The 288,358-nt window shown below is 37.8% G+C and overlaps 3 protein-coding genes, 2 non-coding genes and 1 pseudogene across 6 annotated transcripts; 2 read left to right on the forward strand and 4 right to left on the reverse strand.

Moving 5' to 3' along the window:
* The first annotated feature begins 2,932 nt into the window (after positions 1–2,932).
* Positions 2,933–50,565, forward strand: Pip4p2 (phosphatidylinositol-4,5-bisphosphate 4-phosphatase 2). Of its 2 annotated transcripts, XM_048359071.1 has the most exons (7): positions 2,933–3,106; positions 25,991–26,139; positions 31,195–31,301; positions 32,518–32,641; positions 36,769–36,821; positions 47,877–47,967; positions 49,553–50,565. In XM_048359071.1, the coding sequence occupies exons 1-7, from the start codon at positions 3,001–3,003 to the stop codon at positions 49,694–49,696; spliced, it is 774 nt and encodes a 257-aa protein (XP_048215028.1). In that variant the 5' UTR covers positions 2,933–3,000; the 3' UTR covers positions 49,697–50,565. The 2 variants fall into 2 exon arrangements, with proteins under 2 accessions (XP_048215028.1, XP_048215027.1); XM_048359070.1 differs by lacking the exon at positions 49,553–50,565 and having other exon boundaries at positions 2,947–3,106; positions 47,877–48,165.
* An 8,091-nt stretch (positions 50,566–58,656) lies between these two features.
* Positions 58,657–74,868, forward strand: C12H8orf88 (chromosome 12 C8orf88 homolog). Its single transcript, XM_048359073.1, has 6 exons — positions 58,657–58,785; positions 65,539–65,637; positions 68,534–68,607; positions 71,231–71,306; positions 72,325–72,431; positions 74,453–74,868. Exons 2-6 carry the CDS (start codon positions 65,559–65,561, stop codon positions 74,474–74,476), a joined length of 360 nt encoding a protein of 119 aa, XP_048215030.1. The 5' UTR covers positions 58,657–58,785; positions 65,539–65,558; the 3' UTR covers positions 74,477–74,868.
* Positions 74,869–77,666: 2,798 nt separating this feature from the next.
* Positions 77,667–223,020, reverse strand: Necab1 (N-terminal EF-hand calcium binding protein 1). The gene is made up of 13 exons (XM_048358630.1): positions 222,922–223,020; positions 215,641–215,665; positions 195,659–195,767; positions 159,715–159,740; positions 148,808–148,905; positions 111,002–111,138; positions 105,103–105,224; positions 101,230–101,306; positions 96,293–96,346; positions 91,945–92,057; positions 84,062–84,139; positions 82,401–82,492; positions 77,667–77,772 (listed from the first exon to the last, which is right to left on the reverse strand). Exons 1-13 carry the CDS (start codon positions 223,018–223,020, stop codon positions 77,744–77,746), a joined length of 1,059 nt encoding a protein of 352 aa, XP_048214587.1. The 3' UTR covers positions 77,667–77,743.
* LOC125361093 lies at positions 127,884–128,044 on the reverse strand. The gene has a single exon (XR_007212884.1). It is a non-coding gene; the product is annotated as a U1 spliceosomal RNA (small nuclear RNA).
* Positions 130,317–130,478, reverse strand: LOC125361091. The gene has a single exon (XR_007212882.1). It is a non-coding gene; the product is annotated as a U1 spliceosomal RNA (small nuclear RNA).
* Positions 144,789–145,930, reverse strand: LOC125360570 (annotated as a pseudogene).
* Positions 223,021–288,358: the final 65,338 nt, after the last annotated feature.

Genomic DNA, 288,358 nt, shown 5'->3' on the forward strand with positions numbered 1-288,358 from the left:
TGGCCTTGCCTTTTTCCTGCAGATATCTTGAGGTAAGGTAGGGAATTGAGACCCTGTTTGGTTACCACAGGCTTTTTTTCATACCTGTACCTTAACAATTCTGGGTTATTTCCTGGGCTTCTCTGACACTGCACTGTGTAGTGGAGAGATTCTACCTCTATACCTACTGTCCTGAGCTTTCTGCAACTACAGTAAAGCCTACAAGCCTCCATATTGTTTCTGCAAAACGTCTTATTTCTTTTTCTTTTTTTCTTCTCTTGCCAATCCTGGGGCTTTGGATCAGGGCCTGAGCATGGTCCCTGGCTTCTTTTTGCTCAAGGCTAGCTACCCTACCTCTTGAGCCATGGCTCCACTTCGGGCTTCTTCCGTGTATGTGGTGCTGAGGAATCGAACCCAAGGCTTTGTGCATGCCAGGCATGCACTCTACCCGCTAAGCCACATTCCCAGACCTCTGCAAAACGTCCTACTCATTTTTATTCCTTTACTCTTTCTTATTCTCTTAAGAAATTTAACTTTATATGCTGGAGAAATAAATGAATTTCCTACAGCTGAAGGGCCACAAAATGTCATTCCAGAGAGAGAGACCTCTAGTATTGGGGTCATAAAGTCAAAAGCAGATTCACCACAAGTCTACAAAGTTTCTAAGGGAGTTGTAATAACTTGGTTAAGAAGAGACAGAGGTAGTACAAATGATAAGATATCTCTAGTCTCCTAACTTTCTCTGAGCAGGAAGCAGACTGGAAAAGCTACACAGCTTTTAACAACACCATTTCTTCTGAAAAAAAGAATGCACCCATGAGGCAAGGCCCATAGCCAAGGACATCAGCAGAAAATAAATAGAATAGCAGAAGCTAAAGAACGGAAGTGTACCCGAATACAGAAGATCTGGTGTTGCTGAGGCCAAAGGTACTGGTCACTTTTGCCTATTGGTTTGGTCCCTGAAGTGAGTCACAGAAGGCAATGAGAGGAGGGGCATATGTTGCAGCAAGTGGTCACAGCAAGACCCAAATGCAGAAATAAACAGAAATCAGGGCCCACAGTCCTTCTTGAGGGCATGTCTTCAATAATCTAATGACCTTCCACCAAGTCCCACAGCACTTCCCACAATGGGCACCTAGTTCATTTAACCTGTAGAGCTAGACTAATAAGATTTTTTGATTCTTATAATCCTTTAAAATTCAGTAGCCTCCTGTCGACAGCTCTAAAATTACTGCTATTCACCTTGTAAATCTGGACATTTCTGCAGAGAGTGCTACTTTGTGATGTTTCACTTTCCTAAGCTTATATATGACTTTGGGTTATCTCATATGAGGATACTTACATTTCATGTCATTCTTATGTTACTGACAACAAGAGATAACTGCATTAGAGAACCCACTATGCTTTGATATTTCCCAAAGGATTGCCAGCTGGTACCTAAATGGATTTTCTGGAAGAAAGCGCACATGTGCAGAGAACAAAATGAGGATCCTTTTTAATGTAACATGAGAAGTGATTTCAAATGTCTGACATTTGCTTCTCCCTTAGAACTGTCGACATCTATAGCTGAGATTACTAGGCTCATTTTTTGCTGAGCTTGGCTGTGCTACCTCTCTCAAGCTGAGGACAGAGACCAGGCTGTAGATATCTCTGTAGGACCACTAGGTGAGCAATAAATATTTCTAGGCAATGCCTATTTTCTTAATGCTCTCTTTCTCTCCCTGGATTTGAATTCAGTGTCAGTGTCTCACACTTCCTAGGCAAACACTAACACCTGAGCCATGTCTTCTGCCTCCTTTGGTCCTCCTTCCTTTTCAGATAGGGTTTCCTGCTTTTTATCTTGGCGGGTCTTGCCTGTGATCCTCCTACCTATACCTCCCAAGTAGCTGAGATTAGAAGAAATTTTGTTGCGATGAGGTCTCTCTATTTCTTGTTTTGTCCAGGCTGTCTTTAGGAATGTTTGCGTCTCTATTTCATTTTCATCTGGGCAAATTAAAAAACAAACTTTGATTTACTTTTGGACTTTAGGACAATGTGCCAAACCACCAAAAAAAAAGAAAGAAAGAAAGAAAGAAAGAAAGAAAGAAAAGGAAGAAGAAACCCTAAACAGTAACAAATTTAAGTTTAGTTTTTTCTGGTTTCCAACTTGTTTACAAGTAGATTATTTTAAAACATTATTTCCAGAATATTGTTTCTACTTGTCTTACTTTATATTTTAACCTCTTAAGTAGCAGAAACAAAAAGATCAGAAAGCGTATCTCAGAGAGCAACATATTTTGTACAGTGAAACTTGTGAAAGCCAGCATACATGCATAGGTTGTTAGAAATCCTAAAGCCTGATGTTGAAAAAAAAATCAGTAAGGGAAATAGGACTTGCTACTCTGCAAAAGCTACTTCCTCTTAGACAATACATGTGGAACAATTATTTCCTAACAAAGAACCCCTCAAGAAGGAATCGATAACCCTCTAGAAGCTTTCTTTGTAGAACTGCAACAAAGTTGGACAGCAAAGTCAGTCCCCCTTCCTCCCTAGAGGAGCTAAACTTAGTCTTGGTGTTTCCTGTAATCAAGATCGTCCTTCTCTCTGAGGCCGGTTCAAGGCTGCTCTTTTACAACCACCTTTGCCTTAGTGACAGGACTTGCCCCCACCCACTCCCAGAGACCCCGCCCCTCGGGGCTTGGCCCCTCCCCCTGCCAGATCTCCCCTCCAGTCCTAATCAGTTCTCCGGTTCTCAGGCTGGCTGGGCTGCACTTCTCCCCTACCTCCCCCTCTCCCCGACTCAGCTCTTTCTTTCTCTCTGCCCTCCCCTCCCCCAGCAATGCCTCCCTTCCCCCGCCCCTTGATCCCTCGCTCTCTCCTCCCTCCTCCTCCTCCTGCCTTGTGACACATCCCGGGTCCTCCTGGAGGCGGCAGCAGCAGCCGCGACCGCAGCAGAGCTGCCCCCACCCCCCCACCCCCACCCCCAGAAGCCGCAGCCTCCGGCCCAGCCTCCCTCCAGCCCCGGCGCTGCTGCAGGCAGCCATGGCTGCGGATGGGGTGGACGAACGCTCGCCTCTGCTGTCAGCATCCCATTCGGGAAATGTCACTCCCACCGCCCCGCCGTACTTGCAAGAAAGCAGCCCCCGAGGTAAGGCCAGCCTAGACCGTTCTACTTGGCAATGGAACAATCCTAGAGTGAGCTCTAGCGTAGAGGTGGAGGCGAGCTTCCCACTTGGGCTAGGCGAGAAGGATGCTGATGGTGCCTTCCCAGGCAGTGCCTGGCTGCCTGCTTTCCCGGTAGCTTCACTGCGGAGCTCCGCTGCTGCTGCTCCTCCTCGTGTGTGTGTGTGTGTGTGTGTGTGTGTGTGTGTGTGTGTGTGTGTGTGTGTGTCACTACTTCTTACCTAGGGGTACCAAATGTGACACGAATTTCTCAAGCCGCGCATTGCTGTGTTCAAAGCAGCTCCTATGAGTAGCTGGGAGGTGGTGCAGATCTTTCACAATCATTCACAAAACCTTCTAGGTTGCCCAGAAACCAAGAGAAGTGCTCACCTTGCATCTGTCCTTGACAAGACTTCAGCTTGAAAATATAGATAGCTCATACATGAACCACCAACACGATTTAACCAGGGAACTACTTTACCAAAAGGAATATAGTTAATGCTTCTAATATGTCTGAAATGCTTGTCCCTCAGTATTACTCCTACTTGTGAAGAGTGTGTGTTGGCTTTAGTTGCAAAAGAGGAGGAAGAGCCTTAGTTCTGACAGGGGAGAAGATGGTGTGTGTGTGTGTGATTGAAATTAACTGCTAAAAAGTAACCCAAATAAATACTGACTATATTTATTTTTCTTCACTGTATCGAATATTAAAAGATTTGATTGGATAGGGTCTGGAGAAAGAAATATGTCTTTGTTCTATGCCTTGGGGATGGTTACTGTAGCAGACATAGGTGGAGTCAGGAGTTTGAGAGAATGGAAGGCAAGGTTTGGAAAATCACTTTGCAAATGGTGCTTAAGTGCCTCTCTCTCCACTGAATGTGAATGAACTTAAAAGAGAACCAAACAACCCCAAAAGGCAAAAAAGCTAATGCTTTTGAAAACCAGTCATGTCTTGTAACACAACTTTTTATTCTAAGTTCTAGTCTGAAATTGGAGCCTCTAAAGAGCTGGTAGAACTTTTTAGTAGTTAAAATTTCCATTTAACACACTATAATTTAAAAGTCGATTGTTTAGATCTTAATCTGCCCCTAAGACAAAGGAAAGATGTTTAGTTCTGAATAATTCAGTGTGATCAATGGCTTGAGAGTTCTGGTGAAAAATGGAAGAGAAACACCCACAGAAAACTCACAAGTCATGTTTTGTTGGTCATTGTTCATTAAACTTGTAAAGGATACCAGGCAAGGGGATTTCTTTGATATTATTCTTAATTTTTAGTAAAAAAAAAAATTACTCATTAATTCCACACTGAATGTTTCAACTTTATTAATTCAATCTTTTAAGGCAAAGTATCTGACAATTTATTAAGAGGCTGAGTTTGGATTCAGGTAACTGATTTAGAATCTATTTTTATATCCTGGGAATGGATGTATTTAATTTTTAGAGTTTTTGATATTTAGTCAACTGGAGGCTAACTTATTGTCAAAAATGATAAACTCATACTTAGGTACTTATGTGTAGCCTTCTTTATTATTTTCCATAGATGTTTTTTGAACTGAGAAGATTCCTCAAACTACACAATAAATTTAGATTCCTGATCAGCCACTGAGAAAAATTAATTTTATTCTAGAAAACTTATTATCATTATCGTGTTACAATCCTAAAGTTTCAACTGAGAGCCCCCAGCCTTCTTTTTCAAAATTAATTTTTCAGTGGGTCTTGATTTTTGCCTGTGACAGCCTGGACAGAGAGCTAGAATGACAGGCACACATAACCTCACACAGCTTTTTATTGGTTGAGATGGAGTCTCACAAACTTTTTTGCCTTGGCTGTCCTTAAGCCACACAATCACCCAATCTCAGCCTCCTTAGTAGGGAGGATTGCCAGTGTTAGCCACTGTTCCTAGTTTTGAGAAAACATTTAGAAACAAAAAAAATAGAGTTAAATAAGCTATAAAAAGCCCATGGGGTGAATAAAAAAATAGTTGTTTTATTTTTAATTTTGATAGAATATATTCTCAATTAAAAACAAGCACATTCATAAATATTCTGAATAATAAGACTAGATAGGATTCTTAAAGTGTACCATACACACAATTGAGTATATACACACATTGAGATCACAATGTAGATCCCAATATATTACTGAATGAGTGAATGTGGAGACTGCTGTAGGGGAACAAGACTGTCCAAGCCGAAGCCCCTAGTAGAGGTTATGTTGTAGTGAGGAGAAGAGATAAGTAAACACATGAAGAAATTGGACCAGATTCCCAGAAAATTTCTGTCACTAGACTAGATGTAATTGGTGAAAACAATTAAGATTTATAGTTGAAATTCAAATGCCAAAATAGAATGCACTTTTGCATAATTAACCTTATGATACTATTTATAGTTTCTTAACAGAAATAGAGAAGAGCCATTTCCTAGTGAATGTATCTTCTCCAATACAATCTTTTTTTTCTCTTTTTTTTCATCCAGTCCTGGGGTTTGAATTCAGGGTCTGGGAATTGTCCCTGAGCCTCTTTGTGCTCAAGGCTAGTGCTCTATCACTTGAGCTATAGTGCTACTTCTGGCTTTTTCTGAGTAGTTTATTGGAGATTAGAGTCTCTTGGACTTTTTTGCCCAGGTTGGCTTCACACTACCATTCTCAGATCTCAGCCTCTTGAGTAGCTAGTATTACAGGCATGAGCCACTGGTGCTAGGCTCAATCCAATCCTTTGTTCTTTTTATTACCTTCTAGGAAACGTGAGTATTAGTTCCCACCTCTGAGAGGGTTTATTCCATTTGGGGCTGATAATTGTGATGTTTTGATTCCTAGACAAGGTATTTATAAGGTAGAGTGAGCATTTTGCATGGAGTTTTAGTCCAAGAAGAATCAGGTGTGGTCTGTGTAATAAAGAGTCACCTGGTCTCTAAGTGGATGCTTGTAGTAGTCTTCACTATTGATAATAGTTTAATATGTAGAGGAGGAAGTCGCTTCTTTCTTGACTCACTCTTCCATTTGGTTTACTTACCATCTTTTTCTTTTAGGCATAGAAATTAAAATAAAAGATAGTTTTAGGCTTATTTGCAAGGATGTTAAAATAGCTTAAAATTTCCATGATTTGTATATAGTATTTGCCTTCCTTAACTATCTACTAATGTTAAAGGCAAGATATGGCAAAGGAGTATGATCTTTATGCTTTTAAGATTTCCTGTATGAAAAATGCTTTATATATGGAGTTGTCTAAATGTCTATGAACAGTATTGACTAGAGGAATTTAACTATATCCTTCATTGTAATTCATAAAGGGAGAAGATAATTTGTTATGAAGAGATTTTTTTAAATTTCTTTCTTTCATCCAGCAAATATACATTGGCTTACCAGAAATAGACATGGTTCTCCTGTTAGCATGCTGCAGGATCTTAAGACACAAATTGCATAATCACCCAAAGATATGAAAAATGCAATGGGGATGAGGATCTTTTTGGAAACATGTCTAATCCTTGAAGATTATATATTACATGACTTAACCTGACAAAGGGAGACAGGGAAGGTTTTCATGAGGCTTGATGAGAGCTGAAAGTTGAACAGTAGCTAACTTGGCCAATAGGCTACTATGTGATATTGAAGGCAAAGAAAGTGTTGTGACTATGAGCAAACAAGAATAAAAATGGCAAGAGGGCTGGGATGTAGCTCAGTGGCAAAGCGCTCGCCTAGCAAGTGCAATGTCCTGGGTTCGATCCCCAGTACCAAGAAAGAAAACACACAAAAAAAATACAGTTAAAAAAAAAAACCCAACCCAAAATGGCAAGAATAAGGTTCTGAAGGAAATCTATTGTTCCTAAGGAGGAAGCAGCTGAAAAGGATGTGCTGCACAAGGAAAATTGGAGATGTAGATGTGGTTGTTACTCTCTGTAGACTCTTCTCCCAGATAACTTTTTTCAGACATTCAAGCTGTTTTGGAGTTTCTTCCTTTGAATCTGGATTGAACCTGTCACATGATTTTTCACATCTAGACTAAGTTAGATGATATACTGAATAACTTTTGAGGCAAAATCAGAAGTTTTATGGTTTTTGTTTCTTGTAAAGTTCACTCTGACAAAAGTAACTCATTAGGTAAGAAATGGAGTATCTTAAGCCTGCCATACTTGGCAGAACTGGACATTAGTCATGAGAAATAATTCATGAAGAGAAAGGTATATGACCCATCCTCACACATATGAATGAAGATGCTATCTTGGATACCCAGTTCACCAGAGCCTTCAAATAATTTCGGCTCTAGCCAAATTCTTACAGCAACTGTGTGAGGGACTGGGTGACAGCTCGTCAACCAAGGCTGAACAGCTCATGGAATCCTCAGCACTAATTACATTGTTTTAAAGCAATGTTTGCTGTAACAAATGACCCCCGAAAAATTGATCTTGGGTATGGTGGGTAATGTTAAGGAATTTTGCCTTAAACAGAGTGATCACTGGATTAAATCTTTATTTATAGATAAGTCTGTACAGTAGGGAATGAGTTAGAAGATAGGCTAGAGTCAAGGAGGATAGATGACTTCTTGGGTGTTGTAATGATTCTGACATATTTGTTGGAATATGATGGTAACATGGTCTCCAGTAGTAGTAGAGAAGGAGTACTGAGGGATGATATGGTATGGAGGAGACATGTTGAACAGGGTTTGTTGATGATGAATAGTATGTGGAAGTGAGGGAAGTAACAAGAATATCTTCCAGAATTTAATTCTATACAACTCTGATGTGATTACCTATAATAACACAGAATATCAGAAGGTGAGCACATTTTAGGGAATACAGATCATAAACTTAGTTTTAGATGTGAGACATTTCATATGTTTTCAAGTATCCAAAAAGAAAGGTGAAAATTTGAACTACAGTGTGAAACTAAGAAGCGAGGCCTGGTGCACTATTTGCATATTAGTAATCGCTGAATACTGGATGTTAAGGCCCTACCAGTGTGCTGCAGGATATGTGGTGATGGAACGTGTTTGTTAAGATAGTGATTTAAGCCTTCAGGCTGGTAGTTTCCAGCTCTCAGTGGCCAGTTGGATAGCTGTGTATCACAAATGGATAAAGTTTGGGATGTTCTATATACGAGATCATGTGGGGAAAATGGCAGAGTGATTAGTCTAGGTAAGGCTTTGAAAAACTCATGGATAGAGAAAATGAGTTCTGCTTGCCATCATGGTAGGATCATAATCAAGTAACAAGACTGCCATAGAATCAAGGGGAAGACAATAATTCAATAAAGAGTAACATGTAGCCAGGTGCCAGTGGCTCACACCTGTAATCCCAGCTACTCAGGAGGCTGAGATGTGAGGATCATGGTTAAAAGCCCTGAGCACAAAAAGGCTCAGGGATAGCACTCAAGCCCTGAGATCGAGCCCTAGGATGGGAAAGAAATAGTGTAACATGTCAAACATAACTAAGGCTACAAAGAACAAAAAAAATGATTAAAAAAGGCTTTGGAACATTAGTGTTTTTAGTACTAATTGTTTATGTTTGTGTATGTCCTTTTTAAGGAATTGAAGAATTACTCATTTTCATCTAAATATATCTGTATTTTAATCACAAAATTATTTTGAAGTATCTTAGCTTCAAAAATGACTATTTATTTTGAAATGTCTTATTATTTCTCTGAAGCATAAAAATGTTTTAGGAGCATTGCCATTATCTTTCACCTTTGATAGATGGCTAGATCCGAAATTATTTTAGGAATGGTTTTATGTGACTAAACAACAAAATTGACTCAATTTGAGACATAAATTAATTAATATATATATGCTTGTTCTTTCTTATAAATGCTACTTCACATAGAAGTATGTTTTTAATGATCTTATTTTTCTTTTTTCTTTTTTTTTTTTGTGGGTCCATACTTGAGCTTGACAGGGCCTTGCATTCTTGCTTGGCTTTTTCATGCAATGCTAACACTGGTACCACTTGAACCATGTCTGTAGTCCAATTTTTTACTGGCTAACTGTAGATAGAGTTTCTTAGATTTGTCCCCACGGCCTGGCTTAAAACTGGCTTAAAATCTCAGTAGCTAGGATTATAGGCAGGAGCCACTGGCACCCAGCTTCTAGTGACTCTTTTAATGTCCCCACACTTGACACTCTGCCTCAGTTTAAAGTGGAAGTGAGCTTTTAGTTCTCTTATAATGATATTCTTTTGTAATAGGTATTAAAATTACAATTCTTTTAAATATATTTGTACAGTCTTAAGAATCTCTTTGGCGGGGCTGGGGATATGGCCTAGTGGCAAGAGTGCCTGCCTCATATACACGAGGCCCTAGGTTCGATTCCCCAGCACCACATATACAGAAAACGGCCAGAAGCGGCGCTGTGGCTCAAGTGGCAGAGTGCTAGCCTTGAGTGGGAAGAAGCCAGGGACAGTGCTCAGGCCCTGAGTCCAAGGCCCAGGACTGGCCAAAAAAAAAAAAAAAAAAAAAAAAAAAGAATCTCTTTGGATTCTTGAAGAATTTAATATTGGCTCTGGATTAGTAAGAAGTGATGTAGACCTAGGGGACCATACCAACATACATGCAACCCATTGTGGGGATTTGGGATAGAAAATCTTTTATATGTTTATAAATATATATATGCGTATATATGCTATTCATAGGTCGTACAAAATTATCAACACAGGCAGATGGCCACTGGCCACCTAAGAGTAAAACATGTCTATTTCATCATGTACCGATGATTTTCCAGGCTTTTACTGCCTATGGCTGGACTTTCTCATCCCTAGAATTCTTACTTTATTTGCCAAAGTTTCAGAGACAAGTAGAAGCCAAGTTTCTTCACTGAGAAATAAATGAAGGAACATATTTAAGAGAAGTTTCCTAAGGCATACACCTGCTGTGATTCTGACCAAGCAGTCTTGCTGAATATTTAAAGCCTGGTTTTATGTTAAGCTAATCGCTATTGCTCTATTTAGGGGAACTTTTTCTTTCTTTTTTTTGGGGGGGGCAGTCCTGGGGCTTGGACTCAGGGCCTGAGCACTGTCCCTGGCTTCTTTTTGCTCAAGGCTAGCACTCTGCCACTTGAGCCACAGCGCCACTTCTGGCCATTTTCTGTATATGTGGTGCTGGGGAATCGAACCCAGGGCCTCATGTATATGAGGCAGGCACTCTCGCCACTAGGCCATATCCCCAGCCCCTAGGGGAACTTTTTCTTAAATTTTTTTTTTTGTCACTTCTGGGCCTTGAATTCAGGGCCTGAGCACTGTCCCTGGCTTCTTTTTGCTCAAGGCTAGCACTCTACCACTTGAGCCACAGCGCATGACTTCTGGCCGTTTTCTATAAATGTGCTGAGGAATCAAACCTAGGGCTTCATGTATACTAGGCAAGCACTCTTGCCACTAAGCCAAAATTTTTTTTTTTTGCCAGTCTTAGGACTTGGACTCAGGGCTTGAGCACTGTCCCTGGCTTCTTTTTGCTCAAGACAAGCACTCTACCACTTGAGCCACAGCGCCTACTTCTGGCTTTTTCTGTAAATGTGCTGAGGAATCAAACCCAGGGCTGCAGGCATGATAAGCTACCACTTTACCACTAAGCCACACTCCCAGAGCCTTAAATCAATATTTAAGAATCGATTCTCATGAAGAATAAAGGCCAACCATGGTGAAGTTTTCTACATGCAACTTTCCAGTATAATGATAAGGTCATTTCCAGTTAGAATTCTTTTCTGCTGTTCTGTGGTATTAGGTTCCAGGATTCCTTTATTCCATTTTATAGTGCTCACATTTCCTTCTGGCTCTATCGAGCATCTTTAAAACATTAATCAAGAAATTTTTCATTCATTCAGCCTTTCTTTCAACTACTTGAGTGCCTATTATACTAAGCCAGATGTTAGGGAGTTTAGAATCCAGTGAGACTTACATATGGTAAGCCTTGTGATTTCTGAGTGAGGAAAATATAGTGGGCTCTGAGGACAGACAGGAACTGTGCAGATAGGGAGTGTTTCAGACAGAGTATTCCAGAAAGACATTTCAGAGATAATAACTGACTTAGAAACCTAAAAAAATGAGTCAGAATCCACCTCTGAGAGATTGAGGGAAAGCAAGAATGTCCCAGAAAATGGGCACAGCAAGTCAAACACTTGCTGTTTTGAAAGCTGTGGGTCAGTAGGTTATGGCATGGGATTTGGAAGAAATGTGGTAGAAAAAAATGAGAAAATGAGAGACATAGACTTGGGAGCTTGTTAGGCCACTATCAGGAAATGGTATTCTGAAGATAATGAGGAGCATGGGGGAGACTCTGAGTAAAGGAATGATCTGAAGTGCTGTACTTGTAAGAACACGTTTGTGGCAAGGCATCGGTAGCTCATGCCTACAATCCTAGCTCCTCAGGAGATTGAGATCTGAGAATTGTGGTTCAAAGCTATCAGCAAAGTCTCTGAGGCTCTTATCTCCCGTTAACTATCAAAAGGCCAGAAGTTGATCCAGAAGTGGCTCAAGTGGTACAGTGATAGCCTTGTGCAAAAACGCTCAGGGACAGCACCCAGGCCCTGGGTTTAATCCCCAGGATATGTGTGTGTGTGTGTGTGTGTGTGTGTGTGTGTGTGTGTGTGTGCACGCACAGAATAAAAGCTCACCTTTGCTCTTAGTGTATGGAGAATGACAGTGGTGGGGAGGCAGGGGGATAAGAAAAGACTAGCAAGATATGATACTAATCAGAAAGCTATTAAAGATGGCATAGACTAGTAACACTGGTCTGAATAAAGGTAGAGATTTATTTTAAACATAGAGCATCAGGGCTTGTTGATGGCTTGAGTCAGTAGAAAGGAAGAAAGCATAACCAAAAATGAACTAAGAAACTAGGTCCATGGTTGTTCTTTTATATAAGATAGATGAAGAGGAAGAGTGTAAGAGGCATAGGGTAGTAGAAATCAGTACTCTGTTTTAGGCTTGTGGAGTTTGGGAAAACTTCAGTCATCATTCAAGTGGAGATGTCAGTAGGCAGGTGGGTATCCAGATCTGTAGCCTATAAAGAGCCACTGGAAACAGCGCAAATATCTAACAGTGGTCTATTAAATATTTCCCTTTGGTGCGAGATGTTCTCATTTAATTCCTAGGACAATGCAGACTCTTTTCAGGCATGTCAAACTTTTAGGATAGAACATTCTGTTAATTTTTTTGTAAGATTTACCCGAAGAGTACAGATGTTAGCCAGATGGGCACAGATGTTGGAGAGGAGAGTGAGCAGCATGAGCGTTTGTAACTATCTTTGAAGGGCAATTAGCAACTGTCCGGGAAGTAATCCAAGTGGGAACCCTAATCCTTCTATTTTTGGGAAAAGCAGACAATTCTGGATAGGCTTTCAGCTCAGCTGTTTTATATTTGATAATGATAAACAAAGAATGTCATCCCCTTAATAGCCTCTAAAAGAGGATACACTCTTCCTAGTCTTCTATTTCTTTGAGAGGGCTTCTGTGCTTTTTTGGTGGGAGAGGAGTGATAGAGTTTTATGTTGCTTTACTGCTTTCCTAGATTTTTTTCCTTCTGTTTAGTTGCTGTTGTAAAAGGAGATGTTTTGGTTTGCTTTTCTTATGTTTAATTTTTCTTGAGAAAAACAACATGAAAAAGAGGTGAAATGGATAGCTCCTCCTGGATTTCAGGCAAATTTTTAAGCATTGTTTAACCAAATTTTTTGTTTTGAGCAGTAGTATGGCATTCAAAATTTTGGCGTTCTTAAAATCATTAAGAAATTTTGAGCATACCTTTTTTAAAAATTACATGGAATGTTGAGAAGTGCATGTATTACTAATAAGAGTCAATATCTTAGGACAATATACTACATTTTGGCCACCTTATGTTATTGATCCTTATAAAGCTTATCTTTAGTGTCATGAATATGAATATGTCAAAAATGCTTTTTTATACCATTTTCTCACATTTTTTGTACAGGTCTTTGGGGTTGTTTGTAACTGTTTATTACATTTTGTTGTATTTGATTTGGTCTGTTACTCCAGTCTCCCAAAATCTAAGTAGATAGACTAAGACTTCCATTTAAGTCCAGAAATATTTTGCTAAGAACATACTTACTGCATGATCCTACTATCATTCACTGGCCATGTCTATTATTTCCAGACTGAGGTTAACTTTCTATTTCTTCAAGATTCTTCCTGAATTCTTAAATTATATGCTTCTTGTGCCATAATAGCAATTATTTTTCTACAGTATAAATGAACATTACTGAGGTGGTGCTGGTGGCTCACACCTGTAATCACAGCAACTTGGGAAGCTGAGAACTGAAGGACTCTGGTTCAAGGCCAACGTGGGGAGAAAAGTTCTTGTCGGCTCATAACAGGGTATACCTGTCATCTTAAAATACATTAGGGGTTGAGATTGGGAAAATAACAGTACCAGGTCAGCCTGGGTAGAAAAGTTTGCAAGACTCCATCTTTACAGAATGAAGCTAGATGTGATGGTACAAGCTAGTGATTCTAGAGACATCTAGAACTGAAAGTATAAGCAGATGGCAACTCAGGCATGCTTCCAGGTTGGACTAAGACCCTATCCTAAAATCCAAAACAGTAGTAGAGATGTGGCTCTACATTATAATTGTGAGAGATTCTGAGTTCAAACTTCAGTGCTGCCATAAAAGAAAAAAATGATCACCTCTGTATTTTCATGAAATGCATGCTTTGGGTTTTTTTTGTTTATTTATTCATTTATGTTCATTTTCATTCATTCATTCATTTAAAGCAAAGGTCTTACTGTGTAGCCTGGGCTTACTTTGAACTCACCCCTCAGTAGCTCAGGTTGACTTTAAATCCATGATTCTTTTATCTACTTCCCAAGTGCTGGCATTACAGTGTGTGCTACTATTTATACTTGAAACACCTTCATTCTTTGATAGTAATACTGTAAACTAAGAATAGATATTGTAAACTAAGAACACACAAACTAAAAATAGAGTTATGCAAATCACTGATGTGATTTCATGTGCAGTAGTTGGTAAACATATATATGAACCATAAGTACTTGGGCCTGGTACAAGTACAAGTGTGTGAAAAGCATCATTATTAGCATGAAATTTTAACTGTATTACAGAAATGGAAAACTTGAGGCAGATGCTGTTGTCATCCATGAAGTAGTCATTGAACAATTTATGTCACTGGCTCCAGATATGCAATAGATTTTACTTGACATAATCTAAATACTTGGGACCACAAAACTAGGAAAAGATAATTGATGAATAGTTCATAGTGGGATTTACTACCCATTTTTGGTCTATTATATGAAAATACCATGTTTGTTGATAGATTATGGTATACCTGGACCTTTCTCAACTCCTACAAGAAAGAATAGAGGTTCTAGGCTAGAGACTGTTATTGGTCCCAACCTGATAGATAGTACAGCTACAATTAAGACATGGCTGTTTTTCTATAGCTGCTGTCAAAAAAATGCTAAATTATGTCAGAATGACTCTATCACATTCCTTTCCACCTTTGTCCACTCCCTTAACCCTGGCATACAATCTGTTTGTTTCTTTGGGTTTTGTTTTTTTTTCATTATCTGTTCTATAAATTCTCCGAGTCACATCCTTATGAAGGCACTTACACCAAAAGATCATTGCAGTTTGACAGTCTTACTACATTTTTAGAATGGGAGCTCTTTGGTCCTGGATACTCATTCTACCCCAAGAGCATGCTTCATAGTACACAGTGTCTCTGTTGTGCATCTAGCTCCTGTCACAGAGTTGACGCTTTGGATACTTGTACCTACCATATATTAGCTAACTCCTATGCCACCTCTATAGCAAGCCTGGCTGGTGGCTGCTTATCCCCTGTCTACAGCTGAGGACCTCTTGTCTTTGTCTGGCATCAGTGCTCATAGGGGCTTAATTATAACTTCAGTTGAGAAACTAGGATTGTTCTCATACAGCATAGAATAATAAGTAGATTGAAGGAAAATATGATTCATATTGCTGCTCTTGAATCCTTCAAGTCTGCCTTCCTCCCTTCCTCCCTTTTCCCCTCTCTCTCTCTCTCTCTCTCTCTCTCTCTCTCTCTCTGTCTTTCTTTTTCTTCGGACTGAACTTAGAACCTTGCTCATGTTAAGCAAATACGGTACCACTAAGCTATATCCCCAGCCTCTTTCATTTTTTTCATGCTGGCACTAATGTTTTCATTTTACAAGGGATGTGGTGTAGTTTTTGGTATAAGTTCCAGTTGGCCTTTCCTTAACTTAGGCCAAAGAACAAAGTTTGTAATCTGACTGGTTACTAAGAATATCTGCACAAACTCTATTTTCTTTTTTTTTTTTGGCCAGTCCTGGGCCTTGGACTTAGGGCCTGAGCACTGTCCCTGGCTTCTTCCCGCTCAAGGCTAGCACTCTGCCACTTGAGCCACAGCGCCGCTTCTGGCCGTTTTCTGTATATGTGGTGCTGGGGAATCGAACCTAGGGCCTCGTGTATCCGAGGCAGGCACTCTTGCCACTAGGCTATATCCCCAGCCCCTGCACAAACTCTATTTTCAAGAACTGGGGAGGAAATACTCCAAGGTAGGTCCCTAGAGCTCTTGGAACAACAAGAACTGGATCCAATCTAAGAGTCTCATCAATCACTTGACAGCCACTTTGAATCCATTTGAAATTAGGACTATTCAACATCCGGGTATTTTCCCCAGTCTACTCCATGGTTTCATAACTTGCGAGGTTCTGAGTAAGACAGACATGGTAAGATAATATTGCTAGATTCTTCCTCAAGGGTTCAGGTCATCTGTTCAAAAACGAGGCTCTTGTTCTATGGACTTGCTTTCCTTAAGAACTTGACAAAAGGCTGATACTCTTGTGATTACACTCAGGTGAGGGTGTTGGTTATATTACCTAGTAGAGGTACCTGCCATCTACTACCAAATAACGTTTTTGCAGATTATTCATGTTTTTGAATCCTAGATTAATTTCAGTTAGCCTCTGACAAAGGCCTTCCCAGGTTAAAAAATACTTGAATTCAAGACTTTCCTAAATAATAAACACACTGGCTTTGTCTTTGATGCCTGAATGCTACTATGTAACTTGTTACTGCAGAATGTATAATTCCCCACTGAAACCAGGCAAAACATCTTACAGAGTGATCTTACTGGTAGTGCCTACTTTGCATTGGAGAGTAACCACAGCATCATGCTTATGTTCTTATAACTTAGGTGTTCATGCATGCTTCAGTGAAGGGAGGACACTTGGGATATAGTAGGGATATAGTGTGCAGGCTTTATTTGATAAATCTACTTCAACTCCTTATGTCTTAGATTGCTGCTTCAGAATCCTGTTAGGGACATTCTGTTATCATAACCTCATTAAATGTTAAGACCAAAGTTTATTGATTAAAAAGTCAACTTGTTAGAGCCCCTTCTAGCTTTCAAACAAGCAATGGATCCATACAACGATATTCTTTTCAGCACTCTCTTCTTTGGTTTATCATCCTTAGGACCTACTTACAAATATTTCTAGGTTTTGGGAGTCTGTATTATCAAAACCTTGCAATTCTCTTTACAAGTGAATGGAGTCTTTGTCAGGTAGACTTTTACTTATTATCCTGGAATATGTTGAAATTGGGTCAACAAAAAGATTTGGTGATGGATCTCAAAGAATATAGCCAATTCCTTGTAATATACCTGCCTCAGGTGGAAGCAGAATTTTCCAGCAAGAGAAGGCTAGCCTCTACATCTATAAAGGGAAAACTCATTTCTACCAGAAAAGGAGTTTCAGAGTGGCTCCAGGGTATAAGAATTTCACCTCTGTGAGAACAACTAGTTGGTTCCACTACAGGTTCCAGGTTCTATAGTGCTGCTTTTCTGAAATTAATGTGCTGATTTTCAGGGAGAGACTTAGTAAGGCTGTAGAGTTACCTGACATCATAATTTTACAATCAACACAAACTTTATCTTTGATTTCTAGTGATAAACCCCTTTATTTTTCTCTCAAGGCTAGCTCATGTTTAACCATCATCCCTTCGTTAATCACAAATGCATGATAGCATTACAGTTATGATAGTTCTCTGGCTCTGTATGACTTGAGCTGAGAAATACAAGACTTAAGTCTCATATTATCTTTAAAGGCCCAATGAATTTATAGGAATACATCATTTCATGGTCCATGTAGTGATTATCACTGTCATGATGACCATGATGACAGCTGGAAACATCAAACTTAAATACAAGGGATAACCTGATTCATCAGATGGCACCATATTCATTGATTCTAACCATTTTATTTTCCTTCAGTGAGGAACTCAATGTGTGGGTTCAGGCAACCTCTCCTCCATTCCATCCTTTTGTTTCCTTCGATCACTCTTAGGCATTTCTGTATCAGGCAGGACCTGGGCAGAATAATACACACACACACACACACACACACACACACACACAAATTTAATATAAAGATTTGTTAGATACGTTAGCATATATAGTTACCTGGGCAAGTGAAAGGTAAACATATGGCTCTAACATATCAAAAATGTAGCAGAAAGCAGCTACTACTGCTAGGCTGAAGAATAAAGGGAAAATATTGGAGTCATTAAAACTTAGTCATTTAGAGAAAAGGTCCTGAAGAGATGAAACACAACCTCTGAAAAGGCACTGGGAAATTAGGGCTAATGTCTCTGAACTATAGAGAGAGATCTTGTACACTTGAGGAAGGGGCACTAGGGAGCTGCCACTGGGCTCTTAGTGTGGCACACAGTGAAATTGGTTCTGGCAAATGAAAACTGTCGACTGGATCTAGTGTTGCTATGGAAAAGAAATGCCACTGCCAGCATGAAGTAGTAGTATTCCTGGAGTGATGTTCAGGAAATCAGCACGTATTTTGGAAGCTCATAAGAAGCAAACAGAAGAAGTAAGTCCTTTTTTTCTTCTCCATCCTTGTAGGCTTCCTCTGTCACCATTATCTTCATAGAGAGCTCATGGCCAGCTGGCAAGGCTAAAGCAAGGTTTGCAGGGTTCCAGCTCCAACATCACAATGTTGAATAGAGAAGGGGGGGGTTGGAAGTGTGGGTCAGCACTTGGATCACTAGCACATTTATATTCTAGTCTAACCTTTAGCCAGATCCTGCTGAGTGTTTTGGTTCATGGAGAACCCTAGTTGGAGTAGCATTTTTTTTCATTTTAGAGAAGGAAATAGAAAGTAGAAAACGGCCTTCCTGTTCTCTGCTTTGAGCTAGGCTAGGGAAGTTTGGCATTAGAAGCAACTCACCCATGGAAGCCAAGCTTGCTTTGTGCTTAGCCTACATTCTCTCCAAGACGGTAAAGCAAAGTGAATCCCTGCAGAAGAAATTGGAAGAGAAAGAAGGCAGGTTTCCCTCCTTCTATAATAGAATCCTAAAATATCTTTCAATTGAATCTGATACAAAGTTTTCAGTTTTGGTAAAGGCTTTTGGGGCTCTGTCAGGGCCTTTAGGATTGAATATAAAGAGTGTGTGAGTGAAGTAATTGAACTAAACTGCCAATTATTGCCATTGGAGAGACATACAAAGGAGTAACTGAGGTGATGATAAAGGCCAGAGCAACCAGGAAGATTAATTTCAATCTTTAAAATCTGAAGGAGATATCTGGGAAGATATGAAGTAAGTATTAGTTTACTAGGATGAGTTAGCAAGACATAGGAGCTGTCTAACAGACTGTTGAGGTTTTGTGATGGGAAAGTGCAAACTAATTTTGTAGGTTTTCAGAATAATAATGGCTTCTTCTGAGTGATGCAAAAACACCATTGTTTGCTTTTGATCCATTTGCTTTTATTCTGTCTTACGCATCTCAAGATTTTTGTGAAGTTTCTATTGCCATGAAATGATTTTTTGTACTCTGTTCAGTTCTTCATTTTCTTTGACTCTTCTGTGTCTTCTTAATTATCTTTAGTCCATATTTTATTTTTTAAACTTTATTTCTTTATTGTCAAAGTGGGTTAGTTTCATATGTAAGGCAGTGGGTACATTTCTTACCCAACTTGTTACCTCCTCCCTCATTTTTCTCCCACTTTCCCTCTTTATGCCCCTCCCCCCATGAGTTTTAGGTTGATTTACAGCATATAGTTTTGTAAGTATTGTTGTTGAATTGGTTCGTCTTTTATCCTTTGTTTCTCTATTTCAGATTTGATTTTGCAGAACTATTTTTGGAGCCTTGAACTCTTGGTTTTCTTGCTCAAGACTGGCTCTATATCACTTGAGCCACGCCTTCATCCAAAACTTCTCAGGGTCAAATTTGGCTGTTTCTACTGAATTACTTCATTTGCTTTTGGATCAAACCTATTGCCTTGCCTTATGCTTGCTAGGCAAGTGTTCTACCACTTAATCCACAGCCTCTTGTGTGGTTTTTGGGAGGAGGGTTTTTTGTTTTTGTTTTTTGTTTTTTGTTTTCATTTTGAGATAGGGTCTTAATGACTTTCCCAGACTGACCTCAAATTCATTTCATTTTGCCTCTGCCTCTGTAGTAGCTAGGATTGTAGGTGTGCATCACCATTCCTGAAAATTTATTAGTCTTTACATCTTTCCCCAGTACTAAGTAATTACTTGTTAAGTGAGATCTCTGTTACTTTGCCGAGATTTCTATAACCAGAGGCAGGGTTAGTTTGGCTCTGCTGAGTTTGGCTATACTGAGTTTCTATATAACCCTACAAAAGTTAGAATTTCTGGGTGTTAGCTTTCTTTTCTAAAACATGAAGAAATTAGACTATAAAATACCTACGATTGCTTCGATTTCTAATTTGCAGATTTGGAGATTCAGTGGGAGTTTTGTGGAATTAAATATTACTAGCCTAGCAAGTGCTATCCACATAGAGGAAAAAGATTTATTTGCTGAATTCCATAGAGAACATGGCTATTGTTTAAATAAGAAATATGACTCTTACAAAATTGATTTTTTTTGAGATTTTTGAAAATTGATGGTGCTATGTTTTAAGGACATGGCCTTGTGCTTGCTAGACAAGATCACTTACCACTAGAGTCACTCCCTTGGTCTTTCTGCCTGGGCCAGTCTCTGACCATGATCTTCCTACTTTTCCCTTCCAAGTACCTGAGATTATAGACCTGGCTGGTTTTTAAGATAGTGTCATAATAATTTTTTTTATTTTACCCAATTGGCTTCAAACCTGCAATCTCTGCCACTGTGTAGCTAGGATAATAGGTGTGGACTGCTAGCTTCCCTGCCTTTGATGAATGAAAAGGTACTGATTCCAAATTCTGAAATTGTAGTGAACTTTTCATCTAAGGAGAAAAAACTTAAAACAGGTACAATAAAAGTTATCTGTGGAATGTTGAAAGTGAAAGGGGACAAGATAGACAGCTTTCAATTTTTAGTTGTTGTTGGTTTACTGACTGGAACAAATCTCTGGAATGTTAAAGTCCCTTACATATAATCTGAGCTATGATAAAGGTTTGTTTGGGGTTAATTTGAAAGACAGGGAACAGAAGTATAATGAAATACATCTCAATTTGCTTAGGTTTAGATGAATATGAAATGAAGGGCCTAGAAGCATTGTTTAGTGGAGCAATTAGGCTAGTCATTCTATTGATCTCTAGGACTGATTCAAGCCTTGGATTAATTCCAGAGGTTACTGCCCTTGGACTACCTCATCTCTCTTGGTGCAGGATTTGGAGACAGTATTCTAATGGAGAAATCATTTTTCCAGTCTAGCTTCACCTTTCTATGAGGAACCCCATCTCTTCTATAAGGAGATTGGTAGTCATATGCTTACTGTTTTTGTTCTTTCAGGCATTGGTGTGTCTGATACATTTCAGTGATTCACTCATTCAGCTATTCAATAATTATTTAGTAAGCACTTGTCAGAGACAAGGTACAAGTAGCCATGAATGTTTTAAGACCAAGGCAGATATGCCATTGGTCTCACGGAGCTCAGTCTTTTCTGTTTTACTTCTAATCCCCACTAGTCTGTTCCCCTTCCACTCCAAAAGTCGAAGAGTAGATTTGAACACACTTGTACCATTGGAAGCTTTTCTTGTTCTAATGCTTTAAGACTGTGTAGTGCAACTCTTAGAGGAAAAATTTGCAGTTTGTAGGCATCTGAGGTACTTCAAATGACTTAAACTCACCTATTGATGGTTTTTAGGAGGTCTTTTAAAGAAAAGTTTTGCTCATTATTCAATGTTCTTAATATATTTGAATGGTGTAATCACTTCCTGTCACCCTTTGCATTTTTTGAATGAAATTTTCTTTAAGTTTCTATTTTTTTTTTTTGCTGTTGTTAGTTGGGAGGCTTGAACACTGGGTCTGGGCATGTCCCTGAGTTCTTTTTGCTCAAGGTTAACGCTCTACCACTTTGAGCCACAACTCCACTCCCAGTATTCTGTCAGTTAATTGGAGAACAGAGTCTCACAGACTTTCCTGCTCAAGCTGGCTTTGAACCGTGATCCTCAGATCTCAACCTCTTGAATAGCTAGGATTATAGGTGTGAGCAACCAGTGCCTGGCCTTTAAGTTTCTTTTCTATCATTCTCTTTAAATTAGAGAACTGGGATTAGGGGAGAGTTGTTTCATGTTACTCTGTAACTCAAGGGAAAGGCAAGAGAGAAAATAGACTTTTATTAATAATTCTTTGTTAGAAGTTATTTTACAAATGAGGCGAGTTTTCTTGAATTTCTAGTGAGCTATGTATTCTTTCCTCCAGAATACTCTTTATTGAGATCTAATAAGGCATTCTAAAGATTGTAAGGCCTCAACTATGTTCTTGATTCATTGTTCTTTAACCTGACTTTGTCCTCTTGATTAATACATTCCAGGTCACTATAGATGAACCTTACATTCTTTCCAAGAGTGAAAGGTATTTTTTTTTTATCATTTAAGACATATATTGCTTCTTTTCACATTGTGTTTGGCAGTGTTCTAGAATAAGTGTCCAAGAATTGTAAGCATATTGTCATTTCAAAGTGGCCACTTTCAGATTCCTGTCTGAAACAGAAATTTGGCTTATGAATCATTTGAGTGAGTAACACTTGTTAGTCCTTCTCAGTCTGAAAATCAACCCATGTGATAATTCCCAAGGATTCCACTTGCTAATTTGTGGATTTTAAATTTGCTGTGCTTTGACACTGTAAAACTATCACAGAATTAAGAATGGGACACAGTGGACAGAAAACTTATTTCCAAACTAGCTCTCTGCATGATTAGCTTTTGTAACTGTTTTGCAGTGCAACAGAAGCAGCCTCTTTAGGCACTTGCTCTCTTTACTTGTGCTTCAGTGCTGAGTAGGGTATGGGTCTTTTTTGTTTTTTTTCCAAATTTTTATTATCAAACTGATATACAGAGAGGTTACAGTTTCATACGTTAGGCATTGGATACATTACTTGTACTGTTTGTTACCTTGTCCCTCATACCCCCTCTCCCTCCTCCCCCATTCCCTTTCCCCCCATGCGGTGTTCGGTTCACTTACACCAAACAGTTTTGCAAGTATTGCTTTTGTACTTGTTTTTCTTTTTTTACACTGTGTCTCTCAATTTTGGTATTCCCTTTCAATCTCCTAGCTCTAATACCAGTATACATGGTTTCCAATATACTCAGATAAGATTACAGAGATAGTGTAGATACAACCACAGGAAGGTGATACAAGAACATCGTCAATAATAGAAGCTACAGATACACATGGGAAGTTGAAAGTAGTTACAACTATGATATAACAATCGTTTCCAAAACATGGAGTTCATTTCACTTAGCATCATCTTATGTGCTCATAAGGGTATAGCTATTGGGCTCTTGTGATCCTCTGCTGTGGCTTGCCTAAACCTGTACTAATTATTCCCAATAAGGGAGACCATAGAGTCCATGTTTCTTTGGGTCTGGCTTACTTCACTCAGTATAAGTTTTTCCAAGTCCTTCCATTTCCTTACAAATGGGGCAATGTCATTCTTTCTGATAGAGGCATAAAATTCCATTGTGTATATGTACCACATTTTCCTGATCCATTCGTCTACTGAGGGGCATCTGGGTTGGTTCCAGATTCTAGCTATGACAAATTGCGCTGCGATGAACATTGTTGTGCTGGTGGCTTTACTGTGATTTTGTTTGTGTTCTTTTGGATAGATACCCAAAAGTGGGGCTGCTGGGTCATAGGGGAGTTCTGTATTTAGCCTTCTGAGGAATCTCCATACTGCTTGCCAGAGTGGCTGAACCAGTTTACATTCCCACCAACAATGAAGTAGGGTTCCCTTTTGGCCACATCCCCTCCAACAATTGTTATTGTTAGTTTTCTTGATACATGACATTCTTACTGGGGTGAGATAGAATCTCAATGTTGTTCTGATTTGCATTTCTTTTATGGCCAGTGATGTAGAGCACTTTTTCATATGTCTCTTGGCCATTCTCATTTCCTCATCAGAGAAGTCTCTTTGTAAGTCTTTAGCCCACTTGATGAGGGGACTATTGGTTCTTTGCGGTTTTGTTTTGGAGGAAGGTAATGTTTTTAGTTCTGCATATATTTTAGATATGAGGCCTTTGTCCGTTGAATGGCCGGTAAAGATCTTCTCCCAGTCTGTGGGCTTTCTGTTTCTCTTGTGAGCTATGTCCTTTGCCGTGCAGAAGCTCTGCAGTTTGATGCAGTCCCATTTGTCCAACCTTTCTTTGATTTGTAGCCTTTCTGGGTCTTTGTTAAGGAAGTTCCGTCCTGCGCCAAGGAGCCCAAGTGTTTCTCCTACTCCTTCCTTTAGTGTTTTCAGGGTGTCTGTTTTGATTTCGAGGTCTTTAATCCATTTGGAATTGATATAAGGATCTAGTTTTAGTTTGTTGCATGTGTTGAACCAGCTTTGCCAGCGCCATTTGTTAAAGAGGCTATCTTTCTTCCAAACTATTGTTTTAGCTCCTTTATCAAAGATTAAGTAGGCATAGTTCTGTGGCTTCATTTCTGGGTCTTCAGTTCTGTTCCATTGGTCTTCAGGTCTGCTCCGGTGCCAATACCAAGCTGTTTTTATTACTATAGCTTTATAATACAGCTTGAAGTTGGGTATTGTAATTCCTCTAGCACTGTTTTTTCTGCTTAGTATTGTTTTTGCTATTCTGGGTCTTTTATTGTTCCATATGAATTTCTGGATTGCTTCCTCTATTTCATTAAAAAATGGTGTTGGGATATTAATGGGTATTGCATTGAATTTGTAGATAGCCTTTGGCAATATTGCCATTTTGATTATATTAATCCTTCCAATCCAGGAGCATGGGAGGTTTTTCCATTTCCTTAGTCCTGGCCTGAATCCCTGTACTGTTAGCATTTATTTGAGCTGTCTATCTAGCGGTAAAAGTTTCTCTGGGGTGGGAAAACTGCGCTGTTGGAGGGAGCTCAGCTACGGCTCTGTTGCTCCTCTGCCATCTTCTTCCTATCTCTGGGTATGGGTCTTTCTAAATGTCCAAGGATCTTACCTCTCATCAGAGGGCTTTCTGTGCCTGTCATTGAGGAAGCTGTGGGAAAGGAACAGAGAGGCCCTTTCAGAAGTCCCATTCTAGAGTAGTAGTAGAATAACAGGATTCTTGTTCTCTGATTTTTTAAAATAGACATATACTTCTCTAATAGATCAAATTTGATTCTGAAAGTAGGCCTCGACTTTTGCCCAGTCAAAATTAGACCTCTCAAAAAACAAAGCACAGGGGCTGGGGATATAGCCTAGTGGCAAGAGTGCCTGCCTCGGATACACGAGGCCCTAGGTTCGATTCCCCAGCACCACATATACAGAAAACGGCCAGAAGCGGTGCTGTGGCTCAAGTGGCAGAGTGCTAGCCTTGAGCGGGAAGAAGCCAGGGACAGTGCTCAGGCCCTGAGTCCAAGGCCCAGGACTGGCCAAAAAAAAAAAAAACCAAAAAAAAACAAACAAAACAAAGCACAGAATGTGTATACTTATGTCCTTGAAGTATGGAAAATTTCAAACATTCATGAGAGAAGGGTGAACAATATGCTGTCTTTGTCATTATATCCCTCAATTACCAGTATTTACCACTCTCCTTTATACTTTTTTGTTGTGGTGGTGGTGATGGTGATTCCTGGAGAATTTAAATCCAAACATCACATATTTTAGCCACAAATACTTAAGGAAGCTCACCAAGTAGATTTTTTAATAGCATAGAACATTTGAGAATAAAAATTGTTAATTTTTGGGCTGGGGATATAGCCTAGTGGCAAGAGTGCCTGCCTCGGATACACGAGGCCCTAGGTTCGATTCCCCAGCACCACATATACAGAAAATGGCCAGAAGTGGCGCTGTGGCTCAAGTGGCAGAGTGCTAGCCTTGAGCGGGAAGAAGCCAGGGACAGTGCTCAGGCCCTGAGTCCAAGGCCCAGGACTGGCCAAAAAAAAAAAAAAAAAAAAAAAAAATTGTTAATTTTTGTTTCATGTCTGTTATTAATATGGTTTCTGTCTTTGTACCTCTCTAATAGGCTAAGTTTTCCTGTATTCATTTCATCTTTCCTTGGCTATGTCCAAACCTTATTTTAGTCTTGCCATATAGAGTCAATTTGCTAGACCATTATAGAGAGAAAGCATGAAACTATTTATGCACGTATTTAAGTGATTTTAAAACTTCACTTTGTGGACCATTTCCATTTCTGATGAAAGATGGTCAAATTGCCAGTATGAGATTTTTAGTTTGTGCCTAAGCCACCACTCTCATTACAGGCTATATGGATTGACAAAGTGGGTGTTTTCACCCGAGATTAGTTAGCGAAAGGAAAATGTGTCATTGAAGAAGACCTAAACCAACATGATTTGGATTTCATCAAAGTTAAGAAGTATTCTGCTTAGCATTGTCCCGTGTGTGTATGTGCTCAGAAACTAACACTAGCTCTGAACACATAAATATGGAGGTTATTTTCCATAGTTTCTATTTTCTTCTAATACATTTAAGCTCAGACTTGCCATGGTAATTTTTCAGGGATTATGGTGGGTTGTGTCTTTCAGCGGAACTCCCACCTCCATATACAGCCATCGCCAGTCCAGATGCCAGTGGTATTCCAGTAATCAACTGCCGTGTGTGCCAATCACTAATCAATTTGGACGGCAAGCTTCACCAGCATGTGGTTAAGTGCACAGTTTGCAATGAAGCTACGGTAAGTGGAGATTTCCACTAATAAAATAAATTATCTGATCTTATTCCTAAAGAAACTTCTTCACTAATACTTAAGAGAAGATATGGGCTGTACACAACCATGATTTTTTTTGCTTCCGCTTTGTTTTCATTATACAAAGATGCCTCTATAACTTTAAATTAACCCCATTTATTATTTTCATAGTTTAAACATAATGCACATTAGCTCTTTTTAAATCAATTGTACAAAATAATAGGCTTTATTTATTTTCATACTTGCATAATGTACTTCTGTACATATTCACCCCTACATCTCTCCCCCTCTCTCTCCTCTTGTTCTTCTCTCCTGTATATGAGAAAACATTCAGTATTTGCCTTTCTAAGTCTGGCTTGTCTCACTTTAGGTAATAATCTGTAGTTCTATAAAATTTCCTGCAAGTAACATGATTTTGTTCTTAAGTTTGAAAGTACTCTACTGTGTGTATACTCAACATTTTTAACTTTTCACTCTAATATTATACAGGGAGAAATTTTGTTTCACATTTTCATGCATGTTTTACAAATATATTGCAGTCAATCTCACTCCCTTTTCTTTCTTCCCAACACAATTTCAACAAATTTCCTGGTTCTACTTTCATAGTTGTAGTCTCTCTTGACCATATTCATCCTTTTTTCTACATACCACATTTTCTTTATCCATTCATTTGTTTTGATGGGCACCAAGGCTGAATATATAACTTGACTATTGTAAATAGAAAACCAGTCAATATTGGTGTATAGGTATTACTTTACTTCAGGTATGTACCCAAGAGAGGTGTAGCTGGATCATATGGTAACACTACTTTTAGATTTTTTAGAAATTTCCATATTGAGTCCCATAATGGCTGCATTATTTTTCATTCCCATGAGCAGTGTAGAAGTCTTTTGTTCCCCATTCTCTGTAGTCTTTGCTGTTGTTTTCTTTGTGATTGCCATTCTGACTGGGGTGAAATGAATATCAACATCATTTTCATTTTCCTTTCCTTTATGGCTAAGGATATTGAACATTTTAATGTATTTATTTGGTACTTGTATTTCTATTGAGAAGTATCTTTTCAACTAATTTGCCAGTTTATGGGTTGGATTTTTAGGATATACATAATGTATTATGTATATATAATACAAATTATGTATATGTATATATATGACCTAAGGGTCTTCTAGTAAGTCATTAGGATTTTTAGACTGTAAAACCATTGTCTGCAAATAGGGTTTTTCTTCTTCAGCTCTTTATTTTCTAAAATGAGATTGGTAGTTGCAGTTATTTATTATTATTATTGTCAGTATCCATATCACAACTATATCCACTCTGATTTTTACTAAGATGAAAATATACTAGGCTTTAGTACAAATGTGGACTCTGTCCTCATGTAGAAAAATATTTCCATTAATTTTATGTCTGTGGGATGTCAGAACCATTTTCACACCATCTCAGATGTCCCTGGCCCAAATGGTTCTGACACTCTACAGTTATCACTATGTTGAAGTGAAAATTTAAAAATAGCTTGGCATTTTATTCCATTTAGTAGATATTAATTCAGTGAAATGTTAAAAGGAATGAAATTAGATAATAGACTTAAACTCAGGGAAAACAAACAATATTAAGCAAATTTTGTTTCAAATAATAAATATGTAAAGTCTTATTGGCTTAGGTGACATAGGTTCCTTTCACAGTAAAGAATTATTTTTATTATTTAAATCACAAAATCTTCAATTATATATTAATTTTGGGTGTTTGCAATTTTTCTTCTTTAAAATGTATAAAACATCTAGTAGTTGTGTACCTGAGAGCCACAAATTATGGGTAATGGGCTTCATAGGTTTTGTGGAACAGTAATAAAATAAAAACTTTAGCTATAAAACAATATATTTTATTGTAAATAAGCTTTTAGAGGTAGAACATTCCTTGGAGAAGAAATTTATTGTGTGAATCAATTTACTTACAAAACCAGTTGATTTTTAAAGTACATTTTTTTTTTTTTTTTTTTTTTTTTTGGCCAGTCCTGGGCCTTGGACTCAGGGCCTGAGCACTGTCCCTGGCTTCTTCCCGCTCAAGGCTAGCACTCTGCCACTTGAGCCACAGCGCCGCTTCTGGCCGTTTTCTGTATATGTGGTGCTGGGGAATCGAACCTAGGGCCTCGTGTATCCGAGGCAGGCACTCTTGCCACTAGGCTATCTCCCCAGCCCTTAAAGTACATTTTTGACTACTAGTGAATTTAGTGAATATTCACCTCTTTAGTAGTCTTGGCAGCATTTGTAAGCTCATCGTGTCCAGTCTTGAACAGCAATTAGAAAAACACAGGGCCTCACAGGTTTTCTTCAACTCAGCAATAATGTTAATATCATATACACTTTATTTACTTTTCTACTTTTTTTAAACACGTTTTTAACCAGCCTTTTGCTTCATTCCCAGGCTGGCCTCAAATTCATAATTGTAGTTTCAACTCAGTCCCTCTTGGGATTGACAGACACACACCACTAAGCCTGGGTCTTGTTTTTTAGTGGATAGGAGGAAAAATTACAAACTTTCACGTTGTAAGCAGAGAGAACTAGGATATTTTAGAGAACTTCAAAGGTCATATAGATTTAGGAGTCAATATTTCCACTTAGAAGTGATAAATTTCTACAGGAATAAGGGAGAAGTGAACAGTGAGTGAGAAGTGTCTTAACAAATGACTGGTAAATGTCTAGAACGTAACTTGATCTTCAGTTTGTAAGTGAGAAAACGTTAGGCACCTTAATGCTTCTTTGAAGGAAAAATCTAGGTTGACAATAGCAAATATACCAGACACCAGAGCACACAATCCTGTCCTTTGTATACTTTTACTGTCATTCATATTCATGAATACAACAATAACCTAAAACAAGCTGTCAGTGTTTCTGTCCTTCTGGGTCACTACTCTGATAAGAACCTGATACACCTTTGTAGATTAATACAAAAAAAAAAAAAAGCAACCAAGGTTAGTTTTTTAGTAGGTTGAATTGAGACACAAATGTATGTGAATGAGTGCGTGCGTGTGTGCGTACATGTGAGAGGAAAATTGTAAGAATTGGAAATAAAGTGATATTTAATTAACGATTAGAAAAGAAATAACTGACATAACTGTTTAGAAACCTGAGATTAGTGCAGGCTGCCAGATTCTAGTTCTACCTAGAGCTCCCCATTTACTAGCTACGTGTCTGTGGGGAGTTGGCTTTTTTAAGCTGTAATTTCCTCTAAAATACTAAAAGTGTCGTAATAGGAATTCTATAGGATTACTGTGGAGATACAGGAGTAAAATGCTCAACACAAATTCTGGTTTTTTTTTTTCTCAATATACATTTATAATATGAGGGCATTTCACTGTGATATTTCTATACATGTACATAGTATACTTTGGGGAAAAGTGCTCTTTTCTCAAATTCTATTTTTCTCGATACTTAACATAGGTATACCTTTTGGATGTTTATGAAATGTGGACATTCCGATTTAGTTATATAATTTAGCTATATATTTGAGTTATATATTTTGTGTACTATCATTTAATAAGTTATATATGGCTTGTTGATCATTTTTAGTTATTCCTCTCATTTACTTAGCATTTTTAAATCTTTAAGAGTAGTGAACATACAATAAGAGTTACAAAAATAAGGTTATGTATAGATGTCCCTCATGTTTCACTGGAGTTGTGTATCAGTAAGCACACCATAGACACTGCTGCAAGTTGCAAAGTACTTAATACATGTAAGCTACTATAGGTGAGCAACAAAGCACGTAAGTGTGCACCTGATAGGGGGGTACCCCCTTGTGATCATGTGTAGCATCCAGAGTTTTGAACTGTGTATTAGTAGTCTGAAAAAAAATCAGAGTTCAAAATTCTCAATATGATTGCTACAAAATGTACACCACTTTCTTCATACTTCCAAAAGCACCCAAAACAAACCCAAAAGATTGCAAGTTGAGCTAGTAACTTAAGGACTGTCTATGGGTAGTATGAAAAATGCATCTGTGCCCACCACTCTTCTCCCTCAAATGTTAGCATCTCAGTGTGTATCTTTCCTAATTCCATTAGTGCAAGCTTCCTGAAAAACAAGGGCATTCACTTACACATCACCGTGTAATTATCAGATGCAGGAAATAGGCATTACTACTATGTCACCATCTGATCTTTTGACCTAATTTCAGATTTCCCCAGTTGCTCAATGAGTGTGACCTTTATGACAAAAGAAATTCTGTACTGAGAGGGAGTCAAACCAGCCTCATGGACTGCTTTTGATTGTCTTTTTAATGTTCCTTTTGATGTGAAACTTGCTCTTCATTTGTAATTCTCTTATTTTGTGAAGAGAGCTAACAAGATATTGGCTGTTTTCCTCTTGTTTAGCTTCAGGTCATACATTTTTTTTCCCCTGGGAATCCCACAGATGTGAGGCTCTGTTCTTTTTAGTGTGATTAGTTTAATACATTTAAGCTGTGGCGTTACAAGGAGTGTTTTCTCTGACAATTATTCTCAGGTTTAAAGTATGCTATAAATTGTCTGGTAAAGAAATACTAGTGAAGTTACAAATTTGTAAGTTAAGGTATATCATACAATTAGTTATTGCTTGTATTATATTCAGTAAAGTTTACGAAAAGGTTAATTGCATCATGAACTCTTTTTTACTTCACTGTATTTATCAAGTATGACCTTCCTGGACAGATGTAAGAATTCTTTGTTTGCATCTGAATGAAGAATGTTTCCATCTGGCCAGAGAAAGAGAGAGTTGATCACCATGTCTTATGAACTTTAAAGAGACAAAAGAAAACCCATGTAGTGTGTGCACTAAATGTTCCACATATATTAAAAAGGCCAGTACAAACTGAATTTGAGAAATGCCCTTCTCTGTAGCCCCTCTCCCAATTACATAGTGCTTGTGAATGATTGTAGTACTTGGGACCACTTCCAGTGCACTTTTTCTCATACCATATATGGATAGCACAAAGAAGTCCTTTCCTTCTTAAACATAAACTGTGACAATCTAGCTTTAATTTGCACCGTTTGCATTTTCTTCCCTTATCTAGCCAATCAAAAACCCCCCAACAGGGAAGAAATATGTTAGATGCCCTTGTAATTGTCTCCTCATATGTAAGGACACATCTCGGCGAATAGGATGTCCACGACCTAACTGGTAAGAGATAAAACTTCATTCTTTCCTTCATTTTTCCATTCAACAAGTGTTGTTATGGGCCAGGTTTCGTTCTCTCAATCTTTGTTCTCAGAGTTGATTATAGCACCTAGATTGTGATTGTTATTAAAGAAATTACATACTTAGACATTTGTGGTCATAAATATTTGTAGGATATAATATTTTCAAATGAGCAATGGATGGTTTGTCTTATGAAAGTATTTAATGAAATGTGATAAATGTGATTCATTGAACCTTTTAAAATCACATTACTTTTCCTTTCAAATAGTTCATTTTAATCCAGATATGTTTTAGTTCTCATTATTTATCTCCTTGTATTCTACAGCAGTCTCTGTTGAGTGTAATGTATGTAATAAATTCTGGAATTGTTTGCCAATGCAAAATAACATAGATGTGCTTAGATACAAGTAAAAGCCCTTAACTGTGGTTCTTGTTACTATTTAATCTGGCCTTTGAGTACATGAACCATTCTAGCCTCATTGATGATAGACTGGAAAAAGGCAAAATAGCCCCCATTTTGGACATATTTTCATCTCTCTGATTAAATAAGCACCAAAGAGTTCTGGACTTTGCAGAGAAATTTATTTTGTTAATCATTTTGGTATCTTTGGGACACTTATTTTTATTAATGTAGAATTTTTTTGCTTAGTCTTTTTTTTTTTTTTGGCCCGTCCTGGGCCTTGGACTCAGGGCCTGAGCACTGTCCCTGGCTTCTTCCCGCTCAAGGCTAGCACTCTGCCACTTGAGCCACAGCGCCGCTTCTGGCCGTTTTCTGTATATGTGGTGCTGGGGAATCGAACCTAGGGCCTCGTGTATCCGAGGCAGGCACTCTTGCCACTAGGCTATATCCCCAGCCTTGCTTAGTCTTTTAAACTTGTCTTTTTCGAGAAAAAAATTGTTTGGTTTGAACTTATTAAAAAAACGTGGAAATGCAGGTGTTACCCAATGCTATTGATTAGGAGTCTTTTCATGTTATTATGTTTAACTCTATCCCAAGTAAATAAAGACTTTATTTTTTTGCTTTTGAGATTCAGACTATTGGTACTTTCTGTGATTTGGGATCCAAATCTTGATAGTTCATTTAAAAATCAAGCATTACATTTTCATAGACACACTCCATGTTTTTGGCTATGTGTTACAAGGTTCATCCTTAATCCATTTGTGGGATGATGAAATTGTTTCCTTTTTCTTTCCACAGTAGACGCATAATTAACCTTGGCCCAGTAATGCTTATTTCTGAAGAACAACCAGCTCAACCTGCATTGCCAATCCAACCAGAAGGTACAAGAGTTGTATGTGGCCACTGTGGAAACACATTCCTTGTAAGTAACTGGACATTTGTCATAGAACATCAACTTGTAAATATCAAATCTAATAGTTTTGATAGCTGCCAATAGTCTTAATATTTTGTCCAATGTGCACTGATTATAAGTTAAAATCGAATCTTACTTATATAGGAAGGCAACTAACCAAAGATACACTTAGGATCTACAGTTAGGACAAAAAGCCTCTGACTGGTCTAATTGTGAAAAGGAACCACCTAGGTAAGATAGAGGTTAGCCATGAGTATCTTGACTTGGTGACCAAATAAACCTATTCTCACTTTCTCACTAACAAAATATACATCCTAAGGCCTGTTTCATGGTTTTGATTCCAGAACAAAACAATTCTTTCATCAAAAACTTTCTGCTTTATATATACTTAAAGCAAAATAAATTGTTTCACATGATATATAAACCATCAAATAATGAGAAAGTCTAAGTGAGTTGGTATGAGTAAAAGCAATTTGTCATGAAGGATTGAATGAGCTTAAGTGTGAGGGATTTGCTTTTTTCCATCTTCTTTTTACTTTGATTAATTTATAAGCACAATCGTCAATGTCAAATAATACAGTATCCTCATCTACCTGACCCCTAGTACCATCCCCCAAATACTCTGAATTCTTCTAGATGCTCTGCTTACTTTACCTGTGTTCAAATTGTTTACTTACCTCATGACTTTTTGACCAAACAGTTTTGAACATTACTACTAAATTATAAGTTACAAGCTGAGGATTTAACATTCACACTAATATCTCATTTCTGTATGGCTTTGGACATTTTCTTAGATTTAAATATACAGGCCATTAGTTCTTCCCATACTCTTTTATAGAACTATCAAGTTCCCAACAACGTATTTGGGCACATAAAGCTTCGTACAACACAATGTCCATTCATTGGGAGTTCTGCCTTTATCCTGACAATTTCATTTTTGCATTTTCCTGACTTGGATCTTCTGTCATCTTCATTGTTCTTATTCTTTCACTTTTTGGAGCACAGCTTCTTTTTATTCTCTGAGAAAAAAGTATAATCTCAAATGCATTTATTGTTCCAATTGTTGGATTTGAGGTCTCCTGTTGTTTCCTTTAGAAAGATGCAGAATTTATTCCATTGTTGATGAGACTACTGCTGTTCTGACTTCCAATCATTGGCCTATTACATTTCTTCCTCTTTATTTTACTATTTTTCTTTCTCTCCTTGTTTGGTTTCTTCAGTGGTCTGAAACTCCTTGGGGCTTCCAGTGAGGAGCTTCTTTAACTCAGAATGTGGGTACTCATTGTGATCTTCATACTCGACCCCATTTTGTCTTCCCTTTCTGGAACTTTGTAGACCATTTGAAATCACAGTTGACTGTTAATATTTTCTTTTTCAATGCTGGATTTTTGCTTCACTTCCTGGGAAAGTTAATTAGCTATGTTTTCTAAAAAAAGTTAATATTCAAATTTCAGATGTTTTAACTTAATGTTTAATATATGGACCTAAGGGAAGTATATATTAAAGACTTTTTGAGCAAATTGTATTTTGAAAGTGATGCCACTGAAAAATCTTCAAAATAGGGTTTTTTTCTCCTTCCACAATGACTTGCATTCTGATTTGTTTAACAAGTCTTTACCATGGATTATCTTTGTAAGTGGGCTGATTTAATTTGTTCAACAGCACATATAGAGTTTGTACCAGGTGCTGGGTTAGGTGCCAAGGAATCTGTGGTGAACAAGAAGCAGAGTTTCTATTTTTGTGGAGATTTCTAATATAGCAGTAGGGAAAGACAAAATAAAAGTCATCTTCTATCTGTGTAACATAGACAGGAATAAGTAAATTCTATCGTGTGCATATACCACATTTTCTTGATGCATTCATCCATGAGGGGCATCCGGGCTGATTCCATACCTTTGCTATGGTGAAGAGTGCTGTAATAAACATAATTGTGTTTAATTTCTTAAGTTCGCTCTGTATTCTGGGTACTCATCCATTAGAAAGGGGAATATTTTACCATTTGTAATGAAATGGAAAAAAATAAGTAAATCAAGCCCATCGAGACAAAGGATCCATGTTTTTTCCCTTATACATGGAAGCTAGATTTAGGTTACAAACTCGTAAATAACTACATTGGGTGGTATGCAAGTGTATACAAATGAATTAGCTGAAATATGGTAGACTCAAGGGAGATCTCAAATAATGTAATTCCTTAGCCCAAATCAAAGTCCAGCAAAATAAAATACCATAAAATAATTGAAAGGAGTGGAATATAATGAAGAGAAGATGAGGGGGAAATTGCAGACAATAATCCAATGTATAGCCTACAAAATTAAAAGGAGAGGGAAAGGGTAGATAAGGGAGATGGGTAAGACTGTTGAAAGGGGTGATGATCAAGATATATTGTTGTATTAATTGCTATGACAAATGGTAACTCCTTTGTACAACTACTTCAATATAAAAAATAGAAAGAGAAAACAGAGGGATATGTGGTGTTCCTACAGTATAGAAGCACACACACACACCCCTATGAAGAGGAAGTGTTGTTCTCCTAGGAGTAAAAAAAGTTGTAAGAGAGCTTATTTGTTGTGAATACAAACTAAAATGATATGTATAGAATGGACTTCTTAGGGGCAAGACTCAAGAGGCACAAGCCCAGAAGTTTAGCATAAAGAACTTGAGAGAGAGAAAACTGACTATAGTGTGTATTCATAGGAGAGAAAGAAGGAAAGGAAAATCAAAGACAACTGTTAGAAAGGATGATATTGTACCATTTGTAATGAAATGGAAAAAAATATGTTAAGTAAATAAAGCCCATAGAGACAAAGGATCCAGGTTTTTTCCCTTATACTTGGAAGCATGTATAAGAGGTTTATACTTAATGCTTTGCATGATCTGGCAGTGAATTCAAGAGAATAATTCAGTTTAAATGCATATATATATATATATACATATATACACATATATGTATGGCATATATGTTTGTAATAAAAAATATCTAATTTATGTATTTAGAAAAACCCTCCTCCTGCCCACTGAAGGAAATGACAAATATAAGCACCAGAGACTAACTTCTGAAACTAGATCTTACTTAATATGGAGGGCAAAAACTGACTGATATTGCCATCTGTATATTCTATTGACACAGTAATTATGGTTCTTTAGCCAGAAAGGGTATTTTTCAAGGATAGTATTCAAAGGTGGTACCAAAGTTTCTGGAAAGCAGTTTTTGTTGATTCAGAGAACATAATAAATACCTGCTGGGAATTGCTGTTGAGAATTTCAGATTAATGAGACAAACTCAGTGGGATGTGAGCTCAGTAATGACTTTTTCTGTTAAGTTCCACTTCTGGGAGCTAAAGGCAACACTTGCCTTGTGTGCACAAAGTACAATGGGGATTGAACCTAGGGCCTGGAACATGCTAGTTAGGTGATTTATCCCCTGAGCCATACCTTAGCCTAGAAACTATTTTTTAAATATATTTTAAGGAGTGATCATTTAAATTTATAACTCATCCCCTTCCAAGAACTTTTCTACCTGTAAACAATGTCAAGTATTTTAATAACATTACTGTGAAGAAGGCAGAACATTGTATTGTCTATATTTACAGGGAAGAAACCTTTAAAGAGAACACTGTTCCTTAAGAGTCATCTGTTTTTGTGAGATTCTCCAAACAATGCTGGTACATGAAGTGGTTTCTTGATTTTAGTTCTGCCTCTATCTCATTGGTTTAGTTTATGTAGCCTTATGGTAGTAAATCTAAATGTTCAAGTATTCAAAAGACTGGTCCTTAAAGGAAAAAGAACTTTGAAGGGAAATGAAATGTCTTGTACGTGACCTAAACCATGCAGAAGAGATGAACGTAAATATTACGGCATTGGATTCCATTTTTGTGGTAAAGCAAACCTAGATAGCATCAGTGCCTTGGAAAAGTCATGGGAACTATTTCAGAGGGAAATCCCAAACTGTATTTTAAGGAAAGGAGAGAAAGATGGAGGGAAAAACTCCTGTGATCCTGAGAAAGCAATTGATTGTTTCTACTGGCAACTCCCATGGCATTTCAAGAAATGTTATCAGATTGCAGAGTTTTCAATTGTTTTGTTGTTGTTGTTATTGTTGTGTTAGTTTTTAATCCCTCTCTTCATTTATTTTTCAGTGGATGGAACTGAGGTTCAACACTCTGGCAAAATGCCCACACTGCAAAAAAATGTAAGTTGACAATATGTTTGAGAAGTTCTTCAGAATTCCTACGTTAGTAGATTTTCACTTTAAGACAAACTGAAATGAATGCATGATTAATATATTTATTTACGGCCAAAATATAACATCATTGAACTAATTAGTATATTTCATTTTGAAATGAACATATTTAGGCTGATTTTATTATTCTCAAAAGGAAAGCCAATTTTATTTTATTTGGTTTCGTGCCAGGATTGGAGCTTGAACTCAGAGCCTTGGCCTCTCAACTTTTTTCATTCATGGCTAGCACTCTACAACTTAAGCCACACCTTTAGTCCAAGTTTCTTTTTGATGGTTAATTGGAAATAGACACTTGTATACTTTTTGTGCCTACACTGGCTTTGAGTGCTATATTCACCTCTCATCTTCCCGAGTAGTCTTACAAGTGTGATCTACTAGCACCTAGTAGGAAAGTCAATTTCAAATTGATAAAATTGTTAGCTACCAATAGGTGCCTGTGTCTCACTAGCTACTAGCTACTCAGGAAGCTAGGATCTGAGAACTATATTTTGAAGCCATCCCAGGAAAACAAAGTTATGAGACTCTTATTTTCAATTTATCAGTGAGAAGTGAGAAACAGAGATATGGCTCAAGTGGTAGAGTGCCAAAAAGCTTAAGACCCAGAGTTCAAGCCCCAGCACTGGCACCAAAAAATAAATAATAATCATCAATTACCTGTTGAGGATTTTAAAATGTCTTTTTTTTTTTTTTTTGGCCAGTCCTGGGCCTTGAACTGAGGGCCTGAGCACTGTCCCTGGCTTCTTCCCGCTCAAGGCTAGCACTCTGCCACCTGAGCCACAGCGCCCCTTCTGGCCGTTTTCCATATATGTGGTGCTGGGGAATCGAACCGAGAGCTTCATGTGTAGGAGGCAAGCACTTTTGCCACTAGGCCATATTCCCAGCCCTTAAAAATGTTTTAATAACATCAAATGTCTTTAAAATGTCAAATAATCTAAACTTTGTATTGGTAAAATGGGTTGTAATCCAGGAGAAAACAAATTTTCCTAGCATTCACAGTTATTGTTAGTTTTTTCCATCTGCTTAATGTGATTATTACTGTGGGAAAGTTTGTATAATTGTCAACTTTAACTACTCAAGATGACTTGATAAGTCATCTTATCTCTATAAGTCTACTTATCTCTATTTCCCTACCTCTATTTCTACTTAGCTTTATTTATTATCTCTATTTTTCATCTAAGAAAAATAACTAATGGCAATATGAAAATGGGAAATAATAAGATTTTTAAAATTTATGTCTTTATTGTCAAAGTGATGTACAGAGGGGTCACAGTTTCATATGTAAGGCAGTGAGTACATTTCTTATCCAACTTGTTACCTCTTTCCTCACTTTCCCCCCATCTTCCCCCTCCCTATTTTCCTTCCCACCATGAGTTGTACGGTTTGTTTACAGCATATAGTTTTGTAAGTAATGCTGTTGCATTGGTTTGTCTTTTTTTTTTTTTTTGGCAGTCCTGGGGCTTGGGTTCAGGGCCTGAGCACTGTCCCTGGCTTCTTTTTGCTTAAGGCCAGCACTCTACCACTTGGAGCCACAGTGCCACTTCTGGCTTTTTCTATATATGTGGTGCTGAGGAACTGAACCCAGGGCTTCATGTATACGAGGCAAGCACTGTATCACTAGGCCATTTTCCCATCCCCACATTGGTTTGTCTTTCATCTTTTGTCTCTCCACTTTGATAATGATGTTGGCATTGGAGGTTCTCAAGATGATGCCAAGATTCCTTTTCTAGGACAATAGGAATCCCTATGTAGTAGTACACACAGACAGGATTTTTAAATTTTATTTTAAGCCAAAGAGTACAAAGCAAAACTCAGTAAAGAGAAAAAGCAAATGCAGCAAAAACTGGAGGGGACTAGATAGACATAAGCTTCTAAAGGTCCTTTACCAGTAGATTCCTTCAGCAATGAATTGTTACCATATAATGCAATACCTTGTCTACAAGGGAATATTTCATTAGGCATTTGATGCCTGAAGCTCCACTGGGGCTGTTTGTGCCTAGTGCAAACCAAATTTTGAATACTCAGAGGAAATTCAGGTGTTCAGCACAAGCCATTATCGTTTATTATGTGGAACACATTTAAAAATACAGTAGGTTTTGAAACCTCACTGTATGAGATTTTAAATCTTTTGAAATGAGTGTAAATATTCTAAGAAAAATGGTTATCTGGAGTCTTAAACAGAAATTAATTTTGATATAAATTCTTTGGATAATAAAACTACCAAACTACTTACAGAAAATTCCCAGAAATATACTCTCTGCCTTTTCTAGAAAGGTAAAAAGTAGTACCAGATTGAAGATTAGGTGGTCATTTTTTTTTGTGTGTGTGTGGTGGGGGAGTGCTGGGGTTGAATCCAGGGTCTTTGGGATGTTAAATTTACTTACACAGTAAGCCATGTTCTGTCCATTAGAGAATGGGTGTGGGAAGTCTCTTAAAAGCTAAGCTCCTTATATACGAGACAAAGGGCACAGAAATAAAAAACAGTGGAATTCTATGCCTCTATCAGAAAGAATGACACTGACCCATTTGTAGGGAAATGGAAGGACTTGGAAAAAATCATACTAAGTGAAATGATCCAGACCCAAAGAAACATGAACTTCATGGTTTCCCTCATAGGGAATAATTAGTACATGTCTAGGATAGTCATAGCAAAAGATCACAATAGCTCAATAGCTGTGCCCGTATGAACACATAAAATGCTAAACGAAATGAACTCCAAGTTATGGAAACAAGTGTAGTTATTTTCAACATGCCATATGAAATTGTACCCTTTTTTTTTTTCTCCCATATTCCCTTCCCTTGGTTTTACCCTTGCTATCGCTGTAACTGATCTTAGTACACTGGATACTGTATATACATGTATTGGAACTAGGGAAGGGAAAGGGAATACCAAAATCGAGAGACAAAGGATAAAAAAACAAACAGTTGCAACAGTGATACTTACAAACCATTTGGTGTAAACCAATTGTACAACTCATGGGGGCAGGGGGAGAAGGGGAGGCGGGGGGATGAGGGAGGAGATACCAACTTGGATAAGAAATGTACTCACCTTATATATGAAATTGTAACCCCTCTGTAATTCACTTAGACAATAAAGAAAAAAAATGGCATACCCAAGCCTGTCAAGATTGCTTCTCCACATAGCATCAATTTTCATAATGAATTTTAATTAAAAATGATTCTTCACCTACATGTATAAATTACTTCAACAAAGTCAATTCAAATGGAATATTCTTTTAGAATTGAAAATATAGGTTCATACTTTAAATTTGTGTAACCTTTACTGTGAATTCATTATTTTTATCTATTCTGAAAGAGGCCAAAGCAGAAATATCCTAAAAATGCAAAAATTATTTCTAGAAGAAATTAAAATATCTAAAAAGTGAGAATGTGTGTGTATACTTTTCTCTGCTAAACCAGAGTCTCACTAAATACAGCCGTTAGAGTAACTTTTTATAGAATATTTTAGCTTTAAAAAGTAGATATTTCTTCTTCAATTTGTGAAATTAATCTTCCAAGTTCTTTACTGAATCCAGTAGAAGTCTGTACATGAAGAAGCAAAGCTTATGGTTGCAAAGCAGTATATAGACAACATGGAGAGTGCATACGTGAATGGCACATATTTCTGTGTATTATTTTTAGAAAAGAGTATTTCACTAACGGCATTAATTTGGATAGATATAGCAAACAAAAAGGAGAGATTGTATGTGAGGCATAGTTCCTTTACACACAAATATACACTAGAGACAAACTTCTTGGGAATCCTGCAATGCAGGGAATATCATCTTCATTTTGCAGATGAGGAACTAACTGTTCAGGGTTAAGAATTTTGCTCAAGGAACTTTTAATGATTTTAGAACAATGGCAATATTTGCTAGAATAAAGAAGTATTGAATGTCTAGACACTCTGATCACAAGACAGTGTATTAATATAGAAGAGGATTTGAAGTGATAACTTAGAGGACTCACATAGAAATTCACATGGACTCGATCTTGTGACCACCATTCTGAGAGGAAGGTTTGTAGATTGGAATCACATGCTAATCATGGGAGGACTCAGAATCCCTAGTCTGAGGGCTCAAAATTCTTTTCATGTGAAATCTGTAGCAGATTATCCTGATTTCTTCCCTTTCTGAATGTTTTTCAGTAAGACACAAACTGATCTATTGGAGTCAGATTCCAAGACAGAGTTTCCTGTCTTCAAACATATGTATCCTAGAATTCCTTTTGTGTTATAGGTGTTACTAAGTCATTGTTAGGAAACTACTGCATTATATGTTGATCTCACAAAAGTGCCTGGAAAGATTCCCCAGACTGTCAGAGGCAAAGAATCATTTTCTCCCAATGCCATTTCTCTACTTACACAGTAGCTAGGGCTATTATGGCAGAAGTTGGTGGGGTTGTTTTGTTTTTGTTGTTGGTGGTGTTTTTTTTTTTTTTAAAACTGGGTAACTTGTGACCACTGTCCTATTAGAGATGTAGTTCTAGTCTTAAATATAGCTGAGATGTATTTCTATGTAAATGCTATAATGGGCTGACAAACAGATTTCATTCGTAGTAATTGTCCTCAGATACAACTTGTTCACCACTGATGTGTCCCTTTATGAACCATCTTCTACCATTTTAAACAATAGCAGGTTTCTTCTGTTAGACACTATCCTTTTATCTGGCTACTTGGTGCTGTAATTATTTATTAATTCAATAATCTTGTACTAGGTACTGGTATGTGACATAAAGGAAAAATCTTTTCACGGAGGAACTTAGGTCTTTACCTTTGTAAATGAAAGACAATAGACAATCACATTAAAGTTTTGAATGCTTTCAAGGAGATATATGTAGCATGTAGTATAAGAGAAGCAGCATAAGAAAAACTTTCAGGGGAGTGATACTGAACTAATTTATGAAAGATGAGGAATTAGGTTCACTGCAAAAGGAGCTGTTTGGGCTACAGATGTGTATATAGATGGTAAAATAAATTGGATTGAGCATGAAGGGAGAGGGTCAGTGATGGGTTGGTGGTCTCTGATTACCTTATTTCTAAGAATCTGTGGAGGCTTTTTACAAAAATAGAGAACTGGGGATCTAGAAGAAATGTATCTGGCTGGGCACCACCTGGATTACCACCTGTAATACTAGCTACTCAGTAGGCTGAGATCTGACAATCTTGTTTCAAAGCCAGCCTGGGCAGAAAAGTCCCCAGGAGACTTTTATCTCTAATAAAGTACTCAAAAAACCTGGAAGTCTCTCTGTGGCTCAAGTGTTAGAGCACTAGCCCTGAGCACAGAGAGGCTCAGGGGATAGTGCCCATACAGTGAGTTCAAGTCTCAGGACTGGCAAAAAAGAAAAGAAAAAAAAAGAAATATATCTGGTAGAGGATGATAAATTCATCTTGAATAGTTGAGATAAAGACAACTGTAAATTTTTTAGATTAACTGAGCCTTCATCTTGTTGATCTACCTTTCAAATCACTTATCTTGGATTAATGTAGGCATTTTCCTTTTCCTTTACCAGGATAATCAAAAGCTGGTGGCTGGGGATAAGGCCTAGTGGCAAGAGTACTTGCCTTATATACATGAGGCCCTGGGTTCAATTCCCCAGCACCACATATACAGAAAATGGCCAGAAGTGGCGCTGTGGCTCAAGTGGCAGAGTGCTAGCCTTGCATAAAAAAAAGAAGCCAGGGACAGTGCTCAGGCCCTGAGTCCAAGCCCCAGGACTGGACAAAAAAAAAGCTGGGAAAAAACTTAGTATTTTTTAGGTCTTTAAAAATGTACAACTTTACATTTTAGCTACAGCTTTGCTCTATATGCCCTATATGCTCTATATTTGCTCTATATTCTAAAAATACTCGCTTAACTCCTTTTACCACTCCCCCAAACAGCTATCTCTACAAACTTATTTCTTTTAAATATGCCCCTCCAAATCCTGAACCCTCCCAGGCTCTATGAGAGTTTATTTCGAATCATCTAAGGGTGACCAGGGCTGTCCTTGCATTCCCTTAAGTTCACACTTTTGGTCTCTGTGTTTACTTCATTTCTGCTTCTCAAAAGGAAGCAGATGTCTTCAAGATTTATACCTTCATTTGATCATGATTCTCTACTTGCTCTGGAGCAAAGACAATTAACCACTAGTCTTCACTAGACCACTGAACTTGCTCTGAAGAAGTTCACATTCCAATTGCAAATTTAAATACATCAGTTTTATCCTGCTTGTTTTCTCTAAGCAATTAGAGAATTATGTTGATCATCCTGTTTGTTTTTTCCTTAAAATTTGTTTTCCTTGGTTTACTGATTTCTTGTGAGTTTTCCCTACATCTCAGAACAATCTTGTGTGTTATTGACTTTGTTCCTCTACTGTCCATAGTTGAAATTTAACCACGTAATGTCTGAATTTCTCATATGCTTCTATCATTTATCTATCTCAACACCTCAGATCTCTCTTTGGAACTTAAAATGTAGACACAGTGTCTATTTGTTAACTCACACATCACCATTTTAACCTAGCATATCATTGGCATCTCAAATATACAATGAATAATTTCCAACCCGGTTCTGCAAACTAATTTTCCCATGTCTTGGTGAATGTACCAACCAAAGTTATCCATCTAGTCCGGTGATCACACCAGAAATAATTTTTCTTCCCCATAACTAGATGCTAATATCTTTTTTAAAAAATTTATTAAACAAATTTTTTTGACAAGGTGTTGTGCAAAAGGGGTACAGTTACATAGTAGGGCAGTATGTACATTTCTTGTGTTATCTTACACCGTGTTTTTCTTTCCCTTCCCTAGGTCAGGTAGACATACATACAATACACAATGTACCAAGGACATATACAGTAGCCACGTGGCCTACACCAAAGAAAATTCGCCTAGGTCTTTAAATGTAATGTCTACAATAGACAGTATGTTGACAATAGTCTTATGTGAACGTACATACATAGCTCTTGAGCTATTGTATTCCACTGAGAGGTCAATTTTTGACCTTTATATGTTGAGTAGTTGTTTGGTTTTAGTTATATAATGTAGGGTCGCTGACCCAAACCTGTGGGAAATACCATGTGACAAGAGGTTTTTGGTTTCACAGACCTGGTCTCTACTGTCTCCCCGTCACCCCATCTTAACAGTCATATATCAGGGAGATCATGCCCCTTTGTTTTCTGTGTTCTAGGCTTGTCTCGCTCAACATTATTTGTTCAAGTTCTGACCATTTCCCTGTAAATAACAATATTTCACCATTCCTAATCACTATGTAGTATTCCATTGTGTATAGGTACCATATTTTTTGGATCCATTCTAGATGCTAATATCTTATCAGCCAGACTTTTTGCTTATTTGGTGGCATATTGTTTGAGGAATTTTCTTTTACTTTTTGGGCAGAAAGTAGTATGTTCTATTATATACCCAATGCCTAAAATCTGGAGTTAAACTTCAGACTTCTTAGCAATGTAGATAAAAATTTCCAGGCTTAAGTCTTTGCCTAACTTTTCTAGAGTTGTCTTTCTTCCACATTTGTACAACATAACCTTCTATGTCCCAGACTCAACAAAGTCTACCTCCGGAGCATATTATATGGTGTTTTGCTTCTGTACCTGACTCCTTTTTCTTTTTTTAACCTTCAGAGATCTCTTTATTAGTAGAGGAGCAGCATAAGCCACTGTCCCTCAGTAAATCCTTAAAGGCCTGGGATTGCCTGACTAGTGTCGTCCTCATCCTGCCTATGTGTAAAACATTTGACTTCATCACTATTTACCTGAAGAAACCTTTTCTGACAGAAAGATTATTCTGCTGCTTGTTTCTTGAGTAAAATTCTTTTCACAATTGAACAATGCTACTATTGTCAGATACTGTTACGCCCTTCTCCTCCTCTGCATGTCTTACTCTTACCTTGCCCTAAAATCACAGTTTCATCCATTTGCTTTTACTGTAGTCAAATATTGGACTTCACACTTTATAAAGGAAAGAGGTTAGCTGAACATGGTGGTGTGTGCCTGTAATATTCAGTTGTAGGAGGTGGATTTCCTAGGGGTGTAGCTCAGGTGGTAGGGCACTTGCATATCAAACAAGCAGCCCTGGGTTCAATCTCCAGTGTTGGAGAGAGGAATGTAAGATCAGGAATCTAAGATCAAGACCATATCTAGTGATAGCTCAAGTGGTAGGGCCCTTGTATATCCAAAAAGGAGGTCTGTATTCCATTTTCCAGTACTGAAGAGGTAGATAGACGGGGACAAGGGATGGAAAGGGAAAGATCTAAGCTCAGGTGTCCAAGATCAAGCCAACATCTTGTGATGTTTAATTTTTAAATTGGGTCAAAGCTGATGCTCTACTACTTGAGCCAAGTCTCTTATCTGACATTTGGTTGGTTAACAGGATATAAGAGTCTTGAAGACTTTTTTGGTTTTAAACTGTAATCCTCTGATCTTACCCTCTGGAGTAGCTAGGAGTGCCAGATGTGAACTACCAGTGCTGGCTTTTGTGATGCTCTTCTTTGTTATAGTAATAGAACCTGCAGTTTAGAGCTACCCAGCTAGAGACCTTTCCTATAATTCCTTGCAGAAAGTGTGGCCACATGTTTAGGTTATAAACAATTGAATGTGAACAGAAGTATTAAGTATAACTTCCTGCCTGTCTCCTCTAATAGAGCATTATTTGTTGTGGTTTTCTCTTCTCTCATCTAACTGCCTGGAAAAGGCAAGTATGAAGAAACCTTGTTACCATGTTGACTCTGACAATATCAGTAAATCACAGAACTGAGATGTTTATCAACTCTGGGCTGCAAAATTTATGTTTGCATTTTATATGCTAGGGAAACAAATTATAGTCTGGATTTCTCTATGTAACCAGCACTCTGCCTTTGCCTCTGTATAAAAGGAATTATCACTTCAGCAGAAACATAAATTCTGTACTTTTGTGCAACAAATGTAACCTTAAAACATAAAATAAGAATTGATAGTTATAAGTTGATGTTCTTATGGATCAAGACATAAACACAAGACAAATTGTAATACTTTTTAAATAGAAAAAATATTTTTATAACAGAGATAGGAATAAATTTTCCTGATAAGGTAAAAATTGCAACTCCTAAGGGAAACAATAGGTAATTTTGTCTTTATTAGAATTTCCTTACTCTATAGTGATTTTGTTAATAAGAACTCTTCACCAAACTATGTTATTAAAATGATTTTTTAAAGCACAGAATATTGTCAGTTATGCAGAGTGCATAGCTGTGAGGAATAGTACCTAGACTATATAAATATCACTACTTGAGACTTGAGTACTTTATCACCTGAGCCATGTCCCCCAGCCCTGATAGTGCTGATTGTACTGGAGATGGACTTTACTGCCTGGGCTTGTCTTGAGCTATCATCTTCTGAATCTCAGCCATCTGAGTAGCTGGGATTACAGGAATGAGCCACCAGTACCCAGCCACATCGATTAAGTGTATCAGTAGATAAGAGCTAGCCTAAGACAAAGACACAATAGTTGTGAATACGCATTTGATAGAAAAAAATAGCTAGCTAGCATTTGAAAAGTTGTATATTCACCCTTGCTAGAAACCATGTCTACACGTATTAAAACTGTTGAGAAATACTATTCCTGTAAAATAGTTAAAATGAGAATAGGAAGTGTCAAAATTGAGAATGTATGTGTACATATGCATATATATGTGTTTGCATGTATGGTCTTAATGAAATTAAATATACATATGAATAAGATACAACCCAGCAATTCTGTTCCTAAATGTATGTTTGATAAATTCTTGCATATATCAGAGAGGAAACCAAAGAGTACTTAAAGTAACACTGTTATAACAAGAAACTATTAAGAAAATTTGAAAGTTTATTAACAGATAAGGAAACAATTATAGTGAAACATACTTATGAAAATGGATAACTAGATCTTCACATATCAGTATAGACATTTCATCTAGAGTACTGAGCAAATAAAAAAAGGACAAGCCATGGAAACATACAGTTCAAAATCCACACCTATTCTTCACTTTTTAATTTTCTTTTTTCTTATTGTACTGAGATTTAAACTCAGAGCTTCATACTTGCTCACTTTGCTTGCTTGGCTGGTACTCTATCACTTGAGCCACATCTCTAGCCCTGATATTGCTGATTATATTGGAGATGGACTTTTCTGGTTAGGCTTGCCTTGAACTGTCATCTTCTAGGTCTCAGTTTTCTGAATAGCTGAGATTCCAGGAATGAACCACCAATACCCAGCCACATTAAGTTAATACGCAAAATAATCCTGTATCTTGCTCATAGAACAGTATGTAAGTTAAATATATGAGGGATTATGGCATTTTTGTTGCTTTCTCCTTGTGTTGAGACGGCACTCGGGTCATGGAGTAGCAGTAGGTCCTTTTTTTTCTGTGGAAAGATTTCTCAGTAGTGACTGAGTGCAGAAAAGGATATGGGTTTGCTAAGCAAAATTCACATACTGAGATTGATGCACTCAAATTATTCTCCTGGCACTTAGAACCTTTGGCTTCTTCAATATGTAATTCTAAAAAGTTTACTTTCTTTAGGATATATTAGGCTTCCAGAAGCATATACTCAGGTTGTAATGAGGAACAACCAGCCATGTGTCAAGAATAAAACCAGTAAATAAATAAGAATTCAAACCAAAGGTAGTCTAAGGCTAAACATGCCATAATGGCAATTAGTTCTTCATGTCCTCTCCACATAGCAATCTCTTAAGATGGTGATTAATGGTGGCCTCGGGGTCATCCAGATGTTGATGTTTCTGTTCAAGTACAAAGGAAAGTTTATGGTGTATATTTGTGGTAGATTTAATAAAATTTGAGTCATTAAAGCTAGTGTTTATGTAAAATTAGAACTTCTTCAAAGAAGCACATTTAAAAATTTTTCCTAGTATGTGATCCATTTTTGTAATTTTTTTATTCAACAAACGTTCCTTGGGATATTATACCAAGTTAAGCATGATCTTGACATTGGCCACACATTCTTAGTGATGTCTTTTGCTGTCTTGATTTGTAGCTCTTCCGTGGGTAGTGCACTTCCTCGAAGACGCTGCTGTGCATATATTACTATCGGAATGATCTGTATTTTCATTGGCGTAGGACTAACTGTAAGTACTACTTTCCTCTTAAAATTCTTCTGTGTCTCAACATTACCAACTGTGGTCAGCCTAAGGCCTGAGACAACAGTCATTCCTGAGAAGGCTGCTTTTTTGGCATTGGGGATACCACCTTTAGAAAAAACTATTGCGTCAGAAACCTGATTATTTTCTTTAATGATTTAAAAATACCTTATTCGCCTTTATTTATTAGACAAAATAATGTCTTTTTATTGTGCACTGACCTGCTTTAAAATGTAATTCTCACTTCTAGATAAAAAAGTGCCTTGGACCCTTGTCAAGGTTATTAAATACTGGGGAATGTGCCATTCACTTAACAAAAGCTCATTTGTGGAGAGAACCAACAAAATGACAAAGTCTGAAAAATCATTTACTTTATCCACACCCCATATCAAACAGAATCATTACCGTACTAGGGTGAGTTATTTTTAGAGGTGACAGAAGCTAGCCACTTGGCATGGGGGTTATCCCGGACAAAAAAGGGACTGGCCTTTTTGCTGTTTTCCTTGCTGCCACTTTCCTTGCTGTGTTCCTCAGTTAGTATATTGGATTCCATATTATTAACAGTGTCTCACTAGGTTACATGATAATGAGTTACGTAAAGAAAATGTCACTCAAGGCTAACTTATTTTAGATTTTGTGTGTGTGTGTGTGTCTGTGTGTGTGTGCACGTGCGCACATGCACCTGGATGCCAGTCTTGGGATTTGAACTCCGAGCCTAGATACTGTCCCTGAGCCTTTTGCTCAAGGCTAGCACTCTACTACTTAAGCCACAGCTCCATTTCTGGTGTGTGTGTGTGTGTGTGTGTGTGTGTGTGTGTGTGTGTGTGTGTGTGTGTTTAATTGAAGAGTGTCATGGATTTTCCTGCATGGGCTGGCTTCAAACCTTGATCTTCTAATCTTAGCATTCTGGGTAGTTATGATTATAGACATGATCCATTGATGCCTGGCTTTAAAAAAATGAGTTTTTTGACCCTTGTGTAACCCACATTAGCCTATAACTCATGTTCCTTCTGCCTCAGATTCATAAGTTTGGTGGCTGCATGTGTATACTACCTGGTTGGCTGTACGTGTGTGTGTGTTTGTTTTATTTCATATAATTTATATTTAAGGCCAGGCAGGGTAGTGTATGCCTTCAATTCCTGCTAGTTGGGAGGAAGAAATAGGGAAGATGATGCATCATCTCAACAAAAAGTTGGGGGGAGGTGCTTGCATCTCAATTGCAAGGGAAGTTTAAGTAAGAGAGATACAATTTGGGCTAGCTCAGAGCAAAAGCATCATAACCTACATGGAAAATAACTAAAGCAAAATAAGCTGGAGACGTTACTAAAGTGGTAGGGCATCTGATCAGTAAACTTGAGATCCTGAGTTCAAACTCCAGTAGTACAAAAAGTAATAGTTAATATAAGTAGTGGTAATGTCTGCAGGCACAAAATCAGGTTATAGGGATGCTGAAAGTTAAGTTTGAGGTTATATTTCACACAAATCATACACACAAGCCAACACAATGTTGTCTAAGCAGATTTTTTTAAGGTTTCTAATCTTTTTTTTAAAATTTATTTTTTTGTTGTTTTAGGTTGGCACCCAAGACTTTGCAAGGCGATTTCATGCAACCTATGTTTCTTGGGCAATTGCATATCTCTTAGGTTTGATCTGCCTTATCCGAGCTTGTTACTGGGGAGCCATAAGAGTGAGTTATCCAGAACATAGTTTTGCATAGGTTGGCTTCTGATTCAGTGATGCAGGTGAGAATGACTCTCAGTCCTTGATAAGTGACTCTAGACATGTTTAAATTATTTATCTTAAGGGATTCCATCTTGGTTTATGTATACTAGTTTCAACACTTGGAGAGTCTTTTCTGGACAAATGCTCATTGCACTACATTATATGCAATTTGTTTTGCTGCTAGGTTTTCAAACTCAGAAAAATAAAGTTGTGTTTTTATGTTCTTTTAATCCATTAAAGATATTTTCAGATATGTCACTAAACACCCAGTATATTACCCCTTTGTTATGTGTCTCAATCATTATTCCATTACTTGCCAATATGTGACTATTCCCAAGATGTATTTGTAAATGTTTCTACAATAGTTTCACATTTATAATTATGTTTTAATTAAGCAGTATTAACATTGCTTGCTTTTAAAATAAAGCAATATGCATTTTTTGCCTGAACTGCTTATAGCAATTTTAACCTAAGATTATAATGACCTCATTCAGGAAAAAAAATTGAGTGTACTTTCAAAAACTTGGCATTCTTGTCAGAGAACCATTTCTAGATACTGTATGCTTGTTTTGTGTTGTTTGTAGAAAGATAAAATATTTTGGTAGTAATGTAAAATACAAGAATGAAAAATATTTATTTGTCCAGAGAGATGTTGGATAAAATGTCTTTTTTCAAAGTTCACAGGCTTTTTTTGCCTTTCATTTTTTTTGTTTTTTTATTTACCAATTGTAAAACATGTAGTCTGGATTTGTTGAGTTTAATGTTAATGGGTTGTATGTATTCCTTTATAGAGACTGGTGGAAGTATTTCACATAACACATTTTATAATACTTAACCACTTAATTAAAGATATATTACATTGGGTTTGCTCCTTGTAATCAGGGCATTTTTCTTGTTGGAATAATTGTGCACCACTTAGATGTGATGAGATCCTACATATTTTGCACTAGCTAACATGTTAAAAGTTAGAATTACTCTTACCATTTTTCTCAAGTATGACTGGTCTTATGATTAGTGAAAATTATTCAAAGAAATAGATCAAGGAAAAAGGCAGCATAGTTTTCTAAGAATTCTCTAAGATTATGGAATCAGCTCTTGCACTGCCCGTTTTTGCAGTTTTGAAAAAGTTGTTTAAAAAGTAATGCTCTAAAGTCATTCATATAGTAGAATTAGATCATGCAATGTTTGGGTAAAATAACTGTTGGTTCCAAGGATAAAATTAATATTTAAAATTTGTGTTCCTGACGCATATGAAAATGTACTCATCAGAGAATTTAGAGCAAAATCCATGTAAATGTCACAGACTAAATGATAAATGTATAAATGAACTAGCTCAGGATTATATGTAATTGGAAAATACACTAATAAAGGTTATTGTCCAAAAGTTACTTTGTCTTAGTCTATTAAAAAGAAATTAGGTGTTACTTCCTGTAATTCTAGCTACTCAGGAGGCTGAGATCTGAGGATCGTGGTTCGAAGTTAGCCCTGGCAGAAAAGTCCATGAGACTATGTCTCCAATAAACTACTCAGAAAAAGCCAGAAATGGTGCTGTAGCTTCTTGAGTGAAAGAGCTCAGGGACAGAGCCCAGGCCCTGAGTTCAAGCCCTATGACTGACAAAAAAGAAAGCACATAATTTTTTCTATAATATTCATTTGATTTTTCTACTATTTCTATGAATATCTTTAAAATTCAGATTAAATCCATTTGTATCCCATTTAATACTCAATATAAAATAATCAAATTTATTTCTTAATGACTTACTAATTAAAAACATATATTAAATTTATCAATCCATATTTTTACTTTTTGAATTAAGATTTTACATTGTTATATGCTATGTGATCCTATTACTTTTGGAATATTACCTTGGCAGTCCTGGTTCAAAGCCAGCCCAGGCAGAAAAAGATGTTAGACTTAATCTCCAATAAATCACCAAAAAGCCAGAAGTGGAACTGTAGCTAAAGTGTTAAAACACCATCCCTGGATGGGAAAAGCTAAGGGACAGAGTCCCAGTCCTGGCACAAACACACACACACATACTTACCAGCATCTTTTTAGTATATGATCCTAAATTGTACCAGTTTGTAGTAATTTTTGGGTTTGTGCCCCCTGCTGTTCATCATCTGTAGTTTACCTATTGAAAGAAAACTAATAGAAATGCTTACCAAGTATTAATTTCAAAATAACATAATATTTTCGTTCAAAAATATTTTGTGAATTTGATAGTATATCCAACTGCACTTATTTGAAATCATTTAAAGTTTTCTTTTTAGGGAACAGAATCTAGGAAGACTGAGTAGTATTGCCTGTTAAATATGAGGAAATAAACACACAATGAGCTTTAAATAAGATAGCTTTGTTTTTCTTGTAATCAAATTCAAATTGTTGTAAAATAGCACAGAATGCTAATAAAATGATTTATAAAAGCTTTTAATTTTTAATTCATTTACAGGATCACTTACAGATTTAAATAAATACTATGTTTGTTCACATGCATTTCACTTGAGGGGGAATGCTAGTAAAAAGAAGAAAAATGGGCCTGGCGCAGGTGGCTCACAACTGTAATCCTAGCTACTCAGGAAGCTAAGATTTAAGGATCGTGGTTCAAAGCCAGCCCAGACAGAAGAGTACATGAGACTCTTATCTCCAATTAACCACCAGAAAACTGGAAGTGTAGCTTTGATTCAAGCGGTAGAGTGCTAGCCTTGAGCAAAAAAGCTCAGGGACAGCACCCAGGCCTTGAGTTCAAGCCTCATGACTGGAAAAAAGAAAAAGAAAAATGCAAAAGAGCTCATATTATTTTGGGCTTGAGTGCATTAGAGATGACTGAAATCCAGAAAGGGGATGTCTTTTAGTTTTGCAGCAGAGTCATTTATGGTAACTTACTGACCAGAAAACAATCACATACATTGCTTTGATCAAATTGCAAATATTAATGGTTGGATGCAGAACTATGAAACATTCCCGCTATTACAGTGCAATTACCTGAAAAACCTCACCATGTGTGGTATTTACATAAGCTTGGGAAAAATCACTACTTTTAATAAAAAATCCATTAGCTTTCATAATGCTGTTTTCCCTGGTCTCTTGCTTCATAACTGCTGTATTCCTTCCTAAGAGTTAACCTCTCTAAGATCTACCACTACTAATTTCTTTTTACACCTCACAAATAAGCAGCCTTCGCTATCTGGTTTTCATTCTTATCATGTATCACTGACTTAAATGTCACCATGAGTGGTCTGTCTAATATTATGATCTAGGGTCACTGTTCTTTGCTTCTGTTGAAAGTTCAAAGTACGACTTCTAGGGTTGAGTGTGTAGCTCAAATGGTAGTGGTAGAGTAGGAAATCTAGAACTAACTAGCAAGGGTGAGACCCTGGGTCCATACCAGTGTAACACACACACACACACACACACACACACACACACACACACACACACACACACCCCTACCATTTATTTATTTACTTATTTATTTATGGCCAGTCCTGGGCCTTGGACTCAGGGCTTGAGCACTGTCCTGGCTTCTTTTTGCTCAAGGCTAGCACTCTGCCACTTGAGCCACAGCGCCACTTCTGGTCTTTTCAATATATGTGGTGCTGAGAATGGAACCCAGGGCTTCATGCATACTAGGCAAGCACTCTTGCCACTAGGCCATATTCCCAGCCCCACAAAACTGCCTTTTAGAGTAGGCCCTTTCCTCCTACACCCATTCTTTTTTGCCTCATCAGAGAAATCACAGTGTCTTTTGATTTCTATATTCATCTGAGTGCTCAAGTCAGTAACTGGCATTATCATTTCTCATATTTCTCATTATCATTCTCATCCTAATATCCTATATACTCTTTTTTTTTTTTTTGGCCAGTCCTGGGCCTTGGACTCAGGGCCCGAGCACCGTCCCTGGCTTCTTCCTGCTCAAGGCTAGCACTCTGCCACTTGAGCCACAGCGCCACTTCTGGCCGTTTTCTGTATATGTGGTGCTGGGGAATCGAACCTAGGGCCTCGTGTATCCGAGGCAGGCACTCTTGCCACTAGGCTATATCCCCAGCCCCCTATATACTCTTAATTTTCCCTTATTGTCAGCTATGTGCATTCTTCTTTCTGCATATAAATTTCCTTACTTATGGTTCTCATACTCATTGCTATAGCTTTTTAACTTTGCTATACAATAGCATCTCCTTATCTATGAGGATATGTTTCTGTAAAAATCTCTGCCTCAATTTATTCCTTGCCTGCTTCATAACCCTTCCCAATCTGTTTACCACATTATTATTTAATTCTTTCCCAGATCACCATTTACTATCATACTCAATCTAAAATCCTTTCCATATCCTTATAAAGGAGATAAAAGGTCCTTTTATCCTTATTTAGCTTAAAATTAACCCAATATCTACAAGGGTCTCTTTATTTTGTGTTCCTCTTATTTAAATCATCTGTACTATTGATATTAACAGTTTTTCTTTTGTCCCAGTCCTTGGGCTTAAATTCAGAGTTTGAGCTTATTTTCCCCTAGGGTACCACTTACCACTTGAGCCACAGCTCAACTTCTGGCTTTTTTAGTAGCTTATTGGAGGTAAGAGTCTCATGACTTTATCTGCCCAGCTTGACTTCAAACTGTGATCCTCAGATCTCAGCCTCCTGAGTAGCTAGGATTGCAGCAGTGAACCACCAGCAACTTGGCTTATATTAACTGTTCTATTCATGCCACTGACTCTGTCGTTCTATATGCAAAAAGTGTTCTTTTTCTAAGTGAGTACATTTTTATGCTTGAAAATTCTGCTAATGTCTGAACCTTCTATGATTTCTCTTTTCCTCTGACCTTTGAACAGAATTGTTAAAACACTGACTCTAGAAAAACATTTCCACTACATCTACTGCACTGTTTTGGTCATTCATAGGCTTACTTTTGTTCTCCTCTTATTAATTGATCATGCGTCAGAATATGTTTGAGTTTGAATTTCTAGTTACATAAGTGTAACTTATCAACTTTTGCTTATCTGAGCTAAGCCAGGTATTTTTTGTAGTTTCTTTCCACCACTTTGATTGATTCATTCATTTATTCATTTTCTCTTCAAGTTTTTTAACTCACTTGTCTAGCACTTGCTAAGCAGGTGATCTACTGCTTAAGTTACACATTCCTGTTTGCTGAGACTGGGGCTTGAACTCTGGGCTGTGTAATTCCCCCCCCCCTGCTTTTTTTTTTCTCAAGGCTGGAACTCTACAACTTGAGACACATCTCCAGTTCTGGGTCTTGCTTTTTGCCTGGGCCAGTCTGAACCTATTTGTTTCACACATAGCTGTGGAGCCTAACTTTTTATTGGTTAAGATAGTCTCATGAATTTTTTGACCATGCTGGCCTTGACCTGCAATTCTCTTAACCTCACCTTCCATATTAACCAGAATAAAAGCTGTTGTGCCTAGCTTACCATATCTTTTAACACATTGCTATCCAGTAGCAGCTCCTCATCTATGAGGATATGTTCCAAGACTCCCAAATGCATTCCTCAAATTGCAGTTAGCATTACAAATATACTTTACAGACATATGAGGCTTAATTTATATATTAGGCACACTTAGGAGATTGCTAACAAGTAATAATAAAATAGAACCATTATAAGTATATAAAGTGATAAAATTGCCAAAATCGTTGCTCTTGTGGCTTGGGCCCATTGCTAAGTAAATAAAGGGCTTCAGGAACACAACCAAAATAAATGCAAAATAAATGCACTCAGTCTGATAGCTCAGACAGCTACTAGGTGATTAGTAGATATGTAGCATATATAGCATGTTATTCATTGTTAATATTCAGAAAATTAATTACAGCTTTATAGTTCAGTACATGTAGTAATAATATGTCAATGTTTAGTAATTTGAGGAAGTTTGTCAAGAGTTTGTGATTTGGGTGCACTTTAAGATTTCTTAAGACAGGGCTGGAAATGTGGCCTAGTGGTAGAATGCTTGCATGAAGCCCTCGGTCCAATTCCTAGGCACCACTTAAACAGAAAGAGCCCAAAGTGGCGCTGTGGCTCAAGAGGTAGAGTGCTAGCCTTGAGCAAAGAGAAGCCAGGGACAGTGCTCAGGCCCTGAGTCCAAGCTGGCCAAAAGAAAAGATTTCTTAGACAATACTCTTAAGGAAAGTACTCTTTTAATTGCTGAACATCAATCATTAAGTGGTTGTCAAAGTTCTTATAAAATTTCATCACAAATTCTAGACTTTTAAGCTTTAATGTTTATTTGATTCATCTTTCTTCATCACTGGTCTATCCTATACCATATATAAAACAGTCACTTCCCTCAAATTATTTGTTTTAATTTTACCTGAAAACTTTAATATTTTATTATCTTTCTGTAGTTGTACAAAGGAGCTGCAATTCAACAAAACAGTTTATAAATCCAATGCATCTTGATCAGTATCACCCCTTAGAACATTTTCACTCATCCCTCCCTGAAAACTTGGCAATTAAGATTTCTGTTAAAATAATCTTGATTTAATAGAGCAATTACAAAATAATTTAAGATGCAGGTGAAATTATATATGAGGCTTACTTAGTAAATATATTCCTGAAGCATCTATTGGGATTAGATTGATGAGAATTGTATACTGTACCTACAACTTTCTACACCTGAGAGTTGAAAGGACATATGAACTGCCCACAGAATTATGTTGTATTACACCACATGACACATTCTTATTATGACACTTCTTGTTGAACTCTTCGCTTTCATCTCTGAGAACAAGTGAGTCATTTTAGTGGCTGGTAGTGGTGTTTGTGGAAGTCATATCTACACCAAGCTAGCTAGCAAGAACTTGATTCTACATGGAAGTGCTTATGAAACCTCACACTTTTGAAGATGGCAAATCTGGTTGAGTCAGTGGCTCATACCTGTTACCTCGTGACTCAACCTGGACAGAAAAGTCTGAAAGACTCCATCTTCAATTAGACAGCATGCTCAACTGGAGGCCTTGCTCAAATGGTAGACACCAGCCAAGTGATTACAAGGTCCTGAATTCAAACCTTAAATGCAGCAAACAGAATTAAAATAAAAAATGGTAAATCCTACCATATTATTGCTTCCCAACCCTTTAGAAAGTAAAATTCATACCTCCTTCTTGGATTTAAAAGGTCTTCTGCTTCTCTCATTTCTCCAAACTCATCTTCAAAATCCTCATTTTACTTTAAAATCTAGCCATACTGGTCTGTCATCAATTTCTCCAATATAGAATATTTTCCCCCATTCAGGCTATCAATATCTATGGTTCTCTCTTTCCGAACAGTTTCTTATTCTGTTCTTACTCTGGCCTAGAGGATTCCTTTTCAGAGATCCAACTTGAGCCACCCCAATTCGTCAAGCTTTGTCTTAACTCTGGTTTTGCCTTTTGTATTCTTTCTAAATCTATTCTACTATGTGTTTTACTTAATCAGCATCCTTTTCCTAATGTTTCAATTTGACTCTAATATACCTATGTATATACAGTATGTTGAAGTTACACATGTGGTCTGTTTTATGTGTATATATACAAAATGGCTTTCTGGATATCTCAACTTAAAGAACTCATTATAATCCCATATATGGAAGTCCCACTTATAACTATCAGTTCCTTCTCCAAACCTGTTCTGCCACCTGTGTTCCCTATTTTATGTCCCCAATTGACATAAGTCCCCATTGGTATCACTGACTCATTTGCCCTAGAAACTCCAGAGAAACCTTATATGCTCTTTTGCCTCTCTTTATCCAATCTGTCATTGAATGTAAAGACTAGTCACCAACGTCTGCTAGATCCTCTGTCCCTTATCCCTTCTTCCCGACTGAGTTCTGACGTTTATTTCTTCCTAGCATGATCCACAGTAAAGCCCTCTAGGCAAAGCCTCCCAGGAGCCTCTGGAGTTTTGCTACATTTCCGCCCCCTCAAACCACCCGCTCTCCACCGAGCTATCTGAATAACCTTAACAGTATTTAATTTTGATTATGAGAATCTTACACAAGATCTGTGTAAAATTCTTCAGCTGTGTCACTTCAGGCAAGGCCCAATGTTTGATTCCAGTTCACCTCTCCTATTTTATTTATTTTCCTCAGTACTGTTAATCCAGTCCCATTTACCCCACCTTAGTAGATGCCTTTTCCTCTTGGGCCTCCTCTTCTCTGGACTTTTTCTTTTTTTGATTTTTCTTCTCCCAGCTAGCTGCATGCTAGGCCTTCTTTCTTCTCCCTCCATCCCTGTACTTAGCCGGAAGACCGTCGCTGTCCCGGTTTACTGTTCCTGGCCCAGGCGGAGAGTAAAAAGGTTACCCTCCTTCCTCAGAGGGCACCCCAATGAGCAGATGGAAAACAAGGTGGTGCAGTCAGGTGGAGTTGCCTCAACTTCTTGGTCCTCTGGGGACCTGCACCTGGCGGGAGATGGTAGGGGTGAACTCTACGGCTAAGGTCGCCGGACTCACAGGGGGGCCCGTCGGGGTGCGCTGGCCGCTCTGACGGGGCCAGACGGTTTCCCTCGTCAGCGCCCGGCGCCGGCCTTCCTCACAGAGGCGGCCGGCCTCGCTCACAGAGGCTGCTTGGAGCCCACCGCCCGCCTCACGCCCGATCGCGCCCCACCGCTCTGCGCAGGAGGCCCCGCCCCTCCACGGAGGCCCCGCCCCTCCACGGAGGCGCCGCCCCGGTCCTCCCACAAGTCCCGCCTCCCTCTGGGGTCCCACAGGTTGTGGATGAGGGCGCGCCCCGTCCAGGGCAATCCCGTCAGCACCTCAGAGAGGCCGCTCGCCGTCCCCGGCGCTCGACGACGCGCGCCTCCCGCCTCGCACGCCCCCCGCACGCTCCGCGCACGGCGCGCGCCGCCGGTTTAACGGTTGTGGCCCCCACGGGGGCGCGCCCGTCCTCCGGGGGACCCAGCGCCGAGGCCCCGTCCCGGGCCCCGCCCCGCGCCCCTCGCAGCCTTCGGCCTCCGCCTTCCTGCCCTCCCCCGGCCCGCGAGCCGACGCGCCGCCCGCCGAAGCCGTTCCCCCGACGGGCAGCGGGGCGCTCGGCCGCCGCGTCTGGGCTAAGCGCCGCGACGCTGCCGCCCCGAAGCCCTCCAGGATCTTGAGGCGGTAAGTAGCCGGGAGCCGGGTGGGGAAGCCGGTGTGCGCCGTCGTCCCCGAGGTGCGGACGTTGAGGCAGGTGAGGGAGGAGAGCGCTGAGGGGAGGAGCGGTGGGGGCGAGCGGTCCCTGGCGGGCCTTCCCCGAGGGCGCTTCCCACGGGTCGTCGGAGGATGGGGGCGTGGGGGGGGAGGGAAGCCGGGGAGCAAAGATGGGGGCAGTCCGAGGACATAGTAACAAAATGCCGCCCCAAAGACCAAACAACAAGAGGAAACAACCAGTGAAAACTTGTTCTGCCAGGGGGAGAGGGGGACAGAGAGCCAGAGGGGAACGTGGCCAAAACACTCTGGATCGGAGGAGAAAATGGGACAGGGAAGCAGATGGAGACGGACTTGGGGAAAAGGGTGAAGAGAGAGGGGAGGGTGGTGGAAGGGTGAGCTTGACCAAGGTACAGTGTATGTATACGTGGGTAGGCCAAAATGGCACCCCTCCTTGTACAGCTAATAGAAGTTAATGAAAGTGTAAAAGTCTCCCTCTCCCTCCCCCCCGTCTCTCTCTCTCTCTCATCGATCTATCGATCTATCATCTATCTATCTATCTATCTATCTATCTATCTATCTATCTATCTATCTATCTATCTATCTATCTATCTACCTACCTACCTTATCTTATCTTTAAAGACTTATCCACAGCACCATCTTTGTTCCAGGCACTGGTACTTGGCACTAGGCATTGGGCTCGTTTCAGGATTTTTGTCCTCTGGCCAGAAGCTACGGAAAAAGCCAGTTTCATATGAGGGTAGTCGCAGACACCTGTTGCCTTAACAGTTTTCTAACTGAATGTTCAGTTGTATTTCTGCTGAAATGTCGTTCAAACACACACACACACACAAAAACCTTGGAAAACTCATTTTGGTCATACAGAGAAAGTGTAAAATACAGTAATGATGGAATGTACAGGTTTAAATAAATTTTTTTGTTTGGATGTTTTTCTACTGCCCCTAAATAGTGCCAAAAGATTTGTGGAACGTTAGTAAAATGATTTTCACCAGCCTAGTCATAATTGGTTTGTCTCTTGTTCTCCTAACTTTTTATCGTTACTATCATTTGGCTTTAAGGCATATTAATTTTGGAAAAGTAATGTTTTGAAGTTGGAAATTGAGATTAGATGTCATCTAGTTATTGTATGGGAAATGTACAGAATTTCTTAATTGCAGTAAATCCATCAACATTTTCTAAAGCAGTCTAGAATTTGTTTTAGGGGTCAGGGGACTTGCAGGATAGCCCCCAGGGCCTGCTGCACATTAGGTAAGTGCTCTTTCATTGAGCTAAAACACCTATCCAGTTATAAGTAGTCTAAAATTTAAATTGGAGATTTTAAATATAAGACACAGCTTCCCCAAATAGGACATATTATTACTTATGCTATGGCCTGTGATTACTGTGGTACTATCCTTGTAGAATAAAGAAAACATAAGATATTTGATATTCTAAGAAAAATTAAATTGGAGGAATGAAAATATTTGCATGTAAAATTTTATTCTGCTGGATGCTGGTGGCTTATGCCTGTAATGCTAGCTACTAGGGAGGATGAGATCTGAGGATCAAGGTTTGAAGCCACTCCAGGCAAATAATTCCTTGAGACTCTTACATCTCCAATTAACGAGCAAAAACTGGAAGTGGAGGTATGGTTCAAGTAGTAGAACGCCAACCTTGAGCAAAATAAGCCAAGTTAGTATGAGGTCCTGAGTTAAGATCCCACTACTGTCATACACACACGCACATGCACACACACACACACACACACACTGTGTTAAGATTTATACATAAATGTGCCTTCTCATACTTAAATGTTTCTATCATTACATAACATGCTTGTATAGAATAGTGGGTAGTTAGATATCTTCCCAGACAATTTTAGAGACAGGGAACAAATTTGGTAGTCAAATTCTTACTAAACACATATTAGCTGTGTGGATTGTGGTATGTATTTTTGCCTGTTTGTCGTATGTAAACTAGAAATTATTTCTCTAACAGTTTATCAATCATAGTTAAATGAGATTTAGCAGTCAAGAGGATGGGACTTCATATACATTAAGAAGTAAAAATGGCGTTTTAATTTAAAAAATATATGCCTAGTATAAAGATTGTCTAAATTGGTTAGAACTTGTGTTTATTATTTCTGTGTGCTGTATTTTAGAAAGTTCTAGCTTAATTTGCAATTTAAGAACTAATGAGATCAATTTTTAAAAGAATATGAACCTAAGAGATAGTTGGTATTGACATATGTGTAATAGCACTGCAACTTGTTTCTTTAGTAATATGCCTGAGCCCTGTTATAAATAGCTTGACCTTTTTGTTTTTTTTTTGCCAGTCCTGGGCCTTGGACTCAGGGCCTGAGCACTGTGTCCCTGGCTTCCTTTTTGCTCAAGGCTAGAACTCTGCCACTTGAGCCACAGTGCCACTTCTGGCCGTTTTCTGTATATGTGGTGCTGGGGAATCGAACCCAGGGCCTCATGTATACGAGGCAAGCTCTCTCGCCACTAGGCCATATCCCCAGCCCCTGCTTGACCTTTTAAAATGATTTGTTACTTATGTGTGAACTTGAATGAAATCTACCCGTACTTTATCTCCAGTGAATGTTTTTAAGACTTCAGATCAAAGTATCTTTTCAAACCATCAGTGTCACAAAACTAGATGTTTTCATTTTAAAGCACAACTTTGTGATAGGCTCATCACTTGCTGATGTAACAGGTGAGATTCTGTTTTGTTTGCAAGCGTTATCCTTTCTAACAGTTGGCAATACAAATGCCTATTCTAGATAGTAACAGTTGCATTACAGGAATCATTTTGTTTTTGGATTCTGCACCAATTAGGCATCAAAGATGGAAGTTATTTTATATACTCCCTTGGTAGTTCAGTTCACTAAACTCAAGTTGTGGTCCATGGAGTTTTGTTTTGATTTTAATTCCATAGATCAGTTTTAGAATAATAATTATAATTATGTCTTGCAAATACTTAACCTTTTCCATTAACAATATGATGATAGTATTTATGTACTAGCCATTGTCATCTCTAATTCTTATTTCCTATAATGTCAGTGTTTCTGTGCAGGCATAACTTACTAAAAAAAAAAGTGTGTTCAATAGCACCATTTTTCTAATTTTCTTGGTTTATGTGGATTTATATGGGGGGAGTCCTGGCTGTTTCTTTCCTACTGCCACCTGAAAGGTAGGTGACACTGAAAGCACTTTAAGTATTTGTGTACTTGTTTTGCAAATTCATATAATAGACTTCTATAACTACCCAGCTCTTGAAAATCCCTTGTTTGAATACTATGGATTTGCCTTGCTCAGCAACTGGAAAAGACTTTACAACCTACAACTAATTTCAGCTGAGCAATGAAAATTAAAGAACAGCTGCCAAAGTCATCTTTTGTATTCTCATTGAGCAGTTTCATATGGGAAACAGGATGGAAAGTTACTGCAAGTTACTGCATGCTAGTATTTGGGTCTTCATTACAGTGGTTATGATAAACACAAAATAACATACATTAGAAAGAATGTGTATTAACATTAGTGTTTTAGGGTTTGTATTTTAAATATTTCTTTACATACAGGAAATACTCAATATTTTAGGTTTTAGGCTAGTAATCGTATTTTTAAAATTTTTTTGCTTTCTGTTTCATCAAAATTGTATTGCCCACTATTGATTGATTGCATTGGTATATTTATAGAAGGTTCTCTATAGTTATTTTGTAATGCTTTTCATTAATAGATATGTTACAAAGTAGGTAGATACTGATTTGGAGCACTGACTGGAATATTCCCAAATGTTAGGAGAAAAAGATCACATTTTGTACTTGGTTATTATTGTTAACTTTGAGGGGATATTTATGTGTTAGAATTGTTAATGTTTAATTTTTAACACGTTTAAAATTTCAAACACTTGAAATACATATGTACGTGCACATATACTTACGTATTCCAATTTTTTGGAATGCAAATGTAGTTACCAACCGCAATATATAATCAAGGGAAATAGTAACTTGGATTTGGGATTTGCTTATGAATAACAGGCTAACAATTACTTTTTGGATGAATACATTCAATGCCAATTGGAGTTTTTTACTTTTGACTTACTTGATGTTATTAGAATTTAGAAAGTTTGTGTACCATGACGATGTTGGAAAATTTTCGTTATAATGAGAAGATTCTTAAATTTAGAGATGTTATTTAGGAAAACTGGCTACAGGTACTAGGATGTAAAGATAAATAAGGTTTAGTTTGGGGGGGCCTCAGCTAATTCATAGTCTAGATAGGCTTATAATATACTTAGTATGATGTCTTTTAGGAAGACTGATAAAGGACAGTAGAGGCCTTTGGAGGAGAAAGATAAGGAAAGAGGAATTATTATTTTGTTATTGAGCAGAATTTCATGTAAATATTTTTAATGTTACCAGTGGGTATATGAAAATAAGTACTTGTAAGAGAGCTGGGAGGTCAAGAAAGCTCTGGACAAGGAACCTGAATATCCATATATATATGGTGAAACAAAATAACATTAATGCAACAATTTATTGGACATTAATAGTATGGTAGACACTAGTACATACCAGAGACATACTTGGATGATACATAACTATAATTTTTCAGTGGGTTATTGCAACTTGTGCAATAGAGGCCAGTTTAGAAAAGGATACAGGGTTGGTCTGTAAGCATATGAAAAGCTTACTTAATCAGAATGTGAGCATTTTGGCCTGAATGCAATGGAAAGACAGGTTGAGGTCAGCTATATTGTAGAATATTGTCCACAAACCTGGTATGAGAATATACATCACTTCCTGCTCTCTTGTCTTTGGGTTACTTACTTTATAATACTTGTAGCTGACATATGCTGAACTCTTAGTATGTACCAGTGATTTTGGTAAGTACTTTATATACCTTAAACAATTTAGTCTTTACCTCAGGCCTAGAAGGTGGAGACTAGTGGTATGCATAGGTTAGGATATCTATAGGTATCCATAGGATAGCTAAGTGCTAGAGCTATGATATGAATCCAGGTAGGCTGACATGTATAACTTAGTTTTTAAGGCAGACTCTCTTCATGTAGTCCTGAATGTCCTTAAACTTGAAATCTTCCTTCCTCAGCTTCCCAAGTGTTGAGATGACAGGTATGTACCACCACTCCTGGCCTACTGACATGAAATGAGCTATTAATCATGCTATCATGCCTTATTTATAGAGTTGTTCTAAACGGCCACATTTGCAGGTGGTTTACTATTTATGCCATAGACTTTAGCTTCTGTTTCTCTTATTTGTAATCCAGAAGATGTCAGGTAACTGAAGCTTTTTTATTTTATTTTATTATTATTATTATTATTATTACTATTTTTTAGCAAAATTTCACATAGGAGCTGGGCAAGGTTGTGTGTTCCTGTAATTCCAGCTACTCAGGAGGTAGAAGCAGGGAAAGTGAGTTCAAGGCTAACTCCAGCAAAGTTATTAATAAGACCCTATCTTAAAACAAAAATATAAGCAAGAAGGATTGAGTGTAGCTTTAGTGGGAATCATTTGGCTATCAAAATGGGTTCTCACTCAAAGTCCCAGTTCCTAAAAGAAAGATGTTGAATAGTATAGTTTGAGAAGATGCTATATCCATTTGTTCAGGGAATGCTATTTAGTCTCTATTTTGGATTCAGTTCAGGTACCATGTTAATTGCAGATGGCACTGGATCAGTACTATTCTTCACTTTAAGTAGAATATCTTCTTCATTTTTGTACAATTATAGTATGGTATAATAGTCTTTACGTCATGAGGGGGATGTTTTTGGTGTCCCAAAACCATGGAGTACCTATATCTATTTCAAAGGTAATGAATGAATAAAGAACTGTGGAATTAAGAGAGCATTGGTAGGAATGAGGAAAATACATGTCTTTTGGAACTAGAATGGGCAGGAATTACAGATGTGTACTGTAATTTAAAGCATCAAGTTGCAGTTATGTTAAAAGGTTATCTCAGACAGTTAGGTGATGATGTTAAGGAATCCAAGATGAGGGACAGTTTTGGCATCAAAGCAAGTAATTTGATTTTGCATATGTTTCGTGGAAGTGCCCGTGATAATATAAATTGAAGTTCAGAGGGGATGATAAATGTATACATTTGGTTGTATTTATCATGTTAACTAGGTAGTTGCAACTATGAAAGTAGAGGAGATTAGCTGAAGCTAAAGACTCAAGTGCCACAAGGGAAGACAACAGCTACGTTTAGTGGTATTCCTACATTTAATTGGAGAGCAGAAAAATAACCAGTAATGGAAGTTAGAAATGGCAATCAAAGAAATAGGAAATAAATCAAGAGAATAGAATAACAAAAGTAAAAGGAAGAAAATAACTATAGGCACAAATAAGTATAATATACATATACACACATCCATCTATGTGTGTAGATGTATATTTGAGGACAGAGTGTCTCTGCATAGCTAAGGCTGGTCTGAAATTCACTAGCTCACTCTGGTCTCAAACTCATGATCTTCCCTCATTATCCTCTCAGGCACTGGGATTATAGGTATGTTCCATTACGTCCAGCTCAAAGGAGGAAAATGTTTAGAATAATAAGACAAATATTAGGAAGAGCTCTGAGGTTATTACATATTATTTAAAATCCTCTTCATGTCTTTCTTAACTTATAAAATATTTATCTTGAAGTGAGAGTAGTAGTTATTATATTTTTCAAATAATAAATGTGTGTTTTTCCCTATTGAAGTATGGAACCTCAAGGTCTTTATGACAATGGAAACCAAAAAATTGATTGGTAAACCGCTTCAACCAGCAAGACCTGTTCGTCATCTGACTTCTCCCCCTGGTGAGTAGTACTTTAAATATTAATTTATTAGTCACTAATTAGTATCGAAAGTCCAAATGACTTTTAAAGTAGCTAAGGTATATTTTAAAAGAAATAATAAGAATTACAGTAATGGTCTTATCTGCTTGAGGTTTTTAAGTGTTCTCTAGAGGAAAAGATTGTTAATGTTTTTAAATGATCAGTTTTAGAAGGGGTGATACTGAATCAAGATGTCAATACTCATAAAAACATTGAGTTGAAACTTTTTATACAAACTACTTAAAGATAATACTAGTAGCAAATTATTAGTGTAAAGTGAAAATTATTAGTCTAAAGTGTGCCAGACCACCAGTGGTTCAGAACGGTGTGAATTTCATTTCATTTCATATATCATTTGTGTAGTTAACTGGCTTCTGCTGTATAATTGTGCTCAAAATAGAAATTGCACCCTGTGCTATGACCACTGCACAGTCATGATAAATTAGCCTTTTAAAAGACCTACCTACATGCAAACCAAAATCCAGACCAACAATCTTCCTGCAAAACAGCACGTTCAGATTCCTCACAAGTGATGCTGTACTTGCACCCTATTAGAGATTAGAGTTGTACTTGACCTGCATCATATCTAATTTCAGAATCTAAACAAAAAAAAAAAAAACCAAAAAAATTTTTTGCCTATAAGACTATTTTGGACAAACTCTTTTTTTTTTTTTTTTTTTTGGCCAGTCCTGGGCCTTGGACTCAGGGCCTGAGCACTGTCCCTGGCTTCTTCCCGCTCAAGGCTAGCACTCTGCCACTTGAGCCACAGCGCCGCTTCTGGCCATTTTTTCTGTATATGTGGTGCTGGGGAATCGAACCTAGGGCCTCGTGTATCCGAGGCAGGCACTCTTGCCACTAGGCTATATCCCCAGCCCATGGACAAACTCTTGATATTTATTTTCTAAATTGGAATAATAACTTTTAAAATTAATTTTAAATTCTTCATTATTTGTTGCCAGAATGGCTTTGGTTGTCTAATTTAGATGATGCACAGATAGCTTATTTCATTTTTTTTAACTTTTTTTTTTGTTGGTCCTGGTGCTTGGCTGTGGCCTCTGAGCCTCTCTGCTCAAGGCTACTGCTCTACCACTTGAACCACGGCACTGCTGGCTTTTTCTGAGTAGTTTATTGGAGATGAGTATCTTTCAGAGTTTCCTGTGTGGATTGGATTTGAACCATGATCCGCACTCAGATCTCAGCCTCCTGAGTAGCTAGGATGAGCCACTAGCTTACTTATTAAGTAAGCCACTTGGCTTACTTATTTCAATTTTTTTGGGGGGGGGTTCATCTGAATTGCTTACTTAAGAAAGGGAAAATGTAGTCTTTTTTGGGTGGTGGGTGGGGGGAGAAGAGGCAAGACCTGGGACTGAACTGGGTATCTGAGGCTTGCTTTAGTTCATTGGATGATGCTTTGCGATGTGAGCCATGCCTCCAACCCCATTTTTTTTTGTGCCTGTACTCAGAACTGTTCCTAAGCTTTTGCTCAATGCTAACGTTCCACCATTTAAGCCACAGCTCCACTTCTGACTTTTTTTTTTTAACAAGGTGTTGTACAAAAGGGGTACAGTTACATAATAAGGCAGTGAGTACATTTCTTGTACACTTCTGGCTTTTTTGTTAGTTAATTGGAGATAAGAGTCTCACGGACTTTCTTGACCAGGCTGGCTTTGAACTGTGATCCTCAATTCTCAGCCTCCTGAATAGCGAGGATTACAGACATGAGTCATGGGTTCCTGGTCTCCCAAGTGTTATTTGCACATAAGTGAACAAAAAAGGTAGAAATGGTACCAGTTTCTGTTTCTTGTTGTTTCTTCCATCCTAATTCTTTCAAGGAAGACCATCTCGACTTTTGTCATGTGTGCTCTTAAGATAGCTGTGACTTGGGGCAGACAGTGGAATTAATGGCTCTTTCCTGTATCATAACCAAACTGAATCCCATGTCTTTCAGAGGTATACCAAAAGGTTGTAACATAGGGTCAAAGCTCAGATTCCACCTTAATGGGAGATAAACATTTGAAATAACTCCTATCTGTGACCAGCTGTTTACCAGTACCTTCTTTTCTTCATTACTGTCTTTTTTTTTTTTTTTCAAGTAAAAAGATGGATTTGCTGGGGAAGTAAAATGTAAACTGACCGGCCATAGTCAGGACCCAAACCGCAACCGTAAAAAGGCAGGCTGGCCAGCCAGGTCCGCAGCCCAGACTTGGAGCTGGGACTGCGTGTCCCAGGCCCTGCTTGGGGTAGGGTTATAAAGAAAAATAGCACATGGTCAAGCTTGCCACACGCAGGTGGCCAATGAGGTTACAACACTTACAGAGCATGCCAGGTCACACGTTTTCTTCATTTCTTGGAGGAACCTTTTAATTAGGTGAATGCAGTGGCCAGAGGGAGGGAAATTCTATTATCTCTTGTTTAATTATAATCCTTTTAAGATTGAGACAGTGTCAGGGGCTTACTAGGTAGAAAAGTTTAGTGCATAAAGAACAACTTTTTAGTTTCTCAGTATACTTCCAAAACTCCCTGAAAAACTCAGGCCCCAGAGGAATAACACTCAGATTGAGTTACTTCCATTTGTGAAGGCTTCCTGACATCTCAGAACAAATTCCCCTAGTAACTTTTCTAAATCTCATATAATTTATTGTGTTATAGTCATTATTTACAAGCTTATATTTTAGACCATGAACTCTTTATGTTTGTGTACCTATCCATAACATAGAGGCTAATGTTTCAGAGGCTTGAATAAATATATGTTGAATAAAAAAACTATCAGAAAACATTTAAGAGCAGTTTCAAGTATATCATAAGCCTATTAAGGTGATGCTATATCATTTATTTAACTCATGGGTATTTAAAATAGCTATTTTTCCTCTTCACACAGGACCAGTGTTCCCTTTCAACTTTCAAAATGAATATCCATGCAACACTCAGTGCTTACAAAGTGGAGTTAGCAGAGTAAGTCATAGAAACTAATAAAATGATCCCAGGAGTGTATCTTTGTAGTAAAATGCGGGCTTACTCTATGAGGGGTTCAAATCCCAGCATGTGTGTGTGTTGCGTGCATACACATGGAAAATAAAATGAAATATTCAACTTTATAGACTGGAAAATAACATTTCTTGGATTGCATTTTTATGCTAGATACTATGCTTTATAAATTATACCATCAAGTTACGATACCTTTTCAAGCTATGTTAAAGACAGTATGTCACTTACATACCTAGCATTTGCAGATTTAAACTTTTTGTTGTTGGTGGTGGTCATGGAGTTTGAAGTCAGGGCCTGAGCCCTGTCCTTGAGTTTTTTTGCTCAAGGCTAGTGCTCTACCACTTTGAGCTACATTGTGACTTCTGGTTTTCTAGTAGTTTATTGGAGATAGAGTCTCGTGTACTTTCCTGCCTGGGCTGGCTTGGAACTGAGATCCTCAGATCTCAGCCTTCTGAGTAGCTAGGATTACAGGTATGAGCCATGGGCACACAGCACACTTTTCAATATTAATTTTTTTTGACCATCAACATTTTCTTTATTTAAACTAAAACAACTTCCATGTAACATGACAATTCAAGATTCAAAAGATAATCTAACATTAAAGTTTAGGAACTCAGTCATTCAATGCACAAAAACCATGACAAAGTAATAGACACATTTAAACCTAATACTAAATGACTAGATTGCTGCAGAGTAGAAGTTCTCCAGTAGGATTAGCTTCTTTAAGTGTTTTAAGTCCAATCCACCTATGGTGCTTCCACATGTTAGTAGCTGCATAGACTAATTTCAGCTGGCATAAGCTTTTAAGCATATGCAGAAACACAGGGAAAGGCATGCATTAAAATGTGATAATAACACTTCAGGGACATGGGAAGCATGAGGCATGAATCTGAATGTTTCTGGCACCCATGAAGCATCGTGTCTCACAATCAGTGCTCGTCTGTTTTGATAGGCAATGTAGATATTTTCTAGAGACAGGATTTTGCTGTGGCACTTAATCTGGCCTCAAATTTGTAATCCTCTCTGACTTAGCCTCCTGAGTGGTAGGAACAAGTAATTTGGTTCTATCATATTTGGAAGGGAAAATAATCAACTTTCTAAATGTAAATCTTTTTTTTCAAATTTTTTATTATCAAACTGATGTACAGAGAGGTTACAATATTAATTTTTTTAAACCTAAAGAATAATCTGACCTCGTTAGAATTTTTTTCAGGAAATCTTTTTACTTTCTTTCTTTTTTCATTTCTTTATTGTCAGAGTGATGTACAGAGGGGTTACAGTTTCATAGGAAATCTTTTTATTTGTTTTTGTACTGATATCAAGGCCTAAACTCAAGATCTGGAAGGAACACTTGCTCAGCTTTCAGTCTCATAGACTATTCCTTCTTGGCTGGCTTCAATCCTCAATCCTACAAATCTTAGCCTCCTAAAGAGCTAGGGTTATAGGTATGAGCACTATTACCCTGATTTTGTATATCTCTCTAGTTCTATTTCCTTGCCACCAGTTTCAGTGACAACTATCCAATTTGTTATTGCCCATGAGTATATTTTGATTTTTACTACAATGAACAGAATTCCTCTGTTTTATAATTTATATAAATACTGTTGGACCTTATCTGTTTTGCCATTTAGTATTAAAATTAATTTTTTTTTTTTTTTTGCCAGTCCTGGGCCTTGGACTCAGGGCCTGAGCACTGTCCCTGGCTTCTTCCCGCTCAAGGCTAGCACTCTGCCACTTGAGCCACAGCGCCGCATCTGGCCGTTTTCTGTATATGTGGTGCTGGGGAATCGAACCTAGGGCCTCGTGTATCCGAGGCAGGCACTCTTGCCGCTAGGCTATATCCCCAGCCCCTAAAATTAATTTTAAAACTTAATTTTTCACTAAATTTTTTACAATATGAAATTCAAAAATAGAGCATTTTATATAAAAATTTTTATCCAGTCCAGTTCTCCTATTTCCTATTAACTTTGTGAATATCTTAAAATAAAGATTGTCCTTCAAATAGGACTGGAAAAACTGAATAAGAATCCTCTCATCAGTACATTCAGTGGATGTTTCTCTTTTCCTTTGTCTCATTGGATCAATTTTTGTTCTATGTCCAAGGACTAATTTACTTAACAGTCATCCCACTTATAAATCAACATCAGGATCTTTTTCATAAGCGATTCTAAGAGCAAATATTCTAGTATTTGTAGACACAGTGCTTTAATCAACTAAGAAATATGGCTTTGGGATCTTCTATGTATAGGACCAATATAATTAATCTTTGATCTTGTGCTCCCTTTCAGAAATAATCATAATCTGTGATACATGCCTGTAATTTCAGCACTCAGGTGGCTGAGCAAGGGGACTTTTGAATTAGAGGCCAGTCTGGGCTAAATAATAAGATCCTATCTCAAAAAAATAAGCATAATCTGACAAAATTAACATGTGAATATATTCATTTTTAATAAGCTTATCATTTAATGATTACTTATACTTTGGCTGCAAATATTCCTTGGTTAATGTAGGAAAATTATCTCTTGAGTGGTAAAAATAGCCTAATGTGGAAGTTTTAAGTCTCTGCTAAATACATGTTCTTGTTGAACAGTGTAAGACGAATGGAATGCAAGCCTTTTCTCAAGGTCTTAATGAACAACAGCAACATCAGTCTCCAGTTAAAAAAGGTAACATTGTATGATAATTCCCCAATTTTATCAGAATAATGTATTAGTACTTATGTAGAGTTAAAATTACCTTCTTGCTTAGCTACAAACTTATGTACATAAGAAATGTTATTACAGCCTTTTAGGTTGATTTTGGTCTCTATAAATCACTGTATTGGTTTGATTACACACAAGGAGATGATATTAGATTAACTATGGTTTAAAACAACATGGAGTTTATTTCTGTGTTTAACATACCATGTAAAATTCTAAGCCTGTATGCTAAGTGGCTCTGCTCTGTGATATACCACTGTCCTAGTGTTCTTTGTCTAGTTGTTATGCCCTTGAAAACATGTAATTTCAGTAATATGATTCAAGATGCCTGCCCCTGTACCTGACCTTATGTATTCTAGCTTTCAGGAAGGAAGAGGAAAGGAAGTCCCAGAAATTACAATCCCAATTAAACATGGAATTTGGGGTTGCCAGTTCTTTTCTTTCATTAAGTCAATAATATTGTACCTTGTATCTTCTTGCTATTATGTTGATAGTTTCTGATGAACCTTTCTGATAAGAAATCAGCAGATGTTTGAGTCATTGCTTACTCTGGAGATAAAGGCTCAATATTGTGTCTCCCTATTACTACCTAGCATAGTCCCTTATACACAGTGAAAACATAATATTTCTTGAGTTGAATTAATCTTCATTAGATTTAAATTTTGTATTGATTGAGATTGGTTAGGCTCATTTTAGGGCCTACTTGATGTAACTGAATGTATAATTGATACTGCTGCTGTTATAAGTTATAATAGCAGTTCATTTTACTAGACCTGAACTGTTAGTTTCCTCAAACTCCTCTTTTTTTCTTGGAAGTGGCAGATGTTTTTCAATGTGTCTTCTCACACTATCTTTTGCATAGATACTATTCATCATTTTATAAAATAATGAGCAGTTCAAGGACATCCAGAAAGAAATTAGCCAGAAAGTGATCTAGAGGACTGTTATGTTTTATAACATTAGGTTTAATATTTAATGTCTACAGAGAGAATTAAATACAGCAGAGATTTCCTGTTGAAGCTCTCAAGTGTTTCCATCTGCAGAAAAAAACCAGACTTTTTGCCTGATCATCCCATTGTACTTCAAAAACCAGTAAGTAGCTTAAAATGTTTGTATTTAAAATTGAATTTTGAATATTTGTCTTTGACATTTTTATTTGATTATATCTGCAGATATTGATCTTTTCATATTGTTATACTTAAAAATTTGTCATAAAAATCTAAAAGTATAACATAACCAGCTATAAAATAATTGTCAGTCTACTCATGAGATAGAATGTAATAGTTACATTTTATTTATGAAATTTTATTCTGGAAAATGCCACCCCATATTCTAAAAGTTCTTTTTTGTTTTTCAATTAAGTTCTACAATCAACCTTAGGTTTATTTTACTGCTTGCTGTGTGGTTGAATTTTACTTTTCTTAAATGGCTATCCCCATATTCTAGCACTATTTATTGAAAAGACATGTCTTTGACACCTTTGGGGCAATATATTCATTGTCTGTGGACTGTATTCTGTTCAGTTACTATTTGATAGGTAGTATCAATATGTGGACTCAGGGCTCCTCACTTGCTTGGCAGGCACTCTTATCAGTTGAGCCATGCCTCCAGCCATTTTAGCTTTGGTTATTTTTCATATAGTTTCACTTTTTACCTAGGCTGTCATGTACTGTGGTACTACTATTTATGCTTCCCACCATAGCTGGGATGACAGGTACACTTGACCCTACCCAGATACTGATTAAAATGGGATCTTATGAACATTTTGATTGGGCTGACCTCAAACTATGATCCTCCTAATCACTATCTTCTGAATTGGTAGGATTATAAGTCTGAGTCTCTGAGCTTTCTTGTGTCACAACTTTGCAATTGTAAATAAGGATGATAACCTATGGCAGTTAGGATTAAATAAAATAGTATATGATAACATTTAGTAGGATACCTAGTTCTACATTATGAACTCAGTCAGTGATTTTTTTTTGTTGTTGGAACTGATGATTGAACTCAGGGCCTCATGATTGCTAGGTGGGTGCTCTACCATATGAGCCACACCTCTAGTCTCAGTAAGTGATTTTTCTGAGTGTGTGCCTATCTCAGGGCTTGTTCTTAGGGCCTGGGTAATGCCTCTGGGCTGTTTTTTGCTCAGGGCTAGTATTCTGTCACTTGAGCCAAAGCTCCACTTGTAGCTTTTTAGTAGTTTATTGGAGTTATGAGTCTTGCAGGCTGGCTTCAAACTGTGATCCTCATATCTCAGCCTCCTGAATAGCAGGGATTATAGGCATGAACACCAGCATCTGGCAGTAAATGATTTTTATTCTATATGCTTCTACACTAACATTTGCCTGTAGTTTTTGACAGTTTTCAAAACCACTATGCAGGTTAAGCCAACTAGAATTTTATTGAGATGAGACACATTGATATACTAAGATAGAGAATACTAGGTACTATTTCCATTTTTGGAATTATAAACTTTAAAATTCCATAGCATATATTTAATAAATTTTATAAATTTTATGTTGCTTATACTGCATATTAATGTTTATTTCATAATGTAACTTCCCAAGCACTTAAAGACCATTATCCAATTCTTGTTAAAATTAATGAAATCAGCAAATAAAATTTTTCATAGTACCTCTCAGGAATATGTAAATATGGAAAAGTGTACTGGATGATACTTGATGATATTTTAAATTTCTCACTTGTTTGAATTGAGAATGTTCTGTAGGAATAAACATAAGAATATAATCACATTTTATTTTCAGACTTTCTCATTAACACTTTATTTTGTAAATAAAGTTTGATGCACACTTTATTTTGCTCAAACATATGTTACAGTTTTCTTTTGCTTTATGCATTAATAACATTTATAAAACTAGATATCACAAACAGAACAAGTTTAGAAATACCATATGATGTATTTAAAAATGAATTACATAAGTCTATGAACCACTAAACTGTTTTTATTGACAGTTCTAGTTACTTTAATAGTTCCTATAGTAACATGCATTTAGCTCTGTAAACACCACATAGGCTCACAGTATTTGATTTGATAAACTAATTTGTAAAAACTATATTTAGTCTAATCAATAAATTCACTCTCTTCTATATTACAGGAAAACAACCAAAGTTTTAAGTAGCATTTTAAGAACAGATGAATTTGAAGATAAAGAATTATTCGTTTTATATTTTGGACACCTGCAAATGAAGTGGATCTAATAACAATAACTGTAATGGACTGTGACAATTCAATTTATTTTTAATTTTGATGGTTGGCTATTTGGCTTCTCCTAAAATGAGAAAAATATTTTAAACTATAAAGAATTTTCTAATCAGTTTCAGCTTTGCAGGCAGTTTCCTGCAAAAATTGGGAAGTAACACTGGAAAGTAGGAATTTGGTTAGTAAAGTGGGAAAACTGTGAATTTATTATTTGCATGCTACTTGCAAGTTTTTCTTTTTCATCACTTGTAATAATGGAATGGAAATGTAAGCTGTAAAGATTCTCAAATATAAAGTATTTGCTACGATGTATATCTGGTACCTAATTTCTTGTTGCTTTTAAAATTGCTTTTGTTCTTTTTCCCACTGATTTCTTACCAGCACTTCAAGAGATCATTAGGATCACTCCAGAGAATTAGAATAATTCAGGATTTCCAATAGTTGTCAGTAACAGAAGAATTTCTAAGACATTTCTTTTGAAATATATGATTGGCTTCTAGGTTTCAAATAAGAACATTGTCTTAGATTTGTAGGTACTAGCAGAATTTGACAATTGGAAAGCAATAGTAGTGAATGAAATTGAAGTTGAAAATAACTGCTACTTACATCACTAATCAGATTATATTAATAGTGGAAGTTGAACAATTGCAAAATAAAAATATTTCAGTTCCAAAAGGGGGAAAATGTTGGCATTTGAAAATAACAGGTGCATTAAGTTTCAGCTCTATAATTAATAACAAGAACATATAGATAAAGAATTTGGAGGTTCAAACTTTAATTTAATACAAGTCTATATTTTTCACTCTGGATGTTACTGTTACCTAAAAAAAAAAGAAGTTACTTCCAGAAGAATGTAAAAAATTGCTGAAAGGTAAGTGTAAAGTCTGCTTCTTTCAGATCCCTGCATCTATTGGCAAGGCATTCAAGGCCCTCAGTAGGCAGAAAGTTTATCTTTCACTGTATGTGAACTAAAGTCAGGATCCTTCGTCTTCACTGGTTTTGGAGCTAGTTTTCCCAATTTCATTTTTAGTCCATGGTAGATTTCCCTTCTTGGTCTTTTAGTACTTTGTAGCACTTTGTAGTACTTTCTGTATTTGGTTTTTCAGTACTTTGTTCTCCAGAGAAAGGTGTTTGGTTTTTGTTAATAAGAAAGAAAATCCTTTCATTAACCATAAACTATTGTTTATTTTAAAATGAGATATTTAGGGTTCTGTTTTTTAAATTTGTGTTTTGTCCCTACTATTTTCCTTGTATACCATAGATTGTAGTATATATGCATATATGTGAAAATGCTCACACATACACATTTACACACTTAGAAACATACACAAAATATATATGTATAATAGCTGGTCAAAATTACCATAGAATAAATTGTTTCACTTTTATGTTTGCCTATTCTCAAGTCCTTTTTATTCTAGTTTTAGATTTTTTGTTAGAATAATCCCAATATTCCGTCCAATTCCAATTTATTCCAATAGTCAGTCTAGAGAGCCTTTCTACTTAGCACCATTACCAGTCAGAAGTGCTTTCCAGTTACTCTACCATAAGACTATTTTGGAAACTACCTAGACTTCATATACTGAGTTGGACACCGAACTGGGCCAACTAATACAATATTTAGTGTGTTCTAATTTATGTTTTTGAAAAAAAAGACTTGTATAATTTTATTTAAAAAATAAATTTATAGCCAACATTTTCAAGAAAACTTTGTAAAACAACCACTTAGGTTTCAGTCTTTTGAGCCATTCTTACTGTTTAATCAGATTGAGACTGTAAAGACTGTTTTGTTACCTACATGCCTTTGTACACATGTACAACTTGTTTAAATAATCACTGTACAACTCCATTATTGTTCTTTACTTTGTAAATATTAAAAGAGTTGAGCCAGGTGCTGTTTTATAGTTCTTGTCATCTTCAGAGTTGAACAAAGACATATGCACACATATACACACATTGCTCTGTGTGTGTGTGTGTGTGAAATATTGCTACAGAAGCTATGAAAAATTCTTTAATTTTTATTTAGATGGAATAAGGTCTGAAGACGTAGAAAGGTGTACAGTAAAGTCAATGTTCTATCACTGAAAAGGTTAGAAAATATTTTAGGTCAAATTTTAAATGAATGAGGTAAAATTTTAATCCAATCATATTTTCACATTTTTGAAACATTAAAGAAAACTTTATGATTCTCTTCCTTTCAAAAGAATTTGGGCTACAGAATAACAGAGTAACATTTCTGTCTGTATTTTTATTAACAATGTTTTAGCCAAAGGAAATGCTTATTAAATTATTTGTAGAGAAAACTGTGCAGTTTTATATATATATATATATCACTTGTAATTATTTTTATGTAGAAACTAGAGAATAGATATCTTTTCCCCTGAAGTTTTGTGTTTGTTTTATATTACTTTTTATTCATTTGGGTTAAAATGTGAAGTACTACAAATTCTTTGTTTTATAAATTCTTATAAAGAAAAAAACTTAGCTGTCTGATTATATACCAAAAGCATATGTCCAAAATTTGATTCAGATTTCCCCAAAGTAAAATTTCTTTCTTTGCTTGATGTTTAACTTTCACAAAGAGAATTGTGATACTAATCAATGATATAGAAGTAATATATTACTAAACAGTATTCTAACATCACAAAATGGTTCACGTGGGATAAACCAGTTTTATCTGACAGATGGAAAAAAAGCTTATAGCCAAGATTGGTTTTTATGCCTATGTAATAATTTTTAAAGAACTGTAAGAGAATAGGCATAGGATCACGTAACCACAGTGGAATAGATACTAAAAAATCTATTAATATCACAAACACTGGTTTAACCCCTCATTCCATTGAACTCTAAAGTTTCAATTTTAAGTAATTTTTATTTATCATAATTTCAGAGTTTTGTAATATTATGTATACACCTTTTTCACATTTAGAATTTTTGCCACTAGATGATTTTAGGTTGATTACAATGCAGCAAAGCAATTAACATCAAATACTGAAAGAAGTGAGCTTTGAAACTTAAGCTAAAATTCACATGGATAGTTATAGATTATACTTTTGAAGAATACATTAGCAGTATATATACACCAAACAAAAGTATACAGTAGAAACCACAGAAACAATTTCTAATTGGCATTTTAGATAAGACCCACTTGTTTTCACTGGAGCTATGAAGAAAATTCTAGGAACATCTAATTGTTGTTCAGGATCCACCAGGAAGCTGAAAAGAGGGGGGAAAATTCAGTAATGAAATTTTCATTGTATATGTGTATAGTGTGAAAATGCAAATACACATTCACACCTATTCTCACAAACACACACCAAAACATATGTATAATAGATGGTGTTAAAATTATCACAGAGGAAAAGAAGAACTTTCAGGGCAAAGGAAAGTTTGAATTGTAAAGAGAGCATTACTTTGCCTTTAATCTTCATAATTATTTTTCTAGTCAATATTTACAGACTGTGATGAGACTGAATTCTACCTAAGGAACTGTTATCTTTTGACAATTTATTTTAGTAAGTAATCAAAGAGTTTTTTTGGTTTTTTTTTTTTGGCCAGTCGTGGGCCTTGGACTCAGGGCCTGAGCACTGTCCCTGGCTTCTTCCCGCTCAAGGCTAGCACTCTGCCACTTGAGCCACAGCGCCGCTTCTGGCCGTTTTCTGTATATGTGGTGCTGGGGAATCGAACCTAGGGCCTCGTGTATCCGAGGCAGGCACTCTTGCCACTAGGCTATATCTCCAGCCCAAAGAGTTTTTGTTACATATGAATAGAGCTTATTTTGGCAATGAGATTATAAATGGTCTGATGGTAAAATCACATTGTTGATGTGCCCAGTACAGGTATTAGTTAGGAAATACAATACATAAGATACATGTATATGTAGATTTCAGAAAGTCTAAGTGAGTGTATTTTAAATAATATTTTTTTATATACCTAGATCTTAACACTGGAAATGTTTTTCCTAAACACAATATCCCAAACACAAACCTGTAGCATGGAAATGTGGTTAGTGGAATGATGTGAAAAACAAATAGTAAGAAATAAAATTTGCTTTCTAAGCTATTGAAGTAGCTGGCTTGGCAGCAAGATATTGCTTCCTTGTGCATGCTCTTTCCCCATAGATGTAGGACTTGGAGTCTGTCTGTCTGTCTCGGTCTCTTGTCAGTTGTGGGACTTGAAGTCTGGGCCTAGGAGCTGTCCCTGAGCTCTTTAGCTCAAGGTTAACACTCTACCACTTGAGCCACACCGCCACTTCTGGTTATCTGGTGGTTAATTGGAGATAAGAGTCTCATGGATTTTCCTGTCCTGGCTGCCTTTGAACCTCCACCCTCAGATCTCAGCCTCCTGAGTAGCTAGGATTACAGATGTGAGCAACCTGTGCCTGGCTTAGGACCTTCGTTCTTTTATGCTGAGTTATTTTGTCTGGAGTTCTTAAATTATTTTTGTTTGAATGATTTGCACAGTTGGACCTGGGTTAAACATATATGTCTATCCATAAACTAAGACAATTACATATGAATATCCATCTAACTATCTACCTGTGTATCAGTTTATAATTTTATAGGAACAGTGGGTATTGATCTCAGGGCCTTGCACTCACTAGACAGGCACTCTCTCTCTTGAGCCACATCCCCATCCCATGCATTTTTATATATGAATAGTGTCCAGTTTAGTTTATCTCTTGAGATATATCTTAAGTCTACTAGTAATCTTAATTTTAAAAAGCAATCTTACTAGAAATTATGAAAACAATTAAAACATTACATTAAAATTGGACTTGAAACAAGAATTGATAGTTTTATTTACGCTCAATTTTTCTTTATTAAAGCATTTCTTATTTTAGAGGCGGGGAGTATAGTGCCCATACCAATGAGTATATAGAGAGTTAATCCCGGATATAATGGAGCAATATTGAGCCAGGAAATTCTACTAGCTCACTTTGTTTTCTCCAATGCTTGCAGTAGTATTCCACCTCCCATCACAAGCACCCCTTTCTATATTCTTTTTCTACTCTTATTTTGGCCCAGGTATTATCTGACTTGGAAAGATTCAAAACACCAATAAGAACAAATGTCCCTTCCCTCCACATTGCTGAACCAATAGTTTTAGGATTGTAAGAAATGAAAATGGATCTGATAGCCAACATCAAAATTACAAGTGACACGACTTCTTACAAGTTTTAATGACCAGTGCATATATGATGATGCTAAAGCTCTTTATCCCTCCACTTAGAAAACATTGGCACTGTACACAAGGATTTCACAAGAGTAGGTGATAAATGTCCATCTCCTTTCCTTACATTCTTTGTACAAAGACTGCAGTAGTCATTTACAGAATGTGTTTGTGCTGTAAGACTTTTCGTTTAGACTCCTCAAGCCTGGTACAATAGCTCACTAAATCTTTCTTGGGTAAATTAAAGACAATTACTGCATCAATCTGTTCTTTAATAACCTGCTGCCACAATCACCTGCCCCCTTCCTTAAGCTGTGGGGTCTTGTAATATTCTCTACATGAACCATGAGAAATTTCAATTACATTCATACCTTTCTTCTTGGATGGCTGAGTTTGAGCTAAAAAGGGAAATAAATTCTATATGTCCCCAAGTCCCTAGGTCAGATAAATATCTCCTCAAGCTATATAATAAATACACAGCTAGGTCTCAGGCTACCTGAATCAGCTAACTTGAAAGCATTTACACCCGATCTCCCCTGGCTCCTTTTCTAGCTCTAATTCCAGAACATACTGTCTCACATCCCTTTTGCTGCCCAATCCTTCAAAGTCTATTCTACTTTTAAATTCCTACCACTCAAGTACAATTCTTGTCAAATCTAATTTCCAGTGCCAGTTTTTCAGTCACTCCCTACTACACATGCCTCCAAGGAGCATTTCACTCCTTTGATTCTCCTCCATTTCATACTTCTGTTTCCTTAGTAACAGAGGCTTTTGTTCCTCTATTTTTATACTAAGGAATTGCTTCAGGCCTTTCTTACTTTGTTATTGCCCACATACTTTCTCACCAATTCCAGTATTTAACCATCATTCTGGTGTTAACTACTGGAAACTGCACTTGTGAGGGAAGTCCCAAACTGGGTATCTCCTAGTCCAGGAGTTTTCTTCTTTGCAGGTCGACTTCGTTAGTCCTGCCTGGCTAATCTGTCTCCCGGATGTCCACCTCTCTCCCACTGTCAGTTATTACTGATTCAAGAATTGTCATCACCTGTCTGAAAAAACCCTCAGTGACTCTCCAGATACCTTGTGATATTCTCAACCTTGAACATGAGACCACATGTCTTAAAAAAAACATTAAGGAAATGGCTATTTATTCTCTAGTAGTTCACACCTGTTACTTTAATTGTACCTACAGATTTTTCCCTCTGAGCTGCTTTTTGTTCCCTGTAGACATTTGTCTTTGCAAATATTCTTTAAAAAATAATTATTTATTGTCAAAGTGATGTACCAGAGGGGTTACAGTTTCATACGTAAGGCCGTGGGTACATTTCTTGTACTATTTGTTACTTCCTCCCTCATTCTCCCCTCCCCCTCCTCTTTCCCTTCTCCCCCCATGAGTTGTTCAGTTGGTTTACACCAAATGGTTTTGCAAGTATTGCATTTGGAGTCGTTTGTCTTTTTATCCGTTGTCTCTCAATTTTAATATTCCCTTTCACTTCCCTAGTTCTAATAGTATATACAGTATCCAGGGTACTCCGATGCGATACAGTGATAGCGCGGGACAACCACAGGAAGGGAATACAAGAGGATCGTTGACAAAAGAAGCTACAGTTTCCATGGCATGTTGAAAGTAATTACAACAGTGATATAACATTCGTTTCCATAACATGGAGTTATTTCACTTAGCATCATCTTATGTGTTCATATACTTGTCAAGCTGAACAGACAGTGCTTAATAAGTATTGTATTTTTACCTTACACTATCATTAGGCTCTCAAGCCAATTCTTGTTCAAAACTGGACCTTAGTTACCAGTAAATAAGGAGCCCAGTATTCCAGTGTCAAGCACATCCAGCAGATATGTGTATATAGTCAGTAAATGAATGGGTAATGAAGTAAATGAGTTTCAGTTCTCAATTATTTTAAATATGTTTTGACTAGGTCAGACTTCATAGACAACTCTTTCAAGCTAATCTCTCTTTTCCTATCTCCATTCTCTTCCACAGTTACAAATACTATTTTCTTTTTGTGTGTGCTGGTTCTGGGGCTTGAACATGGAACCTGGGTGCTGTCCCTGAAGTTTTTCCTCAAGACTCTTTCATTTTTTTCAAGTACTCTTCGATGTGAGCCACAATTCCACTTCTGATTATTTGGTGGTTAATTGGAAACAAAGAGTTTCACAGACTTTCCAGCCTGGGCTGGCTTTGAACCACAATCCTCAGATCTCAACCTCTAGAGTTTACAGGAATGAATCACCAGTGCCCAGATGTACAAATACTATTTTAACAGCTATAATAAATATATTTCTAACAAAACTGTAATGTCCACCCCATGGGCCACTTAACCTCTAGCTGTATTCAATACATTAAATTTTAGTACATTTGAATTCTTTTTTGAAATAATTTTGCAAGGCTTAAAATTTTGAAAGTGACCAGCAAACCAGTAATAAAAGTTGACTATAGCCAGAAACATGTTAATCTTTTAACAATTATTAATTATTGATAAATGTAACAGAACATCCTCATTTCTTCTCCTAAACCTAAATTATAAGATTTAGTAAAAAAGACAAAGAGCACCTTTGATAAAGTGTGTGGCTGGAGAGGAAGAACATGCTGGGTCTAAAAAAAGCAGGTAATACACAAGCACACAGAAGCACCCGGAACCCAGGATACTTACCTGGAACCAGCATAGTAGATGTGAGTTCTGGAGTTTCCAGGAAATCCACATTGCTTCTTTGGAATGTCTTGCTATAATTTGTCTGAAGGTGGCTGTAAAAATAATTACAGGTTAAGAATGTATGTTTTTATTTATAACCTTCATAAATAGAGTATAGCAGAGATCAAATTAAATCAAGATGACAAACAAGGTTCTGTGTGATTTAGATTAAGTGCCTGGTTAGCTTCTTTTCATTGATATTTTACCTTAAAAGAAGACTGAAGTCTTGAAATTTACATCAGAAATTTAGAGGAGAAAATGAACAGCTCAGATGGGGGTATATTTTAATTTCAGGGGGAAGTTTAAGCATAATAATGTTTTGGTAGTGGTCTAGGTGCTTAAAAAAATAGGATAGCTCAGATTGACCATAAACTTTCTATCCCTAGAGGAGGAAATGACATGAAAGTCATCTATCTTAGCGCAGGAGTGGAAGCATGAACTTGAATATGCTCCCTCTAGCATCTGAAATATGACTAGTGTCAATTTTACCTTCAATGTAGCATAGGGAGTTTTCTGAATGTGTGGTTAAATTACATACATGTGAGTATATAGTGTATGTAGTATATGTACACTATATTATATGTACACACACATTACAGAGATGGAAACTAGGGCCTTATCTATGCTGGGCAAGTGCTTTGCCACTGAGTTATATCCTTAATCCTTCGAAGTACCTTCTTTTGAAGGTCCAAAACTAAAATTTTATCCAGGGGTTGGTGGCACATGCCTGTAATCCTAGCTATTCAGGAAGCTGAGATCTGAGGATCTTAGGTTAAAGCTAGTCAAAGCAGGAAAATCCATGAGACTTTTATCTCCAAATAACCACCAAAAGCCAGAAGTAGAACTGTGGTGGAACAGTAGCTTTGAGCTCAAAGCCCAGGGACAGCACTCAGGCCCCAAGTTCAAGCCCCAGGATAAGCACAAAAATAAATAAAAATATGAGATGTGAACTATGTTTTACATAAATTGCCAGGTATTACCTCCATTACTGTATTTAGCACTATATAACATGGACTTATTAATGGAGACCTGTCTTGCTACAATTTGAACTCTTCATACTTACTATCTTTGAATAATGAAAATATCTCCATCCTGTTTCTTACTATATATTTGTTACTACATGTGTGTTTTTCTTGTGTGTGTTCTGCTTTACACCCTCTCTGGTATGTTCATGCACACTTCTGCCCATAAGTAAACTTTGCCTTATCAAATTAAAAAAATAAAAATTAACATAATTTCTTTCAAAGTTTATTTGTTCTTTCCAGTGTTGTGAATTTCCTTTATCTATATAGTGTTTGAAAACATTTAGAATTATGATCACCTGGATCTTACAGCCGTGTTAAAAATGAAATAGACAACTTTCTTAGACATCCATAAGTCCTACTGAAATTTTACCCAAAGGCACTAATTAGTACAGTGGAAGATGAGTCAATACTCAAAGTATCTGTGCTTCAAGAAGGAACTGATGTCTAATCTAAGAAATACTGGAGGCGTCAAGATTCAGTGTGTTAGGCAGGTTTTAAAGTGAGGTAAACGGGCTTTTCCTAAAGTGTGAATATTTGAGCATTCATATTGCCACCTCTCTGGTTTCACAAAACAAATCAGTCTTGCTTATAACTTACCTATTCCACATAGTGCTGTTCTCCCAGAACTCATAAATCATGTAGCGAGGCTCATTTGAAAGCTTCTGAATAGAAACACTGAAATAGAAAAGACAATTGCCACTAGAAATTAAAGGAACAAAGTTTTTTTTCTCATCTGTGTATGTAATATGAAAGTTTTGACCATTCATATAGGAAACAACCCAAGTGCCTGCAGAACGTTGAACAAATTTGTCATTAATATATTAGTTCAAAAGCAGGGCGTGAGGGCTGGGGATATAGCCTAGTGGCAAGAGTGCCTGCCTCGGATACACGAGGCCCTAGGTTCGATTCCCCAGCACCACATATACAGAAAACGGCCAGAAGTGGCGGTGTGGCTCAAGTGGCAGAGTGCTAGCCTTGAGCGGGAAGAAGCCAGGGACAGTGCTCAGGCCCGGAGTCCAAGGCCCAGGACTGGCCAAAAAAAAAAAAAAAAAAAAAAAGAAAACAAAAGCAGGGCGTGATGATTCCTACCTGTTATCCCTAGCTCCTTAGAAGGCAGAAGAAAAAGGAACACACAGGCCAACCCAGGCAAAGTTAATGAGACCCTCTCTGGAAAGCAGAATACAAGGCAAAACGAGTATGAGGGCATGGCTCAAGAGATACTGCATTTGCATAGGATGCCCCAGTCCCTGGGCTCAATCCCTACCAGGAAGAAACTACTAATTCAGTTTGAAATTCAGTTTTTCATCTTTAGAACATCTCTTGCTATGGTTTATAAAATTGTTGTAAAAGATCCTGCTATTGGAAGTATAGGGTATGAATAGAGGCCATGGAGAAAAGTTACACAAGTAGTGAAATTGCTGAGATGAGAGATGAAGATCTAGAAGAGTGTTGAAACAAAACAAAACATTCTGAAATGTAAGAAAGAATGGGAGACAAAAACAACTCTTTAAAGACTTGTATCTGAAAGTCTAGCTTGTCCAACCTAGTGGAACAAAGAATTACCAATAAAATTGTTAATGTAGATTTAGAATTTAAATTTGACCAGTAGGTGGCAGTAGACACGCACAGAATTTTTAATATGAGGGATTTGGTTTGATTTCTTTATTCTTAGTTCTTTGCCTGTAGTTTACTGTTTTTCATAGTTCATCTAATTTGCTTCATTCAGTTATGTACCAAGTATTTAAATTTATATTTTTCTGAGGAAAGATTTACTATAGGATTCTAAGAATTGAATACAAGATGGAATTTGTGTTTTTTCATATCCCAGCAATAAGCTTTTGGGGAGAATTCCATGAATTTCAGAAATAACCCAGAAATTAATCTGCATATATACATTGTTCTGGGAAGAGAATTAGTAGTTTCCATTGTAGATATTTAAGGGCTTTTCAACTTCCAAATGTAACTTAGCAGCATAAAATGGACACATTTCAACCCATACCTGCTTGCTTAGCATATCAGGCGCTCCATTAACTACTTCACATGAATTTATTTGTATTACTTTGTACATTAAAAACTTTCTTTTTCTGTTATCTGAACTTTTCATTTTTTTGGTCTAAGCCAGTTGTGATATAGGAAGATTGCAAGTCCAAGTTGGTTACATGGTAAGAGACCCTGTCTCAGAAAAACAAATGTAGGTGGTGTTACTTAGTGGTGGAATACCTATCTGCTCAGAGTATATAAGGTCCTGAGATTCATTCCCAGTACTCTCCCACAATGAAATTTACAAGTTTGAAGTCACTTGGTTCTGTTTAGCAGCTTTCAGGTTTTCAGCCAAGAACATAGCTTTAATTGTTCCCCACCTCCATGAATAACTGTCCAGTTTTCCCATGTGGATGCTCTGATCCATGAAAAGCAGGAACTGTTCTTTCTCTGTTCTCAAGCATGGTTCAGGCAATTCACTGTGTATATCATAATAGCAGTGTGTGTGTGTGTGTGTGTGTGTGTGTGTGTGTGTGTGTGTGTGCCGGAGTCAGCTGGCAACGAAAGGGAATCCTGAATGAGAAGGGCAAGGTTTAAAGGAAAAAATACAAGACAAGAGAAAAAAGACAAGAGACAAAGATGGGGTCCCGGAGGTCTGCAGCTCAAGACTGTAACTCAAGACTGCAGGCCCGTTTATTCTTTTTTTTTTTTTTTTTGCCAGTCCTGGGCCTTGGACTCCGGGCCTGAGCACTGTCCCTGGCTTCTTCCCGCTCAAGGCTAGCTTTCTGTATATGTGGTGCTGGGGAATCGAACCTAGGGCCTCGTGTATCCGAGGCAGGCACTCTTGCCACTAGGCTATATCCCCAGCCCCCGTTTATTCTTAACTTCCAGCTTATATGCAGTTTGGGAACCAGGGAATGGCATAGGGTTACTATAGTTTAAGAAAATAAGAAATCTTTTAAGTCATTAAATAACAAGAGGCAGTAAAACAAGACAAGGCTGAATGGTCAACATAAACCAGGCTCCTATGGACACAGTAAAACATCTTGGTAAGCGCTGGCTGTCAGTTAAGCCAAATCTTAACACATTCCTTGTGATAACACAGCCAGAGGTCAGGATGAGGTTAGCTGGTAGCTCGGCTCCCAACGTGTGTGTGTGTGTGTGTGTGTGTGTGTGTGTGTGTGTGTGTGTGTGTGGTGTGTATGTGTATGTAACTGCTTGAATTTTTCATTACTCTGTGAAACTCAACAGACTGCCTTGGACAAAGCCTCTGTCAGTCCTCAAAACTTCCAGGTTTCTTAGTGAGATACTTAGAAGGCAGAAATGTGATTGCCTTAAAGAATCTCGTAGCTGGGACAGAAAGGAGCTCATTTGTTCTACCCTTTGTTACCAACAGAATTCCAAGAATATCTAATGCAAAGGTGAGAATTGACAAGAAGGATTCAAGTTTCAGAGTCAAACATGGACAAGTTGTTTAACCCAGACAAGCTGGTTCCAAATGGAATTTAATATATACTTCTTATAATTTCTGTGAAAAGACAGTGGATGCAATTAGCTAATCTTATAAATCATGAAGTTTCTGTTTCATTTATTTTGAGACAATCTCACTATATTGCCCAGACTGTCCTCAAACTTGCTAAAGTCCAGGCTGGCCTCAAAATCATGATCCTTTTGCCTCAGCCTCCCAAGTCCTGGGTTTGTAGGTATGTATCACAAATCCCTGAGGTTTCTCTTTTATATTATGGCTGAACTTGGTTTCTTACCTAAACATGGAAGAAGGAAGGTAAAACTGGTAATTCACAGTGCTTTATTTTAGCCACCAAGCCCTAAGTGATGGGTACAATGGGGCACAAATGGTAACAAGAATGAACATTTGATTGGTCCACCAGCCTATTTAGGCAGAGAACTAATTTGATTAGTACATCTGAAAAACTGAATTTAGACAGGCATCCTGCCCTAGCATCACTTCCATATACCTGTGTGTGATGATTCTGTAATTCTCATTGCATATGACAAAGTCTACATTTTTATAATTCCATTGAAGAACAAATTTGATAGAAGAATCAGGGATAAGTGAAGAGCTAATGAGAAATGAACTACTCATGAAAAGGAAAAGGAGAGGCTGAGTATTTTAGTATTTTATAGGGAAAGGATACTTTCCTTTCCTCAGCCTCCCAGCAGGTGGCGACGGAGCAGCGGTTCCTGCTTATTGAGAGAACAGCTTTTGCAACAGGCTACACAGAAGTCTATTCAATTTCCACACCCTGTTCCCCTGTCCTGGGGCTAGTCTACTGATTTCACATCATGTTCCCACCACACAATAGAGCCTTGCTACTGAACCTTTTTGTAAGCATAAAACATCTAATCAGTTCCTGGAGATTGTGGCACACTAAAATAGACGATATTTTCACACACACACACACACACACACACACACACACACTCACTGAGCTATCTTTTCTGCAACTTTTATATCAAAGTCTATACAGACTCCTTTTCATTTTGCAAATATTCAATTTTATTGTTAAATGAGAGCCTTTTTAGCTCACAAATATCCCCACTTTGGCAAATGTCGGGAGTTACCTAAATGAACTACAATGGAGTTCTGATCTGTTACTTTTGGAGCCTGATTTGCAATAGGAATAACAGCATAATTGAAGCACATCTTTTCCTGTTAGAAATGCCAACTTGGGAAGTTGTGAGTTGTTAATGTTATTAAGCAAATGCACTCCAGAAAAGAGCTCAGCCAGGAGCAAGAGTGACTCCTGCTCATGTTTCTTGTTCCTTGTGGATGGAAGACATTGTTCTCAACTGTTAAAATTGATTATTTGTGTGTGTTGTTTCTTTTCTTTTTTTTTTTTTTTTGCCAGTGCTATGGCTTGAACTTAGGGCCTGAGCACTGTCCCTGGCTTCTTTTTGCTCAATGCTAGCACTTTGCCTCTTGAGCCACAGTGCCACTTCTGGCTTTTTCTGTTTATGTGGTGCTGAGGAATTGAACCCAGGGCTTTGTGCATGCTAGGCAAGCACTCTACCGCTAAGCCACATTCCCAGACTTGCGTGGTTGGTTTTTTTGTAATGCTTCAACTTCAATTCAGTACCTCCTGTTTGCTAGGTAAGTGCACTGCTGCTTGGGTCATGTCCCTAGTCCTTTTGCTCTCTTTTTTCTTTTTCAAATAGGATCTTTTTTTTTTTCTTTTTTTATTGTCAAACTGATATACAGAGCAGTTACCGTTTCATACTTTAGGCATTGGATACATTTCTTGTACTGTTTAACTCCTCCCTCGTTCCCCCTCCTCCCTCCCCCTTTTCCCCCATGCGTTGTTCAGTAGATTTACACTAAACAGTTTTGCAAGTATTGCTTTTGTAATCATTTGTCTTTTTTACCCCGTGTCTCTCGATTTTGTTATTCCCTTACAGTTTCCTAGTTCTAATACCAGTATACACAGTTTCCAATGTACTCAGATAAGATACAGAGATAGTGCAGGTACGACCACAGGAAGGGCATACAAGAGGATCATCAATAATAGAAGCTATGGTTTCACATCACATGTTGAAAGTAATTACAACAGTGATATAACAGTTGTTTCCATAACATGGAGTTCATTTCACTTAGCATCATCTTTTATGTTCATAAAGGTATAGCTATCGGGCTCTTGTGATCCTCTACTGTGACTAGCTTAAACCTGTGCTAATTATTCCCTATGAGGGAGACCATAGAGTCCATGTTTCTTTGGGTCTGGCTCACTTCACTTAGTATAATTTTTTCCAAGTCCTTCCATTTCCTTACAAATGGGGCAATGTCATTCTTTCTGATAGAGGCATAAAATTCCATTGTGTATATGTACCACATTTTCCTGATCCATTCATCTACTGAGGGGCATCTGGGTTGGTTCCAAATTCTAGCTATGACAAATTGTGCTGCGATGAACATTGTTGTGCTGGTGGCTTTAGTGTATTCTTGTTTGTGGTCTTTGGGGTAGATGCCCAATAGTGGGGCTACTGGGTCATAGGGGATCTCTATGTTTAGCCTTCTGAGGAATCTCCATACTGCTTGCCAGAGTGGCTGAACCAGTTTACATTCTCATCAACAATAAAGTAGGGTTCCCTTTTGGCCACATCCCCTCCAACATTTGTCATTGTTAGTTTCCTTGATATAGGACATTCTTACTGGGGTGAGATGGAATCTCAATGTTGTTTTGATTTGCATTTCTTTTATGGTCAGTGATGTAGAGCACTTTTTCATATATCTCTTGGTCATTCTCATTTCCTCATCAGAGAAGTCTCTTTTTAAGTCTTTAGCCCACTTTTTGATGGGGCTATTGGTTCTTTGCGGTTTTGTTTGGAGGAATGTAATTTTTTTTAGTTCTGCATATATTTTAGATATGAGGCCTTTGTCCATTGAATGGCCGGTAAAGATCTTTTCCCAATCTGTGGGCTTTCTGTTTATCTTGCGAGCTATGTCCTTTGCCCTGCAGAAGCTCTGCAGTTTGATGCAGTCCCATTTGTCCATCCTTTCTTTGATTTGTCACCTTTCTGGGTCTTTGTTAAGGAAGTTCCGTCCTGTGCCAAGGAGCCCAAGTGTTTCTCCAACTCCTTCCTTTAGTGTTTTCAGGGTATCTGTTTTAATTTCGAGGTCTTTGATCCATTTGGAATTGATTTTGGTGCAGGGTGATATATAAGGATCTAGTTTTAGTTTGTTGCATGTGTTGAAACAGTATTGCCTGCACTATTCATTTGTTAAAGAGGCTGTCTTTCTTCTATCCTATTTTTTTTAGCTCCTTTATCAAAGATTAAGTAGGTGTAGTTCTGTGGGTTCATTTCTGGGTCTTTAATTCTGTTCCATTGGTCTTCAGGCCTGATCCAGTGCCAATACCAAGCTGTTTTTATTACTATAGCTTTATAATACAGCTTGAAGTTTGGTATTGTAATTCCTCTAGCACGGTTCTTTCTGCTTAGTATTGTTTTTGCTATTCTGGGTCTTTTATTGTTCCATATAAATTTCTGGGTTGCTTCCTCTATTTCATTAAAAAATGGTGTTGGATATTAAAATGGGTATTGTATTGAATTTATTCAAATAGGGTCTTGAGTGCCTGACCAATGGGCCTCTGTGGTCCTCTAGCCCTCATCTCCTGAATAGCTGGGATTATAGGTGTTGATCAGCATACTTGGTTCATGAGGTTCTTGATAAACTGAGGCTTAGAGCCAACAGAGTCTTTCCCCAACCCCCCAAATGAAAATGAAATACTAGCTTTAATCCCAGATTCTAGCCCACTTCAATGGCTGGCAAAATATTCTGCTGTGGTGTAAATAAAGTATAATTAGCTTCTGGAAAGAAGAACAAATCTCTCAGAGACATCAAGTATGCTTTAGTATGCGCACACACAGATGCATAGCCACAAAAACACACATCTGCTTATAAAGCTTTTCCAAAACAATATTCAAAAAGACACTGCGGCATATAAGTATAACAAGCTCACAAATTAGGGATAGATTTCCTTGTGGAAGTTTGCCGAACGCTGGTGTTTGGGCCTGAGCTCTGTATGTACGGCAAAGCATGGGCTGACAGAGGCATACAGATGGGTCCACATTTCTAGGAGGGAGAGTTACCAGCTGTGCGTAGCTAAGATAGAGCTTAGCTAAGAGGAACAAGCAACAGCAGTGAGGTGGGTTTCTGGGTTAGTTGGGAACATAATCCAAAGATCAGAACAAAGACAGCATTTGTTACAATACTCATCAAAAATTATTGCAGGTTCCAAATGAAAGGGATTTTAGAATTGTTTCTGGAAACTGATTCCAGTACCAATTTATTGGGCAGAGTGGAATAGAAAAATTGAAGATAATGAATAGTATATCTCAGTTGAATAATGGTAGTGGAGAAGAAAGGAAAGGAAATGAGGGCTGATTTTTCTTCTTTTATTAATCCAGGTCTGAAACCATGACTTCAGAGAGTCTTGCAATTTCATAATGGCACAGTGGCCATTATGCCACACACAGGGCATAGTGCAATCAAAGCTAGATGCCTGAGAGTTGAAGCATCACTTGTGGAGACGTTCAATCTGTTTGAAATTCCTCGTGTTTCAATGATCAAAGCAGCTAGAGGTCCCAGGATCAAAGAGTAAAACAGCCAGTTAAACCCCTTAAATGGCCTCATTCCAAGCATTGGACTAGTCAGGAGGGTTTTTCTTTTCCTTTCTTTTTTTTGCCAGTCCTGGGGCTTGAACTCAGGGCCTGAGCACTGTCACTGACTTCTTTTTGTTTATCAAGCCCTCTACCACTTGAGCCACAGAGCCACTTCTGGTTCTGTTTATGTGGTGCTGACGAATTGAACCCAGGGCTTCATGTATGCTAGGCAAGCACTCTACCACTAAACCACATTTCCAGCCCCTCAGAAGGGTTTTATGTGAGGCTTCTTAAATGCCTGTCATTCAGATTCTCACCCTCAGCTCAAGTGGGTGATGCCTTTACCCAGCTCACGGTGCTGGCTCAGGCTCTGGGCTTACCGCAAGCATCCATGTTGGGCTGAAGCGCTTTCCACATAGTGTTTCAGAGCAAGCTGGAATTCTTCCAAATCCTCTTCTATTACAGACATCTGACGCTGAACAAGCATGATGTGCTGTCAAGGAAAGGGAAAACTTACTGTCTTGGTATCACAAAGTGGACCCCTTCGTGCCCATCCATTTCTTCATAAGGAAAATCACAGGCAATCAAGCAGTGCAACCAACGAAATCCATGACTATGCCACGATTAAAATTATCTGAAGGCTTCAGTGTAAGTGGGAGATTTTTCTGGCCTCTCACCACAGAAGCTAAAGAAAAATCTCCTTTGCAATGACACATTTCCCTCTTAAAAGCAGTGATTCAAGTAGAATCACTGGGAAGTTTGAAAATTGCACTTAAACTGGCAGTGAGGCCCAGGCACTGATACTTTTAATAACTTCCCTGTCTCTAATGTGCACTTAGACTATAGTCACTTCCTTCAAGTCATCATATTTTAAAGTGAAGATCTATTGTATACCACACAGCACCAATATCATGGATATTTTGCTATAGTAGACATATTGTGACAATCATGACAATCGGATTTCAAATTACATGAGTTCAGGGATGCATTTCCAATGGTGTGTCCACAGTTAAAGTTTTCCCAAACATACTGCCCACTTATAATAGGTCTTGTTCAGAGTACCATGTAGTAAGTGGCACCATGTTTAATGGATCATGCTGAGTTGAGTGCCAACCATTTTTGTAACAAATCTGATTACAACGGTAGCAATTGTAGTTTTGAAGATTTCCCTAGAGATCTGCCGATGGGGTTCTTATGGTACTTATTTATTTATGTATTTATTATTTTTAAGTGTAATTTTTGCCAGTCCTGGGGATTGAACTTAGAGTCTGGGCTTTGTTCCTGAATCTCTTTGTGCTCAAAGCTAGTGCTCTACTACTTGAGCTACAGCACCACTTACAGCTTTTTTTTAGGGGTTTATTGGTGATAAGAGTCTCACAGACTTTCCTATCCCAGCTGGCTTTGAACTATGGTCCTCAGATCCTTGTGAGTTGCTAGGATTACAGGCATGAGCCAGTGGCACCCAGTGAGGATTGCTATTTTTAAAGTTTACTTTTAATAAATCATTTAGAATATTTTAATATTCTACTGTAACACCACAGTGTCTTTTTCAGTGCATTAGACAATTTCAATGCATTATGAAACACATAAATATTACTTTTAAAAATTCTACTATTCTTTCTGAGTTTGCCTTAAATATGTCATTCTGGAAGCATTCTGTTGCATCCTAAATTATGCCCCCTTGCTGTGAAAATCTATATTCCCTATACTAATTTTCATTGCCTTTATTACAGATTCTTGTTTCATTGCCTGTATTTCCCTTTAGTCTGTAATATTCACCAGTTTCTCTCTAGACCTTCTCACCAGGGTTGGCATATAAATAGTGGTTTATTTGTGGACAAAAGAAACAAATCATGATACTGCTTTATCACCTATGACTTTTATTACAGTTCCTCTAGCAACTTTCATGCACTTACTAATTACAGAAGAGAATTTGAGAGGCCTTGTAAACCCTAGAGCACTGCACAATTGTTAAGTGCTCTTTTATCTCTCTCCATCATTTTTTCCCTCTTTTCTTCTTTCTCAAGAAGAAGATACATATGAAAAGGAATTTGCCTTTACTAGCTACATGGCTTTGAATAAATAACTTAATCTTAATTCTTCTGATACATAAAATTGAAATCATAGTATTCATATCTTGGAGTCTGGGGAAAGATTAAGCAGCATAGTACCCAAGAATCTTGCCTAGGATAGGTATTCAAAAAACATTACTTCATTTACTATAAGCTAATGGGAAGGAAATGGGCTTAAAATAAGAAATTACATCTGGGAGTCATTATGACGTAATGGTTCAGTGCTCAAAAACAAGATATGGAAGCTGGCAGAGTTCAAGGTTTTTGCTGCATGTTTACATAATCCCATCAAACAAATTGTTCTGCTTGCAGAGTAACAATCATGTCAATCCACACCCTTCCCAGAAAAGAGCAGCTTCTGTTTTATAGGCCAGAACTCTACCAAGCACTAAGGTTAGAAGTGTCTCAATATGGTGATGACAATGGGTCTGGTGTCAAACTGATGGGGTTCACCTGTAGTGTTGACACCTCGCTACACTTTGTCTCCTTCATTTGTGAAATAGTGGCAGTGATGGCACCTCTCATGCTGTTGTTGTGAGGACTGAGTTCTTTGTGTTCATGTTTAACATACACTTGACAGGTCAGTAGAGGTAAACTCTAAAACAAAATGTGGTACAAAATTATTCCTTGCTCTTTGATATGATTTTTTAAGTTCTCATGTACTTTATTAATAGAAAAAGGAAAACATCTCTTTAGTCAAAGAACTTCAGTGTGTGTGTGTGTGTGTGTGTGTGTGTGTGTGTGTGTGTGTTGCTCCAGATGAAACCTAGGACTTTATGCATACTGGACATGTGTTCTACCACTAAACCATATCCTAGCCTTAACCAGTGAATTCTAAAACTAGTTTTGAGAAGCAGGATAAATTAATGAAAACATATTACAATATGAGCATCTACTATAAAGTAACAATAAAAATGTTTTTATCTTGACTATAAGAGGATTTATAGGTCTATGAGAATGTGTGTATTGCCATTAATGAAAAGTCTACAACTTTGAATGACAAATGTCATATTGGTAATTCTGAGAAAAAGAAACACTATCAAACTGTTACTACAGATGTTCTAAAAGAATATATATATATGTATATGTGTATTATATGTTTACTTCTACTCATGGTTGAAGAGTTAACAAATATCATTTATTGCTTTTAAACAATATTGAAAGCTGAATGACCTACTTTTCTAGTCCTATTTTTATAAAAAATACTCCTATAAATTAAATTAATGGTATCATATGTGTTCACCTTTTAGAATTGGCAGCAATCTAGGTCTCTTCTATCACAGACTAACCAATGTATATAACAGCCACCTTTTGCAAACAACATCCATGTGACTTTTTCCTCCTTATGGGTAGGTAGAAAGACTATAGTCTTTCATTAGGAAGTTATTTAAGAATATACATTGTGTTTCCCAACATTAGAACATCAGTTATGTTCATTTCTTCTGATCTGGAATCTCCCTGTGCATTTCTGAAATGCTAACATATGATAATGAGGTTAGCAATTCCTCCCCTTACCAGACCATATAAACAAGCTATTTCTAGCTTAGGTGTTCCATATTCTCTCCTCTCTAGAGTAAACTCTAGAGTCCAACTAGAGTCAACCACTTTATAATTCATTGTTCCTGCTGAATTCACACAGATTTTATGCTTCTCTTTAGAGAAATAAAAAGTAATGCGCACGTAGTGGGAAATATAGCATATACCAGGGGAAAGTCTGCACGACCTATTATTCAGCTTTTCTGAGACTCCCTCTGGCTCCCTTGGGAGAGTCCCTTTGTGCTATGAGTTTGAGCCTCTCACCTGGGTGGGAGTCATTTTCTTCCAATTGGCAGTTAGTGTTTGTGTAGCAATCGGACAAAAGAGAGATGAAAGGTATCTCCAGTCTTTGTTTCTTGAAAACATGACTGATATTTCAGCATCTCTAAAGTAATGTACTATACTTATAGTATTCAAGTAAAAGTGATTTTCTGTAGGTACTCAAGATATAAAAATTAAGTGTCCTATTAAATGTAGAAAACATCTCCAAACCAAATATACTAAAAATATTTGCATCAAAAATAATAAAACATTATGTGTGTTCCTTTTTAATTAATTTATTTGCCAATTTCTTTCTGTTGCAATTTAGTCTTCCTTTCAGGACAATTTTGTCCATTTTCTTCTATTTCCATAAGTCATGACCACTCTGGATAGACATCTTTTATGTAGGGTTATGTATATTCCTTTTTCTCTGCACATCAATTTTTTCTTTGAAAGCTTATTTGTGAGCATTTAAAGGTCCCTGGCATATAAAGGTCCAATGCTGAGCACAAAATGAGTAGGACCAGGTTTCAGCTCAGCATTCAGCCTAGTGGAGTTTTCAAAATGTATTTATGATAAAAATTTCATTGTTATCATATCACACTCATTCAATTATTCAGTAACTCACAGATTTATACAGACTTAGAAATTCATTTTGCACCTATTATATATTGAGCACTTTTACAAAATCCCTGTGAAGTGGGCATTACCTGTCCATGAATCACAATTTATTCATGCAAAGTAAAATATATCAGTTTATTAACTTTTCAATTTTCAATGAATAGAAAGGTTTTGGAAGAAATTAAGTCATGTCTCCAAAATATATATTTCTAAAACTTTGACTTAGAAATGTACTTACAGATTTAGCATTCCCTTCAATAACTTCTTCTTCTAGTGGTTCAAGTTTGAGATCCTTCAGTTAGAGAAAAAGCAGACAAAAGCATCCCCAAATTACATTATATTTTTAAAAGTTATGTACTCATTCAATAGATTCTCATAGGAATACCTAACAAGAAGGACATAGATATCTGAAGGGTAATGAAATAATTCTGATTTTTATAAAATTGAAGTGTACCAATAAAGACTGATTGTATCCATTGCTCTAAGTTTATTTCAGTCGAAGTGAAAAGAAGTATTAAAACAGAGAGAGGAAAGAAACATTTTTAAAAAGCTAGAATGACTAGGTTGTTTTCTGTCAATGTTTAATCTTCATGAACTTCATTCTAATGAATACACATTCTAGCACTTTCCAACTGATGATTATGCATAATAATTTCTTCAATTAGCTAAGAAGTTAATGAAAGATTGTAAAATTGGAGACTTTCTGAAGTAACATATGCCAGTTTATAGCAGAATTACAGAGGTCTTCCTGAGCTATTCATTAGAAGAATGCTGGGCATGTTGTCTAACTTGTTTTACTCTTCCTTCTGTCCTCACTTCTGTGTTTCTTCTCATCTCTCATAATTTAGCTCAAGTGTAACCTTAATGAGACTTTCACAAACCATTACTTTGACTACCTCATTCACATTTTCTTCATTGCATTTTCTGTTATCTAATTTTATCTCATTTCTCAGACTTCAGACTTGTATAATTTATTTTCTAAGGTTTTGTGTGTGTGTGTGTGTGTGTGTGTGTGTGTGTGTGTGTGTGTGTCTGTGTGTCTGCTTGTGTGTGTGCCAATCCTGGAACCTGAACTCAGAGCCTGGACTCTATCACTGAGTTTTTTGCTCAGGATTACCACCTGAACCACTGCTCCACTTACGGCTTTTTGGAAGTTAATATATATGAGTCTCATGGACTTTTCAGCCCAGGCTGGCTTCAAACCACAAATCTCAGCCTGCTAAGTAGCTAGGATTACAGGCATGAGCCACATGGGTCCAGTCCTTCACTTGTTTTAGTCTGTTACTTCAGAAACCAAAGATTTTATCTGTTTTCATCACCACTGTGCCCCTGTTATCAACAGTGTACCAGACACATTGTTGATAATTGACATGGAATAAAAAATGAATGTCTGAACATATACCCCATCTCATTCACAGCTTTTCCATAAATGCCACTTTATGTAATGAACAGAGACATGAAGTGAGAATTAAAAAGTACTTTATAGCTAGAAACTTAGTCATATCCTTGACTGCTATTTCCTGATGCCATCTGAAGTCACTTTTTAGTTCTACCTTCTTTCATCTAAGGTAAGAAAAACGTAAATCATGTGAGTATGATGTCCTAATTACTCCTCTTTAAGTGAGGATGACCCATGGTGTGCTGATACACAGGGCTTTGTGAAGAATGAACAAGTCTTATTCTTGTCCTTGTCAACATGTTTTGTTTTGTTTTTAACATTCAAGATGATTTCTGCAAATGTTTCAAGCAAAACATAAGCTGTAAAACATCAGATTCTTGCCATACATACCGGAGAGGCTAGAAAGGACAGAAGGAAAATCTGAGAAACTTGTAGCAATTGCAGGTGGTATTTTTCCCTCACACAAATGGAATTGGGCTTCGATTACACTGCAGGAAGGACTCATCATAAATACTTAATGGGCAGAAAGGATAACATGTTCTGCCACATGTACACTTCCTTTAACAGGATATCAAACCTAGTGCTAACAACTGCAGGAAACAAGGCCTCAGCAGTGGAATGGTATGCACTTAGACACTGTTTGGCATTTGGGTAGTTTTCTTCTAAAAATCTAATGTGACATAGAATAAGTGGTAGAAGAAAACTGAACTTGTACTGCTTTCCCTACTCGTTAAGTCTGCTCACACTGAGCTCCACACAGTGGGAGCCCCACGCTCAAAACCATCCCCTTGTACTTTCAGCACAGCTCTTCGGCACTGTTCTCAAAATAAAACCCTTTCGTAGAAGGGGAGGGAGGGAGACAAAAGACTAAGAGAAAAAGAGACAGGATAATACTTTGATTTAAAGTTAGAAAAAGGGAAAAAATATGGTAGGAGCCAAGTTTGAGTTATTCCTTTAAAAATAACTATATGATTTTCAGATTAGTTTTGCCTAGAACTAAAAGGAGGGGTGTGTGTGTGTGTGTGTGTGTGTGTGTGTGTGTGTGTGTGTGTGTGTGTTGTATGTGTGGACTGTTGTCCTGGAGCTTGAACTCAGGACCTGGGTGTTGTCCCTGAGTTTTTGCTCACGACTCCATAGAGCTGAACCAGTTGAGCCAGAGTCACAGCTCTACTTCTCTTTTTGGTGGTAAATTGGAGGTAAGAGTCTCATGGATACTTTTTCTTAACCAGGCTGGCTTTGTACCATGATCTTCAGATTTCATCCTCATGGATAGCTAGGATTTTAGGTGTGAGCCATTGGTGCTGGTCTTTTTTGTAGTCTTTAATCTAAATGTATTCAACAGTAGAACCATTTTTTAATATAGCTTAGATTTCAAAAAGGTATCCTAGATTTTTAGGCCTTCCAACATTGGAAAATTAACGTTTATAGCCACTGTTTTTTCTATGAATCCTTTTAAACTCATGTACCATATGCTAATGTGAAAAAGAAGTTGATTTCTAGCAAGTCTTGTAGTTTGAGTGTTTGTCTCAGTAAGAGGTCAGTGCAAAACACATGAAGGAACCTGGCAGAAGAACTGAGAATTCTCCACGGTTGTTCCCTTACTCTTACACTTACTTTTCTTTTCACCATCTGCTTTTCAGTGACCTTCCCTTCTTCAGGATTTGAGGGTGTGTGTGTGTGTGTGTGTGTGTGTGTGTGTGTGTGTGTAGATAGCTTTAAGACCATCACTTGTTGACATGACTTCTTTTGTACTAACTTGACTGGGTATTTCTGTCCATATGTCCTATTCTACCTAGAAATAAACTCATCTGAAATATCAGTTCAGGTTTCTTACCCCTCCTTAGAAATGATCTCTCACATGTCTCTCCTTTTTTTGTTTCTGGTCTCCAAAAGAAAGGCTCAAATCTTCAGACTCCAACTTGGGGTTTCTACCACACCCATGAGATGGTGCTGTTCATTTTACTCTGTCTTTCAAGCTTGCATCTTCTGTTCACTCACTTAGTGGTGAAGACCCATCTCTTGTCATAAGGGGCTGGTCCTAAGGGATTGAGCACACAAACGTGTACTTCCACTCCACTGTTTGAGGTGGCCTAAGTTCTCCTAGCTTTAATCCATTTTATATTTGTTTGAATCCAAGTTGTGTCTTGCTGCCAAGTGTACTAGCTAAAAATAGTTTCACTTGAAACTATTGAAAGTGGTAAATTCCTCTTATCTTGAAGGCCAAATCCAAATGCCTCAGTGTATTACTCAAGGCCATTCACTCATGATTTGGCCTCCAGCCCTCTATACAACCTTAATGACTCTTCTTCCCTTAATGACTGAACTAAGCAGTTTTATCTAAGCTTTGTTCATGATTTCACTACCCTTTCTGCTTGTACTGTTTACTAACATTGTACTTCATCATAGAACATACTTGTTAGCTGATTAGAACTTATTTTATCTTTAATGACAGTACACTTTCCTTGCAGTTAATTATCTCTTCTCAGTTCCACACAGCACTCCTTAGATTGTTAGTTGAGGTGTTTCTCACTCTTCTATCCAAGAGGCCAACATGTGACTCTCACAAGAACAAGTACTTTGTGTTATCTGAGGTAGATTCTTAAGCACACTGAAAATGGTCACGACTCATTAATTTCAGTGAAGTTAGCCCAAGACACCAAGCATTGGTTGCTACCTAGTCTCAAGAGCTAGCCTGTATGCTAACTTCCTGAATTTTAGTTTCTAGTTCATCAGTTGATTCTATGTTTTTCCAAAACCTAACCCCTCCCCCCATATCTCAACTCTAAATTAGAAGTGTGATTTCAGTTACAATCAAATTCCTAACTTAGTCATCAGTTTTAAAATAAAGGCTCCAGTATTAAGGCTTTCTTATATGTGAGGCACTGCAGGTGATGTTGGTCATTCCTTCCAAGGAACAGCTGTACTTGTCAGCATCTGCTCCAATTCTTTGACATGTTTCAATCAGCAAGTATTTGGTAACCATTAGTTATCAGTTAGATTCTTTTTAAACCACTCTTTAAAAAACAGTATTCTTAACACCTCTTTCTCCGTGTGTGTGTGTGTGTGTGTGTGTGTGTGTGTCTTTCAATACAGCTTATCTTTGCAAATATACTATCTATTCTTCAAAGTCAGTAACGCTGACAAACATAAATGTTCCTCTTTTGTTGCCTAACATTCACAGGAAACAATTATTTTTACTGATGGACAAAGGTTTCTCAGGGAGAACAACCCAATAATATAACTACTTGAAAGTCCCTGAATTAATTGATACAATATAATAATCTACAAATGTAACAGTTTCAAGGACCTCTTCATTACATCTTAACTTGCTTACCTAATCCTAACTTGCTTGCTTACTATGTAATCAGTTAACATGCTAATTTCTAGGAATCAAGTGTGCAATCGATTCTTCTCATACATTTCATAGTCATTTTCCCCAATCAACTTGAAAAGGGTATCCTTAAGAGTTACTATTTAGTAGCATGCAAGCATCTGCCACCAAGGTCACCTGATAACTTAATAGAAATCTACTCAATTATTCATTTATCAATCTTCTATCTTATTTCAAATTCATTTGGGAATAAAAAAGTGAAGGTGGAATTCATGTGAGTTCCATATTTGCCTTAAGAATCAAAGAGAACACTCCTCCTCCAGTAATATGAAGCAAATATTCTTGGCTCCTGACTGTTAGTCTATCCATGGGAAACAGTGTTGGACTATCTTAAAGAGTAGAATCAAGAAAAAAAAGAAAGAATGAAAGAAAATGAAGCACCTACCTTCTTTTCAAGTCTATCAATTAACTTCTGGAGTCTGTTTATCTGGGTCATCCACTGACCGTCTTCTTCTAGCAAGCCTTGGGAGATCAAAAGAATATATATTACTTGCTTATCTCTCTTCTTTGGCCCGAGTGGAGTATGAAGTTATTACCTTGTAAGCACTTCTAAAATACATATTCCTGTCCTTTAATTTACTGATTACCAGAGATCTGCACATCTCAGTGGGTTCATTTTCACCAGACCTACTTAAAAAAATGTTGTCTGTATTGATCTTTGACATTGAAAAGGTTCTATTGAGCACCATTTTCACTATTCTATGCTTTGGGGGAAAAAAGGAAGCATCAATCAATAATTCAGATTCCATACCCTTGGCCTAGTGGACATAAATTGACACAATGACAAGCATAGCCAGCCTCAAAAGAGCAGGTGCTGCTTTTCCCAGGGACTAAGCAGAGTCTATGTGGACTCTCTCATCAATCTAGTGGTTCAGAATGACACTTGCTTTATATTCAGACCTCTGAGATACACATACTGTGTATATGGGGATGTAGTGTCCATATGTACATGTTTATACATGTGAACTCACATATACACACGTACACAGCATATATATCTGTATATAGCATAAGCTTAAATGTTATACATTTTCTGATGCTATTATTATTGCTGTTAGGACTATTACTATGTAAAAGTGCAAGGGGAAGGGTTATAGTCCATGCCATTAAAAAAGCCTCTTATCATCTCATTTCATCTCATCTCATCTTACTGCAGTTTCTTCCAAAGACATTCTGGGTGTTTGTTGAAGTAATATTAAGTTTAGTATTTATTTAAATGAGTATATGATTGAATTTAATACCATAAATCCTTGTTTTAGCTTGGAATGAAATGGAGTCAAGATCTAAATTACAAAGGAGTACTGCTTGTACATAGAAACATCACAGGAAATCCTATTAATACAATAAAAACTATCAATAATTAAAGGGGGAAGTGCTTTACATCAGAATTCAGCTCTCTAGACCTGCCGTATTGAGGGAATAAATAAAGTAGCATGTAAAATAAACATTAGGAATTGGCAGTTGTGTGTGTGTATGTGTGTGTGTGTGTGTGAAAAAGAGAGAGTGCAATACTGTTTGAAGAAAATATAAGTTAGTTAATGAAATTTGTATTTACTTTTTACAACTTTTTTTTTTGACAGTCCTGGGCCTTGGACTCAGGGCCTGAGCACTGTCCCTGGCTTCTTTGTACTCAAAGCTAGCACTCTACCACTTGAGCCACAGCACCACTTCTGGCCATTTTCTATATATGTGGTGCTGAGGAATCGAACCAGGACTTCATGTATACGAAGCAAGCACTCTAGCCACTAGGCAGTATTCCCAGCCTGTATTTACTTTTTAACACAGATTAATTAACATATTTTTATTCTGGATTGTTCCCAAAGGGTTGAAAGTGTCAATCATCAAAAAGGATAGTTCAGGTTCATCCTGGTTTCTAAATAGTTAAAATGCAAAGAATAATCTGTTTTTTGCCTATGGAGCCTAGAATTTTTCCTTTCTTCTTCCCTCCTTCCCTCCCTCCCATCTTTCCTTCCTCCCTCCCAGCCTGCCTGCCTTCTTTCTTTCCTTCCTTCCTTCCTCCCTCCCAGCCTGCCTGCCTTCTTTCCCTCCCTCCCTCCCTCCCACCCTCCCTCCCTCCCTTCCTTCCTTCCTTCCTCTCTCTTTCTCTCCTCTCTCTCTCCCTCCTTTCCTGCCAAGGCTCACACTTGGTAGGTTAACACAACTACTTGAGCTATGCTGCTGCTTTTCTTTTTGAGATACAGTCTTACTATCTTTGCCAAGAGCAGGCCTTGAACTCATGATCCTTCTGCCTCTGTCTCACAAGTACCTGGGATTATAGGCATGGTAGTTCATCAACTATCACTGGTATCATTTCCTAAACCTACATGGTAGAGTGTATTACTGTTCTCATTTATTCACTGCTGTAGAAATATTACCAGGCAATTTCTTTTTTTATTAATTTAATTTATTTATTAATTGAACACAATTTTTTTGACAAGGTGTTGTACAAAAAGGGTACAGTTACATAGTAGGGCAGTGTGTATATTTCTTGTGATATCTTACGCCCTGTTTTTCTTTCCCTTCTCTAGGTCAGGTAGACATATATACAATATACAATTTATCAAGAGCATATACAGTAGCCACGTGGCCAAGCCCAAGAAAATTCGCCTAGGGCTTTAAATGTAATGTCGATATTAGACAATATGTTGACAGTAGACTTATATGAATGTACATACATAGCTTTTGAGCTATTGTATTCCGCTGAGAGGTCGATTTTTGACCTTTATATGTTGAGTAGTTGTTTGGTTTTAGTTACATACTGTTGGGTAGCTGCCCCAATCCTGTGGGAAATACCATTTGACAAGCAGTTTTTGGTTTCACAGACCTATTACCAGGCAATTTCACAATACATCCTGATACATATAATGGTTAGAGTACTTTTCCTTCTTCGTTATTTACTGTGCCTGGCCTATGATTTATTTGGCCAAATAGTAAGTTAACAAACAAAAATGAATATAGTAGTTTAAATGTACTTGTATAATTTTGGCTTAAAAAACACTCCAGTTGTCACTTATCCCAGGAGACTACTTCAGAGGCCTTTATGTTTTTAGCCTGAATCTATAGACAGCTGAGATATCTAAATCACAGCCAACCATTGTTTTGAGAGAGAAAATAACAAATACTTGGTACAGTAACTGCTGAGATTTTTTTTTAGTTAGTTTCAATAAAAGTGGACTAATAATATTCTATATGATTTTGCACTTTCTGGGTACTCATTTCTCCACTGAGAAATACAAAAGGAAACACATATCTACCTTCTAAGATATTGGGATAAAATAAAACTTTATTTAAAATAGCACCCTTAAATCTTTTGAGTACAGTGCAAACAAATGATACATTTGTGTTAAAATGATATGTTTAATGGTTAAATTTACATATATGCATGCTTTATGAAAGCCACCTCAGTAATTAGTAACAGGTTTGCATATTTCAGATTAATTTAAAAATAATTACCGATGATAGAGTTAAAAAGTAATGACCTGACAACTACCATTAGGATTCAAGATTTCTGTTGTTGCTTGCTTGTATTTGTTTTGTTTGTGGTACTGGTAGTTGAATTCAGGGCTTCACATTTTCTGCCCCCTGAGCCATGCCTCCACCTCCTTCCTGCATTCATTATATTCATGGTAAGATCTTTAGGCCAGCTTAGGCTTTGGTTCTCCTATTTGTGGTTCCCTATATCATGTTGCTGGGCTTGACAGGTGCACATCACTGCACTTAGTCAGTGGTTGAGACGCAGTGTTTCCAACTTACTTTTGTCAACTGTGACTCTTTGATCTCTGCCTCTACAGTAGCTAGGATTATAGGCTTGAGCCACTGTTTTTGGCTCCAGTATATCCTATATTATATCACAAGCTTCAGAAACATCATCTATGACCAATATTAACACAGTAGGAGACCATAATCTTTTCCCACAAATAAATTTAGGAGGTTTGAAGTTCAAAGCATATTAGGGTGGAGGCCGGCAGGTGCTTCTTTGCTTCAGGATGATGGCTAATGCTACAGAGATCAAGTCTCTTGGGTATAAACTATTAGAGCTGCTCTCTTCCCTGTCCACCATCATTCTGTGGACTTCCCAGACAGAGCTGTCGGGCTCTGTCAGAACTAGTGGCTAGCAATGCCCAGCATCTGAACACTTCACCTTCACTATTCCAGCAGGAAAGTGTTTTACCTCTATTATTATCTGAGTTACTTCTGGTTAAATTATGCATTGCAAAATGATAATGACTATGATGAAGAAGAAGAAAGGTTTCACTACCTGGACCACTGAGGTTAAACTGAGGACTGTTGGGGGAGAAGCTGTTGTGTCTCTGGACTCGACGACTTGATCGCTTCCCAGGCCATTGAATAGACAGGACTTCTGGCTTGATAGGGCCTTGTCTGGAATGACAGAAAGAACACTGCACTTCAGTAGCAGAGCTTCAGTGCCTGGCTTGCAGAACTCTATGTCTCTTGGATATCTAATGGCACTTTGAGAAGTACTACTCGCACACCTACTTTAGACATTCAAGGCGATTTGATACTGTAGTACTTGAACCCAGGAGGGAGGAGAAATCTGAGTTTTCAGAAAACAATGTATCTTAATTTGAAAAATTTTAAAAAGTGTTGTTTTTCTGTGACCAAAGTATTAATGTGTGTGTGTGTGTGTGTGTGTGTGTGTGTGTGTGTGTGTGTGTTTTGGTCCTAGGGCTTGAACTCAGGGCTTACACACTATATTTAAGCTTTTTTGCTTAAAAAGCTAGTGCTCTACCACTTGAGTCATACTCTACCTACAGTTGTTTTTTGTTGATTAATTGGGCATAAGAGTCTCATAGTTTCCTCCCTAAACTGGCTTTGAATCACAATCCTCAGATCTCAGCCTCCTGACTAGCTAAGATTACAGGTGTGAGCAGTGCTAGATTAATTAGTTTTTTAATTTAACTTTTTTTTTTCAAGTCCTGTGCCTTGGACTCAGGGCCTGAGCACTGTTCCTGGCTTCTTTATGCTCAAGGCTAGCACTCTGCCACTTGAGCCACAGCACCACTCCTGGCTGTTTTCTGTATATGTGGTGCTGGGGAATCGAACCCAGGGCTTCATGTATAAGAGGCAAGCACTCTTGCCACTAGGCCATATTCCCAGCCTTTAATTTAATTTTTTTCCCCCCAGTCCTGGGGCTTGAACTCAGGGCCTGAGCAATGCCCCTGGCTTATTTTTCTTTTTTTTTTTTTGGCTCAAGGCTAGCACTCTAGCCTTGCCACTTGAGCTACAGCGCCACTTCTGGCCTTTTTGTATATATGTGGTGCTGAGGAATCAAACACTCTTGCCACTAGGCCATATTCCCAGCCCCTTGATTTAACAGCTTGATTTAACAGATTTTGACAGCTATATCTCTATATATTTGACAGCTATATCTCTATATATTTCTCAAAAGTAAATAATTTTATACAATAAGCAGAAACTCCCTCCTCTAGTGCCCAGACCATACCTCAACTCTGTTTTCAAAGCAACCTTTTTATTTTAGCAAATGGTTATTATAGAATATATTTAAACCACTACTTAATTACTTTTATAATTTATTAATTTTCCCAACATAAAGCATTCAGGCCAAACATGTATGTGTGTGTGTATATATATGTATACATATATATATATATACACATACGTATACATACAGCCAATTTGGCAAAAAGTATGTAAAACTCCATTTCTAAAATTACTAGCAAAAAGCAAGGCTAGCAAGGCACTGGTGGTTTCCTCCTGTAATCGTAACTGCTTAGGAGGCTGAGATCAATGTTCGAAGCCAGCCTAGGCAGGAAGGTCCCTAAGACTCCAATTAACCATACACCAGCCCCATGGGAAAAAAAAACCCAGAAGTAGAACTGTGGTTCCAGCGATAGAGCACTAGCCTTGAATAGCACCCAGGACCCAAGCTCAAGCTCCAGAACACCGGCACATTAAAAATTAAAAAGAAGAGTTACAGGCATGTCTCAAATGGTTGAGTGCCATCTGAGCAAACAAACCTAGTAAATGTGAGGCTCTAAGTTCAAGTGCCATTACCAACATATGTACCAGAAAGGAAAAATAGCAGGATGGGTTCAGCTGAGTGGGATGTCTCTTCTTTCTTATTTGAATGAGGATGTGATGCCTAGATCTCCTACTGTTGGACCATGAAAATGGAAGACATGCACTCAAGGTGTCCACAAGGACGAAGGTCTAGGAAAAATCAGTAGCAACACCATACTTTTCTTAGGCTGCCTTATCAGGTTTCTTTGGTAGGAAAAAATAAGTCCTTAGGTGTTTGAGTCACTAGATAAAAAGTGTATCAGTCTTTTATCTTAGTACCATTCGCACATGGCATAGCCATTATGTGAGTATTTCTAAAGTTCTGTGTTACCAACTGCATTGCCGCTTTCCGAAGAGATTTTAAATCAGATTCCATTAGATTCATCTTCCTTACTGGGCAGGAGGGATTTTCTGTGCCTTTGACTTTTCCTTCCTTATTTGGGGGAATTAATGCTTCCTTTTATGTAAGTATTTCTAATTAATTTTTTGAAGGGTTTAGGGAAGGAGCATAAGAAATCACACATACTTAATCTCCAGTCTCGAACTCAGTCTCCCTGTGGATCTTCCTATGGCATAAAAATACCATCTCTCTAGACTCTTTGGTGGCCAAAAGAGCAGATGATTAGATCAGAGCATCTCTGTGTTCAAGCTAAGGGACTATGTGTTGTCTGAAGTTTTAGAATCACTTGTGGATGGAAGTAAATCCTCCTCTTATTTCTGTGGTAGATGGCTACTAAAAAGAAAAAAAATAACTTTCAAGTCCAGAGAGAATCATTCATATCCCTGAATATAGTTGAAACTTGAAAAACAGATCAAACTTGGCTACTCCATTAATAAGAAAGGAAATCTCCACCTAATTAAACTGTTCCCAGAAATTTAGTTCATGAGGAAGAGGGGCTTACATAAGAGGACAGGGGTCCCCTAGAGGGGAACTTCAGCATCACATCATGATTTTTCTTGTTACTGGTTATTAGTTACTTGCAAAAGACATGAAATTGAAGTAGCTCCCTCACAGGCAATTTTCTAGGTAGATGCCACCTGAGAATCTCACCCCTGTGCACTGAAGCTGTACCAACTCCTTCTCTCTGAAATTGCCATTTGCACATGAATGGACAACATCGTTTTGCCCAACATGGCATGTCTGGCTCATTATTTCAGGATGAATGATGCTGTGTGATTCTGCCCTGAGGCTCAAAGACAGAATAGACAATGTCTAAATTTTCTGTGTCCCCATGAGTCTTTGTATCCCTTTGATTTCATAACTATGAAATGTTGATGCTGAAGGGAAGGCAAAATGTCATAACCTGGGGAATTATAATGAAACCTGTGGGTTACAATTCAATGGCACAGGGCATCCTGGAGTCTGCCTTTATTATAAAAAGATGGGTAAGTTTTTGGATCCACTGATTTGACCTTTTCATGCTTAGCCTGTTCTCTTCTTCCTCTGTACTTCCTACTATTATTAGACTAATTTTCCTTATGTTTTGGTTTCCTTATATTATTCTTTTAAGTCATCAATTGAAATTGATGATGGAACTGACCTCCAGTACATCTGTCTATATGTTGTGGTCTTAATTCTAAATACTACATGGATAGGCTTCCTTATTGTCCCAGGTACTCACTTATTGTTCCTTTGTAGAGTTTCCTTTACCCAGACTTCCCTCCATCCATTTAGTCTCATGTGTTGAAGATGAAGTCGTACCAAGGATAGGAGAACAATAAAAAATCTCTTCCACCTAAACACTCCAATGGGGGCATGGGTAAGCGAGAGGCTACGGTAAGTAGGTTTGGATAAATGCAGGGGGAGTACTTGGTGGTGAAGTGGGAGGCCTGTGATGTCTTCCCAGGGAATGTCTTGTCCAGTAACCAAACAAACTCAAAAGAGAGGAAGATGAGGGGTAGGAAGCATGGAGTGAGCAAAGAAACTATTCCTTTAAGATAGAAGGTCATTCTGCCACTCAAATTCATCCTAAAGGCCCACTCCCAGTCATTTCTTTCTGGCCTCTTGATTGACATCATGGGAAAGGAACAGTCTTCCTCTCTCTGTTTCCTGTGTCTACTGAGGGCCTGGTTCTCTCCTCATATTGGTTTTTGGTGGCCAGTAGGTAGGAAGTGTGGCTCTGGGAAGGGAGACACATTCATATAGGCTGGGGCTAATTCATGCTTCATTCTGGTTCATCAGAGATTTCCCAGTGGAGAGTATGTATACAAACCCAAATTTTTTCTGTTTACTTGTTTATAAATTGAGAAACCAATAGGGAGAAATGTCACAGAATTGGGGTAGTGTTTAGGTATTCTTGGATGCTTTAGTTAAATCTCATACAAAAGCATTCTCTGCAGTGGCATCAGATTTAGAATAGTTACCAATAGTTCAAGCTGTTTTTGAGCTAGAAATCTGGAAGTGAAAGGTTCATTAATTCTCTTAGTGTTTTCCACTTTCCTTAAACTCTAGATTACTGTGCTCCTTCTCATTAAACACAGCTGCTGTGCAGCTGTTGGTAGCAATCACAAAAGTTCAAGGCTAGTCTGTGGCCCAACACAAAGAAAAGTTGTTATTCCTTAGTCATGCACTTGTGTGGTGGCAAATGCATAGCCTAAATTTGTAGGAGATTAATTTAAAAACCTCCAGAGTGCAGGTAAAGAATGGGGAGAAGAGGCTTTTCTAAGCTTCTTCTCAGGAGGCAAATAATTTTGCAAAGGGAGAATTCATTTTATGTTCAGAAAACCTGAACAAAAGAACAACCAAAGAGGAGTCATTTTCCCATTAGGAACATCAACCTCAGTTTCATTGTGCTCTGAGATATTTCAGTTATCTTTTGCTCCAAGCTGAGGAGTAGGGTTGCTGTTTTTCCTAAAGCTAATTGTTACTTTGCCATGTAATATGGAGTCACCCAAAAAAAGAGAAAACAAAGTTTGAAATATGCAGAATGATACACAAATCCATGGAAGGACGAATTTCCGTGTTCATCTGCAGCACGCACTCATTAGATAGTGAAATTACAGGCTTTTTTTGTGGGGATTTGGTGGTGCTTCGCTCATTTTGACACTGTAAACACATGGTTGAAAATTCCACTGTGTTTTTGTAGATGTCCTAATACTTAAGTATCCATTAATTGGTTTAGAAAAAAAGCCCCTCCAGAGTAGTCTATTATCAGTTTATTCACAAAAGCCTATCATGTGCTTTTTTCTAATTTAAGATGCAAAAAGAATAGATGTCTCAAATGACACCTCCGCCAAAAAATGTCACAAGACCAATAGCTTTGCCAGGCTCTTCTCTATCTTGCAGGGTATTAAAAGGAGAACTCAATAAATGAGCAATCTGTTGGTTAAAATTATGTTGGTGTGCACATTACACATTCATAATATAAGTTCCAGCCTTTATTTCAATAGCTCTCACTATATTTCTTCTTAGTGAGACATATTTGTTATTGAATTTTGAAAAATTTCCTATAATTCACTTTTCTTTATTTCTTTAAACAACTAGGCTTACTAAAATTTTAAGGCTCCCCAATACATCTAGGTGCTTGGCCCATAGGCACTGTGTCATCTCATTTCTGCACTTTCGAATTATGTGCTGTTGTAAGAGAAGCTCAGGCATCATAGAGAAATGCAGCCACATTTAATCTTTCATTCTTCTAAAATCCATTGGAAATTTGTTCCCCTTTCTCCATGATATTTATCCTTTTGGACACTGCAATATAATTTTAGTGTCCATGTTTTATTTATAAAATACATGTTAACCTCTTTAAGGGTTAGCACCATGTTAAATGTACATTAATACAACCAATGCTATCTTTTTAAAACAAATTTTTGGTGTCACTGAGGTTTGAAATTGGCTTCATGTTTTCTTGACCTTGTGTTTTCAAGTTACTTAACTGATGATACTGTCTTTTAAAAACTTCTCCAGCTACTAAATTCTTCATTAGAATTTATTGAAAATTAAAGTTAGCATAGGAAAAAGGGAGGTGGACTTGTTTTAGAATATGTACCCAGGGGAATCCCTCGACATTTCCTTTTTATCTATTACTTCCCATTTTTCATTTTCACTAGAACATCTGCCATGTCCCTTAACTAGTTTTCTATGAACATATTAAGATATGAAAGCATTCGGTTGCCTTTCTTGACGGGTTTGCTCCTCTGTAGTTTCCATTGCACATTCCAGGGAATTCTGGAGAGACTGTAGCTGATTCAAGGTCTCCTTCAGTAAAAAGCGAGTGACAAATTGTTCTAAATTGGAGGCTTCTTGATAGTCCTAAAAATGACAAAACAAACACAGTTAGAAGTATGATGGAAAAATATATCCAGGAATAGATTTCCTTCCGCCATTGATCCTCCAGTCTTGGACTAAACTGAGAAAGGGAGAGTGAAGAGAACAAATGTGCAAGCCTTGGTGTTTGTGGTAGAGCTCCCCTCACCCACCAGAGGTTGAAGGGAAGAATTGCAGAAATGATTAGAATACATCCTATCTCACTGAATTTGTCTCAGATTAGAAAAGAACAGAACAGAAAGAAAAGAAAAGAACAGAAAATAAGGGAATTATGGAATAGCTATCTGTAAAAAAAAGAAACAAATATCTGGGTTCAAAGGACTGAAATGTGACTTTCTTCGTATTTCACCTCATGGCCAGGCCATGATACACGTCTCTATTATTATCAACAAAAGAGCGATCACGTTCCAACAATTGGCTTAATTCCCTCTTGATGTATTTATTATGCTTGATCCATATTATGCTGAAGCTGGAGGAAATTATGCATAGTTAGTTCTCTTAAAATTCAGAAAATGTTAGACTTGCGATCTTGAATCAGCTTACTAAATCAGCTCACATTCCTCTCTCTGTAACTTTACCTGAAGGATTAATGTCTAGTGCATCTAAGCCAGGAAACATCATTCATTTCAACAGCTGCAGGTCTTCACCGAGATCATTATAGACTTAATAGCTATACTGGCCAAGTTCTTCCAGGCAGGTTGGTTAAGCTGTGGACAGTACTACCTGCCATCCTGAAGTCTGGTGGAGATTAAGGGAAAGAGCCAGAATGGAACCACACTTTTAGGTCATCTGACCAGCCAGCTGAATCTGATTTGGTATTCTTGTTGGGCAATTAAATATTCAAGTTCAGCCAAGGAAAAGATTTATTTGCTTGTGTCCCTAAACAAATGATTTTTTTTCCTGGTTGAAAATACAAAAGTGAAAGGAATGATGTTGACAAGATATTGTCAAGGGTCACAATGTGCTAGGGAAACTCAGGGCATAGTTTTCAACCCAAACACATAAAATTTGGTTATTTAACCTGAGTCACACTTTTCTCACTTATAAATCAGGCTAAGCCACTCAATCTAGTTATTTTCAGAAAGACAACACAAGGAATCTTTCTAATCTACCATATCTAATAGACTTATTTGAAAATTTAAAATTATCTTTAAACTTTACTTAAGAAAATAACTGTAACAAAGTATTATACTCTCAAACAATCATAAGGATTTGGGATAAGCTAACTCAAATTCTGCATATTTTTCCACAGTAGTTTGATCTCATAGCTTGCAGTGTAATAGCTTGCAATAAAAACTTCAAAAAATTATTTTTCCATGTGTGTTTTGAAAACAAGGAAACTTTTTTCTTCAGATGGAAAGAAAATATGTTGATGGGCAAACGCTGTGTTTGATTTTTATCTCTACAGTTATTTCCTTTTTGCCAACACATATTTTAAAAATAAAATTTATTAAGATGAAGACAAAACATAATTGCACAGTCAGAGAACATGCCAGCTACATTTGCATCTCAGTATACACTATGACTAATTCAAAGCAAATGATAGAATGCTTTATACCTGTTTGTAGACAGCAATGAAAAGTGAAAGACATGTACATTCACTGAGCAATGAAATGGAGTGCTGGCCTTATTCTTTTCACAAAATGTTTCTTTTTGCAAATGTTAAATATTTGTCATTGTCATATCAGAGCTAGAAAAAGTTTTTTTGAAGCCAATTTGAAAGTCAGTCATTGTAATTAAATTTTGGTCTCTTAAACAGAAAGGTCCTATCTTATATTTATAACCTTCAAAGTACTCAGAATAGATACTTATTCAATACCTGACTAACTTGCAGAATTAAGAATATATTTTATTGTTCCTCAGCACTGATTGTTTGCACCTGTAATCCTAGTTACTCAGGAAGCACACATCAGGAAGACTGTGGCTCAAGGCTAACCCCGGCAAAAAGTTCAGAAGATCCCCCCTCAACCAGTCGTTGAGTACATAACATGTTTATGCCATCCCATTTACAGTTGAAGCACAGTTGATTTATGCTCCATGCTGGCACAGGCAAAAAGTAAGGATCTCTCTCAACAATAGTCAGAGCATAAAAGATCGGAGGTGTGGTTTGTGTGGTACGGCATCTGACTAGCAAGTATGAAGCCCTGAGTTCAAAACATTAGTATCATTTAAGAAAGAACATTTTATTTTTATTTTTTCTTTTGGCCAGTCCTAGGGCTTGGACTCAGGGCCTGCACACTGTCCCTGGCTTCTTTTTGCTCAAGGCTAGCACTCTGCCGCTTGAGCCACAGCGCCACTTCTGGCCATTTTCTGTATATGTGGTGCTGGGGAATCGAACCCAGGGCCTCATGTATACGAGGCAAGCACTCTTGCCACTAGGCCATATCACCAGCCCAAGAAAGAACATTTATTGTATTGCTAATATCCTATAAGATAGTGTTAGCATTCTATAAATATAGAGATTGATAAAAATTCAAGTCAGATATTTAAGGTAAATTAAAATAATCTGATAACTGGCTATTTCATTGTTGGTCCATCACTGGCTTTTGGAAAATTATTTTGTGCTCTCTTCTACAACTTTTCTGAGATGAAAGTTTGCAATCCCCACTAGGCCATCTGCGGTTAAGTAATGCCACAATGAGCTGAATTGATGGTTTCGTCAGCAATGTGGATAGCTTGACACTGAGAGAGGTGATAGGTGGGATCACACTCTGGGGGATTTGGTTTTGAGTCAGATAGGAAGTTTTTTGTTAACTGATGCCTCTTGGTGATGGCGGGCGGGGGGGGGGGTTGCTTACTTCTATTTCTCTTCCTAACTCCTGGCATTGTTCATGGCATCTGCTTGCACAGCTTCTCGTTCCCCTGAACCACTGCTTTTCTTCAGAGCATAGGGCACAAGCCTGTAACATCTTTTCCCTGGCTAGGGTAGATAATTTGTCTTTTTATTCTAGAATCACTTACTTACTTGACCCATTCCCTCATGTTAGGTTATGTTTTTTATGATTCATTTTCTATGTTATTATTCTTATACTGTTTTTAGCAGATTATGCCTTTCTTATATTTCTACCTCCTCCAAAACAATGCCTGGATGACTGCAGCTGCCCATAAATAGTTAGGATGCATGAGGAATGGGACACCACATGGATGTGAGAAAGTGCAGGAGGGGAGGCCTGAGCCCTGAGAATTGCTCTTGTAGCTCAGTCACCAGCTGCCACCTTGCTTCTCGACTGGTTTGTAGAGCCTGCTGCCCAGCTTGTCTAGTTGTGTGGTTCTGCCATAAAGGGACCTACAGCTTTACTCTTAGCAGACTGTGTGTCTTCCTTTTGCATTCTGGACCATTTGTTTGTCTTCTTCTCTTCCTTCACTCTGGGTCTGAAGCTATGGGATGGCAAACCCAGATGGGCACAGATCCAACCTCCCCTTCCCTTCTCTCAGATACACAGCAGATGTTCCTTTGGAAGGCAGTGGCAAAAGAAGCAGATGGAAAAATTAAATAGATAACACGCTGGGAAATGTCAAAGCCTGGCTCTTTTTATTCTCAATAAATGTGTTCATTGTGAGGGTATAAAAGGGGAATCTTTGCATTCTCAGCTCCCCCTCCCCCCAAGATTGGTATGTTGGTGTCAGGCACATGTTTCTTTTAAGCAAAGCCTGGAATTTGAGAGACTGGCAGAAAGAGCTTCTACTGGTCTAATAAGGAAAGGAAAAGTATATGTGCAGCCGATACTCAATATTCAGATTTTTCTTTGACACAGCTTAGAGCTTGATGGCTAGCAGAGAAAGATATGAGCAAATGAAAGATGAAACAGTATAGTCCTTAGATCCCAATAACCTCTGTTCAAGAAACTGTTATCGGGCTGGGGATATAGCCTAGTGGCAAAAGTGCCTGCCTCGGATACACGAGGCCCTAGGTTCGATTCCCCAGCACCACATATACAGAAAACGGCCAGAAGTGGCGCTGTGGCTCAAGTGGCAGAGTGCTAGCCTTGAGCGGGAAGAAGCCAGGGACAGTGCTCAGGCCCTGAGTCCAAGGCCCAGGATTGGCCAAAAAAAAAAAAAAAAGAAACTGTTATCAATTACATGAATCATTAGGTGAAAAAATTTTTAACCAACAAGCATTAATACTTCCATTTTTGCTGTTGGAAAGCCAACATGGAAACATTTCAATTCTTCAATTCTTATATTTTCCTTTTGTGGAGCTTTCAGAATAGAGCTTGGATTCATTCAGTTAAAAAATTGCAGCATTTGAATCATGGTACTTTGAAAATTGGGTTTCTCAGGGGACTGCTGTGCATATTAATTGTCAGATGAGTTTTCAAGATTCAACCTCTGCCCATCTGCTTGATGGAAGAGTGGAGATCTTGGTTATTAACACACTATGAATCATCTGAGTTAATTAGGAAAATCAGAGCATTTGATTTCCCTGTTTATGTTTGCCCCATTTGAAAATGAATCAAGCCAGTGACATCTTGTCTCAGAGTCTTCTTGTTTAGGTCACATACAATCATATTTGGCAGGGGGTACTGCTTCAGTCCGACTTTCCATGCAACCTCCTACAGTTCTTGCCATTCTTATGTGAGGCATATGTGCCAGCTTCCATCACAGGAAAAAAAATCACTGTGAGGAGATAAGGATATCTCTTTTGAGCCTTTCCTGAAATGGTGTGTTCTCTCTCTCTCTCTCTCTCTCTCTCTCTCTCTCTCTCTCTCTCTGTGAGTGTGTGTGTGTGTGTGTACTAGCTTACACATGTTACCCATATCCTACTTAAAAGTATTCTTAGTTTCTATTTCAAATAGAATGTTTATTTTGCTCCAAACTTGGAGAACACTTATATTAAATTTAAAACAATTAAAGAACTGGTCTTGATCAAAGTGTCATAAAAAATGGAATGGGGTTAACTCCAGATATGGCTTCAGAAATCACAGGTGGCAAAACAAGGGATCAAAAGGATTCCAGATGACAGATTCTTCACAGATGAAGAGAAGTATAAATTCAGAAGTTAATGAGATAGAAGACCAAGTTATAATTTAGAAATAAAATATTATTAGATAATAGCTAGATATTGGAAACTTGGAAATAAGCAAAGGAGATGAGTTACATTATTTAAAATTCAGGTTCGAATTAACACATTCCTCCTGGAGCTGTCAAGGGTTTATTTCTCTGGCTCTTCTTTTTGTTTTTCTGTCTCCTTCTATGATGCTTTCTCACACCAGGAGCATATGACCCTCATCCGTGGGCATCTTCCTCTGAAGCATATTCCTATTCTACCATGAAGGAATTCTCCTCAAACAAGTAGCATCTGAAGAACAGTTGCATGGGTAACCCAGTGGGACATTTACAGGATCAGTCCAAATGTGGAGATCCTGGGACTGTGGTGATGAAGAATCTCATCTGAAATGAGTAGAGTTCTTGTCAAACATTGTTATCCCCTTCGCATGTCCTCCCCTCTCCCCTGACTCCCTTGCCTCCAAGTTGTAAAGTTTCCAACATAGTATCTTGTCAGTATGACTATTGCATCCTTTCACCCTTTGTCCTACATTTCTGTTTTTCTCCTTTCCATCACCAATTCAGATAAATTTATATGCAATACTGAAATCCAAAACAGTGACAACAGGAGGTAAACTAAAGGGAGAAAAAGAAATAACTGCATACAGTTCAACAAGAATTGTACTCATTTCCTTACCTGTAACCCTTCTGTACATCATCTTTACTACAACAAAAACAACAAAAATGTTCAAAGTTCTATGGATTTTCCCTTGCTTTTGTTTCCTTGCTAAGATGTTGTTACCTCATCATTAGAAGTATCTAGGGTGATTGAACACTCCATGTTACCTATTCTTCATACTATAGACTGCTTTATCATAACCTAGAGAAATTTATTGGTCTCCTTTACAGTATCATAAATGCTAAACCAAAGCATGGCCCTGCCCACATATACCTAGTAAAGAGTATATATAGACTTTAAACAAACCGAAGACATTTTAAGTTTTGCCAGGCACAAGCTTTTGTATTTTTTAAAAATTCTTGCTTATTACTAAGCAGAAATCAAGACAACTATCTTTATTTGAATTTTATAACAATTTGGTAAAGACATACATATGAACATAGCTGTAAAAAAGAATCTCATCTGAAAAGGGTTGAACTAGAGTTCTGATTTGTGTTTGTGCCACTTGACAGCTATGCTGAGTTAGAAAAAGTGTTCAACCTTTCATAATCCTCTATTTTCTTAACTATACATTAGAATAGGTAGCACAAGCTTCTGGTTTAAATGAAGCATGGCATGTAAAGTATGATGCCCACCTCATGGTTTTTTACTACTATTAACATTATGGAGGAAGAATATTACGAAGTGTAATGGACATGTTGTTAGCTCAAAATTCAGAAGATCTTGACTTGTTTACTGGGACAACAGAGTACATTACAACTGCTGCTAAGATGAATGTTGAATTGGTGTTTTGCATGTGGTAGTCTCCAAAGAAATTAATATTCCTGAATTCTTTGCCTAAACATTGATGTTACACATCTTCTCCATTGCTTTCTTAAAAAAAAAAAATATATATATATATATATATATATATATACCTTTATATTCATATCCATTGCTATACTGAACCTGTCACCCATGGAATTGTCTTTGAGGAATGCTACCTTAAAAATACAGAGTTCAAGCTGGCACCAGTGGCTCACACCCATAATCCTATCTTCTCAAGAAACTGAGGTCTGAAGATCACGGTTCAAAGCCAGCAGGGCAGGAAAGTCTGTAAGATTTTTATCACCAATAAACTACTCAGAAAAAGGTGGAAGTAGCACTATGGCTCAAATGGTAGAGCACTAGCCTTGAGCATGGAGCGTCAGGGACAGTGTCTAGGCCCAGATTTCAAGTCCCAATACAAGCAAAAATAAAAGAAAAAATACAGAATTCACTTGCAAAATGAGGCAGAAAGCTTTTCCACTCATGACTTGTTTCTCATTAAGAATGCTGTGTGGAATGTTCCCCCTGTCTCCTCCTAGTACTGCAGGCCAGGCTTTTCTAGAGCATATTATTTTGTACAAATCTTTCCATAAGTTTTAGCCTCTCACTTTACTCCTTTTCATTTCTTTCTTCCCAGTTAGTGAGACATGTATTGGCTAAATGTCTTCCCTTCTCCTTGAGACTGCATGAGTCCTGCCTTATTCACCTAGGCTCTGTTCCTTTTTCTACATGACAGAAGTGTAGATACTGTGAAAAATAAGAGGATTGGGTAGGAGAAGAGAGAAATACTCATAGTATAAGTTTTGAAAGTCCTGGATTCTCCACATAAGAGGAGGCAAAACAACAACAACAACAATAACACTACAACTACAAAATACAACTACAAAACCTCAGTAGACAACAAACATAACCATGCTGGAGGACAAGATATTATGTGCCCCTCAGTAGATGAATGGATCAGGAAATGTGGTACATATACACAATGAAATTTTATGCCTCGATCAGAAATAATGACATTGCCCCATTCGTAAGGAAATGGAAGAACTTGGAAAAAATTATACTAAGTGAAGTGAGCCAGACCCAAAGAAACATGGATTCTATGGTCTGGAAATAATTAGCACAGGTTTAGGCTGGTCACAGCAGAGGATCACAAGAGGCCAATAGCTATACCCTTAAGAACACATAAGATGATGCAAAGTGAAATGAACTCCATGTTATGGAAACGATTGTTATATCACTGATATAATTACTTTCAACATGTGATGTGAAATCGTAGCTTCTATTATTGATGACCCTCTTGTATTCCCTTCCTGTGGTTGTACCTGCACTATCTCTGTATCTTATCTGAGTACACTGGAAACCGTGTATACTGGTACTAGAACTAGGAAACTGAAAGTGAATACCAAAATCTAGAGACACAGGGTAAAAAGACAAATGACTACAAAAGCAATACTTGCAAAACTGTTTGGTGTAAATCAACTGAACAACTCATGGGGGGAAAGGGAAAGGGGGAGAAGAGAATGAGGGAGGAGGGAACAAACAGTACAAGAAATGTACCCAATGCCTAACTTATGAAACTGTAACCTCTCTGTTCATCAGTTTGACAATAAAAATTTTAAAAAAGATAATATCATGAACCAAATATCATGAATAAGGACAAAGTCACTGAGAGCTACAGAATCTGCAGGATATGGCATGGCAAGACGTGTAGGAAGAGCCAAAGGTAAGTGATGGGATATAACGTCAGTTGTGCCACAGACCTGTGACTAAGAGAAGTCCTAACTAGCCAATGAATGCTCACTACAGTAACAGTGAATAGAAAATATAAGCTTCAGTCGGGAGCTATTTTCTTCAAAAACTATTGAATACAAAAATGGGGGAGCACAAAATCCTACTAGCTGTATGGAGTCCCTGGAACCCCCTGAAATCAGCACCCTCCCACTCCCATCCCCGAGTCACTGTTAGGAGACTGGGGAGAATCTCTTGGGGTTGGGATCAGAACTGAGCCACACAGGGTCACAGAGACAAAGGAAAGACTCAGATAAAAAGTCAGGGAGAGGTACAGGGCTATCATTTGGAAGAAGGAGAGCCACTTTATTGTTCAACTGCTAGACAAACCATCTAAGAAGAAGCTCTGTGAAGTTAAAGAAAATAATTCTGAACCATCACTTAATTCAGAAAAATATTTAAAAAAATAAACACTGAAAAACTATCAAGGCCAAATTCTGTAGTAATAAAAGAAAATACCACAGACAATGCATATCAGAAAGGAGGTCCCCAAACTGTAATCACATATTTATAAATGATCTAAGAGACTATAAAAAAGATCAAAAAGTTAAAAAGGCAACATATATTAAAGACAGTTTAAGTAAGAAATGAAATGATAGAATTCTGAAAAGAATTAGAAATAAAATAAAAATAGGATTTAAGAAATTAAGTGAAAATTAGATGGAACACAACAACAAATAAACATATATAATACCTTAATGGGAAAGATGAAAAGGTGAAAAACATGTTTTGTTTTGTTTATTTGGTCCTGGGGCTTGAACTCAGAGCCTGGGCACTGTCCTGAGCTCCTTTGTGCTCAATGCTTGTACTTTACCACTTGAACCACACCTCCATTTCTGACTTTTTCTGAGTAGTTTATTGGAAATAAAAATCTCATAGACTTTTCTGTCCAGGCTAGCTTTGAATCATGACCTTCAGATCTCAGCCTCCTGAGTAGCTAGGGTTACAGGGGTGAGCCACCAGCACCTGGCTGAAGGTGAAAAACTTCAAACATAAAAAAATAGTAGAGAAAAGACACAGAGGTATTTAATGGGAAGTGAAAAATGTTGAAGATAAAAAAATATTCAACTTACTGACAATGGAATTCCTAAGGTAACACTGAAACTAAAAAAGGAACAGAAGAAACAATTCTATTAAGAATGTTTTCCAGCAATAAAAGTTTTAATATTAAATATTGAAAGCATTTTGAAGATGTGAGAATATTAACTCAGGACAAACATATCAAGACATTCATAAAATTACTGTATTTTACAAGGCAAGCACTCTTGCCACTAGGCCATATCCCCAGCAAAATTACTGTATTTTAATAGATAAAACAAAATATTTTGGGGGTCAGTTGTGGGGCTTGAAGTTGGGCACTGTCCCTGAGCTCTTTTGCTCAAGGCTAGAGCTCTACCACTTTGAGCCACTGCTCTACTTCGGGAAAAGAAAAATTATTTGTGATCACAAACATAAAGGACATATAACTTATGTGTAAAACACAACACATCTCAAAACAAAAAAAATGGATAATCATAAGACATTCTTCAAGAGTTTTATAAAAGAAAAGAAATTGTAATGACACATTTAAGATTTTGAAATGGGTCCAAGGATTTCTACAAGTAAAAATGTATTTCCAAAATGAAGATCTTCCTCCCATCCCCCAGATCAACAACATGGAAAAAGAGTAATACTGTAATACCAAGTAATACTGCTACCATGAACTCATCTCAGGAATTTGAGAAGATGAGCTTCAGACGACCAAAATGATGAGAGATTTCAAGACACAGGCAGATGGACCAGGCTCTCTGTAGAGGCAAACTGCAGATGTCTAGAGACTACTTTTTGCCATTTGAGTAGGAAAGCAGCCACAGACCTTTTTTAAAAAGAAAACTGGCGGTGTTCATAGATCATGTACAGAGTTTGGCCAGTCGCTAGAGTTCTCTGACCTCTCATCCAGTACCGGACTGCCAACATCAGAGTCACATCAGTTAGGGGTGTGTCTCAAGTGTGTCTCAGTGCCTATCAAACATGAACAAGGCCCTGGGTACTGCAAAACAAAACAATCACAAGAAATAGTGTATGATTCCTGATTCTTGGTGAGACAATACATTACTATGCAGTCTAGTCAAATAAGCTTAGAATTCAGCTGAGAATTTATATAACAAACAGCGAGGAGGGGGAGGGAGGGTATCAATCTGACTGAAAATACTGCATATGGACATGTGAAATACCAAAGTGAAGTCCCTTTGAATAATTAATATACCCTAAAAACAGTGAATGATAGGAATGGAGAAAAGGTCCTGTATGGGTTTGGGGGGTACTAGTGGAAGAGAGGAAGACAGAAAAGGTGACCATTTGGTCAAAATACTTTATTTATACCTGTCAAAATAAAACAATAAAATTTTTTGGGATTGATTTGGAAAGAAAGGATGGAGGATGAGATTGATGATTCTGATCAAAGTATATTGTATGTATATATGGACATGTCAAAGTAAAATGCCTTTGTACGACTAATTGATAAAATATGCAGAATCCCCCTTCCCCTGCAACTCAGAGTTCAGAGGAACATGCTAAATTGTATTGTAAGAATGATATTAACACAGCGGGAAGCAAATTCAGTCTCCTACCATGGAAAAATGCTGGTGGTAGTAGAAATAGATGGGCTTTAAATCACAGGCCTCTTTTGCAGGCAGTAGGACAAGAAAATTTGTAAACACTTCCAAATTAGCAATTTTATCACCTTTCATATACTATTTCTTCAACTGCTGGACTGAATTTCTCTGGAATGTAACATAGAAGCAAATGCCACATTTTCCAGTATAAAATGTACAAAGCTGTACTTGTACATGAATTGGATCCAATTTATTTTGTTGATGTTAATAGTAAAATATCACCAAAAGTTCTTTGCACAAACTCATTGCTTTCCACCTTATTGATAATGCATTTTCTTTGAATACTACATTTAAGCTCCAGGAACAGATATGGAAAAGTTAAAAAAAATATATATATAATATAGGGTAAGAGTCTAGCAATCCAACACCCCTCCCATAAGCAGTATATGTGTCCACTGGTTACTGCTATTTTAATCAGTCCTATAACTGGTTGTATTAATATGCCCAAGTTACTGAATTTGGCAGAAACAAATGTATTTTCAACATATTATATACAATCATGTTGCTTTCAAGGACAAATTACCTTCCTTTTTGATCTAGACATTCTGAGGCAGAAGACTAATTTAGCATTAAATATTATGATCAATTTCAAATAGTGCAATATCTGGGAAATAGATTTTTTCAAATACACTAATGCTGGTACATTGTTAAATTTTAACTTGCCATTGTGGCCCATTTATAAACAGACATCGATAGGTTAATTTTTGTTTTTCCAGTCCTGGGGCTTGAACAAGGGCTTAAACACGGTCCCTGACTTCTTTTTGCTCAAGGTTAGCACTTTACCACTTGAGCCACAGCTCCACTTCTGGCTTTTTGTATATATGTGGTATTGAGGAATTGAACCCATGGCTTCAAGTATATGAGGCAAGCACTCTTTAACACTAGGTCATATTCCCAGCCCCGATGTGTTAATTTTTTGTTCATGAAAAAATAGTCCTGAGGACAGATAACTTCCTTAAAATAAGGAACTTTTTTTTCCAGTAGGACTTTAAAAACAAGTTTATTTCAACCTTCTAAGATGAACATTATTTTTGTATCTGGGTTTTTACTTGGTTTTTGTGTCAGTCAGTACTGGGACTTGATTTCCTTGCTCTCAGCTGGTATTTGGCCACTTGAGTCACATATCCAATCCATCATTTTGCTGATTAATTGGAGCTAGGAGCTTGGAGACTGTGCACAGGCTGGTTTCAAATTCATTTCTCAGATCTCAGCTTCCTGAACATCTAGGATTAGAAACATGAGCTAGTAGCATTCAAATAGTCTGCTACTTAAACAAATTTTACAGTGTTTGGATCTGGAATGCAAAATTCACTATCAGAAAGTCATAGCATCTGGATATCACAGGTAATGAGCAAGACAGCACCACTGCATGTGCTGTCTCAGGTCCAACACAAAAGCGGATAGTAAGCAATACTTCTATTTCCTGGGCACCACATAGTTCTTTCAAGCTAGATAAGAATAAAACTATTCTTTTTTTACTTCTCCTATCAAAACTTGTTTAAAATACAAATGTTTCTGGATCATTTCTATTCTGTGTTAAACACCCCTGGAGCAATAGAAGATCTAGTCTCCTGAGATATAGGAGAAAGTTTCTAGATTATAAAAAGCTGTGCCCTTAAGGATATCACTGAAAGGCAAGCTTTTCAGCTCTGAACACAAGTAATTAAAATGGAAGGGAAAATTCACTTTGATTGCAGCTGAATTTCTGTTTAGGCTGAGAGGAGCAAGAAGGCAGTATAAGTTTTTTTTAATAAGCCACTAATAACAGTTTTTCTTAAGCAGGCTTCATATATATATATATTTCTTTTCTCTGAAACATTACAGCCTTTAGGCAAAGAACTATCAAGGCCTATACTGAAATAAAGCCCTTGAAGCTGCTAGGTATTTCCTCAATAATTTGACTTTTGGCTTTCATATTTGAGATGGCTTCCTGTGTTTTATATTGAACCAAGCACTCAAAAGCATTAATATCGAAAGATAAACCTTAGGGTCTAACGGAAGCACATGTAAGTCATAACCTCAGTACTTATCAGTCTCCTTCATCACTGCTATCAAAACATTCAATGATTAAAGCACATTTATGTTACTAAAATTGTAACATTCACGAAAAAACAATTCAAGAAATGTGTGGAGTTTAATAATTCAGTTAGTGTATGTGTAACAAAAAGCAAATTTTGATGTGGATCCTTTGAGCCCCAGGCTTCAGTGTTAAGGGAAGAGGGAAAGACTTAGTCAGCCTGGGACCCTGATGGGGATTTTATTTCTTAACAGAGGTATTCATTTTAATCAGAGGCCTAGATTTTGCTCCTTTGCCATGGCAACAGATATAGAATCCTGTACCTGGAAGGCTGCAGTGATAATCTTCATGATGCTCAGACAGACCTCATGGTAATCATGTAGTGATTGGACTGGAATGAACTAATTTGAGTATTTTTATTCAATTCCTAATACTATTTCCTGGTGCTCATTGTGGATAGGAATTTATGTTGGATGACAGACTCAACCATTACTTTGTACAGTCACTTTACATGAGTCCATCAACCTAGTTTTGATTTCTTAAATCTATAAAATAGAAACATCAGTTTTTATAAAAAAGAAATATCTGTTTCCTTCCCAGAACAGAATAAGCTTGCGCTCTCTCATTCATTTAAAGCTGAGCAAGAAGAAGAGACTCCTTTTCCATTTCCTTCTATAAAGGAACCTGTTCTCTCATGCCAACTCCACTTTTCCCTTACTAGCTAGAGCCTCACCAAATGATTCGTAGCGGAGCTGAAGTACACACAATATGTCATTCTGCTGTGTGCATCCTTGAATCTTCCTATTCCTGAGATCAATTGAGCTCTTGAACAACTACTTATTTCCTTAATAATATGAAGTTAATAATTCTAATAACAAAAATGCAGAATCACTAAGTAGACTCCTAGAGACAGGAAAGGAATAGGTTTAATGCTCACATGATGCTCTATGGTACTGAATTAAACACTGGCATTCTCTGAGGCTCTGCTTGAATACTTCATGTTTGTTTAACAATGCTTTTTCTCCTTTCTTGTTTGTGTATTTGACTCAAGGGAGAAAGGAGTATTGGGTTCTTTTTATACATTATCCATCTTGTTGTTTATTTCTAGGACATTCTAAACACTATCAGATTTAACATCATTACAATGCTGGTTTGGGAAATAAGAGCTCACCTGAATTACGAGCTTCCTATAATGGGGAAGGAAGCACTATAAGCCTTTTTGGATCAAAACAGGTGATAACAAGTAAATATGAAAATCAAATGTGCAATGAAATATTATACAAGATTTGAGCATTTCATGATCTAGATGATTTGCTTTGGGTGAATCATTATCCCTTTCTGCACTTCTTTCTGTTTCAAAATTTACCACCTCCCTCCAGCTCAGATAAATCTTGAGTGCCAGTCTTTTACTTCTTATGTTTATCTGATTTGGGGAAGGGGAACAACAAGATGGTGAGACAAAGAACAAAGGGTGAACCAATGTAACAGTGATATTCACAAGACAATATGTTGGAAATGACCTTTACAACTTGTGGGGGCATTTTGGGGGGCTGTTATTTTTTGAAAAGCTTTAGGATTTCTGGAAAGTTTCATCCCTAAGTGGACTAAGCATTGAATTTGTTCTTTTTTTTTTTGTTCTGTGATTTTTACAAGGCCCTGAATGGCTAAGAGAATGTATCTCAGTGAACTAGGGAACACTAACATCTGTTCATAAGTTGCCCTCTTTTAAGTCCAAAGTCTAGGGTATACTTTTCATTTGGATTAGGGATCTTAGTGGTGATGACTTAAGATGACAAGTCATAGGGCCAGGCTTGATTTCTGTCCTACTCGTACAGGGGACAACTAGGTGTGACAGTTGGCTTTTCCCAAACTCCAAATATAGTCCAAAAATGATTGTGTGTGTTCTTAACTGTACTAGTATTAATACACTTTTAATTCATATCTTCACCCTCCTAAGAAAATACAGACTAGAGAAAACTTCGATAAGAAAATTGCAGAAGATAAAGTGTTTGTAAAGAGATAATAAACAATCTCATTCTGCCATAGTAAATAGACAAAGAGATTATTCTGGAAACCAACTGATTATTCTCAAAGCCATTTCCACCATCTGTCAGCACTGACTTACAGGAATCAGCTCCTGATTTCTCTTAGTAAATGAAGCTTGCAAAAGAAAACATCTCCAATTCATTGTGTGCCAGTACCACAAACATATTGCTCATAATAGTGTTTTTTTTTTTTTTTGGCCAGTCTTGGGGCTTGGACTCAGGGCCTGAGCACTGTCCCTGGCTTCTTTTTGCTCAAGGCTAGCACTCTGCCACTTGAGCCACAGCACCGCTTCTGGCCGTTTTCTGTATATGTGGTGCTGGGGAATTGAACCCAGGGCCTCATGTATATGAGGCAAGCACTCTTGCCACTAGACCATATCCCCAGCCCAATAGTGTTAGTTTTGAAAGGTTAACCAACATATCAACAATTTCCACAGAGCAGTAGCGGTTAATTTTCATTTGTCTATGTATAGTGCACTTCTGTTGCTCTTCAAAATGTGAAAAAAGTTCTTGAAGAACTGGTAGAATTTTATTTTTAAAATAGCAAATACTGGGCTGGGGATATGGCCTAGTGGCAAGAGAGCTTGCCTCGTATACATGAGGCCCTGGGTTCGATTCCCCAGCACCACATATACAGAAAACGGCCAGAAGTGGTGCTGTGGCTCAAGTGGCAGAGTGCTAGCCTTGAGCAAAAGGAAGCCAGGGACAGTGCTCAGGCCCTGAGTCCAAGCCCCAGGACTGGCCAAAAAAAAAAAAAAAAAATAGCAAATACTATTTATGCATTAGTGAAACATACAATGTGATGCCTTGAAAAGCAAATAGATCTATTATATTACTGTGCTCTATATAACAAGACAACCATTATAATACAATCTTTTTTTTTTAACCATTGTGGCAGATGTGTTTTAAAGTTTGGAATTTTCCAAAGACTAGAGAAGTAATAACACAATAAAACCTAAAGCAACATCCTGCTAATAACCAGATGTTTTTTAAAAAAGAAACCACATGTCAAAATAGTTTTTCTACCAAATAGATTTCTACTATTATGTTTCAATAAACATCAACAACTGAACCAAAGCATTTTCTGAAGCCTTACGTTTTAGAATTACAGATAAGGAATGCTGGGACAATAGTGAATTTGTATCCCAACTACCCACTTAAAGAATCCTCCTAAAGCTTAATAGAGCCTGAGTTGTCAAGAACTTAGCATAAAGTTGAAACAGACACTTTTTTGGGGGGTTTGTAACCTCATCCTCAACATGCCCTTTAGGCTACATAAAATAGACTATATCACACTTTGTCCAAAACGAATCATTTGAAAAAACAAAAACAACAACAACAACAAAAAAAGAGCTTTCTCCTGGAGAAGGATTAGCTCCATGAGCTCTTTAGTTGCACCTGCCTTTGGTTTGCATAAGGAGATACCAAAGAGAACAGAGTAGAGAGTAAACCATTAAAAGTGAAAAATGGCTCCTTCCAGCTACAGTCCAGGCTCATCCCAGACAGTACTAGTCTATAATATCTTTCTCCTAAGTCTCCAGGCTACCACGCAAATTCTCCCTGAAACAAGATTGGGAAATCCAACATTTTTTTTTTTTAATGTACACAAGCTGGACCTAATCCAGCCTGTCTCAATGAATAACAGCCACAGAACTGTAGCAGAACAGAATTTCCCCGGTTACAAGAATCAAGACCAACCCCTACTGTAAGCAGACCAACTGAATAGCTCAAAACGTGTCCTTAGAACAGAAAGCCGGGGAAGAGCACAGCAGTTCCCCACTACTGCAAACCATGCAGCCAAGCTTCCCAGATTTGGAAAAGTTGCAGGGGTCAGCACATCCAGATTGCAATGGGTGAGGCTCACTCTGCGGAAACGACCCTCATGATCCCGATACCTCTATAGCTGTATACATAACTGTTTGATTAGGGTCATTAGAGAATGGTCTCTGAGAGGAGTTTGTCCTCATATTGCGACCAAAATGGAAACATTTCCGTCTTGTATCTTAGTACTGGAAATGGACATATTTAACATAAAATGGTAGAGATTATTTCCAGAAACCGAGTTTCCCAAACGCAACGAGTCTTTAATCTGCCGCAACGAGTCTTTAATCTGCATACTCCACCTCCAACATAAAGTTACGGAAAGGGCAGGCCGATCAGAGCCCAGCCCACTGCTGGGGACTTTCAACCACACACCCCTTCGTCCAGAGTGACTTCTGGCCGAACACTTTCCCAACAAGTCTATCTTCTCACTGCATAGCAAAAAACCTTCAGTTCTACTTGTAAGGGAAGCCTCCTGGATCAAATAGATTAGAAAGAAACCAAGCACTGGTGGCTCAAACATGTAATCCTTGCTACTCAGGAGGCTGAGATACGAGGATTGTGGTTCAAACCCAGCTCAGGTAGGAAAGTCCATGAGATTCTTTTCTCAAATTAACCACTAGAAAAAGCTGGAAGTGGTGTGTTAATTCAAGAGGTTGAGTGCTATAGCCTTGGGCAAAAGAAGTTTACAGCACCCAAGCCCTGAGTTCAAGCCCCAGGACTGGCAGAAAATAAACAAATAAATAAAAGATTTTAATGTGAGTTTTTAAAACACTTTCCCAGAATACCACCAATTCCATTGCAGACCAGCTAGCACTATTTCCTCAGGAAGAGCACTATGTTAGTGAAGTGTATTACAAAGAGTAAGACTTTGTGGAGGGTTTTTGGTTTTGTATTGTTGTGGGGTATTTGTTTTTGTTTGTTTGTTTGGCTTGCAGTGCTATTAATTGATGATCCCTGGGTCTCATGCAGACCAAACAAATACTACCACAAAACTACTACCCTTCTACCCAGCCCAGCATGAGAATTTTTGAATCCAAAATATGAACTGCTTTCTACTGTTAACACTGCAAGATTATCATAAGCTTCTACCCTCTGCACATGCCTTTCTATTTGTAAGGTACAGAATTGGGACCATTAAGCCTAATATAGTAAGCTCACTTAACTTGCAGATTTATTACACTGGGCTTGACCAAGTGCAGTCAACAGCATAACAAAATTCTTAAATTTTTTTTTATTTTTTATTTTGAGGTCTTGGGTTGAACTCTGAGCCGGGGCATTGTCCCTAAGCTGCTTTTGTTTAAGGCTAGCTAGTGCTCTACCAGTAGAGCCATAAAACCACTTCCTGCTTTTTCTGAGTAGTTTATTGGAGTTAAGCATTTCATTGACTTTCCTACCAGTACTGGCTTCGAACACCAATCCTCAGATCTCAGCCTCCAGACTAGCAAGGATTACAGGAGTGAGCTTGCTCTGAAGTTTTCTAGCACAAAATTGAAACCATGGAAGCTTCTTCCCTTACTGGACCTGGAGTTATTTACTTGTTATAAGCCCTCTTCCTTTTGGTTTTCTCTCTAAACTGAAAATTCTATTCCTTTAACATTACTAAAGTCTACAGCTGAGTGTGGTGGTAAACACCTGTAATTCCACCTACTTCGAAGGTGGAGATTGTGGTTTTAGGCAAACCTGGACAAAAAAAATATGAAGGCTTCATCTCACCAATAAACCCATCATGCCAGTGCAGATTTCTGGAACTAGCCACACAGTAGGAATAAGGGGAAAGACTGAGATGAAAAATGGGTTCCCGCCCCTGTCCCCTCCTTATCTAGGGCTAGGGATGGAAGGTGGCCAGGTGGATTAGGATGTGACCTCAGGAAAGGGGGAAGTAACTGCCTGCAGGTCTGCTGGTTACCTAGGTAACTGGGTGGGACTTAGCCAGGTGGGGGGCATCTGCATGGAGACCTCCAGAGGTGTACCTTACAAGATGCTAGGGTGGCCCAGGGCAAAACACTCAGAACCCTGTTAAATAAGGAAAATTTCTGAGAAGGCTGAGACCTAAGTTAAACAGTAACTCTGGTATTGAGAACCTAAAAATAGCAAACAGCCAAGAAAACAACACTTAAATTTATGTTTTTCCTTTTTTAATTTTTGCCAATCCCAGGGCTTGAACTCAAGGTCTGAGCACTGTCCCAGGCTTCTTTTTACTCAAGGCTAGCACTACCATCAGAGCCACAGTGCCACTTCCAGCTTTTTCTGTATATGTAGTGCTGAGGAATCCAAACCCAGTGCATCATGCATGCTAGGCAAGAACTCCACCATTAGGCCATATTTCCAACCCCACTTAAACTTATTTTAAGACAGAAACACCAGGGGAGACCGTGAACCCAGCCCCCACTACCACAAATTAAGCAGTGGAGTTTCCCAGCATTTGGGGAAATCCGCAGGGGGCAACACACCCTGAGTGCAAAGGCTAACCTGGCCCTGGGAAAACCACCTTCCTGATCAAGGTATCTCCCCTGCCTACTTTGCATTAAAACTCACGAGGCAGGAAAGAAGATTCACATCACTTCTTAATCTGTTTTGCTTCCTCAAATTGGTAAGACATTGATGGCAGCCTACAAAAAAAGTTCCCCGCCACAAAAATGATAAAGATAGTGGGGTAGCCAGGTGCTGGTGGCTCATGCCTGTACTCCTAGCTACTCAAGAGGCTGAGATATGAGGGTAGTGGTTCAAAGCCAGCCTGAGCAGAAAAGTTCATGAGAAACTTTTATCTCTAATAAACTACTCAAAAGAAAACCCTGGAATTGGTGCTGTAGCTCAAGTGATGGAGGGCTAGCCTTTGTTGTGGGGAGTGCAGCTGACTCCATCTTGGTTAGGGAAACATGGTAGGAAATGTTGGGGGTAGTAGATTAGGTCAACCTGACTCCAAAATTCTGCTTCTGTAAATGGCTTGCTTAACTTGTTTGTTGCTTGCTTCACCCCCTGCGTCAACCTCCTACATCTGTGCTATGCTTGCTTGTTTGTTGCTTGCTCTACCCCCTGCATCAACCTCCTACATCTGTGCTACACTTTTACCTTTATAAACCCCAATTTGAGGACTGCTGGGGTCATAGTGTCAGCGCCGGAGTCTGCGCTGTGTCCCTGGCCGGTCAGCCCACTCTTTTTTACAGTCCCAGTTTCAGCTCCCAAGTCTGTGCTGTGTCCTGGGATGGTCAGTTCGCTTTTTGCTTCCCCAATAAGTCCATCTTTTTGCTTGAGACTGTCTCTGAGTGGTGGACTCTTGGAGGGACAGAGACTCCCCTCCCTTGAACCCCGTAATAGTCTTGAGTACAAAGAGGCTCGGGGACAGTGCCCAAGCCGGAGTTTAAGAAAGACAGCACTAGGTTAGTCACTAATCAAAATCCTTTTATGAACAAACCATTTGATGAGAAGGTAGGGACAGAGGTTGGTTCCCTACTATTCTCAGGATATCTTCCATTAGGGGTGATGGCTGTTCCTTTGGAGTGATGATGAAATTGGATTGAGGAAGGACCACCCTCTGTTGTGCCAAGTTGCGAGACCACCACCAAGAAGACCACCGAGACTCAGACATTCTGAAATGCAATAGCAAGGCAAGACTTTATTCAAGCGGGGCTACGGCACAGGCCTTGTCCTACCCACCGACACAGCGGAGGTTAGGAGGCAGCTCCCAGCTGCGATTACACAGAGCTTATAAAGGCAAAAGACTAAGTTACAGCAATCAGGTGTTTAAGCAAGCAAGATTACGAGTACAAATCTGATTGGCTCAGGGCTCGAGGCATTCTAGGGGTGGTTAGAGTTAAGCATTCGTCCGGCTGGGCCCTAATAAGCTTGTCCTGGGTTTGCTCACAGGGCCTGCTTATCTCAGGTTTACGTGGTAAAGTGGGGTTCACGTGGTAAAGTGGGCCTGACTTCAAAGTCTGGCTCTTCATTTCCCCCCTTCACCTCTACATACACAACTTTTGTTTGGCTTTTCAAAAGACATTTCTCAGCATTGAGACTGCTCCTGCCACACCCTAGCCCTCTTCTCTTAAGGATTCAGAGGCATTGGATTCTGCGCAGGAGCTATTTATAACACAAGGTCCCACATAATGTTGGTGCAGTATGTGGTAGGAGTATATGTTCTGTCACTGAAAATGATCTGTTTTGATCACATTAATAAGAAGATGGCTGACTGGGAGTTGTACTATCTTTTTCTGCAGTTTCCCTATAGTTTAATGACTTAATTGCAGTTGAGGTTTGATTATTGTTATACTGACAGACATTTGAGCCTCCGTACTATTTTATCTGTCTTTACCCAGAAGTAGCTACTTGGCCAGCCTATCAGGGGAATGCATGCAACTCTGTACACTTGCCAGACTGAAAAGTTTTCCCAGAAACAAGCCCATGTAGTTCAACTTTTCATTTAATTTCCATAGATCAGCAGGAGAATGTATCTTTAAAGTGAATAAAAATTTCAGAAAGCATTTTGGATGTATTATCCATTGTAAAAAGAAAGCTGAACAGTAAATCTTTGACTTAGAGTTCAAATGCTTTTTCTGGAAGATCAACACTCTAAACATTTAGGCTGTTGGCTACTTTGTAGAATGTTCTCCTCTACCCTTAAACAAAGGTATTAGTTTTTATCCTAAGATATTACAAATCCTGTCTGTATAAAGTATCAAGCCACATGTGTAGCAATTGTTCCCAATAATAAAGACTGAAACTTGAAAATGATTTTGGAAGTAAAAAGTTAACCACTCTGCTTTGCCTGTCTGTCAGGGGCTGTATGCAATGCTAGATGTGTTACGTACATTGTCTGATTTTATCTTCCCAATATTTTTAGAAGGGAAGTATTAGTATTCATTGCTGACAAATGACAAAGTAGATGCTAAGAGGTTGCTAATGTAGGGCTATGTGAGCCATTAGCATAGCTAATAATGAAATCATGCTTAATTTGACCATGAGACTTATTCTTTCCAAACCTAACTGTGCCTGTATCTTGATTTGTATAGTTTGGGGAGTCATTTTTCATATTTCACTGTATAGGAATATATTCAAAATTGCTAAAGAAATAGAAGTATATTTTACTCATGTTTAGTATCATGTTTCCTTAAAAACAAGAGTTTGTTTAGTATTACTGTAAGACTACCCAACCAAATGTCTCATCAATCTACATTTTAGAATATTTATGCTTTATATGACTCTCTTTTTCTCCCTTGCTCTTTAGATTATGAGCATGAAAATGAGGCTTCTGTTTCTAAGAAATTCTAAAAATATTACTCACCTGCGCCCACCATGTTCTGCCACATTATAATCTTGGTTGCAGTTCTCAAAATGTCAGAACAGAAGATCATGAACTGACGATGTGTCATAGTTAAAACCGTGTTAAAGGCAAGTTCAACATGATGGATGAAGGAAAAAAGTCCCACTGTGAGAAAACTTGATGCTGACCCACAATTTTCAAAAATAGAATTTGTTACAAATATATGAAATCATTTGAGAACTGTGGTTAAAATGGCTAGTCCCTTTCTTCTCTCTCTCTTTTTTTTGTTCCAGACCTCCTCAGCTGGCTACAAAATGCATCTTGTAGAGGAATCTGCATGTATTCAGCACCAGTAGAATTCAGGCAGGCTGGATAAGACAGTTTTTACTTCATGAATTGTTGAATTCAGAACCAGTATTTTGTTGCTCTAGATAAGCAATCACTCGAAGATTTTGAAACAGTCCTCAGTTACAAGAAACTCAGTGAATCTGCTTCTGCCTCCCGTCTCCTTGCATCCTTGCAAGAAGCACCTATTTTGCTTTTCCATCCTCTCTAGAATCAGATTGTGATCACTGAGCTCCTACTACCTTCAGGCTAATTCTCAATTAGCTATGACCACTGCATATCTTCAGTTCTCCAGGGAACCAACAAATAATTAAAATGTTTCCTGAGTGCCTAGCCAGACCTGGCACTCATTGTTGGTGATATTATGATAATACTTTATGTTATTCTATTTCCTATTATTGCTACAAATATTTGAGACAATTTGCAAAGAATGAAATGTTTACTTAGGGACTCAGTTTTAGTGTTCTCAGCTGTGACTGGGCAGGTGAATTGCTTTTAGGCCGCTGGAGAGGTAGCAGCAAGTGGCAGAGCAAAACTTTTATCTCATTGCTAAGAGACACATGCGTACACAGAAAAGAGAGAGAGCAAGCGAGTGAGCGAGTGAGAGAGATATATCTTGGGTCTCACAATTCCTAATGACCTAAAGACTAAATATCACCTCTTAAAGGTTTGCTTCATTACTTCCTAATAGCTACATAGACTGGTGACCAAGCCTTTGAAATTATGGGCTTTTGGAAGTCATGTCATATCCAAACTATAGTAAACACCAATGAATAACAGACAAAGCATGAAAGGCACTATGGTAGCGCTATAAATTGTAAAATGGAGGTCAGATCTGGCCAGCACCGTTACTGGCTATTGAGGGGTGTCAGACTGACTATCTCAGATTAGAGAGCAGAAGCTGACTCCATCTCACTATCTCCTCCACCCCTGAGCTTCAGAGTTGAGGGCCATACCCCATCTGCTCGGAATCCTGGAAGATTCCCCCTCGCTGTAAGCAGTAGTACTCCCCGCTGAATCTGCCAGCCAATTCTAACTAAAGTGATAGGTTGGTTCAAGCAGATACTATGTAACAGGATGTAACTCCATTGGCCACCTGCATGTGACCTGGCATCCTCTGTAGGTGTTGTGACCTCATTGGCCACTTACAGGAAGGGAAGTCCCATCCTCAGGTGATGAGTGTTCCTGAATCTCAAGAGTCAGGGGTGGGCACATGGCCTATAGGTTACTGAACCTGTCAGTCAAGTGCTTAGGACTGGGAGCTTCCTGTGACCAAGCTCCTTGACCTGAACCTATTTAGAGGCAGGCCAGCTCAGGTGCCATTATGCCATGCCACATGTTCGCGTCGGGTGTCTCTTGTCTCCATGGTGTCCCAAGTCAGCTCTCCATTGGAGCTGAATTGGTTTGTTGGTACTTAGAAATCTTCTGGAAGTAAGTCTCTGTGCCACTGTCCCGTTTTGTGTTATATGTTTTTCTAAAACCTGGGACTGATCCATCTGGAACTTCCCCAATCAATTTATCTTTTTGCTTGAGACTGTTTCTGAGGGGTAGACTCTTGGAGGGATGGGGAATCCCCTCCCTTGAACTCCATTACAGATTAAGGTGCTTTGAGAGCAGTCAATCCTCCTTTATAGAATCAATAAATTGTTTCTAGGGAAAATGAATTTACACTGTCTTTTAGTACCACTAGGAATCATACAGGACCAGTCAGCAAATATCTGGAGATGAGAGGAAGGATTTGGAAGAGGCAGAAGAAAGTTGTCTCCAAAGAAGTTACCTGTGGAGAGGTCAGGCAGGAGAAAGGCCACAAGGAACAGAGTGAATTATAAATGTCTGAGTATTGTTGCAGCAGCTAGGACAATATGGTAAGAATTGGCAGGGTGGGGGGTATGGGACTACAGAGATAGGCAAGGGTACCAGATATAAAGGGAGTGCTCAGGTTTTAGTGAGACTTATTCGTTCTGAGCAAAGACCCTAGATGTTTTCCTTAGGGTAATGAGGAAGTTTTACAAAGTTTTAAGCAGAAGAAGATCAGTCTTATCTTTTTTTTTTTTTTTAAATACTCTTTACGTCACAGGGAGGGTGAAGTTTGGTCTATAAACCCTACAAGCAAAATAATGAAGTAATGTTAATGGCAAAAAAATCCAGTCTGAGTTGTGGTGAGTCAGCCTAACACAGTCCATTGAGCAGGAAGAGAAACAATGGGAGCGATATTTAAAAAGATGACATTATTAGGATTGAGAGACTGGTTACCATACAAGGTAAAGGAAAGAGAAAAAACTGACAAGGGTTTGAAGACAATGTAAGCATGAAAATGTCTTTTTATTGGGTCATTTCTTTTTGGTTTAAAATATTTCTAGGTCAATAGAATATCATTTATAACACTATACACATTACAGAGGACATTTTTCAGGTGTGATATTTATGATCCAATATAATAAAAAAGATAAAAATGACAATATGACCAAACATTTGCTATAATTAGATATCATTATTGTGCACATATGCTGGTGAAATAACCCCTCACTCACCAGAGTTTCGTTTAATTAAAATACCAATATTGAGTAACAAAAAATGTTGCATAGTAACATGAGGAAGAAAGAGTAGTAAGCCACATATTCTGATGTTCATGAGAGAATAAATCAAATCCTTACATGAATATTTTTGGAACATTTTATATAGCTGCTATTTTCTTTGCTGTTATAAGCTAAATATTCTTGGCCTTTCTCCACTGTCCTGGATCATGCAAAAATAGGGTTGAACTGGAAAGCTCTCAATGCAAAAAACTTGGCTTTGTGTTTCTTATTTCAATCTGTGACTTGTCAATAACCCCCCCCCAAAAAAGAATCAGATTAAGAATGACAATTTTTAAAATGAGAAAAATTTGCTGTATTACCATATCTTTCCTATGTAGTGTGGATACTTTGCATTGTAAAGAGCAAAAACTTTCTGAAATTCATAAAATATCGAGAATAACACACAAAAAATATATGCACATACTCTGCACAATAACTTTTCTCTCAAAGACAAGAGATCACTACAATGATTGGAGCAGACATTGTCTTTATCTAGTAGATGACAGTCAGGAAACAAACAAGGATTTATGAAGGAAGTGAATGTTCTAACTGACTTTTGTGACCAGCTTTCTATTATTTTCCTGTTTAAAAACTTTCCTTTTCCCTCCATTCCTTAAAGATTTAACCCCTAAAATTTCCTAACCAATTTGATTTCACCTGAAGCACTAATATTTATCCAAAATTTTTGCGTGTGTTAGGCACATACATGTTAAACACACTGTGTTCTACATGTATTTATGAAATGCATTGCATAGCTGGCATTTTTTTAACTGTTGGGTTGGTTTACTTATGATTGAGTATTGGATTGTTTTCATAGCTGCATTTTTATGTCTGTTAATTCTTTTCTTTGAAGTGACTTTTATTCTCCCTTTATCCCAGCCATCTTCATCCATGCCTCTCAATGGATGAATGGATCAAGAAAATGGTATATATGTACATAATGGAAATTTATTTGTCTATTAGAAAGAATAACACAGTACTGTTTGTAAGAAAATGGAAAGACTTGGAAAAAATTATATTACGTGAAGTAAGCCAGACCCACAGAAATAAATGGATCATTTGTGGTAGAAAGAATGTGCCTATAAAATTATAAGTAAATACATTGGTCCATGTGCAAGTAGTGACAAATGAGTTTCCTGAAGTATAACAGACTGTATGGAGAGCTCAAATAGTATAATTTGTTACAAAGACTAGGTCAAAGGCCAACGAAATAATCACCAGGAAATCCGTACATGCAATTGGGAAGAGCAAGCAGAGAGGGGCAAGTGGGGGAAGGGGAAAGAATACAGTCAAGAATTGATTCTATATAACACAGAATTAGGAAAAATGAGGGATGGGATGGGTCAAAGGGGGTTGAGAATGTTGAAGGGGGTGATACTGATAAGATGGATTGTATTCATACATTGCATTGTTGAATAGCACCTCATCTGTACAGCTACTTAAAGATAAAGAAAAGAGAAAACTATTTTAGAATTAAAATGATAATTATTATATTATTACATTATTATTTTGGTTCTATGAAAAAATTAAGAGATCTTCTACATAGATATTTAACTTTACAAAGTAAAAATTCAGTATTCTGATATCTGGAGGCAGAATGAAAGGAAGTATCTCCATCCCATATATTGGAAATCCAGGCCAACTGCAGGATAATTGGAAATAATTGGAAAGATAGTGAAAATTGAGAAGGCCCACAATAAATACAAGTTCAAACTGAAGTTCATTTAAGTAAGTCCAAAGGAACTCCTAAATCATCAATAACAAAGTATTATGCTATATCACATGACCACGTGCTCTCTAGTCTTGTAGCTTTGCATGGAGCCCTTTTGTAACAAACTTTTGTTCATTCATTTTCTTTTTATATGTACTATCAAAATAATGAATTTGGAAAAACGAATCCCCAACTCAAAAATCGCAAATGAGAAAGAGAAAGGACAATCAACTGATAGTAATTGATGCCGAATAGATCCAAGAAATATGGCACAAACCAGTTTTTAAATCTCTCCCTGCACTTTTCCACTTCAGGCAAAAGAAATGAGTCATATGAAATTTGATTCTCATGACAGAAGGAAAGATGTGCTGTGTTCTGTTTTTCTCCCTCTGGAAGTTTGCATTAACTTCTTTCCCTCATAGTTAGCTTTTAACATTTTTCAAGGCTCTGTTCTCTACAAATAAGTCTGTAAATTCATTCAGGCCACAACCGTTCAGAAATAATCCTCAGGCAAATAAAGCAGCTTTTCTGTTTTTATAAAATAGTGACTTCATACTATTCATTAAGTGGAAAACTCATTTGCATTTTCTATGAAGAATATAAGTGTTCCAGTTTGTGACCTAAGAAGCAAAATTTTAAAAGATTTCCATGAAGGAAATGAAAAGGTACAAGTATAAGTAAGTACATGGGACAAAATAAAAATAATTCCTCACTACTTCTTATTTCTAGTTAGAGTTAGGGAGTTTGGGGAGAAGGTAGTAAGGATTAGGAGAAATGGTTAAAAATAGAAAGCAATAATGAAAAACACTGATTATTAATAGGGATGCTCATGGCTCTGGTGGAAGTCAATATTTCACTTGAGGCTATTAACTGTTATAGCTCTAGGAATTTGTGGAAGTTTTGTTTTGCTTTGTTACATTTTTTTCTGCAGATTGGGACTCAAACCCAAGAACTTATGAATGCTAGGCCAGTGTTCCATTACTGAGCCATACTCCCAGCCCTTTATTTAGTTATCTTAAGTCATCTCAACTAATATTTATTTTCTCAGTTTACTGTTTGATATTTACATAGAGTAGAATATCCTAAATTGTTTGACCTGACTTCATCCATCCAAACTCACAGCTTTTCTGGAAAAGGTAGACTTCACCTATTAGAGCAGAATCAGCCCCCCAAACTATCTCTTTAAAGTTCAAACTATGTCAATATCTGCTGGTCCTTCTGTCTTGTTTAAAATTTTGTCTACACGTGTGTGTGTGTGTGTGTGTGTGTGTGTGTGTGTGTGTCTACAGTGTGTGTCTCTTCATTGTTTGAATGTCAAGTTTATTTAAAGCCTAAATCATTGTATTAGCAATTAATTTGATATACATCTATTCAAAATTTTTTTGTTTCTATGTCATTGCTTTGGGATGAAAATATATACTATATGTGGTAAATATATAATATTTAATAATATATAATATGTATAAAATATAAAAATATATTATGTAAATATATACTATATAAGAAATCTAGGATCTGGTAATATTTTGCATGTTTGCAAAGTAATGTTTTGTGCCTTAAATTTTTTGAAAAATTACATTTGGTTTTGTGAAAAATGATCATATTCTTTTAAGATATAACATGTTAAAGTATAGAGTCATTTTTTTTTTTTTGCCTCGTGGCACTAAAATAGAATTTGAATCATATGGAAAATAACAGCCAAAAGATTGGATCAGAAAAAACAGCGACTATGAGTCAGGAAGCTCAAGACTGTATGTACAGGTTAGCTGGTTTCTTTGTAAGACAGGTGAGGTAGTAGAACTTTAGAGAACTAGTGCATCTCCACATAAAGCATGAAGTACTAGTGAAGGGAAATAATGGAGTATCACAGGTACAACAGCTGCTAAAGACGGGGGAGGCTAGATACCAAATCAATCGTTTACCAATCTCATATCAGGCAATAATGAATTGTGACTCTATACTTTAATATGTATCTCTTAAAGAAATACAATCATACTTTTCAAAGTAATGAAGAATGATGTCATTCATTACAGCAACTAAAATATAAAATATAGACCAAATTAATAAGAAATGTGCTGAAACATAAATCTATTCAAAATTTAAAGAACACCATAGGTAGCTGGAATAAGTGGAAAAATACCCATATACTCCTAAGAAAAAATATAATAATTTCAAGATAATAATTCTTTCAAAATTACCTAACACATTCAGTAAAAATTCAATAGAAAGTTCAATGAAAGAATTTTTTCCTTGGTAGATGAAAAAAATGGTCACAATACCTTTATAAAACTTTAAAAAACAAAGAAAAACTTGTTGGAAGAAGAGAATGACCAAAGAACAACTGTACTTTGACATTTTTCCAATATAAGCATTCAAAAATTAAAACAATATGTTAATGGAACTGAAAGAAACATTGCTATAAACATAGCATGATAAAGAAATTGGATACAGACTAGTATGATAAAAGATTCAGCCAATACTTAACATAACAGTTTAAGTGGATGGACAAAGAATGGATTGTTCAAAAAGTAGTGCTGAAATAGCTACTGGGGAAAAATCAGTTCGATTCCCCTTTGGATGCTTCCTTTGTAACTCCTTTCAAAGCTCAGAAAGCCACCAGTATTTTCCCTATTGCTCTTCAGTATGTTAGCTTTAGGGGGGCATCTACTTCTCTTTTTAGAAATATAACACTAAGCACAACTCTTGTTTTCCCTCTCCTTTCCTCCCCTCCCCTACTCTCCTTTTGTCTAACATGTCTCATTAGGTATTGTCAAGAATAAATAAAACAATGCACATTAAAACACACTGAGAACTTGATGACACCATTCAAAAGCTAGTTGGCATCAATTGTTATTCCTAATCTCCTTTTTGTTCATGATCATTTAATCCCTAAAATGGCAGAAGAGTAATTAGGCTTTGCCTGGAAACTTGGCTCATGGAAGTCAAGTTGGCTATCAAGAATGTGGCAGTACCTCAATGGCTACAAAGAACCAATCACATAATTGCCAGATAGAAGCCAATCCAAATCCTGAGCCTGACCAGATATTGCTATGAGCTTCTGGTCTCTTTTCTAGGACATGTATCCTAAACACAACCTTGCATAAACGGAATACCCATATCACCTTGTGAACCTTATCACTAACCTCTTAGTGGTCTATTCTCACATTTATAGCTCCCCAAAAGCAATACTGATCTGAATTGGAAGAGCTAGTTCATTATCTCAGAATGCTCCATGTTTGTCCAGTCAAAGTTGGTAAGATCCCCCTGCCAAGGATTTCTTACTGACACTCCTTCAGGAGATCAAGGCCTTCTGGGGACAGCCTTGCACCTGTAATGATACACTAGGCAACTTTTCCAGAAGCCTGGGGTTCCCCACTGTCAAGAGTGCAAGAAAGGCAGAGGCTCAGACTGACTTGGGGCTTCTCTGATATTGGATTAAATTTGCAGGTTCCAGTAAGTCCCTTCTGTCCTACTTCCCATGGTCCTGCGTATCCTGCCCCATCCCGCCGGTCGGAAAGCTGGAGTGCGGCCCAATGTGCAAACCTTGGCGGTGCGTAGTCGCAAAACGCCCCTCCTCCTCTCGCACACTTAAAGAACGACACAGGAGTCATGCGGGCTGTCTCGGGGTAAGCTTCTGGAACTTCCACCGGTTTTACTCAGGGGAGGGGTTTATATAACAGTAATGGTGGCAGGAAGGGGAGGGACTAACTGCATACTAGCGATAGGTTGATAAGCTGCCCATCATAGTGATGTCACAGAACTTCCTCTATGGGCGGTCATCACATCCCATAGGACTGCCCCTTGGGCCTGGCCCGGTGCCATTTTCAGACACACATGGTGGAGACGGAAGGTGGGGCTGGTTTGCTACCTTTTTTGGTTCTGGACCCGGAAGGGGGTAGGAGTGGATAACAGCCAAGCAGCCCCAGGGCGGGAGAAGAGGCAGGCCTCTCGGGACTGCCCCTTAAAGGTATAGCCAGAGCGCAACACCTAGTCTCTACTCCATTTTTTCTAAACATTATCACATAAAAGAGATCATTTTGAGGAGGAAAGGGGATGTCAAATAAGCTCTTGGCAAATGTTTTATTATGGTTGTTTTGAAGTCTGAGACTAATTTTCCCTTTTCTTTTTAACGAACATTTAACCTATAATCATGAACCTATAGTAAGGAGTGAAAATGTTTATCTTTGAAAAGGTTAAGAGAGACTTCACTATTTCACATAGTGCATCATGTCCAACCTGATATTTTTTTTGTGAAAAAAGGGACAGTTTTCATGATAACCCTACATAAGTCATACTGAGACACATTAGTATGTCTTCTTTCTCAATAATAAGACTCATTAAAGAAAGAATTGTAATCATTAAATAGTGAAAGGAGTATGTAACCCAAGGAGGCCTAGTTGGAAAATATAAGCAAATAAGAATGGAAGAGATACAAAAGTTGAGGTGATGGGATGTAGAGATGCCAGAGAGAACCAACATGGATTCCCCCAAAACAGAAGAAACAAAGGTCATAATGGTTCAGATATGCTAGGTATTATCATTGCAAATGCAGGGTAAGATGTGCCTGTTGGAGAAATAAATTTTAGGAGGAAACTATACACTTATACTTTAGTTTGGGAATTTGCTTGATAGTGTATTGGAGATAAAAGTCTGATAGATTTTCTTGCCTGGGCTGGCTTCAAACCATGATCCTTTTATCTCAGCCTCCTGAGCAGTTAGTATTACAGGCATGAGCCACTAGTGCCAGCTTCAGTTTTATAACACTTTATAGCTACATTCAGTAAGGTGACTATCAAACCCTAAATAATTATTTTCAGAACACTGCCCTTCAGCATAACAATCCACTAAGCTTTGTCAATAGAGGAAATTCCACTTTTGCTTAACCTAACAAAACATATGAAGAATGTTAGTCTTAGCATCAGAAGTACACATTTGCCTAGGGTTAGAATGACATGTTGATGAGATATTAGTTCATCACTCACTCCCTATGGATAGAAAACAAACAAGAAACAAACTGAGAAACCAAATGTTCTTTTTGTGTGTGTGCATGAAATCTCAAAATTAGACTACCCTCAGGACTTCCAAATGACCATTTGGAACTTAACCTAGTATTTGGTTTCAGAAAAATAAAATAATAAGTGTAGCTCTTAAAGATCTGTCAAAAGACTTGGATTAAGAAGGAGGAGAATAGCAATAATGATGAAACACTGTATCAGTCCCTACCAGCTCCTGGGGTTTGAGTTAAGCAGTTAGGACCCATCTTATATATTGTGTAACACAGCAAATAGACAACTGCCAGTTGAGATAGGCCACAAATGGCTTGTATTTCATTTTTCATAAAATCCTAGAATAGTCAGTCCTACCTACTGGGACAGGGACTTTTAATCTGGGTAAAAATATACAGAGATTCTCAAAAAGAAATGCCAACTTTCTCTCTCTGAAGGCTTCACTGTGGTAGACACTACAGGAATGAATCAGCTCATGGGTAGATTCAGTAATTGTCCACGCTCCTGCAACTCACTTATCTTTGAGCTAACACACTAAAGGATCATATCTAATTTTATTTTTTTGCTCCTTTTCTTTTACTTTCTTTTTTCTTACGAAAAATCCAAAGACATGTTTTCTTTAATTAAACAGTGGTTTGATATTAATCAGATGCATTTTTAGTGTTAATGGCAAGAAAAAAGGGTTTGTAACTTAAGCTACCAAAATAACAGCCTGACCTCAATTTAATTTCCACAAAGGCTCATTGTACTAATACAAGGAAAAGAACAGGTTTTTACTGAGAGAAAATAAGGAAGATTATATACTTGCTTCTCTTTCCTACTTAAAGAACTCTGAGAGTTTCTTAAATTGGACTTGGAAGCAATTTTTCTTGAAGGCAAAAAAAATTAGCTTTTGGAGCTGTATGAATGCTCATTAATACATTTATTTCATCTATCATGAATTTTTTTAATTAAGAAAGTCTGAGTTTTATTTTGCATCATACTGAGGCACTAATGAGAATAAAGCAAGAAATTAATGATGGATTCTACATTCAATTTTAAGGAGTCTCATGACAATGCAAGTACACAGCCTATACCAGTATTGAAAGTATGAAACATACTATGTTTACAATATAGAGAACACATTATGGGAACATCCTATCAAAAGAGATGGATGGTCTGAATATCTGCAGTTTTTCAAATCTGAAAACTTCAATATACATGTTTTTTCTGTTTGTCGCATTTCCCACCTAGAAGTATACAGGCAAAACTAACAATAGAGAAAGCCTTGGGGTATGGGAGGCAAAGAAGGCTCTGAGGGAATGTGATGTTGGTCCTGAAAAACCAGTATACTGGTCTAGTGTTCAGCCAACATAATGCTACCAAAGCCTGAAAGCCTTAGTCCTTACGTTCTAGACTTAATCAAGAGACAATTCTCCTTAACCTACAATTTCATGACTTCAGAGAAAATAATGATTATTCAGATAACAAATTTACAATACACTACTAAGTATTTTAAAGCAACTGTTTCTTCACAATGAAGAAGGGGCCAAAGGAGTTTTGGAAATGAAAAATGTGGTGCACCTGAAGCTAATTAAATAAATCAATGACTCAAGTATATGTACTCACAAAATTCACTCTGCCAAGGCTCCTAGGACAAATACACACAAAAAAATTAGGGCTGGGAATATGGCCTAATGGCAAGAGTGCTTGCCTCCTGTACTTGAAGCCCTGGGTTCAATTCCCCAGCACCACATATATAGAAAATGGCCAGAAGTGGCGCAGTAGCTCAAGTGGCAGAGTGCCAGCCTTGAGCAAAAAGAAGCCAGGGACAGTGCTCAGGTCCTGAGTCAAAGCCCCAGGACTGGCAAAAAAAAAAAAAAACCCAAAACACACACACACACACACACACACAGAAAAACAATAACAAAACACGCACACGCACACACACACACAATAGTAGGTAACATACAAGAAGACATTTTAAAAACTACAGACATAAAAAAAAGGAAAAAGAGCTTTAGCTATGTACTACTTCCTCAGAAAAGTCTTCTTTGACATATACAATTATTATATGAGCAAAGTAAGAAATGTAGGAAAAAATCAACCCACAGATGGGTATTATAGTACATTAGAGTTTAGATGACACCTTAATAATTCTATTCCTAAAGCCTTCCACAAAAAGTTCTTCTGTTTGTTTTTTACAAAAAGAAAGTAATAAGAAAAAATTTTAATTACTGATAGTATGCAGTAGAGCACAAGAACAACTTAAACAGAATCATATTCATTGGGCAATAAAAGCAATAGATTTCCTCTCACTATATGTATCATCTACATCCAATAGTAATATTTTATAGCCAGTTCTAAACAAATGCAAATGAAACAAAATACCTGATTAAAAGCCATGTTTTGCTCAAGAATACTATGGTTCACATACCACACAGGTTGTTTTACAGCAGATACTAGTTTGCTAAACTTCAGATGGCAAAATGCTAAATCGTGAATTTGGTATTGTCCAGCTAGTTATTTCTCCTCACTCTGGAGACTCTGGTGGGCAAGTTCTGTTGAGAGATCACACTGTGGCCACCATTTTTCTTCTCACAATTGGATCCATTAAGGTTGAATATTCATGTCCTTAAGATGCAAGGCCTAGCAAAAAGCCTCCCACAAATCCACTAGATATCACAATGTTCTGCTTGATAAATTCTGTTGCTTCTTCAATTATATTGTTGATTTCAGGTGTGGCTTTATTTGCTCATTTCTTAATCTGTCTTTTTGGTTTATTTACATTTTTTTAAACTCTCTTCCAGTTGATCTGCACACAGCCACGGTGACTGGCAATCTCTAGGAGAAGAAAACCACCACCTACTGCAGTTGCTGCAAGTTTCCCAACCTTCTGGAACAAAAATCCTGCACACCAGCCAGTCATGCCACCTGTTACAATCTGAGTAGCTACTGAGTATTTTTCTACCACAGGTCCTGAACTGTGGCCAAACACTCGATTCCACCAGTGGTGTCTTCTTGCATACTTAGTTAAATCCAACACTTCGTATGAGTCGTCATCACTCTCATATTCTTGGGGAGGAGGGTTCTGGGAAGCCATGACACCGCCAGCGGTCAGTTCGGCCCACCCCCCCTCAACTGGGCACTTTTCTCAGGAAATTTTTTGAGCACATTTGTCAGGTACATTTTGTGCCAGGTTGAGAGTAAGCATGATGAGCCAAAAAAACACACTACTCTTATCTCTCCATAAAGACACACAATTTTACATAATCATTAATTCTGGTTATTACAAGCAAGGAACATGAAATTCTCTACTATCAATGACGCAAGGAACATGAAATTCTCTACTATCAATGACCTTTTTAGATGGGCTAATCAGAAAAGACCTTTTAAAGGCAACGGATTCCAAGAGGAAACCTAAAGAATGAGTAGAAAGAGGACACACTAAGCAGGGATTTTTTTTTTATTTTTTATTTTATTTTTTTTTTGGCCAGTCCTGGGCCTTGGACTCAGGGCCTGAGCACTGTCCCTGGCTTCTTCCTGCTCAAGGCTAGCACTCTGCCACCTGAGCCACAGCGCCCCTTCTGGCGGTTTTCCATATATGTGGTGCTGGGGAATCGAACTGAGAGCTTCATGTGTAGGAGGCAAGCACTCTTGCCACTAGGCCATATTCCCAGCTCTAAGCAGAGATTTTTAAAATGATCATTTCTGGAGAGAAATTCCTGAGGGACAAGATTATTATGTACTTGCCATATTCTCCTAAGGAAATCCAGAGAAAACATATTATGATCTCACTACCTCTCCCTCAATTTTGGGTGTGCTATATGTCTTGGGAGGATTTATATTCTTGTTTTAATTTCTAAGAGCTCTCCAGTTTTTACCACCTTATTATTTGTATATGGATGCAATATCTTTCCATATTCTCCAAAGAAGTTAAGGATGATACTTTTGAAGTTTGCGTCTTCCTGTATGTTAACTCCTCTCTCTCTCTCTCCTTTCTTTTCTTCTGTCATTTCTTTTTGCTAGTTTAGATCTTTTTCTGAGGCAATCTATTAATCTTTCTTGGATGACTGCATATTTAGCAATTGGTAGGTTAGGAAGGAGTCAGTCAGTATCATCAGAGAGGCAGGTCAAGTTTGATCATTGAGAAATCTTTAGATTTTTTTTTCCTTTTGTACTGTTTGGAATTCCATTACTGTCTGCTTTGATCACCAAAGTTATAGTGGCTTTCTGCTTTCCCTCAGGGCAAATAGGCCAATGTATAAAGTCTTCTCTCGGGCTGGGGATATAGCCTAGTGGCAAGAGTGCCTGCCTCGGATACACGAGGCCCTAGGTTCGATTCCCCAGCACCACATATACAGAAAAAACAGCCATAAGCGGCGCTGTGGCTCACGTGGCAGAGTGCTAGCCTTGAGCGAGAAGAAGCCAGGGACAGTGCTCAGGCCCTGAGTCCAAGGCCCAGGACTGGCCAAAAAAAAAAAAAAAAAAAAGTCTTCTCTCAGTTACCACTTGTCCATTTGTTTTTCAGTTTCCATACTGAGTTGCCATAAACTTTCCCACTTAAAAATTCTTACTCTAACATTTATTCTGACCCCTAAAGACTTTATAGGCAAGTATTTGATGGATACAAAAATCTGTTGTCTTTATCCAAAACTTCCATATATGTTTAATTTTTTTAATTTGTCAATTCATCGCATATACTAAACTGTCATTTGATTCACTGACAGTGAAAAATTTATTTCTCTTCTTGTAATCTCTACCTGGCAGTTAACATTATGGGCCACTTCCTACTTTTTGAAATACACTGTCCTGCAAATCTGGGCCATTTGCCTTCTCATCTTTCCTCACATCCTTCTTCCCAGCATTCAGACTTGCCTTTTGTCTTTTTTTTCTACTTCCATAGTCAAAAGTTAAAATTTCTTATGACATAGTATTAGACGTTTTTCTTCCTTTACTTTGTATCCTCTCTATATGATGTCCTTCAAGTTCTTTGTCTAACTACTATTTAATTCTCAAATTTATATCTGAAAATCTAGATCCCTCCAGTGAGACCTAGATTGCTATATCTAATTGTTTACTTGATTCTCTCTGGGCAGTTTCTATTCAATATATCTGAGACTCTGACTTGACCTGATCAAACTTTGTCCTCTGTCAGCATTCTCTTTCTAGGAAGAGTTGCTACCCACATATATAATCTAAAACAGTAGCAAGCATCCTGGATATGTCCTTTTTTCATCTGCCCGATTCAATCCTTCAAGTTCTATTGATATTATGTCAAATAAATGTTCAACTCATTTGTTAATCTCATATTTTCGACCAAACTTTCCAGATACTACCTCATTGCTCACCTGAACTGGTAAACTAGACTCCTTAATCATCTTCTCCATATTCTCTCCTTATATTCTCACTCCAATCCAAATTCATTTCTACATGGTGTTTTGGAAAAACTGCCCAAGTTTTCATATCTGTTTCAAATCTGTTGATTTATTTGCATTTACAATACAGGTTTGCAGCCTTAGCTTTGCTTACAACATCATGTAAAGCGTGACCCTTGACATAACAGTTTTATCTCACATGATTTTTTTGCACTTTATTCTGTTCATTTAAGTTTCCTTAAATATCTCGTGCCCATCCTGACATAGGCTCTTTTCATAAGGTGTTTCCAACTTCCCTTATCTCTGAATTCTCAGGTATTATGTCTTCCCATATAAATAAAGCACTCAAACTGTGCCTCTGTCTGTCCCACTGCAATGTGTATTCATTCATTAGTGCTCCCACCAGACTAAGAGCTCCCCAAATACCTTCCATATCTTGTACATTCAACACAAGTCACAATGGTTGGGACTTAGAATAAATCAATATACTGTGAGTGAACAAAGCATCTCATTTCATATCAAGATAAATCATCAGTGTTAAGAAGAAATCTATACTTTCAAAAAAAGAAATTGATAGAAATTAAACCGGTGCATTTCCTTACTTTTTTCGTTTTGCCCATTGCCTTCAGAATAGAGAGGTTTAGGTCTTCAAGTGCGGCCAGGACATTCTCATACTCGCCCAAGTGCTGAGAAAAATACTCTGCAAGGTAAACATATTGAACAAAAGTTCATATTTGATTTTAAGTAATTCTAAAACAAAAGAACCAACTGACAATTTACTTCATAAATGTATAAAGGAAATGTTGGCTATCAATGAAAAACAGAAGGCTTTCAAATGAGATGAAGGCACCAATATACTCATTTCCTTTAAAAAAGCAAAAGACTTGTATAGTGTATCATGTTCTAGTATGTATTTTTTTCTTTACCATCTAGACATTCACAGACAGTGAGACCAAAGGAGGATATTCTTGGGAGAGAAATATAAAGGCACAATGCCTATGTGCATCTGATAATATAAAATAATATTTATCAAAATGAATTCTAGGAAATGGAAGCAAGAGGTTTTTTTTCTTCTCACTTCGTTGCTGTTTTTGTTTTCTTTTTCCTTTGTCTTATTTCTTTGTTTATCTGTCTTCGGGAAGGTAAGGGAGTCACAGAAATAATAGGACAAAGGGTGAACAAATGAAACAGTGATGCCAACTAGACACTGTTGAAAATGAACTGTATAACTTGTGAGCGAGGTAGAGAGGAATAAACCGGGAGAGAGCAAGGGTTAATGGCATTGCTCAGAAAGAACATACTCTTTATCTGACTTATGTAACCGTAACTGATCTACACATCACCTTTACAGTAACAATAAAAAACATTCAAAGAAAAAATAAAGAAAAAGAAACCTGATTGGGTATCACTCATGAAAAAAAATCTTCTGTCCCACAAAAATGGGGAAAAACAAATCTGGATCTACTCATAAGGCTGTTTCAATTAAAAATATATAGATATCACTACGAAAGCAATTTTAGAGAAACCTTGAACTGTGTTTTACTGCTTCTGCTAGGAAACTGCCAAAGAATGCAATGTCTCCTCAAGGTTAACAATCAGAGATGCAGTAAGCACCTTCTGTGGTACCATCCACAGGCCTGCTCCTACCATGAGTTACTTTTTTGTTTGGTTGGTTGTGGGTCTTGAATTCTGGGCCTGGGTGCTGTCTCTGAGTTCTTCAAGGCTAGTGCTCTACCACTTGAGCCACAACACCACTTCTGGTTTTCTGGTGCTTAATTGGAGAAATGAATGTCATGGACTTTCCTGCCTGGGCTGGCTTTGAACTGCAATCCTCAGATCCCAGCCTTCTAAATAGCTAAGATTACAGGGGTGATGCCACCAGCATCAGGTGGTGAGCTACTTTTATGACAACAATCCCAACAATTCTTTTCAAAGAATGGAGGTCATCTTTCTCATATTTCTCAGTTACAAAGAATAAACAAGGCATAGAATGCTATTTGTAATGGAAAGTATAGAACACAAGGTAGACTCCAACTAGTTTGGTGAGATATAGTAGCAATTAAATACATGACCTTATATTCCCCTATAGAACTCTTCATATCTCTAAAATGAAAGAGATCTAAGCTGAAACTTAAATACTGAAAAAAACCTAGAACTTCCATGTACTTGAAATCCAACCTGATTGTTGTGGCGAATTCATCTCTGGATGAACTATAGGGTATTATTATCTCTCTGTAATGTGCCATATGTATTTATAAAATTAAATTGAAGTGATAAATAGGAATAAACTCATTTGAAAAACACTTGAGTTTACTGGGACACATTTTGGCATGTTTGATGCAAATTGCCTTAATGAATCAATTTAATACTTAAGATTAAAACCTCTTTTGACATTGATATTAATAACAAATGGAAAGTGTCACTGTCTAATCTATGAACCAATGTTCAGATTTCTCTGAGAAAAATAAAAACACAGATTATCAAAAAATTCTGGATTCTGGTTAAAAATAATATGTTTACAAGCAAGTATAATGCACCCTGGATTATGCAATCTCTATTAGCAATGTAGCACATCTCTTATATAGATTCTTTTATAAAGGGGTTAGTGGAGTTATGTGATATATAAAGAGAATCTTTCTTTAAAACCCACTGATTGGTGGGAATGTGGCATAGTGGTAGCGTGCTTGCCTAGCATGCATGAAACCTTGGGTTTGATTCCTCAGTGCCACATAAACAGAAAAAGCCAGAATTGGTGCTATGGCTCAAGTGGTAGAATGTTAGGCTTGAGCAAAAGAAGCTCAGGAACAGTGTCCTGAGTTCAAGCCCCGGGAATGGCAGAAAAAAAAACCCACTGAAAAATAACATGAATTAATTATGAGGTTGTCTTTCTGATAGAGCTGATAAGAATGTCTGACTGTGCACAATTATTTGTGATAAATGAGGTCTCTGTGGACAATACTCTTAATTAACTAACTAATTAATTTTGACACAGGATCTCACCATGAAGCTCATAACTTCTAGCTCATAATTCCAGCCAAGTGCTTCCATCACATATGTGTTCTACCACACCCAGCTTGAACCTCACTCATTACAAATTAGCACAACATTAGTGTGGCTGTGAAATATCCATGTTAGAAAACTCATACATTTCAAAGTCAAGGCCATACTAAGTTGAAACAGAAACTGTAAAGAAAAACCTAAGAATAATGACATTCTCATTTCTGTGTATACAAGACCTCAAAAAGGACCATATAACACTTTTAGATATAAGTAGGTAAGGAAAGTAGGCATGGGAAAATAAAAGAAAATTTGTGCCTGAAAAGGTTTATGAATAAATAAAGGGTAATGACACCTTTAAAAATATGCATTTCTATCACTAGTAAGAGATTTTCTTTATTCAATTAAGGTTTCTAAAGAGAATTTAGTCTCTCCACTTTGGAACCAACTATGTGGCACATACAGATACAATACAGGCACATGCTGCTAAAATACACGTGAAAAACAATGCCTAATCTGGGTGCCCAGTGGCTCACCCCATAATCCCAGATAGTCAAAAATCTGATATCTGATTATCTCAGCTCAGGCAGACAAATGTGAAAAACTCTTATCTCCAATTATCCAGCAAAATGTTGGATTGGTGATGTGACTCAATTGATAGAGTAACAACTATGAGTGGAAAAGCCAAATGAGAACCCTAGGAGTAGTAGTATGTATGTGTTCACACACACACACACACACACACACACACACACACACACACACACAAGTAAATAAATAAAATAAACCAAAAACCACAAAGCAAAACATGTATTTCTTTTTTTTTCAAATTTTTATTATCAAATTGATGTACAGAGAGGTTACAGTTTCATACATTAGGCATTGGATACATTACTTGTACTGGCAAAACATGTATTTCAACTTCATTTTTCCTTCCTTCTTTCATGCATTTGTTCCCCCTAACTCTTCAATTAGATCACAAGAAAAACAATCATTCCCCAAGCAATATACTAGGTAACAAAGAAGGGAAACTGCAGGGGAGCCCTGCACAGGAGCTCAATCTAGAAATCTGGGTGTGTGAGTTATTTTGAGGGGGTGCAGCTCAGTGTCCCTCAAGCTCCTTCAGAGTGAATTCACTGAGGGACATGCACCAGCAGCCAATAAGACAGCTAGCAATATAGAGAAAAAGGTACTTATCCTCTATGTTTATCATGCAAATGTCTACTTATCATAAGACTAACAAACATTTCTTTAGTGTCTTTTATGTGCTGGGTGTTAGAATATGAAGATGAAAACAGAGCTTCTATTTTTAGGGACCTTACCATCTGGTAAAGAAGAGAAACATTTCAGCAAATTACTGCAATTCACATGATGATTGTTCAAGAGAACTCCAGTACCCAGGTAAAAGTTGCAGTTCCAAAGCTAGGCTACAAATGCTCAAATCTGACTATGTAAGTCAGAGAGACTTCCATAGGGGATACAGCACGGATGACTGAATTAGGAGCTGGATAGGACTAATGTTTTGGTTAATGGGAAGGAAACTAGCAGTATTATGTCTTTGCTGCAGATTTATGTGTAGGTCAGCATTACCAAGACATAAATGATAAGACTGGAAAGATACTTGAAGCTAGAAGGCAGCAAGGAAAGAGGATGGTAAATATCAGTGGTGAGAGAGGAAAATGGATTCATTTCTTGCTTGTCATTCTAACTCTTAACCTTCTATTCCAGTGTTTTCTTGACTATCTGCCATCAAATTCCTCTAGTATCTCATTGTTCAAGGTGAGGCCTATAGACTAGAAGTAAGAGTTGCACCATGGAAGTCACTTGAACGTATTGTCCCAGAGCACTTGTTGAAAATTCAGATTATTGATGAGGTTTCAAAGAGTTGCATGTGAAACTTTGGGTGGTATCCCAGGAGTCATTATATTCTACAAGTTTCCTAGGAGATTATGATGTGCAAATTACATTTGAGACTCCAATGCACAATAGAAAGCCATGGCACAGCTCTGAAAAGGAGAGTGACATTCTCAATCTTATTTGATTACCTTGGATGCACTGGAGATGGTTGGGGAAATGTTGGTGACGCCATCAAGAGAGGGCAATAACAATTGCCTGGAGCCATTCTATGAATCAGGCCAAGTTATGGAGTCAAAGGAGAATGGGGGAGTAGAATTTCAGCCATCTATCAGCGTACCCCAAGATGTGGCAAGCACAGAGGAAAGGTGAATGGTGGCTGTGGGAGTGACTGAGCTTGGACTAATGTCTTATTCATGTTTCTCCTTTGAAACACAACGGCAGTGGGAGCTGGAGAGATGTGTTTTGTTTTTATATCATGCTATTAGAGAGAAATAAATAGCCAGAGCAAATATTAGTTCCTTAAAACTTTGATATGTGGGTAGCAAGAATCACTTCCTGGAGAAAAGGCTACTTTTTATTAAAACTGACATGTGGGTTGTCCAGGTTTCAGAAAAATAGTCATGTAGTGCACATGGAAACATACAAGGACCAATCCTTATCAGTGTTTGGGAAAAATATTTGAAAAGTAAAGAACCTGAATACTGGGTGTAATACAGGTGCAGAATTCAATTTATGCACAGACATATTAAGGTATTTGTCAGAAAGCAAATTGTCTTCTTGTGCATATTCAAGGTGACATCTTCTGTAATAGAATGCTAATGAGAGGTTAGCTTCTTCCTTCCTTCCTAGAGTTAATTTGTGGTGTTGCATGACAAATATTAGGGATGTGTGGTTTTTGTTCTTTTTTACTGGTACTAGAGTTTGAACTCAGGGCCTCATGCTTATTCAGTTAGCACTCTACCATTTTAGCCACACCTGTGGCTCTGCTTTTTGCTAGTGATTTTGAGATGAAGTCTCTTGGACTTTGCTGCCCAAGGTGGCTTCAAACCACAATCCTCTGGCTCTCAGGCTTCTGAATAGATAGTATTACCAGCATGAACCACCAGTGGCCAGTTGTTGGTTTTTCGTTGTTGTTGTTTGTTTGTTTTGTTTTCTTTTATGTTTGTTTCTATTCTGCTTTTCTTTCTTTAACTCTATTGAAAAGGTAATGAGCAAGGGGGTTACAATTACATAAGTAAGGCAGTGATTTTACTGTTACCCCATCTCTCATTTTCTCCCATTTACCCTCACTTCCCCCACATGTTGTAAGGTTCATATCCAACAGAGTGACATGTGAGTGTCAATGTTGCATTAGTTCATCCTTTGTCCCACTGTATTCTGCTTTTCAATTTTCCAAGTTGCTGAGTTTTCAGCTCTAACCTGAGGGTTGCATATCAGAACCAAAGGACCCATGGATGCCACAAAGGTCATACTGGGAACTGGTCTCACAAAGTACTTCACACACCATGAGAGTTCTGAATCAGTAGAACAGACAGGAAAGAAAAGAATTAAGAGAGAGTTAAAGCTTCCATTATTAGACTAGAGAGATCAAGTGAGACTGTAGAATATAAGTTATTTTGAGTCACTCTATGTGTTTTATTGCTCATTACCTAAGAGCACAGGCCAGGAAGACACAGAGCTACAAGTCTGGAGGCGGACATAGATTTCTGGGATTTCCCAGCACACACAGTCACTGACAATGGACAGTCAGTACTGCCCAGATTCCCACAGGTGAGCTGTTGTCACTAAGCAGTTTGCTCAGGAGAGCCCAGGACATAGCTAATAGGGGAAGCTAATAATTGTTTATTCTGAGAGTTTCCTGTACCCTTGTTTTTCAAATCTTGTTAATTGATTTTATATTTGAAAATATGTTAATATTTGGTAGACAACAAACAACTAGCTGAAAATCACATTGTTAAATATACTATCTTGGTCACAAAACTGTCTTACAGAAATGCTTTCAGATTAAGTAAACCAGCTACACGAGCTTTCATTGCAATTATTTTTTTTTCTAATCTATAAATACTTCAAAATACTTAGCTACCATGTTCAAAATTTGTGAAGGATTTAGTAAAAATGAGGAGGGCTAGGAAAACAGTCAAAAACGGCTAGGATTAGGAAAGGAAAGTGATAATAATGCTCCTGTCTCATTTTAAATCAGAGTTAAAGATAGTATGAATACAAGCCCAGAGCCTCAATCCTAGAGTTCAGACACAGTTTGAACTCTTAAGTACCATCATGGTGCACACTGAGTGATAATGGTATGCTACCCTTTAGGAGATTTCATAATTATTTCTCAAGTGTGAATAACCTTGGCATTCCCATACCTGCTGGTGAGTATTCATCCAGAAAATTCTCTACTTGAGAAACACATATTGAGGAACTTACCAAAGGCACCACTGGTACAAGTATGCAAAGAGAATCCATACATTTTTACCTTAATAATACTATTAGTGCCAGTGGACAATGGGAAAGAAATTGAAAATCTATTAAAAGGGAGATGGTTGAAAAAATTGAAGTAAAGAAGATATTCTTCAGTTTTTTTTAAATGAATGAAGTAGAATGGCATGTGGTTGCAGTCATCATCTAGAACCATCTCACTGCTGGAACACAATGGTGTACACACATTTATATCAATCCCAATAGTTGGGTTAAAATGTTTGGAGAGATGCTTTGGGCAATTGTCAATGGAGAATAGAATTAGGAAGTTCTGGAAGTAAGGGACTGGCATTTTACCCACACAAAGAATTGTGTATTGTTAAACATTTTTGAATAGTGTATAAATAGCTACTTTTATAATTAAAATAAGGGTAATGCCAAGCACCACACTGATGGATCATGCTTGTGATCCTTGCTGATCAGGAGGCTGAGACCTGAAGACAGAGATTTGAAGGCATCCTGGTCAGAAAAGTCCATGAGAATCTATTTCCATTTAACCAGCAAAAATGCCTACTGGAGGCACAGCTCTAGTGGTAGAATATCATCCAGCCATAAGTGAAAATGGGGAGAAAGAGTATGAAGTTCTGAGTTCAACCTCCAGTATGACACACACAAGTTCTAGGTCCATAACTATGTAAGCTAACAACTTAAGAAAAAGAAGAATAAAAGTACTAGACATCTGGAATGTGTAATTAGATTTTTGGAGAAAGTACAGGAAATTTCTTCTCTGTGCTAATCAAGCTGTACCCCTCCCACAAGGGGGAACTTGTAGTTGATGCAAATCTACATATTCCCTTGTTCACACTACAGTATTTTGCTCTGATTAGAATCCAACTTAAATATTTACTTTGTATTAATAATAAGAAATGAATAAGAAATGAACCACACTCTGGAATTTAAATGCAAATTCTTGAACAGAGAGGAGGAGAATAATGACATGAGCAAGAATACAATTCCTGGATTTATAAAATGTACATCAGTTTGGTTGAATTAAAGCCCCCCATCTCCTAGTTCCCTAGCTAAAACTATGGGTGAAAAAATCAGTACAGCTCTTTTAATAAATACAGGGTAGATTCCTAATCAAGTTCTTTTATTAAAGGAGAAAGATAGACTCAAAAATTGTGAAAGATTAAGTGGAAATACATGATCATACTTTAAAATTTGAAGCAGTTTTAAGGGTAGATGGAAATTAAAACAATATTCCTTAATGATAACATAGAAAATAAGGAAGCGCATCTCAGTTTTTTAATTTTTTTATTTCTTTATTGTCAAAGTGAAGTACATAGGGGTTACAGTTTCATATGTAAGGCAGTGAGTACATTTCTTATTCAACTTGTTACCTCCTCCCTCATTTCCCCCCATCGCCTCCCTCCCTATTTCCCTCTCCCCCCATCAGTTGTACAGTTGGTTACACCATATAGTTTTGTAAGTATTGCTGTTGTGTTGGTTTGTCTTTTTGTTCTTTGTCTCTTAATTTTGGTATACCCTTTCCCTTTCCTAGTTCCTATATGTATATACAATATCCAGTGTACTAAAATCAGTTACAGTGATATCAGGAGTAAAACCATTGGAAAGAAATATGGAAAAAAAAAGGGCATGGTTTCACATGACACGTTGAATATAACAACAATGATATACCACTTGTTTCCATAACTTGAAGTTCATTTTGCTTAGTTAGCATCATCTTATGTATTCATATGGGCATAGCTATTGAGTTATTGTGATCTTCTGTTAGTACTATCCTAGACGTGTACTAATTATTCCCAATGAGGGAAACCATAGAGTCTATGTTTCTTTGGGTCTGGCTCACTTCACTTACTATGATTTTTTCCAGGTCTTTCTGTTTTCTTACGAATGGAGCAATGCCATTCTTTCTGATAGAGGCATAGAGTTCCACTGTGTATTATGTATCACATTTTCTTGATCCGCTCATCTACTGAGGGCCATCTGGGATGGTTCCATATTTTAATCTTTTTTTTTTTTTTGGCCAGTCCTGGGCCTTGGACTCAGAGCCTGAGCACTGAGCACTGTCCCTGGCTTCTTCCCGCTCAAGGCTAGCACTCTGCCACTTGAGCCACAGCGCCGCTTCTGGCCGTTTTCTGTATATGTGGTGCTGGGGAATTGAACCTAGGGCCTCGTGTATCCGAGGCAGGCACTCTTGCCACTAGGCTATATCCCCAGCCCATATTTTAATCTTAAAAGACCTTCATAACATTAGTTTGTCCTCAGCTATGCTGAGCCAGGCAAAACGAAGTGAAGCACTGAAGAATTATCTGAATGACTTGAGGAAATGGTTACTTCGTCCTGACTGCTCTAAACATTTGAAGCAAATCGCTATTCTACTGTCATGAAATAACCATGTTGCCTTTCTACTACACTGGCAGAGCTATGCTGCACATGAATGTGACTGGACCACATTTGACCTTTGTGGGTACTGCCATTCATCATCAAGTCTCGTATCATGGTCCATATGGATATTTATTTTTGCTATTTAGCATGGTAATTGCCTTGTGTGGATGACTATGTGTGAAAGTATGCCAGTATTCCTCCTACTATTGTTCATAACTATAAAAAACTTAATATGCTTTGATACCCAAGTTCCTTGATTCTACATAACCACAGAGCAACCCACTTTTCCCAGTTAGTTCTCTTGCCTGAACTGGGATGGACACCAGGTAGAAACAGGAAGTGTAGAGATTTTTATGACCATTGGAGATTTCATTCAAAAAGAAATGTATTCTTTATCTGACTTATGGAATCATAACTCCTCTGTAATCACCTTTACAATAACAATAAGGTAAAAAAAGAAAATAAAAAGACTCAGACTTTGGTATAGTAACATGAATACCTTTCTGCAACTTGGTACATATTAATTAAAATATAATATATATCAAGAATTGAATTCTCATGGTTAGTAAATGTAATACTTTTGTTGTTCTATTTGTCCTGACATGACATCTCTTTTATACTTTGTTGAAATAGAAAATAATTTCCGTTAAATATTATAGAATGTCCTTTTTGTCATTATTATAAACTTTAACATAAGAATTATAAGATGTTCAAAGAATACTCATGTTTTTTGCTAGGTGTTCTACAGAAATTTACCTCTAACAAGAAAAATGTTTCAAGCCACTTAGACAATAAGATCAAGCTTGAACAAAAGTTATTATCACATGTATTTATCTTAAAATAAAAAACGTGAAACCTTGCAATATTCAGAAAAATATGGCTGCTTCAAAATGAATAGCATCATAATGCTTCACAAATTTCCATAACAAAGAATAACTTTCAAGCATATTTACTTTTCTGCATTTCTAATCTTTGACTTTTGCTCCTAACCACAAAGATAAAAAAACGTAATTGGAGAGGCCATTAAACCAGGCATTTGTGAAGATTTATCTCTCTCAGTTTGAATCACTTGTTTTCTAAGTGACATTTAAAACTCTAGAATGGGTTTAGGCAGGCATGGGACAAAGATATTTTTGCATTTCATGGGTACAGGCTTTGCAAAACAGTAACAAAAAACTCAGTAGAGTGTATTGTGAAGAGAATAATGAAGTTGCATTAAACACCAATTTAAAAATATATTCAAACTAGGGAAGAATTAGCTCCTGTGAAATTAATGTACCAATTACAATACAATTATTCTCCTTCCATGAACAAAGTGTTTTCTGCAGTGAAATGTTCTCTTAACTAAAATTCATGAGTAAAGGTAAATCCCTTAGATGGATAGAGATAGCTATACATTGATATCTACATCTCTTTCTCTGTATCATCTATCTATCTATCTATCTATCTATCTATCTATCTATCTATCTATCTATCTATCTATCTATCTATCTGTATATGTCCAGAACCCTGGATCTAAACATGTCAGACAATTTTCCTTTTCTTTCTAAAGTAAGTAGTGGGTTTGATTGGTCCTTTTTCCTTTGTTTTTAATTATTTATTTTTTTGGTTATAAGAAAGTAGTTGTACAAAGGGATTACAGTTCAGCATTACAGTTTATGAGGATAATACAAATTGATCAACGTCACCCCTTTCATCATTCTTCCCTATCTTTCCGAACCCCGCATACCTTTTCAATTTACCTAGTTGCACTTATACACACACACACACACACACACACACACACACACACACACACAGTATTATGTGTGAATTTAGAGAAACTTACCACATAGTTCTTCTGTGTCAAGATTGCTGAAAAGATGAAAAAAAGGCATTACTACTTTAGAAACATTTTTCACATAAGGCTTTTTGACTTTTAGTGCTATGAATCAAACCCAAGGCCTCCCTCTTCCCAGACAAGGGCTTTATCATTGGCCTACATCTTCAACTCTTCATTTAAGTTTTTAAGTAATTAAGTTATGCTATAACCCCTATTTTATATTAATAAGTGGTAGACAGGGTATTTATTTCATAAATTCTACATTGTTTATTCATAGGATATTAACAAAGACTATTTAAGACTCTATCTGAACAAATAATTCCTAGAGTTTGTGCTTTTTCCTGCAACATGTAGAGGAAATAATGCATAATGATGAAGAATGGTACATTTTGGGGCTTGCAATGTACATTACTAACACTGGGGACTTTGACTAACTTTATCACACTTAATAATTTTAAACTGAAGATTTCATCCTATGACATTGAATATATATATATATATATATTCTTGGATAAATTATACTTACATTCTTTAGTGAATCTTCTTGTAAAGTACTTACTATCAAATAGAATATGTAAGGTCTTTTGCAGTACTTTTAATGTGAACTTCTAGTTATTTCACAGACATTTATTTCTAGGTACTAAGCATCATTGTAATTGCCACTGACATATGAGAATGCACTAAATACAAAAATAAATTTATCAGATTTTTAATCTTTAGGAGCTCAGTTTAGAGATAGACTCATCTAGTAAATAAGTGGATTAAATTGCAGTAAAATAGTTGACATGAGAGAACATGGAAAACCAGAGAAAAACCTCAAGAAATATATTATAGAGGATGGCATATTTGAGATAAATCACAAGGATTAAATATAAGTAGAAAAGATGACAAAGGAAAATACTGTAATTAGAAGGAATACTATGATAAGGAATGACGTGGACAGAATATTTAATTAGTTTCAGAAGACTGAGTGCTTCCTTTGGCTGAAATACAGATCCTTAGGAGGAAGTGGGACTAAAACCCAAAAGACCTCATTAAAAAATCAAGAAGTTTCTACTTTACCTTTTACAAATTTGGAATCGCAATTTTACTAAGATGATAAACATGACTAGATTTATAAACAGTTACAAATGCAAATGTTATAAAGGTCACTGACAGATGGGTTGAGATTGGGCAAAAGCTGGGTGAAAATGAGTCCAGTAACCCAGTTTGCAATTTTTTATGACAACCCAGGCCAGTTCTGAGCAGGATGCACAACCTACAGAGATTGTATACAAGCTGTGAAGTAAGAAGAGCATTTGAGGATACTTTCCCAACATTTTTCATTTCTTTTTGTGTAATTTTATAATGTAAAAAATTCATACAGGGATGCATTTACATAACTTATGAACAAACAAAATTACACATATGTATTTGAATTGCAAATTTCACAGCTGTACCTATTAGAGTCTTGTAATGACAGGGAGTGAGGAAGAAAACAATAGATATATGTGGAAGATTCTGAGGTAAACTAACTTTAATTAGATAGCTTAGAAATTATTAGTACTATCACTGCAACCATTCAGATACATGGTTTTTAAAAATCTTAGTTGTTTTTTTCCTACATCTTAGCATTTTGTAGAACTTCACATTTGGATAATGCATTACAAGTCACTTTGTTTTTGCATTTGTTTTCCTCAGAATGGTTTACAATTCCATAACGAGTTTCATTTTGAATTTGTAAGAGAATGGACAGCATCAATCCATTATTGAGAATTAAATTAGCTGGAATAGAGCATAAATCATAGCAGTTCAGAATAATTTGCTAGACAGAATCTCTGCTTGTTCCTTAATAAAAGATTATGTTTGCCAAATGCTATAGCGTTTGTGGCCTAAAGCATGCCTTTATTTAGCTTTTTCTCTGTGTGCGCTATGTTGCTAGTAGTTGGAAAGAAGCCATGGTTCTTTTTTATAGTAGGTTCATATGAGTGAATTCTAGTAGAACTGACTTCATATTGAGATGTATTTCCAACATTGTCCAATGTCATCTTATTAAGGAGAGACAAGGGAATAGGAGAAGGGAGGGTAAGAGAGGAGATGGAAAGTGAAAAGGAGAGGGGAAGAACGAGGGTGGGGTTACTGCTCAAGTAGTATCCCCTTCCCTCTAGAAGCAATGCCTGTGTTCATGCTAGGCCCTAATCCTTAGTTAGCTGCAAGCTAAGGTCTCTGTGAATACAACAGTTGGCCATTGTCTGTAGGAATATCTTAATAATATTTGCTTCAAAAATCCCTTTGGCTACTGTCTATTATGTCCACAGATTCCTCCAAGTTCAATTCTCTTGGCTCAACTCAGCTTAAGTGGTATTTATAGTGAATGTCTACAGCAGGAGCACCTCTACTCCAGATTTCAACTTTCCTACAAACTACTGTTATCTCTCTACTTCGAATCAGCTTCTTCTATATCCAATTTCAAATATGATTCATGATATTAACTGCTATTACAAGGCATTTGCAAAGTCAGGTGTTTGGTTCTTTTTCTAATATCTCAATATTACTTCTGTTGATTTTCATTCATGCTATCTTGTTTGGTGTGTCATAACTAGCTCAGCACATTTGATGTGTCATAACTAGCTCAGCACATTTGCTATCAAACTAATGGAGGGACACTCTGCCCAAATGGCCTTTACTGAATGGAGAAATCACAATATTACTGTATTACTGTATACAATGAATATTTTACAAAGTAAAATCAACAATGATTGAGTATAACTTAGAGGAATCTGGGGACATAAACATGGACACTGTGTCTCAAGGGATAAGGATACCACAGGGGTTATCAAAGAAGGCTTAGACCAGGTAATTGGTAGGGAAAACACACACACACACACACACACACACACACACACACACACACACACACACACACACACCAGAACCAGCACAAAAATCAAAAGTGGAGATTGCTTCTTAGGATCAAGACCAGAACTCAGTTGTTAGATACAAGATGACGCATAGGCCAGGTTGTAAAAATATTGTGACTTGATATTGGATCCTGGAGTCCTGGCAATAGCTGTATACATCCTTTCTGCAAAGCCTATAATTATTTCTATAATCCATGGTGGGTCATTCACAGGAACAAGTTTATAGAGATGTGACCTATATAGACTTGTATCAGATACCACTTTTTATTCTATCAGCTTGAAGTATGCACTATGGAGTGTACAGTGATCTTCATATACTTTGTAGTTGGATCTCCTATGGGGTGTCTGGGGAATCTCACAAACAAGAAACTGAACTTTTCTAATACTGAAGCCAATTAAGGTCAGACTATTTTCCATACATAAACACAATTCCCAATCTATGATAGACAAAATAGAATTGGAAACACATTTTTTCTTAAGCTAAAAGTTATTGACTTAGTCATTCATGAACAATTTTGTGTGCATTGTAGTGGACTGAACTGTGTCCTCTCAAAAATTTGTTCAAATTCTAGACTGGTTACCTATGGGTAGGCTCTTCTTTGGAATAAGATCTTTATACGCAGAATCAAGTTAAAGTGAGGTTTTGCTGAATTAGTGTATGCCCTAAGTCAGTGACTTTTTCTATATATGAGAGAGGGAGATTTGAATAAAGAGACAGAGGTACACAGAAGAAAGACATGTGAAGATGGAGGTGGAGATAAAATTATGCTCCCAAAGATAAGAAACACCAAGATTTGGCAGCAGAATCTGGAAAAGTCATGAGAAGATTCTTCTTTAAACACGTTGGAAGTAGCATGCTCCTGATGGCACCTTTATGATAAATGTTGTGACTTTAGAACTGTAAGGACATGGGTTTTCATTGTTTAAGCTAGCTAGTGGGTGACAATTTTTGTTACAGCAATGCTGGACACTAATGTAGGCACAGTTCCTATGAACTGTCTGACGTTCAAGCCGGCATCCAGACAAAAAAGCAGAAGTTTTGGTTTGTGTGTCACTTGACTGTCCTTTGAACACTTAATGAATTAAAGAACTAGCTTGAATGTTGGAAGTCACTGCTCTCCATTTAAATCAATTGAATTTCTGGAATTCAAAAATAAACATTTACGATACTCTAGAGCATCAATTATGGGGAAAGAAATGAAAAGAAATGAACTTCATTGTTAAATTGCAGATAACAAGTATGGAATCATTGGCATGCACCGGTATACAGTTTTGAAATATTTGCATGGCATGCTTCACTTCCTGCAAAGACTCACTATCTTCATTGTGTAGGAGGGGGCCTTGGGCTGTAGGTAATTTGAAGTTATTTGTTTGATGACACGTATTTACTGAGTGGGGGTGCTTAAGATCCAAACCTAGGTTCATTTGACTTGAGAGAGCTCTCATGTATTTATACAGGAACTTGGACTCCATTGCAAAAATTTGGAGTTTATAGCAGTGGGTGATTCAGTCACAAAGTAAATAAATGAAAGAAGCAGGAACAGTCAACTGCATAAAGCAAAAGAGATGTGCACATTAGAATCTTCATTAGGACTCTTCATGCAAATCATGTCTTCAGACTTAACACGGTAAGCATAGAAAACTTTCCCATTGCCATTCACTGATGTCCAAGTATTGAACCATACAGTCAAGTTTTAGACTGAATCCACCATTTCAGACATTAAGGGAGAAAGAGAGATTGCAATAGAGCATACACAGAGGATGGTCAGAAAACAATGAGGAAGTTGAGAAAGACACTCCAAGCTCTGGTGAAGAATTACTGAAGTTCCCACTTAGTACTATTGGTCATTTGTTGTTGTTGTTTAATTGTCAAAATGATGTATATAGGGGTTACTGTTATATACCTAAGATAGTAAGCACATTTCTTGTCATACTTGTTATCCTCTTCCTCATTTTTCTTCCACCTTCCATTCCCCCAAACCATCCTCCCCGACTTTCATCATTTTTTCCCCTTTCCAACAATGGACATCATCATTCTAATCTACAAAGCTTATGAACTCTATGAACATCAACAATAAAACAATTTCTTCAAGGTTGGTTGATATGTACCTTTCCTTTTGCTTAGTATCATCTGTTCCTGTTGGTCATTTTTGAAACAACTGTTTTACTCTTTTACTAAAAGTTTTCAAGACTTGGAAATGATAAAGGAGATGGATCATGACCAAGAAAAGAACATGAAAGCAAGAAACAGCAATGACTAAGGAGTCAGAGGGAGACGCTTCAAATGAACAAAGAAAGCCAGGCGTATTTGCAGAATGGGATCAATTGGTTGAAGAAGAGAAAGTAATTGGAAAAAAGAGGCCACAGCAGAGGCCATGGTGCAAGAGAGACCCAAGAGGCAAGTATAATTTAGAAGAAGGGGAGATATGTTTATTTTTTTCCTCCTCAGAGCTTGAATTTTTCTTTTAGGCAAAAATCTAATTGAATGGTATTTGAAACAATTTTCTACTTTAGATATTTCTAAATCTGGATGAGCAAAGGCACCACCTGGAGTATTTTTTTTAAAAAAAGCACACACACACAAATTTCTAGGCCAAACTCCTAAGAATATTGCTTTAGAAATTCAAGGTAGAAGTCAGGAATCTCTTCTTTCCTTTTTTTTTTTTTTTTTTTTTTTTTGCCAATCCTGGCACTTGAACTCAGGGGCCTGAGCACTGTCCCTGGCTTCTTTTTGTTCAAGGCTAGCACTCTACCACTTCAGCCACAGTGCCCCTTTTTTCTATATATATGTGGTGCTGAGGAATCGAACCCAGAGCTTCATGTATACGAGGTGAGCACTGTACCACTGGGCCATATTCCCAGCCCCTAGGAATCTCTGCTTTCACAAATCGCAAAGGTGATTTTGTTAGCTCCCATCTCTCTACACAATCTCTCCACACTACCTCTCAAAGCAAATAAAGCATTTCCTGGCAATGAAACAATCTGCACTGTCACTGTAAGTGGTGCCTTAAATTTATTATAATTACATACTATATGTTAACAGCACTAAACTCAATAATTATATATACACACAATAATAGACATTGTTGGGCTTTTTAGAGAGCTTAATTACATTCAGCAGGGGACAAGATCTGCTTACTCAAAAGGTCAATTTCTAAGTGACAATCGAACATTTGGCCTTGCTCTCTCGAAGCCAAGTCTGAGACCTAATGGAGAAAACAAGCTTTTGTGAAAATTTTCCCATGGACTGATGCTAAAGTCCTTCTGTACTTTTCCCTCAAAGCTTATTATCTTCATCACTTATCAATTGCTGATGCCACTCTTACTTCTTTCCTCCTTAGTTCTATCTTCCTTCTCAAACCCAATACTTTGTGAATCCTACTTTTGTGTGTTTTTTTTTTTTCTCACTTTAATATCCTACCAGTATTTACACCAGTGCTTTCAAATACTTTTGAACATAAAGGTCTTGTGACGAACATGCTAAAACTCAGGCAGCATGACTACAGGTTCTCTACCAGGGTCGAATTTTTCTGGAACATGCTAAAAGTGACTCCAGGAGCAGCAGTGATTTGAAAAGTGATTGACACCTCACCAGGTGCATCTGAGCTCAGCTTCTTCTTGATTTTTTCCTGACCCACGTTTGGTGGAAAGCTATTGGCTCCAGCATCATGAAGCACAAGCACCATCTGTCAGTCAGTACTATTCCTGCTCACTTGCATTAACTCCTTCATGGCATGGGAGAAATTCTTCCCTACCTTCTTCAAGTATTCACAAATAGCCTTCCTTCTGAAAATTCAAACAACAATGTTATGACACAGTTTTGTCCTAGGCTCTGATTTTGAACAGATTTCCAGGAATAATTTTTAAAATTGCTTCTTCAATCTTATGCCGGCCATAAACATTATATATTGAGCCTACCATTTAAAGATATTCTTAGCTAGGTGATGGTGCCTCAGGTCTGTAATCCTAGCTACTCAGTAGGTAGAGATATGGTTATGGTTCAAAGAGAACCAGAAGTGGAGCTGTGGATCAAGTAGTAGAGTGCAGGCCTTGAACAAAAAGCTAAGGGACAGCATTCAGACCCCAAGTTCAAGCTCCAGTACCAACACACACACACACACACACACACACACACACACACACACGCACACAGAGAATTCTTTAGTAATGTGAATTCAGAAAACAAAAACAGTAAGAATTTAATATTGTAAAATAAAGTCTTACTAGGCAAGAGGAGAGAAGAAAAATCATAAAAAAAGAATTCCCAGACACTTTTTTTTATTATTAAAATGTGCTGTATGACTGCAGAAGCACATTGACAAGCTGTTTTGGTGGCTTAACATTGTACTTGCTTCCCTGAGGAGTTTTGAGCTCAAATTGGTTGATTGACAACTGTTGCCCTCCAGAACTAAAGAAGCTGCCCCATGGCCAATGTGCTCAAAGGACATATGCTCTCTGACTCTCCATTCACCCTCCACTTCTCTTTTCTCTTTGGCCTCCTTGCTTCTTCCTTGCTGCTCAAGACCTCTTATGTTCAATCTGAATCACAGTGGCTAGTTCCGCTGGGCAGTCTTTTCCCCTTTTTCCTTCTTGACTTTCTTCTTATTTCTCCCATGTCTTGTCATTTCCCATGCCTCTTGGTTTTTATGTGAGAAGACTGGCCTTTATATGGCAAACAATCTTACTTATTCTGTTCATCCTTCTTTCATTCTTCTCAACACCATCTCTCTATATTTGGGAAACTGGACCTCAATTATGTATGGGTTTCTGGTGAGGCTGTTGTTCCTAAGAATCTGGTGTTAATTTCCTCATTGCTGTGAAAGAATGTTTAGTATAAACTTTAAAAAGAGGAAAAAATATTTTGACTCACAGTTTCAGAAGGTTCTGGCCATCATGGCAGGGAAACACATAAAAAATAAATGAAGCATGTTGATAGTCTTCTTTTGGTTGTTTATTTAATAAAACTAGTTTATAAAATAATCTGTCTTGGCATTATGTAAAATTGCTTCACTAACAAGCGGGTTCCACAAAATGGGTAGGTCTAAGAATTAAGGCTGAGAAAATTCATGCACACAGTATTGACAGTACTGCACTAGAAAATTTTTGTTAATTTAGAAGGCTTTGTATGACAGGAAACATCCAAATGCTTTTTTTTTTTATTTTGGAGGGGGAAGGGGTGAAAAAAAAATTTTATTGATCAAGAAAGCACCAGGACTACACCCAAGGTTGGGATCTCAAAATTCAAAGTGTTTTTTTTTTTTAATGAAAAAAACTCAGAGAAATAAAATGATTCCCTTTGAGAGAGGGAAAACAGTGGGTTTAGAATATCTTTCTACCTCCCTTGTTATGTAACGACAAATTTTTATAAATTATGAGTCTGGCATGCTTCTTCATAAATGAGCTTTCTATCACCTAATATTTCAAAATTTCAATCGTGTGAACTTCAAATCTTAGTTTTCCTTTGAGAATTCAATTTTTATCACCAATAGAATGTATAAACAAGAAGTATAACTATTCAAGAAAATTGTGTGGGAGAGAGAGAGAGAGAGAGAGAGAGAGAGAGAGAGAGAGAGAGAGGAGCAAAATAATGAAGTCTTCCTCTTTTGTTCCCTATCTGTTTAAAACAGGTTAAAAAAAAGTCAAGTGGTGCTGTGACTCAAATGGTAGAGCGTTAGCGTTGAGCTGAAGAGCTATGGGACAGTGCCCAGGTCCAGAGTTCAAGCCCCACGACCAACCAAAAAAAAAAAGTAGACTTTAAGGGCTGGGAATATGGCCTAGTGGTAAAAGTGCTCGCCTCATATACATGAAGCCCTGGGTTCGATTCCTCAGCACCACATATATAGAAAAAGCTGGAAGTGGCGCTGTGGCTCAAGTGGTAGAGTGCTATCCTTGAGCAAAAAGAAGGCAGGGACAATGCTCAGGCCCTGAGTCCAAGCCCCAGGGACTGGCAAAATAAATAAATAAATAAATAAATATCAAAACTCATTCGAGTGATTGAGATGGATGCAAGGCAAATACCATCTTTTTCTGTGTTTTACATATTCTAGTGTTATTAGAAAAATAAAGGGTTTAGAAGACAAGCATCAAATTAAGTTAAATATGCAAAATGTGAATTAGGCGAGAAAAAGAAAGAAGTTATTGTGTGGAGCCAAGATACATAATTTTGATTTCAGCTTTCTCATCTTCTAATGGCAAGTATTCAGCTACACTGAATGGGGTGAAAACATTGTAGAGTTTGGATATATTAGCATTTCTGATATGCAAATGAAATTCTTACCATTCATTTATCAGTCCATCTAGCTAAAATAGGGCTAGACAATGTTCTTATGTTTAAAATTCCATTCAATGAAAAAAGCATATACATTCAAATAAAACTAAATGAAAATGTCTACATATATGTGGTGATTGATATATTTCCTTATCCCCAGGAGTCAGAAGATTCTGAGCTTTAGGAGCTATTTTCCAGGAATAAAAAATAAAGATCAAATTACTCTTATTATGTCACATTATCACTGAAAGTTCATGATTTCAATGGAGAAGGATATTTGGACAGTATAGACAAAGTACCAAATCCCCAGTTTGGTACTGCTTCATAATCTAGTACTCTTACCTCCCAGCTATCCAATTAAACATACTCTGTTTTTAATGGTAGTTCTACATCACATGGTATACATTTATCATCTCTCTGAATGGCAATAGATGCTTTGTGTGATTCATGTATGTATTCATAAGTATTTACATATTTATGTATGTACATATGTACCACATATACTATATACTATACTATATAGTACATAATATTTTATACATTTACACATATGGTAGACATAGTATATATGTATATATACCTCAGTACTATCTATACTATATACATTTATATATAAATAGACATATAACCTATACTAGTACTGAAATTTGAACTCTGTGGGATTAAACATTCCTTTCTATCTAAAGTTTGCTATCTGCTTCAGACTGCACGTTTCCCCAGCCTTTCTATATGCAGACCTCTTCAAGACTACACTTTCTTCCCACCCTTCATTAATTTTACAGGTTCTTCACACAACACACATGAAGAAATGCCATGTTTGAGTTAATGAAATGAACACCATGAAACATTACTTCAATAATAAGATTTTTATCCCTTCTTCTAGGGAAATTCTATCAATCACACTGAATTATTTTTTCAGTCAAGAAAATAAGCCTAAAGTTGAATGAATAATTGTCTTTTCTGTCTGTACTCTATGCAGATTTTTCTTTCTCTATCCGATTTCTATTTTTTGTATCTCCACTTTTCATCTTCATTTCTGTGTTCCTTGTGGACAGTTTGAAGTTTAAGAAATTTGAAGTTAATTGGTGCCTATTCTGTTTGATAGATTACCCAATTATTTTTCCTCTTATAATTTTGACACATTAAATTAATGCTAGGCCTTAATTCCTTTTCTTCTTGATTTAGAGAGCTCAACTAGAAAACCAAATAATTCTATTACTTAACAAAACTATAAAAATAACTAAACACAAACATCACCATGGCTGTTGTTAATATTTTTATCTTAAATAATACTGGAAATTTTTAAAATAAAAAACTAATTAAAAATCTTCTAAGGGCTGGGAATGTGGCTTTGTGGTAGAGTGCTTGCCTAGCATGTATGAAGCCCTGGGTTCGATTGTACAGTACCACATAAACAGAAAAGCTGGAAGTGACTCTGTGGCTCAAGTGGGAGAGTACTAGTCTTGAACAAAAGAAGGTAAGACACAGTGCCCAGGACCTGAGTTCAAGCCCCAGGACTGGCAAGAAAAAAAAATCTAACAGAATAATACTTAATCAAAACAATTAACAATCCACAATAACCATTATTTTAAACTTTACATTATTAACATTATAGAAAGTTCAGTATATAGTAAACAATCAATTGGAAGAAAAATAAGTAGAAAACTTGTTTTTGTTGAGCAATACAATCTCTTTGGCAAATGATTTTAAACGAAATATTCTGTTCTAAACCTTTTGTAATGAAGACTGAATTATACACACACACACACACAGAGAGAGAGAGAGAGGTTTATCAGGCTTGTAGAATGATCTCAGTTCTATCTAAATAGAGATCACACAAAGTTCAGAGATTGAATCTATTATGACATAATTACTGTAGTTTCTGTTTTGATGACAATTACACGTTTGTAATTTTCCTTTTCTTTTGGAAGGATCAAGAGCAAATTTAAGCCCCCTCACAGTGAAACAAATGCTCCTAAAATTTTAATGTTAAAATATATTTTGTTAGAAAAAACAAGCCAAGGAAAACACTACTCATCAGTGGCCAAAGTATGTCCAGCCACACTGACAATTAGTGAACCCCAAAGATACCTACTAAAATTAAAGTAGTCAACACTGGCAGAGTCACTCAAGTACTGAAAGACTGCTTATAACTCACTTGAAAATCAAACACCCTCTTAGTTATGTTCTGTGGTACATTAAATCTGGCATGAAGATAATTAGGTATCATTCTGTGGTAATTAAGGATATTCTACTTTTACTCACTCAGTCCAGATTGTTCTCTGCTTCTCAGAATTTAGGATGTACCAAGTATAGCACTTGATTTTAGAAAACCCTCTAGTCTCAAAGAATCTCAAATGAAAATGTAAATATTGCTTTGTCGGCTTTCAAAAATCACTCAGAAAATGACACCTAAAGAAACTACTCTGCTGTTTTGAATCAAAAACCATTGCCCACCTAGGAGGATTTTTACTAGGATAATGATATCTAATTTGCATGAAGACAAAAAAATGCAAGTTTCCAGAAAAACATTACAAAACTCAAGTTGAGTGCATACAGTTATTGTATATTTTCTTGGTGACAAATGTTGTCTTGTTGATAAATACTATTTGCAAGTTTTATTCTTTCACTTGGCTACATAATGTTGCACCTTGTGGTTTAAAAATAAATCTTTCGAATCAACAGAATTTATTGTACAAAACACTAATAATCTGTGGAACAAAACAAATGTGTCTGCATATAACTCACTTGCTCTCTCTGTCTTTCCTTTCTGGAAGATTAAAAATAAATCTATGAAAAACAGACCTCCTGAAGTAGCATATTGGGAAATTCTAATTAATGAATGTAAAAATAAATATATGCATACTATAACCAGAAGTGGAAAGTATTTAAAATTGCCAGTCTTCTCATCTGCTTTATCCCAATGGCCTTTGCCATTATTTCCTCGAACTGACAAGACTACCACTCTTTGGTGAATCAGTGACAGAGCAGAACACTGGTTGTGTCACAGTACTCAGATCAAACATTCTGATTGCTCCCATGTGTTTCTTCTGGACAGGATCAACATTTAAATCAGTAGACAGTAGGTTAAGCATGTACCATTCTGAGTATATCTGTACCCCATCCAATTGCTGGAAAACCCAGCTAAAATAAAAGCTCCTCAAACAGGAGTGAGTGTCCCAGCATACAATCTTTGGACTTGGCCCCTGCAACCTGGACTCTTCCTGAGTCTTCAGCCTTGAGACCCACCTTGAAAAATTTGAACTTGCCTAGTTCTGTAATCTTAGGGGCCAATTCATTAAAACATGTCTTTCTACCCAAATACATTTTCTAATGTTTTTCTAGTGAACTCTGACCAATACAAAGGGTCAAACACTTGACTTTTACATTTCAAAATTCTAGATCCAGATATAAGACATCAAGGTAGAAGAACAAAACTCAGCAACAAGCCTATATATCTTCATCTAGATAAAGATTACCAACAGTAGAAGAAAAGAAAGAAAGGAAAATAAAGAGATGAGATTAAGCTGCACTTTTGAAAAGGAGGGATTCAGAACACACTTAACTTCCACTAACGGAATCATTGGTAGAGGTGGTGTTAACAGTAGTAGAATCCTAAAGCTTAAATGGGAATGCGACCATAAGGAGCATGTGGCCATAGGGCAATCATGACAAATCTCCACAAAAGGACTATTCTCAAAAAACATTGTGGGGGAGAAACAGTAGACAAAGCTGCATGGTATGTCTAGGTACAAGATGTTCAGACAACATTTCAAAATTACCTGAAGCAAAGACTGATTTGGGAAGAGTATAGGGGCTATTAGGATGTAAGAGCACTGGGAATATGGCACACAGAGGTAGCAGACTTGAAAAGGGTTGAATGTTAAGAAAGCATTACTTTTCCTGCTAAAGATTGCTCTTCTGATTCAGTCTTTTGTGGTTTCATATGAATTCCAACCTCTACTAATACCAAATTTCAAACTCTATTACAGAGCTAGAGTAATGAAAACATTTTGATGCCAGCACAAAGACAGTCTTGAGAGCGAATGGAACAGAATAGAAGACCTAGAAATAAACTCAGACATCTGTAGATGCCTGATATTTGAGGAGGATGCCGGGAAAACTGGATTCCCACATGCAGAAAACTGAAACTAGATGCTCATATATCACCTTGTACCAGCATCAATTAAAATAGATCAATGACCCTGATATAAAACCTGAAACCATGAAAATATCCCAGGAAGGAATAAGAGAAAATTTAGGACTCCCCAACACAGGTAGCAACTTTCTGAGTAAAGATCCAGAAGCATAGCAAATGAAAGAAAGACATGATAAATGGGACTGCATCAAACTTAAACATTTCTGCACAGCAAAGGACATAGCCAATAAGCTAAAAAGACAGCCTAAAGTATTGGAGAAGATTTTTGTCAGCTACACACCAGACAATGGCCTAACATCCAAAATATGCAGAAAGCTTTTAAAATTAAAGCCTCAAAGAACCAATAACTCAATTGAGAAAAGGGCTAATGAGCAAAAGAGGCATTTTTCAGAAGTAAAATTGGTCTACACATGAATAAATGCTCAACATCTCTGAACATAAATAAAATGCACATAAAAACAATGCTGAGATTCTACCTCACTCCAGTTTAAATGGCCATTATCAAAAAAACAAACGATAATAGTTGCTGGTGAGGACATGGCCAAAGGAGAATCTTAATATACTGTTGATGGGAAAGTAAAGTCATTTCAACTCTGGAAAGCAGTATGGTGGTTCCTCCAAAATCTAAGCAAAGAATTACACCATGATCCAGCAATTTCATTCCTGGGCATTTATCCAGAAATCACAAAACAGGATACAGTAATGCTACCAGCACAATCATGATTATTGCACTCACCATAGCCAAGGTATGGAATCATCCCAGATGTCCCTCAATAAATGAATGGACCAAGAAACTATGATATATATACATATATACATATATATATATATATATATATATATATATATATATATATATAGTTAAGGAAGGTCGTACTCTTAATCACCTTTAAAAAATTTATTATCTTGAGGGCTGGGGATATGGCCTAGTGGCAAGAGTGCTTGCCTTGTACACATGAAGCCCTGGGTTCAATTCCCTAGCACCACATATACAGAAAACGGCCAGAAGTGGTGCTGTGGCTCAAGTGGCAGAGTGCTAGCCTTGAGCAAAAAGAAGCCAGGGACAGTGCTCAGGTCCTGAGTCAAAGCCCCAGCATTGGCCAAAAAGCAAAACAAAACAAAACAAAATTTATTATCTTGAAGCATTTGTAGAAAGGAGTTCCCATTTAACAACACTGTATATGTGTACAATGTATCTTTATCATTATCACCCCTTATCAACTATTATATATGTATATATAATACACATATACAGACATACATATTATATATATATGTATATATATATAATAGAGTGTTACTCAGCCATTAAAAAGAATATTGTGCCATTTGTGAAGAAATAGAAAGACTTGGGAAAACAATCCTATTAAGTTAGATAAGCCCAGAGAGACAAAGGTGGCATTTTCCCTTCATATGTGGAAACTAGAATCTATAGCCTATAAACCTATACATAAATACGTTGGGTGGTATGCAAGAGATTACAAGTATATTGACTTGAAATATGGTAGATTCAAGGGAGATCTCAAATAGTGTAATTCCTTAGCTGAAATCAAAGCCCAACAATAAATACCAGGGAATTAGTACTTTCAAGGAGTAGAGGGATGCAGGGGGGTGGGGACGGACAAAAGGAGACAGAATGAAGAGAAGGGGGGGAATGCAGTCAAGAATTCAATGCACCTGGCACTGGTGGCTCATAGCTGTAATCTTAGGAGGTTAAGATCTGAGGCTCCTGATTCAAAGCCAGCCTGGGCAGGAAAGTCCTTGAGACTGTTATCTCCACTTAACCACCAGAAAACAGGAAATAGAGCTGTGGCTCAAAGTAGTAGAGCATTAGCCTTGAACAAAAAAGCTTAGCGATGGTGTTCTGGCCCTGAGTTCAAGCCCCACAATCAACACACACACACACACACACACACACACACACACACACACACTACACGAATTAATGCAAATGCAACAAAATTTGAGAAGTGAAGTAAGAGGTGGGCTTGGAGGGATGGATGAGAATGTTGATAAGGGGTGACAATGATAAAGGTATGTTGTACACATGTATGGTGTTGTTAAATGGAAACTCCTTTGTACAAATGCTTCAAGATAATAAATTTCAAAAAAGTGGTTAAGAGCAGGACCTTCCTTAACTATTAATGAAAGCTCAGGTGAGGTAGAAGTTAGCACTGCAGATGTGTCATGGAGAGCTGACCATAGGGAGAAACTGATGTCTTTCCTGTCTCATGGTTTTGCACTGGATGACATCCTAAACTTGCAAATGATCTAGCAGGGAGGATACTGACCCTGGCTTGAATGATAGCAAATTTCTATTCCTTGCTTTAAAAAAGGATGAAAATAGACATTAAGTTACAGTCACAAAAAAAAAGATTTTATTCCCTTTCCTACACAAATGAATTTCAGAGACTTCTATATCATACACACAAAAAGACAAGATGGCATTAGGGGAAGAAGGGAAGATGGAATCAAAAGTCATGGTTTCTAACCTAAGCTCAGTCTGTCACTATTTTGGGAAGTCAGTCTATTTTAAGCTCAGTTTACTTAAACAGAAAACAAAGGAATTAGACTAAAAAGCCTTGGCTTTTTGATTTTTTTTTTTTTTTTTTTTTTTGGCCAGTCCTGGGCCTTGGACTCAGGGCCTGAGCACTGTCCCTGGCTTCTTCCCGCTCAAGGCTAGCACTCCGCCACTTGAGCCACAGCGCCGCTTCTGGCCGTTTTCTGTATATGTGGTGCTGGGGAATCGAACCTAGGGCCTCGTGTATCCGAGGCAGGCACTCTTGCCACTAGGCTATATCCCCAGCCCCTGATTTTTTTTCATTTAATACATATGGTTAGTAAATGAAAAATAGAAAGAAAACATCCATCTCAGAAGAAAGTGCTGATGTCCAGAAATTATGGCAGATTAGCATTTGTAGATTTAGCCCACAGCCAGAGCTCAATTAATAGCTGTTTAAGTGAAACAAAGCACATCTCAAGAGTTTAGTGTTGTGTTAGTGGAACCTATAAAAAGTTACTGAATTAATTTCTACATGACATACTAAGTCCTATTGAATACCTTTCATTCATAACTCAGAAATCATAGCTGATTTTGAATGTAAAGATTTTCCAGAAAGGCGATCTAGAAGGAGAAAACATACATAGACTCTTCTATCTTTAACTCAGAAACCTTCCTGGTTTTAGATATAAAAGAGAAATTACCCACTTTTGCTACAAAATGAATAATGCTGGTAGGAAACACAGAATAGTTGGGAAAACTTTACATGTTTTCTATTCAATCATATATGTATATTTGATTGAATATATATGTATATATATATATCACATTTTATGGCAATTTTCTAGCATGCACAATCACTACCCATAATGATCTATGCTACTCAGAGCAACTGGAGTAAACTCCAAGGCACACATGACAAAATTCATATGTATATTTCTCATATCTATCAAGAAAAACAACAAAGGTAAAAACTCTCTGACCACCTAAGGGGTGGCACTTTTTCAGCACTCTGGTGTAATAGAAAATGCCCTACATACAATAACCTCTGAGCATGGGTTCCACAGCACTAACCATACACAGTACAGACTAGACAGCCCAGGACTCATCTGAAGAGCAAAGAGCTCTAAGAGACAAGTTGTTCCAGCCTACATAAGCAAACAGTGAGCAGCAACCAATTCGCCCACCCACACAGCCAGGCCCTGGAGAGTTTGCTCCAGATTTTCCTCCACAGTTTCTACAATGTGAGACACAGATCTACCAACTCTCACTCCTCCTCAGCACTTGTCTTTAATTGAGGAGAAATAATGGAAAAGTTCAAAAAGAAGCATTGTCAAGTCTGTTAGTGAGGGACAGAGAATTGTATTAAATAAAACTTCAAGCCCAGGACAAAGATTGACCTTTGGGGTTGGAGGTGAATGGTGGCTTCTTCTAAGGAACTTGTAAAACAGACTAGTTTTAGAGAAATGGATGAGCTCATCACTACTTATTTTTCAGAATTAGTTCATGGGCCTGAACTCTCTCCTCATAACATCTCTGAGGGGACACAGATTTTGAGCTGCCACCTCCTCAATATCTACCAGAAGATTCTTTTCTCTGAAGACTGAAACAAAGTGCCCTGACTTTCCCCTTTTCTTGATATCCTTGAAAATAAGTCTCCAGGTGATTTTTCACTGTTGCTTACTAAACATTTGGAAGAGACAGAAGAAGGCAGCATCCCAAACATGAATGGTAGGCAATTCTTGTCTTCAACATGTTCCAATTTTTATTGAAGTGAAGGTCCTTTTGATTTCTGTCCATCTCTTTATGATGCTAACCTCTGTTTTCAGAGAATGTTCGTTTTACCAGACATGAAAAGGAAAAGGCAATTTCTTTCAAGTAAAGTTTTAATTTTTAACAAAGAGAGATTAATCTTGAGGGGCTCTCTGCCTAAGATAGGTCATTCCTACACATTGTTTTCTATTCAACTACATGGTCACTTTAAAAAAAAATAAGCTTGCCATTACGATTTTATTCTTCCTTGGTAGCATCTCCTGAAATGTTAATCTTCTATTGGTTGGAATTGACTGTGTCCATCTTCTAAATACCAGCCACATCCCCTAAATGACAGTATGCAGAGAACTAAGTGAATGATGTCACTGCACAGCTGCCACCATTTTCCCCTGTACTGGAAGCAGCAATGAGGAACAAATTTGGGTATCGTATGTATTCACAAGTACTACTAATCCTACTTCAACAAATTGCACATTTTTGTGTAGCACCTCCCTTGACTGGTAGACTAATCTGTTTCTTAACATTTGTTCCTAAACTTTCATAATTTTTTCTCTAGAGCATATTATTAGCTCCACTTAATATTCAAAGATAGTAAAGCACTGAAAAGTTGTCTTGGCCAGAGCCTCAGAAACTGAATGAAAAGTGCTGCTATGCCAGACTACAAAACGTAAACAAAGATGGATGGAGTAGGATGGTGAAAAGCTGGATTGTTTAGCCTTTATCCTTACTCTCTGCATGACTGGTGGAAAAATTACCAACCTCACTGTGGTTCAGAATGGGATGATCCACAGGTTTGCTGTAAAGATTATGCAAGTTAATGGATGGAAAATGCCTCGATTTGGTACAAGGTAAGCAATGCATAAATGTTAATCATTATTATTGCTTTACCATCTGAGGCAATTATCATCAGAAATCTTTCTAGGATGTAAAGGTTTAAGCCAGCTCAGGAAAACTGGAGAACAAATCCTTCAAGATTATGGTCCAGATAGCATTTTTCAAGCAGAGCTGCAGTAGACCCTTAACTGGTCCTCTCTGAAGTTGTTCACAGAGCTCTTAGACTAGATCAGTATACCTCCAACTCTTAGAGCACTGACCTCTCCTGTCATAAAAAAGAGAAAAGAAAAAGAAAATCAAGACCTTATCTGGGTGCTGGTAGCTCATACCTATAAGCCTACTTACTTAGGCAGCTGAGATCTGTGGATCACATTTCAAGCTAGCTTGGGCAGGAATAGTCCATGAGAGTCTTATTTCAAATCAACCACCAAAAAGCTGAAAGTAGAGCTGTGGCTCAAGTGGTAATAGAACACTAACTTTGAGCAAGAAAACGCAAGGACAGAGCCTAGGCCCTGAGTTCAAGCCCCAGGACGGGCACATATACACACATAAACATTAAGAAGTTGACCATTTTATTTTCTAAATTATAATTTCTTTATTTCCTAGTACATCCCCAATACCAAGTATGATATCTGGGATCATGGTAAGCAGTAACTCTTTGTTGAAAGAATGGCAATTTTGGTTTGTATGAGCAAGACTAAACTCTGACTTCACAATTTAATTAAATAAACATTTCCTTTCATCCTAATCACCTGGTTCCTCTTTCCTAGAATTTCAAGTCACTTTCTTTAGGCTTTTATGGTAGATTCTTAAAATATTTAAGCTACTTTTGTTCTTGCAAGGGTTAATATAAAGTGATTTGTAACAGGCTGATGTTCTGTTTGACATTGATGGGTAGTAGGTACTTTGCTCTTTGGCACATACAATATTGAATGGTTGATGTAATATATCTATTATTCTTTTTCAGCTCTCACCCAAATAAAAAGAAGCAACATTTGTTAACATTCCATAGTAAGTGTCCATTATTGATTTTACCTTAGTTAAGAGATGTGCCAAATACTTCAAATAAAAATTAAAGGACATAAATTTTCCTATGCAGTATATGAATATGAAGAGTGTAATTCTGACATGGGTTTCAAATGCAGATTACTTGCTTTTGTTTTTATTCCTCCTCTCCCCAGAAGTGGGGCTTGAACTCTAGGCCAGGGTGCTGTTCTTGAGCTCTTTGGTTCAAGGCTGGTGCTCTAACACTTTGAGCCACAGCCACAGTCAAATACAGATTACTTTCTTTATAGTAAAGAATAGTTTCAATAAAATAAAAATTTATGTACAATTAATAAAATTAAACAAAATGTATCTTGGTGTTTTCACTAAATATGACTTCTTGAATATACTATATTTTAAAGTCTTAATTCCTATGAGTTTTCATTAACTGACCAGGGTATAGACATAGTTAGCTTGACCAGGGTATAGACATAGTTAGCTCAATGAATGAGAAAGAGATTTTGGACTTCAAAATATAATGAACAAAAGTCCAGGATTGGTCTACCTCCTCCCCTGGGTCAATGAAGGGAGGAAGGGGGAAGAATACATAACATTCCATGCATATCCTTCAAAATGAAGAAAATGTAGGGAATGGATGGCGCTTAGAGGGATGGGGAGAATGATGAAAGAGATAACATTGATTTAAGATGCATTGCATTTATTAAACTACTTTGCTGAATGGAAATTCCTTTGTACAACTACTTAAAAAATTTTTTTAAATCCAGTATTCGAAATTCAGTAGAATTAAGAATGCGAAGAAACAATAATTAGATTAAGTAACAAACTAAAATTTGATACGTGACATCTCCTTCATTTTGTTTTGAGTCTGGTATACATATAACAATTTATCAATAGAAAGCTTTGGAGAAAAATGTGTGTGTATGTGTGTGTGCATATACGAGTGTGTGTGTCTTTAGGTGTTTATGTGTTTGAGATAGAAAGAGAAAGATTGAGACAGAAAGAAAAAGGAAGGAAGGAAGGAAGGAAGGAAGGAAGGAAGGAAGGAAGGAAGGAAGGAAGGAAGGAAGGAAGGAAGGAAGGGAGGGACAAGGATTAAGGGCTCAGAGAGACTAGACACATTATTATTATTCACATTTCTACCTTCTAAATAAAGATTAAAAGTTACAAATGGTAATGTATTATGGTAATTCTCTTCATTCAGTTCTCAGTGCACAGAAGTGCTGATGAATCAGTTCTCAAGTAATGGGAATATTTCCCCTACTTACATTATTCTCTTCCATGATCAAAGTAAGACAGAAAATCTCCTGCAGATTAACACATTACTGAGACCTTGATGACTTTTTTGGAATTATTTTTGAAAGTTAGCTTCCCACTCATAGCTTTTAAACAATCTAATTTGTTAAAAGATAGGCTATTTAAACCTAATGATTCTTTACAAGAAAATATTAACACAAACTAGTTAAATTCCATTTTACCAGCAAGGATTAAAAATTACCATAAAGATTATGGATTGAATACAGGCTGAGAGATAACAATGCTGGTGCAGGAGAATATTTCCTTTTGCTTTTCATCTTAGGAGGCAGGAGCCATTGCCTTGGGTTGGGCAAAATATCAGTTGCTCATCAAACATTTGGAAAACAATTTTTCTATCAATCAATGTAAGAATTCCTTAAATATGAAGTAGTACTTACTCATTAACACATAAAAGATGGCTCATTTTTTCCCTTGTATATTCCTTGTATATTTACTGAATAAACAAGTAATTTGAGAATAAATGACTAATTTTGCTGAGGCTACAAATATAAGCATCAAATCTGATATTCTGAATGTTAACTTGGAAGTTATTCACAATTCAAAAATGAAGAGAAAAGAAATTTAGAAAATGCAGGAAAATGACATTTGGTTCCAATCTCAAGTCAGAATTTATTAATTTAAACTCGAGGGTACTGAGAATGAGAAGACAGGAGAGAAAATTAGTTATGCCAATTTTCAAAACCCGAGGACCTCATACCAATAGATGGTTAATTAGTCTGAATCACTGTGTTCAATATAAAGTTGATTAAAAATCGATTCTGAGAAAAACTTAAAAATAAGATTAAACCATTAAACCCATTAGTAAATGAGGCAAGAACCATAATGTTAACCTGATAGTCACACTCAGATTTCTTGCAATTACATTTTGAATTATGTGTTAAAAGCTCTTGTTATTTAAGTCTATTTTTTCCACTGAGAAACCCTATAAAACCAGAGAAGAGATATAATATTCTCTGTAGCAGGAGCTTTTTTCTTACGCATTTCAATTGCTTTCTTCATTGTTTATCACTGAAGAGCCCATGGGAAAAGAGAAATTCTTGTAAGAATTTTGTATTGGTTAAAATTTATACCTGTTAAAATTTTGTTTCTGTTAAATTTTATACCTATTGAAAGTTACCATTTGGGGGCTGGGGATATACCCTAGTGGCAAGAGTGCCTGCCTCGGATACACGAGGCCCTAGGTTCGATTCCCCAGCACCACATATACAGAAAACGGCCAGAAGCGGCGCTGTGGCTCAAGTGGCGGAGCGGGAAGAAGCCAGGGACAGTGCTCAGGCCCTGAGTCCAAGGCCCAGGACTGGCCAAAAAAAAAAAAAAAAAAGTTACCATAATTTCTAATGTACACATTCTGCTTTAGTCATAAGCAATTATTTTATTTGTATTAATTCCCCTCTTTCACTGTCTACTTTTTCATGTCTCTAACCAATCCTTCCTACTTAAAGTGTGGTCATGTCCAGCACATATTGTGAACTTGATATAGAGCTTGAAGTGATGAGATAAATTCACACTCCTTCATATCTTATGTTATATACTTTACTTGAGTAGATTTGTCCTCTCCCCTGTATAGTAAAGTTTCCAGGCATGAAAGTCCATCCAGCTTCATAGAAAGCAGTGTGACAATATGTAATGAACTCCAAAAAATGCCACGCTTGGGCTTCAATACTTCCTCTGACAGACAATATGAGAACTTTTGGTCTTTTTACTCCCATGGATTTAAACTTCCTTGACTAGAAATGGAAGCCAATATTAAAACATAATTAAAATTTACCAATAAGATATAAGTACCTACTCAAATAAGAACAGTGAAGATTATTAAGATGTATTAAGATAATTAAGATTATTAAGATGTATTCATTAACTTTCTTGCAGTTTTGGATAACTATCTTTCTCTGAATTTCTATAATTTATTCCTTTATGAGGTACCATTTAATTATGGAATGCCTTCTGCTTTTGTTTTTCTAATTGTTTCATTAGAATGCTAATTTAATCTGCAAATAAAATCATAAACTCTTTTGAAGCAGAGACTATTGCTCTCCAATACTTCTGGAAATCACTGAAATACGCTCAACAAGTACTTGATTAGTTGCTCGATTGATATAGAAATATAACATATTGATTGGGTGTAATAAAAGCTTGTGAAAGTGGATTTCTTGTGACAGAGTTTAGCACCTGGGTGACTGTGTAGAAAGATAACCCTGTATGCTGTCAAGTATACACCAAGAACTGACTCTTTTTGGCTGACAGAATAAGTGATAAATGGCCATCAAACACTGAGTTAAACTTATGTAGTTCCACACATGATTTCTCTTTTAAAATAGTACTCTACTCCATGTATTGAACCCAGGAAATACAACTACACATATATGTGCAGGTTCTCAGTAGTGATCCTGTATTTTTTCGCTTATTTTCCACATTGTTGTATAATTCTTCCTTTTATTGACAGTAATTATAAGAGTTATATTATCTTGTTCACAGGTATTAGGACTTCACAGCTGCTTTAAGAAAATATCTAGACTGAGTAATAAGTGACAAAAACTTATTTCTCACAGTCTAGGGGTCTCTGAAGTCCATGCATCAGCATATTTTCCGTGCAGTTAGGACCTACTTTTCAAAAATAAACTCACATGTTCTTCTGGTGTTAGAAGTGGATCAACTCCCTTGAGTCTTAATCACAATGGCATGAAACATCTCATGAAGGGGGAACCCTCTTGAGCAACCCACCGCCCAAAGGACTCACTTCTTAATACCATCACCTTGGGAATCCAGTTTCCACAAATGAATTTGTAGATAAGAAGAGATTATAGCAGTGTAGGGGAAACTTTTCCTTAAGCTGTACTTAAATACTTTCACTTCGAAAATAATCAGGCCAGGAATGACAGTATATATCTATAATCCCAGCTATTTCACAAGTGTCAAGAACAGCCCTGAGAAAGGTAGTACTCTATGTAAATACAAAATAAAAGTAAAAAAGTTTTAGGCATTGCTCCAATAGTAAAGCATGAGAATCCTCAGTTCTCCAAAAATAAATGATCAAACAATGATTTTAGGCTATTTATAATCTGTATTTATTTCTGAATTTTGAGGAGTCATAGAGAAGAACTATTGTAACTGGTTTACTAACTGGAACATTGTTGAGAATAATATGTTTATGAAAGATAGAAAGCTTACACTCAGGTAATGGTAGCAAGGTTATAGGAAAGAAACTGTCCAAGAAGTGAATGCATTCTAAAGACACATTGCTACACTTTTACTGTGTTGTTCTCATCTCTTTCATGGGTAATGATGAGCTTAAAAGAACACTGCATTTATGTGAATAAATAATTAACCCGAATGCTTCCATAGGCCATCGTTATTTTGAGCAGTAATGGATTTTCACTTACTATTAGCAATTGTATCGTGGCTGATGGGAAGAGAGAGTTCAATTAAGCTTGATAGAGAATTCAAGTTCTCTTCTGGAATAAATAGATGGCAGCCAGAAAATAGCTTTCTAGATAAAGTTAAAAATATGAAAAATACTGAAAGAAAGTTTGAAAGCAAACTCTGTGAGAGCTCTGAACAAAGGGAAAAGTAAGGCAAACAGAAAATGATGGGAAGGAGGGTGGTAAGAAGATGAAGTCTAAAATTAGAAGATGATTTCTAGGTATAAAGATAGGAGAGAGGGAGGGAAGATGTGCAAAGAGTGGAATTAATGTCCATGGGAAAAAAGAATAAAATTTCCACATTGTAGCAACTCCCACACTGTAAAAACCCACCATAATAGATATAAAAAGAGAAGAGATAAAGACAGCAATTAAAGTAATTACCTCTATACTGTACATCCAACTATATTCTACTGCTGGAGAAAAATAACCACCTTCTCATCATAATTAAATACCCAAAAGTGATTTTTAAAATTAGCCTTAGAATATTTTGGCTTCTGATATACAAAATATGCAGCTAAAAATATATATTTGAAAAATGAAGGTGGTATAACACGAGAGAAAGAGTTGAAGTTTTGTTATCAGGAAGATTTAGGGGAAAACCCCAAGCCATTCCACATGCTATCTGAGCAACTTTTTGGGCAAGTTACGTAACTTTCTGTATTAGGGAATTTAAGTGTAAGCTATGAGTCATAAAATCATTTTATTTGTTTGGTTTTTGTGAACATTAGATGAAATAACACACATAAGTCCCTTACATACACTCATCCCCAAAATATATTTTCTGTTCAATTAGAAGTCATATATTTTCTCTAGAAATTTAGTATTTTTTAGAAACTTAGCATAAACTTCTTTGACACAAAATTTGGTTTCAGTACCACTTTAGCCTATGAAAACTAGACCCAATTTATTTCTGAATTATGATACTCAAGATAAATTAGTTTCATGTCACTTGAAAAAAATCACCTTAAAATTATCTCCTTCACGAATCTTTCAAACAATGTTAATCTTCTAAATTATAAAGTAAAACGTTGATTTCATACTCTTGATTAGGGATGAGCCCTCCACCCTGTTTTCACAGTGCCAATGAAAGGAGTTTCAAAAGGAACTCTTAAGAAACAAAACTATTACTTGTTTCTCAAAATCTTTAGGAGCTAGAGAAAAAGATGCTACAAGTAAATGGGCTGGAGTATTTATTGAAGTGAAAAAGATATTTTTTTTTCAGAATGCATAATAATGAAACATAGAAGCTAGTTCTAATGGTCAAATGGAACCAACAACTGGTGACTTGGTAATAGACTAGATGAGTGATGGGAAGCATGTGAGATGTCAGTAGTTTCTGAAATGTGTACGGGATACATTCAACTAGTGTATCTCTAGCCACACACACTACTTTTTTGAATGCTTAGATTACCAAGAAATATAATTCCACGTGTGTGAATTGCCTAGATATCTATATTTAGCATGTAACTGAACAAAGATTAAGGAAATAAAGGACAGGCAAAACCATGTCTAGGTTTCAGCAATCTCTGAATGTACAAAGAATAGCACAGGCAGGCTTTTCATTGTGAGATGTGGGAGAGAAGGACTTTAGGAATAGACAAAAATGGATAGTCAGGAGAATGAAGATGAAGAAGCTAGGACCCTGCATAAGTCAGTGGGATCATAATAAATAATAAAGAGTTTAATAACACTTAAATAATAGAGAGTTTCCCAGAAGCTTGGTCTTTTCATTACAGATAACATAAGATTCTCGTTCCATAAGAACTCTCTGGAATTTAACCTCCATTGGACTCCTTTCCCTCTTTGTTAAAGGGAGTATTATCTTTCTCTAAAGAAGGAGATGGTAACTGCAAGTTTTTAAGGCCAATTAAGCAATTCTTTGATTTGTATAAGATTTAAGTTTTGCCTGATCAGAATCTCTTCTCCTTCGATTATAAAACACTATCCTGATTTCACTTCATGTATTTTCCTGAAAGCAATGATGTGTTCCCAGACTATAAATGCTGGGAATGTTGGAAATGAAAAGTAGGTAGTCTCTCGTAGAGTCTGTCACACTGGTAGCAATATGAATCTTGAGCATCTAGTGACCATCTTGACCTCTCAGTAAAAAGCATCCCCATTTGAGAAGTTAGCTTCTCAAATATCTGAAACCTATTTCAGGACTTATCTGACCGATGAGCCAGGTAATAATTTCCACAAGTCAGCTTGATTTACATTTCTGTCACTCCCAATGACTCCCTGCCACAGTATCATTCACCCTCCTATAACTTTTGCCAGATAAGGTCTAGGTGAATCAATTGAAGGAAATCTTTGAAAAGAAGCTCTGTGGACTTTTTTTTAAAATTGCATTTACCCCTTGTACATAGCATTCTAAAAGTCTCTTGAAAACATTCTGATGACTTTTATCTGCTTATCCCAAGAAAGGCTGTAGGCTGGTCCTCATTCTATTTCCTACAGCTAAGCCTTGAACATAGATAGAAATAAGTGTTCTGTCTGGACTTCATTCCTTGCTAGATCCTCATGGCAAGATTGAGCCTTCGGTTAGTACTTAGACCACCCATCTGCCAGGACCCCCTATCCAATCAGAATAGTTAAGATTCAATCCTTGCAATTGAGGCTTTCCACATCATTTTAGCCACATGCAGTCTGGATTTTGATGCTCAGTTTGCCCTCTTGGCTTATAGCCACACCATCACCAACTTTCTAATTTTTTGTTGGTGTACCTTTCAGTGATGTCATGCTTGTTTAGTTAGCATCTGGGGTTAAACCTTGTCCTCCTCTCTTCTACAGGCACTTAATTTGGTGCTACGTTCTAAGGCTTCAGTTGTTGAAGACGGTATAGGCTATATTTATAGGGAGATTGACCTTATTCCCTACTGGAATTGTAATGAACTTCATAGTCACAACACAATACAGACCCTACAACTTTCTTTTGAAAACAAAAACAACAACAAAAACAAAAACCCTGCTAACCATGTATGTCTATGTGATCAGTGTGATGAAGAATAACTCAAGGAAGAAAGTGACTTTATCAACCAACTCATCAAGCTTTGGGATTTAACTGTCACACACAAATATATGATAAACAATTTTTTTCTGTTTGGGAAGGAGCAAAAGCCTGCCATCTGAAACAAATCCTTTGATATAATTACTGTCCAATTACTATGGGGTTTTATCTCATCATTGGTGCATTAAAACTGTCTTCAAGTACTGGAGAGAGACTTGTCATAAAATATTCATATTCTGAATGGCTCTGAAGAGCAAAACTAAGTGGAAATGGCTGGGAAAAAAACAGTGTAGCAGAGAATTTTTTGAAACTTATAGCGATAGCTCATTTTGTTTTGATTCTATTTCTGTCACTGTAGTGTACCTCCATGATTTAATAAGCCTTCGGTTGAGATCTTAGTGCTAACCACTCCTCCAAACTATTTTAGTTTGAAGAAAAAAATACTTGATCTGAATTTTACAGCCATCTGTGTGTAGCCTAGGTCTCCAACTGAGGTCACAGGGACACTTTTCTTTAAATTCACTTTCCAACCATGAACAAACTTCCATCTGGTCTAACATTTGGTCTACCTGGAAAATCTGGAACTCTAAAGTGTACTATAACTGAAGAATTCTTTCTTTTGTGTCTCTAGGGAACCTTTTTCTTGAGTCTCTGTTATGAATAATAGCGCGAGGCTTTATGCTAAATGTTCATGTTTTCTTCTAACTACCTGCAAAATAGAGACAAGTTGGCTTTCTGATTAGCAGAAGCACTTTCTATGAGCTATGGAAGCTTTCTCTAAAACTAATGATTGTCTCTTTATTTACTCTCATTTTCTAATTGGCCTGATGATCCCAATTTGTAAGCTGTCAAACTGCAGATTTATATTTGCTAGTATTATTTTTCATGGACTTAAATATTAAAAGCCATCAGAGTCTGTTTTGGACAGTAAGTAATAGAAGTTGAGGAAAATATGTGTTTAAAACCATTTAGTAAGCCAGGTTTTTAATTGTTAAAGACATTTAATAATCCTAGCTCCTCAGGAAGCATATCTGAGGATCATAGTTTGATGTCAGCCTTGGTAGGAAAGTCCATGAAACTTTTACCTCCAATTAACCACCCAAAATCTGGAAATGGAGCTGTGGCTCAAGCAGTAGGGCACCCCAGCCTTGAAAGAAAAAGCCAAGGGAGATTGCTCAGGCCCTTAATACAAGCCCTAGTAGTGGCACATGCACACAAAACTGAACAAAACATTTCATAGAGATGGAAGAGCTTCTTTAAGTAAGGCTAACTGAAATGATAGGGAGACTAATACTGATTTTTAAGAAAAAGAAAGGTTAGGTATATTTGTCTCAGAAAAAAGATAGTTAACAAGAGGTTAACAAAAATCTATGAAATTATGAAAGTTCCAGTAAAGTAGAATGACAGTTTTCAAACTATTCTGAAGTTTTAGCCTACATGTACTTCCTTGAAGATTTGGGAGAGTTAAAGTTATTTTTAAGCTTACAATTTAACCATTTTCTTATTTGTTTTATGTCTTCCAAGTACCATATACAGAAGTACATGCCATTTATTATTTACCCTACCAATAACTCTATGCAAGAAGAAACTTGTGAAAACATTTCAAGTCTAAATAGAATAAAAAATGTACCAACTTTAAATTGAGAGACACAGGGTAAAAAAAGACAAACAACTACAGAAGCAATACTTGCAAAACTGTTTGGTGTAAGTGAACTGAACAACTCATGGGGGGAAAGGGAAAGGGGGAGGAGGGAGGGGAGTAGGAGGGACGAGGTAACAAACAGTACAAGAAATGTATCCAATGCCTAATGTATGAAACTGTAACTTCTCTGTACATCAGTTTGATAATAAAAATTTGAAAAAAATGTACCAACTTAAAATAATAATTCCCAAAACATATGGAAAGTTGGTCCTCAAATTTCTTCTAATTTCACTGAAGTTTTCTTTCCATTTCCAAAGTCTCTGCTCTGAATGAAATCATCAGGATGTTTGCTCAGGTATGTAATTTCTGTCCAAACACTCAGAAAATGTGGAATATGGTACACATACAACAAGAAGGATCATTTATGGAATTCCCCATAGAACGAGATATTCCAAGTAGTAAGTCCAAGTCTGTAAATGAGTGAACTGGAAAATGACCACAGCATGCAGGCACAGTCATTATTATAGCAGGACAGGAGTTGGGTGCTTGTCTTTCAAATACACTAAGAACAGTCTGTTTAAGTCAAACCTGAAATACACCCAACTGTAGTAATATTCGTGTACAGAAACCACTGGCTAATCCTAAATGTGTATGTTCTCACAAGGTTGAATAGGTTTGGAGTTTGCTTTATTTTATTTGTATTATGAAAAGAGATTCTGACTAAAAAAAAGATTGCAGTGATGTTCTCTTAAGATAATTTCTCCAGTGAAGATACCGATACTTTCAAATGGACAAACAAATAATAAATGAGTGAAATGAAAGAGAAAAACTAGTAGTTAGAATTTGAAATTAATACTGATACTGCAGTGGCAGAATATAGATATCATATTTATTATATATATCACATGTACCATATACATAACTAACATGTAATATATCATATATAGCATGCTATATATATGACAAATATAACATGCTATATATGTTACATAACACATAATATGTTATATATGATATCATATATGTGTTATATATGTATATATATGTGTCAAACTATTTTTTGCTAGTAGTATTGAGATTTGAACTCAGGCTCATGCTCTCCATAGGCTTGTGTTTTATCACTGAGCCACACACCTTCTGCCTTTTCAGTGAAACTTTTTAGGAGAGGGTTTCACTTCTTGCACAGGTGTACACTAGAGCCTGATGATAGAGGTTTTACATTGCTGTTAGGATCACAGGCATTGCAAAGATAAAGTTTCATGGACATTACTGCCCAAACTGATCAAGAACCACAGTCCTCCCAATCTCAGCCTCCCAAGTAGGTAGGATTATAGGCATGAGCCACCAGTGCATGGCTAAAGTCTGAATTATTTTGAATCAATGTACCACCCTATACTTATAAGTTTTTTTAAAGTCACCTATAAAAAGGCATATCTGGCCTCATATCTAAAATATATGCAGAACTAAAGAAATTACCTTCATCTAAAACAAAACCCCAAAGAATCAATAGCCCCCTCATCAAGTGGGCTAAAGACTTACGAAGAGACTTCTCTGATGAGGAAATGAGAATGGCCAAGAGACATGAAAAAGTGCTCTACATCACTGGCCATAAAAGAAATGCAAATAAAAACAACGTTGAGATTCCATCTCACCCAAGTAAGAATGTCCTATATCAAGAAAACTAACAACAGCAATTGTTGGAGGGGATGTGGCCAAAAGGGAACCCTACTTCATTGTTGGTGGGAATGTAAACTGGTTCAGCCACTCTGGCAAGCAGTATGGAGATTACTCAGAAGGCTAAACATAGAACTCCCCTATGACCCAGCAGCCCCACTTTTGGGTATCTATCCAAAAGACCACAAACATAATCACACTAAAGCCACCAGCACAACAATGTTCATTGCAGCACAATTTGTCATAGCTAGAATCTGGAACCAAACCAGATGCCTCTCAGTAGATGAATGAATCAGGAAAATGTGATACATATACACAATGGAATTTTATGCCACTATCAGAAAGAATGACATTGCCTCATTTGTAAGGAAATGGAAGGACTTGGAAAAACTTATACTAAGTGAAGTAAGCCAGACCCAAAGAAACATGGACTCTATGGTCTCCCTTATAGGGAATAATTAGCACAGGTTTAGGCAAGTCACAGCAGAGGATCACAAGAGCCCAATAGCTATACCCTTATGAACACATAAGATGATGTTAAGTGAAATGAACTCCATGTTATGGAAACAATTGTTACATCACAGTTGTAACTACTTTCAATGTGCCATGTGTAACTGTAGCTTCAATTATTGATGATCTTCTTGTGTCATTCTCCTGTGGTTGTACCTACACTATCTCTGTATCTTATCTGAGTATATTGGAAACCATGTATGCTGGTATTAGAACTAGGAAATTAAAAGGGAATACCAAATTCGAGAGACACAGGGTAAAAAAAGACAAACAACTACAAAAGCAATACTTGCAAAACTGTTTGGTGTAAATGAACTGAACAACTCATGGGGGGGGAGGGAGGAGGGAGAACGAGGGATGAGGTAACAAACAGTACAAGAAATGTATCCAATGCCTAAGGTATGAAACTATAACTTGCCTGTAATTCAGTTCGATAATAAAAAAAAGGCATATCTGGGCTGGGAATGTGGCTTAGTGGTAGAATGCTAGCCTAGCATGCATAATGCCCTGGGATCAATTTTTCAGTACCACATAAACAGAAAAACACATAAGTGGCACTGTGGCTTACTTGGTAGAGTGCTAGCCTTGAGCAACAGAAGCTTAGAGGACAGTGCCCAGGCTCTGAGGCCAATCCAAGGTTTGGCACAAAAGATAAAAATGAAAAGCCTACATGCTAGCTTTTTAATATCATTTTACAAGAAATACTCTACCTAATTTTAATACTTGAAATATTTCTACTATTACAATGTAGATACTAGCTATAATTACTCTTCTGAATAATATTGACTTCTCATGATATATCATAAGAATATTATCCATATGACAACAGAAAATTTACTACTAAGATAGGCCCTAAAAATGTATTATCAAAACATGTTCCCAATTATTTTCTTTCCTTCCTCCCTCCCTCCCTCCCTCCCTCCCTCCCTCCCTCCCTCCCTCCCTCCCTCCCTCCCTCCCTCCCTCCCTCCTTCCTTCCTTCCTTCTTTCCTTCCTTCCTTCCTTCCTTCTTTCCTTTCTTCCTTCCCAAATATATTCAAAGTAGTTAGATCATATGTCAAACATGGAAAATATTCAAACTGAGTGTGGTGGTATATTCCTGTAATCCCAGCATTTGGAAGGAGAAAGAGGAGGAAACACAAGTTTTATGAGTTTGATGCCAGTCTAGGCTACATGTGAGATTCTGTCACAAATGCAAACATAAGCACAAAAAAAATATAGTGTTTGTAGTGAAGAGTAGGTTTCCACCAATGGTAGGAAAGAGCTGAGATAATGTGTGTGTGTGTGTGTGTGTGTGTGTGTGTGTGTGTGTGTGTGATTGTACTGGGGCTTGAACTCAGAGCCAGGGTGCTATCCCTTGGATTTTTACTCAAGGCTGGTTCTCTACTTCTTGAGCCACACATCCACTTTCAGGTTTTCTCTAGTTTATTTGAGATAGAATCTCATGGATTTTTCTGGAGGGCTGGGTTTGAACCACAATCCTCAGATCTTAGCCTTCTGAGAGCTATTATCATAGACATGAGCCATTGGCCCAGAATGGAATATGCCACTCTAAAAGGCAAAACTTTATTGAAATACACTCCAAAACGCTCAGTGAATTAAGCTGATGTTGACTCGATGCTCTCCAAGATAAAGTTAAACTAGAAACAGTAGACGGGTGACAACCAGGTGGCCATAGATGTGGTGCTCATGGACTCTGACACTCCAAGTTTTCATGAACAAAGAGAGAAACTGAGACTGCCACTTCCATTAAACTACACATGAATCCGTTTCCTTAGACTGGTATGTTCTCTACGCAACTCCTTTTCCTCAGCCTTATAGTTATCATATCAGCCATCAGAAACTACTTGTCACTCATTCACCTTATACTTCCTGGCCTTTCCCATTCTTTTTTTCTGATTGAAATATTATCATTTCTCACCTCTCTACTTCTTCTTTCTTTTCACCTAAATGATTTCTAATTTCCCAGGATGACTCAGCTCCCATGCACATTTCCCAAACCTACCAAACTTAGCCTTGCGGGGCTGGGAATATGACCTAGTGGCAAGAGTGCTTGACTTGTATACATGAAGCCCTGGGTTCGATTCCCCAGCACCATATATATATAAAATGGCCAGAAGTGGTGCTGTGGCTCAAGTGGCAGAGTGTTAGCCTTGAGCAAAGAGAAGCCAGGGATAGTGCTCAAGCCCTGAGTCCAAGGCCCAGGACAGGCAAAAAACAAAAATAAAACAAAAACAAAAACCAAACTTAGCCTTTTTTGTCCCGATGTGTCCCATGAATTACCTCAGTCATATTATGACATATTGGAATGGTCAGTGAGTCTGTTTGTATACTTAACCATAAGCGGGTCCCATGTTGTACTATGAATGCCTACTAAGGATTTGCTACAGTAGATTTGTTCAACTGAGTGTTACTTCCAAGTCAGTTATTCATTAATACTATTTCTGACAATGAAAATATTTAGGGTATTTACCAGAGAGTTTAGAAATCCACTAAACTGAGCAAATAAACTTACTGTTTTAAAGATATGCAGACAGTTGAGTATTGTGAACTATTTTTTTTCATTTTTTCTTAATAGTTTGCCTCAATAAAATGTCTGTTTGTATATACAGTTCAAGAGCATTTTCTTAGCATGCTGGCTCCCTGCCTGGAACTTGCCTAAAGCAAGATAGTGATTATTCAAGTGGTAGACATTTTGATGGGTCTCCAGGCATAGCTAAAAGTGTTTTTTTCACATCAGAATTTTATAATCACCACTGTCACAAATAATAAGATTTCATTAAATTACCCAAAGCAAGCATCACATTTCTATTGTTCTATACTCTAAAGTCCTCATTAGTTTCATTAGTTTATACTATTAAACTGAGTGAGATCACAAACAGCATCTTCATAAATGCTATGCTAATGCAAAAGAAAGATTTATGTAGGCAAAATAAATAAATTAATGGATAACTATATATATGTACATATATATGTATATATATATAATATCAACTATTCAGAGAGAATGCCATGTCCCACAATTCCTGCCTTTCTTGGTGCACTGATTGGGATTCAACATACCTATATTCACCAGATGTTTACTCTAATTTCATCTCAGCTTACTACCAAAAGTCCATGGTATAAACCTTTTGAACATTTAATAGTTTAACAAGATGCATATCAGGAAGCCGAAACATGTTTTGAATGGAGAGGGACTGTTGAGAAGGAAATGGATGAATGGGGAAGGGAATGGTAGATGAATAAAGTCATAAATAACATTCAAGGTACATATGTAAAAATGGAACTGAGAAATGATGTGCTGATGGGGAAGGGAACAAGTAAGTGGAAGAAGGGACTGTGAGAAAGATGCATAAGCATAAATGGAAGGGCAAAATTGTACCCCCTATATAACCATTTGAAGATGAAAATAAAAGTACAAAATAGCATCTCTAAGCATATTATTTTACTTTTCACTAGATGCTTTGTCAGTTAGTTTTTTTTTTTTTTTTTAACTTTTTTCCTTATTGTCAAAGTGTGGTACAGAGGGTTACAGATTCATATGTAAGGCAGTGAGTACATTTCTTGTTCAACTTGTTACCTCCTCCCTCATTTCCCCTCCTCCTGCCTCCTCCTTTCCCTCTCCTCCCATGAGTTGTGCAGTTGATTTACACCAAATGGTTTTGTAAGCATTGCTTTTGGAATGGTTTGTCTTTTTGTTCTTTGTCTCTCAATTTTGATATTCCCTTTCCCTTCCGCAGTTCTAATACCTGTATAAACAGTATCCAGGATATTTGGATGAGATATAGTGGTAGCGGGGGTACAACCACTGGAAGAGAATACAAGAGAAACAAAACTAGACAAAACAATCAAACAAACAGACAGAAAAAAATACAAAAAGTACGGTTTCACATGGCATGGAATCTGCTTAGATATGCTCTTTTTGTACTTTTGTGACCCAGAATCTCATAAAGGCAATGACCTAAACTTCCATTGCTTACAATATAAATATATATATATCAAAGAATACATATACTATATATACATGTATACATATATATTAGCATTTTTCTCTCATTAAATTTTACCTTGAAATAATGTGTGTATATATAGCTGAGGACAACTACATTTATAGTTGGCAGTCTTGATTCATTGTGATCTAAACACATAGCATCTGTCATATAGTTCAAATGAATATGTATATGCAATATGTTCATTACAATAAAGTGAAGATTTTTTTCTCATGTAACACAAAAAGATGAAAATAAAATTATGTTTAAAAATGCATTAAGATATCAAAATTGAGAGACAAATAATAAAAGACAAACCATTCCAAAAGCAATACTTACAAAATCATTTGCTGTAAACCAACTGTACAACTCATGGGGTGGGGGAGAGGGGGAGGGAGAGAGGGAGGAGGGGAAAAATGAGAGAGGACATGGCAAGTTGGATAAGTAATGTACACACTGCCTTACATATGAAACTGTAACCCCTCTGTATATCATTTTAACAATAAAGAAATAAATAAATTTTATAAATGCATTAAGATAAGAGTAGCTTATGCCAATTATTTTTGTGTTTTTTCATTTAAAGAAGTGTACCCACTGCCTTACATATGAAACTGTAGCCCCTCTGTACATTACTTTAACAATGCCAATTTTTAAACAAATAAAATTCAGATGATAGAGTATAGCAAGATTCTACTTACTTATTCGTTATATGGTTAGGATGATTTATTATCTCTATTTTACATTCACCAAAAGGGTACAATCTAAAACTACTTTATGAGAACTCTCTCAAGATCAAGTGGTTTCTGAGGACATTTCAGTTTTTAAAGAAGGGATATCTCAGAATTCAGCATAGGTTAGCATTATAAAATGTGCTCTCTGCAGCTTTGCCCCACCTTTCCACTTCACACTCTCTACTTCATTTGCATTCTATTCATAAAATAAAGGTTCCTTACTTAGTATTATGTGTATCAATGGTATGGAAGAGCTCATGTAATTCTTCTCCACTGAGCACTCCATCTGAAAAATATGCTTTGAATTCTTCAAAGGATAATTTTCCATCATCTGAAATAATACAAACAGAGGATAAATAAATCATTTCAACCTTGTATTTTGTTCTCTTGATTTTAAAAACACAACCCAGAGGTTTGTGCTTGTTATGTAATACAATACATTAAAAAAGAAAGAAAAGTTCAAGGATTATGAGTATAATAATAATACATACTTATAGTAACAGCATGTCAATGTATACAGTCTTGCAAAATATAAATCTATAAGGTTTGAATATTTTTGGCTAGCCTTCTACCTTGACAAACATCTATCATTTCCTAGATTACACGCTCAATACTAGAAATGGGCATAAAAGGAGAAAGAAGCATGTATTTCTCTCTGCAGAAGCTAGTTTATCAGTCATCTTAGGCAGGCTGTTTAAATAATGAGTAAGCCATTGATCTGGAAGTGTGGCTCAAGTGGCAGAGACCTAGCAAGCATAAAGCCCTGAGTTCAAGCTCCACTGCTGTCATATAGAAAGAGAGGAAGAGAGGGAAAAGGAGAGAGGAAAGGAAGAAGAGGAGGGGGATGGGAGAGAAAAAGAGAGGCAGGGAAAAAGGGAAGGAGGTATTTGGGAGGAGGGAAAAAGTAAGAAAGAATGAAGGAAAGGAAGGAAGGAAGGGAGGGGCGAGGGAGGGAGGGAGGGAGGGAGGCAGGTAGGCAGGCAGGCAGGTGAAAGAAAGACTTACAGTGCAAGCAATGAGGTTTCAAGAGAATTCCAGGCTACCTCAGAGTACACTGTGAGACTCTGTCTCAAACAAAAGGAGGAAGGGAAGGAGGAAAGGAAGAAAAGAGAAAGGAAGTAAGACAGGAAGGAAGGAAGAAGGAAGGAAAGAGAGAAATAAAGAATAAGGAAAGAAAAGAACAACAGAAACCAGGATACTATTTCCAATCCCACCACTTGTCTGTTTGGTGAATGAAGTATATACATGTTGGTGAACAATTCATAGTTCTTGTATGAGCTGAACATGGCTGTAGCACTATACCAGAACCCTGGGATTCTTTTAACAGGGCAGACCTCTGTAACACTGCTTTTATAATCTGTATAAATAAGTGATTTAAAGTATGAATATGCATTCTATCAAATAAAAGCATTGACAAGCAATCACTCTGGTTGTATTCTTATTGGAAAAAAGCATAAAAGGGAAAAGGAGACATTGAATTAAAGCCCTGGTTTGAAGGGTGCAAATATGTTGAGAGCTTGTTTTTGTAGCACATGCAGGGCTCCTGAAAGTCTTAACATCAGGCTTCTATATTTTTAAATAACTATTGCAAAGAGGGTCTTTTGAATAGTTCTACATTATCACCATAATATTGTACAGAAGTATTAATAGAGAAAGGCAGAAAAAAACCTCTTGTGATATGATTCCCTATTAATAAAGCAATTATAATTTCTATTAATACACTTAATTTCAACTTAAAATGTCCTGCTATGGTTTCTTTTCAAATGGAACAATACAGTGAAACCTGGGTCTATACTGACTCAGCTCACAAGACAAATACTGTAAGGCCTGATTACCTACAGTGATTAAGTATTAACTTTCAGAACCAATAGACTCATTATTTTCAACTTTTCAGTAAGAATTATTTGTATAGTCTGAGGTTGTTGTAAGTATAGTTGGTGTCTCTCTGCTTTAATTATTCTGTCTTTATTTTTCAAATTCCATTAATATTTTGGGATTGAGGCAGAAGGGTGCTGTTGTTATTAGAACAGATTTTTTTCTAGTGTTCTTTCTTATTTTATTTTATTTATTTTATCTTATTTATTTTATTGCATTTTAAGAGGTTATTTGTTATTAGATATTGTATTCATATATCTAAAGTGGCAAAGCAATGTAAAAACATATATTGAGAATCTTGCTCTTTCTTCTTGTCTCTATTACACAAATGGCGTATTCAATTTAAAAATTCATCAGACCAATATTTCTTTATGAAAATATGAATTTTTTATTTCTCTTCATTTCCATCACAAGACCCATAACCTATATACACCACTCTATTTTGAAAGTACTCATGCTTTAAAATAGACACTGTTCAGTCTTTATTTTTATTTATTTATTTATTTATTTTGGCCAGTCCTGGGCCTTGGACTCAGGGCCTGAGCACTGTCCCTGGCTTCTTCCCGCTCAAGGCTAGCACTCTGCCACTTGAGCCACAGCGCTGCTTCTGGCCGTTTTCTGTATATGTGGTGCTGGGGAATCGAACCTAGGGCCTCGTGTATCTGAGGCAGGCACTCTTGCCACTAGGCTATATCCCCAGCCCTCAGTCTTTATTTTGATGCATCAGAAAACAGAGAAAACTGAAACAAATATTACATTTCCCAATCTTCTGCATATTTTTTGAGACATATCTCACTCTGTATCCCAGACCAGCAACAGACTCCAGATCCTCTTGCCTTTCATTGCATGATGTGATTATAGGTATGAAAAACTATGGTCATGTTTCCTTTTTATATTTTTGGTATTGGTGGTACTGAAGTTTCAACTCAGGTCCTTGCGTTTGTTATGCAGATGCTCAGCCACTTTTGTCGTGTCCTCAGTCCTTTATGTTCTCAATATTTTTCAAATATGCTCTTGCATTTATGAGTTAGCCAGCCAGGATCACTATATGTATGTTTATACTTTCTGTATAACTGGAATGACAGGTGTGGACCTGGTTTTTTTTCTTCCATTATTGTTGAAATGAGATCTTGCAGTTTTTACCTGACCTGGCCTCAAATCGCAGTCTTGTAGATCTCTACCTTCCATGTAGCTAGGGTTACAAGTATGAGTCACTGTGCCTGGCATTGGCCTTCAAGTTTTTGATATTTTCCACCTTTACCTTTTTCTTCCCATTTTCATCCATACTCATTTTACTTATTTTTTTATTATCATAAGTAGTTGTACAACAAGGCAGTTGAGGATGAATGCGTTTGGCCTGTGTCATCCCTTTCAATATTCTCACCCAATAGTTGTTACTATTCTTGTCCAAATTTGTTACAGTGAGGAAATATAGTCTTAATGAAGTTAAAATGTACGTTTATCAATTACTATTAGTGCATTCATTCTTTTATCAAAATTTTAAAGATTCTACCATGTATGTCTTTTGCTAAAAATATAACTAGACAACCACTTATGGGTCTTACAATTATGATACGGGATTTAGAAAACAAACAATTACAGTATATTAGAAGATGGATTGTAGAGATCTTGGGTGATGCAAGATCATTTAAAAAGGAAAGGGCTGCAATGCTAATTTCATTGGAAAAGTTTCCCAGAAGAAGCTGCCTGCAAGTGATACACAATCAGACAATAAGGGCTAGTGAAGGAAGATCATTACACAGATCAGAGTATTCTAGGTAGAGAAAACACAAACCACAAAGCCAGGAGTCAAGAAGAAAACAGAATGGAAATTGCAAAAGCAAAATCAGTATGAAAGAGTATATATTTTGAGAGAAGGAGAGATCAGAGAGTTAGCTGTATCTAACTCAGCATGATATGTAACCATAAAAATCAAGGTGAAGTGTTTCAGATTTACATCAAGAGCACTGAGGCACTTTTATGTGTCAGACAGATTACTGTGGTTGCCGTTAGTAAAATGGAGCCCAGGAGCATACTGTAAGAACAGAAGACATACTAATAAGACATTCAAAAATTCTAAAAAAAAACTATCAAAGAGGACAAATCTTTGGTGATGACAGTGAAAGCAGAGAAGTGACAGATATTTTTATTGTTTGGGAAGTAGAGTCAACCTGAGTTGGTGGTCAGTTGGAAGTGATGGGTGAGATGCATAAGTCAAAGGTGATACTGGCTTCTGAAAATGGATAGATAGATGATCAATCATTGTGTGAGAGAACCTTGGACAAAAAATGAGATAAAGTTAAAAATGTTGTTTGGACATTTTGATGTCAGAGATCTAATGAAGTAAGTGGAGTCACCTACTAGCAAAGGATCATATGTCTTTAGAAGAGCTGTGGGAGGTATGGGCTTGATAGGCTTGCTTCAAGTTATCAACACAAAGTAAACAGGATCCCAGAGATGAGTGAATCCTTTCAGTGAGAAGGAGAATGCCAAATATAGGGGGGAGGAGGCTCTAGAATAGACTTTGGAAATGTCACCTAAAGTGTTTAAATATCAAAGTTCATAAATTCTAGACTATCCCAAAGACTATCAGACTGTATATAAAACACCATGCATATTTGTGGAAAGTTAGTCTAGCCATGATATATGGAGGTCAACTATTCACAATGAAGTTATTGAATCATCAAAGATGTCCATCAAACAAATAATGGAAAAAGAAAATTGGATATACATATAATTGTGTGTGTGTGTGTGTGTGTGTGTGTGTGTGTGCGCGCGCGCGCGCATGCCAATCCTGGAGTTTGAACTCAGAGCTGGGCATCCTTGTGCTTCTTTTGCCCAAGGATTATGTTCTACCTGAACCATAGCTCCACTTGCAGATGTTTTGGTAGTTAATTGTATATAAGGGTCTCATAGACTTGCCTGTCCAGGTAAGTACCCCCATCCTCAGATCTCAGTCTCCTGAGTAGCTACAATTAGCACTCTGAGCCACCAGCATGCAGCTCACATCAACTTCTTTAAAAAAGTCTTCCCATTTCAGCTATGTGAAAAATTCATCACCATTCCACTACTTAGAACAGTGAAACACTTGCCAAACTAAAAATCAGTGACTTTTCCTTGAAGATACAAGAGACTGATGTCATGGACCAACCCAATAACCTAAAATCTAGGTACACAGGAGAGCCCAGAGATTGAAGACAGTATCTGATTACCTGTAGGAAAAGCTACTAGAGCCATAACTTGATGGAAACAGTTAAAAGCCATTGTTCCTGAATGACTGGAGGCTGAGTGTGGACTAGAACAAAAGATAGCCCTGGGCCTGCAGTTTTGGAAAACCTCTATTCTTTTGTGAGTTTTACCACTGGGAACTCACCAGATTTTTAAAGGACAGAGACAAAAGCCAGAGTTGTAGCTCTGACAGCTGAGGAGAGAGTAATCACAACATATGTAAAGTGATCTCCATAGCCAAAGTGCTTAGCAGGGCAAATATTTTACCTTTGCCCCAAGCGAAGGGCATTTCTGCCACTGCAATTCCCACTATCCTTCCAGTCTCAACTAAGAGTGGGGACAGTTAAGAAACTTGCAAAGGTGACAGGCTAGGGGTACCGGCCCCCAAAAGAATGGTATTTAATGATAAGAGTATGGAACACATTTTCTCGTCCCTCTCCTTATTACTCCAGCAGCAGGGAGCAGATAAAATATGTGCTAGACTCAGCTTCTGTTTGAAGATCAGTAATTTAGAGTAGCTTAAAGTCAAAGTGTTCGAAACATAAACGAGGGTTCATAAGCCTTTGTCACTTACAACCACAGAAAATATTAAGCACCTCCTAATTGCCAGAAAGATTGATATAAATCTTCCCGGAAGACTATCTTCATCCCTGTGACATAAGATGCATAAGACATGACATGTTAAAATATAAAGAAAAGCACAATAACAAAACAAAAATCAGAACCAGATTCAGATATAACACAGGTATTGGACTTACTGAACAGAAAGTTGAAAATAAGTAGAATTCATATGCTAAGGCTATTAAAAAAAATGTAGACAATATGTGAAGAAAAGTTGAGTAATAGAAACAGACAAATGCAAGCTCTAAGAAATACTGCAAAAAACTGTGACAGAAATGAAGAATCCCTTCATTAAGTTCATCAGTGGACTTGGCACAGCTAAGGAAAGAATCGAGGGGGATGGGAGATGGTCAGTAGAAATGGCAGTATCTTCCCTCCTCTGTAACAATTGTAAGATAGGTTTAATGAGAATTTAAAATGACTCTTCTTGAAAAGTATTGGTATTTTGAAACTTTAATGCTTAGCAAAAATAAAAACAAATTGGGAAAAAAGAAACAGAATAAAACAGAACCAAATTTCCAAGGACTTGAGGACAATTCAGAAGAAATTAGTTACATATAATTACAATTTCAGGAGTAGAAAGAAAGCAAACATACAGAATAAATACTTGAAATTATAGTGGTCATTATACAAAATGTCAGAACTGGCACTCCTCAAAATTGTTAAAATTATCAAAGTCAAGGAAAGCAAGAATCCGTCCCAACTAAAAGAAACTTAAGATTCATGATTATTAATTGTAATATAGTATTTTGAATTAGGTCCCTGGATGATGAAAATGACATTAGGTAGGAACTAATTATCAGAAAAGTATATAAAAGTTATCTATCATTAAAAATAATGCATTAACATCATTCACTAACTATAATGTAAATATAATATGTAAATAATGGGGAAATCAGGTATTAGATATATAGGATGTTTCTATACAATATGTTGGCCTATTATATTACATTGCAAGGATTTTTTACTTCAAATTTATTGACTATAGTCACCTCAATAGTTTCAGGAAGTAGTTAAGTTATTCATTTCAGGAGGAAAAGAAAACTGGAATATAGTAAAGTGAAGTGGTTCAGATAAGTCCCTGACAGCAATTATCCTGGGACACATCCTAGAAGCTAGTCATTAAGGTACTTTCAGTTTAAAATCCAAGATTCCAGATGTCAGGTAGAAAACTAAATGACTCCATCTAATGCTTGGCTCTTTTCTGCCTTGTCATTAGACATTTAGATGATTTATCAGGAAGCTCATTTGTTACATACAAATATTTTCATCATTTGGACTTGAGCTGAGGATATATATTATATAATATACATATAATATTATGTATCTCTCTCTATATATATGCATTAAGAAACTTCCCATATCTTGAGGATGTAAGTGTCTATTAGTTTTCATAACCAGAAAAGATATACTGCTAATTTACTCTGCAGATAAAATATATGTATGTTACTTCTATGAAGAGTTGACAGTGGTATTTTATGTGAAATCAGAAGAAAAGCAACAAAAAATAACATCCATTATTCAAAGTCTTGTAGTATGGCAGATAAAACATTTATGAGAGGAACATTTAGTTCTTTGTAGGAGGTGTATATTAAAAATTAGGAACATAAAGTGTACTCTTTTAGGAGGCAAATTTCACTGTGAAAGTATAAGTCAGATTCAGAGAAAGTCCATAATTGATGTGTGTCCATTTCCCTCCTCCTCCACACCTCCATTACTAGCAGATAACCACTGCTTTCTAATTAGTCTTCCAGAAGAACACCCGTCAGTTCTGGTGGATTAAGAATCTATTCCTTCTTCAGATAAAAATAATGATTCATGTAGGATATCACCTGCCTTCCTTCTCTATGGGTTCTAAACACAATAGTAAGCATCCCTCCGCACTTTGTGTGTGTGTGTGTGTGTGTGTGTGTGTGTGTGTGTGTGTGTTTTGGGGGGGGGGTGAAATCCTAGTCTGAAAATTAAGTTTATCCCATCTTTCAGTTATTGTCTTATGTGTGGACATGTGATTATTTGTTCAATGACAGATTTTGCTAAAATTATAATAAAAAGAGTTCTCTTTTGTGATGTATTGAACCAGGATCTCTTTCCATTCCTGGAAAAGAAAGCCTACCTGTAAGACCATCCAGCCAACCTGAGATCAATAGGTAGGTGGAGGAAGAAGAAAAAGAGAGACTTCTGAACACCTAGATATAATTAGGAGGTCAAAAGCAATGCCAATACTGAGATATTTTAATGGCAAAAGACAACAAATTCCCAATTTTATTTAAATAAATAAGTGAATTTATAAAAAATAAAAAAGTATAAATTTATTGTTTTATTACTAAGGTGTTATACAGAGGGATTACTAATTCATAAGTCAGATAATGAGTATGTTTCTGTTTGGAGGATATATGCCTTTTAATTTCTCCTACTAGAGTATACTCCTTTAGTCTCATTGTTTATATGTGAATGACCAGGGTTCTGTACAAATTATCATACCCAGGTGAATTTTAGATCTAGGTTCCACATATGTGAGAAAACATCCATCAACTTGTCTCTTTGAACTTGCCTCACAACATGATTTGTTCTAGGTCCATACATTTCCCTGCAAATGGCATAATATTCTTTCTAATGGATGAGTAAAAATCTATTATTTATGTGCCACATTTTTTGATTCAGTCTAGTGTAGGTCATCTGGGCTGTTTCCAAAACTTGGCTATTGTGAATAGTGCAGCAATGAACATGGGTGTGCAAGTGTCTTTAGCATATCCTGACTTGCTATGTTCTGGGTAGATGTCCAAATTCCCTGTGACTGGGTCATAGGGAAGTTCTGTTTAGTTTTTGAGGAACCTCTAATCCACCATCCAGAGTGGTTGTACTAGTTTACATTCCCCAACAGTGAAATCGGGTTCCTTGTCCCCCACATTCCCAGAAGCATTTATTGTTATTTGAATTCATGATGTTGGCCCATCTAACTGGGGTGAGATGGAATCTCAAAGTTGTTTTGACTTATGCACTCCTTTCTGGACAGAGATGTGTTTGCTGGTTACTTTTAGAGATAGAGTCTTGTGGACTTTTCTGCCTAAAGCTAGCCTCAAACCCAAATCCTCCAGGTCTTAGTCTCGTGAGTAGGTAGGAGAGTAGGCATGAGCCACTGGTCTGCAGTTTGAGTTACTTTATTTTTACTCAAACTTAAATTGACCTGGTTGGTATTGAACTCAGGATCTCATCATCTCATTTGACTTCTTCACTCACTTGACTTTTTCACTGGTACTCTACTACTTGAACTACAGCCTCCACTTCTGATTCCTGTGTTCACTCCTCATTTTGCTCACTGATTTCTCTTGAATTGTTGAGGATAATTATGATTCAATTTTCCCAGTGTTTGTGACTCACTCATTAACAAGATACCAGGCTTCCAAAGGCTGCTGCTATCCAACACCCAGCCTCATGCCAGGTCTGTAAGAGTTTATATAATTCATTGTCTAAATTTTCTCCAACGCATATGGGAAAAATCAAAGAGGAGTTTCTTTCATCTCACAAATACATATTTTGTCCTAGGAATATAAAACTTTGTAACAGCTCACAGTTTGTCTTGCTCACCTCCCATGTATTTAAGCACTATAGGAAGTTAATGAGGAAAACTGATACGTTTTGACTACTCACATTATGTTAAACATCATTGTGAGGGTTTTACATACATTTATCCTGCTTATTCTTCAGAATAACCAGCAGATTCTGTCTTACTATTTCTGCCTAAGTCTGAGGAAACAAGCTTAAGAAGACTAACATGTCCAAGATACTAGTAAATGTGTCTTAAAGTTTATGTAATCTTTTGCCTTTGGGTTTTTATCACCTTGCATAATATCTGGCACCCAAATAACTTGCATAAGATATGTGGTAAATAAATATATTAAAAAAAATAGCAGAGGGGCTGGGGATATAGCCTAGTGGCAAGAGTGCTTGCCTCGGATACACGAGGCCCTAGGTTCGATTCCCCAGCACCACATATACAGAAAACGGCCAGAAGCGGCGCTGTGGCTCAAGTGGCAGAATGCTAGCCTTGAGCGGGAAGAAGCCAGGGACAGTGCTCAGGCCCTGAGTCCAAGGCCCAGGACTGGCCAAAAAAAAAAAATAAAAATAAAAAAAAATAGCAGAGCCAAACTCAAAGTTTATTCTTCTTGGTTCTATATCTGTATTAAAGCATAAACTTTCAGTTCCATAATTTTTGTCTTTTGTTTTCAAATCACTTGAAATCATTCAGAAATACGCTTAGAGAAAGATTGGTATATTTAGATCTGAGTGGCATAACTCTACTCATAGATGAGCTGTAACCAGTGAAGCATGCCTGGCCAAGTATTAGGATTCTTGGGTTAGAAGATAATCTTTTTTTTTTTTTCTCAAATTTTTATTATCAAACTGACGTACAGAGAGGTTACAGTATCATACGTTAGGCATTGGATACATTTCTTGTACTGTTTGTTGCCTTGTCCCTCATGCCCCCCTCCCTCCCCCCCTTTCCCTCCTTCCCCCTGGTGTTCAGTTCACTTACACCAAACAGTTTTGCAAGTATTGCTTTTGTAGTTATTTCTCTTTTTTTACCCTGTGTCTCTCGAATTTGGTATTCCCTTTGAATTTCCTACTTCCAATACCAGTAAACACGGTTTCCAATATACTCAGATAAGATTACAGAGATAGTGTAGGTACAAACATAGGAAGGTGATACAAAACATTATCTATAATAGAAACTACACATACACATAGGACGTTGAAAGTGGTTACAACTGTGATATATCACTTGTTTCCATAACATGGAGTTCATTTCAATTAGCATCATCTTATGTGTTTCTAAGGGTATAGCTATTGGGCCTTGTGATGCTCTGCTATGGCTTGCCTAAACCTGTACTAATTATTCCCAATAAGGGAGGCCATAGAGTCCATGTTTCTTTGGGTCTGGCTCACTTCACTTAGTATAACTTTTTCCAAGTCCTTCCATTTCCTTACAAATGGAACAATGTCATTCTTTCTGATAGAGGCATAAAATTCCATTGTGTAAATGTACCACATTTTCCTGATCCATTCATCTATGGAGGGGCATCTGGGTTGGTTCCAGCTTCTCGCTATGACAAATTGTGCTGCGATGAACATTGTTGTGCTGGTGGCATTACTGTGATTTTGTTTGTGGGCTTTTGGATAGATACCCAACAGTGGGGCTGCTGGGTCATAGGGGAGTTCTATATTGAGCCTTCTGAGGAATCTCCATACTGCTTGCCAGAGTGGCTGAACCAGTTTACATTCCCACCAACAATGAAGTAGGGTTCCCTTTTGGCCACATCCCCTCCAACAATTGTTATTATTAGTTTTCTTGATATATGACATTCTTGCTGGGGTGAGATGGAATCTCAATGTTGTTTTGATTTGCATTTCCTTTATGGCCAGTGATGTAGAGCATTTTTTCATATGTCTATTGGCCATTCTCATTTCCTCATCAGAGAAGTTTCTTTGTAAGTCTTTAGCCCACTTGATGAGGGGGCTATTGGTTCTTTGCAGTTTTGTTTTGGAAGAAGGTAATTTTTTTAGGTCTGCATATATTTTAGAGATGAGGCCTTTCACCCTGCACCAAAATCAATTCCAAATGGATTAAAGACCTTGAAATCAAAACAGGCACCCTGAAGACACTAAAGGAAGGAGTAGGAGAAACACTTGGGCTCCTTGGCACAGGACAGAACTTCCTTAACAAAGACCCTGAAAGGCTACAAATCAAAGAAAGGTTGGACAAATGGGACTGCATCAAACTCCAGAGCTTCTGCAAGGCAAAGGACATAGCTCTCAAGATAAACAGAAAGCCCACAGACTGGGAGAAGATCTTTACCGGACATTCAACAGACAAAGGCCTCATCTCTAGAAGAGAATCTTATTTACTCTCTCTATGGTCTTATGTGAATTCCCTACCCCTCAAATTATTCACTGCTAAAAACAGAATATTGGCATTATTATCTGCCATATTGATGGTGACTGGGATTAATGTTATTATACCTAACATACATCAATGCTTTACTAAGATTATTTACTTTTATTACTATAGTATTTATTTTCTTTAGTGTGTAAATGAATATTCACATGGCCTAGAAGACTTTCTAACCAACAGATTATTAAAAATTTCAAGTTTTTAAAGCAATTTAGGTGTAACTTAGAATATCATGGGTGACACGGTTAGAAACATCACTTATTAACAGGTGAACAGATATTCACCAGAAATCTCTGTTAAAAGTAGCACTGATATCACAACAAATTAAGCTTCATTTGGAAAAGATTTTTTATTAGTATGTATTAATTTTACAAAGGAATTTGGTTGCAGTTATTCTCATAAGTGCTTATAATATACTTTGCCCATATCTCCCCTATTATGCTTTCTTATTCTTATCCTCCCTTTTTATGTTTATTAGTTTTCATTGTTTGGTTTCATAACTCCATACCAAAATTAAGTTTTACTCTGCTAGACACTGTTGTAAACATAAAATAGTAAATCTCATTACCGTGTTACCAAAACCAGAAACTAGAATTCTGTTTCCCTGTCCCAACTGTGTATCTTCCTTACTAAATACTTAAACTGGTCATCAGTTCTTTGCTGATTATACATTGAAAAATGTCATATTGATCTTTCTCATCATTACCATTGTTGCCACTGACTTGTTGACGACCTAAGTTGCTCTGATCTGGAGGTTGTTACACAAGTTTCAGTGTGAGACTACAAAGGTCTTCAGCAAGAATGGGATTTAGTAGCAGGGAGAAGGATTAGATTTGGAGATGTTTTGATGTTTAAGTTGACAGAGCCTGCTAATAGATTGTATGTGGAACTGCCAGAGGAAGAAAGAGAGATCATGGGCCTCTCTCAAATCTTTGGTCAGAACAACGGCTGAATGGTGTGCCATGTCCTAAGATTAGCCAGGTCCTGAGATTAGGAGTTTGGTTTTGAATGCGTGAATGCTTAGTACTTATTACTAATATATATTTTTACAAACTGAAAACTTCCACTCAGGAACTAATTTTCAACCATCTTTTCAAGTTTTATGACTTGTTCTGGCCTTGCCTGGTGCCTGAAATTACTACTACTCCCTCAAACCCTGCGCTTACTAAGATGAATTGAGACTCAAGAACACACAGGTAGAATTAGACTTACCTTCTTCCATGGACTCACATGGACATTTATGAAATACTAACCATAAGTTGGGAATTACAGTAACCACTGGGTGTATATGCAAAGATGAACTCTCGCCACCCTCAAAGAACATGTAATCTCATTGGGGCCGAGAGAGCACATTAACAATCTAGCATAATGTTTTAGGTTTATAATAAACAAGATGCAATAAATGAAAGAATGGTGGGTATTTATTGACTGTATATTTATCATGTACAAGGTATTTGTGTTTTTGTTTGTTTACAATCATAATAGACTATGACCTAGGCGTTGAGGAATTAAGTACCCACACAAGGTAATAGAGCTTGCATGTAACTGAACAAATTAATGATCCAATTCTGACTTCTAAGTCATTCATTTGCCTAACAGAATTCAGAGAAGGCTTTATAGGAGTGAAAAACCCTGAGAAGTCACAGAAGCCTGAGATCATTCCAAGCAGAGGGAATATGCACATGCAGACACAAAGGGACAGAGGTCTAGAGTTGGGGTTGGGGAGACTAAAGAGCCTGGGCAGGTAATACTATGCGTGAGAGTTTTGAATGTTATCCTGAGGTTTAAATACAGAATGAAGAATTTTGAGCATAGAAATGAAAAAATCAGATATTATACATTCCTCTAGTGTAGTACTTAGTGAAGATTTCTCTGTGTGTGAGTGTGTGTCTGTCTGTCTGACTGTTGATGATTGGTTTTGGGACTTGAACCCATGGCCTTCTGCTTTCACATGACTTTTTCCTGTTCAAGGATGGCACTGTAGTGATCAAGTAACATCCTTTTGTTTTTTCTAGTTAACTGGAGTTAAAAGTCTCACAGGCTTTTCTTCCTAACTGGATTCAAACAGAGATACTCCATTCTCAACCTCCTGAGTAGTTGGGTTACAGACATGAATCACCAGCACCTGGCTCTACTGTGTATGAAACTTAGTTAACACATTTATCTTCTATTCTACAATGTAAGGCCTATTTTAATGAGCCCTAGTCCTCCATTCACATAGCATTTGTGTGTGTGGGGGTTATTATTGAGTTTAATTTACTTTTATTCATTTTACTGTCTTTACTGCTCAACAAGAATTTTCCCACAGGAGAAAGGCATAGTAACAGTTGAAAGAATGAAAGAAAGCTGGAGGAAGAAAGGGAGGTCTGAAAATAGAGCTTATGATCTTTTAAATACAATCACTATGTATAGCTCCTATGCATAGTTCTCATTCATTTTCATAAAATAAATTTAACTTTACATTTAAATCACAATCCCTTGAGCAATTTCGTGAAGTATTTCTCCCTTCAAAGGAATGCACTGACCCTCTGACAAATAGAGCATCATGAAGACATAGTCAAGATAATTGGGGCTGGGAATATGGTAGAGTGCTTGCCTCGTATACATGAAGCCCTGGGTTCTATTCCTCAGCACCACATATATAGAAGAAGCCAGAAGTGGTACTGTGGCTCAAGTGGTAGAATGCTATCCTTGAGCAAAAAGAAGCCAGGGACAGTGCTCATGCCCTGAGTTCAAGCCCAAGGACTGGCAAAACAAAACAAAAAAAGATGATTAAGTATGGCAACATTTGTTTATACCAAAGGGGATTCTTAGATACATGTTGTATTACTTTATTTCATTTTCCCCTTATAATTCTTTTATTTAAAAACTGTAAATGAAAACACATTCACTTTTCTTAGAGTTCAAAAGCACTTATTCTGAGTACAAAATCCGAAAAGGCTTTTAGAACTAAAGCAGACTCAACACACACACACACACACACACACACACACACACACACACACACACACCAATTCAAATTAGAATTAGTAGATTGAAAACAATAGGAAAAGCTAAATAATCAACACAAAGATGAGATGAGCACCAGGGCAGCTCTGGGTTTTGGTAAGGTTGCCATGGACAGAACCTCTGGGCACTGTCATGTGAATAACCAGGCATCAGCAGGAGGATATGAGCAGAACACAGAGTTTGGCAGTCCTACCATGCAATAAGCATTAGGAGGAAAATTAAAAATGGATAACACTAAGATGTTCTAAAGGGCCAAGTAGCTTTCCAAGAAATTCCTGTGAGTTACCTCATTGACTATGTCAACAGGCCCATGAGAGGCAGTCTCTTTACCTGCATTTTACAGATAAGGAAATTGCTAAGAAAATTACTCAGACCACATAGGAAGTGGTACAAGGATTTGAACTCACAGAGTTTGACTTTAAAGTCTTAAGCTTAATGACCAAGGTACATGCCTTTGGGATCTATTTAAGGGTAGAAGACATGACTGTGTTCTAGGGCCAAAAAGAGGAAAGAAATGCTGGGCTGGACAATTCAAGAAAGCATAGGTTGAAGTCAAGCCTCACATATGCTAAGATACCACATGAAGTCCAATATCTGATAGTAGAAAGGAGCCTGATTTCTTCAGTGTTGGCAGCCATTTATTGCGCTCAGGAGCTTGAAGCTAAATTTGCTATTTGTTTCTGTGACAGCTGATGAGCCCAACTCTGTAAAGATAAGAATTTTCACAGTTTCCTGCTTCTGGCAGAAAAGTAACACATTTACAAGTGTGAAACTGCTTTACATTTTAGGGGAAAAAAGAGTGTATGCAGAAAAAAGAAAATTTGTTTTCCCTTATTTTATTTAAAAAAATCATGACAGTCATAATTTGTACTTGCAGGTTCTCCCTATCCATTACAGTACTTTGGGAGTCTCCCACCAAAGTCAAGGTCATTCTTAAGGTATTGATTGTGGGGAGGGGGCTTATTTGTGTGCTTTGTTTTATTTCGAAATGGATCCCTGTTAATAGATTTGGCTTCCATGGTCAAGATGGTAAGCGTGTAGTTAAAGAATTTGTACATACCATAGACTAACAACGAGTACAGTGCCATGTAAGAGCCCTACTGGTCAGTAATATATAATCCAATTCTGTTTCATACTCTCTTTTTGAGAGAAATTAGTGAGGAATGATCACATGAAGATTAGTCTTAAACCAGTAATTCTAGCTTCAGGGCACACCTGTTGACCATTTCATTTTACTTTGGGCCAAGAGTCCTGACTATGGGATTAAAAATAGCCAGAGAATCCTAGAGATATGGGTTATGGATGGTGCTTGGCTATGTATCTCACATTAGAGGGTAGCCTTATTACTAAGGCACAGACACAGACCACAGAGAATCACAGATCTTTGTGATACTTTGAATGCTGTTGATCAAGAAGTCAGCTTTCTAGTCAGCTGCTGGTGGCTCAGTCTGTAATCCTAGCCACTGAGGACACTGAGATCTGAAGATGAGTTTGAAGCCAACTTAGGCAGAAATGTCCCAAGAGATTTTTACATATAATAAATCAGCAAAAAGTGGACTGGATGTGTGGCTCAAATAGTGGAGCTTTGAGCAAAAAAGCTGAGCAAGACTGAGAAGCCCTAAATTCAAGCCCCAGTATCAGCACAAAAACTAAAACAAACACACAAAAACTCCCCCCAAACAGATAATTAAGAAGAGAGCATGCTTGGATTAAATAATATGTCTGATTGTGTTCCTTTTTCAGTTTCCTTTTTGTGTTGTTGTTGTTTGTTTTTGGTGCTGGGGGTTGAACCAGAGCTGTGTTGATGTTAGGCAAGTGTATTGCCATTTGAGCTACATCTCCATTCTCTTTTCAGCTTTTAAGGTCAACTTGTTACTTATGAACTTCTTACAAAATGGTTCACAAAAATGTATTGAGCATCTACTTATGTTATGGCAAGCAGTTATGTACCAGTATAAACAAGTATTTCTTTCTTCACAGACTTATAGGCTGAAAAAATGGTCCCAAAGCCTAAAGAGAAAAATCCTCTCAGGGCCTGTAAAGAGCCATTGCACAGAAATCAAAACCAACACACACACACACACACACACACACACACACACACACACACACACTTCTTAATTGCTTAGAGGAATGACAATAGACCTTAGGGAGTGCAAATCAACAAGAGGTATCTGATGGTTCTATTCACTACAGTGAACATTTGTATATTGCCTTTTACATAGGCTAAAAAATAATCTTTGGCCCAGACACAGATAAATGCTACATCTCACTTATATGTAGAATTCGGAAAAAAAGCCAAACTCAAAAGTAGAAAAGGGTAGAGTTCCAGTTGCTAGGCACTACAGTGGGATAAATGGGGTGATGTGGTTAATGGATAGAAATTCAAGTCATGCAAAGAACTACCTATTTCTAGGGACCTAATGAAAAGCATAGTGGTAATGGATGTGTTAATTAATTTGATTATGGACATCATAACAGAATGAATGTGTATATTAAATCATCATGGTGTATGTTTTAACAAAACATACAGGTATATATTCCTTTACTTGGAAAACTTTTTAAAATAAAAATGTAGAAATTTAAAGTATAGTTTTACAAATTTAACAACACTCAGGAAGTTTCCATTTGCACTGAATCCATGTGTCAGCTTTCTCAGGCATTCAGCATTTCCAGGCTTAATTCTGGGCTCTTTAGATCCAATACTGGCATCTCCCCTAAGCAGTCCTATTTTCAGGCTTGTCTTTATATCTAGCCTAACAACAACCTAACAACAAAAAAATCCTCCCTAAGACATTATTATTAAAGCTAATCACTAATCATGCATTTTTCCCTTCATTTAACCAGCAACTTCTCTTTCATGTCAGATATCTGAATCCAAATGCTAAATCTGTCCTCTGGCAGGATAACTCTCATCATGTTTATTGCCTCATATTTCTTTGATTATTCCATCACCAATTAAGCCATCCACAAGGGACTCTGTCATATGAGGGTCTGTTAGCAAGAGATCAAACACATGCAGAAGCTATTCATTTGAAAATAGAGAATATGATGAACACATGGTGCAGAAAGATGGTTACTTTTTGGTCTTCTCATTACATTATATCTTCCCATCCCCTTTCCTCTTTTAAAGTCTGCACCTATGGTAAACAACCTTATGTTTTATTTTTCACTGAATTCTACTGCAATAGATGTAGCTAAAATGTCACCAATTATTTCATGCAGCCAAGGCATAAGAGCAGAAGAAGAGAGTTTAAGTATCCAGCATTAAGTTTTTACTATGTGTCAAGCCCTTTCCTGGAGACTTATGAGTCATATTACCTCAATTGTTATGCATAATAACTCCATGACAAACACAGAGCTACAAGATACCATGGAAGTTATTTATGTCGAGACCTACCTGATTTTGCCCTTCATCTATTTCACACTGAAAATGAAGAAGAACAAGATGGAAAAAAAAATCAGAGGGTAAAGCAGATGGAGAAGGAAATGGATAAATAACCACAACAGCCTCAATTACTATTAATTTGTTAAATAAATGTCTATTAAGCACCTAATACTGGAGACATAGAATTTCCTCATTAAACAAGTTCCTTGTTCTAGAGAGGCATGTATGGCTTAGGGATGTAAATTTCTAATAAAAAAGTAGTCCTCTACAATAGGACAAAATTCAATAGGTTCAGAAGTGTATGCTGGGGTGGGTGGGGGGGGGGCACAGAGTCTTACCAAGGAAACTGGATACTCAAATAAGATGACTTTTGTGGAAGAATGAAAACAATATATGAGACCTCTCAAATTGACAATAGCAGGCAGAGGTTCAGGTCAAGGCTGAAGGTTAAAGCAGACCGATGTTACAGAATCATAGAGGTGGTAACTGGAAGGATACTGAGGAATTTATGTGCTTCAGAGAGGGACAGAAGTACATGCATGATAAAGACTAGAAAGAGAAGGGCAGAAGTTGCTTTAACAGGATGATAGAATCAGGCATTAGGAAAGAGAAAAAGAAGAGAGACATTCTGTGAAGAGATAAGGTGAGGAAATAAGGGGCCATTGGCTGCCGGAGCAAACAGCCACTCTGTGTAGCATAATAAATGACATTTCTACAGCTATTAAATCACAGGAACATTATGAACATTTTGATTTTTATTTGATTTTTATCCAAGGGAAAGAAGAGTGATAGAAACAAAGGGAGTGGTGGTCTTTACTCAGAGTCTTGGAAGTACAAAGAAATGAAGGCGTCATCAGAGAGAGGCAGGTGCTTGGACAGAAAAGGAGATAAGATATTTCTGAGGTGCAGCTCAGAATTGTATTATGTGGGTGGCAGGAAGACAGAAGGTCTATTTTGTGACATGCTAGGCACCCCTGAGCTGGATGTCAGGCAAAGGGCAGAAGAATCAGATAAGAAAACATCATGATAGCACTATCACTTCTGTCTTCAAAAGCAATCAAATGAAAAAAGATACCTTTGAAGTGATAATATCCTGATCACAGCAACATAATCTGAAAAAAATATGTAGATATTCTGATCGCCAGGCACAGTTAAATATTAGGGATTCTATGTTATTGTTCCTTGAACAGAGCTATTTCCTTCTGGGTAGAAAGCTATGCAGTGACATGTAGTGTCTTGATTTGGTTGCTTGAGGACAAACCAGACAACTGATGTCATTGAACTGTCAGATCTGGACTTTGATTATAACTTTTCCCTGCATGTAAGTAAGAGGTTTCAAGAAGGGGAAAGAAATCTATGTATCCTAAAGGTGTCAAGTAGTTTTTGTCAATAATACACCTCCACTTTATCCCTTATCCCTGTAGCTATAGTACAGTAAAATAAATTTAATAGACTATGATGTAGAATTCTTTGGGGAAAACGGTTCTGGTGGAATAAAAGAGTAAAACACAGTGTTGCTTATGACAGATAATAACTGAACTCCGTGCCATTGTCACTAAATTGACAGGGCATCTCTTCCGTCTCTATCACTTAGATGATCACTACCAATTCATACTCTTCTGATGAGAAAGTGATGTCCACTACATGGTTCCTAGACAACAATCCTAAGTTCAGTGGGACGTCCATGGCCACTATGAAATTAAGTGCAAAGAGCCTGCAAGTTGGTATCAAGCCATCCTAGATTCAAGATCAGCTTTATATTTTAATTATGCTGACACAAAGCAAATGGCCTGAAACCTGGCACATAGAAGACACTCAGTGAATTCAACTGTTATTGCTATGAAATTGATATTTTCAACCATTAAAAGGAAAAGCCAGAGCCCACATAGGAAGGGCTTCCTCATTTCAAAGTCATAAGTTTCATCATTTTACAATCCAAATTCCTCTGGCAACTTCTCATGAATAGCTAGAGCCACAAACTTTCCCCAAATTGACACTTTTATAATGAACTATTTTATAAGTCAACTTCTCAGCCTTTATTCTCTTCTACTGACTGTTCTTTGTAAAGTGTCATAAAATATAAGAGAGCACTGATAAATAAAAAAATAGAAACAGTATAATTTTTGATCTTACCATTTTTGTCTGCTCTCCTCAATATCTGAAAAGAAAAGAAGAAACATTTTGTTAACGTTTTTAGCTAAGTACTACAATGCACACTATATTTATATATAATTCACCAATTAAACAAATTCTAAGTAAATTTTTCTTTCTTTAGAACAGTGAAAACCTGAAAATAACTCAAATATTATCAAGTTAAAAGATAAACTGTGGTGTATCCAGACATGAAAACTGTCTGTCTCTCTCTATGTCACTCTACCAATATCTTGATGGATTTCAAAATAATTAGGCTGAGTAGAAAATGTAGATACAAGAGAATATCTGTTGTATAAGGTCATTTATATAAAAATTCCGAAAAAAATGCAAACTAACCAAAAGCAACAGACAATAGATTAAGGGCTGTCTTGAAATGGCAAGACAGGGAAAGGTGGATTATAGGAGGGCATGTGGCAACTTCTGGGGGTGATAAAGATAGTTGCCATCTTGATTGTGGTAATGTTTTCACTAAACCCTATCAAACTTTTCCTTTTAATATGTGTAATTTAAAGTAAGTCAGTCATCTCTCAAGAAAACTGGAGTTAACAACACAAAAAGAAAAATAGTGAACTATGGGTAAATAGGAGCACATCTGTGTACTCTATCTTTTTTGCATACATTCATTATATTCTATCTGTATGAAATCACTTTTGATGTATAGGACTGTTTTGTCATTTGATATCCATTATTCTTTGATTATGATTTCTAATTTTCTTTTGGGAAACCAATCTTTCTTCCACTCTTGGATTACATATTTCAGAGCTGGGCAGAGACAAGAGAGAGGGTGAGGGAGTGAAAGAGAGAGAAGCACATTTTCCTTTTCTTCTGGTTTTGAACCTGCAAAGATTCAGGCAAGGAGTTGTTGCTGTTTTGTTGTTATTTATGTTGTATTTTGAATTGTTTTTCCCAAAAAGCAAATACTGAAGTTCGAATCCTTAGCACCTTCTTTGGAATGTGACCTTCTTTGGAAAAAGGTTCTTTATTGATGTAATCTAATTAAGACAAACTATTACCAGTCTTAGTGAGTCTGAGGATGGATGGCCTTACAAAGAGCTAGGAGAAATTTTGAGGCACAGAATAGAAACAGGCCATATACTGACAAAATAGGTATTGAACTAATTCAGCCACAAGCCAGGGACCGAGAGCTATCATGAGAAGCCAGCAGAGAGGTATGGAAGAACTTTTATGGAGCCTTCGAGAGGACTGTTGTCAATCAACAGCATCATTTCACTCTTATGGTCTCTAGACCTGTATGGGAGTATGTTCTGTTCTTTTTGGAAGCACAAATTTTCATTAGTTATTATGAAAGCATTTGGAAATGAATGCCCAACATCTAGGAAAGGAATGTTCAGACCCTTGGATTAGTAAGCCCTTGATGTCACTCTTTCAGCCTCTGGTCTCATCACAGAGGAGAAAAACTCTATTTTTCATTTAAGAGCCAACAAATTATCACACTTTTTTATATCTTTTAATCTTAAGACAGTTTGCATTCTTTTTTCTATTAGCTGCAATCAAACTAATCCTAATTCTGATAGTCATATGGATAGAAAAGTAACTGGGTAGTGCACTATGCTACATACAGAATCAAAGAAAATATCCCTCTACCAGTTGCACAGGCAAACTTTAATCACTTGGAAAAGGCCCTTGAGAAACATTTGTTTACCTGAGCAACTTGTGGTTAAACTTAAATAACCAGAGCTATCCTTACTTCTAGATGGACATTTTTTGGTGTTCAGTTTAAAACATGAGAACTTTTTTCATCCCCTTTCATTTTCCTTCCTGCAGAGCAACACTGTCCCTTCTCATTTGTGATTTCTCAAAATGATGTATGGATAAGTGTAATCACCATTACAATGTATTTTATTGTACAATATTAATATTATTACTAAAAATCTCATCCATGAAACTTTTCCAGAAGCAGATAGGTGTCATTTTGATGACTATATATAATATGTTTGTCTCAAATTTGTTTTTTTTTCTGGCTTTACAAAATGGATTTAGTTAATGCAAGAAGACTAAAGAATGAAATGCACATTCCTTTGACTCCATAGAGGTAAGAGCTCTGGGGGGATGTTGAGAATCTATTCCTCTGTCAAATCCAGCTCTTTTCTCTTTCCTGTAACCAGGAAGCCACATCCTACCTGTTACATTTGATACACTCAAAGATTTACTTCAAGTTCTATTTGTTCTCATGGGTTTAAAGTGACTAGAATAGAAATAATAATGCACTGGGGAGTGGGACACAAAAATTCTATTATTTAATTTCATAAAGAACAACCATAAGTGTCACCCAGTCTCTTAGAGATGAAATTAAGATAGTAGCTGTGCCATTAAGCGGTTCTTGTAATTAAATATGAATAGAACTGCCTCTGCTGCAAATTTTTCCTGAGTCCACAGACTAATAAAAAATCTACAATAAATTGGAATTGAGCTCATTTTGTTATGTTACCATGTTCATCTGGGTCAACCAATTTGATGGTATCACTACAGGAATTGTAAACAAATTTAAATATTATAAATAAATTTAAATGTCACTTAAGTGACATTGAAATAAAAGCAATAGTTTTGCTACAATTTAGAGGTTATTTAAAAGATGTATTTTGATGTCCTTATTCCTCACCTTAAGCTAATGAAGGCAGGTATTAAATGTGTTACAAGCATAAAATACTGACACAGAAACACCATTCACTGAACAAGTATTTCCTAACTGTCTCAACCTGTGGTAGGTTAAAGTTCAAAATGAGATGATCAGTCACTTAGTGGACTCCTGAGAAATTGGATATAGGGCAGGGGTTGGGACTCATCTGGTGCATGAAGTGACATCTGAAAGGGAAGTGCTAGTAGGTGAGTCATGATATAATCCAGGAAATCCAGTAGGTAGCTTTTGTAATGAGCCACTAGTCTCACCCAGATGGGATGCAAAGAACTGGGCCCTGGAAGACAGATGAAGAATATGTAATAACTACATCTTTATCAGCTTTACCTTGGGCAGGACCTGTATAGATAAACAAGGCAAATGCCATTATTGTCTACTCTAATTTTCCTTGCCAGTTAGAGTAGACAATGATGATATTAACATCCATTTCCACACTGTAAAATTTCACTCAAATAATCAAATGTGCTAAGCAAGATAGAAGATATATGGTTTGGGCAAAATTCAGCCACAGATCCATGTCTAGGCAGGCATTCTAAGCACTGAGCCACACCTTCAGCCCTGTACCATGATGTCTTAAAACACTTTGACATTTTTCTGACTATCTCACCATCATCCTAAGACACCATCTCACCATTTTAAGACACTTTTACAATTCTCTGACCATCTCACCTCTCATACAAATAAGTATGTGTGGGGCTTCAGAATTGTGTCTTAAGGAGAACAAACTACTACACAGCCAATTCTCTGGCTGTTTGGGCCCTGCGCCTTATTTCAGAGATGCGTGGTATGCCTACTTGGATAAAGGAAGGAAGAGAAGACAAACCATAGTCTCATCTGTCACTTTGTCTAGACTCATTCTCTTTTCATTAGTGTATTGGAGAAAAGCAAGTTCCTTCTTGGTTATAAAATTAAAGGGTACTAACCTGGTGTCAGTGACTTATAACTATAATCCTAGCTACTCAGGAGGCTGAGATCTGAGGATCACAGTTTGTAAAGCTAGCTTGGGCAAACAAATTTCCTTGACTCTTATCTTGAATTAACCACCAAAGAGCCCAAAGTGGAGCTGTGGCTCCAGGAGTAAAGCACTAGTCTTGAGCAAATATGCCAAACAAATTGGGAAGCTCTGAGTTCAAGCTCAAGTATCAGCACTAAAAAAGAAAAAAAAATAAATGAAATGATATCCATTGAAAGAGAGATGTGGTATTGGTGGGCAGAGCTGCATCTCATTTAATTTGGAATGTCCCTTGTTTTGGAGGATGTTGGCAAAAATTAGTTTTTCTTCCTCTGCACAGTGGTAGAGTTGATTAATAACTCAAAAGAAAGTTTATATGGTCCAGAGACTGGCATTTCAAATGAGAGCTTATTCTCTGTTCTCTGTAACCTGGGAAAAGATAGTGCACTAGTAGGAAAAGAAAAAAACATTGTCATCTTCCTGGTTATTCTGCATTGGTGCACAATGAATCCAGTTCTGTTTCTCTCCTGTGGCTGACTGGTGTGCCCCATGCACACATTAGTGTTAGAGTGCCAGGGCACCTGAGTATCAGACTAGGGTTTTTTGTTTTTTTGTTTTTTTTTGCCAGTCCTGTGGCTTGGACTCAGTGCCTGAGCACTGTCCCTGGCTTCTTTTTGCTCTGCCACTTGAGCCACAGCGCCACTTCTGGCCGTGTTCTGTATATGTGGTGCTGGGGAATTGAACCCAGGGCCTCATGTATATGAGGCAGGCACTCTTGCTATTAGGCCATATCCCCAGCCCCGATAAACTGATTCTTAATGTCATGTTTTAGAAAGAAAATCAAATATACTTGATATAGAAAGAAGCAGTCCCTGTAGTCATTTATAGACTCAGACTTGGCTCTTTATGTATTCGACATGGAGCCCTGGCATAAACTAAGACTTCAAATTTATGTTGCACATATATTTTCAGTTTTCTGGACTATGAACTCTCATAATCACAACAATCTTGGAAAGCAAAGCTCATTATCATTGGTGACTTAAAGATAAGAAAAATGAAGCAAAGACAAATAGTTGTAACTTGTGTAATTGTTGAACATGTAATTCTAGTTTCTAATCAGAAGGTCCAGGTCTAGTATGTCATTAACAGTGTCCTCAACTGTAGTTTAAATCACTTTTTTGAAGACTGATAATTCCAGTGATTCTGGGACACAAATAGGGGAAATTATTTTTCCTCAAATTTGGAGATTAATCCGAGAAGTGCCCAAGTGGTTTAATTTCTGTTCCAGTTTGGAATGAAAAATGTCAATTCCCTATTTATTATGGTCTCAATAGAATTTCAAGAGCAATCTTTCTTATCAATGCTATTGGAACATGCTGAATATAATCAAACAAAATGATGTATTTGTATTTCACATTTTATTTTGTTAAAAGCAACATGATCCAGGAATGAATAATTCAAAAATTCCTAAATAACAAATCCTTTTTCATGTCACATATTTCACTAGAGTGTTAGATTTTTCACAAAATAACTCAAAACTGTGTAAACAACATCTTTTCTATCTAAGACCAATTCCAATTCTAGTTTGGTTTTTCTTTTAACAACAAATATGCCAACACTTCTCCTGTGGAATCAGTTTTGCATTTTTAAATTCCTCAAATAGACATCAAAACTCAAGGGTACCCTATTCATAGATGACAAGTTCCTAAAGGAAAGCCACCACCTGAGGCTGTGTGTTTACAGAATGTAGGAACAATTGCACACATGTAACAAATGATATTTTATTTTAATTTCTGCTTTTTTAAAATGAATTTGAGCACCTGAGCCAAGAGTGGCCTGTGTCTGGGAGACTGACTTCGTATGTCTCCATCCATTCATCACCACATTGTTGCCAAGATTTTCATTACAGTAAAAAGGCATTAGAGTACAGATTGGGTCAGAATGAGCAGACACACCCCACTTGCCCTCAGATGTAACTTCTTGGTGTCATGTTCAGATAATAACAGGTATGATTTTAAGGACCTCCTCAGACTTTCTCCTGGATAGGAGGATTTCCTTCTCAGGTATGTTGGTGGGCTTGACTCTCCCTCCCCCATAGTTGTTCCACAAGGGCTTTATGGTTCTGAATAACAGAAATAGAAGGAACATCAGCCTGTTAACACCATTAGCACCAATGCCACCACCTAATTTACTCAAGCCAAGCAGAGATAAATGCTCAAGAATGCAAGAGAATAAATGAGTGAGACCCAGACATTTCTGTTTTGGTAGGAGGAAAATGGCTGGCCCTAAAAACCTAGATCCCCCTGCTTGGAGCTGCGTGGCCAGGAGAGGAGGAGGCTTCTAGGACACACCCAGTTGCTCTCAAGTGCCTTACTTGACTTTTAATTATTTATAGGGGCTTCTCCACCAAATAAAATATTTCTAGCTAATCTATTCAAAATCAGATCTGGGAAAGCCCCTTGCCCTTCCTCCCATTCTCATTATCTTCACTATATCTGTCTCACACTTATGGTACTAGTAACTTCATTTCCTCAGGTTTTCATATAATACATGTTTGTGGCCTTTGACCCATCCCTGACTTACTTCAATTTTAATAAGAAATGATAACTCTGAGACAAATTAAGAGGAAGAAGACACTGTTCTCCCATGTCTGCCCATTCTCTTTCATGCTAAACAAGCACCAGCTAGAATTGCCTCTCCCAGAACCAGACACCTGAGGGCACAGCCTTTATGTGACATCTGGTGAACTGGGAGGATGGGGGAGGGAGAGCAGGCAGGCGCCTGGGGGACCAGGGAAACCTAGAATCCTAAAAGCAGAGAATGAACTGGATGCCAGAGTGGGGGAAAAAATACGAAGAACCGAAACAGCAGGATTTAAAAAAGTGAAGCAAAAAGATCAAGCAACGAACCTCATTTAAAACTGCTGTAAAGCTAGAAGCCTCAGCCTGAGGGCAGAAAAATAGCATAGCAAGGAAAAGGAAGGATAAGGATGGTATCAGAAAACGGGAGGAAAGCAGACAATTTCAAAGCAAGGGAGGGGGCCCAAGGGAAAACAGTCAACGCTTCGAACTGAGGACGAGTTGAAAAGGAGAATAACAGGGAGGAGAGGAAAAAAACAGAAAGGCAAAAGAGGAAGTCAGAGAAGAATGATCATACAAGCTACTTGTGCAGCGCTGGAAAAGGAAAAATAAATGTGCTCAAAGTAATTGTTTTGGGAGAGAACCAAGGGAGGATCGGGGGTCCCAATCGCTTCGCGCATGCTTTACAGCTTGAGACAGGGTTGCCTACCAACCAGGTGGCACAATAGGGATGACTGGGACACCACACCTTACACTTGTTTGCACATCAGTGGCGACTAATATTTACTATTGCAGCCTCTATAGAAACCAGGCTGTTGGGAAGTTTTACTTTTGGGATTTCCTTGAGGATTTTTAAACCCAGACTTCAGGATTGCTGGTATGGGACAGCCCTTCTTACAAGTCGAGCTGTAGTGGTCATTTCCTACGAGCTTGCCTTGGCAATAATGGTCAGGAGGAAAGGGTTAGGAGATGGCTCTCTTCGGGGCAAAACTGATCAGCACCAGAGCCGGGCCTCCCCCTTCCTCCTGTGAAGCTGGGAAAGAGCCCAGCTAATTCCTTCCATCTGTACTTACGTCGAGGAAGATCGACATGCCCTTGGACAGCCGCAGAGCTGAGCTGAGCTCTTCCGAGGAATTGTTGGAGGATGGCGACGTTTCCCGGGAGTCCTCCATCCTCACGAGTCCTGACGCCCACCGGCGGGATTCGCTGAGCAGAGAGAATGGGGCTTGGACCAGGGCGCTGCCGCAAATGCTGCTGCTTCCTGGCGCTGCGCTGCTGGGCTGAGGATGCGAGTGGGTGTTCGCTCCCGGTGCGCCTCCCTCCGCTCTGTCTCCTCCTCCGCTCTGGCCTCCCGGCTCCCTGACGCTCTCCCTCTCGCCAACCCCTTCTCCACTTTCCTGGGCTGCAGGCTTTTATAGCAGACTGTCTCCCAAGGCGCACCATTAGCCACAAGCCAGAGATAACCTGGCTCAGCCGGCCCCTGGTCAGCCCTACAAGTGGGGGGTGCGGGGTGGAGGGAAGAGATTGGTCCAAGCAGATGGAGGGTGACTGGAAAAAGAAAGGGCTTAGTCCTGAGCAGCCAAAGGGCAAAGTCAGAAAACACACACACACACACACACACACACACACACACACACACACACACACACACACACACACACACGGAACCCCTGTGTTCGGACCGATTTGAAGTTTTGCTTACTTTGTTTTTGGTCCAATCAGAGCTGTCTATCCCCCACCCCCCTACTCCTGCTCACCAGACTGGCGAGTCCTGCATAGAACCATAGATGGGGTGGCTATTTAGTGTAGGGATTAAAGTATTCTGATTAGAATCTGCCAGATCTGAATTCTAAATTCGCCTTCATAATTTTGTCTTGCAATTGGAATATTAATTTAGTGTGTGTGTGTGTGTGTGTGTGTGTGTGTGTACAGTGTACAGTGTACACTAGTATTGAGGTTTGAATTTCAGGGCCTTTTGCTCTTGCTTGGCTTTTCTACTCAAGGCTCTACCACTCAAGTCACATCTCCACTTCAGGCTTCCCCCTCCCTTTTTTTTTGATTAATTGGTGATAGTCTCTCAGACTCTTCTGTCTGAACTGGTTTCAAACTGATCTTCAAATCTCAGCATCCAAAGTAGCTAGAATTACAGATGTGCATCACTGAAGCCTGGCTTAAATGACTAAGCCTTTAAACTTCAGGCTTCCTCCTCAGTGAAAGTATCACAATACTTATCACAAAGTTCTAAGGCTTATAGATAGGATAATGCTATCTGATCTAAGTAAAGTGAGAGTGAGTACTTTCATGATTAACAGTGATTACCTTCCTGAAATTTGCAGCCTAATGTTTCCCTGCCCTTCAACCAACTCTTGGCCTTGCTCTGCAGTTCCCTGTTTACACAGAGTGATTGTTCTCAACACTGGCTGAATATTGGAATCGCCATGGCTGTGTATGGAATTGAAAATATAGTTACAACTTTTTCTCTTTCTTCCTTTAGAAAGGTGGCCTCTCCCTTCCTATGATTCTCCATTGAAGTTGAAGGATTTTTGCCCTTTGAGGTTAGGTGCATAGAAAGGAGTCATAATTCCACCTTTGTCCCTAGAATATGTTCTGTGAGTTATGAGCTTCTACACAGGAATTCCTACCATCTTGAATCAGCTTGCTATGAGGAAGCTCAAGGAATTTAAGTGTGTGTGTGTGTGTGTGTGTGTGTGTGTGTGTAGGCACCTTGGTGACAGATGAAAGGTTCTAGCTGTGCAGAAGAACCTCTGTGTTTTCTCAGTCTAAGTAGCAGAAATGTCAACAAAGAAGTTCCTGCTGATTTTAGCACTTCGTTCTTTGAGACATCTATAGTTATTTTGAATTGTCCCAACAAAGATCACAGACACATAGACATCCAAATGAATCTCAAAATTATTATTGCTCTATCCTGTCAAAAATTTTGACCCACAGAAGCATTTTAAAATGTTCACTGTTTTACCTAAATAAATACTGTGGTTTGACTTGGAACAACAGATAACAAAAACACAGAGCTAAAAATGTCCACAAAACTAACAACAAATTTATGGCTAAAACTCATTACACCAGAGTCATATTCAACAAAGATGTGGTGGTTACTGGAAGGGATAGGGGGGATTAGAGCTTCCCAGGTGATTCTAATATACAGCCAGAAATAAAAAACTGCTAAACGACTATAATATACAGCGGTGAAGAGCAGAATAAAATATCAAAAAGTAGACAAATGCTATGGGATGAAGACTTGTGAAGTGTGTAGATAAGAACCTGACTTAATTAGGTAGAGAGTGAGACAAAAATTTAGACTTAATCAGGAAGGATATTGGATGTTAATCTGTCTCCTTTGTGTGTTTTTACCTTATTGACTGTACATTTCCTTATCGGAACAGCTAGAATAGACCTTTCATTTTGACATCTGCTCATCAAATAAATGTTTTTAAATCATCAAAAATAACAGACCAGTCAACCCATCAAATGAATACTAATCATTGAGAAGGGGGGTGCTGAGTTTGAATGTGTAGTTACTAGGTAAGCAAATATTATTTGTTCCTATTGTCAGAGGAATTGGACACATTTTTTGGCAACAAGTGCAGCTAAAATCTCACACCTTTAACCTGGATCTGTACCCCCAATCCTCAAAGTCAGCCCTGTAAGTGGTAATATTTTCATGTCAGTTTCATGGTAACAAGAACAGGTGATGAGCAAGAAGTCTTTCTCTTATTATACATGAGGAAGAGAATAATCAGTATGCATCATTCAAAGGCAGGGAGCTATTTGCAAGACTTCAGTAAAAACATTCTTTTTCTCTCTGATGACAATACATCACATTTGCTAGACCCATTTGGACATTTCCTGGACCTTTGCCTATTTCCTCTCATGATCTATCAAAAAAGAGATGTAAATTATTAAAGGATACACTGGTCATTGCTTATTTTTCTGCATGAACTCCATGGTGTACTTAGCTGATTCCCTTTATGATGGAAATGTAATGTTCACGGAAGGAGGGCTTCTGAGAAAAGGATGACAGCTACATTCTCATTCACGGCCAAATTCAATAGGCACCACAAAGTGGCAAGCAAACATATTTTTAGTTTTCTTTTTCTCTAGACAGCATGAATTTTTGAAAACTGTTTTCACACATCATTTTCCTGAAACACAGATGCTGTACTGCTGTGTGTAGTATCCGTTATAAACAGGAAACAGTAGACATGAGGGAGGAAATGCATCTTCTCACCAAATTATTTGTAGGAAAGATCTGGAAAAAGGAGGGGGGGTGGATAAGAGAAGGAAAGAAACAAGGAAATGTAATTCAGGATTGCAGCTCTCAGGATTCCCATGGTATGACTTTGACACAAAGTTATTTCTAGCATTTCAAAGATGATGAGCATGTGGAGCTGTATTGTATTTCAATCCATCTCTGCCTTCTGGAGGAACTACTATCTACACCATTTCCAACAGCCAGGAATCTATCTTATATACTTGAAGTCTAAAAAGGGCTACCACTGTGAGTAAAGATTTGGGAGTCTTTCAGTTAGGTTAATGGACATCACTGTTGCTTTGGCAACCTAGGATCCAAACCAATTCTCTGGAGAATTGTTATAAATTGAGTATGTGTACTGACTAAAGACAAGGACCACCTCTTCCTGGGGAATGAAGATGGTTTCCTCCCCACTCCCCAACAGCTTCCACTGTTTCATTTTTTAATGACAATGAACACATAGAGGAGTATATGGAGTAGCCACATGCAATGTACTAAGCAACTTGATAGAGGAATTCTGTGATGTTAGCAGTCTTGACCTTCAAATGTGTCATCCAGGGCTGGGAATATGACTTAGTGGTAAAATGTTTGCCTAGCATGCATGAAGCCCTGGGTTCAATTCTTCAGTGCCACATAAACCAAAAAAACTGGAAGTAGTGCTGTGGCTCAAGTGGTAGAGTGCTAGCTAGCCTTGAGCAAAAGAAGCTCAGGGACCTGAATTGAAGCCCCAGGACAGGCAAAAAAAAAAATGTGTTCTCCAAATAATCCTTACTGTGTGTGCCTGAGAAACCTAGTGTCCTTCAGAAGTTTATTTTGCTTTCCTTGTATCAGTTGTTTTGATAACGGTTTTACTAATGTATATGACTTATAGAAAATAATGAGTTTCACACTGACATTTTCATGCATGTATATAATGCGCTATGGCCATAATTCGCAGTGTCAATTGGCTTTTGATGCTTGAGCTATGGCTGATCCATTTCTTTTGCTAACATGGCCGTATGTTAAGTCATGGGCTAAAAATTGGTTAAAATTTTAATTTTCTTCTGATGTTTGCTGGGTGCTGGCTCTATTCCAGGCAACTGACAAGCTTAGCTTGCCTAGCTTGGGAGTTGTGCTTTGGGTAGCAGAACACATGCAACCTAAGGAGACACCATTTGAGTATGTCATCCTAATGCAGTACAACAAGAGCAGCACCAGGATTCAGCAGTGAGGGCTGTGGGAGGACAGTTCCCTCCACTAGTATATGTTCTGTGAAACCATTATGGAGCCCTAGATGGCACAATATGGGCACAGAACACACAAATTGCCTGGTCCAAAGTCATTAACTACAATAGCTGTTTTTCTGTGAGCTATTTTTTTCCCAGTAGAAAAATAGTTTCTCTGATGCTCCTGTGTGAGTAAAATAAAATGCTCATCTGCTCAGTCATTTAACTTAGAGTTCTTCCATCTCAAAAAAGCAAAAGAATCCTCAGCTCCCAAGGTCCTCCATGAACTCCATTTATTGGGATATGAGTGTCTCCTATCCTTATTTTTCTCATGGGCAAGCTTGCTCATTTGTAAAGAACAATCATGAGGTATTTTGTGCAAAAATGTTTAGCAAACACAAGGCATAGAGTAAATGCTTAAGAAAGTTAGCCATCGGTCACCATACCATCACCACTATCTTGCAACTATATTGTAAAATTAAAAACAAAACAAAACAAACAAGAGAAACTTTATATAATGTGCGCAGTATAATGTCTATAGGTAAGGAGTGATGATGTCCATTATTAATTTTGTAGTCTGTGGACCTGTACAATATTGAATTGTTTCTTCTTGGATTGCTTATGTTGACTTTCTGATCATGTTTCTCCTCTTCTTCATGGATCCTTTTCATTTCCCTAGCCTTCTATACACTATGTTTTCCAAATTGTGATCTTGGTTCACCTTTCCTTTCTTGTCTCTCTTTCTTGCTTTGTTTTTATTTATTTTTTCTTCTGTATGCCAACACTATGCAATCTCAGGATTCTCACATATCTGTAGGCACATGATGGTGTAGGCCTAACTAATGCTTTCCTCCTTTTGGACATTTCTTAGACATTTTGAATTGAGCATGTCTAAAAATAAGCTCATCTTTTTCTTCTAGTTAGCCTATATTCCATATTTTGCCAAAGAATGTTACACTCACCAATCCTTCCATTGAGAAGTCCAGGACTAGTCTTATCCTCCTTCTTCACTTCTGTTGTTATTCCCTTACCCAACTTTCACCATATCTGATCAGTTGCAATGGTTATCCTTAGAATACACCCTCTCCTCCCTATCTTCACTGCCATCATATGACACCAAAGTCTGGCTGTTGCTCACCAGGAGCAGTGCTGCAACTGCCTACCTGGCTTCCTTATTGCCTGTCTGGTCTCCTAATCGTTACCTCACACTTTTCACACTGAGGCTTTAAAAAATGCACATCTCAGTGCAACACACACCTGCTTACAATCCCTCAGAAGCCCACTAAAGTTTGCAAAATATAATTGCCCTTGCTGTGTCCTCCCTTGCTTCTCCTCTTGTCCCTACCCCAGCCTCAATATTCTGGCCATACAGAATTGCTGAAATGGGATAGAATAGTTAAGCAGACAATGATGACATCCAAAAGAGCTGGGCTCAAATCCCAGCCTAGCTTCTTAATATCTGTGGATAATACTAAGACATGTCATTTAGCTTCTGTTTTTTTCTCAGTTTTCAAATAAAAATAGGAATAGTACCTACTTCATAGGGTTTACATGAGGATTCAGTTAAATAATGCATGCAAGACATTTAGCATGGTAACTTGAATAAAAATAATGCTCCAAAATTGTACTACTTATCATTATGTGCAGATCCCTAAATATGAGTTGCTCAGCCATGTTCCTGGGCTGTTGGCCTTTGTATTATCTGGCTAGAATGCATGTCTTTCTTAATCAGTCTGCCCATCATTTAGTTGAGTGGTAAGAACTTGGCTCAGGCATTATTTCCTCTCCAGAGAAACCTCTCTATTTTTTTGCCTCCCACCAATCTCCAGAACCTTGATTGGTCTCTCTCTCTCTCTCACCCCGTGTGTGTATGTATGTATGTGTTTCTATAGCACTCTCCACATTCTTCCTGACCCTTATCACATCTGAAAGAATCAGATTTTAGTATCCTCTCTGCCTGTATGAACTCTGTCGTGCTAGTTTTCATCATCTTGTACCTGGAAAATTGCTAGACCTTTGATAGGTACTCAATACATATGGAATGAAAAAGTAAAAGGATTAAATAAATATTATCCTGAATATAAACATTGGAGTAAAGGAATAAATGCATCAGCTGCTTCCTTGTGAATGGCTAATTCCATGAAGTAATGATGATGAAATGATACAGTGAAAACCACAGTCATAAACAAGACATTTAACCTGCCTGAGCATCAACTTTATCAGTTATAAAGATTATATGACATATCACTTCATAGGCTTTCTATGAAATTAATAAGAATGGGCATAGATTTGGGTGGGAGCACAGAGCAGGGGCATCATTATATTTGTGCATTGTGAAATTCACTAATGGCAAAGAGGTGTAAAGAGAGGCAGATGCAGACTAACTGAAATGTTGGGAATATGTCTACTCCTTACCTTGGCCAATACTGCCACTGCCATAGCAAAGCCTTTCCACATGTGCCTGTCATGGAGAGGCTGAATGGTCCCATTGCGCCTTGTACTTGCTCTTGCAGGTTGTTCCTCTATACATGAAAATGGGGCTTCTGTAACACAGCTGACATTTTAAAAGTGGAAATTACCTCTAACTGGTAATACAGAAGCAAAGACTGACCACTTAATAATTTCCATAAACTACAACCCTCAGAGCTTCTACTTTGTAGAAGTGCCAAGATTATTTAAAACAATTTTTCAAAAGTATTTTTTCTGTAAAAATATTAAGCATTGTACTAATTATACAATTGATTTTTTCCATTTCAGAAACCTCAATGTAAGCCTCTTAAAATATTTTAAAATCATAATATGCCTTTAAGATAAGTAGATTCAAGCTCATGTATTATATAAAATATATCATTTTGTTTACATCTGAGAAGTGTCTTTAAAAATTTAATTTTCAAGTAAATTTAAAGGGAATACCAAATTTGAGAGACACAGGGTAAAAAAAGACAAACAACTTCAAAAGCAATACTTGCAAAACTGTTTGGTGTAAGTGAACTGAACATCTCGGGGGGGGGGGGGAAGGGAAAGGGGGAGGAGGGAGGGGGGTATGAGGGACAAGGTAACAAACAGTACAAGCAATGTATCCATTGACTAACGTATGAAACTGTAACCTCTCTGTACATCAGTTTGATAATAAAAATTTGAAAAAAAAAAAAGAAAAAAAATTAATTTTCAAAAGTGATTTACAGGCTGAATTATAATGGGGAAAATTTTCCTAGCTTAACTTCAGCACTGACTTCTTTCCATTTCCTTCCTTTTTTCCAAATATGTCTGCTAGGGAAAAATGGAAGGGGAAGGTTTTAGTTTAACGGCATTCCACTTTAAAAGTTAGTAATGCCAATCATCTCATAAAGGAAAATAATAAGAAGGGAGCCTGGTGTGGTGGCACATGCCTGCAATCCCAAACATTCAGGAGGTTGAAGTAAGAAAATCAGAAGCTTAGGCCTATATAACAAGTCCTGTCTCAAACTGAGGAAGATGGATAAGGAATTAAGAAATTCTTCCTTGGGGCTGGGGATATGGCCTAGCGGCAAGAGTGCTTGCCTCCTATACATGAGACCCTGGGTTCAATTCCCCAGCACCACATATACAGAAAACGGCCAGAAGTGGTACTGTGGCTCAAGTGGCAGAGTGCTAGCCTTGAGCAAAAAGAAGCCAGGGACAGTGCTCAGGCCCTGAGCCCAGGACTGGCCAAAAAAAAGAAGAAAAAAAAGAAAAAAAAGAGAAATTCTTCCTTACTAGCCTTGTGTATAGCCCATGTCTAAGAAATTAAACTGTCAAATTCTTTTAAATGAATTGTCAATCTTCCAAAGGGAGAAATGCTTTAAGTTTAAAATAATCCTTTAACTTTAATAAGTTCTCTTTCAGTTTTGCTGTTAGAATAGATTTTGTTTTCATTATTTCACTATAACAAAATATCACACACTGAGCAGTTTAAGTAATGGAAATTAATTTTTTCACAGTTCTGGAGACTAAGAAATCCAAGATCGAGATGCTGGATTATTAGGTTTCTGGTTAGAGCTTCATTCTGACTTGCAGATGGTTTTTCTTGGTCTGTCTTCACCTGGCCCTTCCTCTGTGTGTCTGCAAGGAGAAAGCTTGCTGTGACTCTACCACTTTTTGTATAGATTCCAACACTATCAGATTAGTCTCCTCCCCTTTTTCCACCATCAACCTTGACTCTACCACTTTTTGTATAGATTCCAACACTATCAGATTAGTCTCCTCCCCTTTTTCCACCATCAACCTTGATTATCTGTCATAAGCTCTAGTTACAGTTCATTAAAACTAAGACTTGGGGTTTCAATATATGAATTTTGGAGGAGCATACCTCAGTCTACAAGTTACCAAAATATTTTACAGAGAAAGATGAGAGAGAGAGAGAGAGAGAGAGAGAGAGAGAGAGAGAGAGAGAGAGAGAGAGAGAGAGAGAGAGAGAGAATATGCTGGGATTTACAATGACTCTTTCATTTCTGAACTGTATGACCTTGGGAAAGTGATTCACTATTTCTGACTCAGTTTCTTCTTCTGAAAGTAGAAATGATAATAGCACTTACCTCGGGAGAGTAATGAAGATTAAGTGAACTATCTGATACTTACTTTAAAATAGTTACTCAATAACATTATCATTAATATCTGTAATAAGCAAAAATCACCTTGTAATTATATGTAACTATGAAAAAGAGAAAAAAGACAAACTTTTTTACACTTTAATGAGATATGTTAATCTTTCCTTTCCAAGAAGAGTGACAGGTTTACTTACCTCCTGTCATGCCTCACAAGCCAGTCATCCACCAGTCCTGTGGATTTCAACACACAAGTAGCCCTGAAATCTGCGACTCCATTTGACTGCATTTCTGCCAATCATCCTTGAAGTATATCATTTCTACAGTTATCATCGAATCCCAAGATAACTACTATCTCTTATTTCCTTCTCCTCTTAATGCTATAACCCAGTTAGAGTACTGATACTAAAAACATAATGATTTCCTTCCATTGCTCACCAATGTTCAGTAGCCACTAGTGACCTTGAGAATGAACCTAAATATCCTTTGTGTTCTCCTGGGATCTTGTAAAATTGAGCTTTATTTCCTTGACCTCACCTTCCAGACACAAATATATGCATGAATACACACACACACACACACACACACACACACACACACCTAACTCCACATATACATGCACACATGTTGGTATATACAGACACGTGCACATATACATGCTTCTTTTGGTTCCTATGTCTCCAATTCCTATCATGCTTTAGGCTCTTAGATAAGAGCTCACTTTCTCTGTGAAACCTTAGGCATCTCTTTTTAATTCCATATTTTTCCTGCCAAAGTGTTTGAACTGTATAAACTGTGCTATTAGCTTTGGGGACTATAAACTCAGAGAAGGCAGTTTCTTGTTTACTTGTTTTCTTTACAGTGTATTTTAGAAATCAAATGCTTTGTAGTGGCTTGGCAAACATGGTTGAATAAAAATCTATTACATAATAAATTTCCACATTTATTCTATTTTATTAAAACTTTAAATTCAGCAAATCAGTATCCCATATAAAAATGAATATTTTCAGTTGGCAAGTAACATATGAGTTTCTTTCAGGGGAATAATGCAGAAGGAAAATCTTATAAACCATATGTGGCAATGTACCATTAAATAGTATTCCCTAGACTAAAATGTACGGAACTAGTGAACTTTGCTTTCAGAAACAGTTATGAAATTTAATGTTAGTTTTAGCAAAAGACAAAACAGATTAAAGGCAAATGCTGTGGTTTGGATATAGTATGTCCCACCAATATTCATAGTGAAAGTCAATTTCCTGTTGGGTCCTGAGAGTGGTTTGACTTTTCAGAGCTAATTAAACATGGGGCTCTATCTCATGAAGGGATTAATGTAGTTCCCTTAAGAGTGGGTTAGTTGTCCTAAGGCTAGATTAATTCTCATAGGAATGGATTGCTTCCTGAGAACACAGATTTTTGTACAGAAAGACTTACACCTCCTCTCACTCTCTCATACCTATGCATCTTCTGCCTGCTCCTGCATGACCTTCTGCCTTGAAGCTGTATGAATCCTTTATCAGAGCTAAGAGGATGCTAGCACCTTCCCAGCCTGAGGAGCTCTGATTCCATGTAAGTCCCTCTTTCACAACATTTTTTACCCAAACTTAAATATTTTGTAATAGTAACAGAAAACAGACTAAGCAGAATGAATTTCACAAATTATCATTTCCTGCAGCAAGAAGAGATTTGCATCCCATTGAGGAAAGTGAATAAATTACCCACTGGGGAAGGTAAGCAATAGTTAGTGCTAAAGTTAAAATGTTTTGCTTCTAGTTTTTCCCTCTAAAGTATAAATACACAGCTTCACAAAGATGATGGCTTAGGCCAGTTTGCCTAGAAAGTAGAGTCTAAGGCAAAGTTTACACAGCTATTTTATTGAGACATACAGTCCCTGAGCAGCATAAGTGATGGAAAATGAAGTGAGGCAGAAAAAGAAGAAAATAAGTACTTATCTCAGGGCAATAATTTTATGAGAAAATACAACTGGGTCATGCTAGGTTTATCTGCCAACCATGTAGATCTACTGTACCTGATGACTCTTGGGGTTTAAGGAAGAAGGAAGAAAATTCTCCTATCAACTCCTTTTCATTATCTCTTTCCCTAATCTGTTTGCAGCTCCCACCTTCTCATTTTAAGGACCCCATTTCTTCCAGATTGGATTGCATAGCTCATTATCTAGGCAGCCTAGGACAGTCAGATTCAAACACCTCCCACCTTCTCATATTAAGGACTCCATTTCTTGCAGATTGGATTACATGGTTCATTATCCAGGCAGCCTAGGATAGTCAGATCTAAACCCCTCCACATATAATCCCAAGCTTCGTGTTCCACATGAGTTTGGAAAGAATAGGAGAAGGCAGAACTTCCAAAGACTCTGTGTACCTGTCCTATGAAGCTATCCCCACATAGCACTTGCCTTTGGGGCATCTGAAGTAGCACCAGGGCTTGCAAGGTAGGCAAGTACAAAGGTAATCTCTGTTCTCTTGAGAAATATCCATCAAGTAGCCTGGAGCCTGGCAGGATTGAGCAAAGGGCAGAGCTACGTATTTTTTAATTTTCTTTATAAGGAATAAATTTTGATAGATTAAAAATTCAGTTAAAATCAATATTCATAGCATGACATAATGTGTGCAATTATATAAAGAGAATGTGTTTAATGTATGTCTAGTGTGTATATATGTGTGCGGGGCATAGTTGTGCATGCATGTGCACATGTATAATTCTCCATAGGTATTGGGGTAAAAAGATTAGCAAAATACATAATATTAGTTGCAAGTTCATATGGATGCATTTCAAGTGAGTTTTTAGTCTTTTCTTAATATTTTCTTATAATTAAAAAGTTATAATAAATGTGCATTATTTTATAATCTTAATTGTTGGAAAGTTATTGACTTTTTTTAATGGAAGGAAATTGTTTTTGTAAATTAGAGGAGAAAATGTCCTTTCTGGTCTTTCATGCTATAGTAGGCCTAATCTGTCTCTAATCTCTAAGAGTTGGTATACATATGTGTATATGTGCATGTGCACAAAGAAAGAGACAGACAGAAACAGAGAGATAGGGAGAGACGCTATTCTATCCTCTAGGAAAATATTGATACATGCAAATTTCTTCGGTGAAGAAATTGTTCCAGAAAAACAAGGGTGAAATGTGGATATGCTAAAAGTGCACTAAACAATACAGATATAACCCATGCTACCTATGGGTCAGGTACTTTGGCTGTGTTACAGATGAGGTCCAAAGGATCCTCACTCTATCCCTATCCTTTCCCTTTTTCATACATGAGTCCTTTCATCTCTTGTCCAGTATCTTAACACTCCACACTTCCATATGTAGAGATTAATGCCTCAGTTCACATGTCATACCATCTGTCAACCTTTCCCAGAACAACAAACCTTTTTGCAATTTTCTGTGATTCGTAAAATTCGGGTTCTTTCTTCAACATCTCAATAGAATTCATACTATTAAATATTGTCAAAAACTCCAAAGAAAATTTTGATTTGCTTATATAAAGCATGAATAACTGGGTTTGAAGTTCTAAGTGTTTGACTTTTATTTGATTTCATTTTATTTGACAGGGACACATTATGCTTGAAAATGATACTTGGTTGCAATAGGAGACAGAAAGATAATAAAAATATTCTGAAGTGTTGAAGTTGAAGAAAAGAAATGGCATAGTGATTTTAAAAATTCTTACACTCTGTTAGGTTCTTGCTTCAAAATTCTATCAGTTCCTATGTGAGTCAGCTTTTGATTACTATTAAAAAATGCTCAAGACAAACCATTTACAGAGAGAAAATTTTATTGTGGCTCACAGTTTTAAAGACTTCAATTCATAGTCACATAGTTCCATTGCCTTTGGGCCTGTGGCAGCACATTGCATCATGATGGGAGTGTGTGTTGGGGGAACTTCTTACCTCAAGGCAACCAGGTTGCAACATCTTCTCCAAAGTCATACCCTAGTGACCTCATTTCTATTCATGGACCCCACTCTCAAAATTTTCATCACTTCCCAATAGCACCAAAAAGTTGACAACCAAGCCTTCAGCAAGATGGCCCTTTGGGCACCATCCCAAATCCTAACTATAGTAATCCCAAAGGACAGAAAGCAGAACTCCCTCTACTGTACTACTGTCAAAGCCAAGGACACTTCCTACTAATGGAGACTGAAGAGAAATCCAGAGACCAAGTCACTCTTTAAGGAAGCAACCAGAGTTAAGAACAAGCAAGTCACATGCATCATTTCTACCTTGAGAAGGACAGCAGTTTGTCCTCTGGTAGTTGTAGGGGTTTCCTTTTACCTCCCATAGTACTTCAAGGAGTAACATAACCACAACACTGTGTGTCTTTATAGGATATTATGTAACACTGCCTTGGACCAAAAGATCCACTGTACAACCAAGGAGGTACAGCAGCAAGGACATGAATATGGGCTCCAGTGCCACAGTAATATGCCAGCTCATAAATACCATATTCTACAAGTGTGAAGTACTTTTCTTTAGAATGCAATGAATTCTGCATATCAATAATCCATAGGCTGTATTGTGGTCCCAGAAAATAGAACATATGGGGTTAAGAACTTAGGGCCAGAATTAGAAATAACTCCAGCCTCCATCTTTCATAGAGCTTTGCTTGGGGAATTTGTATTTCCCATCTCTGTAATGTTAAGCTCTTTGAGAATAAAGATTGTAGAAAGTGAAACGCTTCACTGCAGGAATCAGTACAATTCTCACTAAACATTAATCTGTAGCTATCTTTTTACTATGGAACCATTATTTTCATAGAAGACAAAGAAGTGAGTTATTGTGTACATCAATAAGAGAACATTGCATTGGTATTCTATAAGACAGGCAAAAAGAATTATGCTTGGCATACAAATTATATAGTATACATTATATATTATATCTCTAGGTATAGTTTTATGTTTATTTTTTTTCCTGGTACCAGGATTTGAACTCCAGACCTCATGGTTATACAGCGTGCTTGCTCAGCTGATGCTTTCCCATTTCAGCCACATGTCTAGTTCAGATTTTTGCTGGTTATGTTTTTTTTTTTGCCAGTCCTGGGGCTTGAACTCAGGGCCTGAGCACTGTCCCTGGCTTCTTTTTGCTCAAGGCTAGCACTCTGCCACTTGAGCCACAGTGCCACTTCTGGCCATTTTCTGTATATGTGGTGCTGAGGAATCGAACCCAGGACCTCATGTATACGATGCAAGCACTCTTGCCACTAGGCCATATTCCCAGCCCCTTTGCTGGTTATGTTGGTGATGTAGTTTCATCAAATTTTTTTTTGGTAGGGTCTGGATCTCAGTCTCCTGAATAAACTATGGATATAACTCACCAGTGCTTGGCTCTGATACTTACTCTTAAGTATTACTCAGAGATACAGGTTTAAGTTATCAACTTGACCAACCAGAGCCTTAGAAGTATAAGCTGAAGGTGACGAAAGAATCACCATACACAAGGCTAATGATGAATGTAACTTAGTTCTTTGAGACCAATACCAGTAGAAGTTATGTCCTTTATCTCATTAATCTGATTTTGAGTTTATCCAGAAATTGTAACTAAAGAGAAGCCAGAAGAAGGTGTGAGTACATCCAGAAAACAATGAGAGAAGTAAGTGGATCTTAGTGGTATGTGGTTTGCTACAGCAATTGTTGATGCTCTGCTTTATCAGTGTACCTATGCCCTAGATGTTGATAGCCTCCTCATCTAGTGATATTCCACTTGTAGACCTGATCTGCCATTAAAAGTGGTTCATATCTAATGACCAACACATCCAATCTCTCTCTTATCATTTAGATTTTAAGTACTCCACATTAAGCTCATATGTTGAAGGCTTGGTCCCCAGATGATAGAATAAATCACAAGGGGTGAATGAATTAATCCATTGACACCTTAATATTTTGATAACATTATTTGAAGGTGTGATGGAAACATTAGGAGAAGGCCAACTTGGACAAAGTAGGTCATTAGAGTGTGTCTTTGGGGAGTACAGCTTGTTCTCAGCTCACTTCTCTGTCTCTTTCTGCTTCCTGAACACTATGAGGTGAGTAACTTTGGCCATGACCTTCTGCCTGCATCACTAGACCCTGTCAATACTCAGCCAATCACAGACTGAAACCTTTAAAACTGAGATGAAAAATACATCTTCCCTCCTTTACAATTGTTTGTTTGGCAACTTTAGATCAAGGAAAGATGAACACACATTTTTATCTCTGGAATGAGAATAGGAGATCAGGCTGAGGAGTCCAGACTTCTTAATCCATAGCTCTAGTTCCTGTGATCTTCCTCACTTGTGTCTCTTGAGAGCACTCCTTCTATAAATCTTTCACATAAATGTCCCCTTGAAGGCTCTCAGCATAAGACACCGAAGAAGACCAGTTCCCAACAAAATATTAGTGTTTTAATGCTAGATAACCTTTCAGATTATTGAATTCTAAACCTCAGATTCCTGAGCTAGAGATGCATCATTCTTTTCAGACTATAGGTAAAAATGTGTTACGGACTAAAACAAGATTGAAAGTTAATGGTGAAAACCTCTTGTTTTCATTTCTTGGGGTTCGTTTTGATATACATAATTTTATATGATCATATGCATGTAGCTATTGGACCTTTGTGATCCTCTCCTAAGAATATCCTCCTTTGGTTTCACAGGGTGAATGGTTAAAGTCCTATATAATTTGTTATGCCCAAGTGTGATTTTTTTTTCTTTTACCATTCAGTGTGTTTACTTGTAGATTATGGAGACATTCTAGTTAGAGAGATTATTTTTTGTTATTTTACTTTTTGTCTCCTTTGTTGTTTGTTTTGATTTATGTACCTTTTGTCTTATATGTAAGTTTATCTGTTTGGGGTAAGGTAAGAGAGAGAAACAGAAATAATGGGAAAAGAGTGAACAAATGCAGCACGATACTTACTAGACATTTTGTTGGAAAGGAACTATACAACTTGTTGGAAAAAGGGGCCCAAAGGAGGGAAAAAAACTGGGAGAAAACGAGGGACGAGATAACACTATTCCCAAAAAGTACTTATTACCGGTCTTATGTAACCATAACCCCTCTGTATATCACCTTTGCAATAACAATAAAATATTTTAAATGTGTTTTTAAAAAAGAAAATTAATAAAGACATCGAAGTGGTAAGTATCACTAGCTCTGAGGGGCATAGGAACAAATACTGAAGCATGTGCTGCGAGTTCAAGGCATCTGATGTTCTACAGTCAAGCCTTCAGATTTGAAAATTTGAGTACAAAGAAGAAAAGGCCTGTGAATACCATGAAACTGTCCTCATGATACTAATTCTATGCTTTGGTCAATAAATCAAGAACGTTTGTGTCTTACCTAAAGATAGCATCATTTCCTTACATAACCCACTGCATTCATCCAGGCAAAGAATGTTACCCCTTCAGGACCACACAGCTCCACAGCTATAGATTTCCAGCAATAGCACTAAATAAACATTTACACAGTGCATGGATGAATCCTCATATTCTCAATGTCAACATTTGTGTGTATCTCAAGTGCCTTGAGCTTGCTTATCACTGTCTATAATGTGCATAAAGCATTTTAAGTCCCATGACAGAGGATCTTTACAGACAGGATACAATTTTATCTCTCGCTGAAGGAGACAGTGAAGATTAATTAGTTAATTTCATAAAATGCTACAGGGATGAAAATTGTTTTATGCAAACTAATTATGAATATCATACTGTGTGCATGTCATAAATTTATACCTCTGAAGTTGAATGGAGCTTTTTAAAAATTTTATTAGTATAAGGAACACTTATTGACGCTATTATATCATTCCTTTTTTTCCCACCACATAATATTACTTTGCAGTTCAAAATGTAGGTTATGGATATATAGCCAGGGAATTAGCACTATTTTGAATTTTGAGTTCATTCAACAATGCAGGCATAACCTTTTATCATTTCAAATAATTATACACATAAGAATTTATATCCTCACTGTATACCAGCTACAGTCTTTGGGAAAATGAATAAAGCTCTATGGGGCATGGTTTTCTAATTTTCATATAATAGGATGTAACCCATGGAAGTAAATTATATATTGCATACATAGACTTAGCAAAGCACCTCACTTATTTTTAGTACTCAATAATTACCATTATAACTACTAAGTTGAGGAAATGTAACTGGAAGTATGGAGTTCAAATGTTTTATCTTTGTCTTTCACATTCTACGTCAAATTGAATTATTGGGAGCAAATATTTTTGCTGTGCTATTGTATAACTCCTTGCAGGCCTTATATTTTTTTTCCAGCTCATTTTGGGGTCATTTATGTCAAAATGTTGTCTCAAGTTGCTTATTAGAATGGTCATTTCTTTTCCAATGAATTTAAAGATACATCCTTCTTCCCAGCTAGAACCTAAGTGTAGCTAGACTGCCTGTTTTAGAAGAAAAAACTTTGGCCTTGTAGCTATGAAACCTTGAAATATAGTATTCATATATGGCTATTCATAGGAACCTGGTTCTTGAAGCAAGGTATTTGAGACTACCCTCTTCTCATCAAGTATGAAACCCTAGCTACATAAATTGAATGTGACCCTCCTTCCAGGGCAAAAAAGTAGTTTTTAGGCATGGAACTTGTTGGTCATTATAGAACATGTGTTCCATCTGTGGCCTCCCCCAAAATGAATTCTTCCCCTTCAAGTATGAAATCTAGCCTTCTAGACCTGGAAAACGACCCTGCAGTAAGTACAGTCATGTCGCTGTGTGTATTATGTGACTAAAGTTCCTGAATGTGATAGCACAATTGTGGTACTTGAATGGAACTTGGCAGCTTGGGTAATGAATGGAATTAGGCTTCTTGACTCATAACCCAGTTCTGTTATTAGATGTAGTTTGTTTCCTAAAGACTTGTGTGTTTGAAGTTTGCTTCCCAGTGTGGAGATGTTCAGAGGTAGAAGTAGTTTTAGGAGGTAGAGCCTATGTGGGTGTAGCTTAGTGGTAGTATGCTTGCCTGATAGTTACAAGTCCCTGGGTTCAAATTTTAGTATTCCATTAAAGAAAAACAAAGTAGAGTCATTGGAGTGCTGTTCTTGTAAAGCAATGAGGTAGTCCTCATGGTGCTACTAGTTCCTTCTCAAGATTGTGAATTGTTACAAGACAGCCTCTTCTCTTTCATTGGCTTCCTGTCTGTTAATGTGATCTGGACTCACATTCTTGTCTTGTGTTGTCACTCATCACTACATCTTGTAGCCCAGGGGGCCATCTCCAGAACTATAGTTTGAATTGGAACCTTCAAGACTATAAGCTCACTAAATCTCTAAATTAATAAACACTCTGCCTTTGTAATTTCATTATAGTAATAGAAAACCCATACTCCCAGACTTGACAGCTTTAAGCATGGCAGTCAAGTTGTGAAGACGATTATAGGCATGGAAGCTGTCCCAAAACATACAGTTTGACCCTGTAAATAAGGAACTTCAACTCCATGAGCCTGAGTGAATGGAACTTGACACACCAAGTATGGAATCTGATCTTTTAGGCACTGATTTGTGTCTTTTAGATATTGATTCTTTCTTTCCAATATGTTTTTCCACACCAGACCCAGGCTTAAAAACATGGATTTTGACTTCCAGGAATGGGAACTACCCTTTAAGCCTGAAATCTGGCCCTCTAGGTATGAAATATATTCCTTCAATCATGGCACCTACATATGTAGGTATTAAATCTGGCTTTCCAGACAAGAAGAGTGGTGCAAGGTTATAGGCTTGCTTTTCCAGGCCTAGAATCTGGCTCTGTGGGCAAAGTTTGGCTTTGGGATATGGAGTTTGGTCTCCCACCTGTGGTCCTGTGATGTCCAGGTATGGAATGGATGTTGATTTACATTTGTAAATCTCAATGTCCAAACATGGAACATGGCAACATAAGCATGAAAACTCACTCCACGTATAGATTTCAATTTTAGATTGTGGTACCTAGTTCCACTAGCTCAAGGTGCTACTTCAACATGAGGAAGCACCATTTTTAGACATGAAACCTGGCCCTGCACATGTGCAACTTGGCATTTCAGGTATAGAATCTGAATTTCTATGTGTGGAAACAGAATCGCCTTTGATGAACATAGTATCCCAGGCTTGGAACACAGTGATCAGGTTCTCTAAGATAGGGTTTCATGTCTCTGTGGGCCAAGAAGCTTCACAATATCACAAAATAAGATCCAACAGGCATAGAATATGATTGCTCTGTGTAGATTCTCAAATCCTATGTATAAAATATACTTTCAGCAGTTCTGAGGATCATGGTTCAAAGACAGCCTGGGCAGGAAATTCCATGAGACTCTTATCTGCAGTGGTGCAGTCTTATCTGCGCCACTAAAAAGCTGGAAAGGGAAGAGGAAGTGGAAGTGGAGGTGTGGCTCAAGTGGTAGAGTGGTAGCTTTGATAAAAAAAAAAAAAGCCTAGGATCAGTGGCCAGACCCTGAGTTTAACTCCCCAGACTAGCACGTGTGCGCACACACAGACAGACAGACAGACAGACAGACAGAGATTAACTGTGAAGTTCCAAAATTTCTATGCTGAGTATCTAATCCCAATCTGACTATATTTCAAGATAGAGCCCTTAAAGAGACCAATAAGGATAAATGATTTCATAAAGGTGGGGCCTTAATCTGATAAGACTATTATGTCTCTATATAAATAGGAAGGGACACCAATGATCTCTTCTCTCTCTCTTTCCTTCTCCCTCTCTCTCTCTTTCTGCATTTACAGAAAGGAAAGGTCATGTGAATATGCAATGGAAAAAATGACTTTCTGTGAGTCAAAAAGTCAGTTGTCCTCACCAGAAGTCGAATTTGCCAGCACATGGATTCTGGACTTCTATGTCTTAGGTCTGTTGGGAAAATTAAGTTCAGTTGTTCAGACTAATATAGGATGTAAGAACTCTAAATTCCCAAGCATCTTAAATATGAAGTTATAGATTTTGGCTTTTTTAGTCATGGAACCTATTTCAACTGAGATTCTCATCTTGCAATCATGAAAATTTATTTAATTTTGGATTTGGGCCTTAACGGCATGGAAAAAAAGTCCTTCGTACATAGAAAACCCCTTTTAGAGGCATACACACACACACACACACACACACACACACACACACACACAGAGATTAATCAGTAAATACCACATACACTCAGATTAATCAGTAGATATTTATCTACTGATTATTTATCTAAAAACTGATTATCTAAAAACATATGCTTATTACTCTGTGTGTGTGTATGTGTGTGTGTGTGTGTGTGTGTGCCTCTGGAAAACACACATGCACACATATACACACCGATCAATCATTAAATAAATACAATCTGCACATTGTGGGGTTTAGAAATCTTTTTAAGTTGTGTCCTATTAAGAATTAAATCACTTCATATAATGCTTTTAGAACAACACTTGATCATTGTAATTCCATGGAAAATATTACATAGTGATCTGTTACATCTATCATTAGTATGTCTTTCTGTCTCTCCTCTCTCTGTCTTTCTTCTCTCCTCTGTCTCTTTTTCTCTATGTCTCTCTCTGTCTCTGTCACCCTCTCTCTTTTTTTTTTTTTTTTGGCCAGTCCTAGGCCGTGAACTCAGGGCCTGAGCACTGTCCCTGGCTTCTTTTTTGCTCAAGACTAGCACTCTGCCATTTGAGCTACAGTGCCACTTCTGGCCATTTTCTGTATATGTGGTGCTGAGGAATCAAACCCAGGGCCTCATGTATAGGAGGCAAGCACTCTTGCCACTAGACCATATTGCCAGCCCCCACCCTCTCTCTTTGGTGGTACTGGAGTTTGAACACTTAGCTTCATGATTGCTAGGTTGGTGTTATCATTTGAGCCACGCTGTTAGCCTGGCTCTTAGCTGGTTATTTTGGAATGGAAAACTTCTCTGCTTGGGCTGTTCTTGAACTGTGATCCTCTAGATCTCATCTTTCTGAGTAACTAAGGTTGTAGGCATGAATCACTAGTACCCAGCTGGGGCTGGGAATATGGCCTAGTGGCAAGAGTGCTTGCCTCCTATACATGAGACCCTGGGTTCAATTCCAGAGCACCACATATATAGAAAATGGCCAGAAGTGGCGCTGTGGCTCAAGTGGCAGAGTGCTTGCCTTGAGCAAAAAGAAGCCAGGGACAGTGCTCAGGCCCTGAGTCCAAGGCCTAGGACTGGCAAAACAAAACAAAACAAAACAAAAACAAAACAATATTGCCCAGCTACAACCACTTTTAACCATTTAATATTTCATTCATACAAAGTGCATACACAGCATGTTAACATCTATAAAACATTAGTATACACAGAATTCCAGGACTGATTTGTCATTCTAATCACTCAATCTTCATTCATTAAATATAAATAATATATTTGATGAACTTTAATAAGAATATATGGTTTCCTTTGTTGTATACAACTATGAAGTTGTGACTTATGTAAGAAACTTCTTGATAAATTAAGCTTTAGAAGTGGCCATAGGGTACAATGGTTTTGATATGATTTGAACATACATTCACCTAAGTTTCACATACTAGTTGTTTCATCCCTAGTGTGTCAGTGTGAGATTTGGCATGAATTTTGAAGAAGTAGTGCCTGGTGGAAGTCCTAGGAATTAAGGTCATAACTCAAAACAAGTGGTTCAAAGAGTGATTCTGACCCCTGACTCTAATGTCTAGTTTGGTGCCTCCATGTCTTCCCTCACATATATATTGTTCGGCCATCCACCAGGAGGTCCTTGCTAGTCATGATGATGGATGCCAGCCTCATGCTTTTGAGTCTCTGAATCTGTGAGCTAAATAAATTTCTTTTTATAGAGTTAGACTCCCTCAGGAATTATTTTACACTAACAAAAAATTGACTAATGTAATTAGCAGGATTGTTGTGGAGGTAGAGAGAGTGGGACTAAATACACTGATAATATGGAAAACCAAGTAAGTGTTTGCATGGCACCATTTGAGGATGCATGAAATGCCATCCACATCCACATCTTTTGACCAGTCATGGCACTTTTAGGATAAATACTGGACATTTTTGCTAAGGAAATAGGTGGGAAAATATATGTAAAAACATCCTTGTTACAAATTGTACATTATAGAGGTAGTTTCCAATAGCATAACTCCTTTGAACAATTAACTGGCAGTTTAGCAAAATGAATACTAAGAAGCTGAAACATTGTTTAAGTTTTCTTGGAAGGGTTGGATTTAAGAGGGGACAAATGAAGAGAAGAAGGGTAGACATATAACTTGGAGATGGGTGTGACTGGGAGAGAAAGGTATCAGGGGTGATTTAATCAAGATGCATTGTACTGCTAAACAGGCATGTTGAACCCCCTTGTATAACTATATAAGATAAAAAACACCTTTAAAAACATGTGCTATAGTAAAATACCAGAAACAACTTGTGTATCTAATAGGAAAGTTGTAATGAAATAAATTATGGGATATATACACTGGAAACATTTTTGCCTTTTAATAATTTTATAAAGCAGTTTTTTCTTTACAACAATTTTAACTTTTAAATTCTCACTATATATTGTTAAGACTGTATCATAATAAGAGTTTATAAAGTTGTCCCATAAAATGAAATATAAACATACAGGCAGAAAGATAGTAGTGAGATTTAAGTGATTTTACTTTTATTTTCTGTTTGTGTACTATAGTTTTTCTGCAGCCATGAAATTTAAAAGCAGGAGAAATTTTCACAGGGGAAATATGATCCTTTTTATCTGAAAGAAGAGGAATATATCATGTAGATCCTGATTTATAATGGAATCCTTTAAGGACATCAACAGTCTGTTGTGCATGAAACGTTTTTCATTGCTATAACTCTTATGCCATCTTCTGGTCTAAATATAATTCAACCATTTGCAAACCTCGAGCAGTAGTTATAGCAGTTGGATGCCATTTCAGACATGTCACTCATCTTGTTTTTGATTCAAGTATTTCTGAATATCAAGAACATACAAATTTAAGTTGGAAGTTAAAAATTATATAGTCAGATAAAGCAGGTTACAGAATGGCAGGAAGAAAATATTGGCAATCCTTATCAAAATGTCATTTCAGAATTAGATGGAAATAAATACATTCTGGAATCATCTTAAACATAAAATTAATGCAGTCCTAAATAAAAGTGTAGAATTTGGGCTGGAAAGCCTGGTTAAATATTCATCGCTGGCAGAGCACTAGCCTTGAGCACAGAGAGGCTCAGTGATAGCATCCAGGCACTGAGTTCTGAAAGGAATATGTCCCCGCCATCCCAGGGGACCATGCAGAGATAATCACAGACAGGAGAAGAAGGTTCATAAGGAGGTTTATTAGTGGGGCCATAGCTCCCACGGGAGAGGGAGTTACATAGCGTCTGCACCTTATCCAAGTGGCAGCTTCTCTCTGGGGGTAAAGGGGAATTAGATAGGTCTTAATAGTGAGTAGGAGTGGCTCATTAGGTATGGGTGGATCTGTGGGCTAATGGGAGGAGCTGAGGACCTGAGGCAGGGGAAATGCTAACATTCCCCCATTTGTAGTATTAATAACTGGGAAGGGGTACCAGACCAGGAGTATGGGCAGAAGTTGTTTCCTCTGGAGCTACTTCCTGCTGTAAAGGGGTGAAGTAGTCAGGGGGGGTCCCTGTTTCATCGTTTGGACTGGTACCGTCCAAGAAGTATTTGTTTGACAGTTTGGCTGGTAAAAGTCCTCATCATTTCCATGAGAATGGTTATCATGGCCAATGGGTGTCATGGTCTCCTCTGGCTACCTCCTGCAGTTTGGGCACATCAAGGAGTCACTGGGGCTGGGGTCTTCAGGATCCAGACCTGCACTGGACAGAGCAGTGTAAGTGAAGCCTCCAGTTGCCTGTAGTAACAGGATGGCCTTGAAGCATAAGTTACCAGGTGGCGTCCTGGGTGAGGGATGTTATCCTGTTAAAAGAGACTTTTGAAAATGTTAGGCAAAACACTGACAAGTTCACAGGACCAGTTAACATGAACGACATGGGAGAACACACCCTGCCACAAGCCAGACAAGTTCCATTTGGAACATAAACCCAAATGTGGCTCATTACAAGGAAGGAGGAATAACTGGAGTAGGGACAGGAAGGGAGTGTTTAGGGATAGTGTACTGGTTGGGAGTAACCAGTCAGAGGCTCATATATGTAGTAACAAATGCAAGAATGCAAGTTTCTGTCCAGATTGAAAATGGACAGGTATGGACATTAGGTGGGTAAGCAACTATTCCTCTTGATCTCCCGGCTCTGATTAATTTTGAAAGGGCAAGTGTAAATTGACTCCACTTAAGATGAGACTTCATCTCCTCTTATTCCTCTCCATGGTTCCTCATTGTCAGGATTGACCTCATTCTGAAGGTCTAGGTGCTCATTGCTTGGATACCTTGTCCCAGTTGGCATTCATGAGGTTTGAACTCAAGGCCTGGGCATTGTCCCTGAGCACTTCTGCTCGAGGCCAGTGCTCTACCACTTGAGCCATGGTGCCGCTTCCAGCATTTGGCTGGTTACTATGATGAGTCTCTTGAGCCAAGCTTCTAGTCTGGCTCTTTGCTGGTTAGTTGGGAGACAGAGTTTTAAAGGGATTTTTTCTGCCCAGGCTGGCTTTGAACTGAAATCAAAGGAGTCTTAGCCATAAAAGCCCTTTTTATTTCCAACTAAATCAACAGGAGAACACTAGGAGTAGAGCTTAACTGTAACTTGTTGAGAATTGACCAACAAATACTTGCCAGAGTTCTGCAATGACAAAACTCAGTAGATGTGTTAGGAGTCTTCATACAACAACTGATTAGTACTTTAGAGTTCCTTGGGCTATTTAACCACTAGCATTGTGCCAAGAATCCAAACTTGGCACCTTTTTGCTATTTACCAAAATGCATCTAACTGCAAAATAGCATAAAAAACATGCAAAGGCCACCAGGTAGGTGCTCCCAAGAGTCATCACACTAGAGAGCATGGCAGACTGAGTGAGATCCATGTGCTGTCAAATCATATCATTTAATCTTACTGGCAGGTGGAAGAGAACACAAATGAATAATAATCAAGAGGGCAAAGGGTTAGGACAATGTGAAAGTCTCAGCTTCAGTGGATCCAAAGTGGCTGTGTCTTCCATCCCGAATCAGCAGGCTTTGTTAGTCATGTGTCATGGAGGCAGGCAGTAGAGATGGGTTGGATCTGGGCAAGGCTATAATGGCATCTCTCAGAGTCCCCTGGATAGATTGTCACACCTCCTGCTGGGTTGCCTGCAAATTTCTACACAGACTGGTTAAAGGCACTTGAAATCTCCTGGTTGCTTATTCTGAGTACTCTGGCTTTTGTAGGCTGGTGCCCTACTGGTTTAAGCAGAGTGACAACTTAAAAAAAATCCACACAGACCAAAGGCCAACCAAGTCTGCTCTCTGCAGCAGCCATGAGAGTTTCTGACACATGGAACGGGAAGACACCAATGCTACCTCAATGCAAACCTGTGGCCACCAAACACAACTCTGATGCCTTTAACCTTAGAGTAAGTGTCACAGACATGTATTTTAACTTACTACACACTTGGAGTCTCGGTTGCAAATCTGTCATGATAGGCCTGCTATAAACCCAACTCTAATCCTGGAAGTATACACAGTTTTGAGTCTTCAAGAACTGAGCAACTTGGGGTAGGCAAAGCCAGGGCAGGAGCACTCTAGCCCTGCCAAAACCTTCACAGGAACATCACCAGTGAATCCTAGGTTCCCTGAACAGTTTCCCATGCAAGAGAGACAGGATAAGGAATCACTAGTAATAAAACCAGGCAGTTTGGGAGCAGACTGTGGAGGCAGCTTCCTGTAGCCACCAGCTGCCACAGTCCACACAGCTAGCACACATGTTGACCTGTATCCTATGAAGCAAAATATTAATCCTGGGTCAGGAAAATCAAGGTCAGCAGCCACATTTGCACACTCATTCCAAAATGACTCTGGTCCCTTGATCTTAAAGAGTTTATGAGAGCACAGGAAAGAAAATGGAGAAGCAAAATCTTAGTCTATTCCAAAGAATGTGAGGATCAGATGTACACTTGACTTTTAGCATAGATGGACATAAAGAATAACACACTGGGTTTACATCAATGTACTTGTACGGGATGCATATTTGAACATTTTTGGAGTTTTTCTCAGACACATTTGCTTTCACCTAATCATGATCAGTTTGGGTTTAAAACCTGAGTTTTTTTTTTTTTTTCTTTTGGCTTGGAGTCTGGTGATTGGAGTCAGGGTTGCCTCCAGGCTGTTTACTGTGACTCCACCCACAGGCTGCAAGGATCAGTTTAACACCAGACTGAAAGTAAGTTAATAATAGTCAAAAGCAAGTAATTTTGAAACCATGATACCAATTTTTACATATTTTACACACAGACAGACAGTCACTGTGCACAAGCTTTGGGGTGCACTTAGATTTTTTTTTTAATTGGCCATGTAAGTTTTCTGGAATTCCAGTGGCAAAATGACATTATTTTGCCCATATTTTAGAACCATGTGGTCAGTTAGAAGGCAACCCCCCCCCCAAACTTTCCATTGAAGAAACATTTTCACAGATTATATAGCAAGGGAACGAAACGGAGAAGCCGCATTTTGAGAAACCAATTCAGCTCCAATGGGGAGATGGGAGACAGGACTCAGAAGAACACAGACACATGGCATGGCCTAATGGTGGCAGAGCTGGTCAGAGCCTTAGCAGGGCCACAGCAAGACACCTTCATCTTCAAGTATTTGAATTGCAAGGCAGCAGTTACAGAGTTCAGGGTCAGGGCAGGGTTACAGGGAGCTTGAGTCTACACATCCCCTGCCCTGCCTCTAGCAATTCGCATGCCCATTACCTGAGGGGTGGGTGAGACTCCACCTCCAAGAGTTTTTGGGGTTTTTTGAGCCCTGATGGAACCAAGATGGCCCTTATTAAAACCAATTGTATTTTACACTGCGTGGTCAATACTAGAGAAAATTTAGGATTTAGCCAACAACAAGCTGAATTTAACCGAATCGCCAAGCTTAACAAACATCAATAAAAAGAACAGAAAACCTTTCTCTGTGTCTTTCAAAGCACATGTTAAACAAACATTGGTACCTTTGGAAGCTGGTACCAGCCCATCCTATATCACTGGCAGGCAAGCAGGCAGAGTTTAGAGAGAGGCAGAGAGAGAGAGAGAGAGAGAGAGAGAGAGAGAGAGAGAGAGAGAGAGAGAGAGAGAGAGAATATTCCACCTGCCGGAGCGCTCATAAAAGTTATGTAAGTCATGTAAAATATCAGAGTTCCTGTGTCCCATGAAGGGGCCACATGGAGTTCCAAATTTGGGGTCAAATTTATGAGGCTTAAGATTGGGTTCAAACTTGAGCAGCTTTCCTGAAGCATTTTAGACTGTCCCCCACTTGATGAGTGGCCAGCAGAGCTGAACTAGAGCTACCCACCAGTGTCCCAGTGGGGCTCAGTTCAGTTGACTCCAAAATGGACTCATGAGGGAATAAACAATGAATTAGAGCCATCACCTGCAATTGCTGATTCCCTTGACCTAGCCCAGTGACTTATGGTCCCAGGGAGTGGGGCTCGAAACTTGGTGCCAAGATTAGGGAAAATTGGATCTGAGCCCCTGGCTAATGGTCACTCATCCTGGTTGGAGGTGCAAGTCCATCATTGTTGTGGTGGATGGAAGTAGAGCGCTCAGTCAGGAGAAGTTACCTCAGTGGCCCTCTGGGTGGGCTTAGGACAGCAGAATAGATTCTGGGGGCATCTTGGACCACCCAGAAATTGGGGAGCACATCCACCGGGGAACCTATCCCGGGTTTGGCAACAATGAAAGGACATGTCTCAACCATCCCGGGGGACAATGCAGAGATAATCACAGACAGGAGAACAAGGTTTATTAGGGGGCCATAGCTCCCACAGGAGAGGGAGCTACATAGCATCTGCACCTTATCCAGGTGGCAGCTTCTCTGGGGGTAAAGGGGAAGTAGGTAGGTCTTAATAATGAGTAGGAGTGGCTCATTAGGTATGGGTGTATCTGTGGGCCATTGGGAGGAGCTGAGGACCTGAGGCAGGGGAAATGCTAACAAGTTCAAGGCCCATAACTGAAAAATAAAATTTATCACTGATATTGACTCATCATATGACTTTTATAAACTCTCTCTCTTTCCTTCACCTATACTGAGTGAAAATAATGACACCTGCCTTTCGTAGTTTCTTCAGACTCTAATAGTGACTTATTTTTACATTTTGGAAAATCCTCATAAGTCAGTATTTATTATGAACTTTACCAAAACTGAAGGGACAAAACAATGTGGGAGATTAAGAAGATAGGATTTTACAGTGCAGCTGTTTCAGTAGTCAAAATAAACATGATTCTTATTTCATAACTATATAGTCTTCAAAGATAAAGTCCATGGGGTATAAAAGCTGACAGCTCTCCTCTACTCCATTTCTGTTTCACAAAGAAAGCCTGAAATATCAGCATAGTGACTCTGAGTTCCATCTCTTAGAAGACCTTGATTTCTTCAGTAAACTGTGGAGTAGCCTACTTCTTCCTTCTATCATCTCTGTTGCCTTACATGGGGTATCTGCCATTCTACCTTTACCTATGTTAAAATTCATTTATGTCTATCCTCTAACCCAAACAACATCAACACCAATCCTCACCAGAAGAATGGGAATCCATTTCTGTTTCCCCATGAAGAATCCAGGCCCTAGAACATAGGCTGGTGTATAGAGGGATGGTCAGCAAACACTTTTGAACCAATGACAACGAATATAGAGATCAGGGCAAAATAAAACTAATTAAGATGGGGCATGGGTTCATTTTTTATTACAATAATGAAATATCTGAGGCTGGATGCTTACATTGAAAAGATTCATTTAGCTCATGATTTTCAAGGACTTAAAGTCTAAAGAGTGCAGCAGTGACTCTAGTGTGGTCCCCCCAGGTGGATGGCAGCACAGTATTATAAAAGTGAGATCACATTGGGAGCAATGAGATAAGTCTGAAAGGAAGGGGACAGGAGTGCTATTTCTCACTAGACTCCTGAAAGATCCCACTACTACAGCACCACCACACTGAAGACCATGTTTACAATCATGCCCAAACTGTAGAAAAAGAGCTTCTGCATTTAATTCTTTTTTTTTCCTTGTTTTTTTTTTTTTTTTTGCTAGACCTGGGCCTTGGACTCAGGGCCTGAGCACTGTCCCTGGCTTCTTTTTGCTCAAGGCTAGCACTCTGCCATTTGAGCCACAGCACCACTTCTGGCCATTTTCTATATATGTGGTGCTGGGGAATTGAACCCTGGGCTTCATGTACAGGAGGCAAGGTCTCTTGCCACTAGGCCATATTCCCAGTCCTGCATTTAATTCTTATTATCTCCTAGTTGGGGATTCATCTTGGCCTTAAGGGGGGGAAGGGCGAAGAGAGGTCTCCCGAGACGCCGCCCTCCCCCAGCCCTGGGGCAGTGTGGAAGTGAGTCACACCTATCTCCTTCTGGGTTCGGAACCAGAAGGGGTAGCTTTGAGACCATTCCCCCACCTTGCGCCAGCGAGCACACAGGGCGGTACTATGGGAAGTGACGTTAGCCCATGAGGGAGGTCCTTGGGAGCTGCTTTTGGATGGACAAGCTCGCCAGCCTATCACAGCTCATGCTCAATCCTCGTCATCACTACTATATTACTGTGAGCCCCTCCCGAATAAACTGGATTGCTCTCCAAAGTGTCTCCGAGATTTGTCTGCGCATGGCTTCCTTGTTGGGTAAGCAGGGAGGAAAAAGGGGATCTCGTTCGGCCACGTGCACCTTAGGCTAGCCCGTGTCCCTCGCTCCACCTTGGCTGCCTGCTGGTCGGATGCCCAGGGGAGAGGGTGAAAAGGGGAGCACTGATAAGGGAGTAAGCTTAGCATCCCCATACCAGGGGAGGTAAATCTAGCCCGGCAGATAACCATGATATTGACAATATCTCATTGTCCTCTTCTTTTATGGCTAAACTTAGGAGACTTTTCCTTAAGGAAAACAGATTTTCTTAGGGAAAATTGTAAGTATGAAAATTGCCAAAAGTGGCATAACAATTACAACTCTCTAGAATAATCCTCCACACTCCTTTGAAACATTTGATCTTGTATATTTTATCTGTGTATGCTTAAAATGTCAGTACTATAGTTAGGCACCAATGGCTCACACCTGTAATCCTTGTTACTTGGAAGGTTGAGAACAGAAGGGAAATTCCATACAATCACATTTCTATGAGGAAAGGTGGACATGCACCCTCCATGGTGGGAAGCCATAATGGGACGCTAAAATACAGTTGTCATTGTATTTGATTTTGGTACCCTGGGTATTGTATATATGTTTATATGAATCAGGGAAGGGAAGGGGAACATTGATGTTGAGACAAAGGACAAAGCGGAACCAATGCAACAGTGATACTTACAAGACCATATGTTGGAAATTAACTATACAACTTGGGGGGGGGGATTGAAGAGAAGAGGAAGTGGGAGAAAAATGAGGGAGTGGCTAACAAGTTTGATAAGAAATGTACTCACTACATTATGTATATAAGTATAACCCCTCTGTGCATCACCTTGACAATAATGTTAAATTTTAAGAAAGCAGGTGGATGGTTGCTCAGGAGTATATCCAGGCAAATAAGACACTATCCTGAAGTTAACCAGTGAAAAACAGGACTGTAGGTATGGATGAGCAATATCTGTCTGGACTAGCAAGTGGGAGGCCTGATGCCAAAGCCATTTGCCACTAAAAATAAGTAAAGGAATATTTTATAAGCATAATTTTAGTTCCTTTCTCAAATATCTTAAAAAAGAATCATCAGTAAAATAACATATTCATTAACTAACCTTAAGAATGTAATTGCCTTAGATCTGTAATGTTTCGTAATAATTCATGGACCTATTTATTCTACATCAGTATCTGTGTGTAAAACTACAGCTATGACATTGAATTAATAGTCGTGATAGCAGCAATCAATGAACAAGAGACTTTTTGTGACTTTATATTATGTCTGCAATGGAAGAAAAGGGTGCAAAGAGCCTTAATGGTCATCTACTGACCTTTCTATGTTATTTAAAAATTGTTTTGGAACAATTAGCTTTCTTACTATATCCATAAATGAAATTTTGCCCTGTAAATATTTATATAGAAATGAAAGTAGTGACATGCACTCTGTGATTGAGCATATCTTTTGGACCTGTGAGCCCCAATGTTGACCATACCCCATTCCACTTCTAGTCTATAAATACATTTGTCTGAAAACATTCACACATGTAAATTAGGATGTTTTACTGAACTGAAAATATTTAACTAATGCTCAAAACTTTTCAAGGCTCTGTAACCCCAGACCAAGGTGTTCAGAACCTAGGTTACGTCCTTTCCATCTTAAAGAGCTCAGCAAAGGCTATGAGTATAGCTCAGTGTTAGAACAGTTGCCTAACACACACAAGGCTCCAAAATATACAAACAAAGTAACAGGAAAATCACATATTCCATGTGGAATTGAGACTGGTGAGGTAAAGGATTTGGACCATCTGACCTGGCTGGCATAATGGGCAGGTAACAAAATCAGCTTCAGAAATGATTAAGTTTCTAATGCTTGTGGATGTTTTTGAGGAATGTTGTTAAACTACATTTTATTATTAAAAAATTAGTGTTTTATTTTTATCATAAGATGATTTTAAATTTTTTATTGTTATTTTTAAGAACCTGTGCAGGGGTTACAATTCCCTAAGTCAGGTTATGAGTACACTGCTTGTTGGACAATGTCACCCTTCCTTTGCTTTCCTCCATTTCCCCCCTCCCATCCTTACCCACAAGTTACATAGTTCATTTTTACATAGTGTGTACTGAACATAGTGAGTGCTCTTGCTCATCTTTTCTCCCTCCATTCCTGTGTCCCCCTTTGCCCACCCCACAAGAAAGAAAAGAAGAATATAAAACTAATGAATACAAAAACCATGTTTCCATTTAGGAAATCATTTTGATAAATAGTACTTCAGATGGTCAAAGGATTCATCCTCCATGTGTGGTAAACTTTATTTTTAACAATATTTTCAGAGACAGGCCATGTTGCTTCATGCCTATAATTGTAGTTACTTGGGAGAATCAAAATTCGAGGCTAGCCCAAGGTAAAAAATTAGTAGGATCCCATCTCAATTAGTAATTTAAGCTAGACATTATGATTTGTGTCTATAAGCCAACTACCTGAGAGGCACAATCTGAGGCCAACTTCATGTAAAAAAAGAACTAAGGAAAAAAGACTTAGAGCATTGCTCAAGTGGTAGGGTGCTTTCCATAACAAGAACAAGGCCCTAAGTTCAAATCCCAGTACTGCCCAAAGAAAAAAACAATTAAAAAAAATTTTTTTTGGCCAATCCTGGCGCTTGGACTCAGGGCCTGAGCACTATTCCCTGGCTTGTTTTTGCTCAAGGCTAGCACTCTGCCACTTGAGCCACAGCGCCACTTCTGGCCGTTTTCTGTATATGTGGTGCTGGCGAATCAAACCCAGAGATTCATGTATAGGAGGCAAGCACTCTAGCCACTAGGCCATATCCCCAGCCCAATTTTAAAATTTTATACTATAAAACAAATATTTTGGCATATTTTATCCAGTTCTTAAAAAAAGATGTGGATCAACTGTTACTACATTTTATAAGTCATCTGTATATTACTAAGAATATACTCAATTACATTTACCATAGTGAAAATACACAATTTATTATTTGATAGCTAAATCATTTATATTTATATTTTCATGGAAACTTTCTTCACGGAAAGATATTTTTAAAACATAGTTGGTGACACTGTTCATTATAGAATACAGATATATCCTAGTTTTCAATTAGAAATGTTTTTTATATTACCATAGTTTTAAAAAATCTTATGTAGGTAAAAGATGCTCTTCTTCAGACATAGTCAAAACTGTAATAAAAAGACCACAATGGTACTATGTCAGAACATAGTCTTCTCTTTGCTAAGTAAGATATGGGAGGAAAATTGTTTCAAATTACATTGCTTTTGTCAGTCTCTCTGTGCTAACACATGAAAGTTTTCTGGTTTTGGTCCCAATGGAGTCTCAATTCTTTCTTTCAGAGAAATAAAGAAAATCTCTGCCTCCATTAAATGTAACACTTCACAAAGTGTGAAGATTTAGAAAATGACCATAAAATAAGGGCTACTAAAGAGAGAGGTAAATTAGTCCTAGTTGCTCATAATCTGAAGGTAATAGAGGATGAGTGGAGCCATTGAGCCACTTGAATACTCTTCTTTGGCTCAGCTTGATTTACCCCAAATTCCCACTAGATACTTTTCAAAGCTGTCCTCTGACTACTAGCCATGGTTGTGCTGGTTCAGCTCCATGCCTGGCATTCTCCATGATGTCTGAACAACTGAAAATGGACCTGTCTTATCCTGAGGTTCTACATCATGTAAAGCAGGATTGACATATTTGAATGACAGCTTGGGGCTGAGCTAGACTGAGCAGCATCCTCAAATGAAGCTAATTACACTGGCCTGTTTGTGATTGGCTAATTGAGGTCTATATTTCATTGTATTTTATCTCACCCCTAATTCCTCAGCTTATCCCAAGCATCTGAGTCAAAGAACCAAATCTTTGTTTCCCTCTAGGTCACTGAGGTTACAAGACAGGACCAGCAGCCAACAGCAATAGGGTCCCAGAACAGAATGCTTGTGCTGAAGAAAAAAAAGTCCTTCTGCATTCAGAAAGTATGAGTACAGCAGCACACAGACACAGAAAGCCATTGTTTTTGTGTTCACAAATAATAATTGGCAACTCTCACTATCCAGAATTGGATATAATATCATACAGTGTACCATATATATATATATATATATATATATATATATATATATATATATATATATATATACAATCTTCTTCATTAACATGGCACAGAACCCTGACAGGGTTTGTTAGCTACTGAACACAGGAGTTCGTTGGTAATGACAGCACTTGTGAGGGAGCACTTAGGTATGATGAGTTTTAGGCTTGGGCTGCACAGCAATACCCTGGCAGAGCACAAAGAGCAAGAGAAGGTGAGAGAGAGAATGAGAATAAGAGAGAGACAGAGAGAAAGTAAGAGAGAAAGAAGGGACAGGATGAGGAGGAGAAGAAGAAGAGGAAACATTAGAGGAACAAGGAGGAGGAAGAGGAAGAGAAGGAAAGGAAATGGTATTGCACATCTCAAGAACACTTGAAAACAAAAGACATTGCAGCAGTTTCTCCAAAAGGGAAACAATTCAATATGTTTAAAGATTAATATGGTGGGGCCATGCATCCCAGATATGTTATTGACATTGTCTGGCATTTCTGTGAGTATTTAAAACTACAGCAACAATTAAATGATGTACTTTGAGTAAAGCAGATTACACTCCATGAAGTGGGTGGGCTTTATCCAATGAGTTAGTTTCTTAACTTGAACAAAAATACTTGAGTGCAGCAGGGCAATTAAGAGCAAGGCCTTTCACATAGAGGTTCTACATCCCTTGCCATGCCCCTAGACATCACTGCACTGTGGCTTTGATCACTGTCAAATGCCCCCTCTTAGTCATCATGTTATGGTCTATCACTGCTATCATACTGGAAAATTTGCATGGGAACAGTGGGCTGATTGGACCCCAGAGGTGTAGGCTGGATGAACATGTGGTCAGAGGAGCTAAACTACATATGAAGAGCTGGTGCAGGCTTTCCAGCTATCTTAAGAGTCCTATAGTTCTTCCAAATGTCACCTTAGTAACACCTGCCCAGGGAATGCCAGGCAGTGCCCACCTTGGGGACCCACCTGTCTGGCAGGAGCTCTGCTAATATCTTTCTTCAATAAATCATTGATGTTTTATTTCCGTGGGCCTTGTTTCAGGGTCATAGAGACAAAGGACCTGATCCAGGTGTTGCAGATTTTGCTATCAGACTGTCCTTCTCCGAGCAAGTTGGGATTCAGAGATTCACTACCAGTCCAGCCAGCCACTCCTGATTTTTTTTGGTCAGTTGTGGGGCTTGAACTCATGGACTGGGTGCTGTCCATGAGCAATTTTTTTCTATGGTAGTGTTCTACCACTGGAGCTACAGCACCACTTAATTAATTGGTTTATTGGAGATCGGAGTCTCATGGGGACTTATTTGCTCTGGCTGGCTTGGAACTGCAATCCTCAAATATCAGCCTCCTGAATAGCTAAGATTACAAGTGTGAGCTACCTCACCCCACTACTCCTCAGACTTTAATTGCAACATCAGCATCTCAAGGATCTCAAGCATGCCAACACATGCCCACATTCATAATCACATGAACAAATTCTGAAAATAAGTTTGTTTCTATATATTTGTGCATACTACTAATCCTATTTCTCCAAAGAACCCAAAGTAACACACCAAGCAAGGTATTAAAATCTGAACCTGACACTTACTTTTTATCAGAAAACCACTGAAAAGCACACTCTATAGAAATAATAAAGGAACAGGACACAGAACATAAGAATCTAGGATGTAAGGCAATCTTCAGGCTGAAGGAGAATGAGGATCCCATAAGAGAGCTGTACCTCAAACAAGAGAACAGTTCATTCATGAGGAACAGGAGAAATGAGTGCTGCAGAAAAGGATATCTGAAACAGACAGCAAGAGAGGAAAGGGGTGAGAAAGAAACCCAGGGGAAAGAAAGAAGGTTTGATTCTTTGTGAAAGTTGGAAAAATTGAGGACAGATTAATGAGAGACACAGTTGGCCTTCCATATCATGTGTGGGTTGCAGCTCCATCAATACAGCCAACTATGGGTGGAAAAGATTGTCAAACAATTACATCTGTATTGAATAGGTAGACTTGTTTTTCTTGTCATTCTTCCCCAAATCACACAATGAAGCAAATGAAGCATTTACATAGAAATGAGCATTATAGGAGAGAGGGAAGATGGTGCCATCACAATAGGAAGGCACCCCAACTCGCTCCAAACAAATAGTGAGCTGGGAACTCCAACACCCAATGCCCCATCAAGAGACCAGCAAACCCAACAACCAGAACAAACAGAGAAACACAGGAAATGAAAAAGAACAAAGAAAGAAAAGCCTATAACCTGCACAGAGCCGTAAAATCTCCAGGGTGCCACCTCCCCTCCACTTCCCCTCCCCCCTCCCCTGCCAACCCTGGCCCGTACAGGACCAGGCTGGGAAAGCAGCCCCAGTGCCGGTAAACAGGACCACAAACCATCAGTGACCACAGAAGCAACAGCTGAAAACTCCCGCCGCCAGTGCAGAGTCCAGACAGCAGGAGCTCCATGGGCCCCAGACTGCGCGCAGACCAGACTGAGACAGACAGTGGCACGGGACCGAATGGCCTGGACCAGACAACAACAGCAGAGGAACTGGGCAGTGCAGATGAGGAGAGCCGGATGGGGAGGGCCAGGAATACCACTGCCAAACCATCCATCACCACACCCCATTCCAGAAAAGCCCACAGCAGCACAGGACACACATATAATCTAGGACCAGTAAGTTCCCCATTGTCCCCCCTTTCCCCCATGGGAGATCAGCTCTGGCAGAGACCCAAAACCTGATGTAGAGCTCATCACAAGGAGACAAAGAAGCTAGAGCTCCTTCCCTCCCCCTCTCTACCCCAAGGGAAAAAAACATCCCCATATCAGGTGGCTCTAGGACTCTACAGCTCCTGGGAGGGCACAGGAGCTAGGAGCAGGTGGAGTAGCACGCAACAAAGTGGCCGGGAGACACTTTAGGCCAGCGTTCCCCAAAGCCCCAGCTGGGGAGCCTGAATCTTTTTGCACCAGCCCTGCCACCCCCAGCAGGGACCCAGGGACTGGTAGGCATTTGAATGCCACCTGAGGTGCCCTGGTCCACGTGGACTTTTTGAACAACAGTCATAGGCTTGCTGGTGTGCAATACCAGCCAAGCAGTTTCACCTGGACACATGTCCCTTCCTTCACAGTGGAGGCGGAGGGAGCCCATGGTCACTAACCCATGCCCAGACACTGGAACCTGCTGGGGACTACACACACTGCTCCCAGAGTAGATTTGGGGGGGGGGGGGAACAAGCATCCTCTAACCATAGGGGGCAGTGCACCCCCAAAAGAAGCACAAGAGCTCGCATGCCTGAGACCCACAGAGGGCCAGCGTAGGTCAGTGTGCTAGCCCTCCAGCAGGATGATCTTGTGCCCAACCCTGGCAGGAGCACACAAGTGGACAAGCTGCCCCCTCAGCAGCAATGCCCGCTCTGATAGGCACACTCCACACAGGTGGGCGAGCTACCCCTCAACAGCAACACCTGCTCTGATAGGAGCACTCCGCACAGGTGGGCAAGCCGCCCCTCAGCAGCAATACTCAATCTGAGAGGTGAGCTCTCTTGACCCACAACAACTGGAGGGGTAAGAATCAAAGAAGAGAAAAGACTGCACACCATGCTGATAAAGAGACCCACGAACCCCGAACATGGGCACACAAGGGTCAGCACAACACAGTGGCAGAGCACAGTCCGGTAGAGAAAGACACAGAACCTACCCACCACTAACTGCAGTGACAGTGACCAACTTGGCAACAACCTATAGGGTAGTGAGATTCAACAGCCAAACTCAAACCTGGAGTCACGATACAAACAAGTCCCTACTGACAGACCAGCAGGAACCAGCACAAAGCCAAGACAAGGTCGCCACCTACAGGCCTCTGAAAATGCAAAAACTCCAGATGAGTAAATCACAAAGAAATATTACAAATTTCAGGAAAGGTCAAGCCAACTTACCAGCTAGAAAAAGTAGTATGACCAAGGAGGAGATGGAGAATAAAAAAAAAAAAAAAACTGAGGTTAAGATAGCAGAAATCATTGAAAGTCTCATGACTGAATTCAGAAAACAGTTCCAGGAATTTAGAGTGGAAGGCTCAAAGAACCTTCAGGAAGTCAAGAAAGAAATGGAAGCAAAAATAGATATAGTCTACTCTTCCATTAAATAAGACCTTAACATCCTGAGAAACAAAATGTATGAAAAAAATAGATTCAAACACAACTCATTAAAAGAAGAAATGACCACAATGAAAGCTGATCTGGCAACCATAAACACCTCACTGGCCTCGATGAAAACCACATCACAAAGAATTGATCATATTGAATCTCAAATCTCTCTTTTGGACGATGATGCAGCTGATAAGGACCAGAAGATTATCACACTCCAAGAAACTGTCAAACTCCAAGGCAGATTAATCCAGGAGATAGTGGACAGGGAGAAAAGATATAATCTGCGTATAATCGGAATAGATGAAGGAGAGGAGTACCAGAGGAGAAGTATACAACACTTATTCAATAGGGTTATTGCAGAGAACTTCCCCAATCTCACAATGGATAACTTCACCCAAATAACAAAAGCATATAGGTCATCTGGCAAACCAGACCCTAGAAAATCCTCACCTAGGCACATAAATATCAAGGCCTTAATCTCAAGAATAAAGAGTAAATTTTGAACACAGCCAATACGAAGAAAGAACTATATTACAATGAAAAAAAGATCAGAATCATGGCAGACCTCTCCACACAAACTTACAATGCACAGAGAGCCTGGAAGAACACAATCCAAGTCCTCCAGGCAAACAACTGCCAACACAGAATTAGATGCCCAGCCAAATTAGAATTCACTTCTGAGAGAAAAACCAGATCTTTCCATAGCAAAGAGGGTCTAAAGGATTATGTGAATAAAAACCAGTCTTACAGCAAATTCTAAGAGGGGAACCCCACCCAACAGAAAACATACAGGATGCCCAGACAGAAACAAAAAGAAACTACAATAGCCAGAGCCCAACAGGAAGAGCAGCTCAATAAAGACAAGAAAGAAGGGAGAGGAAAAACAGCCTAATAGGAAAATGGAAGGGAAAAAACCACACTTATCCATGATCTCTTTGAATATAAATGGTATAAACTCTCCGATAAAGAGGAGCACACTGACAGAGTGCATCCATAAACAAAAAGTTGCTATCTGTTGTCTTCAAGAGACCCATCTTACAGCAAGGGACAAAAACAGTCTCCGAATGAAAGGATGGAGCAAGATATCCCAAGCAGGGCTGGGGATATGGCCTAGTGGCAAGAGTGTTTGCCTCATATACTTGAAGCCCTGGGTTCGATTCCCCAGCACCACATATACAGAAAATGGCCAGAAGTGGTGCTGTGACTCAAGTGGCAGAGTGCTAGCCTTGAGCAAAAAGAAGCCAGGGACAGTGCTCAGGCCCTGAGTCCAAGGCCCAGGACTGGCAAAAAAAAAAAAAAAAGATATTCCAAGAAAACGCACCTACCAAAACGGCAGGGGTAGCCATCCTGATTTCAGACAAGCTGGACTTCTCATTAAAATCAGCTCAGAAGGATAAAGAAGGGTACTAAATTTTAATAGAAAGAAAAATCCAGAATGAAGATATCACGGTGATAAATTTATACTCACCGCACAAAAGAGGCCCTAAATATGTCAAACAAATTCTCACAGAACTACAGAACAAGATAGACCCAAACACAATCATAGTGGGAGACTCTAATACTCCACTCTCTCCAAGAGACAGATCCAACACACAGAGGATTAGCAAGGGAGCCGAAGACATAAGTAACACCATATCCCAAATGGATCTGACAGATCTTTACAGAGTTTTTCACCTTACAGAGACCCGATACACATTCTTCTCAGCAGCCCATGGAACATACTCCAAAATAGATCATGTCATAGTCCACACAAAGAACCTCAGCAAATACAAGAGTATTGACATCATCCCATGTATTATATCTGATCACAGTGGAATCAAGGTAACCCTCAATAACAAAGGATACCACAGAGGCTACACAAATACTTGGAGGCTAAGCCCGTCACTGTTATCTAACACTTGGGTCACAGAGCAAATTAGGGATGATATTAACAAATTCATAAGCCACAATGACAATGACAATACATCACAAAGAAACCTATGAGATACAGCTAAGGCAGTGCTGAGGAGCAAGATCATTGCCCTCAGCATTCACATTAAAAGAATGGAAGCAGAGCAGGTGAATAGCCTCACGATGAAACTAAACATTTGGAGAAACAAAATAATTGAATCTAAAATGACTAGGAGGAGAGAGATCACGAAGATTAAAGAAGAGATAAATCAGATTGAAAATAGAAAGATCATTCAACAAATAAATAAGACTAAAAGCTGGTTCTTTGAGAAAATAAATAAAATTGACAGACCCCTTGGAAGACTTACAAAAAAAAAAAAAAAGAAGAGAAGAGACTCATATCTGTAAGATCAGGGACTCCACTGGAAAAATTACCACAAATACACACGATATTCAAATAATCATAAGGAACTATCACCAGAACCTCTACTCACTAAAGAACGATAATTTCACAGAAATGGATCAATTCTTAGAGGAGTATCAACTCTCCAAACTGAATCAAGAAGAAATAAATCAACTAAATAAACCAATAACTTACAGCGAGATACAGGAGGTAATCAAGAGCCTCCCAACAAAAAAAAAGCCCAGGCCTGGGTGGATTCACCAATGAATTCTATACAACCTTTAGTGAGGAGCCAATACCAATACTCCTCAAACTATTCCTCAAAATAGAAACAGAGGGAGAAATCTCAAACTCATTCTATGAAGCTAAAATTATACTCATCCCCAAACCAGGCAAAGACCCAACAAAAAAAAGAGAACTACAGACCAATATCACTAATGAACACAGACGCCAAGCTCCTCAACAAAATATTAGCTAACAGGATCCAGAAACTGATCAAGAAAATTATACATCATGATTAAGTAGGCTTCATCCACAGACACAAGCATGGTTCAACATCTGTAAACCGATAAATGTAATTCACTACATTAACAGAGCTAAGACCAAGAATCACATCATCATCTCAGTCGATGCCCAAAAAGCCTTTGACAAAATACAACATCCATACTTGTTAAAAGCCCTGGAGAGAACAGGAATAGATGGAACATTCTTTAAAACAGTAAAAGCCATTTACAACAGACAAACTGCTAATATCATATTAAATGAGAAGAAACTGAAACCATTCCCCCTAAACTCAGGAGCAAGCAAGGAGGCCCACTCTCCCCACTTCTTTTCAACATAGTGCTATAAATCCCTAGCCATAGCAACAAGGCAAGAGGAGGGCATCAAAGGGATCCACATTGGTAAGGAAGAAATCAAAGTATCCTTATTCGCAGATGACATGATCTTTATATCTGAAGGACCCAAAAAACGCAGTCCCCAAACTCCTAGAACTAATAAACCATTTTGACAAAGTAGCACGATACAAAATCAACCCACAAAAGTCAGCACCTTTTCTGTAAACCAGCAATGTACAAGCAGAAAAGGAAATTATGGAAATAATACCATTTACAATAGCTAAAAAAAGAAAAAATTACCTAGGGATCGACCTAACTAAAGATGTGAATGACCTTTTTAATGAGAACTATAAAAATCTTTAAAAAGGGAAATCAAAGAGGACACAAGGAGATGGAAAGACCTCCCATGCTCATGGGTAGGCAGAATCAATATGGTGAAAATGGCCATATTGCCCAAATTGTTATACAAATTTAATGCAATCCCCTTCAAGGTCCCAGCTACATTCTTCACTGAAATAGAGAAAGCAACCCATAAATTCATATGGAACAGCAAAAGGCCTAGAATAGCCAAAGCAATTCTAGGCAAAAAAAAAAAAAAAAAAAAAAAAAAAAAAAAAATCAGTGCAGGAGGTATCACAATACCAGATTTCAAGGTTTAGTATAGAACCATCATGACAAAAACAGCCTGGTATTGGTATAAAAACAGGCCTGAAGACCAATGGAATAGAATAGAAGACCCAGAAATAAAGCTGCATTCTTACAGTCAGCTGATTCGACAAATGAGCTAAAGCTATACAATGGAAAAATCATAGCCTCTTCAACTACTGGTGCTGGGAAAACTGGGCAGCCATATGTAGAAAACTCAAAGTAGAACCTAGCCTATTACCATGCACCAAGATCAACTCAAAATGGATCAAGGACCTCAACATCAGACCTGAATCCTTGGAACTACTGAAGGACAGAGTAAGAAAGATGCTAGCTCTTATAGGCACAGGAAGGAACTTTCTGAATATAGTCCCAGGGACACAACAGATAGGGGAGAGACTCAACAAATGGACTACTACAACATAAAAAGTTTCTGCACACCTAAAGATATAGCCACCAAACTAGAAAGACAGCGAACCATATGGGAAAGGATCTTCACCAGCACAGCAACAGACAAAGGCCTAATATCAGTCATCTACAGAGAACTCAAAAAACTAACCCCATCCAAGTCCAGTAAACCAATTATTAAAAGGGCAAAGGAGCTAAAGAGAGACTTCACAGCAGAAGAGATAAAAATGGCAAAGAATCACATGAGGAAATGTTCAACATCCCTGGCAATAAAGGACATGCAAATAAAAACAACCCTGAGTTACCACCTCACTCCAGTTAGAATGGCCTATACTCTGAACTCAGGCAACAACAAATGCTGGAGGGGATGCGGGGAAAGAGGAACCCTTCTCCACTGTTGGTGGGAGTGCAAATTAGTACAACCACTTTGGAGAGCAGAATGGAGGTTCCTCAAAAAGCTCAACATAGACTTATCCTATGACCCAGCCATACCACTCCTAGGCATGTATGCTGAACAACAGGTCTCAGGATATCAAAAAGACACCTGCACATCCATGTTTATTGCTGCACAATTCACAATAGCTAAAATATGGAAACAACCCAGATGCCCTTCTACAGATGAGTGGATCCAAAAATGTGGTACCTATACACAATGGAATATTACATAGCGATTAGTAATGATAAAATATTGATATTCACAGGGAAATGGTCAGAACTTGAATAAATAATGTTGAGCGAGACAAGCCTAAAACACAGAAAACAAAGGAGCATGATCTCCTTGATATATGACTGTTAAGGTGGGGGGGGGCACTGGAGACCAGGTCTGTGAAACAAAAAACTTGTTGTCAAATGCTATTTCCCACAGGTTTGGGTCAGCGACCTTACATTATGTAACTAAAACCAAACAACTACTAAACATAAAAAGGTCTAAAATAGACCTCTCAGTGGATCACAATAGCTCAAAAGCTATGTATGTATGATCATATAAGAAAAGGATAAGCAAAGAAAAGGATAAGCAAACTCTATTGTTGACATTATATTTAAAGTTTTAAGTGAATTTCCTTTGGTGTATGCCACGTGGCTACTGTATGTGTTTTTCGTACACTAAAAAAGTATGTTAATTATCACTTGATAAAATGAGATGTGATATAAAAAAAAGTTGTGTAATCACAGCACAATGGATAGTTCATTCCTAAAAAGGCAAGCAACAAATTGTGATCTTACAAAAAAGTTATGGTTAGTAAATTGGGAAAATGGAGGAGAAAGAAGTTACGTTTAGCTTAATTATAACCTTTCAGAATAGGAAACCAACCTGTAGTAAAATTCAGAAAACCAAAAAAAATAAGCATTTTGTAAAGAATAATGAAGGTAATTACATGTAAAACTAGTAGGAAAAAAAGCAATTTCTCCTAGGAAAGCCTAGGCAGGAAGTAGCCTATTTAAATTTGAAAGTCTGGCAAAGGTTTGAGAAATACAAAGTTAATTCATACTTGGATTTTAAAGCATCAATTTAAAAATGCCCAAACTGAAATTTTGGTGGTCAAAATTTCTTCTGTTATTTTTTAGAATATCTGTATGCACTGTTGATTTTTCTTCTATGACTATAAAATTTTATCACTAAAGAAAGAAATGTTAGAGACATTAAGTTACTAAATTTGCACGGTCTTAATTCCTGGGTATTAAAAATTCCTGTCTACAAAGACAAATGTACGACTGTTTCAAGAATTCAATGAACTTCCTTTTAATTCCCTGGAGTTGGATTATCTCATTTCTGACGCTACATTACTGATCATTTTTCGTTTTGTACTCACCATATTTATAATTAGAGTCTTATTCTGAGAAGACTGAAATTATCCTTACAGAAAAATGATCCCAGTTTCCTTCTTCTGATTTTTAACTCTTCCTAAACTTTTTATTCTCTTTTTTTTCTTCTGATTAAAGGTAACCCTTGTGTATGTAAGATGAGGAGAAGTTAACTTTGACTTTGCTACACATTCTTTATGCAGACAAGCCCAGGAGCTGAGAAGCAATGAGAGACATGTTCAAGGGCATTTTCCAGATGGCAGTGAGGAGTTGATTAATTAATCCAGTGGCCTGCTCAGAGAATTTAATGTAAGAATCAAGCAGTAGCACAAGGAGCCAGAATCTGTTTTGGAAGAAAATTTGAAGGCTTCACATAAAAGAAGAAAGAAGAATTTTGGCTAAGTGCTTTATCTTCACCTAGTTCTTTAATTCATTTACCCTTTATAGCAAGGCTGGGTTCTCTCTTCTTTTAGTGTGTGTGTGTGTGTGTGTGTGTGTGTGTGTGTGTGTGTGTGTGTGTGATAATCTATTTGTTCAAGAGGCACCAAAAGGTGAAGTAACAATTATCTGAGTAGGGAAATGATTTTTAAATATATTAAAGCCCAGTTATAATAGTTGTACTAATTTTCTAAGTCTTTTACACTGGTAGCACATTCTTCATGATAAAAACTGCACTAGAACCCAGTCACTAGTGGTTCACACCTGTAATCCTAGCTACTCAGGAGGCTGAGATCTGAAGATCATGGTTCAAAGCCAGCCCAGGCAGAAAAGTCCCTTTGAGACTCTTATCTCCAACTAACTACTCAAAAACCAGAAGTGGAGCTGTGGCTCAAAGTGGTAGAACCTTGAGCAAAGGACCTTAAGGACAGCACCCAGGCTCTGATTTCAAGCCCTACAACTGACAAAATAAAATAAAATTTCACTAGGGTAATCAAAACCTTTTATTTGTATAATCTCATAGAGAATCACTAATATTTTAATACCTCCTTTCATCAGTGAGTAGGAACAACAGTAAAGCAGAGAAAACACAGATGCTCAGTATGATGACATAGGTGTATAGCATCTGCAAAAATCACAATTGTAAATAAGATAATATGAGCTGGGAGATGCCAGTGAAATATGATGAGTCACTACGAATGATTAAAACAGACTGTTTTATCTACCTTTTACCTGCATATAAGTTTTCAAGCCTCTAAACCACTATGTTTAAGCAGTTGCTTTAGACAAGCACACTTACTGTTCCAGGTGGAAGTGACATTATATGCAAGCTCATTAGTAACATGAATTCAGGAGACTCATCTATAATCAAATACTACCACCATTTGCAGACTCTGGAGCCTTGTGAAAACTCCTCATCCATCCTTTTAGAGACTACATTGTCATAGCAAAGGACCAGTAGATTTTTTAAATGAAATATCTTGTAAACTTGATTGTACTTTAAACTCATAACATTGGGCATTATGATTATTACAGATGAACACAAAGGGTCCTATAACACAATAGCTATGAATTTCTAATTTCAAGACTTTGGGGAAGTTTCTCTAGCTATAAGATGTCTTGTCAATATTTTGTGGGAAAGAGAGTAAAATTTAAAAACAAATAAGATCTTTGTATTGTTTATTCTTATTGATAGAAACAAGTCTCTTATTGTTACCATCCTTCACCTCTGCTAAATGTTTCCTATTCTCTGCTCACTTCATTTGTTCTTAGGGTATGTGCTGTTTTCTCCTGTTTTGAATGTCTTCTGGAACCCAATACAGTTCACATTTGGTTAATAATTTGTACAATATATTCAAGTTATTCCAAACATAAGCCATACTAACATTGAAAATCTTCATAGATCCTATACAATGATAGTCTTATTCCTAGAATTCTTTGATTTAAAGACGAATGATACTTAGGAAAAAGTTGCAAAAGCTCTCAATGGAAGAGGACTTCCATTGCTGTAGTTTCTACCCTGCTTTCTATTTCTTATCCCCTTGGATTTTACTAGAAAAATTTGAAAGCTATATCCCATATTTTAGCAGGAAACATCACTCTTTACCTAAATAAAACATGACTAATGCACTTGAAATGTGAATGTGTAATGTTTCCCTTGCTGACAGACACAGACAACATCAGTGATGCAGTTTGCCAGTTAACCGACAAAGGAAAAGATGCAACATGATTTCAACCCACTCTGACTGATTTCTGCCCCAAACTAGGCTTGTTAGAGAACTTAATTGTAGGATCTTATATTTTATCTCATAATGTAATGAGTTTTTTTAAAAACAGGTTTACTTCCTATAAAAGTAAATTTGATATCATAGTTTTTTAAAAGGGACTAATGACTAAACAGAGGCCAAATGTAGAACAGATTTAGGTTGCCAACTACTTAGGAGGTGAAGATAGAAGAATTTATGACTCAGCTTGACACAGACAATGAGCTTAGATTCTGTCTGAAAATCATTGTAAAAGAAAAAGGAGTAGAGGCTCAAGAAGTAGAATCATTGCCTAACAATCTTAATGCCTGGAGTTCAATCTCTATTCCTGAAAAAAAAATGTATCAAGTCCTCTGTGTGATGTATGTAGAAAAGGAGAGGTAATGTATTTTCTCTTTCATTGGGATAGAAAGTACTAGCTCTTGATAGGCATTCTGGAACCACATCACTTCTCAAAACCCAAATGTACTCTTCTCAAATCATTTACCTTTATTCCTACTTTAAAATATTAGAATGAAATCAACTGTCCTTGAGTAGAGCAGATGTTAGATAAATGTTTAAAATTGATTACAGTTATATCTTCCAGATCTCTACACAATGCAAGAGTCAGGTAGCAGAAAGGTTACGAGTATATAGAAACCTATTTTCAGAAGCAAATTCTGAGAATTATAAGCCTCAGAATGCTAAAAAAAAAAAAAAAAAAAGAGGTGAGGAGGGGGAAAAAAAGCAAGTGGATAAAAGGGGGGAGAGAGAGCAGAGAGAAGAGACATGAAAAGGCATAAATTGAGGAGTAAGTTTTTCAGGAAAGTACTAATAGGAATTTAACTTACTTTTGGACCTATATATTTGTTCTCATTTTCTTAATGAGAATAGGAAAGATAATTAGTGGCAGTTTCTCAATACTGACATCTGTAGTCATTCTGGTTCGTTTTCTTTCTTTCTTTTTTTTTAAAAAGCTCATTGATCATTGCCTTGATAGGCTGATTTTGATGTCATAAAAGTAAAGCATTTGTTCTCAGGTATTAGATACCAGAGCATAAACCTACTGATTAAACTTAAATGGTAGATTGTATTCCCCAAAGATAGCTTTAATAAAGCCTGTGCTTGTGTATGTGTGTGTGTGTGTGTGAAGCCTGTGTTTTAGTGTGTGTGTGTGTGTGTGTGTGTGTGTGTGAGAGAGAGAGAGAGAGAGAGAGAGAGAGAGAGATCTGTGTTTCCCACATCCCACCACAAGGTGGAGTCTAGGTTTCCAATCTTGGCAATTCTGAATCAAAGCAATCATAATTAGTTTGACCAGGAGGATATGATAGAAATGATGTCATGTTGATGTCAGGCACTGCCCTTAACTGACCTGTGTCATCCTTGCTTTTGCCTAAGGACACCAGATGCTATTTAGGGTGTGCAAGGACTCTGAGGTCATCATGTTGCCAAGCAGTCCAAGCCAAGCCTTGCAGACAGTACCATGGAGCATGCAACAGCCCATGCAGACTAAGCGAGGTCAAGGAATGCTGAGGAGCCAGGACGGTAATGACAAAGTTTCTTCCATCTCAGTAAGACCAGATATCACCACATGAAGCAGAGACCAAGTACCCAACTGTGCCTCTTTCTAAATTTCTGACCCTAAAACAGCAGGAGTAAAATCAATCATTACTTCAAGTAATAAATTTAGGGCTGGATTATTCTGCGGTAATAGGTTAATAAAACAATATGTGACCTTGAGACTCATTCTGGCCTTCCACACTGAACACAATTTTTATCTTTATGATCATCTGATCATCACCAACACTAGCATTATGATAGCTCTCAAAAGATAGAAAATAGGGGCTGGGGATATAGCCTAGTGGCAAGAGTGCCTGCCTCGGTATAGCCGAGGCCCTAGGTTCGATTCCCCAGCACCACATATACAGAAAACGGCCAGAAGCAGCGCTGTGGCTCAAGTGGCAGAGTGCTAGCCTTGAGCGGGAAGAAGCCAGGGACAGTGCTTAGGCCCTGAGTCCAAGGCCCAGGACTGGCCAAAAAAAAAAAAAAAAAAAAAAAAAAAGATAGAAAATAAGTGGCTAAAGGACTATTTATGACCATATGTTTCTGGAGTTCATAGAGTTTTATTTAACTTTTTATTTAATCTATTACCAATTGTGCAGCATTGAGAAAGTAAAATAATTTCCCTAATGCTCACTTGTGCTTGCAGTAACACAGAAAGGCTTCGTTAGACACTGTTCATACTATTTATTGAACACATTTGTGATGACTAGTAAAAATTTTAATTTATCAAATCATTTATGAAATAACTTCATAAAATTCCAAGCACAACTTTTAAAGATTTACTTGTCAGAGTAATAGGTAAGCTTGTGCCAAAATCTTTTTATTTGTTTGTTTTTGTCATTTGCAGTTGTGGGGTTCAAATTTAAGGCTTTGAACTGGTTTGGTAGATGTTCTACCATGTGAGACACATATTCCCTCCCCCAAGGTTTTTTGTTTTGTTTAGTTCTTTTGCTTTTGTTTTTAGCATGTGCTATAGGGTCTCATAGGTTTTGCTCAGGTTGGCCTCAAACCTTAATCCTCCTACCTCTGTCTCTAACATAGCTGAGATTACAGATGTGAACAACCAGTGCCAGCTCATTGTGTTTACTTTATTATAATGAAATTTCTTTTTTATTTTAAGTAGAGTAATAAATAATATTAAAAAAATTGATTGATAATGGACAAACAATACTAATGTAACCAAATATGACCAACATCTAAAGAAGCAAAACAACAACATGCTTAAACTGTGCTTATGCTGCAGGTTTGAAGAAGGGAGCTACTTTTTGTTTCTAGGACCCATGAAAGCAAAGCAGCACTAAAAAGTAACCCTTGAAATTAATGTAAAAATATAAACTACTTTGGTTAAGTGTTTGGTATAATGGAATGCTCATTTGTTTCACTATGCCAATCTACCTAAATTAAAAATGAAATCTTATTTAATACATATGACTTTTTGGCTCATATAGTCTGTGTTATTATAAAATGAATGCTCTGGATAGAAGTATTCCTGAAAGGAATATAGCATACTTAATCCCCTATAGGAAATCACCAGGTTTTTTTTTTCTGTTTATACTTCAGAAATAATATTAATGAGATTGTACAGAGGTATTCAAAAATTTCCTCTGTGTGTCCTGTATGAGCTTAATATTTTAGAAATATTATCTTAATTTGTACCACTTTATCTGCCGGGTCAGCCAACAGTGAAAGGGAATCCTGAATGAGGGGGGCGAGGATTAAAGAAAAGGAAAAATACAAGACAAGAGAAAAAAGGCAAGAGACAAAGATGGGGTACGGGAGGTCTGCATCTTGAGATTGTAACTCAAGACTGCAGCCAAGTTTATTCTTAACTCCCAGCTTATATGCAGTTTTGGAACCAGGGAATAGCATAGGGTTGTTAAAATTCAAGAACAGAAAGAGGCTTTGAAGTTTGCAACATTTGATTACAGTAAACACAGGATAAGGTTGATTAACATAGGAATCTACTCCAGCAGACATAGCAAGGTGCAGACATAGCAAAGCAATTCCGGACAGTGGCTGTGAACAAATGTCCTTGCATCTAGCATATCCTGGTGTTAACAGCACAGCCAGAGGTGAGAATGAATTTAGCTGCAAGTTTGGCTCCTGATATCCTGGCGACATGGCACAGTCAGAGGTCAGGATAAGCTTAGTTGCTAGCTGGGCTCCTGACAACTTTATAAGGCAGACGTTTTCTTCCTACTTTAAAAGGAATATAATGAAACTCTGAATGGTCAGTTAACCCAAGAGGGTGGGGGTGGGGTGAAGAGGTGGGTATGGTCATGGATTCAGAGAACAGAAAAACCAGCAAGTAGAGGGATAGATATTTCACTTCAAGTTTTGCTTGCTTCCTTGATTTTTCTGAGATATGTTGTCAAAACTGTATTTTCCACTCCTGAAAAAGAGATAACACATTTGTATTGATAATTCAAAGCATCTCTAACTATATAGTTATCAGTATATTATAACAGGTAAAACATTACTAACTTGAATTTAAGTTCTATCTGTATTATATAACACCACAGTTCATATCTTCAAGTATATAATCCTCACTTTAAAAATTCAACATGAAAATTTTGTATTTTCTTTACTCAAAGGACACACTAATGAAAGTATAACATTAAAAATTAAGAACATATAAAAGGAGCTAACAGTATTGCTCAGTGTTATGGCATTTACCTAATACACATGAGGCCTTGGGTTCCTTTCCCAGCTTTATTAAAAAAGTTATAAGAAAAGCAGAATTCTGGTTTTACTTTTCTGATTTTGGAAAACACATTTTTAATACAAAATAAAAAACTCTGGCCCAAACATGACTTTAACAAATAGTTTTATTCTCCTGGGGTGATGAATTTCCTTGGAAACAACAAAAATATGTTTTTGGTTACAATATACAGAAGCAAAAATATCCTCCTACTTAACATTCAGAAATTAAAATGAAAAAATGTTTATGAGCATAACAAATCCTATGAAAAAATATTTTATAGGACTTGTTATGTCATCTCAGAAAAATGTATCTCCTAAGTTAAATTGAAGCTCTTTGTTCACTGGGAGAAAATAAAACCCAGTAAATAAGGGACATATATATGACCTATGAGTATGGTGTTTGTAGAACTTGAACTTCAGCATTGGTTCAGTGTTTGCCCCAGAGCAGCCACCATAACACAGTGCACTCCAAACCCATTGCACTGTTAGTGTCCCTATGTCTCATGTGATCTGAAGGCCACCTGGATTATCCCTTGAACTCTGAAAGTCCATGCTAAGATGCCCCACCTTAAAACTAATAGACATTCCAGAATCTGTGGTTTTTAAAAGATAAATGCTCCCCAGGTGAGCCTCAGCTTTATTAAAGTTTAAGAATACACATGACTGAGAATAGCATTCTTTGTGAAAAAGCCAAGTATAATGTTCAGGCCATAATTACAACAAACTTCAGGAACTAAAGTCCCAACTACTTCCATCTCAGTCTTTTGTACATTCCACAGTGGGATATTCATTGTACATTTCCATTAAATCCAAGGTTATCAGAGTATGATCCAAACTCAAGTTTCCTTTTCAACATCATGTACTACAAGTATCCTGTACAAAATTGCTATTATAAATAAAACATTATGCTTTTGATTTTATCATTTTCAAAGATTTTTATGAACTTAAATGCTACATGTTCAGAAAATAAAGTTAAGATCCTACTTCCATATGCATATCCACCTACTTATTCCTGGGGGGTAAAAAGAGAAAATGAAAAAGAACTGCTTGTTTTATTGATGACAATTAGGCTTATGACCCTTACATAAGCCATTAAGGTAACTTGTTTTCTTGTAGACTTAGAACATGTTTACCAGATATAGATAATAAATCAATTTCAGTGTCTGTGTCTCTTTCTCTGGCTCTCTCTTTCTCTCTCACACACATACACACACATAACATTTAGATCTTATGTACTAATTACACTTGTTTGAAACAGAACTGTGCAGTGACTTTTTATTCTATTCATATATACTTACTGTTGGGATATTTAGTATGTATGACACAAAGTATTTGAGCATGGTATCTGATAGACAAAACAAAACATATTGAATGAATAAACAATGAATAAAGATGGAAATATATATATCATGGGATAGAGCAGAAGGTGGCAAACAAATTATTAAACTCTTCAAATTATTAAAATATTCAGTTGAGAAGTGTTAACAGCCAATATTTTGGCAATACTGTACTGTCTGTCTTAGCAACTAGTTCTTAGACCCACTAACAATTGAAGAGCAGCAGGTAAAAAAGCAAACATTCAAACATTTCCCTTTTCCAGTCTTATTAAAGTCAATGAGGCAATAATGTTATCTCCACACAATTTCTTTTAAAAACATTTCCATGGATGAATCTGGATTGTGTATTACAAGTGTAGCTCTCATAGTTTAGAAAACGACTTAAAATCCAAGCAACTTGAGCGGGCTTTCAGGAAATGTTCCAGTAGGTAGTGATATATTTAGAGAAGAGAAGAAAGATGAAAAAAACGAACAAAATAAGAAATCTAGTTATTCTGGTAATTTCTGAAAAGCTGGATTTGTAGAGCTTATTTAAAAGGGCTTATGAGCAAATATGTCTCCTGAAAGCCAGGAAAGATGATATCAGAGAAGACATTGGAATGATCAAGTCATAAATGACAGTATAGTCTGTATAATTATGGCAGAACTTAGTGTTGTTAATTACTTCCTCATTCCTAGTTTTAAATGTAATTGCTTATATCTGCTCACCAGCTGGCACTACTCATCTTTGCATCTCTGTGAAAATAAGGATGTGATGTGGAAACTTTTCACAATTTATTTATTTTAGTGAAACCTCATAAGTGATCTTCCCAAAATACTTCTTTGAGGTCTGGGCATAATGGTGAATATTGGTAATCCCAGCTTACTGAGAAACAGAAATAGGAGGATGCTTATCTGAGGCTAGCCCAGGAAAATGTAAGAACCCTTATCTAGAAAACTAAAACAAAAAGGGCTGGGGTATGGCTCAAATGGTAGAGTACCCATTTAACAAGTTAGAGGTCCTGAGTTCAATCACCAGATGCTCCAAAAATATTTGATATAAAACTCTACTCTGGCATTCCTCAAAGTGTGAACTATGAACAAATTACATCAGAGTACTCATTTTAAAGACAGAACTCTGGTCCCCATTCCATATCCACTAAAAACAAAACTTCAGAAGGTGGAATTGAAGAATCTGAGGGTTTGTTGGTAGTCTGACTCGTTGCAATTCACACACACGTTTGAGAAGCACAACTCAATGATTCAGCAAATGTGACAAAGTATAAATGCATCTATTTTTTTCCAGGAAAAGCATCAAGCATTTATGTCAGTTCTTCAATGTGATCCTAAGTCTCAGAAAATTACAGAAAGTTGCTATTGCTTAGCAGAATTGTTTGTCCTTCATTAAAGTAATTGTGATCTAATTTCAGTTCCCACAAGCTCAGAACATAAAAGCCAAGACCAATCTTAAAATGGAAATTAATTGGTTTCATTGTTATCTTTCTCAACAGAGAAAAAAGTGGTTATAGGGTAGAATTTAGAAGACTTGCAGTCACACAGAAGGAAAGTTCCCAAGTTATTACTTGCAATGAATATAGAAATCGTGTTGACAGATCTTTTAGATATGCATTAGACACAGTCTCAAATTGTAAAGTACTAGATAAAAAAGGTATAATGGACCATAAAGAATAAAGTCCCATAACCTTCCAGTGACCACTAATCACCTGTTCCTATAGTTCTTGCTGGAGCCAGAACCAACTATGTAATAAATATCTTTAATTAAATAATATAATTATTCACAATTGTTTATACTATAAGAGATACATGCATTAAGTAGAACCCATTTCTTGGCTATTGGTTGATTATAGTAAAATACTGCCAGCAACAGCAACATTTTTATGCTGAAACAAACCTTCCTCTTCAAGCATGCTGGTCAGTACTCGGCCTCAGATTTTACACAGCCAAGATCACATTCCCTCTGTGCTGTTAAGGGTACTAAGGTTCAGCTTGCAACCCCATAGATAGAGAGAGTGTGATTCTTCCAGCTACAAATATTCTACTCCCTGGGTTTCTAGCAAAATGTCAGGAGTTCTGCCTCCATTCTCACATCAGCCATTGTATCTCAGGAAGTTGTCTATGGATATTATTTAAAGAAGGGGTCCTGCCACTTGTGAAGATTGCTTGGAAACACTGCCCCACCTAATCTGGCAGGAGACAAGTAAGCTGGACTATTTCTTCTAACTGTCCTTTCTCTTAATTCCTATGCCATCTCTATTTCTCAATACCATCTTTTAAACACGGTGGTAACTCAGGCAGGACTTAGTCCTTTGTCTTTTGTCCTCTGCCATTCTTACCCAATCCCCAAAGGAAAGATAAACCAGTCTGACAGCTTCACAAACACCTTCTCTTTGTGGACAATTATTGCAATCATTTGTAACCATTTAGTGGTTTAGAGACCTTGCATTATGTGCTGAAGGGCACTTCCATAACTTGTGGCAAAGCTCGATATATTGTCATTTCCACAGCCCCTCACTTAACCTTACTTGTTACTCAGGACTTTCTCTTGCCAGAGCCAAATTGCATGTGCTCATCTACATCTTTGATACTTAAGAGTGAAAATCTTGTTACTGTATAAAATTTTGATCTAGTCACACACAAATATTTTCCCCCAGACGGGATGACTTTTCCTCAATTTTATCCCTATTACTACAGGGGCATTTCTTTCAACTAAACCTCCAAATTACAATTCCAAAGTATCAAAGGCCCCAAACAAATATTACAAGGGCTGTGGTTAGGGTTAGGGGTAGGCTAGGCTTAGGTTTAGGGTTAGGGTTGGGACTAGGCTTAGGGCTAGGGTTAGGATTAGGGTTAGGGCTAGGTTTAGGGTTGGGGTTAGTGTTTGGGTTAGGGTTGAGCCAGGTTTAGGGCTATGGATAGGGTTAGGGTTAGGCTTGGGACTAGGGTTAGGTTTGGTACTCGCATTATGTTTAGGTTTATTGCCAGGTTTATGGTTGGGGCTAGGTTTAGGTGTAGTGCTAATTTTACATTTATGGCTTGACTTTGTTCTAGGTTAGGTATATTGTTATGGTTAGGGTTTATGTTAAATATTATTGTTAGGAGTTGCTGTTAGGGATATGATTGTATTAGGGTTATGGCAAGCGGTAACACTAGTAATCATGCTAGGTTTAGGGCTCGGAATACATCTCGGTTTAGGGTTAGGGATAGGGTTAAGGTTAGGTGAGGGCTATTGTTCGAGTTAACATTAGAGTTAGATTTGTTTTCAGAGCTACTGTTCAGGTTAGGGCTAATGTTCTGTTTAGGTTTAGGATTGTGGTTCAAGTTAGGTTTTGGGTTAGTGCTTCTTTTCACGTTATGGTAGGATTTGTTTTGGCTTAAGAATAGGGTTGACTATTGGTTAGGGTTAGGGGTAGTGTTAGCGTTAGGTTTGGTGCTTGCGTTTGTGTCAGTGTTTATTTTGGGCCAGTATTAGGGTGGGTTTAGGGTTTCAGTTGTGGTTATGGTTAGGGTTAGGGCAATGTTTAGTGTTAGTGTTATGGTTGTGGTTAGGGCTGTGATTAGGGCTTGGGTTAGGGTTAGGTTTAAGGTGGGGATTAGGACTAATTTTAATTTTAGTTTTACAATTAGGGCTAGGGTTATAGCTAAAGTTAGGTATAGGTTAGGGTTAGGGTCACTATTCTTTCTTGGGTTAGGGTTAGTCTTAGTTCTGGGGTTTAGGTTAGTGTTATGGTTGAAGTTAGGTTGAGGGTTGGGGTTAGCCTTAAATCTACACTTAAAGTTAGTGTTAAGATTGGTGGTATTGATAGAGCTAGGTTTAGGTTCATTCTAGGCTTAGCACGAGGTTTATTGCTGTGCTTTTTTATGGCTCTGTTTAGGGTTAAGTTTGGGCTAGTTAAAGTTAGGGTTAGGGATAGGATTTTTGTAATGGGTAGGGTTGTTGCTGGGGTTGTGGTAAGATCTACAGTTAGTGCTAGTTTTATGGCTAGTGTTAGGGCAAGTGTTAGGATTAGGTTTAGTGGTACATTTTGCGTTAAGTTTAGGATTAGCGCTAAGTATGTGGCTAGGTTAGGGTTAGGGTTATGTTATGGCTTTGGATTGTTTTAAGTTTAGTCTTAGGTTTGGGGCTCGGGTTATTCCTAAGTTCAGGGCTGGTTAGGGCTAAGTGTAGGGTTAGGTTTAGCTCTAGGTTTGGCGTTCATTTTAGGCTTGTTGCTTGGGTTAGTTTTGGGGTTAGGGTCAGGTTTAGGGTTATTGCTAGTGTTATAGTTAATGTTAGGGCTTGGTTTAGTTTTTAGCTCACAGCTCTGTCTCGGTTTGAGGTGATTGTTAAGGTTAGGATTTGGGTTAGGGTTAGGACTAATGCTAGGTTAGGGTTTGGTTTAGGGCGAGGGTTAGGGTTAGGGCTAGGGTAAGGGCAAGAGTTTGTTCTGTAAGGGTTAGGTTGAAAGTGGAGCTAGGAATACGATTTGGATTAAGGCTAAGGCTTGGTTAAGTTTTGGGTAAGGGTTAGTTCTAATACAAGGTTTAGGGTTAGTGTTGAGTTTAGTGTTAGGGTCAAGTTTAGAGTTAGAGTTAGGATTGGGGTTAGTGTTAGGGTTGATGGTATGGTTAGCATTAGGAATACTGTTTGCTTTAAGGCTATTTCTAGCCTAAGATTAGGGTTAGGGCTAGTGTAAAGTTTAGAGTTAGTGTGGGGGCTAGAGGGTCAAGTTTAGGGTTCGAGTTAGGATTGGAGTTATTGTTCGGTTTTGGGTTAAGTTAAGGGTTCACTTAAGGGGTTAGGGTTTGGGGTTCATGTTAGGATAAGTATTAGGGATAGGGTTGTAAACTAGGTTAAGAGGGAGGTTTCGGGCTATGATTAGTCTTAGGTTTAGGTCGAAATCCTAGGATATGGTTTGGGTTATGACTTGGTTAGGGTTAGGTTTTGTGCTAGGTTTAAAGTTACTCTTTAGGCTAGAGTTAGGGCATGGGATAGGTTTAGGTTTAGGACAAGACCTGCGGTTAGTGTTAGAGCTAAGTTAAGTTAATGGCTAGAGTTAGTGCTGGGTTTGATTAAGGACTATGTATAGGGCTCGGGATAGAATTAGGGTTCATATCTGGTGTTAGGGTTAGGATGTAGTGTTAATGCTCGTATGAGGTTCATTGTAGGGCTAGGGTTAGTGCTAGGGGTATGGCTCGCATTAGGAACTGTGATAGGAGTAGATCAAATTTTAGGGTTATGGAAAGAACTTAAATTAGGGTTAGGGTTATTTCTACCATTAGGTTTAGGGTTTGAGTTCAGGTTAAATTCAGGCTAGGGCTAACCCTAACTCTAACCCTAAATCTTTTTTTTTTAACTTTGTAATCAGTATATTAAGGAGACATCAATACATATCAATAGTTGCCTAAATTCTGATACCTCGATTTAAGCTTATGAACATGAGTTTAAACACACAGTTAAAGCTATTCATTGTAATTTGCTATACTACCAACATTGAATTACAGTTACTTTGGAGCAAATATTTTAAAGTAAGCCTGTAACACACCTAAGGAACACCTTCCTATGTTATATATGCAACTTCTCAATGTACAGGTCTCTTCAGTGGTTTCTGCTACCCAACTCTGAAGAAGCCATTACTCAAGGGCATATCATGGTCCAAAGGGAAAAAGAATGTTAACTACGACTGGTCAACATAATATATATGTATATTTTATATACGAACACACACACACACACACACACACACACACACACACACACACATATATATATTTAAGAAGATGGCACAGAGGGGAATGCAATTCTAGAAGTGCAAGCCCTTACAAGCAGCATATGATAAGCCTCTTCATTAGAAAGGTATAATTTCTGTATCACTGTTAACACAGTCTAAATTATGTATTATGCCACTCTTCCAAGTAATAGTTGAGGCAAAAAATGCAAAGATATCACAATGAGTCCACTTAATACAAATTAAGTAGACAAACATTTATCTACATACTAACTTTTTCAGATTACTAGCATAATACAAAGGTTTAGCCCCACAGATTAATGATAAAAGGCCATACACCAAAGTCAACACAAATACCTAGCATCCTAACCCTAAATCTAAGCCTAGAACATACCATACACTTTATAGTAAACATAGCCCCAAACCTAAACTTAACCCTAGAACTAACCTCAAATATACCCAAAGCTCTAAACTAACCTTAAATCTTGCCCCACACAAACCTTAACACTAGCCTATATCCTAAATATTAAATCTAATCCTAAACCATGACCTACCCCTAAACCTATACCCAATCCAAAACTATCCCAAAAAATATCCCTAGCCAAAAAACTAACGCTAACCTTAGCACAAGTGCTAATCCTCACCCTACCCTAGATCCAACTCTAACTCTAATGCTAGTCCCATTCCTAAACCTAAACATAACAATAGCTCCAACCCTGAAACTTATTGTAAATGAAACGCAACCCAAACCTATACCTTACCCTAGCCCTAATCCAATCAATAACACCAACCCAAGCTGAACCCTAACCCTAACTATAAACCTAAACCTTGCCCCAAACCAAACCCAAACCGTAACCCTGACTAAAACCTTAAAAATTGCCCTAACCCTAAAACTAGCCCTAACACTAACCCATACTCTAAATGTAGCTCCAAATATAACCCTAACCATAAACATAGTGCTAACCCAAAACGTAACCCCAGCAATAACCCTAAACCTACACTTAGCCACAATTCTGACCCTAAACCTAAACATAACCTTAGCCCTTACCCTAACCCTAGTACAAAAGCTAAACCTAAACTTAAATAGAATCCTAATCCTAGCCTTAACCCTAGCCCTAACCTTAATGTTAATGCTAACTCAAGCCCCAAAGGTAAACTTGGCCTTAACACAAAACTTAAACCTAACCATAACACTACCGTCAACCCAAACCCTAATGCTAACACCAGACATAACCCTAAAAATAACAATAGACGAAAACTGAACACTAACAGTAACCCAAGCACCAACCCTAACCTAACGCTAGCCACAAAAGTAAATGTAACCCTAACCCTAACCCTAGCCCCACCCTAACCCAAATTCTAACCCTAATCCTTGTCACAAACCTAACATTAATCCTACCCTGACAATAATCCTAAATTTAAAACTTGCCCTAGCACTAACACTAAGTCCAACCCAACCCTAACAGTAAACCTAACTCTAACCCTAACCTTAAGCCTAACGTTAAATCTACCTCTAACCAGAACACTCACAATAACCCTAGCCCTAATCGTCAACCTAACCCTAACCCTAGTGGGAACACTAATCATAACTCGAATCCTAGCCCAGAGCCTAACACTAAACCTAACTCTAGCCCTAAACATAACCCCAACCAGAAATGCAAACTTAAACATATAACAAGCTATAACAGTGAACCTAAGCCAAACTTAAACCCAGGACTTAACCCTAACCCAACTCAAGCCCCAACCCAAACCATAACACTAGCCCAAAGTGTAAACCTAAATCTAATCCAAATTTAATCTTAACCCTAAACCGAAACCTAACACTTACACTCACCTTAAACATAACCCTAAGCCTAGGTATAGCCAGAATACTTACACAGAACCTAAACCTACCCCCAAACATAACTCTAACTCAAACTCTAGGCCTAAAACTAACCCTAACTGTAAGAATAAACCTAAAATGAACCATAGCCTGAATCTTAAACATAACACTACACTAGGCCCAACCCTACCACTAAATTAAACACTGGACATACCTTAACCCTAACCCACCCGTAACCTAACCCTGACCCTAAGCCTAACCTAAGCCCTAATACTAAAAGTAATCGGGCCCCAAAAGGTAATGCTAACCCTAATACAAGCTCTAAACCAAACCCTAACCCTAACCCAAACCTTACCTTTAACCCTAACCCTAAACATAAATCTAAACCTAATCCCAAATATACCCTAACCCTAGCCTCAAAACTAAACCAAACCAAAACCCTACACCAAACCCTAACACTAAACCTAATCCTAAAACAAAGCATAATCAAACCACAAACACAATCCTAACTCTAAACCTACTCCTAACCCTAACCCTAAACCAAACCCTAAACCTAGCCACAAATCTAAACCTAATCCTAACCAAGGTCCCACCTCAGCCTATATCTAACCGTGGCACAAACCATAACCCAAACCCTAACCCTAGCCCTAACCATAATGCTAGCCGTAATACTAATCCTAACTGTAGGTTAGCCCCAAATATAAGCCTGACCCTAACCCTAGGCCTCAGCCACCATAACCCTACCAATATTCCAGACACAAACATTAACCCTAACCCAGCCAAAACCCTAAACTGAACCCTAACCCCAACTAAAACCCTACCCAAATGTTAAGACCAAACCTAACACTAATAACACACCTAAACATAGCCCCAACACTAACCTTAACCCTAACCCAATACCTAACCAAAACGCATAACAAAACCCTATCCCAAGCCCCAAACATAAACCTAAACCTAACTATAACCATAATCCAAACTTAACCCAAGCCCCAACATTAAACGTAATCCTAGCACCACGCCTCACCCTAACCCTAACCAAAAGTGAAAACCTAAACCTAGCCCTAACACTTAACATACACCTAAGGCTAACCGAAATTGAAATTAACCATAACCCTAGATTCAAATCCAAGACTAACACTAACCCTAGCACCAAGCCTAACCATGATCTAGTCCTAGGCCAAACTCAGAACTTGTGCCTAACCATAACCCTAATCATAGCAATAAACCTAAACCTAACTCTAAGCCTAGCCCTAAACTAAATCTAACAGTAATCTTAGCCCAAATCTTAACCATGACTCTAATCCTACCACAAACTCAAACACTGCCACTAACCCCAATTATAAACCTAACAATAGCCCTAACCAAAACCATAGCAACACGAAAGCTAATTCTAACCATAGCAAAAAATCTAACCCTAAGCCATACCATAGCACTAAACACAACTATAACTATAAGCCAAAAACGAAACCTAGCTCAATACTAACCCTAACCCTAACCCTAGACACATTCCTAACCCTAACTCTAACCCTACCCAAAGCGTAACCTTAATCCTACCCCTAGCCTTAACACTAACCCAAACCCGACACATAACCCTATCTCTAAAACTAGCCCCAATCATAAACCAAAACTTAACCCTAATCCCAGCCCAAACCCAAAACCTAGCTCTAACCTTAGGTCCAACCCTACCCTTAAGCAAGGACTAATCCTAACAATAACTTCAACCCTAACCCTCAGTCTAACCATAATTCTACACCTAAACCTAACTGTAACCATAACCATAGCGGCAAGCATATCACTAAACTTAAGCCTAGTCACAATCCTAACCATATCCCTAACACTAGACGTAACACTAACCCAAATCTACCCTAAACTATACCCACTAACACTCTGGGTAATCCTACAACTGTAACCTTAAATTAACCCTAGCTCTAACCCTTACCTGAAAACAAACCAGAGACCGAACCTTAAGCATAAACTTAACCCAAATGATAGCCCAAACCTGAACCCTAATCCTGGCAAGACCCTAAATTTATCCCTAACCATAGCCTGAAAAAAAACCTAACATTAACCCTAATGCTAGCCATAACCCAAGCCCCAAACATAACCCTAAACTTAACTTGCCCAAACCCTAATGATAACACTAACCTAGACCCAATGTTAAACCTAATGCTAAACCTAGGACCAAACCTAAACCTAACCCTAACCCTAAGCCTAACCTTATCCCTAGCCCTGACCCTAAGCCTAACCCTAGCTCTAACCCGAACACTCTCAATAACCCTAGCTTTAACCCCAACCCTAACTCTAACCATAGCTCCAACCCTAAACCCAGCTCTATCCCTCTTTACTTTAAAAAAGACAATCATGCAGCTGCTGGTGGTACACACCTGTAATACTACCTACTCAGGAGGCTGAGATCTGAGGCTTATGGTTCAAAGCCCATGAAACACATATCTCCAACAAACCATCCAGAAAAAGTTGGAAGTGGCCCTGTGGCTCTAATGGTAGAGCAATAACCTTGGGCACAAGGCTCAGGGACAGCACCCAGGCCCTGGGTTCAGGCCCTAGGACTGGCAAAATAAGGTGTGGTGTAGACAATGAATAATTTTATCTATCTTCTTAAATTTATGAAACAAAACTATGGTAAAACCCTTGCAAACTAACAGACAAGGCCTTTGAATCAATCCCTAAAGCTACAAAAATCAAAACAAAATAAACCAAACTGCCCATAATCAACATTCAGTACAATTTTCAAATGGCTCATGCAACATAATTTTGTGTTTAATATGAGATAAAATCATCTAGGTACAGGTGACTCATACCTATAATGTAGCTACTCAAGAAGCTGAGATCCAGGAATCATAGTTCAAAACCAACCTGAGCAGACATATCTAAGGTACTTATCCACAATTAACCAACAAAAAGTCAGAAATGGAGAGGGAAGATGGTGTTGTCACAATAAGGAGGCACCCCAACTCACTCCAAACAAATAGTGAGCTGGGAACTCCAACACACAACGCCCCATCAAGAGACCAGCAAACCCAACAACTAGAACAAACAGAGAAACACAGGAAACAAAAAAGAACAAAGAAAAGCCTATAATCTGTACGGAGCTGGAAAATCTCCGGGGACTGCCCCCACCCCCTGCTGACCACGGCCTGAACAGGGCCAGGCTAGGAAAGCAAACCCGGCGCCAGTAAACAGGACCACAGACCATCAGTGACCAGAGAAGCAACAGCCGAAAAGTCCCGCCGTGAGTGCAGAATCCAGACAGCGGGAGCTCCACAGGCCACAGACAAAGTGCAGACTGGACTAAGACAGATGGCGGTGTGGGACCGGAATTACGGGGCCGAACAGCCTGGACCAGATAACAACAGCAGGGAAACAGGGCTGAACAGACAGGAAGAGCTGGACGGAAAGAGCTGGACGGGAAGAGCCAGGACCGCCACCGCCAAACGATCCATCACCATACCCCATTCCGGAAAAGCCCACAGCAGCTTGGGACACACACAATCCAGGACCAATAAATTCCCCATTGTCTCGCCCCCCACCCCATGAGAGATCAGCTATAGCAGAAACCCAAAACCTGATATAGAGCTCAGCACAAGGGGACAAAGAAGCTAGAGCTCCCTCTCTCCCCCTCCCTACTCTGAGGGATCAAAACAGCCCCATATCAGGTGGCTCTAGGACCCTACAGCTCCTGGGAGGACACACAAACTAGCAGAGGGTGGAGCAGCGCCCAAAAAAGTGACCGGAAGACACCTTAGGCCAGCATCCCCCAAAGCCCCAGCTGAGGAGCCTGAATCTGTCTGTACCACCCCCCACCTCCACTAGGGACCCGGGGACTGGTAGGCATTTGAATGCCACCTGAGGTGCCCTTATCTGCGTGGACATTTTGAACAACAGTCACAGGCTTGCTGGTGTGCAATACCAGCCGAGCAGGTTCACCTGGGCACATGTCCCTTTCTTCACAGTGGAGGCGGAGAGAGCCCATGGTCACTAACCCACGCCCAGACACTGGAACCTGCTGGGGACTACACACACTGCTCCCAGAGTAGATTTGGGGGGGCGGAACAAGCATCCTCTAACCATAGGGGGCAGTGCACCCCCAAAAGAAGCACAAGAGCTCGCATGCCTGAGACCCACAGAGGGCCAGCGTAGGTCAGTGTGCTAGCCCTCCAGCAGGATGATCTTGTGCCCAACCCTGGCAGGAGCACACAAGCAGGCAAGCTGCCCCCTCAGCAGCAATGCCCGCTCTGATAGGCGCACTCCACACAGGTGGGCGAGCTACCCCTCAACAGCAATACCTGCTCTGATAGGAGCATTCCGCACAGGTGGGCAAGCCGCCCCTCAGCAGCAATACTCAATCTGAGAGGTGAGCTCTCTTGACCCACAACAACTGGAGGGGTAAGAATCAAAGAAGAGAAAAGACTGCACACCATGCTGATAAAGAGACCCACGAACCCCGAACATGGGCACACAAGGGTCAGCACAACACAGTGGCAGAGCACAGTCTGGTAGAGAAAGACACAGAACCTACCCACCACTAACTGCAGTGACAGTGACCAACTTGGCAACAACCTATAGGGTAGTGAGATTCAACAGCCAAACTCAAACCTGGAGTCACGATACAAACAAGTCCCTACTGACAGACCAGCAGGAACCAGCACAAAGCCAAGACAAGGTCGCCACCTACAGGCCCCTGAAAATGCAAAAACTCCAGATGAGTAAATCACAAAGAAATATTACAAATTTCAGGAAAGGTCAAGCCAACTTACCAGCTAGAAAAAGTAGTATGACCAAGGAGGAGATGGAGAATAAAAAAAAAAATGAGGTTAAGATAGCAGAAATCATTGAAAGTCTCATGACTGAATTCAGAAAACAGTTCCAGGAATTTAGAGTGGAAGGCTCAAAGAACCTTCAGGAAGTCAAGAAAGAAATGGAAGCAAAAATAGATATAGTCTACTCTTCCATTAAATAAGACCTTAACATCCTGAGAAACAAAATGTATGAAAAAAATAGATTCAAACACAACTCATTAAAAGAAGAAATGACCACAATGAAAGCTGATCTGGCAACCATAAACACCTCACTGACCTCGATGAAAACCACATCACAAAGAATTGATCATATTGAATCTCAAATCTCTCTTTTGGATGATGATGCAGCTGATAAGGACCAGAAGATTATCACACTCCAAGAAACTGTCAAACTCCAAGGCAGATTAATCCAGGAGATAGTGGACAGGGAGAAAAGATATAATCTGCGTATAATCGGAATAGATGAAGGAGAGGAGTACCAGAGGAGAAGTATACAACACTTATTCAATAGGGTTATTGCAGAGAACTTCCCCAATCTCACAATGGATAACTTCACCCAAATAACAAAAGCATATAGGTCATCTGGCAAACCAGACCCTAGAAAATCCTCACCTAGGCACATAAATATCAAGGCCTTAATCTCAAGAATAAAGAGTAAATTTTGAACACAGCCAATACGAAGAAAGAACTATATTACAATGAAAAAAAGATCAGAATCATGGCAGACCTCTCCACACAAACTTACAATGCACAGAGAGCCTGGAAGAACACAATCCAAGTCCTCCAGGCAAACAACTGCCAACACAGAATTAGATGCCCAGCCAAATTAGAATTCACTTCTGCGGGAAAAACCAGATCTTTCCATAGCAAAGAGGGTCTAAAGGATTATGTGAATAAAAACCAGACTTACAGCAAATTCTAAGAGGGGAACCCCACCCAACAGAAAACATACAGGATGCCCAGACAGAAACAGAAAGAAACTACAATAGCCAGAGCCCAACAGGAAGAGCAGCTCAATAAAGACAAGAAAGAAGGGAGAGGAAAAACAGCTTAATAGGAAAATGAAAGGGAAAAAACCACACTTATCCATGATCTCTTTGAATATAAATGGTATAAACTCTCCGATAAAGAGGAGCACACTGACAGAGTGCATCCATAAACAAAAAGTTGCTATCTGTTGTCTTCAAGAGACCCATCTTACAGCAAGGGACAAAAACAGTCTCCGAATGAAAGGATGGAGCAAGATATTCCAAGTAAATGCACCTACCAAAACGGCAGGGGTAGCCATCCTGATTTCAGACAAGCTGGACTTCTCATTAAAATCAGCTCAGAAGGATAAAGAAGGGCACTAAATTTTAATAGAAAGAAAAATCCAGAATGAAGATATCACGGTGATAAATTTATACTCACCG

Source organism: Perognathus longimembris, chromosome 12, assembly GCF_023159225.1.
Source record: "Perognathus longimembris pacificus isolate PPM17 chromosome 12, ASM2315922v1, whole genome shotgun sequence".
Classification (NCBI taxonomy): Eukaryota; Metazoa; Chordata; class Mammalia; order Rodentia; family Heteromyidae; genus Perognathus; species Perognathus longimembris.

Bases quoted from the DNA above. Each gene is read 5' to 3' on its own strand.
- C12H8orf88 (XM_048359073.1), top strand. From the start codon at position 65,559: ATGACAATGGAAACCAAAAAATTGATTGGTAAACCGCTTCAACCAGCA. The intron at 71,307-72,324 runs GTAACATTGTAT...TAATGTCTACAG, and splicing joins TCAGTCTCCAGTTAAAAAAG to AGAGAATTAAATACAGCAGA. The intron at 72,432-74,452 runs GTAAGTAGCTTA...TCTATATTACAG, and splicing joins CCATTGTACTTCAAAAACCA to GAAAACAACCAAAGTTTTAA.
- Pip4p2 (XM_048359070.1), top strand. From the start codon at position 3,001: ATGGCTGCGGATGGGGTGGACGAACGCTCGCCTCTGCTGTCAGCATCC. The intron at 31,302-32,517 runs GTAAGAGATAAA...TTCTTTCCACAG, and splicing joins GGATGTCCACGACCTAACTG to TAGACGCATAATTAACCTTG. The intron at 36,822-47,876 runs GTAAGTTGACAA...CTTGATTTGTAG, and splicing joins TGCCCACACTGCAAAAAAAT to CTCTTCCGTGGGTAGTGCAC.
- Necab1 (XM_048358630.1), bottom strand. From the start codon at position 223,020: ATGGAGGACTCCCGGGAAACGTCGCCATCCTCCAACAATTCCTCGGAA. The intron at 101,307-105,102 runs GTAGTGAAACCT...TGATCTCCCAAG, and splicing joins GTTTAACCTCAGTGGTCCAG to GCTTGCTAGAAGAAGACGGT. The intron at 92,058-96,292 runs GTAAGTACATTT...TTTCCTTGACAG, and splicing joins TTGAAGGGAATGCTAAATCT to CACATCATGCTTGTTCAGCG.